Genomic DNA, 219,544 nt, shown 5'->3' with positions numbered 1-219,544 from the left:
CACAAAGTACAGCTGAGGCTGATGGAAATGTGAGTTATGCAGGTATTAAACATAAACCAAAATATTGGACAAATAAAAATGTGGCCTGATGATGGCTCTAGATGAAAACTCAGTGGATCATCAAGGTTATTATAATTTATCATGTGGGTAACATGAATGTCTGTGCAAAATTTCATGGTAATCCATCCAATAGCTGTGGAGACATTACACTGAAAAGAAAACAGTCACCCTGTTGGTGGTAAAAGAGGAAAAGGCAGAAGCTTCATTTTCCGGTGACCATGAATACCAGTATAGTGGACAGGCCAACTAACATTTCCACCGATAGAACTACTATGAACTTTGGGCGACTAAGACTAGTTGGTTAATTAAGAAACAATTGTGGTCATGGCTAAAAGAGACAATGACTATTGGTAGGAAACAGGATGTCAACCTGTAAATAGGTTATGGGTGATAGAGGTTTTTTGCTTGAGGAAGCTGAGGAATATTGTTTGGTTTGTTTGGTGGGATCAACTCAGAGCCTATCATGCCAGTTGGGTCCTCCATAGTAGTTTAACCAAAGCAGATACAATGTGGATGTAAGGCCTAATTAAGCAGCTGTGTAACTGCTCTTTGTGTGGGTGAGGGTAGGATTCAAAAGCGGTTTACAGGTACGTTAGGTCAGGGTTATAAAATGGTGTCACCTCTCAGAGGGCTCAGTAGATTTATGAGAGCACAGCCTGATATCCAGTGCAGGGCCTAGTGATAGATCAAAACATCATTTATGCAACTTCCAGCACATTTTACTTTGTGTATTGATAACTGCATGTAAGCAAGTGATCACACCAAGTGTCCATGAGTTATAAAGCAGCCACCATCTACAACTGAGAGTGTGAATCAATAAAGTGTTTGAGGGTGGAACAGAAAGATGCACACATCACAGAGAGGGATCATTAGATTTTAAAAAGTTAACAACCCCAATATCCTTCTCGTCATTTCTTACCGTCCTTCCTGCTGCTATTAGTGAGTTACGGTGTGCAATGGAAACAGTGAGGTAAAAAGAGAAAGAGGTCAGTACAGATGCACACATTTAGTCATCACATGAATTGTAAGTAGCTCACGCTCACATTTAGTCTTCATCTTAAATGAGGTCGGACCATGCTGCTTTAGCGATATGTACCCCGTTGCCATGGAAGTGGTGGCCATAGCAATGACTCTACTGAGGACAGTGATGCCTGGCTTTATGGAATAAGTCATGGTGTTTGGTCAGAAACTGTTTCAGGAAAATAAAGAGTCGTGAACGTCTTGTGCACATCACAAGGGCAATATGAAAAGTTTAATGTTTTAACAACAGTTGACAGTTTAACTTATCTGACATTGATATTCTAGTCTAGAAGCCCATGAATTCTCTGCAGTAGGATTTAGTGGGATTTAATTCCAATGTACAGAATGTCAAACAGCCTGAAGGCACCCTTTTAGCCCTGCAGACGCATTATGCATGTATTGGAAATATATATATATATATATATACATATATTGGATATATGCAGATATTGGAAGTCTAATATGAAATTCCTTTGGCCAGGACCAAACTCTTGACCTTTTCACCTCTTTGGAGGCATTTTGCTGACAGACAAACAAAGGAAAATATATTGTTGTGCAGAACAGTCAGTGTCTAAGATGGTGGTCTCAAATTTGCACATTCAACCCAATTCATTCTTCGAAGTTTTAAAGTATTGGTGTATCTAACGTGTGTTCAGCTTTAACCAAATCAAAAACTTTCAATTCAAAGTTCATTATAGTTTTTATGAGTTCATTATGAGATAAAGTTTGAAAGCTTGACTGTCTGAATCATTCATAGTTTAAATAAAGACAAAAAAAAAAACTTTTAAGGAAACTGCTTCTCTCTTTTTCCTCAGAAAAGACAACCGCTTATGTATTTTATGAGGATTTATGCATTGATAGATTTTTTTGGCCACCTGGGAGCAACACAAAAAGCTGTAAACAGAACATTGACATACTAACACCTTATGAAGTTGATATGGTGAATGTGTTGGCAAACAGTTGCCTATTTATAGATCCAAGATACTGCACAACATTAGCATTCATTTGGAGTCATGTTTGTTTCCACCTAACAAAATATTCACTCTCCTTTAAGTTTCGTTTTGCTATCCGTCAACTCTGGTTCCCTAAATGCTCCACTATATTCCCCAGCTAGTCATTACTTTGTCTGCTGTTTGTTGCTGGGCAGATAGCCAACTTTTATTGCTAAAAACAGCTCCCTGCTGCCACAGGAAATGACAGAGAACCAAAACTGTAAAGTTGTGGGTCGTAAAACCAAAACAATGAGCTAAAAGAAGCTAAAAAACTCTGCAGAGCTGTGTTGAATTATAGAGCTGAGGGGTATTCTCTGTGGATTTGTGGCTATGAGTCACCCAAAAATAATTTTACATTTCACAGTCCCACAAAATTAGGCAGGTTATTTAATATTAGAGTGAGTATTAATATTATTGTATGTAAAGTGTAAAGCACAGATCAATGGTTTAAAGAAGATCAGTTTGTTCCACATGTTTCAAATGTAAACCCAGTCTGCTGTCTGGTACTGTGAGCCAGCTGCGCTCATATTCACTATATTCAAAAGTGCAGCAGATGCAGTCTGACAGCAGCCACAAATGGATGGAGTAAAAGGATCCATTTCATGCTTGAGTGTTCTGTACTCACTGATCTTTCAGAACTAGTCTCTGCCATGATGCAATGGCTGACAGCTGGAAACTCTACAGCAAGGATGTACTTTATATTCAGTGGAGGCTGGCTACATGAATCACTACAGTGTTGTTTTCTAGGTTAACAGGTTTACTGTGTTCTCACAGGGTAATCCCTCACTGACTCAGGTTACTGGGGAGCACAGTGACATCCAAACCCTCAGTGGGTGCGTATATGTGCATGTGCATTTGTGGCCAGCACAATTTTATAGAAAGTGTCATAATTTCTTGTCTTAAAGTCAAACTGAAATTGAAAGTGATAATTGTTATCACCAAAAATCACTAACGGTTGATAGCTCACACTATGTGGACTTGTTGAAAATGGAGATAAAACATATTAATGTCCATAGGCTATACAGAGCTGTGACATTCTCCATTCAGTAGTGCACCACTGCTGCCATGGGAAACGACCACCCAGAGGCTTAAAGCTGAGATGCTATTTCAACAAGTATAGATAATTGGTTTTTGGTGTAATTTACTTTTTTCCTGCTTACCAAAAATCAAACAAACCCATGGATGCCCCTAACCCTAATCCTAACCCTAACCCTGACCCTAACTCTTATGCAGTTTAAAGTTATTCTACATGGTAAGATTAGACTTTATTAAATTGGCAATACCTTAAAAATGCACATACAGATGTCTGATTAAGTTTAAATCTTGAAAACTGAGCTATTCTTTCAACAGAACCATGGTTAGAATATAGAATTTGACCGACAAATTGAATCTACACACCAGTCTTCAATGGGAGCATCTGAATATAAATCCCTGATTATTGAAGATTCTGTGGGTTCATTGATGGCTGAATGTTTGTTTTGTTGTTTTTATTGGCATCACGTCAGAATAGCATATTTTCAGATTATGCTGTTCTGATGTGTTGTTGTGATTGTGAATGTTCTGATTTCACAACATTCACACGTCCATTGATAGACGTAAGCTGAAACAAGCCAGCAAAGAGGCCCTCAAAATAGACATGTTCTGTCACAGTTTTGAAATTGTCCTGAACTGAATTGAAATACCAGATGATTTATTTTTTCCCATCCTCTCTGCATTCACCCTTTTTCCTGGTAACTGCCATCTATGACCGCCTGCAAATGCACAAAACAACAGAGGAAGAGGAGGGGAGGGGAGAAGAAGAGGAAGAATACAAAGATGAAGGAAAAGATGATAAAGGAGAAAAATACAAATCACACTACAAAAGGTAAGGCACACACATACACACACACACACCCTCAGTCCCTATAATCACACATCTACACCAGTCTGATTACTAGATTGACAGACATGGACATTACATAAGTTGCTATGACAACTGTCTATATTTACCACTTCCAGCTGGATCCAGGTGGTAGGTTTGGAGAAGACAGCTAACACTGTATCAGTATCAGTCATCTGCAGCCATACTGTCTGTCTGAAATGATTCACACCATCTGCCAGACGTTCTCACCTCTCCTCAAATAGTCCCCTGCATGTTCAGACCTGCACCCTCAGGTAGGACTTCACCAGCAGACTCTTCCATTGAGTTTATTCACAAGAGATTAAAGAACTAGCAGCACCATTCACACTTCAAGATTTATACAAGTTGCCTCTGAATAAATATGAACATGGGATTCTTAAAAGCAGAGTTGATTTTGCATTGTTTAATATTTTTTACAGTGTTTATACTGTAAAAATTATACTGTTAGAACTTTAAGGGTAACTCACAGTTATCAAGATTTTGCTCTTCTTTTCATGGTCAGTAATAATAGCATTGCATTCACAGTCACCAAGCTGAGATCTTGGAATACTGTGATATTGTTGAACAAACCTCCAGGTATGAAAACCTTATTTGGAAGACAAAATGAAGGTGGAAGTTAAAAAAAAAAAAAAAAACCTAGACAGCACATCGTAAACATCCATCACAGGTTATTGGATCAACTTTCCCTCGGCTGCAGCATGAAACTCAAACTGTCCCTGTTTCCAAAATGAAGCAAATAGTTAGCAACAATTAACTTAAGTTTGAAAACAAGTAGGAAGAAAATGCTCTACTTCTGACATTGAAAGTTTTTTTTGTTGTTTTTTTTTTAAAGGAAAAAAAAAGGTGACTACTTCCTGCTGGTGATGTCACATGACTTCCAGTATACATCCATGGGTTGACATTGTCTGCCATGTTCCTGCAGCCAGGTTCTCTTGGCTTTTTCGCTGAAAACAGCTGCCTGCTACAGCTGAAAACAACCGTAAAGTTGCAGCTAGACAGATAAACAATGAGCTGAAACTTGCTAAGACGTTCTGTAAATCCGAGGGTAGCAGCAGAATCTCTGAGCTCACACCTTTAAGCGATGCCTCTACTCTATATTACTGTAATAGTTGCTATACTGCTATATTTATGTATACTATGTAAACCAACACAAAAATGATCACAACTCACTTTGATATATTTAGCTAGTGTTTAAGTTTACTTGTGTTATTGAAGCAGTGTTTGAAATTCTCAAGAAAATCACACAGCCAAAGAAAAATCCTTTTCCTTGCCAAAAGACCTTAGGGAGTGAGCTTAGAGAGAAAGAAGGAGGAGATGCAGAGAGAGAGAATGATGATACAGTAGACAGAGAATCAGAAGGTTAAATGTGCATTTAAGAATAGATGGAATTCACTGCTTTAGGCTGCACAATCTCAATCTGTCTCAACAACCCCCAACCTGCCTTGCGTTCGAAATTTGCCCTGTTATTGTTTCTTGTTTCTTTTTTTTTTATTTAGCTTTTTGGCTATTTCATGAACTTCTCTGTATGTTTCAATGCCAACATATAGCTGCAGCTAAAATAATGGCCTTGTACCCACAAAGCAGTAGCAACTGTAATGGCTTTTTCATAGACCTGGTGTGACTTATTTAAGGATAATATAAACGCCAAATAATCATTCCAACTTGTGTTGTGAATGTTAGTACTATGGCTTGAAAACAAAATCGTCTGTGCTTATTTACATGGTTGGACATGGAAAAACAATATTTGGCGTCTGAAAATAACAACCAAGAAAAGTGTGTAAGATATTAAATAGTCTTTGTATGATGACGAGACTTCTGAGAGCATCTTAACATGTCTTCTGTGACTTCTTAAATCTGTTTAATGTGTTTTTAAATTAAACCCAGTCTTATACTACTCTGCCTTGCTCTATGGTTAATCAGCATTAGTTATAGAGACAGTGAGGAAGAAGATCTCCTTATCCTCACTAACCCCACTTGGATATTCTAATATGGAATTCCCACTGGCAACCTTCCACTGACAACACACTCCTCTCACAAGTTGATCATTCTGGGTTGAAATACTTCTGAACTTGTGTTGTTTATGTTTATGTGGGAAAACTTCCCGTATGTTCCTCTGGGAATTCATCCAGAGTTTATTAGTAAACTAAAAGGCCCTAGGGGACCTTCGTCAAACTGAGTCTTAAGAGATTCTTATCTCGAGCAGTGAATGTCTGCAAACAGCAGCATATTCCAGTCTGTGACTCATATTCCAACACAATCCCAAGGCTGCATCTAAGTCTAACTTTAGCAATGTTGTGAGTGACGAATGTACCCAGCTTGCCTGTGCATGACTGCAAGGAATTTGCCTCATATGGGATCCCTTGAGTATATTAATGGTCTAACTTTAGCTGCAGTCGTGAGGCTGCAGGTGGTGCTTTGGCTTTTGGAAAGCAGGTAAAGGAGCCTTTGCAGTCTCACTTCCTGCTTTTATGAAACATTTCAAATCCACCCTCAGACTGTTATATCATCAACCTTGTGATATTGAGCTCAATCCAGGAGATACAGAACCATATGGGTATAAAAGGTCTTCATCACACCTAAAGGCACGCAACTTGTCTTAAGTTTAATACCTATGGTAGTTTAATCAGCACAAATGATACCAAAACATAATAATGGAATGTAAGACAAATAGCTGATGTCAATTCACAAACACTACATTCACTCAAAACTCTTTTCAATACTGTTGTGCCTTCATATCAGATATGGTGTACATCCTATATTTGATATCATTAGCAAATCAAAACTTGGATTGGATTCATTAGACATGAGAAGAACACCTATTTGTTTTGACTCTAGACTTTAATTTTAAAAAGTTTGTACGTTAATAAAACTGTGAGTGTACAGCCATGCTAATAGCTCTCTGAGGCTGTACTTGCTATCATGCTGATGTATGAATAATGCTTACCATGTTCACCATTTTAGTTTAGCATGTTAGCATGCAGACATTTAGTCATTAGCTTTGCAGGTATTTGGTCATAAACCAAAGTATTGGACAAATTAAAATTCTATCTTGATGGTGCTTGATGATAAGTCAGGATCATCAAAGTTATTGCAATTTATCCAGAGGGGGACAATAGCAACCCATTCATTAGTTGGGACATTTCACTTCAAACTAAAAATGTTGACCTCATAGTGGCACTAGAAGAAAAGGCAGTGGATCATCAAAGTTAGCTGCCTTGGTTCCTCTGGGGACCACAAATGTCTGTCCACAATTTTGTGCCAATCCATTGAGTAGATATTAAGATATTTCACCACGTGATCTGTGAAAAATTTGACCTGCTGGTGGTACTAGAGCAAAAGACGGGATCGCCACAGTTAATTGGCCTCATCCCCTGGGGACCATGAATGTCTGCTTTTATGGGAATCCATCTAATCTATAGTTATTGAAATATTTCTGTTACAGTTCTGTCACAGTCTGGCTCTGTCCTTCCACCAGTCCACCAGAAGCCCTTCAACTTTTCTCCCTGTTTGTCAAGACTGAACTGAGTGGGAAGAAGGACATATAAGAGAGGTTGCAGATTATATTTAAGGATCACTTGAGATACTATTGCTTGCTACACTTACTGTCATAGGAACTAAATGCTAAAGTGAACCGAAACACTAGTCGTGTTATTCAGGGCTACATTTGTCTTTTAGTCTGATTTATGTTGTTACATGATGTAGCCTTAATATGCAGCCACTCTGCTCAATTGACTGATTTACTCATGTTTTTGTCAACAGCAATGTATGCTGAAATTTATATTGCTATGTGAGCTTGTTGTGACTTGTGCACTTAAGTTGTGTTCATGTGAGTTCTGGGATGGTTTGTACAGGGTTATATTGTATTTTCCGGGTTTTTCTGGTTTTCTGTTTGCTCTGAGTCTTCTTTCTGTGCTCCTGTGCTCCACACCTGCCCTGCATCAGTCTCGTTAGCCCTGCCCTGCTCCCTGTGTCTTCCCCAGCCTATCAGCTCCTTTCTTGTTCTCCTGCTCCATCTGCACCTCATCCCCTTGTCAGTTTAGTTTGTATGTCAGTCCTGTGTTTCAGTTCAGTCTTGTTGGATCATTTGTTTGGTTTTGTTCTGTTCAGTTTAGTCTCACCTGCCTGCACTTCTGGGTCTTGTTCCAGAGTTGTTTAATACATATATTCTTCAGTTCTTTTTGCCTGTCATGTCCTGTATTTGGTTCCATCTGCTCTACATTTCATAACAACTTCAGTTATGACCAAAGTGGTGGACTGACCAACTAAAAGACCCACATTGCCATCCCTAGAGCCACGGTGTTATCATGGCTAAAAACAAACAAAAACTAGAAGAGGGCACTCAATAGAGTGCAGATCTCTGCCAGGTGTGTAAAGTCAAGATGGCAGTGAAGATAACAAAAAAACGGGGATTTATTCACCTCATATTGTAACTTTAGTGGATCGCAACATATCAGGAATTAATCTGCAGATGCTCCTGTTCAAGATGAGCCCAAACTTTATTGTGAATGTCAGCCTTGTTTTTAGCTTAGCCGACTGCTGGAAATGCCTTTTTGTTGTGTTGTAACGCATATTGAAAATGGCGAGGACTGCTGAAAAGACGAAAGTCAAAGCGTTCAGTAGGCTCATAAGGAATCTTATCAGTATTTATTTGAATTCACAACATGGCCTGCTCTCAAGGTAGCAAAATTTGGCATTGATTGACCTAATGTGGCAACAAGGCATGATTGCTTGTTCTTAACGGAAACAAGATCCTAAACCGAAGCAGTTGTTGATCACTTGCGTCAATGGCAGTATAAAACAGCGCAGTCAATGGCATTATAAAATAGGTTTTTCAAAGATTGGGAATCACCATGACCACGAGAGGTCCTTGCGCATACAGTCATAAATGTATTCACAAAAAATATTAGGCTGATAGGTCCAGTAGTAGATTACGTTTTTGAGACGCCTTTTTACTATTCCAGTAAAGGAAGAAAAACAGCAAATATGGGTCAAAATGGTAAAGGCAGTGAAGGAATGAAATAGGAACTGAAATGGGGAAAGATGAATAAGGCATGAAGAAATATGAAAACATACCCCTCCAGCATCATCAAAGAGCTAAATCTGTTCTGTACCTTTTTTGTCTGAGTTATTTTGAGCCAAATAGCCAATAACCCCTGCAGGAATCACTCTTCCACCTGCTCCCTCATCAGCTATTGAAAAAGATGCATTATGACTCCACTGTAATCAGGGACCAAATCAATCTGTAAATGCATACAGTTTATATGGCCCTTATCGAACACAGTGCTAAAAATATCATCTTTGAAATCATGCCCCAGTGGCACTGCACTGAGAGAATGCGTGTTCCCCTCTGGTAGTACCGTAGGATTGAGGCCCCACAGCGTCACAGTCACTCAAAAACTTGCTTCCACAGTCATGCTACCCTTATTTTAGAGTAGCGGGGCTATTGGAGGAGCAGCTGAGACTGGAAATGGTAAAAAATACACCCAAATGCATTGGCTGGAAACAGCAGGCCTGCTGAATCCTTCTGTCCATGGCAGACAGTTAAAGTGATGAAAGAAGCCACTGGGAGCTCATTTAACTCGTCGATTTGGAATGGTGGGCAGCAGCTTTTCTTTACGTGATTACATAATGTAATGCTTCAACATGGGTTCCCATTTTTCAAGTCTATCTTAATTTTGTGTTTTGTACTTAAACGTATGTATATGTATTGTTGAGTCTTGTGCAGTTTCATATGTATTTTACTGAGGTTTATGTATTTTAAAAGCCCATCTAGGGACAGGCATTGCAAACAAGCTCAGGCTATAAATGCTGTGGTACTTGGCATAAGTTAATGCTGTATATTTGTCCCTGTACAAATGAACATTCAATAAAAGTTTTTTTTAAAAATAGAATATTATCATGTTCATGTACATGGAAAGCATTATTGGTCGCTGTCATCACTCCTCCTGTCCATACTGTTTGTGAAGAAATCCCCTCTCAAAGTAATTTTAATTGAATAGTAGGGGGACAAAATTCTGTGTAAAAACGTCTAATGTTTATCAGAAGCTAATATGAGTTAGATCAAGGGAGTATCTTCCAATGTCTAATGTTGCCTTTTTAGTACAAAATCCGTGCTATGTGTGACTATCTCACTGCTGCAGCTTAGCACTGAAAACCTGCTTGGAAGATGAAATTTCATACTAAATAGACCAAATTAGCTTTATAAGTGCCTTGTCTTTCTTTACCTGCTGCTTCCAGCATTACTGTAGGTCCTGTGACCTTCTGCTGTATGTGACTTACCCTGATAGTCTCAACCAGCCTAACAGATGGCCACCATTACTAATATCTTAGAGGCCCTGTGTTGAGGATACCAAAATATCCCCAACATTACTGAAAGGAGACGCTGAATCTGCACTTGCCTAAGTGTGAACTTTACAACTTTACAGGTGTGTTCCGATAAGGTCCAGAATGCCAAAGGCTCAACAAATCCACAATTAATCAAATCCACAACAGGCCTTAAGCAGAGTCTGAGTGATATCAATTAATCTCACTGAATCGTCATGCCTGCATGCATCAAGTTCAACTTTGGTGACCAATATCAAACTCTTTTGACAGTGCTGACCTTTGAGGGAACGGAGAGAGTCGACATGAAGGAGATATCATAGCCTGTTAACTGTGTTGCACCATCAGTTTTAAAATAACTGCTTCACTGATAGGAACAGTTTGCAGATGATTATAAGACAATAGTTGATGGTACAAATATGTCTCTTGAATAAACTGTGTGAACTTATTGTCTGGTTAGCACCACTACCACTAGAGCATGATGAAAATGTTTCCCTGTAGACTTTTTTTTGTCTTTTTTTTGCACTGAACATTAAGCAGGCCTCCTGGTTTGGTCATAGGATATACCAAATGTTCACGTCTGCAGCCCCTTCTCACAATTTCACTGAAAGTACCATCTGCAGGTGCAATGCCTTTTCTGCCTGTTCAGTATGTCTCAACTAAATCCATTATTTATCATTGTGGATGTATTTGTGTGTGCAGTGCAATAATTGTAAGATGCTTTCTCTTACACCATTTGTGTGTTTTGTGTTATCAGTGATTAAACGTCACATGGATGGAGGCAGAGGTTGGGAGGAGGGAAATTTTGTTTTTCATAACATGTTGTCCTTCTGCTTGCATGCTTACCTGTCACATGTATGCCTTGCCCCCAGTCAGTCCTTTTGAATCTATTAGCAAATAACAAACTATATTCACAATAAATACATTATAAAAGATAACAACACAGCCATGCAAAGTACCTCCTCCACATCATTCCACTTTGAGAACATTCTCTGCCTCTTCCCCCTCCACATTTGTTGTCTCATCTTATCAGGTAAATGTCAGTGCGGGTGGAATCTGTGGATGAAAACATACAGTACAGTAGACACACGTGGCCCATCCTGACTACTCCACAGAAAAGTAAACAAAGCAAGCAGAATGTGTGTGTGTGTGTGTGTGTCGCAGCAGGAGGTTTTCCTCACTGTTTGTTGATGTTCTTCGGCTGAGTGGAGAGGAGGCTTATCTTAATGGGACTGCATTGCTGGAAGGCTGGTGAAATGCCACACACGCACACGGACCCACGCGCACAAACACAAATACGGAAATGAATGTTGCTCCAGTCACATGTACAAATGACTACTAAATCACCCACATTACTGTCAGCCCAGTCACACACCAGTAAAGATTAAGGAAGTATTTATTTCCAGTATTGATAATCAATCTTTTTAAATTAGGCTATTAGACTTCGCACCACTGTAACTCTTTCCCTGCATTACCAACATTGTAAATAAGCAGAGGGGAGGGTCAGAGTCCACACACTGTGAAAACAGAAGGATCAAAATATTATTGTATTCCCAGAAGAAATATTTGCTATAAGAGTGATAGAGGAAACGTTTGTTGTTATGCAACATAAGGTAGTGTAACTGTAATTTAAGTGTTATGTGTAACTGGATCACATTGGACTGATTTGTTTGTCTTTTACATCGCTCTGTGTCTGTTGTCACGTGACCTCATATGACATAACAATCCAATCAAAACAGGGTCCAGTTAACTTAATCCATACAGTTCTAATCCAATCCAGTCCAGTCCAGGCCGCCAATTCCAGTCGAAACCAAACCAAACCACATCAAACCAGTCCAGCCAGTCCAGTCTGATCCAATTCAGTCTAGTCCAGTGCAATCCATTATCATCTATTCCAATCAAGTTCAATCCATTTCAGTCTAATCATGTCCTGTCCGGTCTAATCTAATGTATAGTCAAGCTGAGTCAAGTCCAGTTCATTCTACTCCAATCAAATCCAGTTCAGTCCTGTCCATTCTTAACCAATCTCATCCATTCTATTCCAGTCCAATTTAATCCAAAACATGATGTGTCATGGCACAGTGTGACATGATGTGCAAATAAAAAATGTGCAAAAACGTGTCTTTTGAAAATATATCTATGGAAGCACAATGTAAAAAGATCTTAGTTAAATGCACCCACAGCACTACAGACATGACATGTTGTATAAACTCACTATTATATATAGTATGCAGATTATAAAACGTCAACAGCAAGGAGAACCCGAATGGAAACTAACTTTATTATGTTTTATTTATTATGTTTTTGCAATACCTTTTATTGCCGTTACACAAAACAAGATATCTACAAGATACTGCAAGGTCCAGTGACTCAGAATGAGACAGACAGGGAGACACACAGACAACAACATCAATACAACCCAGACAAACCCTCACTTTGTACTCATGCTCCGATCGCTGCTTCATCCTATAAATAATCCAAAGCTTTATCTGGTGGTGTTAGGGTTAATGCTCCAGGCTATAGCACTCACTGTGAGCAAGGAAAGTTTTTAATAGCACAGGTAGACTGCTGTGTGTGTGTGCATGGTGAGTGTACACACTTAGTGGGAAGACTTTCCAGAAAACACACACAAATGATGATGCCTTGCTGAAGCTAAAGAAACCAGCATTTCTACACACACACACACACACACACACACACACACACACACACACACACACACACAAAGACCACATGGCTTTGTTTGGGGTTCCTGCTCATTTTAGTGCAGTGGAGTGGACTGCTTGGCAACTACTGAAGGATGAGCACACACCAAATCAGACACACATACACACACGCTGACCACTACAGAGGAGCCATCGGGGTTATGGTGCCCTCAGGTAGGGTTAATGACACCGAGGGCAACCAGAGCAACAGATGGCCCTCGCTAAGTCATATGAGGGCCCCTGTTAGCAAGCAGCATGACTATGACTGTCTATTATTTACTTATTCACACCATTGCACACATTTACACACATTCAGCAGCGTGAGCACTCCTGGACGCACCCTTTGTCTCTTTCCTTCTCCTGAATTAAAACTGGTAGAGAAATTTATGTTTCTATAATGAGGATTTGTCTGTGAATAAATCAGTAGCGAGTGAACTTTGAGATATTAACACATTTACGGTAAACTAAGATCATCACCAGGAAAGTGTGAAATCAGCTGGTTTGCTCAATGCAGGGGCAACAGTTTGCTGTTTGGGTTCCCATTGGTCCATCTACACACACTGCTCATGCTCTGAGCATTGTGTATGTACTCTGTCAACTCCAGAGTACATCCAGTACATTGCACACAGCAGACAACACATGACAGTTCCATTATTTTCCCAGAGCTGAGAAACCAATCACTATCCCTATAATAGTATAGATTAATAGTACCTGTGTACTGTTTTTTTTGGAATCAGTTTGAGCACAATAAAACAATTCAAGCAACACATTTTTTGCTTTCTAGCTGAGAATTAGATGAGAATGTCAATACCACTCTCATGTCTGTCAGGTAAATAGAAGCCAACATCCAGCAGCATGTTAGTTTAGTTTAGCATAAACATTGGAAACAGGGGGAAACAGCTATCCTGCCTCTGTCTGATGTTAACAACATCCGCCCGCCAAAGTGTAAAGTAGGCCAGTTCCAGGTTTACAGGGAGTTCTGGGTGCTACTATTTCTTGGCTGGGAGCAGTAACTTTCTGAACAATCTGTTGGTGTACAGATTAAACAGTGAGATATAACATGTTGATTGAAGCCCACTAATAAACGTAATAATTAGTGTACAGTAAATCTATTTAATTAAATGTCAAACTACTCCTTTAAGCTCTAAAACTACAATTTGAAACAGGCCCATCTACCATGGAGCTTTTGGAGCCCCAGTATACCACCTTGCCCAGTTCATAATCCAGCCTTGGTTTTACATCACAAATCACTGTCAAGATGAAAAAAAAACACACAGTGGAGAGAGTAGAACAGAGAAGAGTGGGAAGGGACAGATACTAGCAATGTCCTCTGTGCAGCATGGCCCTAACACTGTGAAAAAAAAACATTTTAAAGACTTTCCACTAGAGATAGTAAATTGGATAGGATGCAAATGTACCATATGATTTGCAGACGCATTTTGCCTTTTTCTCTACAAATACGGTACCTTAAAACTCAGAAAGTTCTGCTTAAAATGGAACTCTGAACACTGTGGCTCTCGTTCCTGTAAATCCTGATGTTTCACTTCAGTGAAATAAAAATGACATCAGTGAGTGAGGGCTGCTTGTGACCACTTAGCAAATCTGTGATGCAAGTTTGATCCCTGCTGGGCATTAAAAGTATTACAGCCTGCCTCCTCTTGATGTCAACAGATAGTCAATGATAAACAGGTGATTCATTAACAAATGCAGCATAATTTCATTTACATAAGGAAGAAAATAGATAGTTATTACGCAGGGGTTACTACAGGTCACCACTTGTGTTACAGTAAATAAACAACTAAAATATAAAATAAGAAACTGCATGAAGAAAGTAAGCAAAAACCAGAGATTAGTAACACACTATCAAACCTTTTTAAATTTTTGCATCCATTCACACACATACACACACCTTCGTACAGATAGACAGAGTCAGGTATACATTTTAAACATTGTACTCATTTCACAAATATCTGAAATCCAACTTCAGCACAAAATCTAAATTATACATTCAATTTGTGGCAGACTAGAGGCGTCTGAAATGTTTAAAACAGTTTGGAAAATTAAATTAAAGTGAATGGTTGCAGGAGGGGAAAAAATGAGTTAAGTCAACTTTCAAAGTGATAAGTAAGAGTAAAATTATATACATCCGGCGCTCAGTGAGCCACAAAAACTAGTTGCAAGGGTGATTGTCATAGAAAATCAGGTAAAGTCATTGTCGTCCATATTTTATGATGACGATATAATGTTACAGCAACATGACACGACAAACTTTTTCAGGTCATATAAACAGGTCAGCGTGTGCCTGAAATTGCCCATCTTCTACTAACTGCTACTCAATAGTAAACAAGACACGCAGAGAGAGAGGGGGTAAATATGTCTGGATGTCGTTGTCACTCTGTACCAGACTGGGATATTTTAAGGAAATTGGAATAACTATTAGTCACTGTCTGAATCATAACCTGTTTGAGCACATGGCGTCCATCACGTATGCATGGAGACATATTTTCCACTCACAACGAAGGACACAATAACAAAGAGAGCGAGAACACTAGATTGAGCAAAAGTGGACAGGACACAATGTTGGTTTACTCTGTTTCCATCCTCGTCATCATCATCACCATCAGCAGCAGCATCAGCAGCAGCAGCAGCAAGAGACAAATTGGTCAAAACTGAAAGCCCAAAGAAATTAAAACATTCAAATTAATAGTCAGTAGGTGGAAGTTAGGTCAAAATTTCTGGTGGCGTCTCAAAGCAACATTTTTTACAACAGTGAAATGACAATAATATCATCTTCATGATTTCCAACACAAAACATAATTAACAGAGTATAAAATGTTACACAGAATACACATCTATACAAACTTGGTGAAAGGGTCACATGGACATCAAAAATGCACACATCGTCACACTGCAACAGATTTTTGAGCAAACGGTCAGAGATTCTCAACCTCAGTATTCCGCTCTGTTCCTCCATGTTGATCTTAGATGTCCGTCTATCTAACTGACACATTCCAAGAGAACCAAAAAAAGGTCGGAGTTGTTAGTAGAAGCAAAAAATGTTCTCATACAGGCTGTGTTATCTGTTTAAAAAGCTGAGATTGATCAGTTAATCACAGGGCACACCAGTCAGAATTGTTCATCTGACACCTTACCTCAAATGTTTTCATTTTGCAGGGACGATGGCAGTGTTTTTGATCAAAAGGAACAACCGGAAAAATGAAAGCAGGTACGTCTTATAGTTAAACTTTAGTTAATCCTAGTTTGACTTTAATGCTTGATGTCCTCACAGACATACTTTTGTGACTGGCTGTGGTCTATTGTGCAAGAGTGCCAGTACCTTTGGACTAAATTAATAAACAAACCCTATAATAAGGAGTGAGAGAACAAACATATCTTTTAATATAAAGTATATTAACTTAACAGAACATTATACTTTTGGAAAAGTGACAGCATCTGTGCAAAATAAAGCAGCCCTAGAGCTCCTTGCACTGCACCTTCCTCATACTGTAATGTAGCCCTATAACGTTAAAAATTAACTATAAATCTTTGTGTGTGTGTTAGTAAAACCTATTTTCAGCTGCTTGTGTGAGGCTGGTGCTGTGAATGAGCAAAAGAATGGACTAAAAAGTCTCACTCTCAAGCGAAAACTTCAAACAAGTCTTATTATTTTAGTATTGAAAAAGAATGACTTCCTGCAGTGGGTCATGATGTTCTCTCACTTACTTCCTGCATGACATTTGGTCGTCCCTGGCTGTATGATGATGACCTGTTCTCGCCGTCGGACCACTTTGTCTCCTCTGTTCCTCCCACTGATTCTTCTATTCCCTTTAATTTGTACCAGCCTGCAGCAGAATGCCATGGCATCAAACATTTTCAGAGCAATCAAAGCAGGGCTTAGTTTAGGCTGATAAAAAGAGGCACTAAGGTTAAAATGTCCCTGCACTTGTACTGACCTCAACAGTACATTCAACAAACAGAGGTTTTTCCAGTGTTCCACACCTACAGAGTTTCACATCATTTGTCCAGGTTAATCCGGCCTGGTAATCACAGTCTCAGCTCTCCCTCCCACCTCCTTTCGGATTCAAGTTTCAGGTATCACAAACAAGTTTTGACAGAAGAACCTCACCACCTTCACTGATTGTGTTACAAGATGCAGTTACACCTAACTACAAGAGCTCAAGGCATGTCAGTTCTAATAGTTCTTCTAACACACGTCTTTGATTGTTTTCTTGGTTTTTGATCTTCATGGGGTGTGTGGTATTTGATGTAAATTTGCACTGACTTATAACATTTGTAGCCACGCTAGCAGCATGGCTCTAGAGATAGCAATGTTGGTTGGTCCACCACTTTGCTCCAGACTGAAATATCTCAACATTTATTGGATAGATTGTACTGGATTTTTTTTTTATAGATCTTAATGATGTTAATGGTGCCCAGAGGATGAATCTCCTGATGATTCCTCTAGCTCCACCAGCAGGTCAAAGTTTTAACTTTGGTTTATGACCAAATACCTGCAAAACTTCTGACATTCCCATCAGCCTCAGCTGTACTTTGTGTTTTAGGATAATTAGCCAATGTTAGCATGCTAAGATTTAAAGGTGCAGTGTGTAGAATTTAGTGGATTCTAAAGGAATGGATTTCCTTTTATCCTTTTAAGATAGACATCCAACATCATAACCGTAAATCCAAACACACTTAAATCTTTGTGAAAATTTGATTGATGTGCAATTAGATCTCAGGTTTAGTTGCGCATGACAGTCTCTTTGAATTATTTGATATTACATTGTGTTGTCTTTTGTGTGGCACCATCAATTGCATCTTAAGACAGGAAGCCATAGATACAACTTAAGTGCTTTTAGACTGATACAACTATCTGTAAAAAGGCAGGCCAAATGTTTGATATTTTATGTGTACACAAACCATCAAATCTTACTGGACAGGTTGTAATGTGTTGTTAATTCTTCCCTAATTTGAAATGAGTTCACTTTTAAAACAAGAAAACTGTGATGGAGAAGCCATTATTAATAATAAGAGAACCCTAGATGCACGAGCGCATTTCGACACTGAAACTGTCCTTGTTTCAAGGTGCTGTAGGTCAAGGAGATGGTTTTGTACATTGTTGATGATGTACTGCATTTTAAACATCTCCAATCTAAAGTGCCTTTAAAAAACCACAGCCTCTGCACAGATTCTCAATATATCATTCTTTAAATGTGGCAGGTTCTGGCATAATCAAGCACAGAGGACTCAATAATGTCAGATACAGATACCTTGATGCATGTTAGTTCTGTAAAACATTTTAGTTTGTGAATAAATATTTAACCTCTAAATCTAAGAGAAAAATCTGAATAAAAGATAAGTCTGAGATCTACACACACACACACACACACACAAACACACACTCTTACACAGGCTAAGCTACTTCTCTTCTCTGCTTTTACTGTAATATCCCCACTGTTGTTTTCTAAAGAACAAGGCCTGATTCAGGACAGCACTTCTGTTAGAACAACTCCTTGTTATTGTGTGTAATACACATTTGCATTTTATAAGTGTCCAAAAAAGCATTTTAGAGTAAACTGTAAGGTTGTTCAGCATCCTGCGTCTTCCTTACTTTAGATATGAGTGGTTGTAACACAGAGAACTGAACTTTTTCAAAGCAGAATTATAGTTTCATATGAAAGTCTAAATGCTGCTCAACAACACTGAATTGGTTACAAACTTTATCAGTACAGGAGTTTCATTTAAGACAAATTTATGTTAATTTTACAAACTCGTTGATGAAACTGGAAACAGTGTTGTTTGTTTAAAGGTCAAAGGAACAGACGGCGCTTAACAAGATATTTCATCATACTGCAGACGTACAGTCAGACTGTAACAGCAATCAGCTGCCAGATGATGGAGCTGTAGATTCACTTCTGAACATCTTCACTGATCCACAGGTAAAAAACAACTCAGCCACTCTTAAGGATTGAATCTTTAATGTGAACACTGTAGATCGATACAATACAAATCATTTAAGTTCACATACAGTATACAGATTACAAGTTAACAATAAATTAAGGATATCTTATTTATTCTGAAAATTTGTGATCTATTGTATTGTAAAATCTGTATATCAATAAGTATAACCATTTAATGTAAGCAAATTAAACTATACAAACTGTATTTATAGTGTTTTATGATAGAGTTTATAGTATTTTAACATTAGCAGGCTGCAGTATGAAAGTATGTCTCTTACTTAAATAAAATAATGTTCTCTTACTTACTGATTCTAACAAACTCTCATGGTGTGAGCTTTTGAAAAAGTCTCCTTTACACATGAATCCTGCAACTTCTGCTGCATTTCTACTGCAGACATCTCCTCCTCTTGGAACCAACACACTATAGCAGCATCTATCATCCCATTACCAACTTCCAGTTACCATTCCCTGTACCCTGCCCATGGGGATGGAGCCACAACGCAGCATTAGTTCAGCAAAGATCCAGAAACAATGGCTGCATCTCTGCGGAACAGCAGGAAAAGATGAAAACAAAAAGGTTCAGCAAAACCTCCCTCTGAGTTTAACTAATTCTCAGCACGTCTTTGTTGTTCAGTTTTCAGAATTTTGTGTTCTTGATTGGAGTAGTACATGAATGGCACTTTGCATAATTGCTGTATTCATGTTTGCTTTTGCATGCTGGTTTATTTTGTGTTGTTTTAACAGTTTTATGCATTGAAATACAGCCCGGTGAGGTGGAGAAAAGTTTCCAACATTTACATAATATATGTATATTCTCTACAAAAAGTAGAGAGAACCTCTCTCAAAACAGCAATATTCAACTTGGAAAAAAAGTCCATTTATTAGCTTTATCTGGAGCTTTCAGCTGCATCTCACAGTTCTTCATGGATGGAATTTGATCCATTTAATATTTAATCAAGAGATTTTCTTAAAGCTGAAGATCCAGATGTGACAGAAAGCTCAAGAAAAAGCTAGTAAGTTGACCTTGAATTGAGATATTTTTGTCAGGGTCAAGAATGAACTTTCACACTCAGTATTCAACTTTTTTATATTCCAGATTTAGACCAGATTTGTTGCTTTGTGTCACAAAAAAGATGTCCTCCTCCCTTGAATGGACAAGGATGACAACTTATATCTCCCCAAATCAGAAAAATGAGTAGAGGTCAACTTAATGAATGTCTAATAATTACCAAAGCAGATTTGTTAATGTTAAAACTCTTCACATAGCAGCTTTAAACTCAAACTGAACAATCTGTGTATAAAAGGCCAAAGAGCTCAAATTAAATTTCACAGACACATCAGTATGATGATCACAAATACATAATATAAGTATTAAAACAGTTATCATATGATATCCTGTACATAAACAGCACACAGTGCCATTTAACAGCTTACATTAGGTGCAGTAGTGTATCAGTACAAATAAGATCTATTCATTTCTATTACTGTAATGTAAGATTGTTTTAATATTCAACGTATCTACTTTTGGATCTATATACTTGTGTTTCAACTAGACAGGCTTTTACAAACTACAAAGCTTTCAGAGCAAAAAATTAAAATCACATTTAAAATACCGTATGTACATCACACTTCTGGAAAACTGCACAGAACGGATTAAACAGGATGCGAAGTAGACTTAAAAAACAAGTGAAAATAGCTCTAGGGTGTGTGTGTGTGTGTGTCTGTGTGTGTGCATGCATGTAAATAAGAGTTATATTACATTCACAGTTGCGGAGGAAAGGTGGGTTGGGAGAGAGAGTATACTGGCCGTATCACCACTGATAGGAATATAACTTAAGAGAATTCCCAGACGCGCAGACTCGGACTTATTATATACTCTAATAGAAGGTACCTGTTCTCTCTCTCTCTCTCTCTCACGCACACACATGCACAGACACACACACACACACACACACACACACACACACATTATAGGATGTGGTCTATGAGCGGCAGCAGCCAGCAGTCCTCATTTCTTTGTCGACATACTGCTGCAGCTGAAACTTTGGCTCGTCTGGCTCCTTCATGGTCCTGTGCTTCAATTCTCTGACAGACATAGAGAGAGAGACACAGACAGTATAAACATGAGTATGTGCTCAGTCTGCTAATAAAGACAGGTGACAGTATTCAAACTGCACTTACTACTTTTGTGTCAGTCAAACAAATGCACCTTTGTTACAGGTTTACAGATTTACCATTGTATTACTTATGTATTTTTGTTTTTTGCCCACTAGGTCTCAGGCAGGTGCATGTTAGACACATAGACTGTATAAAAATAATGGACGTAGCCAGCGCGACCCGTATCTCATTTACTTAACACTGGAATAGCTTGCTGCCCAAAATTATTACCATTGAATGATGATTCTTCTTTGGCATTATCAGCCTTTATTAGCCTTCATTATCTTATGTGCTGGTTTACAACACCCACAATCTCTCAACCGTATTCAATGACTTTATGTTTTCCTTGATATACTGTGTACTGAAATGTCAATAAGGAGAACACATGGGACCATGCAACACACTGTCAATGTATGAACTTCTAGAGTTGAAGTGTTGTTGTGTTGAACTTTTCTTCTCTTAGTTTCATTAGTTTTTTTTATTGTTTCTAATAAAGACTGTATATGTATCTTTATTAGGCAATAAAAAATAAATGTTTATATATGTATTATGTAATTTCTCCCTTCCCTATAATCTCCTACTGAGGTGGTGGGGGTGGTGGTAAGGTGGTTATGAAATATTGCCAGGGTAGGAATAGGGTTCGAGAAATTGAAGGCCTGCTGTACAGTGTGGGGACACACAATATATATAACAATATACATGTTGACATGTGGTGATAAAATGTTGTCTTACTGTTTAAGGAACTGTACAAGGAATACAATATGATCCAAAAAAAAGACAACAAAAGATAATCCATTCAGTGAACATAGTCAATCACCACCAAGGCTTAATTACCATCTAGGCAAAGTGGGCAACTGCCCCAGACCACAAGGGGCTCCGAAACCCCAAATTTACTCCATATCATTTTGGTCTATATAATTTGACTGATCTCAGATTTGTTAGAAACTTGTTCCACTGAAGGACAATATGAACTATGATGTTTTGTGGTCTTGGTCTCAAAGAGGTTTTAATCTAGTTTTAAGACTTTAATTGTTTAGTTTATATGAAGCTCATTTGTTGTTAAGTTGTGTTTTATCAAATCGCACACAGAAATCTGAGGGTGGGATAGTACTATTCCATCACAGAAGTACTGTAAGGCTGCTGCAATTATTAATATTTTTTAATAACTTTTCATTATTATTAGGTCTGACGACTTTCTTTAATGATTGATTGTTCAGTGTATAAAATGTCAGAAAATAGTGAAAAAATGCTGATTCATTATTCCCTGAAGCTCAAGTTAACATGCTGAGAGAACTTGTTTTGTCAAAAACCCAAAGATGTTGAGTTTACTATGATGAAAAGCAGGGAAAAATAGCAAATATTCACATCTGAGAAGCTGCTACCAGAGAATTTTTCTCAATTGACAAAATTTTTGCCAATTAATTTTCTGTCCACTGATTAATTGATTAATCATCTTATCATTTTAGTGTTTAGAGTGTTACCATGCAAAGAGGGGGCCAACTGGGGCACAGAAACAAACTTTTGTCCTGGGGCCCCATCGGAGGTTAATCTGGCCATGGTCACCACTGAATTTTTAAACTTATGTTTATCAATACATGTTGCAGGTGCAAGTAGGGACTATATTTGAATAACGTTTGGTACCTTTGATTTTAGAATTGGCTGCTTCTTGAGAGAAGAAACCGTGAGTTTGTGACTAAAAAGGTGTTAATCGTGTTGCTGTCCTCACCATCAGCTTCAAGTCATTTAATTAATTACTTTTATTTGCTTTACTGATGCTTTTTTTTTTTACATTAGTTATAACTGATTTATTCAAAACACAGCTGCACAGTTGAACAGCTGCAAATTGTTTGGTCAAAAATACTGAATACCGCTGTACCCTGGGTGTCATCATTGATATGTGATTGACAAGTCATTAACCCCTTAAACCTCACCGACCATCCCCAAGATCACAAAGTTTTCAAAGATAGCGAAGAGATCTTTGAAGAGAAGATAAGAAAGTGAGGAGTGACAGATGAGACAAAAGAGGAGGAAGTGATGGAAAGGGCTAAAGAGAACTGAAACAAACAGACAGACAAGAGAAAACAAGAGATGTAAAACTAAAAAGGTGTTAACATGAGTTTGGGGATGACAACAACTAGAGCAGATTTGGTTTTATATTCTGTTTTGTGCAGGATGCTGTGTGCCAGACTGTCATGCTATTCTTGGCAACACCCCAGCATGCCAGCCTGTTACCATAACAAGACTATAAATGTAGAACAGCTCTCACACAAAGTGGCCGACTCAACACATTTGAGTGAAACACACAGTTAAAATAGTATCCTCATTATTAAAAAACAGATGAAAGACCAGCGAGAGTATTAGATGTGTTGTTGTCAACAAAAACTTTTGCTTCAGATACATGTCTTATACAGATACTTATACCTATATACAGATCTTATTAACAGATAAATATGTATGTATGTCCCTGTGTATTTGAATAGATGGCATTTTATATTATTATACCATGGCTGTAGGGAACACATGCAAATGTGGCAAAAAATAACTCTTAATACCAAATAATCCTGCTCTCCCCTATCATTATCAGGCTGCTGTTGTTTTTTTAAAGACAAGAGCATCTTTTCATTCATATGTGATAGCTCTTACAAAATGCCTCATTCTGCACCTGCCCTGCATTTATTTAGCACTGCAGATTTCTTGAAACTCTCTTCGATCTTAGATCCAAAAATGGCGTCAAATAAAAAAATGTAATGCCTCTTAAAAAAGAGAAAATGATTTATCTATTTGACTCAGGATTAGCGCCACATTGCAGCAGCAGTTCAGCTGATCAGATCAGTGCAGCACAATCTATAATCATTGTCCACCGCATGAAGCTGTGTTGTGTGTTCTCTATTCTTGGAGTTTATCTGCTTTAGCATTGACAGCTCAGCTGGATGTTCTCCACAAGATATGTGCTGAAAAACAGAAGACGTTTTCTTTTCTTTTGTGTTGCTACTTTTCTCCCACTGAGCAGACTACTGTGCAGTGACTAAACTGTTCAAAGGTAGTCAGACACAACACTCTCTCATCCTCAGCGTCAGTTTTCCTCAAACTGTGAGTTGTAATAGTCTCATTCAAGAGAGAAAGTAGTTTCAGAATAGTGCAACACATTTACCTCCATCTGCTTAACAACCTAACTTCATACTACTTATGATTTTCATTTTGTATCTTCTACAAGTTCTCATTTTGTCACTTTTAAACAAGCACATAGCTCCTGGTCTGAAAAGTGAAGCCAATGCAGAAGTGTCTTAAACCTGCATTCTTTCTAGTGGCTTTCAAATAGATGCTTTATGCTTTAGAGCATGACCACCTTGTGATTGACAACTTGCTACCATGGTGACAACCTTGATTACATAACGTAACCATGGTGTAACACAGAGTATAGGCGTAGCTGCCTCTATTTCAAAGGGTGTTTTCAGTTCATGAAAGTCGATTGTAACATTTTGGTCACCTAAAAAGTCTTGTTCAGCATTTGGTTGTACTAAAAGACCCTCTAAGGAGTCGGATGTTCCGTTTTTTCTGCACTTTTAAGACAATGCTTCGTGCTTACTGGATATATTATTCATGAAACACAAGAGCCATCAAATCAACAAGAGACAAATGATTGATTCTGATATCCCACTTGATAGGCAAAGCACACAGACACTTTACCTCACAGGCACACAGCGAGATTTTGAGTAACATTTGAGTAAGAGGACAGAGGGATCCTTGCTGTGATCTTCACACTGTGCTATTGTGTGACTCACTTGGCCACAGCAGTGAAGGCCAGCTCCACATTCAGTCCAGATTTAGCACTCGTCTCCATGAAGGGCACTCCAAACTCCTGCAAAGTGAAACACAGGGAAACATCTGTTGGGTGGTAGGTAGGTATAGGTGTGTGTGTGTGTGTGGGTGGGTGGGTGTGTGTATGTGTGTGTGAGCTAAGGCGCTCTTTCATATCTTCTCTAATGAGGACAAAATGCCTCTGATGTTGATGGTTAGCTTAGTGTTAGAACTTTAAAGCTTATAGCTTGGGTTTAAAGTAGGAATACGTCTCGTTTGATTAAAGCTCAGAACACTGATAAGTGAAGTTTTTAGAGACCCAGAATGCAATCATACCTGGAGACGGATGAAAGGGTTGCAGATCAATACCAATAATCTCACAATAATTTTGATGCTTGCTGAAATTTCTAGCTTTCAAAACTAATTTTCTCTCCACTTTGTAGTAACTTATAAAAAAGAAAGAGAACACAGTATGTAGCTGATGAGAGATCCTCCCAGGTATAGTAATCTAATTATGTGTGTGTACATGTCAATATTCCCGTTGCGTGCGTCTCTGCCTTGACAACTGCAGCGCCTCTGCCTCTCTACTCCCTACACTTGTGTTCGCATTTACTGTTACACGCCTCTCAGAGCTTATCTGAGCGAAACGGCCTGGAAAATTAAGTTAGCAAGACCCCATCAGTTATTCCAAACAATAACAACATTACGTGCCTCTATGAATACATAATTACACACACTAATCAAGACACAGCAGCTACCTGAGGGGAGTTTTAGGGTCCATGTGACTGTGTGGGCAGGCTATGAACAGCATGTCTTTTACCCTTGTTATATGTGTCAGATTGCATGTTTGTGTGTGTCTGTGTGTGTGTGTGTGTGTGTTACAGTAAGCTCACCTTTGCCAGTTTCTCCCCCTCCTCTCGCTTCACTGCCCTGTCATGTGTTGAGTCAGCCTAGTACACATTAGACACACGATATCAAGTTACATACTGTCACTTACATCCCAAAGGAGTCCAGACCATTTATTTTGTTCATGTATGACATATTAGTACATGCACATCACTATCAAATGGTCCTCCTCCCCTACAGAATACATTTTAATACACTGCCAGATGTTTTTACCAACTGCTTTCACATTCTTTGCAATTTTTGGTCTCTATTTTCATAACCACCTCTCTTGAAAAAAAAGCTGCTTGGAGACAGAAGAACTCCACAAAAAGCTAAAAATACAACATTTTATCCCCTTACAAAGTTGCTATTGCTAACGTGTTAGCAAACAGTTTCCGAATCACACATTCAACAGACAAGGCAAAACATTAGCTTTAATTTGAAGCTGTGTTTCAGAATGTTAGAGCAACATTCACTCATCTATTAGCTTTGTTTTAGTCTCCACCAACTCCTGAGAATATATGCAGCTTTTTAGCCTGCTAACGTCAGACTTTCTTCACCAGCATATCGCTAACTTTGTCTGCCTGCTGTTGGGCGCTGGGCAAAGAGTGTAGAGTGAGTTTATCAGAGCTTTTTCTTAGAATAAAGCTGCTTCCTCTGGCTGGAAACAGGGTCGAGGAGAGCAGCTTGCAAGTTGTAAAAGAACAAAACTAGCTAAAAGGGCCTAAAATGCTACATAGATTTGAGGGGAACTGCATTGTTGGGTGATAATTCTCTGTTGGTTTGTCACTCCAAACAACTCCTTTCACATTACACATCGTGATTTTAACCATTGTTAATATAAAAAATATATAAATTAGTGGAGCTTCAGAAATACTTGTCTCTAAACCTACATTAACTGAGTTTATGGCCACTTAGAGGCAGCACAAGCTGTAAACACAAAGGTGACATTTCAAAGTTGAATAGTTTTACACATCCTGCGGCCATGGAGCAAAATTATCGTTGATTTGGAGTCATATTTCTGGACACCTGATGAATGTAAGCCTAGTATTCACTTTTACTTCTGTTTTGGTCTCCACCAACTCCTGAGGGAAATATTTGGCACTTTATCTGCTAAATACTCCACTGTTTACCAGCTAGCTGCTATAATTTATATAACGAGACTATCTGCTGTGACTTTGACTTACAAGAGATGAGCTTCATTTGTTGGCATAGTTTCAACTTTTATATTAAATTCTGCTAATTTATTTTCTAAGTTCTAACAACTTGTAATAGTTATTTTTGCCAAAGAATATAAGTTGGTGTCTTTACAGTGCTAAAACATTACACCTAGTCATTTCATCCATTGTTAACATAAAATGTCAAATATTGATTAGTTAAGTAAACAGGACTTTATTTGAGGTTGTAATCACCCCCAAGAGATTTTGTGACATTTGAAAATCCAGTCTGCAAAACATATAAAGTACATCTCTTCCTCTGCAGACACATCCATCTCTACACTCCTGCTCCCACCATACCTCCCCTCCATCCCTCCTTCCCTCCCTCTGAGTCCATCTGTCCATCCATCTCCCAGTGTTGGCAACAAGGTCTCACCTTGTTGCCCAGCAGCATGACGACCACATCCTGCTGGGCGTACTCATGGATCTCTGCCAACCACGCCTGGAGACGGAAAGAGAGCATGGAGCGGTGGAGAAATCCAAAACAAGATAGGAAAGAAGAAGGAGGAGAGAGTACAGAGGGAAGAGGCGTGATAGAGGAGAAGGATTTGAGGTAAAGATGTGTGACAGAGGAGATGGATGGATGCACAGAGGAGGAGAGAGGGAGAAAGACAAAAGATTAATTTATTGTTCACTGGCTGCAGTTCATCTTGCCCTCCCCTACTCCCTCCAGGTCTTCCCCTCTTCACCCTTCTCCTCTTCTCCTGCCTCTCTATTCATCCATCTTCTTCCAATTACAGGCCAGTGGTCTCTTGGATCTCTGTTACCTGGCTTAGTTAAAAAGCACTTAGTGTCTCTGGGGGACTCTGATACTATCTGATACACACACACAAACACATAGATGAACCCACACTTTCTATGGATATAAATCTCATCATTAGTTGACTAGCATACAACTTTGAGACATGAAAAGTGACGAGGGATGTAACTGACCAGCTAAGAAACACAAAACATGATCGATGCGGCTAAAAAAAGGAGAAATGGTTGCTGTCCCCTCCAGATGCGATTAGTACTGGGCAAGTCATCCTTTACTGTCAGCATATATTTTATATTTTCATGCACAAACAAAAGCCAATAAATGTACTTGGCAATATTCCAGTATCTGACTACAGGTAATGCAATCATAATGGGCTCTGAGTGCATGTGGGAACAACAGAGGATGTGACATTTCTGGGAGAATGTGATGGACAGATATTATGCAAACGACATTTGAAACTCTCGTACAATGAGACTGGCCTGTTTGTCAAGGCAATTATTGGTACCATTACTTATTTAGAGCCTGATCAATACATCAGCCAGGCTGTTTTTATCGGCCAATTTTAGCTGATAAGAAATGCCAGTTTCTTGTTAATTTAGAAACAGTTTAATTAATTTGGAAACTGTGTCGAAACTGGTTCTAAGGGCATTAAACGTTATCTATCTGGTGGGGGAGGTGCTGGAGTGGGTGTGGGAGATGGAGTGGTACAAACTAAATATAGTTGGGCTAACCTCTGCACCCGACCCATGACCAAAGTTAGTTGTTGTGTGTTGTACTTGTGACCACACCCAACTGGCATGTGGCATTACACTGCAGTGTAATGCTAAATCACAACTACACAGGGTGTGACAAAAGCACATGCTCACTACTAGTGGGAAGCACAAGCAAGATTATTTGTATGGGTGCAGTTACTTTTTTCAATAATGAAAATGAAAATCACCCTAAACATGATTGGATACATTGTTGAGTTTGGACCGATGTAGCTACAGTAAAGGCTGGAATGTCAGTCAGCCCAAAAACGACATGTAGCTACATTTAAGTGACAGATGTCATGTAGTGGCCGTAGTAATTATGACCTGGAACAATGTTGCAGTTCAGATGATATATAAAAGTTGACAATTTTCCTCATTTAGAGGAGGAGAGGTGGATGGAGGCATTAACCCAACAGTGGACTTTGCCACAGGAGACTGCTGTTCATTTCCCATTTCTAACAGCGAGTTTCACGTTTCCAACTGCGAATCAGGGCAGTTTTTTGAAAACTTTAACTATGATGACAAACGTCGTCTAACTTTAAGGATGTAGTAATTTAACCCACACATGTCTCTCTAACCTTAAAGCAATCATTTTAACCCTGACCTGTGTGCTTAATCCTAACCAGACCTTAACCACAGAATTGTCACATAATAAAACATCATTCATTTTTAACAGTGATTGCTAACAGTTTTGGGAAGCACAGACAAATGATGTTGTCCTGCTAGCAATAGGGATGCCAGATTAGAAACGGCTCTATGGGTCATTGGAGGACTTGTTGATTTTTCTGCCAAAAATTACTAAATGGATTCTCCCAGACTAAAACTTTAGATGTTAAAGCCACTGAGATGTCATTTATAAAAGAACATGGATCGCTATTTTTCCATGGTAACCCAGACTAATAAAAATCATTAAAATTAGCAGCTCCTTAACACAGTAAAAAAGCAAAAACAAACAAACAAACAAACAAAAAAAGAGAGAAAAAATAACCTTGGTTTCTACCGGATAGAATTTACACATTTATTTATTTATTTAGCTCCAATCCTCCACAAAATACCACATATAAAGTAGCTTAACAGTGTCTCTGCTTCTTGTGATATTGACTGTGTGTTAATAATAAAATGGGATTATTAATGCAGGCTACAATGATTTACATTACAGCCAAGTGGCTGCCCTACTTTCATGTTTCTAATTAGCCCAGATGATTATGGAAATAATTTCATTTATGGTAATTACTGTCCCTTAACTTTCCCAGAGGAGAAACTGTACATGTGTGTGCTTTTGTGTGTGATTAAATCTAAATCCAATATTACTTTCAACCATCATACATTAAAAATCCTGAAAAGTTGTAATTTTTTAAAATGAATTTTAAAATAGTGGAGATACTAACTAATGAGCCACAGAGGATCACAGGATTTGTATTAACTTTCCAGCCTGCCTAATTTTTTGTTCACAGGATATTGTGAAGGACAGTTAGCTATTCTGAGATTCTCCCATTAAGCCCGGATAAGAGTGAGGGGAAGATGAGGTAAGGTGTAATGAAATGGAGAGCTTATGCAACAGTGAAGTCAGTGTTTAAAAGCAGTTCAAGGTCGTGTCAAAACACCTCTACTGGCTGAAAAGGGAGGAACAGGAAGGTTATGCTTTTGTAACACAAGAGGTAAATGGACATTTCATCAGTATTACTGAGGTATATAAGAAGCTAGAGAAAAAATGTCCTTCACAAATTATCTACAAATAAATAATATATTCATTTGCACGTATTACATCATGCAGTCTTTACTTGAGACACTAAGATACACCTAACCTTCCTTACACAAGTTACACACTTATGCAACTGGTGTATGTGCTTTTTGGACATGTTGGATTTCACATGGAAACTTGAAGCTCAATTTGATACCATTTATGATATGAATTTACCATTCTTTATGAGGGGTTATGTCAGATTACAAAGGTTTGTCAATTCTGGAAAAGGATGCAAATGGAAACTATAATAATAATAATTTGTCAGAGAGCTCAACATCCAGTTCAGGAGAAGAGGTGGAGGTATCAACAATAACAGAGTTAATTACTCTAAGGAGAGCTTTAGGATTATGGTTGTTTCTGGAGATTATGTCATTGTCAAATGATCCATTGTTGTTTGGATTTTCTGCAGAGTCTTTTTAGCGCTTGAGTGTGGTCATCAAGACAGGGGAGGTTATCCTTGTTTTAAACGGTGCAACTTGATCTAGGATAGATAGGCACTGATCATTAAAAGAATTTAAAAGAGCATTAGGATTAAGAAGAGATGTAAACAAATTAAAAGATGAAGAATTTAAAAAAATCACAGAATTTAGCAGCAGAATCAGCATTAAGAATGCAAGAGCTGATTATAGGGTTGGGACAAGGAGTACAGATCTGGAGTGGAACGACAGCTTTATGATCAGTGACAGGCATATCCATCAAACTAAGACACTCATAAGAGAGACAGAATGTGTAGGCTCTTTAACAGATTGAGTGAGGTTAATGAGATCTAGAAAATGAGAAGTGAGGGACTGGGAAGGACAACATACATGAATGTTAAAATCACCAAGAATAACCACCTTGTCGTATCTAGGTAAGACAATGGATAAAAGTTCAGAAAACTCTTCAGAAACTTTAAACCTCAAAGGAATTAAAATGACCAAAAGTAACAGGATGGTATTTAACACCTGACTTATAAAATACAGCAAGACCACCTCCTCTTCCAGACTTCCTGGGAATATTAAAATAAACAAATCCAGGGGACATGACCTCATTCAGAGGTCTCTGTGATCATAAGAAAAGTCCAGATTATTAGAGACAATAAAATCACTAATGATAAAAGATTTGTTACTAATAGATCTTACATTTAGGAGACAAAAGTTTTTTGGTGAGAGAGCAATTGGGGAGATAATGGGGATACATTGAATAGGAAGTAAATTGCCTATATTTGCTCTCCTAAGGGGCTTTCTAAAAGAGTGAGAGGTGCTCTCTCCCAGAGAGTATGGAGGTGTTATTGATGATTTTTCAAAATTAACAAATGTCAGATTCATTGACAATGTAAATAATTATTAGTTGCAGCCCAATATTAATATATTAGATAGTTGCTCATTTTACATGTTAATTGCTCCTGGAGGTAAAGAAAGGATTTATTATTTATTATTGTATGTATCAAGGGCTATTCCTGCTCAGAGCACACGTGATTAAACATGTGATCATTTGAGAAATGCTCCTACACTTCACTGTAAGTAGCAAATATCTTTTTCTTCCTAAATTGGCTCTTTAGAGCACTCTTAAAAGTACCCTGCACAGTTTTTGACCACTATGGAGAAATCTTGTTATGAGTGGGTGCCTGCTTTGTTGTCTTGTGCACATGCATGAGGACACACATGTATATTCCTGCCAGTGGTTTCACATTATTCAACTGATCTGCAGGTGGCTAGCAAATGAACCGAAGAAGAAGACTGCAAGCAAGTAAAAATAAATGTGAACAGTGAAGGTTTCAAAATGTCTTTGCAAATGTTTTATGAGGAAGTTTTCAGCATGTTTGTTAGACCTCAAAGATTTACACAATGTGTTTTGGTGCATAACACTGAGTCTAACTGACAACTTTTAAACAAGAAAACACCACAGATGTAATTCTTTAGGTGTCATTTGGATAAATACTGCCCCTGATATCCAAAAGACCCCTGATTTCACAAACTCATGTAAGTAGCTGTGATAAAATGTTGGAGATCATTTCCTAGCTGTCTTAAAGAAGTATGTAAAAGTGTTGGGCAACTGGTACCTCCATTTGCTCCTTTTAGTTTTCGATGTAGAATTAAGCAACATTTGTGAAATATTACACTTTTTAGGAAATGCTCCAAACCAGTGTTAGACTAGCTGTCATACTCAGATCTCTGAAGCCTTCCTCAAAACATCAGAGGGGGTTTCTTAAATCATTTTGCTAGCAAACCTGAGGGGATCAGGCTTCAGATCTCCACATTTTCCACAGAGCTATACACTGTACATCTCCACTGAGCTGGTTTCTGCGCTTAGCCATTGTGAGGAAATCTCTCTGTCAACTTTAGAGCAAAAAAAGATCCAATATCCAGCTCTTAAGACATTATTCCCACCTGATTTGTGAACACTTTAGGTATTACTTTGGACCCCATATTCTTTCCATTATGAAGCACTCACCACATTCCCCCTCCTTCCTTAGACATAGGTTTTATTTTAGGCCCATTTCAAATGTTTAACTTCTATACAAGATTGTAGATATAAGTAAATCAATTCATGTTTTACAGAGATCTTCTAATAGAGCAAACTGAATTTATAGTTATCAGCATGGGTTTTAAAAGTAAAAAGAAATATAACCCCAAACATTACATAAGTGGAGATAGCCTGCTGTTAACATTTCAAGCATCAATAAGCACATATTGATCGCTTCTGACTGGTAGGGAGCAGAGGCAAATATATTTCTTTGCTATCGAATGAAACGGCGAGAAAAAGGTCAAGTCTCTCTCTCACACGCACACACATAAACATATAGCACACACACATGTACACACACATTTCCTCTCCCTCGTCTGTTCCCGCCTCCTTCCATCTCACTGTCTGTGTGTATCATCAGCCCAATACCACTCAGATCAGTGGTAATCCCTCCCATCGTCTGCAGGTTTACAGTATTCTGCGCTCCCTCTCTGGGGGTTTACATCACTTCATTACAGAGATTAATGTACCAAGCCCTCACCTAGCAGCCCTGACTCTCAACAACATACCAACCTGCCAATTACTCACATAGCCTTGAAAGATTTCAGCGGCCTGTGGGTGGATTACAAGGAAGTGAGAGAAGGAACGCAGCTTCTGAACTGAAAGTGATCAAACTTCAAAGGGCTCGCTGAGCGTGAGAGTTCATACAGTTGATGTGGGAGTATGGGAGGAGTGCACGTGTATGTGTAGGTCTACATGTGATAGCTTGTGACATGTCAGATTTACAGCTTTGGAACAGCTTTCAGATTGACACTTTGACTTTGCGCTCATCCACTGTGTTTTGTACCAGGGACTGCTCTGGAATCACGTGATCAGTTTTGCTCAACTGTTTATTTTTAGCTGTCAGAGGAGATGCAAACAACTTCAACGCCAGAAAGAAATAACACTTCAATCAAACCAATTATAGACAGTGTTCACAACGGCCACCAAAGTCACCCAATAATGTCACAACCTAATTTGCGTAGTCGCCACAGCTTCCTGAACTTTGTGAGTCTCTTCAAAAGAGATAAGCTATCAGTGTCGTAGTCACAATTTATCTCACTTGAAGTCAAAAAAACTTGACATTACCTCCACTGGTTGGAATAAGCTGCCAGATGTATCCCTACACTGAAGAAATGACGTCACCAGGAGTGCTGAAAACTGTGAGATTCTTTTTTTGCTTTATGAGATAAAGTTTGTGTTTTTATGTGTGGTAAGCAGAAGTGAAAAACTATGCAACTGCCCTTCAAAAAGACAACCAATAGCCATGTTGTCAATGATGTGATGATGTAATCTTTTTGACGACATACATTTTTGTTTATGCAAAAATGTAATCAGATAATTGTTGGTACAATCAGCTGAGGCTGATGGGAATTTTATTATTTCTGCAGGTATTTTGTCATAAAGTGAAGTATTAAACAAATTGCAATTTAGACCCAATGATGACATATGTGAAATGTCAGTGGATCACCAAACATATTAAAATGAATTCTGATGGGGACATGAATATCTGTACCTACTTTCATGACCATTCACTCCATAGTTGTAGAGATATTTCACACAAAACCACAAATGTGCACCTCATGGTGGCTCTACAGGAGAATACATTACAATTACAATACAATATTGAGATATCACTGGATAGGGGAAAACTTTGACCTGTTGGTGGTGCTTAAGGAAAGACAGGGGATCACCAATCTCATTAGGATTCACCCTCTGGGGGGACCATTGCTGGTCCCCTCATGGGGACCATGAATGTCTGTACAAAATTTCATGGAAATCCATTTGATAGTTGTTGAGATATTTCAGTCTGGCCCAAAGAGGTGCACAGACTGACTTTGCCAGTCCTAGAGCCGCCATTAGCATGGCTAAAAATGTTTCCCCCTGCAGCTGCAGCTGAGTTTGTGAAGCAGAAAATGGTTAATTATGACATGCTTGAAAACAAATGCCTTTAATTGGCCACACTGTTAGTCGGTAAATAGGAAGCACTTCATTTAAAGCACCATGCAGAGGAGGCAGTCCAAATACAAAGCATCAGTATTGCTCCCAGTCAAGCATCCGAAGTCGTGAGACTTTGGTTATCCCACAAAAACAATGGAAAATAATGGAATTTCATTTGAGGCTCTCAAAGCATTGAAAAGTTACTCATTCCAGAGACCAGTTTACTCAGAACTCACTGTGAACACTTTTACTGGTTCTTTGGTAGAAAACAGGGGTATTGAGGGGAACAGTGTTTTTGTAATCTGGGTAAATTGCTCTAATACAGATTATAAAATCTGACATTTGTTGAAAAAGTTGTAGATAATTACTAAAAATTAGTAAGAGAAAAGTGAGGTAAAGGGTCTGCTAGCATATTTGTACATTTATGATTTATCAGTTTAAATGTCTTTGACCTTGCTTTGATGTTTTCACTTCATGCTGTTATACAAACAGCTGTAAATCGACTCTGGCTGGTGTGTATGTGCATGTGTGACTGTTTGTGTGAAATGGGGGACTCTGTGGGTTTCAGGGCGTTATTTTGTGCAAGCTGTTATTTTGAGGAAGATGCAACCACAGCTTCCTGAAAAATAACGCCCTGAAACCCTGAAAAGTCCGGGTGGGTCGCAGGGTGGAGGTACACTGAGAGATATTAAGAAAGAGATGAGAGAGATTAGTCCAGACTGAATGAGGACTGAGATCAACACAGAGCTGCAGGTAAACAGCGTTTCACATTTCACATTCACATCTCATACTGAAAACATTACAAAAAGACTGCAGATTACAACCATAAAAAAGTTATTTTCATGTTTCTGTTATAATAATTTGAGGTTTTCAGGTTGTTAGATATTAAGTTAAAAACTGTTTTCAGATCATTTCATGTTATTTATTTGCTTAATGTACATTGTTAGTATTTACATGTGCAATAGTGACGTGATCAGCTCAAACCAGCTTCTTAAATTGTATAATTTAAGTTGTTGTTGGATGATGTTATAGAGAGTATACCATTAAATATTTATTTTAATATAAGTGTCATCATTTTCTTTTTAAATGTCACAACTTTCTTTCTAAACTGGTGCTTCTCAGTTGATCAACAACTTCCTTTTAGAAATACACACGACTGACGGGCGTTGTTATAGAAACAGTTAAATGTGTAGTGTAATCGAGTTGTGAAACTTTATCTGAGAAGTAGAGATGAGTCAAGTCTCTTGTTCCTGTTTTCAAATTGTAAATATCCTGACCCCCTCCTATGTCCTCTAACTTTTTCATGATTCTCTTCACAGGGTTGTTTACCAACACAAAAACGGAAAAATACTGAAGTCTGACCCTCCGATTAAGATGAATAAAGGTTTGACTGCTGCTAATGGCACAGCCTGTGCAGCCCGTGTCAGTGGAAGCTATGATAAGTGTAGCCAGATGAGTAAAAAAGTGTCTAATGCAAACCATGTTAGCCACACAACACAGAACAGAGACCTTAATAAAAGACAAGGTCCAGGACATGTTAGAACACTCAGCCAGGAGCTCAGAGAACACCCTCTCTTAATAACCTCCGCCTCCAGCCTGACCCCACGTTCTCATCAGCGGCGCTGGTCAGCTGATTTTTGCCAGTGTGGGACCTCCCCCGCCATTACTGTGAAGAAGACCATGAAGGAACCACTGCCTCCTCAGCGTGGAGTATCCCTCCTCAGACCCCACACCGCATCCCGTTCTTCATCCAAACGCCACTCCTGCCCCCCCCCTGAGATCTTAAGGTCCCCAATTCACTCGTCCTCCTCTTCATCCTCCATCTCTTCCTGCTCCTCTCCTCCTCCCGTCAAGACATCTGACATAACCGGCCCCGACCCTCTAGGCTGGAAGTTGCGTCCCAAGAACAGCTCCACCTCCCGCCAGGCTCGCGCGAAAAGGCTGTCTCTGCAGATCTCTCTTCCAATCATCCTTCCCGACCACAAATCTAGTCCTGACCCTCAACTTGACCCCACTACTAAACCCAAACCCGCCCTCAAACCAAAACCATGCCGTCGCCGCCACTCCGAGTCATCAGCCTTTCTCAGATCCCTGGCGAACCCTGTGCCAGTGGTGACACTGGAGGAGCTCTGCAACGTCCACCTCCGCTCTGTCACCTATGTGGATGAGTCTGACGACGTCTTCAATGAAGGGAATGATGAGGAGGAGCAAAAAGAGGAGAAGGTGACCACTCAGCCATGCAAAACACCACCACCTGTTGCAGAAAAAACTGCTATGGCAAGACAAATAGCACAACTGATTGCTCATTCACGCCAACGCCAACGCCGATGGCCTGTCACAGCTAAAACTAACCAAGAGGAACACATTTACACCAGTGAGATACAGCCAGAACCTAAACATTCACACCAGACCGAGGACCATCACAGCCTACATGCTACAAAAACTGGTAAGCATTCATGCAAAGAGGTTCAACTACCAATAATCACCTTTACAGGAAGTACTGATCTTTCGTTAAACCCTCCACCATCTAATCATAGCTTAACAAGACATACTAACTGGACATGACAGGCCTGTCCAGCAGGCCTGACACTCAGCATTTAAAGAGTTTGGAAGGTTTCTTTTTTCTCCCAAAACCAAAAACACATGAGTAAAAATGTAAGCAATTGATTCAACTATGTTTGTCTGCTCTAACCTAAGCTGCAACTGTTAGCATGTATGGCTAACTAGCTTATTACCTACAGTAGCAGCTAACCTAGAATCACTTCCACTATCAAATAGCATATCATTGACTAACTACATTAGTTTGTGTGGTTACAGTCAGTCCATTCACGGCTAGCACATTGTATTTGTGGAACCCAGTCCTGGAGGCTAACAGAATTTAGGCTAACATCAGAAGCTCCAGCTTCATCCTGTTTTTTATTGGATTTGGAAGAGTTTACATTTCAGCAACTTCAACCAACCTTACCCCAGATAATCTAGTGTTATGTTATCTATCTCATGAGTTAATCATAAAAGCTTTTTCCCTTGTAACCTAAAAAGTGAAAATATACAGTTTAAAAATATTAACAACATAGCATAGCATATCAACAATAACTAACAGAGGCAGTGCTTAGTGAACTGTCAGTGATGTTATATTATCACCCAAAGCTACAAAACTCAGAAATGATACTGGCCTCCTACACTAAATAACAATTTAAAAAGAGTACTGCAGCAGTGCAGTAAATTCATACAATAAAAATGAATGTTTTGTGTGAAGATTTGTTAGGGTCCAAAATTGCAGATGCTTTAGTGCCTTTCTCCTTGATTAGCTTTTGATTTATTTCCTATGTGATGCACTGAGAGGAGAGGCAGGGCTTTGCACAGTCAATAGTAACAACATTTACTGTGTTTCAACAGGATTGCGTCTGGATACCAGCTATGACAGGGAGAGGACCACTCCACACTTCCTGGCTGAGGACTCAAAGAGACAAGAAATTGAGACTCCTTCCAACTCCAACACCATTAATTATAGGGGGGACTGAGCAATGAACAGATTACAATACATGTACTGTATGTCTCCGAGGATGGGATGCATTTTTCCTTACTCAAGGGGCTGAGATTCTACAGTTTAAAACACGTTTCCAGGTCCACCTAACAAAACATATCCAGTATTTTAACTGTTTTGTTTGACCTCTTTACTAGACAGTTTTGTTGGATCTCTGCTGTAAATGTCTAGCTTGCTTTTCTCAGTTGTGGAAATGTGACTTTGTTGCTTGTGTTGGTTACAAGCAAGTGTGCTTTCATAGGATGTGGCAGGACTGTGTAACAGAAAACAAACCCTGCAGATGTTTCAGTCCTGCAGGTTCCCAATAGAGCTCATAAATCACTAAATTCCCCTTAAAGTTATTGTTGTATATTTGCTTGTAAAGTTTATGAAAATTGCCTATGTTTTTTCGATAGCAGGTTACTTATGATAACAGTTATGAGTTTTTGTGTTAAAATGTTTAAATATGAACACATACATTCTGAAAAAAATACTAAAATTAGTTGATTAATGGATTAGTTGATCAACAGAAAGTATATTGACGGCAACTGATGCAGTTGTTCATTTTCTGGATACCAAGAATCTAAGGTGCACATGCAGCATGTGCATGTGACATTGCTGGTTCATTTGTAATGCATTACTGTGGCTTATGTTAACATGAATGCTATGTCATGTATGTTTATCAGTTAATTAATGAAGTCTTTTTTTTTTTAAAGATAAATAGGTTAAAAAAAATGGAATCACTGCTCTACAATTATTCGAGCCATGTCAGTGTTGGAATAAGATTTACTTTTTAATACATTTCTTTCCGAAATTCACGCTGTTGTGTCTGTTTTTATCAGCATTTCCCATAATCTGATGTCTCTGACACTGTGCCACCAGATGAATTTCGGCTGCTATGCTTCGGTTCAGACTTGGCAGGCTTTACTGTACACAATACTTGAGTAAACTTTAGTGTGTTGGCCTGACAGACGCACAAACACACACTCACAATGAGCAGCAGCAAAAACTAACTCGCCTGTGGCTCCACTGTGACCGTAATAGTATGTAGACACAGGTGCAAAGTGCTGAGAATCTTGCTGCTTATCTGGAGACTGGTTAAATAAACAGAGAAATAGACTCATGACAACAAAAAGCTTAAAGTTTATAGAATGTCTAATCACAAAGGAACAGATGGCTACTGGGAAATCACTGGGAAAACAGCATGCATTCACATTATAAACCAGTTGCCACCACTACCACCAGTACCACTTGGAGTTATACAGTAGGTTCAGACAGAATTGAGCATTGAGAGAAACTGACAAAAAAGGTTTATAGAAAGGACACTACAATTTAGTTCTAATTATGTGACTAAAAATTTATGGAAAATGCAAACACTCTTCATGTGGTAATCCGTCCAATTATTTACTCTCAATTAACTGCTGCATAATTTAGGGGACCCTAAATTGTTAATTGCACAAGTACAAGAAGTGCAAAGTTGTAGGTCTTCAATAAAACCCACATTACTGTATTATAGTCATAACTCTACTGCATGTCATGTCGTAAATGGTCACATAATAGTCTCCATTTTCCTGGTCAAAAAGCTTGAAAGGCTGAAAGCTGAACTGTAAAATAATTGGCTGTTCTTGATATATGATGGCTTTTTTCATTTATTCTAGCATGTCGAAGAATTTGATTCCACCCTTTCAAGCCTTTCCAAACTTTTCTCTGAGTGTTTACCGAAACAAAAGCCCTCATGATAAAGATTGCTAAAGATAGAGGATATGTGTATGTAGTTGTTTGCATGGTTGTGTGTGTTTGTGTGTGCGTGTGTTCTGACTTAAGTCACTTCCAGGGACACACACCAGACTTAAGACCAGTTGATTGGGGACGTCTTGTGCAACAGGGGACAAAAGAATGAATATAAGTCTATGTAAATACCCCAAAAGTAACTTAATTAAACCTGTGTGTGTGTGTTTGTGCACGTGCATGTATGTGTCACAGATATGGATATTTCACAGTGAAATATATGGTAATATTAAGTGAAAGGTAAAAAGACGCACACAGAGAAGTTTAGATGGAGTCAGTTTTGTGAAATTGAAAACTGGGTTTGGTCCGCTGAGATGAGCAGAGAGCTGCTGGGAGTCAAGCACAGCGGAGAGAGATCTGCAGTGTAGTCTGGAAGCAACGCTGCAGGCAGGTGAATGGTGGGACTGCACGTCGTCATGCATACACATTAACACATGCAGAGACCCCACACGCGCTCTATTACATCCTGTGCATGCAAATCGGAAGCAGCTACATTTGACATCTCCTCCTCGATTCATAGTTTTTCATTTTCTGAAATACAAATAATGTGGGAAAAATTGTGTTGGCATGAATTAAGTTGATTTTGATTTTTGAACACTAATTGTAATTCTAAATGGAAACCTTAATAAATGATAAAAACATCTACAGGTTTTTAAACTTGATAAAGGTAACTACATAAACAATGAACATAGATTGTGACTAAGGTGAACATCATCTATTTTGATGATGAGCTCAAGTGCAACACATACTGGCTGCATTGTAAAGTGCATCAGATAAAGTGCTACAATGGAATATGCCAAGGGAGCAAATATTACTATTTCCAAGTATTACTATACTTGGAAATTAACATTAAGCATGATGTTAATTATATGGGGCACCACCTCCCTTAATTAATTGAGCAGATGTCACCCCGCTGTTCATATCCCTCCACTGGCTAACAGTTGCTGCCAGCATCAAATTCAAAACCTTGACATTCGCTTACAAAACAGCAACTAAAACAGCTCCCGCCTACCTGAACTCCCTCATTCAGGTCTACGCTCGCTCCTGCTCACTACTCTCTACCAATGAAAGGCTCCTGGTATCACAACCACCACAACAGGGCCCTGAGTCACTAGCCAGACTTTTTTTTTCTGCAGTTCCCCAGTGGTGGAACGAGTTAACAAACTCCATCTGATCCGTAGAGACCCTCTTAATCTGATCCGACTCTTGTTTGTGTTGTATCAACTCTCAGATGTACGTCGCTTTGGATAAAAGCATCTGCTAAATGAAACTGTGAATTGTAATTGTAAATAGGAGGAAAATAATTTAATCAAATTAATTAGTTTTATATCTGTAAGTCTTAAAATTCTGAATACAGGGACCTCCATCTCTGTTGTAAAGGACTACTCAAATACAATGACTTGGCGATAAATAAAGATATTTTTTGAACTAGCTGAATGGGAGACACTATACATAGCATATATAAAATTAGAATGAATGAATGCATGCATGAATTAATGGGTAAATTACATCTACAAATTACTGTTGACAGAATGAATGAATTTATGAATGAATGTTAGCCAATAAAAATGTAATTTTAGATAGCTCTTGCATCATCTCTCAGACAGAAGCATGGCAGATGGTTTTCCTACTGCCTCATGGTGATGAAGGACTGATGATGAGGCAAACTCCCCGGAGAGTGCATCATGGCAGTTCAGACTGTGTGATCTTCGAGGGGGGGTGACAACCAGATGAGAACTGCAGCAGATTCAGTGAAACAGCTTTGGTTCAGTGCTTCTCAGGAGGGTGAATCCAGTCTCAGCCTGGCTGAGGTAGAAGACACACAGCAGGAAGGTGTGTCCCAGTCTTGATGCGTTCAGTGGCAGGCTGCAGAGTTGGATGCATGGAGCTCGAAACTAATCAAAAGTGTCCTTGGAAAAGTCTTTAAATAGTTTATCTACATGATGAAAATAGGAGATTACAAAAATAATAGATTATTCAAATGGAAACAGGCGTGGCTTGGCTTGTGGTTTAGGCATCTTTGCAATCTTTTGCTTCTTAGTTGAGTCTCTGTCTACGGCTTCCAGCACTCAGAAGAAAAATGAGAAAGAACAACAACTGAAATGCAACACAGGCTATAATGTCTGGCAAGGCCGGGAGAAACACAGAGGACACCACAGCAGCGGTCAGTAAGCAGGCAAAAAAAGAGCCCAAAAAGCAGAAGACAATCCAGACAGGGAGTTGTAAACTTTTAGTCTTGGATGCGTGTTCTGAAAGAAGAAAAGATCCTTGGCACTCTTTTGAAGGACCACATTGACTACTAATTAATTCTTCTGTGTGGAGAGAAAAACTGACCTTCAAATGAAAGGCAGATCATTTTATTCCCATCGAATATCTGAAGATTCTGCAAATTGAATACTCACTCATTTCTATCACCAATACATCATGAGAACCAGTGAGAAAACACTTAGAAATTGTAATATTGATTAACCAAATAAAACACAGAATAAAATCAATAAACCTTCATTTTCTAATCTGTAATTAAACCTGTTAAGGAAGCATTATCCTAGCAATCAAACCATAGCTTAATAATATACTTACATGCAATATGAATTGTATGAAATAATATGAATATGAAATAATATGAATATGAAATAATATGAATTTCCATGATATCAAACTAATTAAATCATTCTGAAACACAATAAAGGCTAATATTAGTTAGACAAGTAGAGATATGTATTTTTTTACACATTCTCACAGACATTTTCTAACTATTTTAGACACTTATTATTTCAAGTTTATTCATCTTATTGTGAGTAGAAGAAGAAGAGAGAGGGACACACTCAAGAATGAATGCGGCTTGTCCTTTAAATTTTATGAACCTAGAGAGGAGAGTGAATGGAGATAGTTCATCATCGGCCCATATATGGAAGATATGGGTTTATCCACGTGAACACTGGGAAATAGGACAGTTGTACAGAATATCTTGACACTGTGATACACGTCAGCCCTCAATAACATGCATCTTAATGTGGGCAGTATGTGGATGTATAAAGAACACAATAGGCACAGATGTTCTTATGCACGTCATATGCCACCAGTGTCTGCTCCCTTCACAGCTAATTATAGCAACGGCTGAAGAGGATCATGGGTACTAATATTTAAGACCAACTGACACACCAAATTGACAAAGATATGTCAGGAGCATGTGCCTATTTTTTATGCTATGGCCCTCACATAACTCAATAGATTATCTGTATCTGTGCCGATATTGACCTCATTAAGTAGATAAGCTCACGGCAGGACGTGACTGATTCACTACAAATTGACTTCTTAGTTACTTTTATTACAAAATTGCAACATTATGAACTGTTTAAAATGATATAAAGACAATTTGCAAAAATGCAAAAACAATGTTGGTGTATCAGTGATAGTATGCATCATTTACAATAAGTTAAAGCCTAATGTTACTTTAAACATGGAAGAATAACCTAAATCACTTCCACACAGGTCAGGTGTTCTGAGTGTTGTTTTGAGTGCATCTCTACAACAAAAACCAAACCACTTTTACATGTCTCGATGGTTTTCTTTGGTGCAGCTCAAAAGACATTATCCTCACCATGCCAAACAAACTGAGTTGAAGGATCAAACACTCAAGGGTTTGGGAGAATACGCTCCAAACACGTTTGGTGTGAATAAACCTCAGATGTAACTTTTCACTCAAACTGAGTGATTAGAAACTGAAAGTTGAAGGGGAAAAATAGGGGGGGAAAAGTCTCAGGAGTCTAAATGAGACGGTTGGATGCACTCAGTCCTCCGCCTCTGAGGAGGTACGAGAAGAGAAAGATGAAAAGGCAGAGAGGAAGAGATCTTTTCATCCCTCAGAGTGAGGAGAGAAGAGCAGAGGGTGAGAGGAGGCAGAACAATCTTGACACTTATTAGCCTGCTGCACTTCCACTGTGTGTGTGTGTGTGTGGGGGGGGGGGGGGGGGGGGTAGTTTTCATGTGTATGTGTGTGTTTGTATCTGTGTAGCTCTGTGTAAAAATGTGCATGTCGGGGTTCATTAGAGAGTGTGCGTGCAAGTGTGTGTTTAATTCAGTGTGAATTTGCGTGTGTCACAGGTCCGACAGCAACAATAATGAAATCCTGAAAAATACAAGAAAAGTTCAGCAGCAATGAAGGCAGAGCACTCCATTTGTCTTCCAGATTTAATGTTAGTATCAGCTTCAAAACAAAGTACTCAACATATAAGATATTTCTCTGTTTTGGTCCATTATGGTGATTTCAGTGCACAAATGTCCAGTTACACCTCTCTACAGAAAATATTTATCTATCACACTTCTCCAGTGTGCTTCAGATTTCTACTTCAAGCAATATTCAAGTACATGTTGTCACCTGTATGAGTGACTCAAGGCACTATTTATAAATAAATATCACTCCAGAGAAGCTCCAAACATCTTCACTATGAAACACCCAGGCTATGACTTGAAACAGTAAAATTTACACATTCAAATTGCATAATAATAATATTAAAGTCTTGCTCCACAAAATGTTTATTGCTTATTGCTACTTCAGTTGGATGTTCACAGCTTCATTGTGCAGAAATGTGTATCTGCAGAGCAAATTGTTTTCAAATTAATCTGCTGAATGAAGGAAGTTTCTCTTTGCTCATCTTAAATCTGAGTTTAAGGCGTGTACCCTCAAGCATGATTTGTGACATCACAACTGGTTTGGAGCCGGTCGTGGTCCAGTGTGCAACTTACACAAACGTGATATGGAAACTTGAAGCCTCCAGCGCACAAACACTGAGAAGTGACTTTTTATGGAGGTTGAAGACATCTTGTGTCCAGCAGTTAAACTTTTTAAACTAAAATATTAACAGATACATATTACATATTAATAGATTCTGGATTGTTCAATGGTGGTATAAGGTAATTCAACTTATTTGTAGAAAAACCATGTCAGAGTATTATTCCAAGCAGAGTATATGAATATGTCTTTAAGCAAGTGCAGCCAAACTCTTTTATAATTCAAAACACTTAAAAATATAGCCGTGTTCTGTTAGGTTATGGTGTAGGAGCCCAAAAAATAATACTGTTCCAAGCAAATCTCAATCTGCCTTAAACTTTTCTAGTTCAACATAAATGCCCAAAGCAACATAAAAATAACAGAATACTCTCATCCAAATGAAGCCAGGTTTAGAGAGGTAGATATTGCTCAATTTCAAGGACTAACCAGAAAAAATCAGGTAAAGTTCAGCAACCTGGATCTCAGTTCATCTTCCAGATTGTATCTGAGGAGTTTAGGTGGACGTTTCCCCCTGAAAAATTGGGCGCGACTGGTCCGATGTTAAATTTTCCACCTGGGTGCTGCTTCAACTTGATATTTCTCTGAACAATAAATATGGAACTCTCCCAGGTCCTACATGAGCCAACTGCAGATGGAGCCTTAAAGTTTCTGTCAAACCCCCAGAAAGGCTGAATAACCAATTAGCATCCAACTACCTCAAGTCTTTCACATCTTAATCTCCTGCTCCTTGTCTTTTACATATTCATGGGACAGACGTTGGGTGTTTTCAAGTAGTTTTTTTCCACTTCTGTTTAATACACTGTGGTGACAGGTGGAATGTTTTTTAATGAGTTGCCAAAAATTGAAAAAGAAATGCCAAATGATAGCATTAGAGAGGAGGGTGAAAATCTATTTTGGTTTTAGAAAGCTGCAGTCTTGACAGAAGGGAGAAAGCCTGAAAAATAAACAGAGGAAGAAGTAAGAGAAAGTGTGAGGGCTAGGAGGGTAAATGGAGAAAATCAACAAATACGCTTGTGACTTTGTGTGTAGAAAAGACAGACAGGCGGAGAGAGGAGGGAGAGAGAAGGACAAACATGATTTGATTGGATGCTATAAACAGAGAGCAGAGTGGAGAGGCAGAGAGCTGTAGAGTGGTTTTACATTATCTGCTTGGCAAAAGAAAGGACCTCAAAAACCCACCCTCTTCTACCTATCAACAATGTTCTTTTTGTTCACTGAAAAAGCTTTTTGGTGTCCCTGCTGCTCAATTAGGCAAACCAGCACTCAGATTCAGCAACATCTATGTTGGTACAGGAGTGGCTGTGCTGGAAAATGATTGCAAAACCAGAATTTTTTTTTTTTTTTTCAAAAGACAGTTCCCCATTTGTTTTAAGTGACTCATATTTACTTCCCTGATGATTCATATTAATGAACATTCATATAATAGATATCTATCTTCATACAATACTCACATGCCCATATGTACACTTCAACTGCTATTGGTCGCTATAATTATTCTTGCCATCTATCCTGGCCCTGGCAACTACACTATAAAAGATGAAGGACAAAGTCCACAGTCGCACAAACCTGTGCAAAAATGAATACAAAGATCATCCAAAGTAAATATGAGCCTCCAGCAGTCTGAGTTAACCAAATCAAGTGGTTCAAGTATCAAATTATCTTCAAACTTACACTTTTATTAATGCAAAATTTCCTCTTTGGTTATTCTTGTTATACTGTGGTGGAGGGATATGTCCTAATAGTCACTTGTAGGTTTGTTGCAGGAACTGGCTCAATACTCAGATGTGCTCAGGCTGACTGCAGAGGGATTCTTCTCTTTATGTTTGTTTGCACACATTTGATTGTTTGAGAGTTTTTGCAGTCTTTGTTTATTTGACACAAATGGCCAGCGCAGTAAACAGTACATGCATTAGCCCTAGCTAGCTAACAACACCAGTATTCATAGTATTCAGTTGTATCACTGACGTGGAGACCTGAAGGGCAAAACACCGTTCCAACATGGCGGCCAACAGTGGACACTCCATAGAACTGCAGCACAGACCTGTCAATTTTCCATCTGTTTCAAGCCATGAATGTTTAGAGCACCTCTCAAAAGAAGAAAAACAAAGATATGTGAACAAACTAAAGGTTTTGGGCACTTGAGATCCATATACAGCACCTGCCGCAGTATTTCAATCACTAAAAACAGCAAAGTCCCTGCCAGAGCTCTACTTTGGCGAGTTCTCCACAGAATTCAATAAAGTCATCTTTTCCTAATATTTTTTCAGATAAAAGTTAATTCATCACTGTTTAGATTTGTCACGTCACAGACTTGTTACTAAACCTTTTTCTCAACTTTAGTGCCTTGTGATAGAAAGGGAGACAAGACTACAATTAAAACGTGCCATGTAGTTTAACCAGAAGGCAGGAAGTGTGACTGTGTCAAACGTCCAAGCAGCCTGCCACACTCATACAAACCGGCTGTCTCTCTGCTGAAGAAATTGCGCTATCCTGTGGCCTATAAGGACCCAAACAACACACCACACTCTCTCAGGTATTCACATCCACTTTAAACTGGATGAAAGCAGGACACAAAAAAGTGGAAATCAGGCTTTCCAAACAGGCTAAAAGCAACCACAAAAGTGTTGGGGAAAGTTTTTAATACAGCCTTAAAATACTCCTTTCACAGCATTGTAGACTTATCCAAAAACACAAAAGTTTTCAATCAAAACTAGTAACTTGAAAACAAGTAACTAGTTTTATTATATATTATCATTCAAGCGGCTGTCATCTCATCTATATAAATCTAAAAACCTTTCATCTTTGTTATGGAACACTGGAATCGATCTCTTCCACCTTTCTGGTTGGCTGCTGTGAGGTCAACTGAATGTTCGGCTGTCCTGCGCTCACTGAGCACAGTCAGTCCGGGAACCTGCCGCCTCAATGAGCAAGGATGAGTTCATATCACTGAGGAATATTGGCAACTATCTTCTATAAGAGCGTCTGCCCAAAAAGTTGCTACAAACTCTTTTTTTTAAGAGAAAAATCCATTTAAAAGGTCACCAAATCTAGAAAAACGATCGCTCTAACTTTTACAGCCTAGTCATGCCATGAAGGGATGACTGCATGGCCAATGTAGATAGAAGGGGTGATAAAACAACATACAAATCTTTAATCGTACATATGGACATGTGAGTATCGTATTAAGATAGACTTGAAAAAAATACAATCATTTTTTATTAAAGAAAGAAGAAGATGTGAAAAGACGCTCCAGCGATCATATTTGCACCAACACACTGTCTGATGAACACAAAGTCTGCTCCATTTCTTTCTCCTCCTCAAACATTTTGCAGGCTCGCTGACAGCGAGTATACGTCAGATTGATTTTTACTTTACTGTTGTGAGAATCTTTTAAACAACAAAGCCTCCGTGCTGTGAGGAGGCTTTCAGTGATTTAATGATTCTTCTGTGGCCTCTGTGCACAAGCACGCTGGTCAATACCAATAAAATCTGTCTGCGTGTGTGCGTGCTTGTTGATATATTCGTGTGTGTGTGTGTGTGTATATGGTGTGCAGGGTGAGCGCGAACATGCAACCGAACAGCGTCTTTGGTCAACATGGGTTATGGTGCTACTATAGCAGCTGTAAGGCCTTGATATGAGGTTGTTAAGGATTCAAGGGTTTAAAGGCGTCAGGCTGCTGAAGCATTACGACTATATTTACAAGCGTGCAATAACAGATATAGTATGAGTAACAGTTTAAAAAGTCCATTAATTTGGTGGTGATTTGGCTAATTTATCTGTTATTATTCAGATTATGTTTAGCATATAAACTGCAACATGTGCAGCATAATCATATCGGGACACACCAGGATTTGGATGCTTCTAGTGCACCTGATTATGCATTATTCTTTATTTTACTTAATTTATTTATTCTTCTTATTCTTCTGAAACCTACCATTATGGATGCTACAATGAGTAATAATCAAGGTCCAATCAAAAACTGGGATAATGACATGCAGAATGATTGCAGCATTGAAACTAACAAACAAAAAAAACAACCCATTGCATGTGCAATTTCACAGTCATGAAACAGTTGGCATGACAACGAGTAAAGCACAAATGACCTTGACCAATGAGAAACATGAACAAAATGACAGATTATATAGTTATACAGAGGATATTGCAACTTGCATCTCAACACTAATAACAGAGGTTTCTGAGTTGTTTGTGTGCATAGCATGTGCACCTGCTTTGTGTTTAATTGTGTATAAGCACTTGTGTGTATTTGCGTCATGCGTGAAAGCGGTGTAGCCTTGACATGTTGACCGTGTGCTGCTCTATAGATACAGCGTTCATATGTGAAGGTTTTCATTCCTCATTGCTGTCGCATGAAAAGGGACAGAGATGTAGAACTTGTCAGATTCAGACCCTTCATATATTGCAGATGGCAGGCTCACTGTCAGTTGTACTGAACATCACGAACATTTGTTCTCTTTGCTGTTAGCCATGTTGTAAATTGAACGGGATGTAACTGGAGCGAATTGAGACGGGGGCTGAAAATGAAGAACCAGCGGATGGACGGTGAGTTGACGTGTGTCGCCCACATCAGGATAAACTTTTGTTAAGAAAGATACCTTTTCTTTGTTATTACTGACGTATCTCGCCAACTGATATTCTTCTAATGTAGTTTTTTCCAGAGTACTTTTCTTTATAATGTTCGAAAAACAATTCTGCCGATGTTTGACAAAAAAAACACAATTTTAGCACACGTACTATCAGTGCAAGACACACAAAAACACAAATATAAATACATATATATTTATGCAGAAGCACAGAAACACACATGCATGCACAAAATAAGAAGATGGTGTTGACTGTTTGTGTGTTGTCCTTCCAAGTTTCATTCTCCGTTCAAACAATCATTGATTATGTTTGTTTCATCCTTACTTTCACAATGACAATGCATATTTATCAAGATAACTGCAAATGTCCTGGAGTTAAGTTAGAATGAAACGTGAAATGAAATGCACAAAAACGCTGGAATACTGAAATAGAAAGGCACAGAAACAGAACAGGAGAAAAAAAGAAAGCAGCAGTGGCTGTGGTCATGGTTACAGATGGTATAGAGAGTGAAAAGACGAGTGAAAGAAGAAAAGAAAACATGAGAGGCAGTGTAAGAGAGTGAGAGATGGACGGTAAGAAAGCACTGGACACAGTGTCTCCATCTCTTTATCATCCAGATGCTCTCAAGCCTTCACCCTGAGGCTCTGCTGCTAATGGATTCACACTGTGGGAGACAACAGTGTGTGCTGATACAGTGTGCTGCAGTACCCTCCAATGCACATGTACAGTAGAAGATCAGAGCTGTGTGTGCCACATGTATGCATTCATCTGGATTAAAGCTCTAACGCGCTGATTATTGCTCTGACATTCACTGATTCATAAAACACAATAACTACCTAACTTGTAACCAGTTATTAAAAGCTTTAACCCTAACTGATAAATGCTCCACTCTGTTCACCAGGCAGCAGCTAACTTAGTCTGTCCCTTGGTGCTGGGCAGGTAGAGTACAGTGGATTTATTAGAGAAAAACGCTCCCTGCTGCAGATGAAAATAATGCTGTGACAGGGGCGAGACTGAACCAAAACAATGAGCTGAAAGACTCTATAATCTTAAAAAGTGAAAAGTCTTCTTATAGTCGAGGACTAGACATGCTGTTCACAAGATCAGACATCCTTTTTGAATGGAGAGTGTACTGGTGTTAATGGTGTTTACAGTCAACAAATATGTGCTACAATTCCCATTCACTTCCATTAAAGCCCGTCCAACAGACAAATTCAAGCATCTGTTTCCTGTTTCGGTGTGATGTCCAGCAGACTGCGGCGGTTACACAGGTCAGAGTTAACCTTTGTTCAACTTTGACTGAGCCAATGTGCTCGTCCAGCCACTAGAAACACTGCTGCACTGTATTTGGAGCTATAAAATTGTATATGACGAGTGAAAATGAGTCAAAAGTGTGTTCTGACGTCAAATGCACCATGGCCTGAATCATCTGTCTAACAGCCAAGAATTAGGCTACAGCTCCAAAAGACAAAAATAATCATTTTGACTGCTTAAACGAGCCTGACAGGAGAGAGTGTGAGTATGTGTCTGATAGACAACATACACGACACGACATTCTGCCGTGGAGGAAATATTTCACGTTTCATGTCTCTTGTCCTTGAATTAGTTGTATCTCAGGGAAACTTTTTCAACAATACTAGTGTGAAAGTGTGTTTTTCCAAAAACAGGTGTTGGAAAAGGGGGGGGGGGGGGGGGAGTCTTTCATATCATCAATCATGACATATGTGTGACTTTACCTGCCTAGGGACTGTTACTTGCCTAGGGACTACAGATGGAAATTAGCATTTTTTGCTAACTCTGGCATGTTTACATCTTGTATTGTATACTGATGTTCATTAATGTTCTCTGTCCCTATCAAATAAACAAATAAAATAAAAATAAAATAAAACACCTGCCTCACACACCAAAGTCACAAAAATGACAGGATCATGGCTGTGCTGTTGACCTACTCTGAACAGGTGGGTGGGCTACAGTGGAAAAAAGGCAGTAACTCATTATAGTGCACTGCTGGATTGCGTACAAAAAAAAAAGTATAAAACAGGTGAATGCAAAAGAAAAATCTGCACCTCAGGGGGAAAAGCCCAAAGGGTGTGGGTGCTAATAATAGGCCTGCACAATCTGCACTTCAATTGTTGTAATTAGAATTGATTAACATTAACAAGCCCAAATTGCCTTTGTGTGTGTGCTTCTCACAGGTTGTAGTTCAGCACTGTGCTAAACAGGTGTGCCCTATTACTCCACTGCAGGGATTACAGCTCATATTATATTCACCACACACACACACACAGACACACACAGCGACTGTCCACTAGCCACCCTCTGTATCTACATCTGCCTCTGAGCCTCAGAGCTGCTTTTTATGCTAATGCTGCCATGTGCGTAACTTAAATTGCTACCTGGCTGACCCCTCATACAAGCATAAATCCCTCTGTGGAATTGGGTGTATGCTAATACATACAGAGAATATAATAAATACTACATATAACGAAACATGTGATCTAAGAGACACTGGAGGAGGAGATGGATTTGTGTTAGTTTGTATAATTTAGAGGAAAATCATGTTGGGATAAAGAAGATTCATCTTCTGAGGCAAAATTCTTCTCTCCATAGCAGAGCTTAATATTGGTGGATTGAATTTGTATGGTGTAAACACACATGACCAATAGAGGTGTCACATTGACCCCTAAACTGACAATCTGGCATGGTAAGAGTGGTTGCCTCACCAAAATGTTATAAAACCACACTGGTGTACAATTATGTTGGTCAAGGGGACAAACCACTGATTTTACACATCAAAGTTACTGTAATTTAGTAATTATGGTTAGTACTAATTAGTCTGTTCAAACAGTTGTATAAGGTCCTCTGGAGCTTTACGAAGTCTGAGAAAGTAAACCTGATGAGCTTGAAGTCAACACATTTCTAACTGAAAACCTGCACTGAAAACTGTCTCATTAAACCACAGAGATATTTATCCTGTTATAATGCTGTTATTTATATATTATTATTATTATCAGTGATACAGGTAGAATTTATTCATCACTAATGTATTAGTTTAAATGGAGGGATGCAGTTAGGGTTAACCATAAATATCAAAAGATGAAAGAGATTTGCCTATATTGTGTGGGCAAAATGACTCATAAAGAGTATAGAATTTGTAGCTTTCTATTGAAACAATAAGAGTCTACCTTTTTACCCATTAGGTTAAGAGATGAAAGATCATATTTGCTAAATACTTTACTAATAATACTTTGAAAAGTTGATTGTAATATTATATATTTTGTATTTATGGTCATTTATATTTCTCTTACAAATTTCTGTTAACCATTTTAAAAAGATGATGGTAATGCTGTTTTGCATAGTTAATATCTCTGGTAATCTATAAGTCACACATCACGACTGATTAATATAAACTGTAGATATAAAGGAGAGGGGGAGGCCGGAAACGTCAGCTACAGCATAGCTACTGTTTGGCTAGGTGTGTAGCTACTCTGTTAACCCTGTAACCCTGCAACTATAAATCATCTTTTTATATCTAATGCAACTAATTAGCATTACCTTGATAAACTAATACAGCAAAAGTTATAGTTTGTCAAAACACATGATGTAGCTAAGACTAGAGCTGCTGCAGTATTGATTTTTTCCTTACTGCATAAATTAGCAAATCCATTCAAATTGTCATGGTAAAAAAAATAAATAAAATAAACCTCAGATGTTATAAAATAAAAACCTGTTTTTGGAAAAATACTTTTTCAATACTCACACACTCTCCTACAAGGCTCTTGGAAGCAGTCAAAAGTTATTTTCTTCTGAAGTTAGCATTTATAAGACTGTCTGTTTGTCTTTTTGAGCTCCTTATCATCTGTCACAGTGGTATTTGGCAGCTTGACACATTCCATTTCTGTAGTAGAGATGTTGGAGGATGCTTTGGACTCATTTTCACTCATCATGAATGTATGACTAACACATTCACAGACTTTAAGACACTCACTAGCCTAGCAACATTAATGCCACAAATTAATGCTACTTTATCCATTCAAAGAGAATATCTGATGTTGTGAACATTGTCTAGACCCTTAACATAAGATGACCCTCTTATATTCAGACCAATACGATAAACTTTTCAAATGCATTTATTCCTGTAGTAGTTTATTCTTTATAGCCTCTATAGTCTTAATGTCTATCTTTATTCAAGTGTTGTCCTTATGAGGCTGACTTTGCAGCAGGAACATTGGTCGGCATTTGGCAGGCATGTCATTCTTTATGTCAAGCCTGAGAAAATAACTAATGTCCCATCACTTGAGCCACTCACTCAGCGGTGAAGTCGTGATCCGCTTGACTCTGCAGTGGGTGTGATGTGATTGCATTACTGCAATAATGCGGTAACTGCACAGCTCTAGTTAAGACCTTCTGTCTTTAAACCAAATGTACTATAGCTTTCATAAACTGTCCAAAGAATACCTTTTATGTCATGTTATGTAAGCTGAGTAGCAGATTAGGTTGTTGGATGTTGGTGTGTGATTTAAAAAATTACTGTTTATCCCTTTACATCATCTTTCCTTCTCCTAATGATGATAACCACCTGTTTGGAGAGACGCTAAACTCTGTGTCTGTTTCTCTCTAGGGACGGCTCTTCATCCTCTGTTAATGAAGGCATTTGTGCACCTGGACACACACCTGCATGAGCACAGATGCCCATCCAGGTCATACAGACCCCCCTTACAGGCATACACACACACACACACACACACACACATACACACAGGCTCCAGATGTAAGTGCATCAGGCCTGCCAGATGGCTGTGGAGCCATTTCTTTCCTTGATGTGTAAGACATACACTTTCATAATGGCCATATTCTGCTCTTAACTCTGCTCTGCATTAATCAAAGGAGAGTAATGCATCTATAAGGGACGAGGGGAGTGGCGCCGAATGGGGCAGGAGATGGCTGGAAAATCACAGTAGGAAATGAGCTCACAGGAGACATGCTGCAACTACAGAGAGATGTGTCCATTTGGCGGAAAAGTGAGCTCTAATCTGCACCCCTGCACTCTTCAGTTTTGTCACCTTGCTTCATTTGTTGCCAGTGAGGTCCTCCTCTCTCACTGCCCTTATCATTCATCCCCCTCACCATCCAATCCCTGCTGCTAGTAAGAGCCAATATGGGCTCCTTTGAGAACTTTGGCTGAGAAAGTCAGTGCAGTTGAAAGCCAAAGTTCTCAAAGAAGCCCATTTTGGCTCATACTAGCAAATTATATGTTTATATGAAAAGAAAGCATTCGGCAGATTTGACGTTATACTCATCTGTCCAGAGGATCATTGTGACAATCAGACTACTGTGACATACAGTACAGTAAATCTAGAGAACCGTCAACACTCAACAGCCACTTAAGTAATTTAAACTTTACAGTCTGAATAGTACAAGCAGGCTTTGTCAGCAAGTAGCCTTCAGATTGTCCCAAGGTTTCTCCAGAGCATCCTGAGCGTCTTATAGCCTCTAACCCTCCTAAGTTAAGACTCAGACTGGTTGTAGCGCATAGAAAGAAATGAGGGTCTCACAACTCCTGAATCTTGTTAACATAAGCTAGCCACATAAATATATAAATTAATCAAGACTTAAGAACTGCATGGCCCATTTCTATCCTCTTTTAAAGGTTTGGTCACATTAGCATTAAAATCGACAGAAACATAATCAGTTCCTTTTGATGCAATCAGTACAGGGGTGAAAAATTGTGCAAATTTTTTGCATGGAGTTTAACATTGATGAAATTTGACACATGAATTTGCATCATTGACCAATAGCATAATTTGTCTTGAAGGTGCTTTGAAGGGAACAGAGAATAAAACTGTATATTTCAGAACAGCAGTCAGTCATATCAAAGAAGTGAATAATGAGAGACAGAGACACAGAGAAGTGACAGACAGACAAGCTTTCCTTACTCTGATGTTGTCGAAGGATGTCTTGTTAGTGACGTCATACAGAAGGAGTAGAGCTGAGGAGACAAAAGAAGAGAGACACGTGAAGTTAATCTGAGGAATTTTAATGTACTTGACTGTCAGTGTTCAGAAAAAGGCAGAGAACTGTGAGAATTTATAATAAGGCTGGAAAATAGGTGAGAAAAACATGAGACAAAGAAGAGCAAAATGGAAAACTTGTGCAACATGCCAGCTACCAAATTGAACATGGTTCAAGGTTGGGATGAATACAATAAAACATCACACAACAGATAAAAAAACAGTGGCATAGTGCAGTAGCTCCTTGTATGATTTTGATTTGATTCATCTTTTACTGCCTTATATGTTTTTATACCACCCACATGACTTCTTCATAAAATCCCATATAATACTGTGATGCTGAATCCATCCTTCACTCTCTTCATTATTTCATTAACGGTAATTAATTGAGTTATTTGTTGGCAATGATGAGCAGGTGTAGCTGTTTTCATTTCCTGCTCAAAACATCACAGTAACCCGCTAATTAAAGATAGCTGTATGACAATAATGAATAAAATTAATTCAAATGCTTTTATCCAGGAAACATTTCTATCATTTTATTATTACCATCTTACAGATGGTAAATACTGTAGGTCTGTTTATTATGTCATTGCTTTCTCCCTTATGCCATGATGCTAAGCAAAGCTAAAGGTCAGTAGCTGCATAAAAGCTAAAGATACTATAAAAATGTGTTGATTATTTATTACTATTATTACCGCCACCACTATTTTCTCCTTGTCTGTTAGCAGGAAATCCTCAAAATCTGTTTCTCGTGCATGCAAAGGGCAATTGTCCTCATCAGATTTACAACAACATTTGTCATTTATTCAAACACTTAAAATGACTTATGGTTACGTTTTCCTGATAAGCAACTTCTTGTAGCTGTGTAAATAATGACTAATGTTTGGCTGAAGCAAAGGAAGAAGTAGCATGGCACTCTTAAGACCTCCAAGAGGTCATGGCAAAGCCTGAGATGCTTCTGTTCACATCTTCCAACATTCAGCATTTCTTCCTTTACCTTGACATCCTCATACTAGTAGCAGTCAAACAGCAGGAATGTCATGCTAACGTTACCGTCTTATTTTCTATGCTAACGTTACTTGTGTTAGGGGGAGCATCTGTGTTTTTAATCTGTGCTGCCCGTTGATGGTTTGGGACACTCACAGTTCACTGAAATATGTTTCATGTTATCTAGCCAGATAGCCTTTTTATTGCTTTATAGTTAACCTTGGAGAAATTTGTTTTGTAATTTTGTTCCACTGTATTATGTTTAACACAAGCTTTGGAGCTTACATAAAAGGAATTCATGAAGCAAAACTTAAACGGCTCCCACTGTAGTTGGGCAAAGTGCTGAGCTCTAACATTACTACAGCTTTAGTATTACACCTGACAACATAACCACACATGTGCATTGCAATTACCTCCAACTGCACCGTGCTGCCACACAGGGTAATATCACCTCAGGTATTTTTTTAGCACAAAATGTAAAGCTCTGTCAGACAGAAAAACTCATTACACCTACGTTGGCAATTGTAACTCATTTTCTCAGCTGGATCAACATTCACTTGGAAGAATTAGCCTAAGCCTAATTACCTCCATAGCACTTCTACTCCTACTGCATCTGCATCCCTCCAACCATGTTCTCCTTTACTTACATTTAACTTCATCATCATCTCCCTGTCCCTCCTCTTCACTTTCCCTCTCTGTCCCCGACCCCTCAAATATGGCAGCATTTAGTCAATCTGTTTTGGATTAAGTCCTCTATTGTTTATTCCAGCCAGACAAGTCCGTGAAGTGTGTTTAATGAGTTGTAATCACCATGAGCGAGTCTGGCTCTGTCAAACTACGAAAACACACAGGAAAAAGTGAGGAAAGAGGGAGGTGTGAAGAAAAAGAGATGGATGGAGAGAGGGATGATCTGCCCTACAAGTTAATTTCCTCTCCCTTGGCACCTGTGTTTATCAGCTACGAGAAGACCAGAGTAAACCACAAGGCTTTCCTTCACCCTCCCCTAATCCAATTACATCTTGCCAAGAGCACAAGACAGACAAAGGTAGAGAACTTTGTCACAGTAGGGACGCAGAGAGTTTTGTTACCAGAGGCAATTACATCGTGGTTGCAAAAAAGTCTGCACAAGACAAGAAATAACAACTTTAAAAGATAGAAAAATCCAGACTAAAGGGCAGAAGTAGAGACAGAAAAATGTTCATATTTTCACCCAGACCCTTCTCCTTTTTTTCCTTTTTTACTGACCCTCAATTTTAATGAATTGGAGTCCTGCATTGACTTTACCTAAATTTGAGCCACCATGGTCAAATTAGTGCATATACTACGTCCATCTTTGTATTTGCATTGACTTTATATGTGATTGCATCACATCTAAAATTTGCAGTCACTCAGAACACACCTTTAGCGAGGAGGTCATTATTGTGAATACAAAGCGTCCGACTTTGAATTTGGAGACCACAATTGCATCTCATCTCCCACAAACATTCATTGTTGATTTCGTCTAACTATGGAAATGATCTCTCCCTAACCTTCACCGAGCAGTTTTAGTTGCAAAAATTTACCAAACCAAGGTGACACATCAGAAAACTTTCACTTAATTTGTACCTCATATGGGTTGCTTAGGAAAACAAAAAAAAACACACAAAAAAACTTATTTTGTCTTTGTGGTATGAGTACTTTCTGGAATTTCATCAAGATCATTAGAGGTTGTTGAGGTTTAGGCGACTTCTGGGAATTATATCATGACTTGTTTCTCATATATACATAGTATATAGTATGTTCAAATAAAAATAAATGAAATAGGTTTGTGATATATGATGTTTAATCCATGTGGTCTGCACTCATTCTTGGAAATAGAACAATACAATAGAACAATGCAACTTTCACCTCCATGAATGACCCAAACGCAACCCATCAGACCAACGATATTACACACAATATTAACTATATGACTTTATGAGCCACTAAAACCTTGACTAGCAAAATTCCTGCTGGAACCCCTTGAGAAGGAAGGCAAAGAGTGTGATGGAGTGAACTGATCCATAAAGAGCGTTGCCATCCATCATCTCTCAGATGATAATCTCTGTCAATAATCATTGGCTGACCTTGGCTGCTCTCCTTCCCTTGAAAATAAACAAGCAATCTGTGCAGACATACTCACACAAATGCAAATACACACAGGCCTGAAGTGCACTGTAGGGTTTCTTGACTGTTGACTTTTAAGTTTGAAAAAATAATGATCCTAAATTCATATTGTCCTCAAGTAGTTGACTACAACCCACAGCATGGACCAGTGGTTGCAGGAGTCAGGACACCCCACAATACACATGTACAGTGCATACGATAATGTATATCATTAGCTTAAACAACTTTATATAGTAACTTGTGACATTGTGATATTGTAATAAGAAATGACACAAAATTTGGCTAGTTATATGTTATTGGTTAGTAATATAGTCATTTCCATTTCATCTGCTATCTTTATCCTAACTTCAGTACAATTAAGAGGGTAAGATTGTAATTTTTAATCCACTACATTTACATAACTATCTATAATTACTACTAGGAATGTGCAGAGAGCCCAGTATTTGTATTTGTATCTATATTTGTTGAGGCAGAAAAATTATTTATATTTGTATTTGAATAAAAGTGGAAATAGGCGTAAAAATCAATTTTTTGTATTTATTACACTTTTAATTTTAGGATATTAAAGTGTTAAAATACGTGTTTATGAATAAACTATCTTATAAAGGAGGTCTCTGCACTGGGTCTCAAACTCAAGTCTCCCAGATCATAGACGACTACACTGACTACTGAGCTAAAACCAAGTGCATCACCAATGTGCTGACAGACCTCTACTTATTTATACGCCCATAACATAGAGACAGCACAGTGTGTAACATGTAGGGAAGAACTTCAAAGGTGATTCTTGCTTTGCACTTTTCATTTACTATGTATTTTTTACAACCTAACTTTGTGGAAAGGAGAAGGGGAACAACAGGTTATGGAGAGTCCCTTGGGAGCACTTCGCATGTGTCAGTAGCTCAGCTTTATCTCTGGGGAACACCCCCAACTCCGGGAGTGATGTCCAAATTAGGAAATGTGCGTCATGTAGCAGGTGGATGTGACTCCCCTTGTTGAGACCTGCTGATAGATGTAACAGCAGAGGAGAGTAGAGAGACTGAGATAGTGATGTAACAGACCTGTGTACTGGTATTTGACATGTTTCTTTTTCTTCCCAAAAACAAATAATTTTAAAAATATTTATACAAAATAAATGGTCGGAAAAAAACACTATTTGCTTTGCCGAATAACATACTTTTACTACAAGAATAAATTTTACATATACAACATGATCAGCCAATAAAAAAGATGATGCATTGCTATACATTAAACTACCTAACAGTATATTAAAATTATTTCCACCTCAACCAGAAAACATGCTTATTTACTTTCCTGCAGCAACTCAGATGAGATGATCAATATCCTCTCATATCTAATGGTAAATTTGCAGCTATAGCCAGGAGACTGTTGGCTAAGTTTAGCATAAAGACTGGAAAGAAGGGCAAATAACTAGCCTGGCACTATTCAAAGATTAAACTCTAACCCTAACCTTTAGTCATTTGTTTAATCTGTACAAAAACTAAGATGTAAAAATGACACACTGAGGTTTTACTGGGAGTGGTTTTACTATTTTTGGCCAGGCTTCTGTTTGTGTACGGATTAAACAAACAAGATAGTAAAATTTAGAGGCATGGTACACATATTTTTATGCTAGCTGTTTCCCCTGTTTCAATTATTATGCTAAAATATGCTAATCCCCTGCTAATTCTTGCTTGATATTTAGTGTACAGTGGAATAAACATCATCTAACTTTCTGCAAAACAGCAAATAAGTAAATAAATAACAAATACTTTTTCTTCAGTAAAATATTATGTGTTGAACTCTGTCATGGTGATATTTCTACTCTAGTAAATGACCTGAGTGCCTCTTCTGCCACGGCTTATAAATGATAATTTTGGAACTGGGACAGAAATTAAGTTTAAAATGGGGTTTTAGAAGTGACTTTTATAGGCTGAACTGATTAATGCATAATAAAAAATACTGCCAGAATATTTCCACCAACTTGCGAATGGCAGCTAAGCACCAATAGTCATTCTTCTGATCCTAAACTGCCTGAAATTTAACAGCACACCTATGATTACTCCACACTGATGGCACCTGCTAATAACAAGCCAGTGTGTGAGAGTGTGTTTGTGTGTGTGATATATATGACTGATGAGCTTCACTTTATTCCTTTGGGCAAGTTGCTACCCCAGCATTGATGTTACTGTAGGACAACATGGGAGCGAACGTCTGAAATTTCTACCCCTCCATCACCTTCATTATTCCTGTGACAGTTCCAGCAGCAGTTGTCATTTCTTCGTCTTCTCCTAGCTAAGCACGGCCCACAGGGCTCTATGGCATCCATTTTAGAAAGGGGTGGATCAATCAAAACGACAAGCGATTTCTATATTCCCAAGGCGTAGTGACACCTGATTCCATAAGTATTTGGAGCCTGTATTTTCAGATAAATGTTAAAGAGACATGAACAGATAAAGCATGTGGGATATGATATCTTAAGATGATCAAAATCGCCAAGATAGACAATAAGTTTAATGGAAAGTAGGGATATAAGGTGGCAGATGCATGCAAATGTGAACACACACGCGCACACACACACACACACACACACACACACACACACACACACACACACACACACACACACACACACACACACACACACACACACACCTTTTGAGCTTCCTCCCAGCTCAATTCACACAGATGCCCAAGAATAAAGCCTCAAAAATGCCTTTGACATTGACCTTGCACATCCATTTTAATATGCAGGAAGCTAGTAAAGTGTATGAGCCTGTGTGTTTGTTTGTGTGTGTGTGAGTGAGAGAGAGAGAGAGAGAAAGAGAAAGAGAGAGCTTGATGATGGATTGCACACCTGAAACCTTTCCCTATAGTGGAGCATTATAATTGTTTTGTTTCTTAATGCTGTTTTCTCTGCATTATCCCTCCTTCCTTCCATCCTCTCCATGTACCTTCCCTTTCTTTTCCCCTCTATCTTTCCCATCGCTTCTCTCATCCTTTCACACTTCCTCTGCTCATCTCTTGATCATCGTTTCCTCTGCCGCTGTCCATCTTCCTGTCTTAGATGGGATACGTTTCGCCCCCACAAGCTGCTGCTGATTGCGGCCCACAGTCACTCATTAGTGATGAAAGTAGTAACAGAATAGAGAGAATAAAAAATGATGCAGGCAGGATGGAATGAGGCAGCGCAGAGCAGCGACATAATGAGCTAATGACACTGATTTAATAAGAAATCGCGTCTGTGGGTCCTACAGCTGTCATTTGTCACTATATCTATGTTCCTGCATCCCCTCTGTTGTAGCTCATTGCAGCCATGTCGGTGGCATTTTGGCATTGACAGTCAAGGAAAGTTAGAAGTAAAAGACAAAAAAATAAAAAGCTAGGGGCCCTATTTTCATGCCGGCGCAGGGTATGAAGCACAGTGACGCACTGGCAAGTTGTTTTTTTTCCTGGGGCACATTGAGGGTATTTCCTCAACTGCACCGGTTTGGTATCTTTGTGACTCACCATGTACCACAGTGGCACCATATAGTCCCTCTTCATAATAGGCAGCAGTTGCAAGCATGATTTCATTTAATGACTCAATAACTACCTTTGCAAGACATGAAGTATACTGTGAACTTTCTATGCCGTCACTCAGAGACCAACGTTAGCAGAGTGGAGCAGCGATCAGCAGTAACAAACGAGACCAGCTGACCAACACACACTGCGGTATAAAACAATGTAAGCCAACTCAGAGGTGAAGAAAATAACTGTGCTCAGTCTTTCACCTCAAAAACCCTGCGCCTGCTCACTGTCTTGGACAGCTATGGCTTTCCCCCCCGAGTTAACGGTACAGCAGAGAGGCTGTTCTCCACTGCTGGAGACATGACATTAATAACAACACAGAGCAGCACTCTGCCTCCCCCTCATTTTGTTGTTCTCATACAGGCAGGAGATTGTAAGATGCTTTCAAATTAATTAATTCATCAATTAATGCAGTAAACTTTTTAAAACAAAAAGGCTGCAGCCCATTTATCTTGTCAGCCAGTTCTGTTTCATATTGTATTTCAGTGGAATAAGGACACCAGTGAATCGTTTGGCACACAGTATACTGGAGCAAGAGACTGAAAATAGTTCCCCCTTTTCTATTCATTCAATCGAGAATCAGTTTTGAATTGAGAATTGATTCTGAATCGAATCGGTACCCAATTACCATGATAGTATTGAATCAGGAGATAAGCATATCATCCCAGGCCTACAAAATCAACACCATCATTCCTCACAACTTTTATTTTTCATCTTTTTGTTCCACCTTGGGATAAAATTTAAGCACGCAACACTCTAAAGGTATGCGTACAAACTTTGTGTGCACTCACCCTCACTTGTACACAAAACCCCAAGAAATTTGAACTCCATCACTACTCTGCATTTGAGGATAATCTGCTATTGCTTTATAGAGCAAAAGACGACAAGGGGGCTGTTCTTACAGATAATGTAGATTTTTAAATTGTTTTTGCAACTGGAGTAGCACATTGGCTGAGCTTCAGAAATGTGTTTCCACATGTAAATACATATTTAAATGTTATGGGATTTGGGTTACCAATGTTTCAGATTTATTTCTGGGAAATCACTTTCCCCCCTCAGTTTGGAATATTGAATGGTACTAAATACTACAGTGCCCATCAGTCTTATACATTGGCGTACTGGGAACAAAATACTTGTTTTTCATCGTGGTTAATATGATGAGGTGTTATTATGCTATCCAGCACTGAGATGGAGCAGGACATTTTATAGTCTGAAAATAATGGCTCTCTGGTGGACAAACTACATAATGGCAAAATTGTTTTAAATGACCTCAGACGCATATTTGCCTCGTCTGTACTGCAATTCCAACCATAAATGCTGATACTAATATACCTGTGATAAGCTACTGTATAATCAGTGGATTTATCCATCAGCTATAGCTAGTTTCAAATATGGTCAGAAACCCCTGGTAATACCTCTTAGATTTACACAAAGTCAGAGTGAGTTACCCCTCCATATTCTTGTTGCACCTGGGTTGGTGGAAAGGTTTAAGAAAATCATCCACCAAAGGGCATAATTGTCTTTACTGTCTAATTTGATTACAGTGATTATCCAGATGAAATTGACAAAGACATTCACTATCAACACCGTTAAATTGAACTGGTGTGCAGTCCAACGATACTCAGCCTCATAGTCATAACACTCTCCTCACCTCCTGGTAACAAAGAGGAAGGATGACGACCATTAAAGGGAAATGAAGCAGCCAAAGCACCTTGTTTTGAACAATGCAACCCTTTCAATCATATAGCACCATTTGGAGCCGTCATCTGTGATGTAGCCATTACCCATTCCATGAAATCTTTTAACTGTCACTGTTTTTTTTCTTCAAATTCATCAATTTGAAGAAATAAGGTAATAGGGAAGTTATTTGGAGGATTTTACGCTGAGATGCCTGTCATTTGAAAATGTGGCATTTATGTTACAAAGTGACTTATAAGACAGAGTTAAAGGTAGTTATGGTTTTTCAGGGATAGTGATTCCTTAGAATTATAATAGTTTCACCACTACATTAGTAACAACATGACCGCACAGCATTTGTCATGACAGATAAGTGCATGAAGGGGTTGGTATAAAACCACTCACTCTGTTCCATTACCTGAGCACACTTAACAACCTTGAGCTCCATTCTTCTTTAATTCCTCCAATATTCATTTTAGTGTGCTGCCTTCTTCTCTTGAGGCATAATGCCACTTCATTACAGGGTGAGTTTCTATTGAAAGCTCCACAATGATTTCTCTCTACAACAGTTCACAAAATTTACAGCATAGTACCCCGGCATTGGGGTCATGGTTTGGTACAGCAGGGAAAAAAAGAAAGGACAAAACTATATTTTGGTCCTTTATTTTCAAAAATGTAAACATCCAACAATGGGTCATTGGCCGTAACTGTTATTGGAACAGTTTAGTTGTGCTTCATTGGAAACTATTACTGAAACAGTTTAGTTTTGCTTCATTGGAAACTTTTCTGTTTTGTTGCAAGGAGTCAGGACACCTGCTGACAGCTGTTTTATGATGATTTATGGTCGCTCAGACATGCTCTTCTTTCTTATGACGTGCTGTCCAAACACGTCAAATCAAATGTGTTTATAGTTGTTCCAAACGGCATTCACTCAAAGGCGGAATGACAAGCCATCACAGAGAGGGGAAGGGGGCAGGGGAGACGCAATATTGTTTAAATACGGGGATAACCGTGCATATTTGATGATAGCAGCAACACTAAATGAGCATGGGTAATCAGGGTAACTTGGCTACGCAGGCAATCATACATCCATGAGCATGCTACCCATATGCTACAGCTAAGTGGAGCACTGCTAAAACATTCCAGGTGGAGCTTAAGTGCTAGAATTACTGTTCCGCACATCAGAGTAAGTGGATTTTTAAACTTTGTGACAGTAATTGTTTGGATCAGTGAGCATACCGAACTGAGGAAAGTCGCGTACCGAACCAAACATCCTGTACTAAACGGTTGAGACAAATACCCAATCCCTTGCACCCCTAGTTTTTATTCATCCTGCCCTCTTTCTCTACATTAGTTGATTCATGACATTTGCCTTTTGTCTTCACAATGCTTCCAGGCCCAGCCAAGCTGGACAGTGGTGAAGGCTAGTTGTTTGCATATTTGAACTGCTCTCTCACTGCTTTGTTCCTCAGGACCTAACGTTTTCCTTTCTTGATTTAATAAATTACATTTATCTTACCCAATATGTCCCCATACTCTTTCTCTCACACTCATGCTTGCATCAGGTTTATGTCTCTATCCCCCTTTCTTGTCTACCCCTTCGTGTTACTTGTCTTTCCCACTGAGTCTGCTTTTCTTCTTTTTTAACACCCCATGGTTTTGCTCCATGCTGTGGAAATGACAAACTGTCAGCTCCACCGGGGGAAAGGGAAAAAAAAAAAAAAGTCTGCAGCTGGTTCCTGGACCCAGCTGGACCTCCACAATTCACAGCGCCCTCTGTACCAGATGGGCCTGGCAGATTGCACTGGGCTCACTGCACCCACCAGCTCATTTACACTGATTGTCTGGATCTTCTTGCGCTCTCATTAAGGACTTAATGGCAGCTGAGATTGGGGCCAAAGCTGAATAAAACAAACATCAATTGCTGTCCAGAGGCAAAGTAACACTGTGGAGACATGCTTTTTTTCTTCCACAAGAACTACTGATCTTGACCAAAGCATTTGCTGCATTTAACCCTTAAATACTGCAGTGTTTTTGAAATGAAGGTGCCCAGCAGCAAAAGGAAAAAGCAAGATCTTATTAAAAGAAAATGTTGGTTTGTTAAATGTTTAGTATTATTTTCATAGTCCATCATTTCTATCAGTTATTATAACATTGAGTTACAGTCACTGCTAGGATCAGTGATCACCATTTCAGTATTCCCAGAAACTGCATGCATATTGGACAAATCTGCACCTCTGGATTTACTGCATGAGCAATAGCATCATTTAGGTCCACTGCAGTAAGTAGTGTGCTCATCATGTAGCGAGTCTGAAGTTAAGGTGTGGAGGTCGGGGTAGTCGATGGGTGTATAGTGCCTGACTTTCATCCAGGACGGTAGAATTTGCATCTCGTCATGGACCTAAAATGAATGTTTTCTTTCTTATTCACCATTAGACATAAAATGGTTGTGTTTGAACAAAGAATTTTGCTGAATCATCCAATATCAACATTCCTGTCTAGAGATAAGGTTGAGGAACAGCACAACAGAACCCAATAAGGTAAGAAACAAGCATTGAGACAATCAGTAAGGCTTTACACAAACCAAGAGTTCAGCCAGATTATCTAAACCATTTTATATTTGAAATTAAAATTGAAAGTGAGTGCACCAAAATGTTGGTAATGCTCCCTCAACGCACTGGAAAACTGTGTACGTGCACAACTACGTTAAATGCTGTAAGTCAAGGTGGAACCAGAAAGTCTGTCTGCAAACTGTGATGGACATTTACAACAGTTTGGGAAGTAATTGTACCCTTCGCCTTCATATTTAACATTGTATAAAACTGCTTGTGTTTGCCTTATTGGATTTCCTATAATAATAATTCTTAAATAATATCACTACACCCCGAGATTTGAGCAATTAACTTGTTGAGTACAAAGGCAATATTACCAATGGGAGTGAGAGCCAAAACAAGATCTAAAAAGTATGAACACAAAGTATGAACCTGGAATTTCCCCTTAATGCCCTAAATCACAACATTCAGTTTTGATTTCGTCTCCATCTTGGCTGCTAAGCGTTCACTACTGTGAATCTTACACAGAGATGATCTATCAAACAGTGTGGACAGTACATTACTTAACAAAGGGTGACACATGGTATACATCAGTCTCCAGCAGAGAGAAACAGCCCTCAACATGGGATTGTGACCTGAAATGAATTATGACTCATTTGTTGTACAATCATCTATCTTAGCTTTAGTAGTGACATAACCGGCTGTCTGAAAATGTTTCTGTTACTCTGAAAAATCCTGGCAGACCATTCAATTGACATTTTCATCAAGACTTTTGGGCGTTTTTCGGCATAGCACCTTACGTGTTCAAATCTTTTTCTTAACTCATAGCAGATGGAAGTGGAGCTGCTCAGCAACAGAAAACTCTGGCTACAGTGAGGAGCTCCCAAGTCATATCTGTGACTGAATGACTAAATTAGAGCATATGTGCCCAGCTAATGTATTCAAGAAATACTAGAAAGCAAAATCTAAAGCTAACAAAGCACTTGATCCTTACTTGACAGAATAATAATGGACTTCATCCTCTGTACATAATTTAGTTAGAATTTCGTTAAAGCCAAAATGATTAAATCATAACTATAGATCTGAGCACTAGAAAACACCAGAATTGTAGTCTTTTTTTAGACTCAGGAGTTACTCACTTCTACCTGTTGAAGCTCACAAATGAGGCACAGCTCTCTAATCGTCTGAGCTTTACATTTCAAAGTCTGAGTCACGGAAAACTGTCCATTAGTTCACAGGAATCCACAGCTTTCGTGACAGCTGCATTCGAGCTACATCCTCTCCCCTGGTCCTGCCTGTCAGACTGAATGAGCTTTATTTAAAAGTCAGTAACAGACGGACAACTCGGAGGAGTGGTTTGAGGCTCCCTGGGTGCCTTGTTAAAGATCAGTGAGGGTAAACTGTTGGGCTGACAGATCAGAATTACGGCGGGCAACTGGCCAGCCACAAACACACGCATGCACACACATACACACACACACTCACAAATTCAGAAAAAAGAAAAAGCGCATACGTGTAATTAGAGATAACATAGACACACATACTCATTTAAAACACATTTACACATTTATATAAACGTGTACACACACAAACACGCACACACACACACTGCTGTACAGGCACTATCTCGAACACGAATCTGTTCAGCAGCATACAAAATAGCACCATAATGGGTGGTTATTGTGAATGTGTGTGTTATTCTTGTTGTATATTTATGTATGAGTGTGTGCTTGTGTGTGTGTGTGTTTCATAACACCTGCTCATTCAGTTTGGCCTCAGGCACATTGTGTGTGTCTGTACTCAGTGGGGTTGTTCGAGATATAACTGCTACACACACACACACACACACACACATGCAAATACACACAGGAATAGCTCATTGATATCCCACCCCCCACTATGTGAGAGGCAGGCTCATTTTTCCACCCAGTGGTTAGCCTCTAGCTTAAAGGAAGCTGCACATCACAGAGCCTCTGGTGAATGCCTGCGCGCACACACACACACACACACACACACACACACACACACACACACACACACACACACACACACACACACACACACACACACACACACAGACACACATACCAGTTTATCAAATCAGCTGCAACTTGAGTGTTTTTTGCTATCCCAAATGGAACAAGGGAGCAACAGGAAGACTGCTGATGTCAATCACACATTTGAAGGAACGTCAGAACAACAACAACAAATGAACAGTTTGGGTGTGTCAGGAGAAAATAAAAGATAGAGGGGGAAAGTTGTCAGTCACAATCAAGCAGACGCAAACACACACACGGAAACACAGAGAAATCCTACCATGAGCATCGCGGTAGTAAGCATGTGTGACACTCCGGAAACGCTCCTGACCAGCAGTGTCCCAAATCTAAAAAGGAAGAAGAAGAGGAAATCTTTATCATCTTCATCATCACCATCATTAAGCATGTCTGTGTGAACCAGCTTCACACAAACATGCCCAATAATTGTCCACAAACCATTCATAGCTTAGCAACCCTAACCAGGTATGTAAAGCCTGTCAAGCTTTGGATTTCTACACATGCTGAAGCGGCATGCACAAGGCTGTAGTAAGAGTGACTTGACATTAAAGTCTGGAAGGTTTTTTTTTTTACCTTTCCAAACCAAAAAGTGCAAGAGGAAAGGTGTAAGGGAATGGATTAATGGTGTGGTTATCTGCTCTAACATAAACTAATGTAAGGTAACATTAGCATGTCCGGTTGACTAGCTTACTACCCACAGTAGTAACTGGGTGTTATGTGTTTCAAAGAATAAGTCTATCATTAATTACAGTGGTATGAAAAAGTTTAGGCACCCCTCTGAGGCTGCATAATAATTTACTCTGTCTTCACAGAAAACGATCACATTGGCATGCCATTCATTTTCTAATAATAAAAGCTGAGTACTGGGGCATTTTCCAGACAAAGATTTTTAGTGTAGCAATATTAAGTTGTATGAAATTAAATCAGACGTGAAAAATAGGCTGTACAAAATTTTGGGCACCCTTGTCATTGTGTTGATTTGAACACCTGTAACTACTTAGAACTGATTAATTGGAACACAAAATTGGTTTGGTGAGATCATTAAGCCTTGAACTTCATAGCCAGGTGCATCAAATCATGAGAAAATGTATTTAGGGTGGCCAATTGCAAGTTGTTCTTCTCTTTGACTCTCCTCTGAAGAGTGGCAACACTGGGGCCTCAAAACAACTCTCAAATGACCTGAAAACAAAGATTGTTCAACATTATGGTTTAGGGGAAGGCTACAAAAAGCTATCTCAGAGATTTCAGTTGTCAGTTTCCACTGTGAAGAACATAGTGAGGAAATAGAGGACCACAGGCACGGTTCTTCTTAACACCAGAAGTGGCAGGCCAAGAAAAATATTGGAGAGACAAAGGCGAAGGATGGTGAGAATGGTCAAAGACAACCCACAGACCACCTCCAAAGACCTCCATACAGCCTTTTCTGCACACATGCTGCAAACAGAGTCGCTTGAGGTATGCAAAAGCACATTTGGACAAGCCAGCTTCATTTTGGAATAAGGTCCTGTGGACTGATGAAACAAAGATTGAGTTATTTGGTCATAATAAGGGGCATTATGCATGGCAGCGAAAGAACACAGCATTCCAAGAAAAACACTTGCTACCCACAGTAAAATTTGGTGGAGGTTCCATCATGCTGTGGGGCTGTGTGGCCAGTGCTGGTACTGGGAATCTTGTTATAGTTGTGGGTTGCATGGATTCCACTCAATATCAGCAGATTCTTGAGAATAATGTTCAAGAGTCAGCCACAAAGTTGAAGTTACGCCGGGGCTGGATATTTCAACAAGACAACGACCCAAAACACTGCGCAAAATCTACTCAGGCATTCATGCAGAGGAGCAAGTACAATGTTTTGGAATGGCCATCCCAGTCCCCAGACCTGAATATCATTGAAAATCTGTGGGATGATTTGAAGCGCACTGTCCATGCTCGGCAACCATCAAACCTAAGTGAACTGGAGATGTTTTGTAAGGAGGAATGGTCCAAAATACCTTCATCCAGAATCCAGACACTCATTAGAGGCTATAGGAAGCGCCTAGAGGCTGTTATTTTTGCAAAAGGAGGCTCGACTAAATATTGATGTGATTTTTCTGTTGGAGTGCCCCAATTTATGCACCTGTCTAATTTTGTTTTGATGCATATTGCACATTTTCTGTTAATCCACTAAACCTCATTTCACTACTGAAATAATGCTGTGTCCATCAGTTATTTGATTGATCAAAATGAAATTGCTGATCCAAACACCCAATGATTTATAAATGAAAATAATGGAAATTGTCAGGGGTGCCTACATTTTTTCATACCACTGTAACTACACTAGTTTAGTTATTAAAAAAAAAAAGAAAAGAAAAAGTTCACAACCAGAAGATCCACTGTGTAGTTTTTGCTTTCAGTGTTTAGGGTTAGCAGCTAATATTAGCAGCTCTGTCCTGCTCTTTAAAGTCTAGCAGCTACAGGCAACCTGAGGCAGCATTATGTTTGCTACACATTGGTTAATTCTCATCCCAATAGCCTTTTTCGAACGTTAAAATACAAACAAGTAAGCTCAGCATTCAGAGTTAGAACAAAGTGACACTCTGGGACAATTTTTCTAATCATACTTATACTAGGACTAATTAGCTTGACACTGCAATACAAGAACAATGTCATTTCTTTATTTCCATGTCTTCTACATGGATCATCAACTGGTGATCTGCCAGCGACAGTTGTCATTTCAACTGACTAGAAATGAGAAGCCTGCTTTTGTCTACTCATGTCACATATCAAGGACTGCTTGTTTCAAAAGCTACTAAGAATTTTGACTGTTCAATCTGTTATCAGTGTAAATTGCGTATGTGGCGTGCAAGAATGAAAAGCTTGAACAATCAATTGAACCATTTTCTGTCTACACATTCAGAACTGCCACATTCAGGTTTCTGCTGCACACAACACTAGGACACAATAGGCCACTGATAAATGGCATTTTGCCTGTAGGATGGAGTCACTTCTGCTTTGTATTACAGGATATCACAGTGGTGATATTAGAAAGATAATGACACCAACACTGCATTATAAAGGTCATTTACAGTACATCTTTATCTGACAGTGTATGTGTTATTCCTTTATCACGCTGTCACAGCCTCTTAGTTTGTTTTATCTGAATAATTGTTTTTATTTGAATGACTTAAGAGGCCTTGAGAAGTAAAACTATTCAGTATTGCAAAAGAAAAAAACTAAGAATGTCAGAAAACAAAATAACCTGAATTTCAATAGGGCCTGGTAGAAAATTTTTATTCTCCTTACCTGCACCATTAATAATGTCACAACCTCTCAGATTTATCTTGTTGCCTGTTGGGGTCCCAGTCTTGGGAACAACCACTGTTATACGTTATATTTTTTAGCTGTATTTTTATGTCTTCAGTCAAGTGAAACATAATGATTAAAAACATATTAATCCAGATATTTTCTTTCCCTGACCTTAACCAAGTAGTTTTTATGTCTAAACTTAACCAAACCTTAACCATCCATGGCAGATCACTAAACATACAAATCATTTTGTAATATGTCATTTATAAAGGTTTCAGATGGACGGGCCAATCACAACCATTTATCTAGGTTTACATGCGTGGGGAAATACGGGGGTTGCCCACATGGGGATACCATGCTGTGATTGGTCAACATCGCTAAAACTCCATCAGAGCACCTGATTGGTTAGCACAGGACCCGTGACTGACACTCAGCAGAGGTCCATCCAGTGCAACACACCAGGCTCATGAACCTGAGATCAAATTGTCAATCTGAGGAGTGTTGATCAAATATGAATCAAGATTCTGTTACTGCATTGCCTATTTCCTGCCTTGTATGTTTTCAGAAACATATGAGAAAGTTTGTGACCGAGTGGCCATTTTTTCCTTCTTGAAAATGGACAAAACACCGCCCAACTTGTATGTGTCGCTAAGCGCTACGTCACTTTTCCTTGCTCTGATTGGTTGTAGGTCTATGATATTGATAACGCCCCTTGGAAACTGAAAATGAACTGAGAGGTTCCAGACTAATACGCATTTGCAAATTAGTCTGGCAATGCCAGGCTACCATTTCTCTATCCCTCCATTAGTCACCAACCCAACAAGCTTTTTTTGTTAAATATGTGTAATAGATCTAATTACTCGTTACAGTGCTTCCATTGGGCCAATTAGTTTTTCTTTTTTAATAACACAGCCCAAAGCCGCATCATCCTTTTTTGTCAAAATGGGAGCCGCAGCATTTTTGCTTAATGTTCCAATTACACTATTCTATGTTGCAATTTTGAACACGTCAAAACGTACACAGACGTCTGCAAGTTTCATTAAACCTGTTCCTGAGATACTGTATCACCTGAAATATCATATTTGATGGATGAACTGATTGATGAACACAGATCCATTAAAAAAGAGAAACATGAAGGGAGCGAGAACGTGAGTGTTTTGTAATGGAGGCAGAAAAGTCATCAGACAGTATCTAATGCTGTTTCTTAACGATGAGGATTTATCGGCATCTCCGTCTGCCCGTGTCTCTCGTTGATAACTTCCAGGCTTGATAATCTGATGGAAAGTCTGCTATTCCCTCTAGTGTCTTCAGTCAGGCAGAGCAGCAGGCTAATTGACTGATAGAGATTAACTGAGGCCTCATTAAGTCATCATTTGGGCTTCTTTGCCTTCCCACAGCAGGCAATGAAGATGTATGGGAGGTATTTACGCCATGGGAAATGCTTGCTAGTGATTTGTTTTTAAAAAGAAAACACACACACCCTCACCTTGACAGAAATCAAAGTAGACTCTATTTAAATTGAGACTAAAAATTAAACAATTTGGTTACTTACCTGCAGTTTGACCTTCACGGCGTCAATGCTCATAACTTTATTCTGAAAGACAAGGAAAGAAAATAAATTCCCAACATGAATTACAAATCTGTAGACATAGAAAGCAAGGCAACAAGGAACAGAGAAGGAAAAAGCTCCAAAAGTGATAAAGACATTTGACACAAGTGAGTAAAAACAGCTATGTAAAACAATACAAAGGCATCAGAACCAGACTAAATGATGCTTTTAGACACAGCTGAAGGGAAATGCTCTTGTCTAAAAGGAAATGCAGCTTGGAAAGTGAGTCCTGAGGCGTTTTACAAATCTGATGTATTATGGTTGGATTTTTATGACCACAGTTGGTGTAATAAGGGGCTTGGCCTCTGCCGTGAGGCTCTCTTTCATCACTGTGATCTTGTCAGCACACTTGATTATCTATGGTTATTCTACAAACACATGCAGGCACACACACATACACACCTTTTGTTATGATGAAGAACTTTGTTTCAGGGAGTTGCATCATTTACCAACACTCTGGCTGCCAAGCATTTTAGCATAGTGCACACTCATACACATTCACAATAGCTTTCCAATATCTCTGCAAGATACCGGCCAAGATAATTGGATCTTTTCAAAATAACACCAAGGTCACCAACTGTAGCAGCACCTGCATGATTTTCTATTATTCTTCTAAATAGAGAGCAGATCTAACTTTGCCATCTATCATTATAGGGGATGTGATAATACTGGCAAACAAGATGGATGAGCACACAGCTTTGGTCAGGACACAGCGGGAATATCAGAAACACTGTCTAATGTGTTTCACAGAGATAACAGTGAATATGCACCATGGTAGCAGGTATTGAAATGGTGCAAGTGCAAAACCTGTTTTTGTCTTCTTTTCAAACACATCTTTTTACTATGGTATGAAATGTTTGTGCTTGAGTTTATGTTGAATTTCGGAATTCCCTTCATCCTGATGGTCATCCAATATCTGTGTGTTATGTAGGTCAAAAGAGAACAAGATGCAAGAGTTGCTGTGAGCAAATGCTAAGAGTGCAGAGTTTGGTATCCAATCCTGTGCTTTGAGGTCTTTCTGGGGCAAAAGATGAAGACATTTGAGAATTCTTCAACTGCATAAGCACATTCACTCATTTTTGTTGCAAAAGGAAAAATTCAATAAAAACTATTTATTCAATGAATCAAGAGTTCTACATTTTGGGAAATACTTTTAGCCACATTCTCTGACAAATTAAAAAGATATATGTTAATAAGAGATGCTGGTAGGCAGATTTTGTTACCTTTGCACACAGTCAGGCTAACTGTTTCCCTCTGCTTCCAGTCTTCATGTTAAGCTAAGCTGCTATTTAACTGAGATATTATATTTTCCAAATTGTAAAACTATTCCTTTAAGAGCCTTAACTCCCTATTAAACGGGAAAATAATGGCTTTCATAAGGGGGAGTAGAGATGAAACAATCAAAGCTGAAATTAAACCTCAAATTAAGACTCTGTAATAGGAATACCCTTCCAGGCACATTGTTTTCTGTAGTTATCTGTATCTTTAACATGTACAGCAAGTATGGCACATTCTAAAAATGTTATTCATCACAAGTCAGCAACTTAAAACTACTGTGTGTATATTTTTAAAGTGAATTCTTTGAATACTTCTGGACATACAATATGTCCCTCTTTGGACCCATTAATGTGAATACAAGGCCTTTTTTGGCAGATCTTGTGCTTAGGTTGCAATACTCACATAATTTGAGACCAGAGCTGAGGATATGTACTGCTTGGGGACAGAAACTGAAGTTAAATGGTATTGCATTTTTTCTTAGGGTCCTGTAGAGGCAAAGGGTAGAGTGTAAATGTGCTGACCAATGGTCCAGTTACTGTTTGCTGGATGTTTGTGTACATTTGAGGCCCAAGAGAGTAAAGAAAATGTGACAGAGGAGACAAGCAGGCAACAGTCCAATGGCAATGAAGTAGTGACTTCACTTTCTAGCTTATGGTTTTATTGCCAATGAAAGAGACAACCGTTATGATGAGAATAACAAGAGTTTGTGGAGCCAAAATGTTGAAGGGTAACACCTAATGATTGCAGGGAATCTACAGACTGAAGGTTAAAGACAAAATAATTAAAAACCAAATATGATGTAATGATGGAAGAAAAAAAATCAAATTGAACAAAAACTTTAGGTTCTTCCCCAAAAAACAGCACAACAAGAACAATGAATATTACAAGAACAAAAGAGCAGTTTAGTCTGACTAAAAGTGATGCCTGGTCATGAGACTGCATCAAAATCCCAAATAAAGAACTTAAAGGACAATTTATTTGAGTCTCAAGAGAAACAGGAAAGGAGCTGGCAGCAGACTGTTTCTCCAGTTTTAACAGCAGAGAAATTGAAGTTATGATTGCTTTTCACTGACATATAGAAAAGCAATTCAATGAGGCGTCGTCTCCAGACCCTCAAACACAACTAACCACAGTGAGCAAGTCAGACAACAACAAGACATCTCCAATTATGAAAAAAAGGGGGGACAGCAGTTTCATATGATAGAAAGCATGTCAACATACACGCACTTATATGAAATTATTTTCCCTTCAACAGGAAGTTGATTGGAGTTCAAAACTGAGTGACAAACCACTGGCTACAGAAACCCTGCGGAAGTCCAGATCTACAAGGGGTTCAGAGAGTGTAAAAAAGGTAAGTTAATCACAATTACAAATAATGCCTGATTTATTTGGTTACTGCTTGATGCTGAATCACATGCACCAAGAGTTCCTTTTGGCTTTGATATACTTCTCTGTTTAAGATCGCTGTGACTGAAAAGTTAAACTGCAGATCCATAAGCTGTTTGAGACCTTGAGCAACTTGCCCCAACATAATTCCCCTCATTCCTAATGCATTTCATCCATATTGCATGGGATAATGTGAGTTATACTTAGTTTACCTAACAAATGGGAAACACTTAGCTTCTCTTAAGCCTCATTTGCTGTGTTTTTACTGCAGTAAGCTGTATTTATACTGTATGCCTGGAAAGAGTAACTGCTCAGGGGCAGCCTCTGGAAGGAAAAAATAAAGTTTTGAAGTGGAAAACAATTTATGTCCATGAAGCTTAGGAGAAGCAGAGCAGCTCACTGAAATTTAAATGTATAAAAGGTAAGAAACCATCAGTCCCTCCTGATGCTATATAAATACAGCTGTTACACCATAACCACAATCTCAGCCATTTAAGGAGTTGTGAGTTAAAAAACTTGTGTTTGATTTCTCTTGAAGCCTAATGGGAAGAGAGGGGAAACGCCAGATTCTAGAACTCCCTTCCAATAACACTAAGGTTATACACTATGTTTTATACCGGAGGCGTGGAGGAACTCAATCTCATCTGAAATAAAAAAGGCTTCTGCTAAAGTCAGAAGAAATGATACAATTTTTATGAAATATGATACTATACTTATTAAGCTTCAGCAGAAATTGAGCACTGGTGCACCCCATATAGCCACAATGTCTACGGTTAGAATCCGGCTGCAGACATCTGTTGCACGTCGTCCCCCATCACTCTCTCCTTTCAATTCCTGTCATCTTTCCACTGTCCCTATAATAAAGGCATAAAATGCCTCAAAACTATATTTTTTAAAAAAAAAAGAAATTGAGCACTACATCACACAAAAGTATTAAATAGTAAGGTCATTTTTGTAAAACTGCTGTATAGTAGGTACATTGATATTGAGATGAGATGTGTCAGGATATGTCTGGTTCAGCTCAGCAGGTGACTGATTGATCAACCACATTACATGTCCTCTGCGCAGTTTTATCTGCATGGGGCAAGAGAAGAAATATTACCTTCTGAGTTTTTACAAGTTGGGGAAAAAAAACTCCCACCCCCTCTACCAATTTCCTGAACCTCTGAATGATGAATGACCTCAAACTGCACCACCAACACGCCCACACAACACATCACCGTTCCCAAAAGGGGCAAAGGCAGGAAAGAGGGCACATTGTCAGTCCCTGAAGAGCTGCACAGATCACAGGTCCCCACTTGGTCACTAGGCATGCACACTGTAATGATAAGACTGCACTGCTCAGGGAAATTGGGCACTCTCAACCAATAAACAGTTGGCCTCTTAGAAAAACATGGCCCAAGGGAGACGCAAAGTGTTGCAAACTGTACAGACCACTCTTACTACCTCTTGTAGGAGAGTGTGTAGTGTTACTGACAACTCAAACAGCCCAACCTTAGATGTTCATGGCGCACTGGAAGCTGAACCCAGGGTGAGAAAAGAAAAGAATGAATGCCAAAATATTCACAAGGAATGAGCTGTGTTAAAGTCTTTTTTGGGGAACTTGTGAGGAGCTTATTGTAAAATTAACATATTTCAATTTACTAAAACTGAAAAAGTATCTTCTTAAATTGCACCAAATTGGCAAACAACAATATATTTGTCATATGTGTAATGGAAGAGCTGAAGTTAAATGAAAATCCCACATGGAACAGGGGTTGGAGGGTTACAGGTGCAGCCATTCCAAAACAATTTGCTGCATTTTGGCTCCACCACCAAGGGGAACCGTTTGCCTTTTATTTCAGCGTTTCAGAAGCAGACGTTTGAGTTTTTCAACCATTATAAGTAATCAGTAATGTTTTTTGGAATAAATAGTGGTTTGTTTGGTTCTATTATGCAACAACCAAAGCTGAATAACTCGTAGCTCAGGATGGATGCAGGACAAACAAGGATTGGAGCTGGAGTGTTGCGGTGACAAGCGGTGTTACTAATGTTTTACTTCACACTGGAGTAAAGATGTTAGCAGCACTGTGTGTAGGCTGGGTGTTTACATAACTGTGAGTCCACAACACCATCCTGCAGAATGAAATCTATCAGCTATCAGTGATGAGTACATACAAATATGTGAAGCATTTTCTTTCTAAAAATTAAAGTATTTAAGGAAATGCAGGATTTTTTTCAATATGATTTTGTTATAGCCATCAATATTTTTTTGCACTGGTTACACTGGAAATAATTTTGGACAGTTATGGTGTCTTTTAATCAATTTTTAAATCCTGTTTATTATAGGCAACCTGTACATAAACTTGATTTGATCTTCACCATTAGGACTAGTTGTTACCACCTTTTGCATCTTTTCCCAGTTCCATTATACTATCTTTGAAGTGTCTTTGTCACCATTATTCAACAGGTTTACTGATAAGAATAAAGAATACTAAATCAAAGGCTGTATTTTGCACAATTGAATCTGAAGTCTCATGTCTACTGTTTTCTTGATGTGGAAACCAAACTCACAAGTTGTAGGTGAACCATACACCTGTACCTATGTCCACAAACCATCCAACACAAAACAATGGCTTGGGCTCCTATCTATCAAGTGTCACAGAGTGGAAAAACAGTCCTATTGGTCCAAAAATGGTCAGTATACTGAGGAATAAAAGCATTTCGTCAGCTTCCTTATCTCAGGAAGACTCCTATCTCTGCTAACCTGTTAAGAGTTGGTGTTCAAGCAGAGACATTCATTTTGGTAAACATTTCATAATTTTTACACTGACTTGTGCATAATGTAAAAGAGTGCATGCTCTCTCTGCAAAAAAACAATGTCCTTGCAGCCTCATAACAGGAAAAAAGCTGCTTTGCAACTAATGATTGTCTGTAACAACCTACAATTTCACCAGTAATAGGTCAATCTTTGATAGCTCTTAGAGCACCTTAGATAATGTGCAAATTCATTCATTTCCACAAGCTGCTTTCATGTAAACTGTGGGTTCATTATTTATTTAAAATTGCCTATGGTGGAGAGATAATAGTGTACTTCTTACCTTATTTGCTAAGACTGGGTGATGTTACAGAAATAACTTATTTTTCTACCAAAGGCCATATAATTTAACAAGAAGTGTTGCTCAAAGTGGGATTGTACAGTGGAAATGGTCCCACTGCCTTTGTTACATACTTTTGAAAATGGTTCACCAATCTTGCCAAGAACCTCAGGACAGTTTCATCCAATGTCGCAATCAGCTCCAAGTCCAATTATTACCCCCCTGATCACATATATGCATGAATGTGTGTGACGTGTATTCTGCGTGTTGCAGGTGTCTCTCACAAGTAGAATTCTATCTTCACATGTAAAAAAAATTCACATTTGTACGTTTGATCCCATTGATTATACTAATTTATAATTCCTAATTATACTAAAGACCCTAAAGCTCATTCTATGAAATTAGAATTAGGCTGCCCTAATTCTAATGCTAATCAAGATTCAAGATTCATTGATCATAAATTAAAGTCCAAATCCTACACTTGTCCTGGCAAGTCATAAAGATAGTCCAACACAACCTCCCTTTGGGAAAATATCTTTACTGTGAAGATGCAAAACTCCAACTGAAGTACGACACACACACTCTCTCCTGCCCTCTCTCTTTCTCTCAACCTTTCCTCTCTCTCGTCTTACATATAAGCAATAATCTGCATGGCCGCTCCAGTAATGATTTTTCATTAACTCGAGGCTCCAATTCCATCTAATCTTCTTTCATCTTCTCTCCTGACCCCACTCTTCTTCTCATTGTCCCCTCGACCTCTTCACTTACTCTCCGTTTCTCACTCTCCCTCCTTTCACTCTCTCTTGTTTCGATCTTCTCATATCGTGATGAGCTCTGCCAGAGCTGCTCAATAACCTAAGAGATGAAAGCGGGGACCAGGGGCCTCATTTATAAAAACTGTACGCAGGATTCACATCAAAACATGTAGCTTACATATAAAAATATTCTGATTTATAACACATTGCGCAAGCATGTCCTATGCCAGTTTTCCTTTATAAAACACAATCAACTCAAAATTTGGCTTATGTGAGAGAGCGTCTTGTCCCACCCTTGTAACGCCCATAGTTGCCTATGAATAGTCAGTGAAACGCCTCTAATTAACATTTATTCATACCGACTGCATGAGGACAAACCTGGCAAATGCCCACAGAATGGCTAAAAAAAGAAATTTCACACAATGTGAGATTAAAGTTCTTGTTAGGAAGGTTGAGGCAACAAAAATCTATTGTTTGGTGGACTCAGTAGGGGCATTACAAGTGTCAAAAAGGCTTTAGAGAAGCAGCATGTGTGAATGTTGCTGGTGCAGAAGGTCGAACCCTCTCTGGAATAATACAAAAGAAGTGGTCCAACTTAAAAGTAGAGTATTTGTGCCATGGACGGGGGAAAGGGGACACTGGAGCTCAATTGACGAGCAACTTGCAGGAATTATAAGGGAATCCCTCCTGAATAATGACGTAGGTGGAGGGGGGACAAGGATATGCAGGACGCACCGGATGACCCAGGTACGCAATTTGTATTCCCACGTTTGAAAAGAGAGTAAACCAAATGCCTTCAAGTTATGTTTAAACATTTATTATTACAAATAAATGAGACATTTTCCATGGTTTTTAGTCGCTGCGTGTTCCAGCGGGCTTGGTGGTGCTGTAGCTGAGTGTGTCCAGCCCTGCCGTCTCCACTGCACCTGGTGCATCTCAGTCCTCCAGCAGCAGTGTCCTCACAGATGCAGGTTGCCAAGGAGTTGAAAGAAATAGCCTAAGACTTCTTTTATTTGACAACTCTGTGATCTGATATCTTGCACATCCATCCCATTCCCTTTTATTTAATATTTAAAATTTAAACCTGTTAGCTGCTCCTCTCACACAGAATATATTTTACATTTTTCTTCTTTTGTAAATTCATTCTTTTTTTTATTACTTTAGGATTACTTAAGTTTTGTGTGTTTTTAATGTATACCTCAGACTCCTGCGTACCACAACAACACCAAAAGGTGCAAATAAGAGTTGCCAGTGTGGAATTATGGGAGCTTGTCTTCCTTTTTCTCCCCATGTACAATATCTCTATTCACAGAATCTGTTGCTTTTAGACTTCTGTTCCTTTCCTTCTCAACAGTGTTGAGCAAGCAAATGGCCATCTGTTACACCAGAAAACTGCAGTCTCTGACAGTCATGTTCTGGAAGAACACACACTTAACTCTTAGCCCTCCGGTCAGACAAAAAAAAAAACCAAAGTGTTAAGTGTGAGCTCATGGATGACTACGGTCCAGCCTGCAGGCACCTTTAACACAATCCAAATTAGATTATACAGATTCAGGTCAAAGCAAGCCACCTCATTAGAATAAAATGAGCCGCGTTATTAGTATTCATTGAAGGCTGTAACTTGTTGTGTTGTGGTCGCAATCTGTTGTGTTTAACTGTACTGACAATAATTTTATGTTAATGTTCCTACATATAGAACATAACAAATTTTCCACCAAAACAACACAGAGCTATCCCTATACTACTCTAATGCTCATATCAGACTATACAATATTTTTGCCTTTTGAGATCGTTACTGTGTCAGATTAGTTAGTCATAGACTCACATGCTTTTGCCGTTACTTGGCCGACATATGTAACAGGCTACCAGATGGACCCATCTTTCACAACTTGCTCCTATAGGTCAATGTCAAGAACACTGGTTCTCATTCACTATGACACACTGCACAGGATAAAATGTTGGTCTGATATCACATAGTGTGATCCCGCAATAGAAGGAAACCAATATTTTCATGTAGGACATGCAGAGTTGTGAATTTATAGACAAATCAAGGTTGAAGGCAGAGGCAAAAAAGCTGCCATCCCTACAATGGCATCTTACTTATAAAGCCGTGCAGCAACACTGTAATGTATGAACTTTTTAACCACTTAGATCTTGTAGAACATGTTAAATTATTTTCATTGATTATTATTGAAATAAAAGGTTAGAATCTGAAAAACCTTCACCATTACCACACTTACTGTTCTGTGCTGTCTTCAGCTGATTCAACATCACACTTCAACTTTGGAAAAAGCCATCCACAAGCCTCTGCTTCATTCATTTACTTTCACTTTTATTCATGTCTATAAAATCTATTGAACCTATGCATTTGTATTCTGAGCGGGACGCCAAAACAGACCAACCGGAGGCCACAAGGTCTGCCTGCTTTGTGCTGCTGATCTCTTGATAGCAGGGCTGGGTATGCCCTGCATGTGTTTTAAATTTTTAATCAAATGATGCATTTTATCTGATCACTATGGGAGTAATTGTGGATTGCAAATTTGTTGATTTCTAATCAATAACTGGCAAGCAATCCAGTTAAGGTTATACATTACATTCACATCCTCACTGTGGAAGTCAGAGAAAAACTTGAAGAAAATGTCTTTTTCCAAAGTCTGTGTCAAAACCAATTTCCCACTAGTGTTTGAGACTGAATAACTTCTACATTAACAGATGATGCCTACCCACTCGAGGGGGCGATTTCACTATCAGTTAAATGCATTCATTTCAACTCTGCCACCTTAGTAATGGAGGTGTTGCTAGAAAGCACAACACATAAACCAGTCGGTGAATTTGTCTATAGTACCCAAATATTAGCTCCAAGCAGGCAGGCAACATAAAACCTAAATGTGCTCCAGGAGAATGTTACTTCTGCGGGGCAGAGTTCGGCTGCACAGCTAAAATAGACCCCGTTTTCCCTTTGATGACTTATCTCAAAAATAAACTAAAAAGGTTCGACAGGGAGCTGTGAAAATCAATGTCAAAAGTTGACACAAAAAAAGTCATTTTCTGAGGTGTATGTTAGCTGATAAGCATGACAGCAGTGAAGTGGCAGATTTTGAAATGGACTTTGATAGAATGTCAAAGTGTCACACACACACACTCACATGCAAACAACAGTAAGTAAGAAAGACCAACTCACACATAGTGTGTCAAGACATACACACACCAAACAATTAGATACAAGGACAATGCACTCTTACACACACATAAAGGCTAAGAATAAACACACGAACACCTACATACACGGCTGGGCTATTGACAAATTACCATTAATATTCAACAGCAGCCATAAGAATCACACAGCTCTATGCTATCTGTCAATCAACCTGCCAGCCTAACCGGCCCTGCTTTGAATACATATGAGTAATCAGAACTCACAAGAAGTCAGCAAAGTGAAAAATGGGAAAAACTTCTGCTCAGTCTCTGCCACTGACAGACTGATTAATAACAGCATCTTACATATAAACATTATACCACACTCTTACTCTTTGGATAATGGTCCAGAGCACAAGTATCGACACGGTGCATAATGAGTTTTTGACAAGGAGTCATTATTGGCCTCCGTATAAAACTATAACAACACAACACCACCAGCAAAAATACTGTTCCTATTGTCTGTAGCAGGGTTTTCTCAGCCAACTGGGTAGCTAAGCGTGTAAAATTTACCTGGCATTAAAAAAAAAAAAAAAACAGCTGAGGGATTTCATTCATTTCAGTCATTCACTGGTTTCCAAAACAGAGTGCCAGCAGTGAGGCTTGAATAGAGAAATCTCAGCAACCTGCCAAGGTTGATCAGTGGTATCAGTCAATTTCAAACAGGGCACTAGTACTATGGCTCTTTTGCAAAATGCATTATCTTATGTTTTTTGTGTTCTTCAGACGTAGAGGTCATGTGTGCGCACATAAGGCGCAAGTGAAGCAAGAGCTTTTTTTTTATTGAAATGGAGCATATTTTTTCCATCAGACACCCAGAGATGTTTGTGAGATGCGTAAACAGTCTGGTAACCACTTTATTTGGAGGTAAAACCAAAAGTGGGTGAACATAAAATGTCAGTAATAATACCCCATTGTACAGGAGAACTGCTATACGTGTGCACAACTACAGCAAGCAAGTTGTTCTGTAAACTGTGATGTATGTAAATGATACCATTCAGAAATAGTTTTACAATTTTCATTCATTTCCTCCCTCACATCAGTCTGGTTAACTTGGGGTTTTCTTTTTTCTGCCTTTTCGTGTTACTTGCCCTGTCTGTCTTCATTTTAGCAATGTCATTGTTTATTTTCAAGATTTTACTCTTATCGGAAAGGCCAAGACAAGTAGGGCAGCATTTATGGGCTGAGTTCTCTTGTTCCTGCCAGGGAAAGAAAGTGGAAAGTTTTGCTTGTGTCAGGACTTTAGCATTCACCAGCCAAATACATATTTAGAGCAGATTAAAAGCCAGTTGGTTCACTGGCAAAGTAGCAGATCAGACAAACTTTACAGACACAAACAAAACTGTCAGCACTTGGCTTTCAGCTGGTGTTAATTTTCTCCCTGGTTCTTACTTTACTAATGGGGGGTAAACAGTAAAACAGCCGGTGAACTCTATCAAAAGCTTTTACAACAAACACATACACACACACACCTACACATTACCAATGCATGTCTCAACAACCCTCTGTGTAATTAGTGCTGACTTAATGAGAGTTAATTATTTTAGTTTGCTGGCTCTTCAAGTTTTCAGGAGGAAATGAAGGTTCAGGTTAAGACAAATTAAGAGAAAACCCAGAGTGGTTCTACGAGAGATGAATACAGAAACCACTGCAGGCACTCATTTGACAATGACGGATGTGCTCTGTTGCATTTACTGAAATCAAAAGTTCAGAAATAAAAGGAAATAAAAGAAAGTAATTTCCCTTCACTGGCCTTGGGTTCAAATAAAGCACTGTAGCATGAACACCCACTTTGCCCTACTGTCAAAGAACGTAGTCCTGACAAAGACTGCACACAAATACGGTTTAATGAAGGACCTATTTCACTGAGGAGAAGGAAATGAAATCAATGAATTCTTGGTCTCACACACTCATTCACACTGTAATCAGCATAATATGCCCCACTGATTTGGATTGGAAACAGACTGCCATGAAGGGACTTTGTTCTCTTAACTGCCTCATTGTCACACCAAATTTCATAAAAATATATTTTATGTTCCACCAGTCTTTAACCAGTTCAAATCCAAATGGTAAACTATTTCACTGTTGCTAATTGAAGTGAAACACCATAACTGTATAAGATAAGACAACAAAGATGCAGTTGTGTTGGAAAGTTAAGTATTGCTACTTAGCAACAAAAGGCTAAAACTCATCTACATGTAGTCTTAAAGATGCATTAACAGATTATTTTGGCCACTGGGGGGCAGCGAAACAACAACAAACACAACACCGACATATTACAACATTATAAACACGGAGCAACATTAGCATTCATTTGAAGTTGTCTTTCTGGCTACGTGACGATGTAAATTCAATATCCACTCTCCTTTTAGCTTTGTTTTGGCTTCCATCCATATCTGGCTCTTTAACTGCAAAATGCTCCATTAGTTCACCAGCTAGTCGCTAACTTTGTCTGGCTGTGCTGAACAAGCACCATAGGTAGGTTTATCAGAGCTTCTTTGCCAAAACAGCTGCCTGCTGCTGCTCGAAGCAAAGTTGATGAACCAAACAGCAAAATGATGGGCCACTAAACCAAAACAGTGTGCTGAAAGATGCTAAAAAGCTGAGGGGAACTGCAGAGTTGGATGATAATTCTCTGTGGTGTTCATCACTATTAGTGCAGCTTTAACCTAGCTTTGACACATTAATGAGCAATGTATTGATTGATATAGAATGCTGTAATACAAAACAATATGCAAGAAATCACAAAGTAGGCAATTTAAAGTAGTTTAGAGTTTGAAAGCTAGATGGTAGAGAACTGGTAAGACAAGCTTGTTGAAAGTCAGGGAAAGGAAACCACTACTGACACTACTCAGATGTTGTTCAAGAGGAGGACAGAATAGGCCTATTTTATGGAGGACATTTTGACATGTCACAGTAGGAAAAGCAAAGGTGTAAAGCATAAAATTAATGGTGGCTGAATTCCATCAGACTGCTTCACTTTTAGGGTCCTGGAATTGTGCATGCTGGCTCTCTGTCACACTGTCATGGCTTATTGCCTATTGAATAAAGTGGAGCCATTGATAATTTCATTAGTAACATCTGTGCGTTTCCTTCTCTGACAGGTCAAAATGGCTCTGAAATGTTAATTGAGGAAATTATGATTTTCAGTGAGTCATTAACTTCTCATATCCTTTTCAATTACATCCTTCCAGTCCACCTCAAAAATCCCAAACTTATCCTGCTGCTCTTGTGTGTATCTAACCATATACTTCCTCACCTTGTCTGACTCTGGCCACACACACACACACACACCCATACACATGAGTCTTAAGTGACCTCCTCAAATAGAAGGAGCAGCCTGACATGTTAGCTTTGCAGTCTTGAGGAAATGGTCATTTGTTCTTGATAAAATCCCAACAGAGCCACTTATTTTGAGTCAATAAGAAAGCAAATTCAGACCAACTTTACCACATGAAAGACAAGGTGCTAGAGGCACTTAAACACAGACGCGTGTATATTTGTTTTCTGGTTTATCATTAACCGGAAGATTGTGTATAGTCGTGCAACAACTGACAAGGGTTAAAGCAGTTTCTCCTTCTGTTGACACTTCTGACGCTTTGCTGCTGTGTGATCATCTGTCAGTCAAATAGTTGAAGTGATTTTGAAATGTTTTCCCTCGACTTCCAGCAGATTCAGCTGTGGTCTGTATTCTTAATCTAGTTAGCATGGTGGCTATCACTGCTCATGCAAACTATCCACTTCTTTCTACACAGCATGTGTCATACCAAGTGAAAGGCTTTTTAGCCTTTAGCAGCTTAACAAATATCAGATGGATTGCCATGAAATATTGTACAGACATTGGTGGTTCCCAGAGGAGGAACCTTAATGATTTTTGTGATCCACTGACTTTTCCTCCAGCACCATCATGATGTCATGACATTTCTGGTTTTATGTGAAATTTCTTGACAACTATTGGATGGACTGCCATGAAATTTGGTACAAACATTCAAGGTTAGCAGAGGATGAATCCCACTTATTTTGCACCACAAGCTTGACATTTTTGGTTGAGTTAAAACTATTGAAAGGATTGCCATTAAATTTGATACAGATATTAAGCAGTGTGGAGGAGGAATTGTAATAACTTTGATTCTTTAACCTTTCATCTAGGAACATCTTGAGGCCTAATTTTTAATGTGTCCGATACTTATGTTTGTTCCATCAGCCTCAAGTATACTTTGTGTATGGTGCTAATGAGCAAATGTTAGCATGCCGATATGCCAAACTAAGATGGTGAGCATAGTAAACATTCTACTGTACCAGCTAAAATCAGCATGTTAACTATATCATTGTGAGTATGTTACTACGCCGATGGTATCACTTGCTCCAAGCACCACCAGTTATCCTCCAATTTTTGATGACTTCAAGCACTTGTTTGAAAGCATTTATCAGTTGCCTTGGATAAAAGTGTCTGGCACATGAATGTAATGAAAGTACAGCCTCACACAGCCGCTAGTGTGGCTGTAGACTCTTAAGTTTGTACCAAGGCTGACCTACTGAACAGACTGAATGGTGCATAGAAAAGAAAATGTGATTTAAAAAAAAAAAAAGAGGACCAAGGCAGTCTAGCAAGTGGCAAGTTTGAATGGGATTTAGTACTGTTCATGATTTTGGCACAGTTGAGAAGCATTTTTTAAATCATCTGATGTTCAGACTGTTGTACAGGCTATGTGATCTGACACCCATCAACAACACACCTAACCCAGGTAAATGCACATTGAGCCTTGCTAAATCACAACAACTGGAGCTGAATTTGTTAACTAGCTTTGCAAGACTTCATCTCCTCCTCCCCTTCTCCTCTCCTCTCCTTTCGTGTTGCAGTGGTTTGGTTCGGCTCACATCCTGCATCTGGCAATAAGACCAGCTTATCCTGGATTTGTCACCCTCTGTGACTCTCTTTCTTTCCCACCTCTTCTTCTTTTTCTCAACCTATTTCTTTCCTCTATGTGCCCTTTTTGATGAAAGCCCCCGACCCCAGCTTCCCTTTAAAAACTTCATCTTCCCCGCTCAACCTCTTCTCTTCTTCCCGCTACAGCCTTCCTTAGATTCTTGTTCCCACATGCTGTGCTCTCGCCTGACCTCTGTGATATCTGTGCGGCTCCATCTGTCGATCAAGTTTAACCTTGTGTTCCTTTTCACACATCAAACTCCTGAGGCAAGACCCTCCCCTTACCCTTTCCTTCATTCTTCTCTTCCCATATAACAATCGATGTCTTACCCCTTCTTACGCTGACTATTCCCTTTGAAGTTTGGTATTGCTGTTCCTAATACGAGATACGTCTCTCCCTCAGTCTCGGAGATGTCTGGCTTAAGGTTTGGATCGCCAAGCACCCGTGGGGGACTCTCTCTCCTTCTCTCTTACTGTCACAAATCTTAGTGAAGATTTAGATTTGGGGGCAGCCAACCACAGTGAGTCTGACTTGTCCACTGTCAAGATTGGTCTGTGCCGCTTGTCTTCTCTTTCCTTCTCAGGAGAAAACTTAAACATTCCCCTCCTCTCCTTTTACACAGGTTCGGAGAAGAACTCACTCACTGTGAGTGGAAACCAGTATTATGTTGTTTCATCCATGCTAATTAAATGAAGCACAGTTGTGGTTTATGTAGGTAAATGTTCACATACTACCATGCCAGATTTATTGAAACAGATTTATGCAGATGATATCAAATCTCCAAGACTCTTTCACCAGGTGACTTCGGTCCCACGGAATCACAAAAATATCAAAAATATCTGGCTCTTTAGCTGCTAAAAACTCCACTACTGTCTGTTTAACAGCTATTTGCTAGCTTTGTCAGTCTACTGTTTCGTGATTGGCAGGTAGTGTAAAGTCCGTCTGAGCATCCTCTCTGATAACAGCTGCCTGCTGCTGGAGCTAAAGCTGTAAAACCAAAACAATGAGCTGCAAGATGCTAAAACGCTCTGTAGAGCTGAGGGGAACTGCTAAATCATGTGATAATAATCTAAGATTTACACTCTGTAGGTTTGAGTGACACTTTCCATATTACACATAGTTGTTGTTTCCATTGTTAAAGATCCCCTCCAGACATGTTTAAAGATTCATATAAAATACTCTTTGAATAATAACTTTAATATTTTAAATAATAATGTGTGTCTAATATGGTTTTTCCATCTTATTAAACTCCTCAAATTTACATCTACTCCTTCCTTAATTAAAAATTTCAGAATCTATAAAAATGTAAATATATTTAATTTCAGAAGTCTAACTACTGAATACGAGAAGTCTCCTACTTCACTGTAAAGTCCATTCTCAGTGTTTGTGCACTGGAGGCTTCAAGTTTCCACTACACAGTTGTGTATGTTTAATATTGGACCAGAATTGTCTTCTGAACTATCCTGTTTGTAAGCCCACCCCTTAAAATATTGATTAGTGTAGCTTTAAAGGTTATATTGTACTTGAACAATCATGGTGAATGAGACAATTATTCAACTGTGTGCCAAGCTCATCCCCAAGGAATTTATCTGGGACGGTTTTCGACAGGGAACTGTAGGTGCTTACTGGCTGTGTCTGGGAATTAGAATAGATTCAACAGAACCCCTTACTTTTACTGTGCAGCATGTAATTCCCCTATAAACCATTAAATACTTGCCCAGACATGATAGTGTTATCCAAACAACAGGCTGGAAATCCTATTAAGACAAGTCCCATTCTTCCAATAAGTCTTACTGGGCTTTAAAACTTCTGCTTAAGCCCCAGCAGTTATCTCTCCATATTTAAAGGACACAGTACACAAGCCCTTTTTAGTTGAAGTATTCTGGAAGCTCTGTGTGATATTACAGTATTTTGTTGAGGCTTTGGTATTGTAGAGTAAAGAAAGTAGAGGCTGACAACTTGATGAATAGTCACTGTGTGTCTCTGCGGGTTTGACGAAGAAGAGGCTGTTTTTCTAAAGGTTGCTGTTTGGTAGATGCGGTCCTCCTTGGCTTGTATGTGTAGGTGGATGGTGTTTGTATGCGATAATCAAAAGCCAGAGAGTAAATTAGTTTCGCCTCTTGGTAGTTTTTGCTGTACTCCATCCTCCCCGCCTTTATTTTCTTGGGAAGCAAAGTTTTATTATTGTGTGATTATTACTGAGCGGTGCTGAGATTTGTCATCGCATTTTCGGAAGATGGAACGAGAGATGGAGAGGAGGAGAGTGAGAGCTAAAAAAAATGAGTCGAAATAAGTGAAGATATGAAAGGACAGAAGATGGGAATGGAGTCTTGGGCATCAGAGAAATCTTTACTCTGTACGTGCGGTCATGCAGTTCACTGCTTACTGTGTGTGTGTGTGTGTGTGTGTGTGTGTGTGTGTGTTCAGTGTGTTTGAGGCTCTGCTGTTCATCCCTCTCTCTCCAGGGCCATTAGTGAGAGGCAGTGTTACGCTGTGATAAAGGAGTGGCCAGAATAGCATTACACAGTCAACACACAAATGAACATGCATACCACTGCTTCTGCATGTTTCCCAAATCCTGTGCACTATTATGCATTTTAAAAAGATACAAAGTCCACCAGGAGTTCATTTGAAATGGGTTTCTAAACAGCACTCTAAATGTTTATTGAAAACTCCTCTGGGTTTTCGAAGTGTTTATTACGAAGTTCATCAAGGATCCACCTGAGGTCTTCTTACAGTAGTTTGAGCTCAAACAAGCACTTAGAGTTTTAATGTCGGAGGGTCTGTTTTGCCCTTGGTCAGTAATCCAGGCTGACTTTACTGTCTGTGCATACAAATGTGCTTCTTATGTTCTCATTAAGAGATTAGATAGAGGGTGACTGAAAGGTTTAAACAAGGCTACAGTTCACAATTGATCCAGATGAGGTTGTTGTTTTTTTCCCCCACAAACTCATAATCATTTCAGACCACATACTGTAGAATTATGGTTGTGAACAATTCACAATGTAAACAGTATTTTTCCAATATTGATACAGTGTATTACTATATGATTCATCACTTTGGACTACATGATTTAGTAAAATCATAATGTATGATACAATACATATAATACAATTCCACTGAAGTTAAATTAGGGCAGATTTCCTATATATGTCCATGGAGTTATAATGATGCTAGTGCTATGAATTTTTGGCAAAGGTACAAAGCTTACTGTAACTTGGCTGAGCACATGGTTACTTCTGTACCACTATAGGGCAGCTGTGGCTCAGGAGGTAGAGCTGGTCATCCATTAATCAGAGGGTTGGTGGTTCGATCCTCCTTCGATCAGCTCCTACAGTCCGCATGTTGAGTTTGCATGTCTTGGGCAAGATACTGAACCCCAAATTGCTCCCAATGGTTGTGCCATCGGTGTGTGATTGTGTGTGTGAATAGAGAATAGAGACATTGTGGGGCCCTTTGGATAGGAAGCACTGTATCGTTCCTGATGAGCAGGTTGGCACTTTGCATGGCAGTCTCTGCCATCAGTGTATGAATGTGTGTGTGAATGGGTGAATGCTGGCATGTATTGTAAAGCGCTTTGAGTGGTCGATAAGAATAGAAAGGCGCTGTATAAATGCAGCCCATTTCAGGCCCAGAAACATAATTTCCTACATATGAAATATAAATTGAAGGGTACACAGGATGTTACTATGGCCACAGAGCACAGAAACTGATTTGCAGAGCACTGCCAGAGTGTTATGTTGAAATATCCTTGAAATAGCTACAACACAGAGAAAACTATTTTCAGCAGTATGGTGATGTGCTTGTCAGGGCTTTCAACTCAGTCCTCATTGTTAAGATCAAATACCTTTATTTATTTTTTCCACATGCCCTTGAGTTCCACTCATCCATAGAGGCTTTGACTATTTTCTTGCTGCTGTTGCTATGTCAGGTCTGTCAGAGAATTTTTAGAGGTTTGTAAACATTGTTCACAAGTGCCACACTGCTATGCAACCATAAAATTTAATATTACAGTGGTTTTCCCTCCTGACATAACAAAAACAAGAAAAAAAAATGATTTCTGTGCTGCGGGAGACTGGTTTGATTATAGTATAACAATAGAATACTGAGCACATTGTAGAGAACTAAAAATATTTCTTATTATGTGAGAGAGGAAGAGGCAATAATGTTTCATTTTCTTGTCACCCCTCAAAACATGATGTTGTTCTCCTTGTAAGCAATGTCAACTTTATACCAGACCATTATCACTGCTGTGCCTCCTATTTATACTATGTATAATTACCACTGAGGTCACTAGTTGGGCATGATTTATATTATTGATATTCTAATAGTTTTTATAATTCAGTTGTACGGCATTATTTCCATATTTATATGTTCATAATATCCACTGCTAAAAACTCCCCCACTGTGAGATAATCTCACTGCTTCTCTTCTGCTCACTGTTTTGTTCTATCCTGCTACACTGTTCACTACCTTTACATACAGGTGTGCACACCACCAGCAGCTGTACCATGCCTCAGACCCGCCTTCGTAGTTGTGTTTTTCATTTGTAATTTTGTAATTGTACTTTTTCCTGTGTGTATGCTGGCTGAGCACGTGTTGTGTTTTTGTGTATTTTTGTGTTAGCCCCTTGTGTCATGGGAAATGACATTTCGTTCCTGTACATGTTGTATGTGGAAATGACAGTAAACAAACTTGAACTTGAACTGCTCTTCAAACATTTTGTAAGAGGCTATTTCCTGCTATGTGATCCTTTGATTTTAGGATCATAACCTCGAAGGATGTATATCCTGACATGAAGGTCTTAAAAAGTAATAATAACTGAATTATCTTGCTGAGCAGCGGCTTAAAACTCAATGAAAGAATGAAATGACAGTAAAGTCATGTATAACAAGTCATTTTTCCACAGAATCCTGTAACAACAGTGATTCAACCTGCTGTTTACCTCTCATAAATCTTAATAATTAGTTTAGCAAAAGGTACAAAGAATCAAGATACAAACAACCTCATACAGTAGATCTCAATAAGGGCACATAGAACACACATATATACATGCTGTGTTAATTTTGTCAACAAAAACTATAATGAAAAATAATTTGTTGATGCCTTTTTTTCCATGACATAGATATGTCTAAAACCAAATAAAAATAAAAAAGATATGACAATTTCTATCAAATAATAAAAAAGAACTGATAATGTCAAATGACAAATGATTGGACATATTAAATCATAACTGTTTAAATTATGTTAAATGACTAGCATGCATCTTCTGAATTACATAGCTCCAGAAACAGTATCTCTTCTTCATAAAACTAATAAGCAAAGCTCCATCTTGCATTTCAATCACATTATGTTTCTGCCTGTGATGGTCGCTCATGACGATCCCATAGGGGGAAAAAAACACCTTAAGTGGCAATGAAAAAGCTAGAAGAATCCAAAAAAACAAGAAGGCCAGCATGCAAACATTTATAAACGGTAAGCTAGCCTTAAGGTAGATGTGGAGCTAATGCTAACTATACTTTTAGTTGATTGTCTTTATATATTTATAGGTTTACAGTAGGAATGAGATGCTTTAGCTATTCAAAACACAAAAACACACAGGCTAAAGGATTTTCGCTAAACGAAAACCATTGTGTTATCCGACATTTAAGTTCCTCACAAACACACCACAGAAACATGCAGGACAGCAGGCCAACATTTATAAAAAGTAAGCTAAGTAAGCATTAACATAGCTGTGGATGTAGAGTTAACATTCAATTACAGTACTTTTAGTTGACTATCAGTGAATGAGTGGCTCTGGTTAAACAGCAATAGGAGGGAATGACAATTATATTTACTGAGGACAGTGAACCTGTTGCATTACTGCAGAGCAGAGTGAATGTGTGAACCGTTACAGTCTGGTATAAACAGGTGAACGGTGCCTTCTACACTAAGCTAGCGATGCACAAGAACAAAACCTGTAACCATGGAAACTTAACACATAAAGGCGATACATGTAGCCTCAAAATGCTTAGGAGACATGAAAATGTTTTTAAAAATCACTAAACTAAACTAAAAAGTCAAATTTTTCTTGACTAAATAATTAAATGACTAAAACTAAAACATTTCTGTCAACTGTTAAATGAAAACTACATACATGCACATAAAGACTAATTGCACACCATTTACACACATCAGTATTACCTTTTCCATCATTAAACACAAGTAAAAATGTCATTTTTCTCAACTTGCCTGGGGTGTATGGATTAGGAATATGTGTGTTTGTGAGGGTCTGCGCTGTGCTCACCAAAAGCAGTAGCTGAAATGAAAAATTCAATCCATGGCAACTTCTGAATCAGCCTCACACACACAAAAGAAGAAATGCAGCCTCGCTTCCATCTTCAGCGGAGCTTTTCCACAGACATGATTTGTGAATATCATTGTGATGGGATTAGGCTTTGATTCATTACGCTTGGGATGAGCAGACAGAGAGGTGACTGCATTATCTCCACAGAAGACGCATCACAGGCGCGTTAATTGATCACGAAGGTACCGCCTTGCCCTGCCACCACTTTGATAGGAGGGATTAAATACGAGGGGAGTTTGATCTATGACATGAAAAGGGACGAGAGTGAGCAAGACAACACACACTTTCGCTTCTTCTCCATCTGTATATAAAAAGGCATTTACACATACCGGTTTTATTTACTCTCTCTTCCTCCCTTCTCCTTCGCCAACGGTGATGGTAAACCGAGTCCACGCACATTATATCTTTTATCTAATTACTCAGTAGATACTCTTAAAGCTGTACGATCCAGGTATGCAGAGAGAAAACCTTCCATGCTGGAGTTAGCTAATTGGTGACACTGCATACCTGCTTCACTCCATTTTAAAGCCTTAAACATCTGTTTCTGCAGGTCTATTTATATGCAAGATTGTCACGTGCAGATGCCCATCTGCCAGTGTTTTCTGATTTTAACATATTGAATACACTTTTGGGGTTATGGATCCTCACTGGAAAAATACAACCTGAAACTTAATTTTGAATGTTTAGGAAATACTTAATGTGAAGGGCTCTCCAAAGAGGTGCCTGGTGGTTCTTCTGAATTTGCAACCATTAAAAAGGTTCCTTCGAGGCCCTATAACTTTAATTCTACACTAGGGTGCCAAAGCAAATGGCTAAGCAAATGAGAAGTGTTGTTTGTGGACAGTGATGTCAGTTAGGTGTGAACTCAGCAGTCAAGCCTTCTCTATGGGCGGTGCGGGTGGTGATTATATTTTCTCTCAGCTTTTTAATACTTAACTTTGTATGTGCTGACAAGACTTCCCACTATATCTGAAACTAGAATTTCAGTTAGGCAAATAGGGTGAATCCATGTCTAATCAACTATCGTGTTTCTCTCGGGGGGATTGGGATATTTTGCATTGCCCAATTTGTGACTGAGGCTGATAACGTGGTTATATTTTTACATAGCTGCCTAGAGCAGCAACAACAGTGCAGAGTGACTAAGAAACTTGCCTCACAACTGCTGAAAAGTGCTGATCTGACTTGTGCCCCTAAATGCTGCCCTGGCAGCATCACCTTCATTGATTGTCTGTTAACAAGCTGAAAATTCCTGTGCAGTTTAGGGGCAGCTGTGGCTCAGGAGGTGCAGCGAGTCGTCCACTAATCAGAAGATCGGTGGTTCGATCGCTAGCTCCTCCAGTCCGCATGTTAAAGTAAGATACCTTGCCTTGGGCAAGATTCTGAACCCCAGATTGCTCCTGCTCCTGTGAGTGTGTGTGTGTGAATGAACAACAGAAACTGCTCCTGATGAGCAGGTTGGCACCTTGCATGGCAGCCTCTGTGATCAGTGTATGAATGTATGTGTGAATGGGTGAATGTTGGCATGTATTGTAAACCGCCTTGAGTGTTCCAAAGACTATAAAAGGTGCTATATAAATGCAGTCCATTCCCATTTACATTTATGAAAGAAACAGTTGGAGATGGTCAAGGGACATGCCACAATGTTGGAGGATTGTTAGAGAAAGAGGAAATATCTGAATTAATGACTATAGAATATTATAGTATTAATCCTTTACAGTTTGATAGTAAATTATGTGAAATTGTGTCTAATGAATAGCTCTGTGAATCTGAATACTGATCCTTAATAAACCATTCCTGATCCATCCTGAGTCTTCTTTGGCGCATACCATTAATTAAACTATTATAATGTTATACAGTGTATTAGTTTCTATTTTTTTGTTCCCTGAAGTAAGGTGTATATACAGTACAGAGAAGTTAAATAACAAGAAACGTGTCATTACCTTGTGATTACATTACCATTACTCACTTCATTAACTGTCTTCAAAGAAATATATAAAGCCTCAATTAGCTAACGAAAATATATTAGCACATTTTATTTATAGAGTGTTTTAAATCAATCAAAATTAAAAGCACTTTTATGAAAGGTCACTTTTAATAGACATTTTTAACATAGCAAGATTAGAGCAGTCTCGATGTGTTTGGCCATGTGTTTCCTGGATGGTAGAAAAGAGTTTGATGTCAAGTGTTTGATAACCACATCTGTAGGATCAATGCAAAAAATGTGTGTTTATGTATATATTCTGTATATATAAGATTATCAGCCGATATATCGTTATCGGAATTTTTACTCCCTAATATCAGTATCAGAGTTAAAGAAACAGAGAAAGAGAGGAAAGGGCAGAGACAAACTGTTTTTCAAGCATAAAAAGACAGCTTTAGTGGCAGGATTTGTAAGGTGTCTGAATGGGTTACAGTCAAAATTAAATTGGTAATTATATGTTATCTACAAAAATTATCTTCCTTTCATTTAAAGATAAGTGGACTCCTTCCCTACGGACAGAGATTAGGGATCTCTTTGTTTGGAATGGGAGAGAATGATAATACAATTTGCCACCCATGTCCCTAAAAGCCTTGGTAACCAAATTCCCAAATATTCTGGGACAGCTTGAAGTCTGTCTATATGATTTATTGAAACCAAATGAAAGCACTGTAGTGTGAAGTTGCGCACTGGTGAGACAAAGCGACAAATTCAGACGGGATCAACCCAGATGGAGAAAACAGAAGTGAATACAGCTGTGTTGTGATTTCTCGTAACTGTGACAAACGACAGAGACAAACTCTGTCTTCATTCTGTTAAAAATGACGCAGTTTGTGACAACCTTTTTCTGTCCATCCATCTTGCACTAATTCTCTCTCATGCACACACACATACACACACACACAACTAATTCCTCACATAGAAACATCATCTGTCACCTCTGAGCAGAGCAAGTACCAGATCACACTGCACACTTACACTGTTCAATTGGAAAGCAATTCCTCTGATTTACTTTCCAGCACCATCTCCTTACCTAAATTCTAATTATAAATCTCATCTCACTAGTGATGACAGTAACCTGAGGGTAGGCGGGAGACTTCTCAACATCCAATTCATATTTATTTATAAAAAAACATTTGAACAACTTGATCAAAGACCGTTCAGAGCCAATGCAAATATAAACTCACAGGTGCACAAAAGCCAGTTGCCAGTTTGGATACTTGGACTGGCAGAGAAAAGGTAGATGTGTTTGTGGTACGCTCGAGAGAGACACCATATCACCCTAGTTGAGCTCCCCAGTGAGAGGACTGTGAATGTGTGTAATTAAATTGGGCTGCTACCAAATGGATTTGTCTAACTTTATGAAGAGGAAGCAAGAGGATTCTCATAAAGATGAATGTGTTTAGTTGTCATCTGTTATTGTCAGTGTCAACTTCAGCGCCAGTGCAGGGATCTGTTGTTTTTATAAAGCAGTGAAAGGTAAGAGTGTGAAGCTTGGGCTGGTAGTAATATGTGCTTTCAACACTGGTAGTGTAAGATCACATCCCATGTCATATCATTGACCTTTCAATGATTTAACCATGAACATAAGCTAATCAACCAGATTTAGTTAGCTCATCTTCCATTAACCATATCCACCATACTAAGATTCTGCTTCAGCTTTATGTTTGTTTTAGTTTGGTTTAATTTACACCCGGGATGCACAGCCTACCTCTACCTGAGCAGCGATTGTGCATTGCTGAACTGCTGCGTCTCTCTCACCTGCGGTGTCCACACAGATACTTTTGTTGCTGTGCTGCTGCTACTGCCAGCTCTATATCTCTACATAGAGTTTGATTTTGATAATGGCCATCGATAATAGAATGTTTCATGTCATTTCATTATAAATTTCGGTCATATGTAGTTCAGACAGAAAAAGGTTAAGAAGCGTGTGCTCTATTGTGAAAAATAATTAATAAGGTGAGGTGAAAGCAGCTTTCTTTCTGACGGGTACGGTGGGATCTGGTTGGGGCACCTTCTGTGTCAGCCACATAAACTATTCACACAGGATGGGTTTTTTTTATTGATTATATTGATTTTTCCACCAGTTAAACCCCTGTTGTCACCGCTCCAAGCGAAGAAAATCCTTCCGATGTTCCCCAAACACACTCCAACAAACAAACCTCCAAACTAACTGTCAGGAGGGAAACTGACAACAAATAAAGAACAAACACCAAATTTCCAATTGGAAGCAGGAGAAACAACAGGTAGGAGTCCTGGTTTGAGCTAATATCACAGAGAGCGAGCAGGAGTCGAGAAAAGAAGTTCCGTGTGTTACCGACTCTCCACGCTGGAGTTCTCTGCGAGAGAGGCTCCCTGCCCTGGTGTGCACCATACAGGCTGACTCGCAGTGGTGACAGTATATTTTTGGACTCAAGCATATATATGTTTGTGACATGTTCTATAGATATGGACATTCAAACTATAGTGAAAGGTGTAATGTTTCTGTAATGTTTCGATTCATGCAGGCTGTGTGGCTGCTCTGATCTGTTAACATGGGCACCGAAACTGAAAAGCAAGAGGTTCCGTGATGCACAGGCATTGCTCATGCAGGCAATGTGTCTCGGCCATTAAAGCTGCATTAATTAAAATTTTTATATTAACAAAGGATGAAATAACCATGTGTAATGTGAAAAGTGTCACTAGTGGTGACGAACCCCCAGAGAATTACCACTCGACTCTACAGTTCTCTTCAGCTCTATGCGGCATTTTAGCGTCTTTCAGCTCATTGTTTTGGTTTTTCAGACCCCAACTTTACTGTTTTGGTTCAGTCACACTGCTCTCAATAACTTTGTTTTCTTCAACACATCCAACATATTTGTTTACTCCAACTAGGGCTGAACAATTAATCGAAATTTTATCAAAATCATAATATGGCCGACTGCAATTTTCAAATTGGAGCAATATTTGTTAAATGCATAATGTATTTCAGAATACCATTTTAAATTTAATACTGTCGTGCTGCAGAGATGTCCTGGCCTTCACATCATATTCTAGAGACTTAAGATAACAACTTTGTTTGGTACAGAGCCCAGCAAAAATCACACTAATATCACAAATCATATCGTAATTACAATATCAGTCAAAATAATCATAATTACATAATTTTTCAAACTTATTCAGTCCTAATGCTAAGACACATAAGCATGGCAGCGAGAGACATTTCAAGCTACCTCTGTGACCATTACACACTAATAAAAACAATACTCTAAATTGTTTAATCACAATGTGATTGTTTCTAATGTTCAAACCACTGTGGTTATTTGGAAAAAAATATTGTTCATATCATGTAGAGCTATAGCCAGGATTTAAGACACTACTTGGAATATCATTCTGCTGAGGAAATACTGAAATCACTTTATTTTATTCAAATCTCGGCATTAAATAATTACATTTAAGAATCCAGGCTCATTGTGTGTAATGTGAATGTAAACTCTTCCTCAAGTCATTAAAACCAACAAATTCCAAGCAACAAGCAACAGTGAGGACATCTCCATGTGGCCTCATTTGCTTCTCATAATGTAGAAAGATAGAAAATCCATTCTCCATGTGAAAGCTTGTCCAGTTTAGATCACCACTTTAACTCTGACTTGCTCCAGTGGAGCTGTTCAGCAGAAGACTGTGATTGTGCTCAGAATTGGAATACTTCCAGTTCTGAGCGCACTGAACTGTGTCAAAGTGTTACTTAGCCCAACCTGCCCAGAATGACTGCCAGCTAAAAACCACATCATATCACCACATGCATCTTTAGGTCATCTGCCAGCCAAACCAGCAGAATCTGATGGAAGCAGTTTCCACACATTCATTGCTTTGCTTTCGTTGTCATGGTTACTGGTCCATAACAACAGTCTCCTGGGGGAGTCATGTGACGCAAAGGGAAAAAAGATAAAACCAAGCAGACCGACTCTGTAGGTACCTCAGTCTACTGTATATCTGCCACCAGGTCTCCTGATCTAACAAACTTGGGCTACATGATATAACAGGAATCATTTACCAGACCCAAGAAGAAAAAAAGTAAATGTAAATGAAAGCCTACAGCAGAGAGGATTAGTGATGAAGGAAAGAGGAGTAGGAATGAGTGATGTTATGTAAGACGATTGAAAATGTGGCTTTGACTTTGTACTGTTCCTGGTGTTGTTGTCCCATGGCGGCTTATTAGCATGAGCGTGTTTCATCATCTTGCTTATTCATGAATACTGAAGTGCATCTGCATATGGCTTATTTTAAGCCCACATCACAGGAGAAGAACAGACGATGAGGTGCAGACGGACGCAATGCTTTTAATGATGCTGATCATCCATTCTCTACTTTTATTTGTTTGGTGGATTTTAAGTCTTCATCACTTGTGTTGGAGAGCGAAATTCAACTAAACGATGATAGATAAAAGCCTTGAGGACAGAACAAACCTCTACCTATTCTGTTTCACAACTTTCTGTTACACCCATCACTCATATTCTTCAAACCTGCGTGCGGTACATCCCATTCAGATTTGGAATTGTTTCTTTATCTCTGCTAATTTTACAGTGAAGTCCCAAATTAGGCAAGCTCTCGGAAACAGCTTTTTGATGCAAAGTTTATCTCTACGCAAAGAGTAATACAGTAGTAGTATGTTTCATGGCTTTTAAACTATGCAGCAGAATAACAGATGAAATCATCATATTTATAAAACTAAATTTGTTATGATGATGTCTTTATATTGATATCATAATTTGAAAGAGTGCAATTTTCAAAATGCAAGGGGTGTGATGCAACTTACATAATTATAACAGTGCCTTAACAAGCTGGAGCAACTGATTGTTTAAAACTGTTGTTTTCACTGGTTGTAATGACAACTGTCACCGGCAGCAGCTAATTGCCATTAATTCTGTGAGTTGGTGAAACAGAAATAGAAACAGGCTGAAACAGAAATCTTGGTTGGTGTCTTGTTAATATGTTCTCTGCACGCTGGTGTCTGTAAATTATGCTTAGCTGATGGTTTTGTGGAAGAAGAAACACCACTCTGTATTGTTTTTTACATTTAAAAAAATACAAAGTGGCCCTCATCTTTCTGCTGTTCATAAAAGACCAACAGAGTGTCGAGACCTGACTTACCACCAGTTTGTCATTATAACCATAACTGGCCCATTATGCAGTCATTTTCAACAAATCCCACTTTTGAATCTTAACACATGTGCATTAAATTGGTAATTTTCTTTTTAGACAACAATGCAAGTTTACTTAGAAGATAACTTGTCTGACTGACTTTTTCAAAAAACAAAAAGAACCCTGGGAGATTAGTTTATGATAATGTTTAGTACAGTCATATATTGTTTAGTTCTATATAGATCACAAATACAAGCCTGTACTTTAATTCATAAGAAATAATCACTATTTCAATCACAATCAGAAGGTTGGTTAAATTTTAAAAAAAGAAGATATTTTCCTAAAATTGTTCAGTATCAACATTTGTCCGTTTCATTCAATAATCGCAGGGTTGGTGGTTCTATTCCTGGCTGCCTCTGTCCACATGTCCTCGACTGAGATGTAGAACCACAGATAAATCTGTATACTAATGCTTAAATGTTTATTTAAATAACGCTATGGACGACACAGTTTCCATGAGCCTGTGCTGTCTAACCCACAGCTCCCTCACAGCACTGATAAGAGAGACTACACAGTGTTATGTAAACTGACAAAGTAATATGTCAGAAGTACTGTGTGAGTGGATAATGGTTAAAATCAGGTCACAGACAGCTGTACAGGGTGCCACAGATACACTTACATAATACAGAGATGTACAGTAAAGGCCTAAAAACACTGATGATTCACTTTACACTTACATATAAACAATATGGACCTGATGACAGAAGTGCACTTCCACTGTGTCTTAATGTGTGCATTTAATTATGACTAAGTGTGAGTATGGGAATATGAGAGTGAATCTATTTGTGTGTTTCTGTGGCAATCCATGCATAATGTAAGCTACCTTTCACTCTTTTCATACTGTGGACAGAAAATTGCCTTTGGTGTACCTGTGCATCGTTACTATGACAACTAACGTTGGCCAGTTTGGTCAGTGGTAAATTACAAAGCGGACAGTCAAGCACATAATCGTTTTTTTTTTTTTTCTTTCTTCTTAATCATGAGATTTGCCTGCAGTCTGAACATAGCTACAGTCGTTGCCGGGGGAATTAAGATTCACAGCAACAAAAAAGGATCGATGGACGACGTCTGGGAGCCTGAAGAGCCACAGAGGGACTGCAATCACCATCAGTCCACTTCAGACTGATTACAGTCTGTCGATGAGAATACAAACGCAGCCCATACATGTGCCTGTAAACGTGTGTAATCCTACATACAAGGCATCAAAATGCAGATGCACGCTCATGCTGGGACATACAAGCACACTAACACATGAGCTATATATTGTAGTAAGTCTTGATGTGTTTGGGGCAAAAGGACAAGTAGTTTTTACTGCCAATTCTAAAACTTCTGTGTTTTGCTTTCTAGCTTACAAAGCCAGTGTAAGTCTCACAAGCCTGATGTTCAATGCATTTTAGTCTTCAGTACATCCACTGACAACCTACTGAGCCCTGCAGTCAGACTCACCAAGGTACTATTAGGAATAGCTTGGAAGACGGCAGCAACGGCCAATCAAATGTTCGCCTCTTGAATCTCCTAATAAATTACAAAGTTAAACTCAGTGGGTCAGAATTGTTCCTCTTTATTGAAGAGGACACACATGTAGGAAAGCAGTTTCTCTAATCACCCTCTCATTCCCTCCACCCTCGCCAACTCCTCAAAATGTACGCTCTGTTTGCTCCAGAGGAACAGCACTATCCTCCAGTTTTGTGTCATAAAGTCTTTATGGCACAAATCTTACCCCGGTGGTTCACAGAGTAAAATGCAGAGTAGAGACTCACATGCTTGTCACAGACTTTTCCAGAAACCATTTCAGTGAGTAGTGTAAGACAAATGTGACATTTCTAGGGCAGTTGCCATGTTTGCAGTTTGATGAGCCCAATGCAAAATCCATGACCAACCAGTCACTTGCAGGAAGGGTTCATACTGCATCCTGATGCAAAGATGAGTTTTCTCTTTGAGTTCAGAGAGCTTTAGGCCCATTTGCTCTGAAGAAAAGCAACTTTGTGTGTTTTGTAAAGCAATCCAGCTATTTCCCTCCACATAATAATGATGATAACTTCATTTGTATAGCACCTTTCATACAAAAAATGCAGCTCAAAGTGCTTTACAACAAAAGAAATTTACCAAGTGCTTCACATGAAAAAAAATGATAATAATAATAAATATAAGATAAAATAAAGTAAAAACAGAATACATAGAGTGCGTACTTCAGTAGTAGTAATTTGAGACTTAAGAAGTGAAAACTCAGAAAATATTTCACCATGCATACACAATCTATAAATCGGTGCCTAGGTCTCTGAAGCCATAAGCGTAACAGAACCTCCCTATTCCCAACGGCCACAGATACACCACCAGTCTTGATTAACTGAGCTTAATTTAACTTTCAGCTTACCCCAGAACGTCTTCCCATGGGTTTAACCTCACTGTGGGTCTTATCTGTGTCAGGCGCAACCCAAAGCTGCCACGGAAAAAAAAACACCCTTGGTGGCGCTCTGGGGGTTAAAAAACACACACGACAGTCTTTTTTTCTCAATCCTACCAACCACTGACTTCAGCACCTATGTAACATAAGATGTAAAATAAAACCCACTTGATAGTAATCATCAATCAATCAAATTTCACCCAATTGCTTACAAAGTAAAATGTAGAGTTCAAGTCAAATCAAAGTCAATTTTATCACAAATTTGCCTCAAGGGGTTTCACATACAATACCTTATCATTAGACTCTCCATTCAGATAAGGAAAAACTTCCCAAAAATAAGTTTAATGGAGAAAAAAAGGAAGAAACCTCAGCAAGACAAACAGATATGCAATAGATGTCAAAGTGTACAGAATAAACCAAAATAATTGTAATTGTAAAATATGGAATATCAGAATGACAATATTAGCTACTGCAGACAGATTAAATACTGTATTCAGCTATGGGTTCAATTATTCATGATTTTCATACAGTCATATTTTATACAGTGTAAAAATGTATAGCGTGTGTAAATGTACTGCTGTTTATATAAACATACTGCACATTTAACTTGGGCTTCTGCCGCTCATGCTAATGAGTACGAGTTATGCATGCACACTATAGTATAGTGCCTTCTTAGCCATTTTATTGCAGGAATTTCAAAAATAAATGATAAAAACTTCAGTAAATAAAGAATATATTCCATAAGCAGCTAACAAGATCCTTAAAATGTTTTTAAATTCTCTGTGAAGATGTTGTTATATGTGACTCAAGCCAGCTGTTTCCCACAGCTGTTCCTCCTGAGAGAGTTAGGTGCTACTGGTCACACATACACAAACAAACACATACACAAAACCATGTCACATGGCAATTAGCTCTAAAGGGCAGTGAGGGTGGTCAGCATTATCCTCCTGTCATGCTCTGGCAGATTAGTGCTCCTGTCATGCCACACACACACACTAAACCATCTGCGTCAGTGCGAGCTGTGTAGCAGTTTGTCTAATGATTAACTGGTCTGGTGCTGTGCTGCATCGTTTCAAGCAGAGTGAATAGGTGGAGAAAGGAAGAGCAAAGCCATGCTATGGAAATGAGAGGTAGCGCACGCAACTGAATGCGCTCACACACACACACATACACACACACACACACACACACACACACACATCATGGACAATATGAGGAATAGAAAGAGAAATACACCCTGCTATTCCTCCGCCATGGAAACAGATAAATCTCAACAGCATTTCTAACAAACTTCTCCCAGGGAAAGCAGAAAAGAGCAGAGACCAAGAGCAGAGATTGACGCTCGATTTCTGACTCATCATTTCATTCTGTCAGGCGAAATATAAATAGATGGAGAAAAGCAGGGAGAAGTTAGGTTTTTCCACGGGGGGTGCTGACTCCTTTTCCTCATTATCTAAAATGCAAAAAAGGTCACATTGCTGCACATTCCTGACGGTGCTGAAAACTGCTGCTTTTTAACGCTCCGTGCTGCACTCAAAGCCAGAATATATCAACTTTTAGCTAAAAAGCAGCACATTATAGCACATCTCTTTCAACGCTCCTGTCCTCGTATCTGTTGTTATCTGTTGCAGAGCTGACAACTGGCTAAATTGGCTGATGTGTGAAAAGCTAACAAGCTTGTTGTTTCCCTACTGATATGACTTCATAATGTCAGAACTTTATAGCTTTAGACCTCTTCATGGATTTAATAAGAGTTTCTCACAGTGCCTACAAACAAATAACAGTTTTTACATACTGATTAAAAAGTGTTCTGCCTAATAGCATTAAGCAACAACTTTACTAAAAAAAACTTTTTTGTAGACGTTAACTTTATATATCTACACTTTAACTAAAGATACCTTTCTCATCTCAATTAAGTCAAGATAACCTCCACTTCACTGTGTCGCCAAAGCTGCAAATCTGCTGCCAAATTAATTACATCTCTTTAAATATGTCAGTGAACAGTGTGAATCAAAGAAATTTACTGAGCTTTTGGGATATTTGCCCTCTAGTCATACACCTGCAAAGTTTGGAGAACCAAGACTCCAAAATCATCCATTTGTCTCTGCTAGATAACTAGCTTTGAGGCTCAGCGCTAACGTTTTAGCACAAACTGCTAGAAGCTACATCCTCTGTTTGGTGAGTTGTAGTTGTGTGCATGTTTCTCAACTTCTCCACTAATCTAGCCTCTGTTCAAAAAGAGTATCCAGTTTTAAGAAACACTTCTGGTCACGTACACTAAACAAAACATCAGCGGTGGTTGTTACGAGCTTAATTTTCTCATTTTTAAGATGAATGCAATTCTTCAAAATGATTATCACTACAAACAACAAAGTGTCTGCTGAAGCACACGCAAGTTATTTTCATGCAATGTTCTTATCATTTCACGAGTAAGCAGATGAAGCGGACCAATTTTGAAAGACTATAAAGAATGTGTTTTTTTCTGTCTCCATAGCTATTCATGTTGCTAATAATAAAACCCTTTAAACTGATCTGTTACAAAGTGTTTCTAGACATCAAAAAAGCTTGAGACTAAAGAGAAGTGAGATTTGAGCGAGCGCATTAAAGACCAGTAGAAGTTGAGCACATGTGTGTATGCGTGTGTGCTCATATACGTCTGATAATAGCCTACGTCTTATGTGCTCATAAGTCCTCACTTTTTCAAAAGGGCAGTTTGAAGTGTCAACGTTCAGTCTTCGGATTAAAAGAATAATTAGACTCTTCGGGAAATACTTATTCGCTTTCTTGTCGAGAGTTAAATGAGAAGATCGATACTGTCTCATGTCTCTATAATAAATATGAAGCTAGAGCCCGGAGATCATTAGCTTAGGTTAGCATAGCATAAAGACTAGAAGCTAAAGTTACCAAATCTGCCTTCCAGTTCCTCTAAAGCTCACTAATTACCATGTTATATCTTCGTACAAGAGTAGAAGTACGAATGTGTGAATGTGTGTGCTGATGAGAGTGTTCTGGGTTAGTCTGCAAAAGTAAATAATAATAACCTCAAGAGAAAAAGACAAAGACAATCTAAATTTATGTGTTTTGAATGGTGTGCCCTTGAAATAAATGATTCAACATAATAATCATCAGAACCAGGGAAGGCAGTTTCAAGGTATAAAAATGACAATGAGGGCAGACACACAGCTCCAAATAAATTTAATAAGGCAACCTTTTGATTTCACAGAGAACTTTGTCATGTTTTATGAGGCAAGCAATGAAGTTTTTTGATCCGGCAGCTATGGATATTTTTTGGGATGGGAATGCTTTCTATTCTCTTTGTTTATCAAAGTGGTAATGACCAATTGTTCCTGCTGCATAGACTTTCTTCCATGAATGCAGACCCTTTTTTCTATTTTTACCTCTCTACTGCCTGTGGTACTTCTTGTGAAAAGACTGTTATGTTTCCTTTAGTCCAAAACACACTTGCTATATTCTCCACCACTGTCCTATTTTCCAGTCATTGCCGCAGGAAAGCAGTGTTTGTTTCAAAGTTGCTCCCTTGTTTGGCACATACTGCTGATTGTACTTTTACTTTCTCTGTTGGCTGATGTGTTACTTAAAAAACTGGCCTCTCATATGTAGGATCAGGTAAAATACCAACCAAAACACTTCTGATTACATGGCAGAACATCAAATATGTTACATGCTTAATATGCAGTGTGGTCCTGTTAACATGCCACACCATTTCTGCTAGAGCTGTCAACTGACACACATCCAAAGACATCCTGCTGGGTTGTATCAACAGTGTGTTTTTCTTGCACTCCTTCCTATTACTGGTTTTAATATCCTAGGGCTTACTGTTACACTTGTTCTACTGTAAGTCGCCCAGGATGACAGCATCAGTGAAACAGGCTTGAGAATGCCTCCTAAGGGAAGGTTTTCCAAACAGCTGTGTCAGATTCTGTAGTTATAGGGATCTTGCTTGAGGGAGCAACAAGACAGTAAAAGACTGAAACAGGTCACTGCTTCTAGTCCTTGGCTGAGGCACTTTAAGTGTGGCATTTTTTTTTTTTTTTTATTGGCACTGTAACCCTCGTCTGCAATTTCCCCAAGGGCACAATAGGCAGAAAATGGGTTAGCCATTAGCAGTAAAAAAAGAATTAGCCTGTCAATAAATACCCTCACTTTAAATTACCTTTTATAATTTAGCTTAATTCACTTCACGTGTTATGTCCCATTGGGCAAAGCAGACAGGGTTTAAACACCCTGCAAGTCACCGACTCATATAGCAAAGAGACGAGGGAAGAGAGCCAGCACATCAAGTTTTAAAGCTTGGTTGTTACAGCTACACATGTTTTCTTTGAAGAACGTCAAGCACTATGTTCACACAAAGCTAGACTTACAAATGTGTATTTTTCCTCCCTTGCTTCTTTAGTGCTTTGATATGATACATAGGACTGGCCTTGGCACTATTAACTGAAGTCACATGGCAGAAATTGATGGCAATGTTTGCTGTAACTAAGATAACTAAAATTTGTCCACATGCAAAAATGGTGTACATGGTGTTGTAGTAGAGCTGTAGTTACTTAGTGACTTAGGAGGCTTGTGTCTTTTTATTTAGCCTGTCCAAAACCAAAAGCATAAGAGCAAAAGTGTAAGGAGTGCATCAAACCGTTTCAATTCATCTTTAATGTTAGCTGCAAATGTTAGCATGCCTGGTTAGCTAGCTTATACCTTCAATTGATTATACATCCAAAGCCAAGGCACAATTCATTAGCTTAGCCTACTACATTTTGTTGGGTTACAGGCTCTGTTAGACAAAAAGGCCCTGTTCATAATAGTACATCCACTGCTGGTACTTCCCCACCATGCAGTCCTGGATGCTACACTATAGCAGAGTTTATGCTAACATTAGCGGCTATCCTGCTCTTTATTGATTTTGGGGAAGTCTACACTCCAGCAACTCCTGCCAAACTCATTATCCAATATAGCATTACATTCACAAAACACACTTCCCATCCTATAAGTGCAACCATACTGTTATACAAAATTAAATACATAGAACATGTATAAGCTCTGTCTTACTTGTTGAAGTATGTACGCTATAAGCAACCAAACAGGGTTATGTTAAAGTGAAAGGAAAAATATAAGATCATACTTAGAATACTAGGACTAACTAGCTCTTCATGGCAATACAAGAACGACACTGCTCCTTTATTTCCATGTCTATAGAATTTGTGAGAAAGCTTTATCATTTGAACATGCACCTCAGTCTTTTTGCATGGCTGAAGCCATCAAGTAGTACTATATTTAAGACCCCTTTACAGGATTTTGAAACTAAAAAGTCAGTGAGAGAGGGCGTTAACTAGTGTCATTTCAGGCAACAAAATCGATGGTTGTCAGCTACAAATGAGACACTGCTTTTGCCCATCTCTGTCTAAAATCAAAAACATGTTTTAAAAAAGACTATTATGAATTTTGGATGGTAACTCTGCCACCATTATAACTGTAAACTGCATTTGCTGTGTGAAAAGAGAACGATTGACTGGTGTAGCAACAGAACTGCAGGGCTTAGGCTAAAGGGTCATTTGGGGGTGTTGAACTTTAAAAGACTAAGTGTAAAGTTGACTCAAGCGGCAATGATGAGAACATCCAAGCACCTTCATTTCATACTGAAATTCAGTACACTTTTCTCCCAAGTGTGTGTGTGTGTGTGTGTGTGTGTGTGTGTGCACTCACCCTGAAGTCGATTCCCACAGTGGAGATGAAGCTCCCGGCTAGAAAAGCTCCATCTTTGAAGCGAACCAGCAGACAAGTCTTCCCCACACCTGAATCCCCCACCAGCATCACCTGAGACAGAGACGCACAGAGAGTGTTGGAGGTAGGGAGGGGAACAGCTCAGGTGAAAACTTATCTACAAATACACAGGAGTTTAGTCTATGCAACACTGTCACAAACTCACACATATATAAACACACACTCCAAAATCCCCAAACACAGCAGTTCTCTACTCATTCCAGTGGGAGGGAGCACATTGTGCAGACCAGTGCGACAAAGAGAAATGAGAGTTTCTTTCTTTCTTTCTCACCAGGAAACACAAAACTCTGTTCACTTTTCTATCATTTGATCTATTTTGCATGCATGCGTTCATGTTTTTCTAATTTAATATTTTATGTTCTATGAGCTGCAATATATTCTGTTCCCATTGTGTTTGATTTGTTGTGAGCAGAAGTGACATTTGAGATGAAATGCAACAACTGTGCGCATTATAGAAAATGAAAGTTGAGCAGGGAGCATGGATTTTGGCAGCGCTGTCATAGAAACAGTTGTTAATCAGGCTGCAAAATTAATACCAGCTGCCACACATATGAAGAGAATTTAGATTTGCATATGCTCAGTGCTGATCATCATTAGTCTTTATTATCTACATATCATAATTTTCTATTTGGTTCTATGTGTCAATGCTATATAGACTGTAGCGCTGCAACCAATTATTTTCATTATGGATCGATCTGTTGATTATTTGGTTAATTTCATGTGTAGGTAGAGATGCATTCATCCATGGCATTCAGCAATCGTAGGATTATTTTTACTCATGTATTTTTTTCATAAACATCACTCAAAGATTCTGAAAAAATAATATTCAAGTAAAAAGGAATTTGGCTGGTGTACACTATTGTACAAAAAGCCTCCTCCTGTGCTGCTGTGATTTGATGCCCCATCATCTCTCCTATGCTATTGCGCTGCACTATTGCTGTGCTGCACACCACTTTATATTCCTGTTGGCCAACATAGTTTCAGCGTTTTTAGTGTTTCATAGAGAGAGATACCAAGTGAGGGAAGATTTATGGTTAAACTGAATCAAATTACATGCACTGGGAACAAACTAACCTATACGGACAATCTTCCTCATGCATCATGCGAATGTGCCTTCTTGGGGGAAATAAAGGTGAAATGAACTTTTCCTGCAAGCCTGCCCCACAGAGCACCACTTATTCACATAGTATATTCTACAGCTATATCGCATAGACACATGTATGGAAGCCCATTACTGCCAGCAAAAAACAAACCAAAAAAAAGATGAAAAGTTATGCATTATAACGATTTAAAAAAAAATAATACTCACAGTAAGTCATAATTATTAGACTCTAACTCAAAATTTGACTTATGATGCTGGATATTTTATTCAATAATTCAAGAGATACTGAGTCAAAATTTTACTTTTAGTCAAAATGATAAGATATTAAGTCAAATTTTAATTTACTACATCAAAATTATGAAATTGCAACACAAAATCTGATTTTCAAAGCCAAAATTTTGAATTACTATACAAAATGATAAGATATCAAATCAAACATTTTACGTACTAATTCAAAATTATAAGATAGTAAGTCATATTTTAACTTACTAAGTCAACATTGTGGGATAGTGTTACATGAAAATGATGTCAAAATTTCTATTTTTATCCAGCCTAACATTTTCCATTTGCTTGCAGAAATGGGTTTCCATATACATCCCTATCACATGTCCCCGAATACGTTCACTAGTGTCTTCAAAAGTGGACAGAAAATATCAAACCTATCACATCTTAATTTTAAGAAAAAACAAGGACATGCGACCTGCTGCTTCCAATGCAAAATCATCTTGCTTCAGTCATTTTCTTGAATTCAGCTGCCATACCACACACAATATCTCTCTTTTGTTAGAAATAAATACGGAAAGGACACTGCAAGCAAGTGGAATTTCAACTTTGAAAAACTAATATTTCGTGTTTTAGGTTTTTCACTTGGCTGCAGTAAACTTCACCTGCGATAATTTTCCGATTGATTGCTTAATTGAACGCATGCTCGTAGAATCTCTCACTTGTTTTTAGTAGTAGTAGAAAGCTGTAAAGTCTGAGCTGCCAGCTCACCTTGAAGGCGATGTCATAAAACTCTCCGCTGTTGCTGATGGACGGTCTGCTGGGATAAACCAGTCCGGAGGACGGGGCGGCAGCGGCGGCTAGACCTTTCCCCGTCCTCCCGCTGTCTCTGCCGCCGCTCGGCGACGCCTTGGGGCTCTTGGAGGTGCCTTTGCCTTTCACTGCCTTCTTCCTGGACATGGCTCTGATAACCAGTTCGGCTCCGAGCATAAAAGACAGAAGAATGAGGACGTAAATGTGAAATAGAGATAGGTTTTCTTGCACTCTCCTAACACTTTTCCTTGTTGAGCACTTGTCGAGGCGCGCTAAGGAGAACGAAGTTCACCTGTGCGTCAGAATCATGACTGTCGCTGTGCGTAAAGCGTAAATTGGTAACGAATTCCCGGACAAAAACAGGCTAGGAAGCGAGACAGCTGTTGTGCCGGTGGTGGAACAGGATATGGCTCTAAATCTGAGATGTGGTTCACAATGTAAACAGCTCTCTCTCTCCCTGCTCCCTCTCTCTCGTACAGTGATGTTTGGAGCGCACAGGAGGAAGGCATGGTTGTTTCCGTGCGTTTAAAGGGAAAATCCACCCTAAAACGGAATTAAAATTACACGTAACCAGTGCGTTTGTATGATTGACACTATCAACAAAATGTCTCCCTAAGATTGAATGAGAGAATTACTCAAATAATGATTGACACTGGTGGCATTTTTGATGATGCATTTTGTCAGAAACATACTGAGAATGACTCACTCTGGACCCCATCCAAATCAATTTTATTCCAATGTAGGGAAATAATGTGCGCATCACCATAGCTGTGTCTCTGCTACTTCAGTTTGTCACTTTACTGTTCATCTTAATGAGAGACTGGGTCCAATTTAACAATTGGACTGGGTACAGTGTAGTAGTGTAATAATGTAAATTGTATTTTAGGGTGTATTTTTTGCTTTTTAAATGTTCTGCTGGGTATTGGCACTGGTGTAGATTTTGAATCTGTATGACAAAGCAGCACATTTTCTCCAGACACTTTCAAATTCAAGGCTGGACCACTCCAGTGCCCAATACTAATCCAACTGTTGCCTTTGGGAATGGCACAGAAGTTCAATGGGCATGTTAGAAAATATGTGATTTCTGGCAGTCTAGGGTATGTTAGCATGTGTTATCACAGCGTTGCCAGAAGGTGCATGTTTTAAATTGAGCTTTTTGGATTAGGTTCTGCTTTAGAGGCAGAAATAGCTACAGGTAATATGTCAGGTAGTGTGAAATTGGGGTACACCTAAATTTAATTGAATACTGAAGTTAAGCATGGCATGCAATTTTTGAAGACAGTGGGAAAGTGTCAAATACTTGGACAGAGTTTGATGAGGAAATGAGGTGTGACAAATGAACAAAAACAAACATGATGGTCTTATACACCTGTCAATCATGTAATAACTCCCACAAATCCTGACTGACATTTTTCATTAATTTTAAAAAGTTCCACATCAGCATACTGAGGAGATTGCAGCTTGGTCCAAGCAGTGAGAGCATAATTTTTGCCGTTTGATTATGTGATGACTTGGTAATGTACTTAGACAAAAGACTAGTGTATAACCAAATGTGCTAATATTGTTTTTTACACTTACAAAATGTACAAATCTTTGAAGAGCAGCTGTCAGTTCAGCTAAAACTAATCATTTGGGTCTGACCAGTCAGCAGTGTGAATGTCATGTTATTACAGCCATTTATGCTGTTTCAATTATGTTTTCACCTGAATTCCCCACTGGCCAGCACTGTCTCTCATTTATGAACAATATTACCAAAATAAACTACAGACAAAGACATTATTTTTGAATGAGGAGCAAAAATGTACACTCACCAGCCACTTCAATAGGTACACCCTGCTGGTTCCGGGTTAGAGCTTTCAGAACTGCCTTAATTCTTCATAGCATAGATTCAACAAGGTGCTGGAAACATTCCTCAGAGATTTTGGTCCATATTAACATGATAGCATCACGCAGTCGCTGCAGATTTGTCGGCTGCACATCCGTGAAGCGAATCTCCCGCTCCACCACATCCCAAAGGTGCTCTATTGGGTTCAGGTCTGGTGACTGTTGAGGCCATTTGAGTAGTGAGTGTACTCATTGTCATGTTTAAGAAACCAGTTTTTGATTATTTGACACTTGTAGCCATTAAAAGATGGGGTCATAAAGGGATGGACATGGTCAGCAATAATACTCAGGTAGGCTGTGACATTTAAATGACGCTCAGTTGGCACTATGGGGCCCAAAGTGTGCCAAGAAAATATCTCCCACACCATTACACCACCACCACCACCAGCCTGAACCATTGATACAAGGCAGGATGGATCCACGATTTCATGTTGTTTACGCTAAATTCTGACCCTACCATCTGAATGTCGCAGCAGAAATCAAGACTCGTCAGACCAGACAATGTTTTTCCAAACTTCTATTGTCCAATTTTGGTGAGCCCGTGTCAAATATAGCCTCAGTTTCCTGTTCTTAGCCGACAGGAGTGGCGCCCGGTCTTTTGCTGCTGTAGCCCATCTGCTTCAAGGTTTGATATGTTGTGTATTCACAGATGCTCTTCTGTTACTGTTGCCTTTCTATCAGCTCAAACCAGTCTGGCCATGCCCCTCTGACATTTGCCATCAACAAGGCATTTTTACCCAGAGAATTTCCGCTCACCGGATATTTTCTCTTTTTCAGACCATTCTCTGTAAACCCTAGAGATGGTTGTGTGTGAAAATCCCAGCACATCAGCAGTTTCTGAAATACTCAAACCAGCCTGTCTGGCACCAACAACCATGCCACATTCAAAGTCATTTAAATCACCTTTCTTCCCCACTCTGATGCTTGGTTTGAACTTCAGCAGATTGTCTTGACCATGTCTACATGCCTAAATACATTGAGTTGCTGCCCCATGATCGGCTGATTAGATATTTGCATTAACAAGCAGTTGGATAGGTGTACCTAATAAAGTGGCCAGTGAGTGTTTAAGAGAAAGTCTACTCTGAGCCAGAGCTGAGCACCATAATGTAGCGACCAGATTATGTGAAAACACTACATGACTCACTCCTTATGCCCAATAAAGCTCTATATATTTAAGTAAGAAAACATTTTTCTTTTTTTTATGTCTATGCTCCGATGATACATTATCCATAAAGCATTTTACATAACCATGAGCGAAGGATGATCTGTCCACTGCACGTGACTCACTTGCTGGGATGTACAGTATATTGTACTGTACTGTACATGCACTATTGTTTGCTGGTTTCTTCTTGGGAAGATTTGCTGAGCATCTTTTTCTCCAACTATCTACTGATTTAGTTAGAAACTTCCAGAGCTGACCAGTGCAACCAGTAACAACTAGGCAGCTCTGTATGAAGTAAACCTTCTGAAGATGCTTCTTCATGGATGTGATGTGATGTGATTCACTCACCTCTACCTGCCTACTTTTCTCAACAGGGAATCGAACAGACAACCTACACCCCTTTTTGGTCATAACCAGTGTTTGAGCGTCATCACCGCCTCCACTTAAACATTACATCAGAAGACAACTGGGAAAATGCCATGAGCCATAGATGAGACGGACCCATGTCCCTTCTGTCTGTTACACAATCAGTGCACAAAATAGATTGTAATGTGATCCAGTGTGTAGTCTGTAAGTTAACCATCAAAGTCACAAAAAACTGCAAGAAAGCTGCGAAAGCAGTTCTGCAGGGAAATTTATTTGCGGTCCGGAGGCGGAGAACACAACAAACAGGATGCAAATACGTTTGATGAAGAGACTATTAAAAACATCCATGCTGTGAGAGTGATGCATTGTCAAAACCAATGAGACACGAACAACAGGAGTACACACAGCCATCCTGCACTGATGTTCTGATAGAGCTCCTCTGGATCTGGTTCCCCATCCTGCAGGAGTTCAGCCTCACCTCATGTCTCTCACTCTGAATGATGTCTTTATCCTACTCTCTCTCTCCTCTGTGAATATTGTCTTTTCATGTCTCTTCTCCCGTGTATGTGAATGAGTCTCCCCTGTGTGTATGTGTAGTCTGTCCTCCTGCCAGGTCTCCATGGTGATGGAGGTCGTGTCACTCAGATCCTGTTCTGTTCTGGTGGCACATGGAAGCTGCTTGGCGTCCTATTTATCACATTCTTCATATATATCTTAAATCAATTATAATTTTGTTATCCTGTTCAATGCTGCATTCTGTACTTTGTGTTCTATTCTGTACACACAACATCCATTGCACATCTGTCCGTCCTGGGACAGGAGTCCCTCCTCTGTTGTGCTTCCTGAGGTTTCTTCCATCCCCCCCCCCCCCCCCCCCCATTTAAGGGTTTTTTTTAGGGAGTTTTTCCTTATTCGAATCGAGGTTCTAAGGACAGAGGATATTATATTGCTGTACAGACAGTAAAGTCCCCTGAGGCAAATTTGATTTGTGATATTGGACTATACAAATAAAATTGACTTGACTTCCTTCCTACTACCACACTGATTGGATGAGCCTGTTTATTTATGCCTTGTATAACCTAATTTGTCACTTTATATCACATCACCTATAGTACATATTTATGAAGCCCCAAAGTGTTCAATATTAAATACATTAAAAAAGACTGCCAAGGTGTGTCTGAATTAACCAGCTAGCTAATGAGGTTAACACTTGGGCTGTGTCTCAAATTACTCCTTATTCACTATATAGTGCACTATATTTACCCTCTGCCATTTTATTTGAGTGTCCAAATTGTGAGTGAGAAACTCTCACTTTAGTATCCTGAAATATTCCCACAATGGACCAAAAAAAAAAGTGTCCAGAAAACTCAATTTAATGCCACGATAGACGAAGTGAGTGAGTGTGTATTATATTGGGAGTGAATGCCGGAGTGATTTCAAACAAAGCTTGGCTCTTCACTTTAATATTGAGGAATAATTCAAGTTTACATACCGACCTAGCTAGTTAGCCGGTTAGGTAGGTTAGCTTGTGCACACTAAGCTAAATAAAAGGTGACGTTACTGTCCAAAATAACAAACTGGTACTTTTATACATTTTGCAAAACTTATTCATGTGATTATTGTTTTAGAATTACTTTTAAAATGTATTCCTGAACATTTTGGGTTTCCATACATGTCAGTGGTCGTTCATTCTCTGGTCTAAAGACTACACTTCATCATCTCCATCACTATGGTGACAGCATATTAATCTAAGCAAGGTGGATATAACTTGGTCAGATAAAGACTGACTGCTCATTCTTCAGCACACATCCATTGTGTTACACAAGCAGACACAAATGGCCATTTGTAAGAGGTTCATATTTATTTTACCAGAGGAGACAGATGGTTTGTTTTGCTGACACTTACATGGTTGGTTCTGGACCTGAGTCCCATACTGATGACTTTGCTGCATGTTTCTGCATCCACTGCTTAAACCAAATCACAAACTCGAATGGGCGAGTTAATAAATATCTTATCTTTTTGCACCAATACATAATTAAGATGCACTGCACGTACATAACAGGTTGCTTCAGGCAGCTGTTTGAAAAATATCTTCACCTGATATTTAGAATCTTGAGCCAAAAAACAAAAAACAAAAAACAAAAAAACAGGAGGCACAGATGATTTTGATAAATTACATAGAGAAAGAAGATGTACAACAATTTATTTTGGAGTCACATTATTAGAAAAAAAAAATAAAAAATACATTTTTTACTGTTGTTACTGACAGAGATAAATTAATTTAGTGGCCAGCAAACATAAAACCACACTGATAAGTCTGTTGCTGTGTTTTTGCATTCCTCTGGCACAATAGGAGGGGAAAAAACCTAAATAATGATATTTTGGCAGTCCTGCAGGGGCAGTTGCTCTGACATCAGCTTAGCTGCAAAAAGACAAGACTGAACAGGATGTCTGTCACTCAAAAAGTCACTCAGTGGAAGTTAGTTAACTTGGAGGAAAATGCTGCCATAGTGGTGAATCTGAGAGAGTAAATACAAAGCGTAGATGGCATCAGTTACCTGGAGAACAGCTCCATCTGTTGGCCTCTTTGTGTTACTGTAACTCCTACTACAAACCTACTACACCAAAAACAATGGAAAAACCCTACACAGAAGCTTGTTGCACTACTGTAATACACACTCTAAAGATGGTGGGGCCAACTGACTCTATGTTTTAATTCATACTACATTTCACCTTGTTTTTTTTAAAATATAGAACTTTCTCTTTATCTCTCTTTCAAGCGTGTGGTTCAACAATAGACACCTGATTTCACATAGTCCTGTCTATACTTCAATGTATAACAGACTGATGTTTTAACTTCCATTTGAAAGCTGAGTGTATATTTGATCATATTTTATCCAAATATAATTTGATATTTACTGATATAATGATTGTAGACCTACTGGTCTGTGCAAATCATGTGGTGTGTATTACTGGTTAGTGTCAGAAAAATCCCAGTTCAGCAAGGAATTAAACTGCCAAAACTAATTTTCCTGTTATATCAGAGATTATATGAATGACAGATACTGTGTACAGATTTAGATTAAATGAAATAGACAGTGTGTGGTTTTTAACTTCTTGAAATGAACTATATAGATATAGATAGAAAGACTGAAAGCAAACTTTATTGGATGAAATGTTTAATTTTCAGTGTGAGATGTGGCTGATAAATGACCAGTGCTGGTGGTGCATCCTTTACACGACCATCAGCAAAGAAGAGACGCCGTGATTTTCAAACTTTTCACTTGATGATTTCTGAAAAAAGGCAACCATGTTTTTCACCCTGACATCGACAGACGACCAACTAAAACAGACCAAACCTGTTTCGGTATGGAAGATGGAAGTTTTTAATGTATTGTATTTGTTGAGTGACACTTACAAACTGACATTTATAACACTGAACTCTGTAAGGAGCCCAAATAACAAATGCACAATGTTCACAGCAGGAATGAGGACAAATGATCTCATCTTTGAACAATTAAGGATTAATAAACTAATTAAAAACTGGAAAATTAGCATGAAACCCAAACGAACAGGCATGTTACCAACTCAAAACAGAAAAAAGATCATTACTTTTGACAATATATTAGGCTATATTTGTATATTTTAATTGTTTTCTCTTTCATAAAAAAGACCAGCAGCCAACAAGTCATTTTGTATTTACAGTTTTTTTAGACAAAATATAGCATTGAAATACATGCTGCAGTAAAATCTTAGGTTTATTTTCCTACTGCGATAACTAAAGCCTGAGTTGTATAAAATCTAGTCCTGTTGCTACAAAAATGGCACTGAAATACTGCAAAATACATACATGACACATCATTTGGTAATGAAGTGACAACATATAAAAATAGAAATAATTTCAGTTATGTGTTTCACGATTAAAAGTTCAGATGATTTGGTGATTTAATACGCACAAGCTTGTTCCTCTCTGTCTACATCTTTAGGATTATACAGATGATGGTGTTTCAGTCATAAACTTCATACATGCACCTCATCTGTTTATTTATTAGGTCTGTTAATAAAAGCTAATATGCTCAATCTTAGTTGTGGTGTATTTTATAAAAGATAAGTCACACAACTTTTTAAAACTAAGTTCTAAGTCTATTTTTCATCAGTTTTACAAGTGGATCTGGGGCAGATGCCAAAAAAGGGAGAGCAGAGTGAAAAGCAGAATAGCAAGAAACCTCTTTTGTTAGGACTGTGATGGATAGTGTCATTAGGTTCAATGTGCAGCAGAAGTTTAAAGGTTGGCTTTGTTTCTGTTTCTCAGACTGTCCAGCGCTACACTTGGATTGCCGTCCTCAAACCAAACCACAACCAACCCAGCAGCCTGAGACTGACCCTCCAGAAGGTACCAGCACCATCCCTCTCCAGCAGTTCCTCCCCTGCCTCCTACACCTCCTGACTCCCTCCCTAGCTCTCCCTCAAACTCTCCCTTTCATTTCTCCTCTTCTGTGTTTTTCTCCAGCTCCTCTCCACCTGGTTTCTCCCCGCTCATCCTGTAGCTGGTTCCCGAGCTCCTCTCTCAGCCCCTCTTCTTCTTCATCAACTACTTTCTTCGTCTAGCTCCTCCTCTAGCTTGTCCTCTGCTAGCTTCCCTCCAAGCTCTCCCCCCCAGGCAGCCCCCTCCACTGCCAGAGGATGAACACTGGACCTGTGTGCTGCTTGACAGTCACAACACCATCCTCAGAAAGCTGCTGACAGCGAGCTCGCCTGAGAGAACTGAAAAAGCAGCACCCTCCCTACGAGCCCTCAGGAATCCCCCAAAACCCCACTGACAACCACTGGCCCCGAGCCCAGGTGGGTGAGGAACCTGCAGGCTCTAATGATGGAGAGAAACAGGCAGCGTGGCAGCAGGGGAGGTAAGAGAGCTGCTGGACCTCAGGGAGGTGACCCTCCAGGGGAATGTTCTTTGAAATATGTATTGAAATTTTGATTTTATGTGATCTTATCTGATCACATTTTATTTGAATAACTTACTAGATTGATCTTGCACTGATGAGAACAATGCTCTTGTGGCCAGAACCCAGTGCAGGGGTCCACACTGGGGACCAAAAAGAAGGGATGGGACTCATTATGTTTAAAGGAGTAAAACTGTATGTTTACATAGGTATTTAATGAATAGCTGTCCAAGAAAATGCACTTATTATATAATCAATGAAAGGTTTCTCTGTGTTTTTTTGTTTTTGTTCAGGCCATTCTTTGTATGACTCTAAAACTTTAGATTTTAAGAAAAATATACCACAGATGTGAACAGAGATGAGTGACAGGACGAGAAAAGAAATGAGAAACACATCCAGTATAGAGACAAATGACACCCAGACAAACAAAAAGGTAACCCCTTTGGCTCTATAGATGTTTTAGTATCTACAGTAATCCTGTTGTCTGAGAAAATGCAATGATTCTTTCTTTTTGTTCAGAGTTATATTGATTTGCTATTGGTGACTCCAAGAACCCAAAAGATGAAAAATGACTCCAGACCTAAAATAAAAAAAAAAAACACCTACAGGAATCTCAGGGTGACAAAAGAGATGAGAAACAGCCCCAAGGATGAGAAACTAGACCAGTCCAGGAAAAGACATGCTCAGGATAACAAAGAGTAAACCATGGGATAAAGTGGCTTTATAGATACTTTGTGTTCACATCAGGGTACAGGGTTCTAAGAAAATGCAATGATTTATCTCAGAATCAATGAAAGTTTAACGTTTAATTAAATGTTCATTCAGGGCTGTCTTTGGGTGACCACAAATGATAAAAAGACAGCTCAGCTGCAGCATAACAAGGGAGAAGAAGAACAGTCCTAAGAAGAGAAAAGAGAAAGCAACAAAAAAGGAAGCAATAGTGGACATAGAACAGCAGGGGGAGGCCTAATAGTATGCTAATTACATTATGTTTTATTATTTTGTGGGTTAATAATCAGAATTGTAAGGTTAGACTTCAGACACCATCTGTGTGTGTGTTTGGCCAGTTAACCTTGTAATGTTAGTTATTTCAGCAGAGTGCCAGCAGCTGGCAGAGGAGCTCTGCTACCTGACTGAACACACTCCATTTGAAGATGCAACATGGGGAAGTTGGCAGAGAACACTCAGGGCAGTGCAGCTGACACAGTGCAAGATTTCTATATTTAGCATCAAAGAGTGCCTCAAATAAAAAAGTCAAAACAAAAAAAATCATTTTTGGACTTTTACTTTTAATGTCTTAAGTTGGAAAAAGCTGCCCTGTGGTCCACAATAATTTGACCAGAAATCATGTTTCATTTATGTTGGTGAAATAAACACCTGTTTACTCTACACTTTACCACTGCCTCACGCCTCCTGCAGTGTATATCCAGATGTTGTGACGGTTCTAATAAAACACTAACAAGCCACCAAGAAGGCAGGATTAAAATGAGGCAGATGTCGGCAACTGGCAAGCGGTCAGCAGAGGCAAACGACTCTGAACAGGGAGCAGGCAGAAAAGAACAACGGCTGGACACTTTGGCTACAGTGGCACAATAGATGATCTGACAGTAGGTAATGGCAGAGAAGCTTGATAGTATGGCTTGATATGAGAATTAGGTTTAGCTGAACCCATTCTAAACCACAGCTAAGCTAGTAAGATACAGACACAGCAGCCCCAGAATGTTCAACCTCTCCAAAATCATCTTTCTGTCAATATGTACAGAAATCAGTTAGAGACAAATTATCAGCACGGTACAAAAACTCCCTTTTTCCATGAGGGGGCTGAGTGGATGGGGGTGGGCTGTAGAAGGACAAACATAATTCATCAGTGCAATTACACCCTGATGGGTAGACCTGTTTTAATTTTGAAATTGCAGTCATATTCAAATGTCAGGATGTTTGGTTTAAACCTTGCAATCTGAAAAAGCTTGATGGCATCCTTGGTCCCTGTAAGCTGTCTTCAATTCCAGCTATGTAACATTAAAACTGAACTTAAAGTCACCCCTTTCAAAGCACAACCTCTGTAGTCCTCTGATTACCTCTTGGTACTGCAGTCTGAGGTCATGCCAGGGGGTCATGCTTTTAGTTCCGGTTACGTGGTATATGTGGGTGGGGCCAGTTTCTGGACTGGAAGTAGCCCCTGAGTCCTTCCAGGTCCACAGGAGGGAAGTAAGCTCCGATGCGTTTTCTCAGCCACCACTTACCCTGCGCTGCACTGGCAGTTCCCGGCTGGCTGAACTTATACCTGAAATGTTCACCTCGGACCCACCTGAGAGGGAGAAGAACATGGAAAAGAGTATCATGAGTCAAAGAAGTCCAACTGACATTAATTAGCATTTTCTGGAAAAAAAATCAAAAAACAAAATGGAGAAACGTATATTTTATATTTCCGCCTACGCATGGAGACCTTATTGATGGACCAAATCAAATCGCGTTCTATCATAGGCAGAGCAGATGGTCACACTGAGCCTGACAGCATCCTGCTACACAACATGAGAGCCACAGACTCTGAACAACAACCTGCATTAGCTATCCTGCTGAAGTCTCCTTCTTATCTAACTTACAAACATGTAAGATTGTAACCAAACAAACATTCACGGGGGAAAAGTGCACCGCTAATGTCAGCCAATGACATGTAGCTACAACACAAGTTTGTTTACTTTGTCTCTTGTTCTGTATGGTGTTACACTGGCACTCTGGCAGCCTCCCAGCTGCTGTCAATCAAACACAGATACCAACACGCCCCTCCAGCTAGCTGAGAGGAAAAGAAGCATTTCTGATATTTCCCAAAAAAACTTTTTTTCTTCCTTTTAATAATGCAAAACTAAAGACACATTTTAAAAACCATGTTGAAATACAGTATTGTTAATTGATTCCATGAACAAGTCTCTGGTGTGATAGCCTTGATAATAATTATGAAACTTGATGGTTCAGTCACTAGATGGCATTCCCATTATTTGTTAGTCTTCTTTGTTAGTCTTTAATTGTCACAAATGCATTCTGGAAAACAACACAGCCTAATATTATATGAATACAATATTTGTGTTTATTTTTCAAAATTTAAAAAAAGATGATCTGCTCTTTGTATCAACAGAGGGGGCTATAGGACAGAAAATATTTTCTCCTTGGCGTATGGATTGCCATTTGATTGATGGTGGCCTGCACACATTAAATGACAGATATTTCTGTAAACAGAGCTTGATCTTTATAGGACAAATAAACTATCCCAGAAATTAAAAGTGGAAATGTTTACCTGGGAGGATCTCCCCCTTGGAAGGGGTTGTGGTCGAGCAGGGAGAGGACTGTGCTGTCGTTGGCCAGTAGGCGTCCTGCTATGTGGATCACCCACTCACTCTGCTCATAGGTCTGAATGAGAAATGGAGACAGTGTTAGAAACTATAAGAAAAATCACAGAAAGAAAATGAGTAAATAATAACACAGGGTGTGAAAGAGGCATAAATGTGAGGATGGAGGACATTTAGATGAGAGACAGACACAGAGAAAAACAGGAGTTTGACACAAGAAACAGAGAAACACAGATGTAGAGTGGCTAAAAGATTAAAAGGCAGAGGTCAAAGAGACAGAGATTATACCAAATGTGAGCTTGTAAAACTGAGTCGAAGTAAACACATGAAACCACTGCCCCCTAGTGTCTAGACACAATAGGTGGATTCTTGATGCAGCATGCAGAACTGAGCAGCTGGCACTGTCAACATTATTTTGGCACAAGTCCTACAAAAGTCATGAGAGCTGGTAAAAGAAAGAAAGGTGCACTGGTGAACTCTTACACCATCTAGAAATGTTTGTTTTTGTGTTTTAACCTAGTTCAATTAATACTGTATGGAAGTAACAGGGTGCTTTCATAAATAATACATTTTGGTATGGAAATCTAACACAGTGTGTTTCACTCCATACATCATCTCCTTATCTCTGGACTGAGAACTGCAGTTGTTCAGAATCTCACCTGGAAGGCAGCAAACCACATCAGCCAGTCCAGGCGGTAGTGGTAAGGTGATATGAGGCACGGCCGCCGGTAAAGGTCTCCTGGCTTACACAAGAACTGGTACTCCTCCCAAACCGCCTCAGGGTCCTTGGGATCCTGACTCAGAGTGCCCTGGAAAATCACCTCAGTTCGCTCCTTGGTGATGCTGCAAAGAGAGGGTTGGAATTAAAAGGTATAGTGGGTACAAAGGTTTGGATTGGAAGCAAGAAAGAAGATTGAAGGGTGGACGGTGGATGAAAATGTCGAAATTAAAGATCCCTTCCACACATGTATTAAGACATATAAAAATACTCTGCTTGGAATAATAATGTCTGATTCATTTTTCCACAAAAAAGTATAATTACCACGTTAGAATCCTTAAAATGGCATCTATTCCTTCTACCTCATTAAAAATTCCAGAATCAGTGAATATGTAAATATATTTGATCTCAAAAGTTTCTCTGCTTTTGAAGATGTCTCCTACTTCACTGTAAAGTCCATTGTCAGTGCACCAGAGGCTTCAAGTTTCCACATCACATTTGTAAAAATTGCATACCGGTCAAATGAAGAAACACCTCAACCCCATCAAATTTATGTTGGTGCTGGCAGCCTTGGAACTCTTAACTAGTTGAAGGAGGACGACCGCACACAGACTTTAGTTTAATCATCTTCTTTACTTTAACAGCATTGTGTTGAATCAAAGCCCATATACTATGTTGAACATCACAAGGCATCCTACCGGATAATCACATCATTTGGTAATCAAGTCATCATCTGCGCCACCTGCGTTGCCAGCTGTGTTTGCTTGACATATTATGGCACCATCTTGTGGATGAATTAAAACACATCAATCCAGCCAAAAGAACAAATCAAAAATCAAGAGGAACCTTCCTTTTGGTGTGTTTTTTGCCGTCTTTTGCCGTTTTTGCCGAGAGCTGTATACTTGTGTCTTGTATAGACATCTGGGTTGTTGGGATTTCTGTCTAGGTGATGTGTGGATGAGATCACGTCCCGTGCAGCCATGGATACACTCCGTCATCTCGATAGTCAACAGTGTCTCTCCGGAATGTCCTGAGCTTCATTGCTTGTACATCTTTACAGTAGATTTCTGTTGTTTCCTTAATCTTCTTCTCTGTCACAACAAATTCTTTGTGATAGGAAGATTTCTCTCAGTTGAGCAGATTGTTTTTGTATTTCAGTTTCTGTGGCAGCAAGTTAAGATTTAGTTTCTTCAATGACGAGCAGCATAAGGTCTAAGGAACATTTGTTCAGTGTCTCATACCATTTTCGGCAAAATTGTTCATTATCTCTCCCAATGGTGAGTTCTTTCTGAATTCTTAAACCTCTGGGGGTGCATTTGGCTTTCCAGTACTCTGTTAGTATTAAACAATACAGAGATAGCCTTGTTTTTTTTCTTCTGTAGCCTTTCCAGGTTGACAATCAAAGAATCTGTTGTTTCCATGAATGATAGAGATCCCATGGAGCCATCAAAGTGAATGCTTCTGAATCTTCTGAGAAACTCATTGTAGATGCTCTGTTGTCCGTCAGGTCATTGATATCACTGTAAGATGCCATTTTTGGGGGGAGGGTTAGGAGCAAAGTTTAACTGTTATTATTTAGTTTTGACACAATTTGTTGGAAATTGTATTGGAATTTAACTTTTGGTGCCATAATGTGTAAAACACAGGTGGCAATGCAGGTGAAACAGATGATGGCTTGATTACCAAATAATGTGATTATCCTATAGGATGCCTTGTGATGTTTGAAAATGTATAAAAAGTGGTTTTCAACCCAGTATTCCTGTTTGGCATTATGACCCCAGTGACCCCTGACTGTACCTGCCGAAGGCCCCGTAGGTATTGACGATGCGCATCGGGTCAAAGGAGGTGTTCATCACCTGTCTGGAACTCAGCAGGTTCATCACAACGGGGATGCTCAGGTAGCCAATCAGAACACCCAAAGACACATTCACCACCCGACGTATCAGCATACCTGACACATATTCACACACACAAAGAGAGAGGGTGGAATGGAAAAGTGAAAACATCTGTCTTCATTACATCTCAAATTTCTGAGTAAAGGGGATATAGGATACAGTTTTTTAACAACAAAATGAACAGAACTATGGCTCAGCTCCAGTTTGTCTGTCCATCCGTTACACACTAAACACTACTCTGAGCCAAATTTGATGAAATTGTAGAGAGTGATGCATGTCATTGCTTCTGTTTGGCCTAAAAGAGCTGCCACAATGTTTGTTTACTTGTTCAATTCCGTTGACTTTTAGAGAAGTAATGCATCTCATGGCTACATTCCAGGATTTCTTAATAAAACTGAGAGGTCTGGGGGAAAACTGTAATTACAACTTAAATCAAGGTGACATATTTGTTAGCGCCTGCCTAGGAGAGAATTCATCACTTGTTTACTGGTGCCTTGTTTGTTCCTGTGCGGGCGCAGAGTCGGTGCTACTAAGAGTAGAAGTCTCTGTGTGAATGCTGAATGTGTGTGTGATCGCTTTTATACTTCCTCGGTGGAAAAGCTGACCAGTTAGATCATGGGACGGCTGGTATTGACAAATGTTGGCCACGTCAGTACCTTCTTACCTGTGTCTGCATGCTAATCCCAGGCATGTTAAAGGCATTAACATAATCCAACTAAAATGTCTTGACTTTAAAGCTAGAGGGTAGGACTTTTACATATAAATAAACATCTGTTACATTCTAGCCCTTATCAAACGAGTTCACACAAGGCTGATTAAGTCTATCACCACCAGATAAATCTCTCTGTATTTCACAGTATACAAAGTTTTTAAATCTGGTGTACGTGACAACTTTCCAACTCTGGCACACTCGTAGTGATGTGTTTTACGTCAACCAATAATGATTGGTTTGCCAGAGCTGAAGGGCACCCATAGAGCCGAGCTGACTAAGTTAGGCTTTAGCCCTTCACTAACTTGACTATTTAACTTATAAGTTTAGTTATTTACTCTCACTTCCAGAGGGGGGAGACAAAAGTTCCGCACTCCAGGCTTAAGACAGACTTTCTGGGTCTGTTCAAATGATTAAAACATGCTCACACTCCAGGTATAAGCCTATTTTATATTCAACATCCTACACTAATGGGTCCAATGTGACCAATTAGAGAGGGGCCACTATAACACATGTAGCACATTTAAACCAGTCTGTATTGTAAAAATGTAAGCAGAATCACATTAAATTCCAATAAACCATATGTCATAGTTTTCCCAGCTACTCAGCTGTCCAAATGCTAATCCCTTTTCTTCCCATAATTCCCTCTCCAACATCACCAAACCCACTTTAAGCAAGTTATACCCATTAGCCTCTCTCTTGACCCATTTCGTAATAAAAGTTCAGTTCCAAAATGAGATACCAACTATATGACAGAAAAACAGACTGAAAAAAAGTTGAAAACGGAAAGTAAAAATATATATTATCTAAAATATACATGAATCTTAATACCTTTGTTGGGTTTGGGGGTGCGTCCAGCTGCATCCTCACTTTGCATCTCCAGCACGGCCTTCTTGGCTCCACGTCCAGAGTGAAACAAGAAGCCCAGCGATGCATCATCAAAACAGGCCAGACTGGGAACAATGGTCAGCCAGTTGAGGAAACTGAGGTTCCCGCTCACTATCAGAACCACCTGCAGCAGAGGAGACAAGGCAGAGAGAAAAGACATAGAACTCATCCTTAAACAACTATTTGACTGAATTTCTGAATGAGAGTATTGACTGAGTTTGAACCAAACAAACTTGACATACAGCAACTCTGAAACCCACTGCACATGATTCACAAATTTAATCTAAACGTACAGCGACAGTTAATTCAATAAAACAAAGATAAATGTAATAAAACCCCCTTAAATCAGCCATTAAACCTGTCTAATGTAATAGTGTTCTGACTGACTTCAAATGAAATCAAGGATTAAATGTTCCTTTACAAATTGGGATTTTTCTTTAATATATTCTAAGTAAAAAAGAAAGTTTAAAAACCTAATGTATTATCTGAAATGCACTGTCACAGAGCTGAAAAACAAGGCAGCTTTTCGTTGTTAATGAAAAGTTTTTATTTTGGAGGTAAGTGGTTTTCACAGGACAGCAGGATGTCTCAAAAACACTTTCCACTTACCTCTTGTGTTTTCGGTTTAATTGTGTCCAGGTTTTTAGGTATCTGTATCTGATATCTGATTTCTACCTCCACCCCAATACAATGGAAGGAAATTTTGTTTTTGATGCTTTAAAAAATGACCCTTAACAATTCAACAGCAGTACGTCCTTTCAGAAAAATATCCAAAGAAATGGTCCTTATGAAAATTATTCACAACATGTTCTGTTGATTATTATTATTATTTTGAAATGATATCTCAAACCCTGTGAAAACAAACCTATAGCATCTGCATGACATCACACCACATTTTTGTAATTTGGGTGAACAAATCCTTTATAAAAGCTACTGTGAAGGCTATGAAACCATACAACTCTATATTCAAATCTGTATCTGTAGAAATACAGGGTTTCCTCACAAACTGTTCTCCTAAATGGCACCTGTTTTCGCTATCAGCAGGTCCTGTGTGTCGGTGAATGGTTTGAGATACCTGGAAAAGGATCTGGATTGCTCCATTGACCATGCACATCCTCCTGCCCAAGAAGGTGAAGAATGGGGCAATGAGCTCGATGAAGTGGTTTGATAACACCTCGAAGCAGTGGAACCACCATGGGGAGCGATGCAAGTAGTAAGATATGGGGTTGGGAACAGGCTGGGTCTGAGAAAAGATGGCGGGGCAAAGAATGGAGAGAAGTTTAAAAAATTAAACCCAGATTATGTAAAAGTCTTTGTCGATCCAAGAGACAAGGTGCAGGGTTCTATCCATTGATTAAAAATCATGAATGGATTTTTGTTCCATTAGGTTTCATGCTTTACCAAACATTTTCTAAACATAACCTGCTTGGACTCCTTGAGATGCAAGTTTTTGCTGTTTATTTGGCACTAAACTCTTGTCTCAGGCTGGGATGGAGAGTAATTTATGGTGCCACACCTCAGGGGAAATATTTCCATGTCTAAATTAAGATGGAACTTTATTTAAATTAAGGCAACTCCACCTACACAGCAAAATAGACTCAGAGTGTTCATACAGGGCTGTGCAGTGTGAATGTATGATTAAATGTGTGTGCGTGTGAGGTAGTCGCATGCAAACCATGTAATAGCTGAACATGCAAACAGTGTCAAGTGAGTTGGTGAAAAATAAATATAGCACAGAAATAGGAAATAAGAAGACAAGACTGCCAGCACACTGGTCTATACTCTTATTGTTTTTATGAATGGAAGAAAAAATTGGGGATTACTTAACCTGTACTTTACCAAAACACCCATGGAAATCCAAGGGGAAGGAGCCTGTAACCTCAGACAACCAAACAACTCCACTTGGCCTGCAAACTAGTTACATTATAACAAACAAACTGAGGCAAACAAAATGCCAGCTATGCCTAAACACCTACGCAGCCCCCTGAGAGTCAGGACAGGAGGAAATCTGCGAGTTTGAAAGCGAGCAGTGTGTCAGAGAGGGTTAATGAGGCCTCACCTGGCGCCAGTGGCTTCCGGTGCTCTGTATGTGTGTGTGTGTGTGTATGGAAATCTGCATTACCCCCAAGTCCGTTGACAGAGTTGAGGTTGGAGCAGGTCAGGGAAACTGACCAAGCATGGAATATTGTAAAATGTCAGTTTGTTGTCAGGTGACAACAATTTTCTAATAAACCTCATTAAGTTATGTTTGAAAAAGCATGAATTACAGTAGGAGAATTCCCGTTGCAAGCATGTATTTCTCCAATTTCAGAGTTTATAAGGAGTTCAGTTAAAGTGACACCTTGAAACTAGTGCTTAACAGTGGCCACTGTGACAACACAAGGCATGTCAAATACCAGGTAATGTTAAATGTTGAAATGTGGTTGATCAGTAGCACAAGAAGAAAAGAGTCATAAAGTCAGTGAACTGACTTGTTAACATGAGCTAACATTAGTCACCATAAGTCATTGGTCATACCAGACCAAATGAGGCTGTAGCAGCAAATCCCAAGTGTATTAAATTGAGCAAGGGTGCATTTTATTGCTTATAGATTTAACATTTCATTTGTAAGAGGAAAATATGATTTTTGATGGAGGAAACTGCCACACAGTATAATGGTCTCATACATTTTGAACTGCTGCACAGTGATTAGATATTAGCTCTGAAGAAAAGAACTCCCTTGGTACTCCTAATCCCACTGAGAATCAACACCCAACTTGACAGCTCAATGCAGCTTTCAGCTGCTTTGCTGGTGTATGTGATTCAGTCCCAATGGCTCTCACTGTTACCTCAGATACAACTGGTCTTGGACTTATATTCATCACAATAACACCCTGCGTTATCATGGAATTGTTTTGAGTCATCGACTAGTGCATCAAATCCCAGAATCCTCACTCTCCTCATTCTTCAAAGGACACCTACGTGAATGGTACTGTTATAAGAATAGCATAGCTCCTTTAAGGAATAGGGCAATGCCTCATGTGTGTGAATAGCGAGTGTGTGGTTGAGTGAGCAGCAGAAAAGTGACGGTGAATGTGAGCAGAGTAGAGGAAAAGGTTAGCAATAAGTTGTCAGTCTGGCAGTAAATGTAGAGCACAGGCTACAGTGTGTCAGTTAATCAATGCTGCAGCTTCTCTAGACAAAGAAAATTCTCATCTGTTGTTTCCCCAACTGCTGGAAAAGTGAGGGGGGTTAGCCCCAAAGTTGGCAACAATGGGTTGGCCTAATCTGACCGGGCTCACGTAGGGTGGACCAGCTATTCTCATTTTAGTGTCAATCTCAGCTGCTCCTAAACAGAACAGAGAAATGTCTGGCTGCTGAGTCTCGTCTCTGAGTCTCTGAGTTTAGCTCAGCACCCCCCTCCCCAAAGCAGTCAGCCTAGGGGAGACACTGAACATAGTAGCCTATCTTTTGTAGAGAAACATGTCGAGAATGTGGAGTAACCAGGTATAAATGAAGCTTTACTATTCTAAAACACAATAAGCATTTTAGGATTACTTAAAGTGAAATATTTCCAGTATTCCTTAAATAAACTAAAACATATTGGTATCTGTATTTATAAGTAGGTACAAGCAGTCACTTGTACACACAAAAGCCTACTAGACACTCATTGATACGTTAGAATAGAATAGAATTCAAAACAGAACAGAAACACACAAGGACACAATAAAGACAGTTGGTTTAAACTGTAAAAGGCACACACACAAGCAAAGGTAAGGCCTTCAAGAGAAACAAACTGTACATATATATAACAGTATATATAACAGTACAGTAAATTGGAGGCCGCACCATACTGATTTACGCATGAAAATATCCAGCTGACATTTTGATGTTACAGATGATTCTCCTTGTTAAAGTTCATCAAGTACACATGCTGCCACTGCTGAAGGTCCACATTTCCTTGCATTTCTGGTAAACTGCTGCTGCATCTTTTACCATTAAAATATGAATGGTATAAGCAACATGATTAAGCCTTGGGGTCCTTTCAGCCATTGGAATTTGAAACCAGTGGATTATTGAATTGCTCAATTAGATTTTGTTTTTGTGTAAATTGTCACTGAAAGGCTCAATGTTTCCCAGAGTTTCCTTTACCGCTGCATAATTATGGTGGGTCACCCTGTTGAAAAGAAGTACGATCATTTAGCCTGGTTTCAATGAGGAGTTTTAATGTTCTGTGATAGTGCATGTTCTCTGCCAATTTATGTTTTCCTACTTTGAGAAGAAGAAAAATTCTGGAAATGTGAATTTCCATGTAATGGTGAAATCTACATTATGCAGAGTGGTTCAAAATACTGGTTTAGATGCAACAGAAAGGCTGAAACTGTTCCATATTTTACACAAGAGTTGGCATAGTAAATTTGTACAGTGGATAATTTGTTGATTTGTTCAATCTCTTATTTCATCTTTGAGGACCACTGGCCTAGTGTTCTCTGTGGCATTAGCAATGCTAAAACTGTGGGAACTAAAAACCAGGAAATAAACTAGATTTGCAATGCAGAATACCAGGAAATCCAATGAAATATTTTCCCAAATTATATGAAAAAGGGAAGGAACCTAACTGCTTCAATCCATATATGAAGTATACAATTCCTAATTTACTTCTTCTAGTCACATATGGGTACAAAATTGTCAACCACCAGTTATCCAATCCCACAGGAGCCAACAGTCTATCACTCTTTCACATTGTATTTCACACTGTGTGAGAATCTTTATTGTATTCACCGTGTTTGTATGTCATCTCCAGTCATCCAGTCCCATAGGAGCCAGTGTATTCCTGTCTATGTTAATTACAGAAGACGGCCCTCCTCCCTCTGCGGCTTGGTAACACAGAGCAGTGTGGGTCAGAGTGGTTGAGTGTCCCACAGGGGAAAACCAAACACGGGATTTGCACAACCTCACGGTCTGTGTAAGAGGCTGATTTATTGAAACCCATGACAGCGGTTACTGTAATGTGCTGCCCTGGTGTGGTTAGCCTGATGTGAGTTCACTGCTGTCTTGTCATTATTTAGGAGACAAAGCTGAGGCACAATGTTTACGTATAAATGGATCAGTCTTAGAAAGTCAGATTGTCAAAAAAACAGGCCTTTTGGGAAATTTAGAAACTAGCATTTCAGAAAATGATTTGGGTTTTTTTCTTTAGTTATCTGCGCCCAAGAATAATTCAAAATAATACCGTGCTGCAACAAGTGTCATCCTAACTGGTAATTTGCTAGCTTTCGTGAAATCTTTGACGCTCAGAGCTCATTGCTGTGTCGTTTTTGTGCTGAACTTCCCACAGGTCAGCAAACAGCCTTGGGATTTTATGTTGAGAACATCTCCTTCCTCAGTCATCATAACTGTCACTGCCTGTGATAACCATCTAGATCTACTTCACTTTTGGAAACATTAAATACATCACTTTCTGTGCACTAGAAGATTTTTTTCCAAGACATAACTACCAGGAACTAAGTGATTACAACAGAAAATGTAAAAGCTTTCATGAGCTAAGTGTATCTTAGTTATGGCAAGCAGCAACACAGTGGATCTTTATTTATTTGTGACAGATGGTGGAGAAGATGATGATTACCCTATTATGACTCAATCCACAAAGAAGTCCTGTTTTGACTCTAAAATGTTGTAAGCATGTCATCTATTTGTTAGAATTTGTCTACATACTGACATGTCCACCACTTTGGCTGAGACTAAAATATCTCAACAGTTATTTGATGAATTGTCATTAAATGTGGTACAGACATTAATCAGCCAAGACATGTGAACCAGCCTCAGCTGTACTTTCAGTTTAGTGCTAATAAGCAAATGTTAGCATGCTATTTAAGAAGTCCTTATCCCAAGTGTCATCAGTATTCTTAACTATGCAAAGTGATTTAAGCCGCAGACATTTGTTTTTAATGTGCCAATTTTCCATCCATCTGCTCTATTCTATTCTATCCTACCAAGCTAAACTAAGAGGGTGAACAAAACATTATAAACATTATACCTGCTAAATATCAGCATGTTAGCATTATCGTGTCAACATGTTAGCATGCTGACACCAGCATTTAGCTCAAAGCACCCCTGTTTTGAAGAACAGCCTAACAGAGATGCTAGCATGGCTAGGTGGTTTCTATGTGTATATTAAGTTATTAGCTGGCCAATAATAGTAATTTTGTCACTGTTTTTCTAACAAATCTATCTCGGAGCAGTGTAACTTTTTTGTGTGTATCAATGATACATACAAAAGGAGGCAGCATTATTTGTAGGATAGTAAGTGCAGTTAAGTAAGTAACTTAAGTCATATATAAAAGTATAAATAGTGCAAATCATGATTTTCTAATTGCTAATTAAAACTAAGTAAAACTCAGCTTAATAGCTTTCCATGTTTGTTGTTTTATCTCAGTTGTATCAGATTTTTTGATATGGGCCTTGAATTGGAAGTGAAGCCACTACAGTGGCTGATGAAAATGTAACACAGTTTAATCAATTTATCAATATAGAGCAGGATGTCTTTATGTACAGGGTTAGGCTAACACAAAAGCATCACTAAAACACAGGGAAACACACTTCCTCTGAAAATAACAAACACACATACGCTTCAAGATTACATGCACGCACCTCGTAGTGATAGTCCATGCAGGTGAGGTCTCTCCAGCATTTGTCACCTCTGATTTTAATAAGACCCTGAAAAAAAAACAGAGAACATACACACATCTGTCACACTTGATTAATGCTTACACTGCCTTAAAACATTACAGCAACAACCACTGGTGTTGTAACTCATGTAAAGTAAGCAACTGTCAACAGTCCATTAGAAAATCAGATTACAGACTGCTGTCATTTAAATCACATATTCAGCTGAAGTTCCTGAAGAAACCATGAGCTACAAAAGCGCTGACCTCCACCAATAAATAACTCAATTCACAAAAAAGCCACTGAGCTGTTAGCCAACATGGAGAAGAAGGAGGAGGCATGATCAGTGGAAGATAAGGATCTATAATCCTTACAGATAAACACGTCAAAGATGAACAGATAAAATGAATTTAGAGGACATCAAGAAAGAGGAACAAGCAAGAGAGCCGCAGTATGGTGGACTGTGCTCTTAGTTCTGGATTGAATTAAGCAATACACTTATACACGTAGGAATATAATAATAAAATACAAGAGTGTATGGTTCTCAGTTGTTCTGGGGTAAATTTACACTATATATCTGCAGTTAGATTAATGTGTAGGATAATCAATGTAATAGCTTTGAAGAGTCATTTTGTCTGTCTTGAAGCTTTTGCAGAAATGTTCACTTGAAACAGACACACTTGACCACACTACTGGACAGTGAGTAAGTATGTTTGAACAATGTGAGAAATGTGTTGTGGTAAAAAATTAGCATATCTCTTAATAACTGCCAGATGTCTCTTCATAACTGACAGTTTTTTCAATCTGCTTTGACCACTTCAATCTGCTTTCTAATATTACTCCTAGGAGTTCGATTTCCTCTGCCTGTTCCACAGGCAATCCCTGTACAGACGAGTTTAAGTGTGGCTTATGTTTAAGTCTAAAATTTGATCCAAATACAATACTTTTTGTCTTTGATAGATTAGGAACTAACTTGTTACCCCATGCCCACATTACAACTGATTGTAATTCCCTATCCAAAGCACTAGACAATTCCCCAATTCATACTGCTGGTAAATATAATGTTGTATCATCTGCATACATAACTGCTTTTGATTGATTCAGAACAAGAGGAAGATCATTGGTGAAGATAGAGAATAATAATGCTCCCAAACAGCTTCCTTGTGGTACACCACATTGTAACTCTTTCATATTTGAAAAAATACCATTATAAAATACAATAAATAACTGTTAAAATAACTGTTAAACCAGCATATGATGTGTAGTGCAAATTTGTAACATTTCAGTTTATATAACAATAATTTATGGTCCAATACATCAAAAGCTGAATGAAAATCCAGTAACACTGCTCCTACTAAGTTATTATTGTCAATATATTTTCAGAGGCTTTCATTCTCAATCTGTATTATTATATACTTTCATTTTTGAATACATGAGTTTCACAATCTGAGAAACTCATGCATGCATTTGTCATGAGCAGGCTGGATTATTGCAACTCTCTGTTTTTGGGTCTTCCCAACAAAACAATCTGTAGTAATTTCCCAGATTACAATTCATCCAGAACTCAGCTGCAGTTCTAACCAGGACAAAAAGATCAGACCATTTAATTCCAGTCCTCCGGAACCTTCACTGACTACCGCTGTTTTCAGAATACTATTCAAAATCCTCCTTTTGGTTTACAAAGCTTGCTGGTTTGGCTCCACAGTACATCTCAGACATGCTGTCAGTTTATAACCCCAGCAGGTCTCTGGTCACAAGGTGGAAATCTCCTCCATGTGCCTAGAGCACTTTCAAAGTCTGGTGAGATAGCATTCAGTATTTATGCACCTAAAGAATGGAACAGTTTGCCTGCTGAACTTAGACTTGGTCCAAAACTGTGTTCTTTTAAAAACAAACTAAAGACTTTCCTTTTCAGTCAAGCATTTTCTTAAATGAACACACCGTATTTATACAGTATGTTCGTTTGTATGCGTGTATGTATGTGATTTTATGCATATGTATGCAAGTTTTTGTACATTTGCACATCTTTGTTGTTTCTTTTTGTTAATGTAAAGCATTTTGAACTGCTTTTGTATGAGATGATGCTATACAAATGAATTTAAACTGAATTGAATATTTAAGGCAGTCATCTGTGTTAATGTTCTTCCAGTTGAATGCCCTTTGTGATAGGCATTCTGAAAGTCAGTAGTTAAATTATTTTCTTTAAAAAAGCACTGTATTTGCAGTGAATTCACAAACTATCCTTCCTAGCAGTTTGTGAAGAATTGGTCACAGACTGATTGACCGACTGTTTGTACCACTAAACCCCTCTGCTGTATTTTTTGTAGAGTAACCTTTGCCTCTTTCCATGCTGAAGAGAAGACACTGTTTTCTATGCTAGTGTTAAAAGTGTGGCAAACATTTCCAGCTAAACAACTTGCCACCAATTCCAAGAACTTTCCATCTAGATTATCCGTCCCTCCTGGTTTATCAGTGTTTATAGTTGATAATTGTTGTTCCACTTGTTTTATATTTAATTTATTTGATTCAAATTTCAAAGAGGAATTGTCTTTTATAAGTTGTTTAATTCTGCACTCATGTGATCCACTACAGAGTAAAATATGTTTTCAAAAGTCTTAATGGCATCATCTGGATGATCTTCCTTGCATACATCAGACCAGCATTATTTATTGATCTTTTAGAAATTATTTTTGTTTTCCCTTTAGGTACCTTTGCTTTCCTAGTTATAGCTATTATGTTGTGATCATTACATCCAATGGGAACAGATAGACCCTTGGAGCACATATCCACAGTATTTGTTAAGATGCAGTCTATGCAAGTAGATGTTCTCTACCCAAAACTGTTTATATGGATTCTTGTTGGTTGATTAATGACTTGTGTTAAATAACATGCATTAGTTACATTGAGAACTTTACTCTTTAGTGGACAGTCCTGCAACATCAAATTAATGTTCAGGTCACCCATTTGATAAATTTCATTTCCAGTGTCACAAATACTATCAATCATGTCACACAATTCACTCAGATACAAGCTGTTTGCACATGGTGGCTTGTAACAGCATCCAACCAATAGTGCTTTAACACACAGTAACTGAACCTGTAACCACAGGTCCTCCACACCAACAGGCATAAGGTCTTGTCTCATCTTTGCCGGAATATGACTCTGAATGTAAATGGCAACCCCTCCTCCATGCACATGCTTGTCTTTCCTATAAACATTACAACCCTGTATATTCACTGCATCATCTGAGAATGTGTAATCAAGATGGGTTTCTGAGACTGCTAAAATATGGATATTATTCGTAATCAATACATCTGTTATTTCAGTAAGTTTGTCCCTGAGACTGCAAATATTAATATGAGCTAGTTTCAGTCCTTTCCTAGGTAATTTGGCTAATACTGTCATGATTTATCAAAATTTTGATTTTTCCCCCAGATTTTTCAAAGGCACCGAAGGAAACACTACGCCTTACATTCCATTTTTACTTACTTTGGTTTTATGTTAGTGCCATTTTTGACTTGTGATGGTAGATATGTGATATGTTTCTCTGGCAGCTCTCATTGCAGGCAGGAGTTCTTTCCTTTTTTGACACATAGCCTCTGGAAAGTCCTCCTTTAGATAGATGTTTGTACCTTTGAGGTATTTTGTCTTCTCCTGACCACACTGGGTCTTGGCCAAGTGGAATTCCCATTTTAGCCGTGCCGCTAGCATGGCTAAAAGTCTTGCTGTTTTTGCTTAGAGCTTTATTACAGGATCAAAACATTTGTAGTTTTAAGAAAAACTTTATTAATTATAATCCTACGCTACCCACATGCTTGTAGTCACCATAGAAACAATGTCCAAATGGTTGGACATGGTTTGTAGCCACACCAGAGTGAAGTGACATTAAATCTATCTAACAGTGATTGTGACTGCTCAACCATGGCTCTGCTGTCAGATCTGAGGTTTTTTTTTCTTTTTAAGCTTTAGATCATGTTGCTGCACTGACACAAAAGACACAAATCCATTCCACTTGTACATTACAAAATACAGAGTCACCCTTTAAGATCAAATCTGAAAGAACAAACCTAATTTGCTTGCTGTCTGAACACATCATTAGCCGTGCTGACCTTCAGCGCTCTCAGTAACAGTTCACAGATGTGTAGCTCCCTCAGATTGGCAGCAATGCACCAATAAACTCAACAACGTGGGGACTCAACAGGAGCTCTCATTCTAAAAATACGAAGTGTTGTGCCACATGGAAATAGAGAAATGCTTCTGTAGCTCAAGGGCTGTTATTGACCTAAAGAAGTGTGGAAGTACTCTGCTACTGAAGACATGCGGCTGTCTACATTGATATAACAGATGATACAATTGATGGTAATTGTTCAGCTTTCATTATATTTCAGTGTAAATGAGGCATGTTATTGAAAGTTAATACACAAATAAGTAAAAACGTAAATTAATCACTTATTACAAAAAAATCTCATAGAATTCATTGAGTATCACAGATTAACGATATAAAAAGGATGTCTGAGAGGATTTTTACCTTTAGAAATAAAACTCAAAGTGGAGCGTAAATACAGAGAAATATGTCCTAGGCTCTGGGCCTGTTTTTCACCAAATGAAGTAAGTAAATACTGAGCAATCCAGGACACGAGACTGTCAATATTGACACATCATCCCGTCATGTGGTTGGCATGGAATGTGGAATAAATCAGCCGCTAACCTCACTAACCAGATTTAGAAAAACCAGGACATTTCATTCTGATTATGACCCTGGCTTCTTGCTGCAGCTGCTGGCTGTTGAAACGATGCGGCCGAAGATGTTGATGATAATCCAATTCAGTCATGAGATTCTGAAATGTCATTAATTACAACCTGATATTCAGACCTCTGACATAAACAGAAAAGTCTACAAAGTGGCCAGGGAAAGCATAATGATGTAGAACTCAGCAGGCTTCCTTGTGGAACACCGTAAATTGACTTTTAACAGATACGTTTCACACAAATGAAGCAATCACACAATAATGTATATAAATTTGAAAATATGTATCCTTAAACAATGTTCTGCTAGAAAGATGTAATTTTGTGGACAACTTCCTACTCTTTCTAAAGAAAAAAAACTGGAAATGGTGAAATCAGCTAGAATTTCATCACCAAAAAAGGCTATTAAAAATTCTATCAGCATGTGATACCAATAAGGCACAGTAAGAAGTGTGCTGAACTGCTAAAAAAGGAAGTTCTCCCCTTTCAAAACAACTGAGGTACAGACCACAAGTCCTGTCTTCCAGGTACACTAAGACTTTGACGAAAATGCTTATGACATGAGGTAAGCCGCACCATTTCAAGTGTAACAGACTGGCAAGCAAAGGTTTACCCTGGACTGCAACAATGAAAAGAGGATTTAAAAAAAGAAAGCAAGTGGAACCATGGCGACTGCTGTGGCAACACCACAGCAGGGTTTCATTTATACAAGTGCCCTTGGATTCAGTGCTTTGACGGGTACAGTTATGGAATTTCACCAGCATTTCCTTCTCGCAAAAAGAGATTAGAAGCCACTCACTATCACAATTAAAAACAGTCTTATTCTTTTTAAATGTACTGTTGACAATATCTTCCGACATCCTCTTTTTAACTATAAACTCATTGTAAGTGACTACTAGTTCCTCGCACGTTTGAATATATGTGTCAGGGAATTTGTCATAATTTTCCTCCTTTAAGAACAACCTGTGTTCCCCACATACACCGTTGAAGATGTAACATCTATAGTAAAGCAACATAACCGGCAGAAAACTGACTCGTCTAGAGTAAAATCTTCATACAGTGTAATTATTTTTAAAAGTCCCCGGGTACGAAAGCCATATCAGGTTTTACATCTCAAAACAGACAAAAACACAGATATAAGTGGGCCAAATTAAAGAGATTAAATGATTTTAAGCCATTTCAGAATTTTACATCATTGGTTCAGATGAACAGGGATATAAAACAAATTTCAGTTATCCTGATTTGAAAGAAAAAGACACTGTTTCTAGCTACATAGCCTATCCATCTATGGAGAGAGGCAAGACTCAAGTTTTAAAATGTTGGAAACTAACATAGTACAGTCATATCCACTCATTTCCTTGAGCATTTATCTTGTTAAATCCTGAACAATTATGATACATACAATTCTTCCTTGAACTTGAAGTTGATCCATATACTATTCTGAAAGCCTTACTGTAGCAACTTGCAAAACAATCATTTCTGAACTCACGAGGCACAGTCTCACGCTAACTGCTGTAACCCAGTCAACACCCAAAACTCCACACCTAGCATACCGTTTCCAACAGCAGGACTCTTTAATAGAGATGTTCCTGCCAGCAGTGAAATGTGTAATCCAATTCACAATTCCTGTGCCAGCACTTTAAACAGGAAGCTCATAAACATTACCAGAGATCCAGACATGAACCATTTTAAAGTTTCTTCACAAGAAAGGCACAAAGGCAGCTCATTCTATGACTAAAGATTATAAATCTTAGTCAAATTAGGAATTTATTAAGCAACATGCTTCAGCTAACATGTTCTCATTAAGATATTAATGGCAACACACTAACATACAAAGTGGGAAAAAGCTCTGCCCTAAAAGCATGGTTTCATGGTTTGTCAACTGTCAAAACTCTGCTAGCTTGCTAGCTAACAAGATGTAAGGTATCAATAACATAGCTACAGCATTCTAGCTATGTAGATGCTTTTCACTTTTGACAGAGCAAAGCTAGCAAGCTGGTTAAGTTTCCACTTGCATCCAGTCTTAGTGCTAAGATAGGCTAAGGTCATCTCCTGACAACTCTCTGTACTGGATAGATAAAATTGATATTTTCTCATGTGACAGGTAGCAATGAATTCTATGTGATCAGTCTGGATTGGTGCTCAGTTATCAATTAATTTATGGTAGCTGGAATGTAATATGTCAGTTAGAAGTAAAGCCCTGGTGCGAAGGCTAGCACAGGTCAGAAATATCTCCACACTGATATTTTGTTGGACTCTACCAATAACTGTTTGCTACAGCTGTGAGCCATACTGACTAGACTGAGCCATCACAGGTTGCAGGGCCAATTTGAAGAGAGGCCAACAGCCTTTAATATCAAGAACCAAACCGCAGTGACGTGGACAAATAGTGAGAGGCTGAGGCACTTGAGAACAAGCACTCTAAAAATTATCACCACAACACAATAATCAAACAACATAACCACATCTTACAGGACTATGATGAAGTTTACATCCTCTGAAACTTTAGGCTAATTTATTTGAAGGGGAAAGGAGATAAAAACCTGTACAGCTGCATATCAATCAGAACTAAAATCTGCCCTCATGTGAACATGACTAATTGCATTTAGAGTGTGGTGTATTTTATAGTTTACGAGCAAATATGTTCCTGCTATGGGATTCTATTAGCAACAGTTTTTCTGGTTTATCACCTAATTATACTCACATGCCATTGCTGATGTAAACAAGCTGCTGCAGCACAACTGCTTAATGTCCCACCACAATTTGCATGATAAATTACATATACAGTACCAAGCTATGCTAATGATGACACTAATAAAGGTAATTAATCTATTAATTATCAAATATTTCTGTGCCAGTACTCTCTGCAGACATACTGTTTGTGTTTGGGCAACCTGCTGTGCCTTTCCTGTGTGTATGTGACTGTTTGTGTTTTCCTAAGCCAATTACTTCCCATATACTGTGCTGAAATTATGTAACCAAGGCAACAAATTATATTTTATTTCCCCTTTAATCTACACATCAATTCCAAAATTCTTTTTGATTGTTAATATTTTTAATGAAGATATTTCTTTAAATTTTTAAGTATTTGTATTAAATTGTTGCAACAGCTGGTAAATGACAATAAGGGAAAATGTAAAATGAGTGAAGGTTTTATCAAAGTGTATCAGTCTATCTCAAGTGCTAATAGAAGCTCTGCAATCTTAATGCATTCAGATGCCACCGTGACAACATGTAACAACATGTCAGGACAGAAAAAGGGGCATCACTTCGTATCAGGGATTAGAGCGTGTCAACAGTAACCGGAGTGACAACTTGGAACATTTCTTAGTTGTGCTGCAAAAATACACTCAATAAACACGATGGGTGGGCTCATACACCCCCCTCCTACTCATTTCCTGCAACCAAGAAGGCCTTTGAAGTCAGGCTTAGCCGCGTTGTCCTCACGAGCAGAAACTCTATAGCAGTCAAAGGGCAGCGGTGAACCACAGGCTGTCAGACAGATAAACGGCTGTGACCGGGGTGGATCAAACACTTAGGGACTGTGGCAGGGCATGTACTGTACTTGACACTGCTGAGCTGCCACACAAGCTTTCACTGGGATGGAGTCTTCGCTATGAGGAGTCATGCTCTGACCCTGCACTTCAAACAACGGGAGCCCTGCTTTAAAATCTCTTGTAAATGCCAATGATGCTCAATGCTCCTTTTAATCAAGAGTTTTGGGAGGGGGGAAACTCACAGTCATTAAAGATGATGGTATAAAGATATTTAGTTGAAATTATGCATGAATAATCAAAATATGAAGCACTTGGCAGAGCCTTTAACTTGGCAAAATCTAAAACATTTCTCTATAACTTTGTTTACTGTTTGACATCTGGATTTGACAAAACAGCATGTGAACGCAAATGCGATTTGGTAGCACACTTTTAAGTTCTGGATGTCTGATACTGTCACCAACATTATTATAAATTACCAAAAAAAAAAGAAAGAAAAGAAAAGCATGTCATGGAGGAATCCCAAATCAGGATTATCACCAAAATCTAGTCAGCTGCTCATGAGATTTCAGTCAGGTCTGATGGTAACTTCTTGGAATATTTTGCACAGTCACACAGGGAAACACTAACACCTTTTTCTAATGTCACTGGAGGACCACATGCAAAAATCGAAAAAGTCAGAATTTACATAGTAATGCAATGCCAAATGGAATGGCTAATTATCATGAATACTGGATAGAAAGAATTCTTTGTATTTAATGACAAACATTATCTGAATGTTATCCTGAAAAAACAGATGTATGTACTGTTCGTGTATGGACAAATATAACCTAACTATTTCTAGTAACTGGCTTTTGAAAGCCACTATGGTAATGGATAACAGGATTTTCTAAACTTCTTATTGTAAATGAATAATAGATGAATGCCGTGATACCTGTGCTTGTACGAAAAGAGTTTCATTCCAAAATTTGATTCATAATTTTGAGGAAAAAACATTCAGAAATCAATAAATTCATAGCTTTTGTCAACCAGCTGCTTCTGTTTTCTTCTGTCCTTCTGAATGTACAATAATTCCTGTGACATTTCAGACGGAGTCTTTTAAAATGAGGGGGGGGGGGACATCATTCTCCAACAAAGCTCTCCCCTTGTGTTTCAGCTCTCTTCAGGGTCTTAATAGGAAAAACCCCGCAGGATTTGTGGTCGCTGCAGTGACTGGCAGATAAAACCGAGTCGGTGGTCTAAAATTCACCGTGGAAACTGTCAAACAACCAGACATGTTGTTTAGCTGACCATATATTTGGGTTGGAATTCCAAATACTGGCAGGGTTTTATAGCAAAGTGCTGCTCCAAAAGTAACGGTCTAAAATCAGGAGGACAAACACTGGAATATCCTGAGGAATTACGCTGTTGCATTTTCCTCCATGTTAGCTTGCTGATGAATTCAGGTGTGTGTATGTACAGTACATGCCTCTCTGCTTGAATTTACAGTATCTGCTTTCTCCTAGACAGAAATATCAGGGTCTCCCCGCAGGAAATGTGTTAGTCAAGGTGTTAGTAGCAATGAATGGGTTTTAGGCATAAGAGCGGTTCCAACCCCATTCAATTAGTTTTTATTGTGTTTGACAAGCTTAAATAAGTTAAATGCAGAGGGAAGGGCAGGAAACAGTGATTTTTCTGCAAATGCATGAAGGAAATAATAATAATGATGATTTTCTTTTGTTTTTGTGTCATGCACATAAAGTGCCCAACCCTCAGGGGTTTACAAGACAACAAAGGTACAGTTGCAGTGACATTTCATTACAAAATTACAGATTATTATACAGCTTGTTCTTAAACAAAATATTCTGCCTTCTCTCCCAAGCTTGGCAAATAAAATCTGCCACAAAACAAGCTTCTCTTCCCGAAACACAACTCAAGTTTTTCATAATCATTCAGCCCAAAGAATTCTACATAAATGGAGGACATTTTACTAAAAAGTACATCCTTTACGTCCTTGTAGACAGGACAGTAAAACAAAAAATGAACCTCATTCTCAATTTCACCTAGTTCTGTCTGTCCTAACAAAGTCTGTCCTCCTCTGGGGTGGCATTAAATTTGTTGGTCTCTAGGGCTACTGATAATGTTCCTGAACGTAACTTTGCACAAAGGAATCTTTGTCTTTTGTTTAAATTATACTTTACTCAAGGTTCTACACTGTAGCTATTCTTTATGAGACAATAAGTGTGTCATTTTTATTTATCCCATATATCAACAGACCATTTTTCTTTATACATGGGAAACATTTTACCAAGAATATCACAAAGTAACTTGTTTTGCAGAATGCATGACAAATCATTCAAATAAAATAAGGATTTCAACTCATTTGCCCAGGGATGACCATACAAAATGTCCAAATTAAACATATTTTTAGTGAGATCAGATATCTTCTGAAGTCTGTTTCAAAGCTGAAGCATTTGACATTTATGTCTGATGTTTGGAGGCTTCCATCCCATATCTCCACTAATGGCCAAAAAACTGAAGTAAATTTATGGACTCCCAAAAAAGATCAAATAGCTCTGTGATGCACTTGTATGTTCACGGAAAACCCCAAACACTAGACGCATAGTTAGACACAGGAAACGCACATGAATTATAGAGTTGTGTATAAGTATGGAATCCTAAATGACCACATTGTTTAACTTTGTTCTGTACATAATAATCTAAATGTTGAAAATATTTAAGTTATTTGGATAATAGAAGCTAAGAAACATTCAAGGCTATTTTTCTGTCAAAAACTGGTTTGACATAATTTTGGCATCACTATAAGTCTTGTTACGACTCCTTTCTGTCACAAGTTGTTTTCTGACTCCGTAGAGAGATGGGAAAGATTTACTTACAGCTCCAAGCATGATGCGAACAATGAGCCATCTGAAGGTCCAGATGCAGATGAGGGAGGGGGGACAGTGGCGGGGGACCTGAGACAGAGTCCACACCGGACACAGAAAAATGGCCAGAAAACCCGTCTCCAACAGCTGGCTCTCCCAACCTGGACAAATAACCAGAATTTCATTGAATTTTAAGTGCTTCTGTTAACCAAAGCTCACTGTGCTGCAGAGGAACAAACAATGCTGAATGTTATAAACTGCACACAGAACACTCAGGTTAAACCACAGGGACAGTCTGCGGTGCTTTAGAGGAAACTAAACAGATCTAACCTGGCTAAGAGCAGCTTTCTCTGGACTCACTGCTCTTTACAAGACAGTGCTTTGGTCGAAGATTTGCCAGCTATGAGTGTTTGTAGAATATGAAACTTGTTAAAAAGCTGGGGCTGCTTTAAGAGCAGTTCCTTATTTCAAGCAGTGTTACTAGGGTTTACTTTAAATTATTTACTTAGTCAATATGAAATATTTAACAAAACCATTCAAAAATCAATATGATAAAATAATAAGAATTATAAGACGTAACTTTCTCTGCAGACCAAGGCTGTTCAGTGTGGGAACTGAGATCATGTTAACAGTCTACAATGCTGTGCTGGAAAGCATCATTAGATATGGTATGACATCATGGTATGGCACCCTTACAGTCCAGTTAAAAATCAAGAATTGACAATATGGTGAAAACAGCAATGAAAGTAACAGGGAAGAAAGAACATTCATCCTTTCACACTATTTATGAGAGAACCGCTGTCAGACATGCACACAGAATTCTGAATATGAACCATTACCTTCAGGTCGAGGTTACAGAGCCAGTAAATGTAAAAACAACCACTTTAAACTTTCTTTCCTCCCTACATCTCTAGCACTTCTCAACAGACAACCAGATCAATCCTTACTTGTGTAGTGCTTCATAAGTAAGGAGGAACTGTTGCTTTTAGCGTTATGCAGTGTTTCCCCCTATAATAGTACAGGCCTGGAGGGCCGCCAGGCCAACAAGAACCCCAGGCCAAGAAATATTTTTAGATGCCAAAAGTCACGCCAAATATCCATTCATTCGGAAATCAATAGCGCTTAGGAGCGTCTGAGCAGCGCTGTTTCGAAACGCGAGTTAATGTCTGTGTTGTTGCCTGGGAAACTGCAGGTAGTGTAACTCCTTTTAAGCGAGTGAGTGGTTAAACGAGAGAGCGAGCGTCAGAAAAGTGACAGTGAATGTGAGCAGAGCAGAGACCGAATCAGGTGGAGTGGCGTTCAGCTGCAGGGTTGAGCGGAGGTGTGTGGGGGTGTGGTCCTCCGGAACGTAACCGCTTTGAAACAATCAAAAAATAACATTTCATTGATGACTGATTCACTGGTATTCTTGCTACCAGCGCTCCCTCTCTTCATTCACTCTCTAGCTCGCTCAACCACTGCTGCTCTCTCTCTCGTCTTTTTTTTAAATGAGTCGAGAAGCAGACAGCAAAGCCTAACTTTACTTTTAACGTTAGTTGTCCTTAGGAGGTAAGTTATCAATCATATCACAATCAATCTAAAAAAACTAAATATGACTAAGAGTCTACAGCCATGAAGCAGCTCTGTGACCTGGAATGCTTTGTTCTAAATGCTCATGCTGCTAACATGCTCACAATGAATGCTAACACGCTGGTGTTTAACAGGTATATTTTGACCATCTCAGTTTCTCAAACTTTCTCATTCAAGGGAATGAGAAAGTTGGATGGATATCTGTTCCAAATGTCATAGCAATCCATCCAAGAGTTGTTTAGACATATACCTGAAAACCAAAAATGTCAACGCCAGCATTGATAAAAAACAAATAGAATATGTTGAAGGTGACAGCTCATTCTTGACATTTGAAACAGCAGTTGAAAAAACAATCTCCACTCAAGGTCCACTTATTTTGTTTGTTTGTTTGTTCTGGAGCTTTCGGCTGTATCACAAAAATCGAACTAAAAGCCCTCTGAATAAGTTTGAAATCTAAAGTTTCATGATAACTGAGCACAGTTCATCTGCTTATGAAGACCGTGTGATACGACTGAAAGAGAGCTGAGTTTCCGAGGTCAATAATGAGCCTACCTTGAAAGCCAACAAGGATGAAAAGTTCTTGTAATGTTGAGAAAAATGGAAAGCTTGAACATCAACAGTTGCATGACAACTGAGCAAACTCACAATAGTTACAACAGTATATGATTTAACTGTCAATAACATAAGATTTATCTTAATAAATGCAATTTTCTGATTTTCAATTTTTTAAAAAAAAGGGACTTGAGTGAGCGAACAATGTCTGCTGGGCATGCTGTTCTATAAAACTAATGTCCTTAACAGCAAAAGCCCATGGCCTCTGGTTTTTAGTCTGGACTTGGGAACAATCAGAGGAGCCGTAGGGTGATAATAGGTCCAAAAAAAAGAATGACTGAGGGAGAAAGACAGTGAGAGTGAGACAAAAAGAAAAAAAAGAGAAATGGAAGCCACAGCTCCCAACCACAGACATCAGCCTGGCGTCTCTGACTACAAAGTGTCATTAACCAATCACAGAGCTGCCACTGACCTCGCCACTTATCTGAGCCAGAGCCCTACATGAAACCTCCTATTTAGACTTTCTTATTTCATTCCCATCTATCCTCTTGTTTCACCATTACATTCATGACAGTTTACTGGGTTCACCAAGTCAGAAGGAAATCTGCTTCATGTCAATATATCCTAATTCTGTAAGTGACTGTGTTTTAATCCAATAACTGGCTATAAACAATTTGGAAAAGAATCATGAGAAAGTTGCACATGAGACTCAAAAACATAAGTTTAAAAGTACAATCATGTTTCTCCTCTATAAAAAAAAAACATTCCGAAGTTTCTAAACGCTTAAATCAGATGTGTCAAAGAGGTCAGTGCATACGCAAGCTTTTTTGAGGGATTTTTACCAGACTGGTTTCACTATTAAGAAGAGATTGAAAGTGATATTCAAACCTGTGTGTCTCACATAATGCTTTGACTCATATCCACTTCTTGTAATTATGGCAGAAGCACAAAGGGAGCAGAGGTGAAGAATGTTTGAAGGTTGAAACGTGCATGAAGTGCTCAGCCAGGACCAGGAAGTTCACTTACCGAAGGAGTACCTACAGAGATATATAAAAAAAAAGATACCGCAATTTAATAATGTTAATGCACACCCTACATTTTAAATAAGAGACAAGAATGAAACAGCAAAAATAATTAAATCTGACAAATAATGTTTTTTAAAGCTGCAATAACTGTTGAATCCTATCATGTCTTTAATGCATAAAATAATGATTAGTGCAGCTTTTAAAAAAAAAACTAAATCTAAATAATGATTAGTACAGTTTTAGGGTCATTCCGTGTCAAATCAGATAAGGTTGTTGCAGCACCATTTTGTTCAGACCTTGTCTATATCATGAATGGGTCCAAAACCAAGGCCTATAAAAATATTTTTGTTCAAATCCTTTGTTTTCATATTTTTTCAGCCCTTGATATTATTTCATTTTTATAGCCTCAAAAACACCTTATCTGGGAAGCCATGTTTGGGCATTAATATCTAGATAAGTATTGTTCCTAGCCTCACCAAACTTTGCAGGATGGAAGACAATCATGTGTTCTGTTTGCCAAAACCATTAAAAGCCTGTAGTGCATGCTGTTTTATTTCTATAAGGCCCACATTTTTGCACCTATATGATATCAATCATTATTTTTGTGCCAATATTTGAGGTCTCTACCACCAATGGACATTAAGGTTTTATGAAGCGTGGTAGCATATTTTGGTCATTTTCATAGGACCAAAATGGTATGTGAGGTAACTTGTGGGAACATAAAAAAAGTGCATGGAAATTGCTTGATGTATGGTTATCAAGGGTGCAAAGTGCCAATGTCCTTCCATTACACTTATCTGTTATTAAAAAGACAATTACATCTGATTGACAAGAGCACAGATTTGAGAGATATTTTACCTATGGCAGAAAAACATCCATTTCAGGATTACATTTTTTGCTTCAGTATCTCCATGATTATTGAATTCTTGTGTCATAGGAAGGATATGCATGTTTTCAGTACGTTCATTGGAATAGAGGACATTTGAGATGGGACTGTGTCTCCAGTAAGGTCCTGGATATTAAAATAAGTGAAATATTTTGATAAAACCTCTGGTATAAGGAGGAATAAGTGGTATCCTAAATGGCCCTCTCAGGCTCCAGTGGGAGTATCTAAATGTCTTTCCACAAAAAAAGTTGGATGTGTTTATACATGTAGTTTTACAGTGTGCATGTTAGAAAGCTATATGCCCTGATAGTAAAGAATATAACTTGCATTAATGACCTATAGCAAAATAAATCTACAGAAAACATGTATTTCTTTACTCCAATCAATATTTCAGAGACACTGCTTCTTCATTATGGACATTTTTTTTCCTAGAGTTAAAACAATACCTTTAACTATGTGTATGAAGGGAACGTGGAAGGACACTGGCACTTTGTACACTAAATGTCCATACATTAAGCTATTTCCACATACATTTTCATCTTCCTACTAGCTACCCCACATACCATTTTGGTCTTATGAAAATGACCCAAAAATGCTGCCATGCCTTATTTTATTCATAATATCTTCAAGTCCATTGGTGGTAGAGACCTCAGATATTGGCACAAAATTAATAAAAGATTGTATTTGAAGAAAAAAATAATGATTGATACGATATGGGTGCAAAAAAATGGGTTTATAATACCCTAAATATCACTCTCATTTAAGAATTTTACACTTCTTTCCAAATCTAGGGCTTTGTAGAAAATCAATAGGCATGCAGAACAAACTTTTAATGGTTCAGTCACACTGAGAACATGTTTGTCTTCCATCCTACAAACTTTGGTGAAGTTACTAATAATACTTTTCAAGATATTAATGCCCAAACATGGCTTCCCAGATAAAGCGTTTGAGAGTGTAAAAATTTAAAAATATCAAGGGCCAAAAAAATATAGAAACATTGGAATTGAACAAAACTATTTTACAGTCCTTAGTTTGGGGAACATTCTATAGAAAAAATCTGAGCAAAACCTGAGACGCTGCTGCAACCACTTTTCGTGACTCTGTCTGATTTGACACGGAATACCCCTTTAAAAAAAACACCACCAACCATGATGCGATGAATAAAAGCACAAAATTGAAAGGACAGTCTGGAATTGAACATTTTAAAAACTGAATCTGATCATTTTAGTTTGCAAAACTGTATGAATATGATTATTTTATTGAAGTTTGTTATTTACATGTGAGTACTGTTGTATGTGCGCATCCCAGACTCACCACAGCTGTCCCACGTTGACCAGGGAGTGGTAAAGCAACCACAGTGCTACCATGATCACCATGTTGGCCATTCCTGTCACCAGGACAAACCCAGACACTGCCATCCCCAACAGAGCAATGCCATCCAGGTTGGCATCCATGTCACTCCAGTCCAAGAACCAGAGGATGGAGGGTGTGTATGCCAGGGCGGCCATGCCTATCTTTCCACCCACGTAGCGCTTGACGCTGTTGAGGTAGTTCTTGCAGGGCATCAGGCCGTGCTCACCTATCAGTTGCTTATTCTGGTTGTAAGCAACGCTGAATGCCACAACTATAGAAAAAAAACAAATATTACTCATTCATTCATTGCTCTATCATTAAATATGATGACTGTCATATGCGATGGCTGTTGGACCATAGATGTAAATGCGTATTGGCCACAAAAAATGACATCATGGGAACAGACAGCTGAGATAAGAGTACTGAACAAGTTGGATGGTCTCCAGAGGTGGAAAGTAACTAAGTACATTTACTCAAGTACTGTACTTAAGTACGACTTTGAGGTACTTTCATTCCATTTTATGCTACTTTATACTTCCATTCATCTACATTTTAGAGGGAAATATTGTATTTTCTACTCCACTACATTTATTTCACAGCTTTAGTTACTTTTCAGATGAAGATTTGACACAACGGATAATATAACAAGCTTTTAAAATACAACACATTGTTAAAGATGAAACCAGTGGTTTCCAACCTTTTTGGCTTTTGACGTCTTACAAAAAGCAGTGTGTAGTCGGGGTCACATTTCAGATGTCTATGAGTTGTTAACAGCTCCACCAAATAGTGATTTTTCCCCTCTAAACTCATCACATGGTTTCATTTCAATAAATGTTCAAATGAAAACAGATTTGTGTCTCAGAACTTTTTTTTTTCTTCTTTCCTCTCCCATTAATCATCTCACAACCCCTCAGATTTATCTGGTGACTCTTTGAAGGGGCCTCGACCCCTAGGTTGGGAACCACTGGACTAAACTAGCTGTTTATAAAGTAGTTGAAACTAGCTTCACCTCCAGCAGCTACAACAGTAACATGCTGCAGTTTTAATAATCTAATGATGACATATATATAATTATATTAGTCAGAGGGACAAAATTAGTACTTTTACCTTAATACTTTTAGTACTTTTATTTCAGCGGGATTTTTCATGCAGGACTTTTACTTGTAATGGAGTATTTCTACATTGCTGTATTGGTACTTTTACTTAAGTAAAGGATGTGAATACTTCTTCCACCACTGATGGTCTCAGTCTCTGTTCTACAAATGTTTCCGTTTTCAACAAAAAAAACTTTGAGGGTGAGGAGTAACTGGTTGGTTTGGCAAATTTACATCTGGTAAGTCTGGACTGTCTGCCGTAGAGTGGATGAGACAGGCTCAAATGGGGCTAAGCAGATATTTTTCATACATTGTGGAAGGATTACATCCCCCAGCCGCCCTGTTGCCAACACTGTAACTCTAACCAGGACAAGTGGCTTTAAAAAACAAATCATTTTTCATCAGAGAACAGAAGCCTCGGACTTCTAACTGTAAGAATAATAGTGGAAAACATTAACAACTGCCCAACAGAGTACACCAGTTACCACTTATTATTTAAATGCTATATCTAATTCAAAATCACCACTTCCACCAGTCAGACAGTCACCACTGACAGGAGCTGGAGCAGCTGTGACCTGTGACCTACTGCTCAGAAGCACGTCACAGTAACTTTTTATATTTTTGTAATAACATGGGTCATGGGTCATAACACTAAACGCACACTTCAGCAGTGCCAGCTACCAGCTTAAGACATCAACTTAAGCACATATTGTTATCATATATGCTATTTCTAATTCGCTGTGTCAAAAAACAAACATGAAGCTGCAGAGCAAATGTCTAACATGACAACTGCACTGAAAGCAGAATTTAAACAGCAAGGATATACGTTAAACAAACACGCAACAAGCGATTAACAAAATCTGTTTGTGACTTTATAACCAACTTAGTAAAGTAAAGCTGTACATGTCACTCACAGTAAATAAAGGCGACGGCGCGCAGCAGCACGATACGAGTGAGCCAGTAAGTCCCGGTCTGTAAGGACGGAAGCTTCTTTTCTTTCTCCGAGTCTTTGCCTGAGTTTGCTCCATTGTCTTTACAGCTGTTTGTCTCCGCTTTGCTGCTATCGACACGTCTTTTCCTTAAAGAGGTGTCTGTGCTGCCACCGGCGGCCGCCATGTTCGCGCGGGCAGTCAGTGGAGGAACTCACAGTCACGTGACTAAACACGCGGAACTCCGATGTGTATTAATTATTATTATTATTATTATTATTATTATTATTATTATTATTATTGCTGTTGTTGTTATCATTATTAACAATATATATAATACTAGTACTTCTACTAATAATAATATTATTATTCGTGTAAAAAAAAATCAGCAAGCTACATCAAACCATTGGCTTTGTGAGTGTTCTATCATTATTTATATGACATTATTGGTTAATTATTATATATTGAGTATAAGCAGCATTTTAATGTTGTACTTTGGTCAAGTGGTGTTAATTTGAATACTGCTGTTCATTTTAATCTATATCAGTGCTTCACTTTTTTATCTTATGTTGTAAAATATTAAAATTAGTGAAAAGCTGTTAGATATATGGCTCTGAAATGCAGAGTGGAGCAGAAGTAGGCTATAAAATAGTACTTCATGAGCCTCTACTTATTTCCAGCATTTGGACACACCAAACTCATCCATAATAGAGATGTCTAGATTAAACTACCATCGAACTAAAATGTTTTAAATTCTTAGTGTAATAGCCTATTAGGCTGCCACACTCACTATCAACTATTAACTGCCTTCTCCTGCTTCATTATGCCAAAACAGGAGGCACTCTGCTGGTAAAACTTTGGGAAAGCCAATAGGACCGGAGGGGTGGAGAGAAGCAGGAGTTGAAGTGCTAAAAAGAAAACAGTTGCTCTTCAAACTTTGCCCGTCTGTAGAAGAGGATGTGAAAAGGAATGGCAGGTTCAAGACAAGAAATTTGGGATTTTACTTGATTTCGTAGACACAATCTTCCTACACAGTCGCGCGCATTTACGCACTTGGAGAGGAATCTGGGCGACAGTAGATCATTCTGGCAACTTTTTACCGGCTCTAACATGACAGAGGAGAACAAGTCCTTGACAGACCATCTGTGCAGCCCCACAGGCAGCGACAGCTCCTTCTCGCTGCATGGATCGGATTCAGAGTCCCCGACCTCTTCAGCAGGGTCCGACGCACAAGGAGCAGCGTGCCCGGCGAGGATTACGCACAAAACGGAGAGAAACGCGGAGGATGAGCGGTTTCCAGTCTGCATCCGCGACGCGGTGTCGCAGGTGCTGAAAGGTTACGACTGGTCGCTGGTGCCGATGCCCAGTCAAGGGGAGAGAGGGCTGAAGAACAAACCTCATGTGAAACGGCCGATGAACGCGTTCATGGTGTGGGCGCAGGCAGCGCGGAGGAAGCTGGCGGACCAGTATCCTCATCTGCACAACGCTGAGCTCAGCAAGACGCTGGGCAAACTGTGGCGGTGAGTACTGCATCACAACCAGAAACTCTCAACTTCAACTAATGAGCTGTTAGTACATGCAACTGTGCTTGCAGACTGTTAGCGTATTGTTAATTGTTAATCCTGTTTTTTCTGGTGTGGTTTTCATTACAAAATGAGGAATTCACTTGTATGAAATGTCACAACTCTTCTGATGAATTAACAGCTGACAGTCAGTAACTAACACTTATTAAATTAAGCACAACTTTTTTGTGATTTTGCATAAATACAAATGTATTTAATCCTGTATGAGGTAGTCTCATTGAGATCGGGAACTCTTTTTCAAGAGAAATAAAACATTGATGGGAAAATACTTGGCAAAAAGTTTTTTATAAACTGAGGCAATGATATAATTACAGAAGGATACAGAGGAAATTGTAAAATGTGATCTCCCTCGTGCAATAAGGCAATATGTTTAATAAAAAAATAATTCTTCTAACTGGCAGCCCCCTGCTAATGCATTGGCCAATTTCTGACAGCTTGAAAAACATGACAACTGTGCAGCTGTACAGCTGATTCATGTAGTAAAGCTTTATTCTCACAGTGAAATTTTAAATGGAATCACTGAGTTAGTTTCAAAGAGTAAAAGTGCATAAAAAGTTGCTCAGTTAAGTAATACCAATAATACTTATTTGTCTAATTTGTCTGGTATTTTAGAGAACACCTGTGTTGTGTTCCTTTTGTTGTGGTGATATGTCTTTCCAGTTTGGATTGAATATATTAGCTAATGTATTTTCATCAATATGTTTCTATTTCTGGATGCTGATGTTTTAAAGTCCATCCAATGAGCCTAACCTCCCACCCTACCCCCCCACTCTCCTCCTCAGACTTCTCTCTGAGACTGAGAAGCGTCCCTTCGTTGAAGAGGCTGACAGGCTGAGGCTGCAGCACAAGAAAGACTACCCAGACTACAAGTACCAGCCTCGGAGACGCAAGAGCACCAAACCAGGTCAAGGGGACTGCAGACCTGGCCTTGTCCAGCAGCACCAGCAGGGCTTATATAAGCCAGAACCGGGGGTGGCCAGGCTGGCCGACAGGACAGGTGAGATGACTAGTTACATCCAGATCTCCAATTTTAATACACTTTTAACTTCATATTTGTTGCAGTGTAAACTACAATGCTGGAATGGATTACACTCCTTTTCTCTTTGCTTTTGTCCAGGTCAGTCTCATGGACCTCCAACACCTCCTACTACACCTAAAACCGACCTTCACATGGGAACCAAACATGAGGGCCACCGGCCTTTGGACGGCTCTGTTCCTCCCACTGGCCGTCAGAACATTGACTTCAGTAATGTGGACATCTCAGAGCTCAGCAGTGACGTCATCAGCACCATCGATGGATTTGACGTCCATGAGTTCGACCAGTACCTGCCTCCCAACAGCCGCACCGCCACAGTTCTAACCCCGCCAGATACCAACCATGGACATAACAACCCCTCTGGATCATTCACTTTACCCAGCATCCACTCTCACTCTCATGGCATTCCCACGTGGACACCCAAGACTGGAACTTCCATTGCAATGGCACCGTCATCTTCCGATCGTCACACCTATGGGCTCCACGAGGACAGTAGCCAGAAACCTCAGATTAAAACTGAGCAGATGAGTCCAGGACACTACAGCAGCCACTCCTCCCAATGCTCTTCCTCTGCCACCCCTCCTCCACCACAACAACCTGAGTACACCTCTCTGGGCTTTGGTGCCTGCTCCTCCTCGACCTCCTCCACCTCTTCTGCCAACCAGTCTGACTACACTGACCTTCAGAGCTCCGGTTTCTACAGTGCCTTTTCTGGGTACCCCGCTGGTCTGTATCAGTACCCATACTTCCACTCCTCCCACAGGCCTTATGCTCCGCTTATCAACAGCCTGGCCTTGGCACCACCTCCACACAGTCCTCCCTCTGGCTGGGAACAGCCTATCTATACAACACTCAGCAGGCCTTGAAGGCCACATAGGCAAAGACTACTGACTATTCAAACTGAAACAGTAAACTGGCCTGCTTTAATGACTTATAAGACATGTGCCTCATGCATGAATGTTTTCTTATTTTTCTCTTATATTTGTTCTTGCACAAAGCAATAAGAGGAAAATAAGAAAATCCTACATGGGATTCATGAGATGTGTGCTGACAGCCAAGTCTGTTCTTACCCATCTGAGTGTGTTGATGAATTGCGTTTGATCTTAAATTGGATGCGCGTGCCAGGCAATTTGCAATTAGCATAAGTAAACGCCCCAATAAACCATTATAAGGGCAGCAGACTTAAGTGCCATGTGCAAACCACAAACCAACAAACCACAGCAGTTTGACAGGTAACATTAAGCTCAGGCAAAAGAAAGAAAAAAAGGAAAGGAAAGTGCCACCTAGTGGCAGCAAAAAGGAAAAAAGTTTCTTCTGCAGAGAAATTTACTTAATGAAGTTTCGTTAAGAAAAATTAAGTTATTTTCAAGTGTGAGCAGTCGGGTCACCAGTCCAGAAAAGTGCAAAGCATGGCAAGAGATCACCAGTGCAATGAATGCTGTGTGTTCAGAAGAAAGAACTCTTAGTGAAAATTTTTTTAAACGGTTTGATCTGAAAATGGACGCCAAAAAACGACTGTCTGCTGCCAAGCATACTATTACAGCCACGGGAGGGGGCCAGGAAACTGTCAAAACAACAGTCATGGATGAGCGCATTGGAGCCATTATTGGAGAGGTTTCTCTGGGGTGCAGTCTGATATTCCACTGGACAGCGACCTATGTACCACAGCCAGGAAACATCCTGTCAGCACCAGACAGCATAGGCTACCCCAGGATCAACTAGCAAGATCTGAAGACAATGGTAAGCATCAATCTAAATTTAAGGGAATTTAATCAAGTCGATTGCTTCATTTGATTCCACATTAAACATATTTTTTAAAAAACACTCTAATTTTACCTAATTTATAGCCTACCATGCCCATTTTTGTTTTAAGCTACATGCCCATCTTAAATCATTGGTATATGAATAAATTAAACAAAACATATGTATTAACAATCTTTATCTTATTTTTCAGATGCATCTGGCTCCAGTGCGCCATCCACCTCTCAGAGCACACCTGGACCATGAAGACGATCCACCTGACCAGAGTCGGTCCTACAAAATCAAGAGATGTTAGAGACTCTTCATTATATGTCATCCACTTTTTCACAAAATAATGACACTCTCAAAGATTTTTAACTTCAAAAACCAAGAAATAAAAACCATTTATCAAATAAGTGCCATTTCAGTTTTTCTACAATGAGTATAGGCCCAGGTCATTTCACAATGTAACAAAAGTGATCTGCTTACATGTTAAAAAAGTGAAATGAGTTGCTGTCAGGTTTCAACGTCATGTCTGTTGTCAGGTCTCACGAAACCATAAACCTCCATGTCTTCAGGTAGTGGCAGGTGGGGTGGGGGCACACCATGTTGCATTACTGTGCAGAACACAGCAGGCCATGGTTATTTTGCACACTTTTTCAGATGTGTATAAAAGCTTTCCACCTGCTGTGTCTAGGTTACCTTACGAGGCAGCTGGATTCACAACATCACGTGAGAATCCATCTTGTCAGGCTTCAAGTTATGCGCTTGTGTCCGAACCAACGGTGGTTTGGACCATTCAGTGTTGTGCATCCTGCTGCCTTGCAAGGTAAGACGGTGATAGATAGATGGTTCATCCAATCACCTGCCAAGTTTTTATGAAAGTGCCTGCCCTTTCCCAAACAGTTTCCATTGACGACTTCTCAGATGGTTCTGTTTAACAAACCATCTGGCACATCAGGTTAGTGTCTGGGCATAGCCATCGACTTTTCAGTATACCGATAGTGCGCTACACCACTGAGCAAGTATGCGTCAGTTTCTGGTTATAGGCCACCTCCTGTTAGGTCTGAGTGTTGGGAAATGGTGTCATAAGCCATGATAGTAGCGTATAGCCCCATCACCTAAATTAAAAATTGGATTTATGTTGAAAGGTAATAATGCAGACTTATGAAAAATCTATCATATTATAACACTTACCAATAAGCCACCCATCTTCAGCAGCACTTTGATCCAACCACAGACCCACCAAACTGTTGTGGAGCACAAGTCGTGTGATCCCCCCGGCCATCGAGTCACCGTGTTCAAGATGTTATTCTGTGCATCACATATTATTTGGACGTTGATTGAATGGAACTGTTTTTTATTGAGGAAGGGTAACAGATTTGGAGATGGTGCCTTGATGCGTACATGAGTACGGTCGATTGCTCCAATAGTGTTGGGCAGTACAGCAATGGCATAAAATTCCCTTTTTATCTGGGTCTGCTGAGCAGCGGTATATGGAAACTGAATGCACTGTGGTGTTAACTGAATGATAGCCTGGAGAACTTTGGGGAGCGCACCACTAACAGTGGACTGGGATATGCCAGACCTACCACCAATCCTTATGGCAGGTCCCAGTAGCCAGGAAACCGATAGCGGTGAGTACTTTCAAATGAGGTGGAGTCAGACTAGATCTGTTTTGTCTCTGATCTAAGTTGAGGCTCCAGAACAGCACACAGGTTTTGAAGAATCTGCCTCGGTAATTGAAAGCGGCTTATGAGCCACTCATGACTCTCAGCAAACAACTCTCTTCTCAAGGCTTGGTTGGCCAACGCATCAAGCAGTAGCAAATAAGCCATTGCAGATTTGGTTTGGCACCGCTTCATACTACTTCATGCACTATGACAAATCATAATTAATGACGTGTGCTGTCATTTTGATGACTGGATAGGGGTGTGTGTGTGTGTGTGTGTGTGTGTGTGTGTGTGCGTGCTTATGTGTGTGGGCATGCGTGCAGGCATATTGGCCTAATTTTGTTGTCAGTTAGGCTAGACCTAATCTTTAATAAGTGTAAACATTTAAAATTATTAAATTAATAAATAATTATAGAACATTTTTCTTCTGTGTTTTCATAAAGCAAATTGCTTTTTCATCATCATTAATATTTCAAAGCACAAAACACAAGTTGGCTTTTGTGCGTATTGGCTTACAGTTGTCTAGGGCACTGTTAAAGGTGCAGTGTGTGAATTTAGTGGCATTTAGCTGAACGGACTCAGCAAAAATGGAATATAATATTCATAAGTATGTTTCAATTAGTGTATAATCACCTGAAAATAAGAATCATGTTTTCGTTACATTAGAATGAGCCCTTTATACCTACATAAAGAGCAGGTCCTCTTCCATGGAGGCTGCCATGTTGCACTGCCATGTTTCTACAGTAGCTCAGAATGGACAAACCAGACCCTGGCTCAAGAGAGGGCCTTAAGTATTTTTCACGAGCTTCACAGCCACCATCGATTCTCCTACACACTTGGAAGGGGAGGGGGAGGGGAGGTGTATTCAGTTTGTTGCAATTTGCAAACTCACCGCTAGATGCCACTAAATCCTACACACTGGTCCTTGAAATTTTGATCTAACTTAAGAACAGACGGGAAATAACCGAGCACTGATGAATGCCACAAAAGTTGTTAAGTTAAATTGTTTGCAGGCACAATTTAAGATCAACTCATTCATGCATGAGGCCCAGTGTTTGGAGATTTGATGACTTAGTAAGAGTTCAATCCTAAGGTTTTGACCAGTATGAATATCTGAAGGACAGTGCTGATATTTGAAGACTTCAAATGGCTCATATTGTGCATCAATGTATTGTTACATTTGTTCCTTTTCATGCAAAGAATTACTAAATATTAACAAAGTTCAGTGTCCTGTCTTGAATTTGACACTTCTGAGTGACATGGCCTGAGAAATGACACTTAAGCCTACACTGGACACTAAAACGTTCCACTGAAACACCACACTAATGAATAATTTTGGTATGTGAGTAGCACCTACTTAAGACAGGGCGTTGCAGGTTTAATAGCAGTTTTTCCGCACTAAAGCTGGCTGAGTAAAGTAAAACAGTTTCCAAATATTCATACATTTTGATTAGCATTGAGGCTGTTGCATTTTTTCTTCTTTTATAGGGAATATTATATGAAGATTCTGCATGTTTATGTAAGATTTCTTTGGCCAGCAAGAAGGTTCTGTGATTTACATCAGTAAGAGATTGTGTCTGTGTCCTCATTGTGATAAATGTCAGTGTCAGTATCAGTGTAGACTCTGCATATCAAGCAACAAAAATGAAAAAATATGCATATTTTTGCCTAGAGTTAGATGAGAGGATTGATATCACCAAGAGTGGTATCAATCTTCTCGTCTTACTCTTGGCAAGAAAGAGAATATGAATGTTTCCCAAAACTATTTCTCTAGACAGCAAAAGGCATCATAATGAAATACATATTTACATAAATCTGACTCCTCTGTGAGGAGAAAATAGAACAGGTAGGCTAACCCCTTAATCCACTTTACTAGTTAGTTTGTGATTTAATGTTTAAAACTACCTAGGAAAAATATCAAGACACATAATTATTTGTGTATTTTAGCCATCCAAGTGATTTCACAACACATTTCAACACATTTAGGTGACACTGGGTTTAGAGTCCAAGTAGACACATCTTAAAACCTGATATCACTGAGGACTTTCTCACCCTTGACTGGACTTCCTTTTTTTTCTTTTTTTCTTTTTTTTACTGTGGACCTGTTCCTCTCTGGTGCTTCATCCAGTTTGCATACAGTCCAACAGCTGGTCCTGCTGGGTTTCCTGTGAGGAGATTAGCTAATTTCACAGTCTCACAGTCCGGGTGGAGTATCGACTGCAGGGCCTGATGGACAGGACAGCTGGGGTAAGTTTCCAGAGACTTCGTAAAGAACTAAAAAGGAAATACTCCATTGATTTATAACAAAAAGGTAATGAGACATTAAAAAGGTATTAGACCTGTTGACAGAGTCGAGCCTTGCCGTGATGTGTTTTTAAATGCATTAAACCTGTTAAAAAAGCATCCTACACTGAGGGAATGTTCTAAAATCATACAAGAACATGTAATCCTCAAATGATTAGAACATGAGTTAGGATTACTCATAATATTCAGACTAAGCCATGTACTGGAGCAGCAGCTGTACCACTAATACTTTTATATTTGCAGGCTACATGTGCCAGCGCCTCACTGACCATATTATCTTCAGGACAAACACGGCGCCTGCTGAGCCGAGGTCCCACCCGCTTTTAAACGCTTCCTGTGTGGGTCCGACCTGGCTGCTGCAGCTCAGTGGCTCACTGTCTCAGCAGTTTACCATGACAACCTGGTTGCCAACGACAACAAGGCCGCCAGACAGAAGCAACATTGATTTACCCATAATTCTGTGAGACTCTGGAGCCAGTGTCTGTGTGTATATGGAAGTTTTTCGTAAGAGTGGCGAGATCATCAGGTGACATTTTCACCAGCAGACCTTCAGCTCACACTTCTCCATCCAAATAAAAGCGTACGTGTTGGTCTCCCTTTACAAGTGACTGATGAGCTCCACCCACTGTGACAAAAAACAAGTTAGGTAACACAGGCCTTACTTATTTTGACTGCTTTTTCAAATTGGAAAATACTAGTAGTTAAGTACTGCTTCTTCAGCAATGTACTTTGTGCATACTCTTCCAATTCTCTCATTTGGTGTTTTGATGATGACAAGTTGTGGTTTTATGGAGGGTTGAAGAGTCACGCTAGGTTTTTCCCCACATGCTTCAAGTCAAAGCTAAGCTAATTGCCACCTGAATCCAGCTCTATAATGCACACACATGGGAGTGGTATTGACCTTCTCATCTAACCTTGAGCAAGAATGAGTGTATTTTTCAAGATGTACAACTATTCCTTTAATTTGTCATTAACTGTCCTGTGAAAATCTCAAACTTCTCACTCTGGTGATTAGCATCTTCTCATGGGAAAATTCCATTAAATTCTTCTTCAGGATTTCACCTGACTGACGCCACGTGAGCTCCCTTTTAAAGTAACAGAAGAGCTCCATCTGCTGAACAAATGCCATCACTGCACTTTCACTAGCATTGCCTTTACATTATACAGTATATGCGCAAAATTAGTAGGACGTTTTCAATACGGGTGTGTGTTCTTTGGGGGGAAAAACACATTTCTTTAAATGTTACAACATTATGTTGTTGGCGACACATCTTTGTGTTTAGGATAATTCTGATGTATTACAATTTGGGTGTTATTTTCATAGTTTTTGCCATCATTTCTATCAGTTATGACAACATTGTACTCAGCAAAGTGAACATTGAGATCAGGGAACAAAAAAGCCCTGTGTAATCGACTAATTTTTTTTTTTTAGCAATCTTCCTGCATTTCCACATCTCAGCAATCAACTCAACCAGTATGTCACAATTAAAGATAGAAGTGATGGCAAATACTATGACACTAAGACCCAAGTTGTAATAAACCAAAATGATCCTTTAAGAAGACAAAGACACTGGAGTGAACACTGACAACAAATCAAACAAAACCACTTGATTTCAGCTTCATCTGTATTGATGTTAAGATTTTCATAATGAAACAAACTATCACTGTGATTTAAGGATCAACACAACCATGTGTCTTGAACACAAGATGCAAAAAATTAAATAAAACTATTGTAGAAGTGTTATATAAATTACAATCCTGTCACATTACAATCCTTTAAAGCAGCAATAACTGTCTACGATGACTCAGTATGTTCAACAGTACAAATAAATAAGAGAACAGCTGTCGGATTGAGGTTTGAAAAGAACCCTATCTGGATACAAATCAGCCACCTCTGGCTACGTTAACAGCGACGGTGATCACTGAGAGTTTGTGTGTGTGTTTATGCATATTTGTTGTTAACAGCACTTTGTAGATTCAGGTTTAACAGGGTTTCAATGCCAGAAGTTCAACCTCACAGCGCGTCCTCAACGAAAACTTCACAATTCCACACACACTCACAAGGTAAGCCACTGTCATCAAAACTGTACATTCAATAAATTAACAATGCATTGTCTTTGTTAAGCAACCAGTGAAATGACTCTAGATTACATAATTACATTAGATTACAGGTAGAATGAACCATTCACAAGACAAAATTCCAGGGAGAAGGGAGAGGTTGTTGCAGGGGAAGGGTCCACATGGCTGAGGAGAGGGAGGGCGGTTGGCATGATAATGTATAGCACAAAGTTGGTAGGCGCAATAGTGATGACATCATCTACCCTTTGGCCTCGGATCTCCAACATTTCACCCCAGGAGGGGCCTTGAGCCCCATTAGAGTTTGTTTTCTGCACAATACATAGACTGGAGTCCCTCTGTTTCTTCTTTTTCTTCATCATCTTCTCTCATCTCATTCTCATCCACCCCAAAACCCACTCCTGCCCCTCAACCCCCACCCCATTGCCTCCCGCCGTGGTCTGTGGTCACACATTGGGGTTGTCTCTGATCTGAATGAGACCGGGCCAGTCCAGCTGGGTTGTGGCTTCATGCCAGCTTCAAGGCTTGTGTTTAAAATGGGCCTCCACTGCAAAGAAAAGTTAGCCAGTAAAGTTAGAGTAGATTACACAGAACAATTGACAAACAGGTCTGTTTTAATACAGTATGTTTTCACCCAGTGTGTGTTGTTTGAGAAGCAACATTAACACTTGTGTATTAAAGCTGCTGAGAGCCAATATTTTGTGTTAAAGTTCTTCTCAAAGCTTAACTTGTATTCACTGTTTCCCCCATTTATTTCCAAAAATGTGTTTTGCTTATAGTTACTTCACTTGGATGTTGGGAGCTTCACTGTGCAGAATGATGTATGTGCAGTTTGTTTTCACATTCATGTGCTGAAGGAGGAAAGTTTCACTGTTCTCACCTTAAATCTGAGTGTACCGAGCAGAATTTGTGACATCACAACTGACCTTTTTTTTGTGGAAACAATATATTAGACCCAAATTTCTATTCACAGCATTTTTATATATCTTAAATCATGTCCAGAAGGAGTCTTTAAAGACAAAACAGGAAAAAGGTTCCCTTAATGCAAATAAACTCTTTCATTATGTTTGGATAAACCAATTTCCAATTTTCTGTACCTGCATATTCCTGTGGCCTCATTGGTCGATTGATGACCCTCTGGAAGGCCGCTATCCAATCTCGTTGCTCGGCCTCCGTCTCGCAAGCAAACAGGAACTTCCTGTCCGGCGTGACAATGGTGATGCCGTGGTTCCAGTGGTAGCCCTGAGTGGACGGAGGCAAGCCGGACAGAACAGTGTAGCTGTTCTCCTTACTGCCGATGAACACCTCACCCCGAGCGTAGGCATCCTGGGAGAGGGAAAAAGAGAGGGAAAGTTCTGTGAACAAAGTGAACAGTAAGAACTAATCAAAAAAGGTGAAGAGGACGCAGGTCTCTTCTTACCAATGGGTCTTTGAAATACATGAGTCTCCTGTCATCCATGGTGAACCATCTCTTCTTAAAGCCCTCTGTGTGCTGCGGCAGAGCAAAAGAGAGTGAAGATGATGAGAAAAAAACAGCAAAGAGAGTCAGTTAATTCGAGTAATGCTCAGTATACTTTTATAACATTTTGATACAGTAGTATATTTAAATGACTAGTTTGGCCACTTAAATTAATTTAAAAAAAATACAATAATGACTTTTGCTATTGAACAGTTTTACATAACTGGGCTGACTTCTAATGAGAAAATCCACCCGCTGTGCAACCTCCAGACTTAATGTCTGTCAGCTTGTTTGAGCTAATTTAATTGATATTTTCAATTAAATTAGCTCAAACCACTTGACAGACCAGTTGTTTGGGAAAACACATCTCTAAAGCGCTAACCCAACTGACATTATGAGGGAATTAAAGTAGGCACTGCTTTATTATCTGCTCTTGAGGCCCTGTTTTGTAGAGGGGCCAAAATCTAGTTTTAAGACCTTTATTAATTCAGTCCTGTGCTTACAGGGTGTATATTTCTAAATAAATTTGTGATTAATGAAACTGCAACACAGAAAACAAGGAACCAGGGAGTATTTCAGTATAGAAAGACTGCAAACATTGCAGAGAGAGTGAAAGAAATGCTTTTTGGTCAGAACTCAATTACTGAAAAGAATCAATCTGAGAAGGAAAAATCACTCTCTGATGAAATTGTACACAAGACACTGATATACAGTATACAGTGTGTGTCAAGGGGCTGCTACACTTCACTACTCTAGACCTCTGGTCAGATTTGGGCAGATGTAACTGTGAAATTGAGGGGTAAATTCATATTATTCCCCCTGATTTCACTTTAAAGTGTTGGTATGATCCAGTGAGTGTAACCACAGCACAAACCTTTGGACCCGTTTTCTCCATAAAGCCTTCCTTCATGAAGTTTCGGGTCAGTTTGGGCACCAGCTGCAGTAAAAAAGACAAAAAGAACAAAATAAGAATGCACTTAATATTAAACAGACTTCTAGATTATTCTGCCTTTTTCAGTTGATACTGTAGCAGTGTGGCGTATGATTCGATCAGTCATCCTCACCTCCTCATCACTTGCTCCAGGGAAAGCCACCTGTAGGTAGTGGAACCTGGCCGCTCTAATAGCATTGAACCAGTCGACCATCTCCTGTTAAAAACAAATAAACAGTGGCATCATGTCCAGCTGAATTTAGAAAGAAGACCTTGAGTTTTTACAGTGAAGGTGTCTTGCCTACACCGGAAGGTATAGTCAGGTGTGTGGATGCTGCAATGCTGTCAATAACTCCACCACAGAACAAGAGTGACTGTGACAGTGTGAACTCAATGACCTCTTTCTGTCACAGCCTTCAGGGACACTTCTTTACCAGCAGAGGGAGCAGTGCTTTCTAGATTTCAGGCTATCTCCTTACATTGTCCTGAACTGCTATTAATATCTGTCTCTTTCTTCTCTCTAATATTCTCATTTTTGATTAACTCTCTGTCTGCTTCTATTTTAGTCATAAATCCCAGAGATGTAACAGCAATGTAAAGCAATGATTTGTGTGCTCAGTACTATAAAATCCCTCAGCGAAAGACAAAGGGCACACACACACACACAAAGGTTAAAAAACAGAATAATGCATGAAGGGTGAGACTTCATTGTATGAGTCACATGGTTTCCTATAATTTCCTTGAAAGGAAATGGTTTGGAGATTTTCTAGGAAGGTTCCTGGGAAGAATTATGTAATTTGGCACTGCTAATTATAGGGACAATCATTAATTACAAATCATTTCCAGTGTAACCTAGAGAGTTTATAAAATCGGTGCACAGCAGTTGAGCTGAACATGCAGAAATATAAAGTATGTCTACAGGCAAGTATACATTTATTTTTCATTTTCCAAAAGAGTTCAAAGTGTAATATGCATTATGCTCAACATAAACTGTTCTTCATGTGTAGATCAAGATGGTCTGTTGATGTTTAGTGCAAAGCTAATTACAAACATATTGTCTGATGAAAAACAATCACATGAATCAGAATTTAACTATAAAAGTCTCTATGTGCACAGTTACATTCAGGAACATTAGCATTAGCTATAGAAACAGGCAGGTTTAACAGTCTCCTTGAAGAGAAAAGATGTTGTTCTTTATGTGATTTAGGTGAGACTGAGGATCTTGTGTTTTATCGCTCATTATATGATAATTAAAGGACTGCACTTTGATGAGCTCATCTGCATGGATTGGTATGAAAAAACAAAAACAAACTTGAGTTGTGTTTTAGGTAGGGAACCTTTTTTGTGACAGATTTACAGAAGAAAAAGTTCTTTGTTTGCAATGTAATGTTATGTGTAAGAAGTTGTTGATGTTCGTGTCTGACAAATGTTTCACCTCTGCAATGGCGTTTTTGGATTTAAGTCACAATAAATACCATAACTAATTTATCATCTTATAAACTATACAATTCAACATGCAGTATTTTTCCACTCAGTAGGAGTTTAGCTGTTTAGTGTCTTCTTTAAACCTAAAATAAAAGGTTACTTTACTGTCTCAGAACACTGTCCCCATTTTCCCAGTCATTAATACCAAATTACATAGTTCTTTCCCATTCCCCAGGAGATTATTTGGAAAATTCTGGGACCCATAAAATGAAGTGTTGCTGTGGCCTTATTAAATATTTTCCTAAAGGTTTGCTGTTGACCTCGCAAACCCATAAACAACTTTAAATGCTTGAACCACTGCTAAATGTAAGGCTAAAACAAAGAATAAGCTATGCGTTTTCGCATTTTTTTGCAGTTCAGTCGACAAGCTCACGTGGATCAGATTCATCTAGCGCATCTGACCTCATCACTCCCAACAAGAAAGCAGTGTGGAGTGCGGGGGTGACGATAATAACTCCCCCCCCCCAAGTAGAGCATGGCAGCAGCGTCAGCGGCAGAAGCAGCAGCATAGACAGAACTGACTGACTGAACAAGCTAACAGGCTAAAACACGTCCTCTGGGACTGAATGGGATGAAAACAAAACCAACGTAATGAAACTTGTAGAAACAACCTATTTCACATCAGACACACAGTGCAGTTTGTACAGTTTGTAGTAGAAGAGTGACACATACTCTACTGAGACAATGACTATGAGGTTTAAGTGCTGACTTTTTACATACTCGCCCATTTTTTTTGAACAGTAAGACAGTTGCTACACTGAATCTGAGTGTAGACGGTTAAATTAAAGCTAAAAGTCAGCACATTACACTCATACAGTAGTCATTGGGCCTCATGCAAGAACATTTTCGTATGCTTATCCTATAACTCTGTGAGGTTTTTTCTGTAAGGTTTGTTCAAAGTCAGATTCAACAAACTCTCTTAAATGCACAAATTGTCATAAATCGCTTGTTTCAGCCTGATTAATGTCACCTGTTCATGAGGTGGTGTGAGATCTGATCATTAGCATAATCAACGCCCCTAAAATTGCCATATAGAGTGACCTGTTCCATTTGTGGATGAGTTTTATACACATAAATCTACATATAAATATACACAAACAAGAGTAAAAACAAAAATATCATACTGGGGAGCTTCAGGTCCTGCTTTCATAAATCAGGAGAGTCAGTAGAAGGGGAGCAGCAACATTTAGAAAATATTAATAGAGCTGCTAATGATGTGTCAGCAGAGCAGCACTGTGCTGTGACAGAAATAAAGAGAGAATGCTTTGACATGAAGTTAGATGCTTTGTAAAGCAAAGTGCTCTGTGACAGGAGGCGGTCAAGGGATGTGACAGTCACAGAGACATTAGACAAGAGAACAGGCTATTATAGTCTTCAGTAGGTGAAGTGAAGAACAACAGAAGATGAAACTGGACAGAGACCTGTAGGAAGATGCCGAGGCAGCTGTCAGAGTCAGAGAATTTCCCTAGAAACTACTATATGTGTAAGTTGCTGTGCAAAAATGTTCCAATAAAAATCATAAAATCGGCAGCCATGATAATGATAATATGCTTAAAAGAATATCAATTTTGCACTGTTTATTTTAGTTATATATTTTATTTTAGTAGCTTTCAGTAAACTTCGAATTCATTCAGATTAAGACTTTCTTATTATGAAGTTATACTATAAAGTCTAACAAACGTTTCTCCCCTTGCGAAGAAAGTACGAGAAAAACTGATGAATGACACAAATTTTCACCCGTAGTGCTTCTTAAGAATGAATCAGTTTGTACAAGTGGTTCTTGCACGAGGTCCACTGTCTCAGATTCAAGAGAACACTAAATGTATCACTGTCCACATACTCTCTGACTACACTATAGCCTCTGAATGAGCAGTTACAGAAAAAGTCGAAAGGAAATGAATTATTAAGGAACATTTTCAAGTCCAAGTGTGTTTAGTGAAGCAGACAGCATGCATATTATACTAGTAACCCTGTATTAGTGCCCTGTATGAATCTAAAACTTGACAAGAAGCCTGTAGGTTATGTGCACAGAAACCGAATTAACAAGTATGTATGTGTGCGAATAAGTGTGTGACAGTGTACCTTAGCATCACTGTGGTAGACAAAGATGTTTCTTGTGCTGTTGTCTTTCAGGTAGGTGATCTGCAGGCCGCAGGGGTTGCCGATCTTAGCCGGTTGGAAGGTGGCATTGAGGGTTTCAATTTTCATCACAGCCTTGGGATCCCTTGCCTTGGTGGATGCACGCATGAACAACAGTTAGGACATTGTCAAAGTCACATATTCCTGCCTTTTGCTATGCCAAAATTATCTCATGGCGCTCATGTAAACACCATCTATATGACCTTGCTTACATCCTGCTTGTTGAAGTACTTGAGGGCTCCCTCTCTCTCCGACAGAATGAACTTTCGGCTGAGAAACTGACCGTTGTCTCTTCCTCGTTTCCATAGAAACCCCTCTCGGTATCCTGGGAAGAAAAAGAGAGAAAAAAAAAAGTGTGTGTGGTTGGAAGGCTGGTAACAAAAACCCATCTCAGAGGAGACGGGAGATAAAACAGAGGAGAAATTTATAACAGTAATGGTGAGATGTTGTAACACGGTTGGTGTAAGATGATACTTCAGTTAAGCTGAAATCAAAGATCGTTCGAAATCTCATTTATATGAGGAGGAAGGAAAAGGAGAGGAAACACAGCCCAATGTCCAAGACACAAACACACAAGAGAGGGAGGAATTTAGAAAGAAACACAGCACACAGAGAGACTGTAGATTGTAACATCCTTTTCCATGTTAATGATGCTGTTCTATTATAGCCTGTAATGTCTTTTTCTTCTTCTGTCTATTTTGGCAAAAGGCTCAGCCTACACTGCCTCCCTTTCTCTCTTTTCTCCTCTATTTCTGTCATGCTGTGAAGTGTTTTCTCTCTAATCTGAATCTATTTCTGTGGTTTGAATGGGAGGAAGTTGTCTAAGCATTATCAGGTGGTGTTAAAGATGTAGCTAATTTACATCTTAGTCATTTGTTTGGTGATGTTATTCAGAGTGTTTTATAATGAGCATCGATACACTGAAAATGACCAGTAAAAGTGTAAAAGGGTCTAATGTACTGTGAAGAAAGGAAAAAAAGGAGGTAATTAAGTTATAAAGGAAGATTTCTCTCATTCTCATGTAGGTAGAGGAAGAAGATACAATGTGGAGGGGAGGGGCGAAATTTAGTAAAAAGATCTTAGAGGGTTGGTTCACCCAAATAATTATGATAAAAAAAGATATTTTCTCCCTTACTTGCAGTGGTGTCTACCATGCAGATAGTTTTGGATTGATTTTCACAGGTTTTGAAATATCTATCTCTGAAATTTCTGCATCCACACCAATATGCTGGAAGTAGCCTAAATTGAATTTAGTTTCTTGTGCTCACAGCATTGAAAATTTTTAGTTAAAAACATCAACAGCAACATCTCTTTCCAGGAGCAGTGTCACGGACACTCAGGATAACCCACAGACCTCACTGTCAACAGTCTTCTTATAGGACTATTCTTCTGTATAAAGTATTTCCAATGAAAACTGCGAAGTCTGTGAATGATCAAGAGTAAATGGGACACTGTTTCTGGAAAAAGATGCTATTGTTGAATTTTACAGATATAATTTTAAATGCTAGAGGAAGCACCACAAATGAAATTGTATTCACCTCCATTGTATTGGGTTGGAGGCAGAAATCTCAAAACCTGGACAAATAAAAACCAAAACTACTGTATCTGCAAGGCTAATTACCACTAAACATAAGTTGGGAAATATCATGTTTTGTAATTTGGGTGAACCGACCCTTTAACTATAACTTAATTAGAACAATCAATTTTTTTTCTTGCCCACTTGGGAGAAGAGACACATTGACATTCATTTAGACGAATGTCACTCCAATATTCACTCTGCTTTTACATCTGTTTTGGTCTCCACCAACTCCAGCTGAGGGAAATATCTGGCTCTTTAGCTGCTAAATGCTCCACCAGCTACTCACTAACCTCATCTGTCTGTTGGTGCTGGGCAGATTGTGTACAGTGGGTTTATGAAAGCTTTATCACTAAAAACAACTGCCTGATGCAGCTGGAAATGAGACTGATGAAAGCGGTGAGAGTGAACTGGAACAGTAAATTTGTGAGACATAAAAAAAATTAAAATCGATTGGCATAAAGATGCTACAAGATGTTAAAAGGCTCTGTATAGCTGAGGGGAACTGCAGTTAGTTATTCTCTGTGGATTTAATCACTACAAGCAACACCTTTCACATTAGACATAGTCATTTGACTCATTGTTATTATAAAATATTGATTAGTGCAGCTTCAAAGCCTCTGGAAATTTGGCTTGCAATAGTAAAAATGTATATATGCTATCAAATTTGAATGTCTCATTAAGCATCCACAAAAATCCGAATGAAAATAAACGTTGATTACTATTAGAAAACCTAGTTTAAACAGCTCAATTTGCTGTTTACACCATTTCTCAAGACTGTGTAGGCACCCACACCAGCTAATGGGGGCTGGCTAACTACAGTAGCTAACGACTGGGTTTCCATGGTACAGAGCTGCTCTTCTAACTCACTGAGCCTCACTTCCGACAAATATACTACATTTATTACATGTACCATTATCACTAAAGAAGGCAGATTAATAGCTAAAGATAAGACACACCAAGCAAGAGAGAGCAGAAGTGAGAGGGTGAGAAGCCATTGCTAGCAGCTAAGCTAAAGTGACTAGCAGATCTGAAAAACGTGTAAACAACTGTGTGACATGCAAGAAAGTCACTAAAAGAAGAAGAGAGCTAAGAGTGCTTGAGCAGAACTGGTGTGTGTTGAAATGTACAGTAGGTTATTAGCTGCAGTAATGAAGAATATAGCAAAATTAACTGGGTTAAGTTGCAGAAATGCTACCAAGAAACAGAAACTCCTGCAACCAGAAATGAGAAAAAACGCTTACTGCAGCACGTCATGTCGTTTGATTGGTTCATGGAATTTATTGCAGAATTTTTGTACTAAATATCTGAGCATAACCACACCCAATTCAAACCCAATATCAGGACAGTTTACAAAAATTTTTCAATGACAATATTTCAAATTTGGATTGAACCTAATTTCTAATACTTTTTAGATGCTTACTATTATGTACATAGACCCTAAACTACATACTTGGTAGACTACTGTAGATTTGGGTTTCCAGTGGCTTTAAGTAAAATTCAGTTTGAACAGTCGTCACAATATGAGCTTGTACTAAAAAATCTGCTGAACAATCTGTGAGCCTTGTATCTTCTATTCCTTGTTCTTCACGTGCCGCATTTTCAAGTTCACTCAATTTTTCTACTCTACTGCTCTCTTTTCCGTTCTCCTCACTAGCTGCCATTGATTACCTCTCCTCTATCTCCTCTTGTCCTCTGCACTCATTTCCCTCCATCTTTTTCTCTGTGTTTGTGTGTGTGTGTGTGTGTTCTCTGTCTTTGTTGCTGTGACTTTCTGACATGAAACATTCACCTACACTGGCATTACCTCATCGATCAATAGCCCTCCTTGTCCCCACCCTCGCCTCCTTCCCTGACACTCTTCTTCTTCCTCCTATCCTTTGCATAACGGATCAATGTTAACATTGGCCGCAGTGGAGACCAAGTTACTGCCAATAGTCGATCTCAGCCACCCACCAGCACGCACACACACACACACACACACACACACACACACACACACACACACACACACACACACACACACACACACACACATACACACACTCAGATGTCATGCACCTTGAAATGAGTGATGGAGAAAGCATGAATGCACAAATAGAGATGACAGAATGACTCATATTAATCCACTCTGTTTTAGTGCGTGTGTGTGTGTGTGTGTGTGAACGTTTCTCCACTGTAACAATAAACGAATGAGGTCACTCCAAGCCTATGAGAGAGCTCCATCATCAACAAGACGTGAAATGTATACTAGTAGACACACACACAAATACCGTACAGTCAGACTCCAAACACATACACACGCTGTTTCAGTGGCGGCTCTGTTTTCTGGCAGTGACAATTACAGCGTCACCACTTGAATATGACAACAGCGCTTTAAACCTCAATATACGCAACGGCTTAGGAGAAGAAGGATGAAAATGAGTGTTTGAAAGTTGTCGATGGATGTCTCAGGGTAACTGGATTCCCGCTACTGGCATCCGCCGGGAAACGTGTGTCCAAAGAGTTTTCAAGGTTCTGCTTATCGAAGGGTAAACAATGCAGGCGTGACACGACAACAGAGCAGCCGCCACTGCCTTTTTCACAAATGGAAAAACTGTCTTTGAGTTGGTGCACGCATGTATCTCTTTGTATGTATTTCTATTCATTATCTTTTTGCTATGTGTACAAGGTCATAAAACCAACGACAGAGAGCTTGTCCTTGAGTCTAGTGAGTAATGGATATGTAGTTCTGCTTTATTTTTGTCCTGAAAAATGAATATACGCATGAGATATTGCACTGTCTTTACAGGCTTATCTCACAGTTCAAATGGAATGAAAGTTCTTTTTAGCTTAAAAAGCTGAGAAATATCCTGTGAAATAGTTGCGCCTCTAACGTTTCACTAGACTCTGATTCCCAACATTACCAGTGTTTTTTTGTGTGTTCAATCATTCATTTCAGTTCAGTTAATCTGTTCATTTATCAGTGGTCTTACACAAATAACAGCTGGGTAATATGTCTCTCACAAGGTTGTGTTATTTAATTACATTTTTGCCTCTGTTTCATCAATATTTCTGTTAATAAACGCCACCATCTTTGCACATACAGCAATTCTCTTGCTTACAAACCTTCAACATCCTGTTTAAAGTTCTCCAGTGCCAAACATCTTCTTCTCTTTATATGAGGTGGCGGCACCACTGTCCAGATACCCAAACAATAGTGACGGTTGCAGTTTTACAATAATAAAGTTAGATGAGGAAAACAAATGAAAAGTACAAAAATATTTTGTAGACATTTAGCTGGGCTTCGGGGGCAGGTCCATGTTAAGTCACAAAAAGAGTCTTTATAAGCAGACTGCATAAAAATGTGCAAGTCTTTTACATTTCTAAATGCTATGCATTCAAATTTGATATAAACATTCTTTTTAAGCTGTTTTAATAGGTTTTTTTCTGTTTGTTGCAGCTGAGACGAAGTCCTTTAAAATGCACAGACTCCCGTTAAATATTCAAGCTGTGTGGTCATACAAGGCATGCTTGATCTAACAGCAGTCATGTTCAATTCAAGTCTAAAGTCTACATCTGCTTGATGTTGGGACATCAGCTAATTTCACAGACTCCGATCAGAGGAAGGACTAATGAGGCAAATCAGCTTTGTCAGTGTCAGTGTGGAGGAATAAATGTAATGAAGGTTTTTAATATAATAACACAAACATATCTTTGTCAGTATGCACGTACCTGCAGAGTAAGGTTCCTGTTTCTCTATAAATTCAAATTCATTCCTCTCGTACTTGGCTCTGATCCACTGCTCTCTCAGCAGCCTGGAAACACGATGGAAAACACACACTGTTAGCTTTCATGTCAATGATACATTCAACAACCGACCCGGTCTGCACACACAGTCTGATACTTCCGTGTTATTTTTTTACAGGAGAAAAAATGATAACATGGAAACATCTGTAGTTAAGCCTTCAGTTGTCTGTGTCATGTTGTAGCCTCATACAGCGATGAATAGGAGTGCTAGTAATATTAGAGATGGTAACATTAATATCTCTTCTTTGACCATACATGATGGAAAATACAACATTTTTGTGAATTACTGAAGAAAAAATATTAGGGGGGAAGAATTGATGTTAGCTTCCTTATTTTTGTTGTCATCAGTCCAACATGGTGATGTGTATCTTGCTGTGGGTGCTTCATCTCCATTTATAGCATTTGTAGAGATAAAAACATACCCGTGTATGGATATATAGCTTCTGAAAGTTGACTGATGATGACTATCAGCAAGTGTGAGCTGCTGTTAGCCTACATTTACATAACACAATTTATTGTAAAAAATTAAGCAATTATAAATACTAGGTATACATTTTATAATTTATTGGTCTGTTTATTTGCTTACTTGTCTTTTCAAGTGAATAGGTTTCATATTTGGGGAATATATTTTACTTTCTTGCCGAGAGTTTGATGAGAAGATATGACTGTCGTGTGAGAGTGATATCAATCTTATTTAACTCTAACTATTTCCCTAAATGTAGAACTATTGCTTTAAATCTTCACTTACCTAACCCCAGTTAAACTGTACTGGAGCTTGTTTTCTACAACACTCATAGATGTGTATAACATCAACAGCGTAAAGCGTTCAAACCTCAGCCTTCGCTTTCAATAGTTCAGACCAAAGCTGCATATAAAGGACGCAATCTTGATTTTAGACCTTCTTCTTCTTCAGCGTGAGAAGCAAATGGCAACAGTCAGCACATCACCATGCCAACAATCTCTCTCATCCGGTGTCTTTCTGTATCTCTCTCAACCTTTCATTCTCCCCTTCAGGCTCCTGCTTTCATCCTCTCTTTCTCTCCACATTTCTCCTCTTCTTTCTTGTGTAGAAATAAAATAACTGTTCTATCTGCATCAGGTGAAAAACGTCTTACTCTTAGTAGGGATTGCTTTGAATGACACCCTCCAGTGACATTTGATCTTAAACACTAAACCCACCCAGGGGAGTGGAGTGAGCGAACACAGACACATACCGTGGCACAGACACTGAGAAAAACACTTCTCTTTTCATCTGAGATCATTGCCTTTCTCTCACTCTACCTTTCTCACATGTTACTTCTCTTTCGGTCTATTTTAATCAAATTCTGTTGGAGGGAGACGGACACAGAGGAAGAGGCGGATGGACAAATCTAGAATACCCAAGAGAAGCAAAAGTGTCACTACCTTACTTGAACTAGGAAAAGAAAGACAAATTTAAGACTCTTTGGGGGGCAGATGTATATTTAAAATATATGTTCTTATATGTACATGGAAAACTTGATTAGTGTCAAAAATCTTCAGCCTAATTAATTCTACAGTGATACAAAGTTCTGAAATAATAAAGCAAGGGGACATGTGATAGAGTTTTTATAAACAAAAAGAGGAAGAGGAAGTGATATTTAGATGATATACATTACACAGTTAGAGGTGTGAAATGGTATATATCATGTTTAAAGTACTATTGTTGCCGTGCACAGCATCCTGTTTTTATCATTTTAACACTCATCAGCATGCAGTGTAACTGCCTCTGCATTCAGCATTTTCTTATCACATTCATTTGTAGGCAGTGTGGGCAGCAGACTGTGGAGCTCAGCAACAGCAAACATCACATTAAGAAATAAGACTTTAAAGCTGCACCAATCAATATTTTTATATTAACAATGGATCAAATTACTATGTGTAATGTGAAAGGGGTCACTTGTAAGACAAAACAAGAACACTAAACTTCTTCACAATGTAAAATGTAGTAGAAAGTCAAGAGGTTGTGATATGTAGCACAGCACGCTAGTGAAGCTCTGTAATTAGAACTGCATGCACAGAACTACTCTCCAGAGACTGAAAGCGTGATCACTGTTATTAGGGTCTGAACACCAAGCGGTGCGAAGGCCCTATAGGATCTGAGGGAATTATTTTTCTTCTCTAATATTATTCTTCCAAAACAAACGCATTTTTGAGGGCCTAAACATGCACAAAAAGTTGTTAAACTTTGCACATACATCAGAAGTGGTGAAAAATGTAATATTTTATGGATCTTGCAAAAAGGCGGGGCAAAATGGATCGACAGCGCCCCCTAGAAAATTAAGAAAATTGAGCCCCTTGACACGGATTGTCGTAGAAGAACGAAATTCGGTATGCATATGTATCATGACCAGACGCACCAAAAAGTCTCTTGGAGACATAACCTAAGTCCAACAGGAGGTCGGCCATTTTGGATCAAATCTGCGATTTTGACACCGATTTTGCCATTTCCAGGCCGCATACTTTAACGAACTCCTCCTAGAGATTTGATCTCAGCAACATCAAATTCAGTCAGTATCATCTACAGACCTTGGAGATTAAACGTTATCAAAACGATGAGTTTTCGACATTGCCAAGGGGGTGTGGCCGGGCAGTGAATTTTGATCCTTCACCATGAAAATTGAAACGGCCATAATTCCAGCATACATGATCCTAAGACATCCAAATATTTTGTGCTTGAAAAGAGTCCTGAACACATCCATGTGTCAATACTGGATCTGAGTCATAGCGCCACACACCTGGCAACAGGAAGTAACATGTTTTACGCTTTGATGCCCTGTGGGTAGCACGGTGATTGGATCCACCTTTTATTTACTCAGAATAGCCTCAAGACCTTGGAGATTATATGTTGTGAGGTTGGTGGCTTTTTGTCGAAAGTTGTTACCATGGCGACGCGGCGAATTTCAATGTTTTGCCATGACATTTCAAAGCCTTATAACTTGACTCCACATGATCTGATCTTTTCCAAATTTCATATGCTTGTTAAGAGTCCCGGTCTGAACACATGTAAAGGCCCATATTTAGTGACAGTCATAGCACCACCTACTGGCAACAGGAAGTTTGAAGCGCCACTCTTTTGCTAACTACTCCTAGCAGGTTAGTCAAAAATACATCAAATTTGGTCAGCCAAGGTGTAAAACCTTGATGATGACAACTCATGAAGCTTTTCAGTTTTCACCAAAAGCCGTTGTCATGGCAACACATTGTTCGCCACAAAATACGAAGCTGTTTTTAAGGGCCAAGACATGCTTGAAAACTCACAAAACTATGCACACACATGGCAGTTCTAAAAGTCTGTAATTTCGTATCAGTGGCTGGCATAAGTGTGGCAGAATGGCTCTACAGCGCCCCCTACAATATTTCAACGAAGCAGCCCCCGCCCCATGTTAAACCTACATGTATGAAAATCGGTACACACATGTATCATGCCAGGGCGCACAAAAAAGTCTCTTGGACCCATAGCTGAAACCCATCAGGAAGTCAGCTATTTTGAATTTAGTGGTCAATTTTGGCAATTTTGCATGTCTTATATTTTAACGAACTCCTCCTACAGAATTCATCATAATGACTTAAATATCAGTGTGTGTCATCTAGACCTATATGTGATCAAAAGTTATCAAAGGATTTAGTTATGGTTGAAGCGTGTGGCCGTGGTGTGGTGTCGAGTTTTGATGTTTCGCCAAGACAGAGGTCCCGGCCTGAACACGTTTACATGACAATATTCAGTCATTTATGCAAACTGGCTCCATAGCGCCCCCTACGACATTTCAACCCAGCAGCCCCAGCAGCAGGTAAAATAGTGGACAAAGTGATGTTTATCTCCTTCTTTCACTGTCTGAACACAGCCCGGGTCTGAACACATCTACATGCCCGTGATAGAAGCCGTTCGACTGCGCCATGCCCCGACGTGTGCAAGGGTGCAAGGGCCCGATCATTGCTGCTTGCAGCTTCAATTGGACTTTGGAGCCGTTTCTAAAGAAAGTAACCTGACTGTAATCTTCGTGGTGAAGGAGCATGTCACCCAGTGCAACGGTGTGGCTCAATGATGTGTTTTTAATAGTTTTCTTTCAACCTTTGCATCGTACACACAGGTAAAAAAAAATCTTTTCAGACAACAGACGCACTTTTCCTGTATGAAAATCATGCAGGATACGTGTACTACGTCATACATATCCTGCACTTCCAGTATAAATCTACTGAAAGTCACAACTAAAAGAAAGGCCCAAGTACTTACTTGCAGTCAGTGTGTGTTGGTCTGTAGTAGAAAGCAGGAACCTTCTGTTCATATTTGGCCTTGGCAGCATTGTTTCCCATAGCAGCCATCAACTGAGAGGAAGACATGACAACACAACGCGGCTGTTTAAATATCACTTCTGCTGGATACAGTTTCCACATTGCTTAATCTCAGATAAATCTTATCTACACTAACAGCATACAGTGCCAGTCAAAAGTTTGGACACACCTTTCCATTCCCTTAAGTGAAAAAGCGAGTCCAAACTTTCGACCGGTGTTGTATTTAAGCAATTGTTAACCAGCCACTGCTTGGTAAGATTTGGGGACATACCAGTGATTATAAATGATAAGGATAATGATAACATGATAACACTTCATGTTTCTGCTTGGATTGTTTTTAACTTAGATTTGAAATAAAATCAGATAAAATGAGAACAGTGAAATCTTTGCTCCTTGAGGATAAAGTTATGAAACAGAAAGCGAAGAGCAAAACCTTTTTACAGCAGATCAACAAAACAGCAACCATGACATTTCAAGAAAGTAAGACCTAGAGGGAGGCGACAAAACAACAGGAAGAAGAAAATACTAAAGCACAAAAACACTGAGGTAAGATAAGCTGTTCAGTTGAGACTAAGGTCCCTGCTTTGCTATGGCATTAATTGTGGAAACGGCCACACTGCACTGGGACGTGTCTGTTTCCTGCCCTCTTTCCCTCCATCGTGCATTTCATCCAAGGATAATCCCTGAGCCCAATCCAACTGGCTGAATCCCTCAACACGCCTCTCTGTTCCTCTGAGGGGCTCTGGCAAGGATGCTGCACCCTGCCGTTCTATTGTGAAGGTCAAATAGCAAGCAAAACATTCAACAAAAACATGCATCTCTAAAGAAAGTCACAGAAATGAGCATGTGACACATCTGCTGCAAAAAGGTGATGTATTTGACACCTCAGATATAACATTTACAACAAGATATTAATATTATCAAAGCCATAGATTGATAGACTGTTTTGGCACCTTTCAGCATAACCACCAGGATGCACTTTATTAGACCCCTTTATGCAAATTAACTCACTACTTCACACCGTGAGTCGCAAGCATCTGCAAGACCAAATATGCATGATAATGTGAGTTAAACAACCAGTGTGTAAGATTTAGGGGGATCTACTGGCAGAAATGGAATATAACATTCATAAATATGTTTTAATTAGTGTATCATCACCTGAAAATAAGAATCATTATGTTTCCGTTACCTGAGAATGAGCCCTTTATATCTACATAGGGAGCGGGTCCTCTTCCATTGAGCCCACCATGTTGCACCGCCATGTTTCTACAGTAGCCCAGAACAGACAAACTATACACTGGTTCTAGCCTTTCGCATTTTTCGCAAGTTTCTCGACCACCGTAGGTTCTCCTACACACTTGAAAGGGGAGGAGTATTCAGTTGGTTGCAATCTGCAACCTCACCACTAGATGCCACTAAGTCCTACACACTGGTCCTTTAAATGGCAAAAACAGTTAAGACCACATTAGTCAGATTTGTCCTTGAGTTGGGGTCTCATTAATCAAAATATGCATAGAAGTACTATATGTGTGCATATAAAATGCCCGTGCAAACAAGAAAATACACGTGTACTCTGCTTGTGCATGTACAGGCTCATTTACATACAGAATGCCACACATGGTCAACCACACCTCTGTGAAAGAGACTAAACGTAAAGTTACCTGTTGCGGACAAAAGTAACGACAGAGAAAGATAAACATGAAAAATATTACAAACAATGAGGTTTAAGATACTGTAGCTTCCTGAGAGCTTCCCTGCATGCAACAGGGCAACTGACAGATGGACATTCTCTCATTTTATGTACATCCCACAGATTGCTACTGGCACACGTCATTTGTTGAAATAGAATTAGTCATTATGAGAAAATGTGGTCAAAATCTCTCCACAACATGGTTACAGTTGAAATAGTGTCATGCACTTTGTTACACTGTAAACATAATTTATAAAGTGAAATGTTCTCTTGATTAACATCTAAGTAAATCAATTAAATTGAATGGTACAGAGACGTAACAGTAGTTTATTAGCCTAACGCAGAATGATTACAACTCAATGTCATTGCTCTAAATGTACACACACTCAGAAGCACAACAGGAAATTCATGAATCAGATTCTGATTCAAAGGTTTTATAGGTCATACTTGGTCCAGCAACCCACATCCATACAGTACGCTCTCAAATCTGCAGATATGGCTTTTATCAGTTTCCAATTCCAGGCTCAAAACTCTGTAATGACTTTCCTCTAGATGCAAAAGTTTTCTAAGTATGTGACATCTTACTGCTATCCTTGATTGATTTTGTTGTTGCACTTCAGCAGCTCTCTGATATTGGTTTCTCAAGAATTTTCATATAGCATTTCATATTGTTTTCCCTCCCCATACTGCTCTTTTCCATTCTTCTCCTTCACCTCATATTAAAGGTATTATTATCCTTTATTGTCTTTTGTTTTAAGAAAAGTTAATTTTACGATGGTTCAAAGGACTTGACAGTAACTTGTTGGCAAAATATATGGTATTAGCTTGGATCAGTTCATAAAGTGAATACTGTTGTGGCTGTTTGATCACTGACGTTTTATTGGAATGGGACTACAACAGCTCCAGACGTCTCAACAATAAACCCTCAAAATCATCCCCAAACTCTCCCTTTACAGCAATTACAGAAGGGCAGATTGAACACAAACAGACAACATAAAACCCTGGCATCTCTTTTTCCTGCACTGCAATCATATCCAGTCATCCAGTCATCTAATACTCTTGCTTCTGTTCGGGTTTTATCTCCAAATACCCCAAACTCCACTGTATTATTTTTGCCTCATACCGCCTCCACTTTCTCCTCTTAACTCAAATCCCCATTAAATCCTAATTATTGTCCTCCCACATCTCCACCTCCTGTTTTTCCTCATGACTCACATCAGCATTACCTCCCCCAAAGTCTTTTTTTATCACAGAGTGGTGGTTTAACTAGTATTCCAGAGACAACTTCACTCTTTCTCAGCAGAGCCAAAGATTTTAACCAGTCTTAAAAATATCAAAATATGCATTTCTTTTTACAGTTTTTTTATATTTCTTGCTTTCTTAAAGGGTTTGCATGGCACAGAACAGCTAAAGTTTCTTTTTACACACAGGAGAAAAATCACACTAATGGAATAACACTTTATTGATCCCAATATGGAAATTCTCTCCCTCCACAGGGAGGTCAGAGGTCAGAAGTCAATATTCTTTGGGCTGGATGTCTTAAGACGATGTGCAAGTCTGGTATCAGGCCAATCACAGCATTTTTAAGTGAACAACATTGGCTTGATTGATACTGACTATATTATATGATCCTTTGTTTATTGCAGCCTATTATTCAGTGCTGCTTTATTTTCTGTCATATTGTTTAGAAAAATCACTGGGTTGTTTCCATGAGAACAACAAAGATAATGCTACAGATATTAGACTATGTGGTTACCATGGGCTCCATACTTAATATTTTTTGTCTGTATTGTATTCATATTCATGTCATTTAGATACTTAGCATGCATGCTTATGTTGCACATACTGGGATTTGCACACAATTCATGCTTCACATAAAGAATTTGGCAACCAGTTTATGTCATCGTATTGGGCTTCATGCAAGAACAAGTCATACAAATGGTTTTGGAGTTCAAATGTCACTGAAAACAGCTTCAAATAACCAAAATAAATAACAAAAACTAACATAATGTAAAATTAATTATTGTTTACCATGTTTTATCTTCCTTTTATCAAATAGTAGTAGTTGTTAACACTCACAAGCTTTATGCAGGTGTCCAGTTCCATCTGACAGTGTAACATCACTGACTGTATATTATCTTGTCCATCTCGATGACTCAGCCTCCTCTTGAGCACCTCGCATCACAAACTGCTTTGCTTTAGCAAGACATTATTTGGTATCCATGTCCACTTCATGTCAAACCATTGTTTGTCACACAGACTCACTCACCTCAAGGGAAGTTTTACAAATATAAAACCTCCATGGATCAAAAATTCATAATAGAAAGAGTCATAATTGACCTTGTTTGCAGTTCGAGGTGTCCTGTCAACAGTTTTACAGACGTCTCTTTTACAATGGTGGTTTATGGGGAAAATGCTTTTTTGGCTGCAGGGGGATTTTTTGCTGCAATACCACGAGTGACCACTGGGAAACATTGGCTGTGAGGCTGAGCAGTTGAGTCCTATCCAGCTCTTACAATACATCCATGCTCCAGCCACTGTTACTTCCTGTTTAACAGTTCTTTCTCAAACAGAGAATGGGAGTGTGGTTAATAGTCAGACATAATCCATTACCATGGCAACCAGAACTCCATTCTACCACACCAGCGATGTGTCGCAATGGTAGTGATATTGTAGCCCAACCTGTCCACTTACTACAGCGTTAGCTATATAGACTAGGTTACATGTCATTAACAGGGATATGTGAAATCCACAGATGAAATCAGATGATGGCTTCTTTATTGATGGATCATCTATCCTAAGCAATGACATCTTGCTTTATTTTATATTAAATGTCCTTAAATTTTCCTCCTCAGTAGCCAGTCCCGGTTCTACGAGGATTCAAAAGCATGCATCGCATTCTCAGTTTAATATTTTGCACTCAGTTGAAATTTAAATAATAAATGCAAAGCGCAGAGGCACACCGACTGGACATCTCCATGTGCGCCTGCTATTTTGGTTCATGTATGTGCAGCAGCAGGTTGAGTTGAAGGTGAAAACAGATCAGCGGGTGTGGTTATTACTAAATTCCCTCTCAGCCAGTCATATCTCTAGTCTCGTAGCTCTGAAACACAGTTAAACGTGATAACGACAGCTCAGCAAACAGAAAGCTTTTCTTCAGGAAATGTCTGGATGGTTCAAAGCATCACAACATGAACACACATCACCACAAATCTGCAGCCAAAGACAGATGGAGTAGTAGTTTTCATCAGTTACTTACTATAAAAATGATAGAAATAAAACATAATGAAATTGATTTGGTAAAGCTGTTTATATCATATCGGACCAACGCTATTTCAGCGATAATTCTAATGTATCTGACCTCGTACACGGTCACATAGTTTAGTGATTGATGTTACACAACAGTCTTTGCATCGCATTGTGTCTCAAGAATAAAACATGAGACGCTACTTTTGCTAAAAAGAAAGTTGGAAAAGAGGCTGTGATGATCCCTGCTAACCCGACGTCACCTTCATAAAAAAGCAGACTATCGAGTCATAACTGACCCATCTGATGTGTGTAGAGGTGTGTGTGGTTATACTGTAGCAGCGGTGACATCAGGTGATTTAATGAAGGTAAACACAGTGAACGGTCGTGCGTAACGGCACTGCACTCTAGCGCAGCACTTCTCAGAGGCTGCAGATTTATCAACGTATCAGTCCTGCTGCCTTCATATGCTGCAGTCATTTAATGAACTGACAGGAGAAGCTTTTCATACAGTGTAAAGCAGCTGTGAACAGCAGATACTGTAAGAATCACCCACATTCATTTATAGATCACTGCAGACTGATTTACTGACTTTCCTGCTTTAACAATATTAAACATAATTTTCTGTGCCGAGTTTGATTGGAGAGTGTTTAATTGATATAAATTACTTATATTTCAAGCATTAATCCTGTTGCGGCACGTCTGCAGCAAGTATTTAGTTTGAAACGCAGGTGCTTGATACCGTATCAGTAGCCTATGCGACACTCACAAAAATACAGATTTTATGAGGATGACGTATGACTGCAGTGTCTACTATAGTCATACATCATTGCTCCACTTCAGCAACAGCCATTTTTGAACTGTGAGTGCAAAACTAAGTTGTTTGTCAAAAAATGTTTGGCTAACAGTGTGGCTATTCAACATTGTGAGCAAATGACTCAGAAAAATGTGAAATATCTTAAAAATGCCAAAAACACACTGGCGGGGGGCTTGAAACAGTATGGTGTTGAATATGCTAATGATCAAATCTCAGGAGCATGCACCTGCTTGTGAACAGGTGGCATTCATCAGGTTGAAATGAGTGATTTGTGTAGTTAAGGGAGTTTACTGAGATAAGGGAGTGTACATATTTTCTGTAGATACTGTATATATATGGAAGTGGAGCACCGTACCTCCACTTCACTGGCATCCCACGTGTCCTGGACCGACTTGACCCGGCTGATGTGGGGGATGCTCCGGTGTAGGAGCGAGCAGGCCTGGCAAACAAACACGCCCAAAGTCAGCGATGCCCAGTCCGGCTCTGCAAGAGAGAGGAAGGAGGGGAATGAGAGAGAGAGAGATGATGTAGAGGAAAAAAGCATAGAGATGGAAGGAGGGGAAGTAAGTTTGGGGATAAAGAGAGAAAACAGTGAAGGGAGAATATGAAATGGGTAGGATCATAGAGAGAGCGGTGGTAGAGATGAAGGAGGAGAGGTGAAAAAATCTTGTCATAATCTTGCGCTGTAACAAAGAGAACACCAGCTCAAGGTTCAGGCTATAAATACTGAAAGTGCTGATGCTGGCGCTGTTAGGGGGTAATAGGAGCAAAGTAAATGAAGCAAATATTACAAGGGACTCTGGTCGAGTGTGTGCCTGCTCATAAAGGACAGCAGGGCAGCAAAATATGATTTGGGGGAAATCCTGTTTCGTTTATTGACAGGAAACAGACCGCATGAGATCTGATCAGAATTCAGCCGAGGTAGTTATCAGGTTAGTTACATCACTGGACTCCTAAATAGATAGCATCATCACACACGCAAAAAGATAGAGTTAAATCTGCATGCTGAAGCTCATACTTGTATGCACATGCAATATTTTATACTTTTATACATCCTGGCATGCACGCATAAGCATACCTGTGCATCGCCTCGATACAGACCATATGCTGGTTATTGCCAACATGAGCATGTGATTGAACACACGCAGCTCTACAAAACTAACAGCCTCATCAGCATTCAGAGAAAATATGCACCGGAAAAAAAAAAAAGGTTTCTTAATGCAACGTGACACAGCAGCAGCATCCATGGGTGTTCAGCAGAGGTACACTGGAGTCACTGTGTCACACATAGACTGTCCATGCAAATTAAGTTGTCAAAGTCAGACACACAGTGTGTGTGTGACAGAGAGAGAAAGACAGAGTGTAGTGTGAAGGTGAGTGCTAGGAAAAATGAGAGAGAGTCACGTGCGAATGCAGATCGGAGTTTTGCAGTGAAGCCAGAAAAATCTGATCTGAGCTGGTCAAAATTAAAGGAATAGTTTGTCATTGTGAGAAATATACTTTTTATTATTTTGTTGTTGTTTTGAGTTAGATAAGAAGATTGATAGCACTCTCATATCTGTCTTTTAAATATGTAGCTGGAGCCAGTAAGCGATTTAGTTTAGCTTTGCATAAAGACTGTAAACAGGGAAACAGCAAGTCTGGCTCTGCCCAAATGTGACATCCACCTACCAGCACCTTTAAAGCTCACTAACTGACACGTCATATAAAACCAACACTTTTGTTTAATCTGAATAAAAACTGAAGTAAAATTACATGTTATGGTTTTACTGACGGTTATGCACGGACTATTTCAGTGACCTCCTAGTGTCTCCGCTGGTTACGTGGCAACCTCACATTGATGACAAGAAGTTACTACTCACAGTAACAGTAAAAAATGGCCATCACAATTTCCGAGAGTCCAAGGCGATGTCTGGGAACAGCTTATTTTGTCCGACCGACAGTCCAAAACCAACACATTACAATGATATAAACCAGAGACAGGCAGCAAATCCTCACATTTGAGAAGTTGGAACTAGGGGAAGTTTGGCGTTTGGTGTTCCTAATATTTTGTCCACTCCATTAACATACATGAGGATTAGGAACATTACAACATACATTAGGAACACATTAGGAACACTTTTCAACATAAATCACTCCAGTACACCACCACCACCCACTACAACCTCAATAATAAACATTAAGTCGAATTATCACCTTTCCGACAATGTCAACAAAAACTGAAAATGTATAAGCTTTATATATTTATGTAGAATTCATGGCAGAGCTGTTGTATTGGATTGCATTAGATTGCACAGGTGTACCTAATGAAGTGGCCGGTGAGTGTTTAATGGTGACAATTTCTAAACTACCTCTAAGATATCTTTGGCATTTCTGTACTGCAATTTCATCCAATGTATACGCCGATATGGAAATCTGAAAATGAAGCTGAAAATATCAGTCATGCTGATGTATCACACTCTATTCATGATGTCGAAGTGTGTTTTTAATGTATTTGCACATTCCTGATGTGTGCATGGCCACAAGCATCTGAGAGTACCGTGTCTCATTCTCTCTCCATCTCGCTCTCTCTGCAGCTGCCATTTCTCACACGAGGAGGCCCTCAGCATGGTGCACCGAATACACACACATGTATGCACACGTACAGAGTGAGAGTGTGTAAAACTCAAGGGAGTCATATGAGAGCTAAAGGACAGAGAGGAGTGGGGGGAGAGGGCAAAAAAAACGATTCTTGAATTTCTCTGTGCTCTTGAGGCTGGAGAAAGCATAGATGGAGATGCCACAGAGCCTGAAAGGAGATGTTTCGAGGTGGAAAATATGAGGCAGGAGGGATAAAGTAGGGAAGATGGAGTGAGGAGGGAAGGAAAAAAGGAAAAGTGTGGGTTCTTTATCATGCAGAGAGTTGATCTGTGCTCACAAGATCCCCTGCGGGTGTTACTGGCATCTACGATAAGCTTTCTTCGATTTATCTCAGTTAACCCATGACAAGTGTGCAATATTTTTATAAATGTCAACTTATCCTTTAATCATTTCGCATTGTGATGGAGCACAAAGCACAAGAGATGTGAAGACATGTTCCTTTTTATGTCTGCCACAATTACACATCACGCAAAATGCCCAACAAACACACACCCACGCGCACACAACCCCACTGACACGAAAACACACAACCAGCCATTCGGTGGTGAGGTCATCGCTGTCTGAGTCAGGCCTCACGGAGAGGCAGACAGCACTCATGGAGATTACTGTGGCTGCATGACTGACTAACCACATACACACACGCACACACGCACACACAGGGCTTCCTCCTCTGCATGTACATAGAAAAGATGTTTCTCAACAGGATTACTGTGAAGAACAGATGCAGTTGTAGCTAACAGGAGGTGGAAAATTCCTGATGTAGTGTGACTCTGCTGTTTTTGTCACAGTGCATATGCTGTTCCAAGCCTGTTTGTTAAAGCGCCGCCGCACCTTGGCTCTGTCTCCAACGAATTGTTCAGAAGACAAATCAAGTTTTTCAGGAGTTTTACAAGGCTTGTGGCTCGATTGGCGGAGAGACAACAGAGCTTTTGATTCGACCGCACAAGGTTGAAGAAAGAGGTGCCTGTGGTGCTGCTGCGGGGCAGATGCAGGATAAATGAATGAGGGGGCATTTATACAATGGCGGCCCCTGTGCCTGTGACCATTTGCGGGGAGCTTTTCTGCATCTGCAAGAAGTCATTTGTATGTCTGGATGTTTTCGCGTCAGTCTGTCAGTAGCTGTGTCATGTTGGGGGTTAATGACTTGACAGTGGGGCCAGTTCAGGTTGTGACCCCCCCCTCTGTCTTGACTAAAACCCTCAGGCAACAGCACACACTTTTATTTCTACAGCAGACAATGTAGTATTAGATTTTACTTAATGTATGTTTTACTGCTTGACCCAGGTGCTGTAAAATGCTTGAGGCATTTAAAAGATCTTTTCGGATGGAACCTTATTGCAACAGTGAAGATTAAATACAGTGTACATATGTGTTGTGTTACTTACTAGCACAGTGTTTTCTAATTGATCCCCTGTGTGGGGGTGGAGCAGTGATTTTAAAAGTATGGGGGTTCTAGGGGTGGGACATGCCTTCGGCCCCTGTTCCAGTCTCCACAACATGCCAAATCCAAATGAATGCTGTGGATTTCTACATTTTCTTCGCCACCATATGCAAATAATATTGAGTTCAAAATGTACATTGTAGCACCAAACCCTTCACCCCAAAATATTTTTTACCAGCATTCACATACCATAGTATTATCAAATGACTTTAGATTTTTTAGCGTCTGTTAAAAAACACGCTTTTAACAAAAATATAAAGAATAAGACTTTAATTCCTTTTTTTCTTATTTCATCCATGATACACGACAAGATGAAAACTGAGCTACATTGTCCAACTCGACCAAACTCATTACTCAAAACCAGTGTCAGTGGGTGAAATGGGTAAGAACACAGCAGCACACATTACAAAAACAGTACTCTACTCAAAACCAGTGTCAGAAATAACAAAGGGCAACATTATCCTTATCGCCTAGTATTAAACAGCTGTTTCATAGCTCTGATCTGTTATTCTCTAATCTCTTATCACAGCCAGCGGCAAGAAACAGAAGCACTGAATCTAAATGCAGACATGTAACTTTACCGTACTTCAACCTTTTACTCTTCCCTGGCCTGGTGGGTTGGTGATATGGCTGTCATTGGCTGAGTGGCCATTCAATCAATCTAACTTGACCAATAGGTTTTCATGTATGGGGAACTCAGTTTCGTTTCATCAGTGACTACCTCAGGAAAAAGTGTGTGTGTGGGGGGTTGAATCATTTTTCTCTGAAAGTGCGGGTGTGGCAACACCCATAACATCCGCAGCTGCGAAGCACCTGCCTGTGTGCTAGTGACGTCTGTATTCATGCATTCCTCCCGATTCCCATTCACACACCTGAGACCCATTTGTGTTATGCACTACACTGTACATGGGTGTTTTCTGTATTTTATGTTAGACTGACAAATGTGATGGTGTTAGTCCCTCTTGAGTGAAGGATTTTTTTTTTCATTACTGTCGTACACATAACTCTAAATGCCTCTGTCAGTCAACCACACTGGTCCACGCTGAAGTATCTCAACAACTACTAGTTAAGTTGACATGAAATTCTGTACAGACATTCATTGTTCCCAGAGAGTGTATCCCTCTGATTTTGGTGGTGCCCTGATTTTTCCCTTAATAACACCAGCAGGTTTGGCTTTTAGTGAAAAAAGTAACTTGGCAAGAGCAGCTAGTGGCGTGGCTACTGGAATGGCAATTTCCATATGGGTCAATTGGTCGGGACTGAAATATCTCAATGATTGGAGGGATTGCTGTGAAATTTGTTACAGATATTCATGGTGCCCAGAGGATGATGCCCTGACTTTTCCTCTAGTACCACCAGCAAGTCAAATTTTTCATGTATCCTGTGAAATATCCCAACATCTACTTGGTCAACTGGTAGAAAATACTGTACAGACATTCATGGTTCCTTCATGATGAATTCGTATGATTTTGGTGACCATCTGACTTGTCCATCAGTGCCAACATGAAGTTGGCAACAACTATTTTGATAGATTGCCATGAAATTTGGAACACACATTCATGTCCTTCTAAGGATTCATTTTTATCACTTTGGTGATCCCCTGAGTTTTCATCTAGTACCATCATCTGGTCAAATTTAAATTTGTCTAACACAAATTAACGCCATTCCATTCCACAGCTGTACTTTGTGTTGTTGTTGTGCCAATTACCAGATGTTAACATGCTAACATGCTAAACGAAGATGATGATTATGGTAAAGATTATATCACCTAAACATTAGCATGTTAGTGTTGCAGTTGTGTGCATGTTGGTATCTTAGCTAAAAGCACAGATGTGCAGCCTTACACAGCCGCTAGCATGGCTGTAGACTCTTGGTTTTGTTTGTTCACATGCCTTAAACCCCAAACTCAAAGACCACTTCTCCAGCAATTTGGCATTGTACTTTCATAAGTCTGGAACTCCTTGGCACTCATTTATTGTCCCCATTCAACCTATATGTAACCGTTGTGCTATGTATTTGTGATTTCTGATTGTGGCTATGTGACTCTTGTCTGTGGAATGATGGTGATGGAACTGTATGCCGGAATCAAATTCCACCAGCTTAGCTGTGCGGTCATATTAGTGAAATGAACTAAACTGAATTTGGGGAACTCACAAGCGACAGATAAAAAAACAAATGGTGAAAACTGAAGCAGTTAGCTCTAAGTATGGGAGAAGCTCCAAAAGAGATAGAGATACCCTTGAGACCCTTGAGATATTATTTTCTCAGACTTGACTTAGCTCCTCCAGAGCTGCAGATATTATACATCTGTTTACACAGTCAGAGTGTTACTCCCTGTGATGAGTAAACTGATCTTCATGTGTCAAATCTGTGGAGTTCCCCTATTTCCCTCCATTACATATGCCATTAGTGATGATTCATTCCTCAAGGGCTTGTAATGGACCTCAAACTGTCTTGTGTCTACACTAAGCTGCATTTTGGTAACCTAATTCATAGCTCAAACATCATTTTCAAATGTCCTCCTAAATGGTGTTCCCTTTGCTTCACTGTAATGAAGCGAAGGGAAGCCCCCTAATAGTCGACCAACCGTTAGTTGATGAGAAGAGTCTTAGTAGTTGACCAAGTTTTCATTGGTCAGTTAGTCGCAGAAAAGAAAAACCCCAAACTCCATTTGGGAGCTGCGCCTTATCAAAACCTCATATTTGGCTGGAATGTGAATGAAACACGAGGGGGATTTTAATTTGAAACCATGAATACTGGAAATGGTGAGACAAGGTTCCACCCGACCGAATTGACCGATGTGTAACTTCATCATTCAGTCAGTGACACGGTCCACTGTGATAACAACCAGGAAAACACCTAAAATGAGAGATATGACAGAACTAACTGAGAGATTTAACAGAATTAACTGACCCACGGGAGTGAAAGAAAAAAAATCATTAGCGCTTTTGCCGTTAGCATTGTTGTTAACAGGCAGCTCGCTTTATGTGTGTGCTTGTAAAACGTATATTTTAAAGGCCTATTATTAAAGTTTTGTATTTCTCTGTAATGTAGCACAGTGTTAACAATGTTACTTATCACATTCTTTCTCATCCCTGGAACTCAAACCATTTTCTGATGCCCCAAAAAATAAATACTTAAATAATTAAATTAATATCATAAACATGCGCTGACTAGATGATTAATAGCTTGAGCTAACAACTACTAGTTGACTAGGAAGCCCTAGTAAACATCATTTATACTGTTAAATTTTCTCTCCATTAACGCCTCAATAAGTCAGTTAAAATGAATGCTGCAGAAACATAACTACTATATTAACGCAGGATGACAACAACTGAATCTCATGGTTCTAAATGGACGCACATTCTGAAACACAAGAGCGGACTCGGATGCTAAATTGTAAAAATTGCTTCAAATCTTTAGTAAAGTTCTCTCTGGTGCCCTTGTTTTTAGTCAGGGTATAAAATACTTGCTTCTATCATAGTATTAAGATGACATAATGTTCTTTTATCAAGCTCATGCAACTTAAACAAGACAAAAAATATGTGAAGCAATCTACATCTCACTTAGTCACACCATATGTCATCAGGACACTGAGTTGCAGAGAGAAATGCAGAAAAGTTTTTGTTTTCTCCAACTTTCCCTCAAAAAGCTGTAAAAAAAAGAGTCAGGAAAGCCATTGGAGCCTAAACTTCCGTCTATCTCATCAGAGTTCCTGCTGTTTCTGCTGCACAACAAACACCTTCCTCGCACCACAGACGACTGCTGAGGCGTCTCTCTGGAGGGAATAACTCGTTTGTGTGTCCTTAGCGAAGGGCAGAACCACAACGCTGCTGAGCTACAGAGAAACCCTGCCGTATAAGCTCCCAGCTCAGCCTCTCAGCGGTCTCGTCTGAGCACACCAGCAGAGAGAAGATAGGGAGAAAAAAAAAACCCCACAAAGGTAAGGAAGGGCAGAGTAAGAATGACTAAGCATAAAAAATGCACAAGCACTGTTGCCGCTTTATGTGTTTTCAGAACAATTCCAGCAGGCTTTCCGTTTGGTTAATGGATGTTGTATCTGTGATGGGAAGATAAGACAGGGGTGAGGGAGGACAGCCAGGTCACTGCTGATGATGAGGTAGTCTGTTTTTACTCTGTTAGCCTGCAGATTCACACACAATAGAGGGCTCTGATGTGATGTCACACAGAGGCCTTATTGTAGGTTTTCAGCTCGCCGTTCATTTCTAGCAGAATTAATGGCTAATGTCTGTCTGGCAACTATTAATTTCATTATTAATGTGTCTGATTTAATTTCTGAATAAATAATGTCACCTTGTTAGCTATGGCAGAGCATGTCAGCTAGCCATTATGGTACTGTCTTGTTCTTGTTAACACATCTGATTGTTAAGATTAACTTCAGTGACTCTTCTTGAGCTAGGGCTGCAACTAATGATTATTTTCACTATTGATTAATCACTTATAATTTTCTTGATTAATCGGCTGTCGTTTAGTGAATAAAACAGAAGAAAACACAGAAAAATGCCTGTTACCTCAAGGTGAAGTGATCAAAGTCTTGTTTTTTTCCAAACACAATGTAAGACAATGAAAACCAGCAAATTCTTCATCAAATCCGGCATTTTTGCTTGAAAAGTGACTTATGATAATTAATTGAGAATTATCAATTATCAGAATAGTTGCTGATTCATTTTCTGTCAATTAACAAATCTTTTAATCAACTCATCGTTGCGGCTCTATCTAGAACTACAATATATCTCTGTGTGTACTACAGCGTTATTTCTTGTGACCCCTTTACACAAGGCATGTCTGCTTGCAACCACTCGACAGCTCTCAGTCAAAAAATAATTTTATACTTTTTACTTTTAAATGCCTTTTAGAGGCTGATAAATGTATACAGTATTAAACTACACAAAAATGGCAATGACTAGAGAAAGGTCTGGAAAAAACAGTTTTGTGTGGTGGAATTCAGTTTCTTCTTTTTTGCTGCACTGGTAAAAGTTTCGCACAAAGTGTCTTTCAAAATATTTATACCTGTATAAATATAAATAAGCATAAAACCTGCCATTATAGAGAAGGTCAAGACACAATGACTCATACAATTATAGATCATGGTGCACAGTTTTGGACAGTCTTTCCTCAAATGCGTTCATGGTGTTTCACTCAGTCGTACGTACGAAAAGTAACGGAAGGATAAAAACAGAGAGCTTGAAAGAGAAGGTCAATCTTGTCTACTTTCTCAGTGCTTGTTGGATTGTCAGTTTTCGGAAAGTTACGATAAATGTTGGATGGATCTGGTTTGTTGCACATCATCTCTCACCATATTTCCTGTCTGCCTCTCAACTATTTACTGTCAATTAAAGGCAAAAATGCCACGCCCTGCTCAAAAATAATAATTTCATTAGGTAATTGTTGGGGGTTAAGATTCTGTTTGTAAATCCCACAAACATACTGATATCTTTAATCATCCAGTGGCTCTTAAGATTCATCCCAGGTTGGGAACCTCTGATTTACTGTGTCACAGTAACCTACTTATGGAAAAGACTTGTTAAAGTTGTGAACATACAGTGACATAATTACTGAATTCCCACATCACAGTTTTCAGGTCCTCTCTTTACATCTCATTACATTTTCATCTCTTCCACTTTTACATATGAAACTTAAAGAACGACTTTGATTGATTGACAGAGTAGGGTGGTAACTAATTACATCTAATCTGAATTATGTAATCAGATTACACACAAAAATACAGGTAATCAGTCCTGATTATGTTAGAAAGGATGTGTAAACTGAAATACCAACAAATTAAGTCATCCAAAAGGTATTCCAAAATATTCTGATGACTCATTTTTGTTATATCAGAGTATTATGTAACCAGTTGCAGATATTTACTATATATAATGCGAACGTAATCTTACCCAACCCTGTTAATAGAAGATTTGCGGCACAGCTGCAGCCAGAAAACGCCAAAACCATCAATACCAATGCAGAGAGACACTCATTGTTTTTCAATCATATATCAATGTACTAACATATCTATCTATCTGTCTATTGGTCTATACTACCTGTCCTGTTTCATCCTACCAAGCAACACCCACCCACTCCAGTACAATATGCTTGTTTACTTTGCTGTGCTGAGACAATTTGTGGTGTTTTTGTCTGAAAAAGCCACTGAGATTAAAAAAAAAAATCCTGTCCCCTGCTGGCATAGAGCCACCGAACCTGCATCAATAATTCATATCTTGACAATTATGAGATATGGATTCTGAGCCTGGGAATTCTTGATCTGGTAGTGGAGGCATAACGGTATGGTTGATGGGTGTGTATCCTAAAACTTTTCATCCGTGCAGCCTGGTCTGTTCAGCTTCTTCTTTTTTTTGAAGAGCTTCGCTCGAGGGAATCTCAGCACTTGTTTGAGGGAGAAGAGAGCATCTGAGTCACCTCACCACCAGCTGTGGTTTTCCTAGCTGTGATCTGAATCAGTCACCCTTCAATTACCAGCTTCTCTGACTATTCGGCTACCTCTGTCCTCCAAGCAGAACTGTCATATTATACCCCAAATGCACCTTTCACAGCTGTACAACACAGAACAGCTGTTCTACACTCGCTTCACAGTGGCTACATTTTTAGTGGAATGATTACAGAGGTGACGAAGCATGGCGACAGTCAGGCCCAACGTTTACCTCTAGGTACATCTTAAACCATAAGGCCACATAAAAAAAAACATATTCTTTAAAGCTGGTCAAAATGAAATCCCTCCTCAAGTGTCCGTCTCTCAGACAAAGCTATAATTCTGCAAGAGCCATGCTGGCCCCAAAAGCTGCTCCGCTACCAGCCAGTCCTCAGAGGAACCGTAACCAGGGCCAAGGAACAGGCATCCTGGGTGGGCTTGGCTCCAAGTACTGGGCGTACAGCCCATGCTGGAGCCTCGGCGGCCACTCACTGGTTTATTGCCATTTGAGGGAGAAAAAAGGAGAAGGGAGGGGATGGAGAGGAAGAGAGGGGATAAAGGGGGGGAAACAGAGAGAGATGAAGAAAAGGATGAAGATGCACTGAAATGCAAAAGAGGAATGTTTAACTGCCTGTTGGAGATTAGTGCCATGTCCCATATATATATATTTATGTACACATCTCCTCTGTAAATGGAAAACAAATGTGTAAAGCAAAAATACACACACCCATAATTACTGAGTGAGCCTTATGGAGGTTGCTTACAGTGTAGAACATGATGACACCAGACCACATTACCAGCACACTGTGGACACACACACACACACACATTGTCAGTAACAATAATAGCTGTCAGCCACACACATTGGGAGTGTTTTATGTGTTTATGGCTCAGACTAAGTCCAGAGTGCAGTCTGCTTTCAGTAGGCCTGGTCTTTACCTGCCAACAGGGGTTTTCAGGTGGCTTTTTCCAGCCGGGCTTCATCATATGTGGACCAAAAAAGGAAATTCATGACACCCTTGACTTGTTTTGGTTCTGAAGCAGCATCTTCCCACCTTGAGCGCATGCAATAGGCTGTAGATGCATTGGTGCAAGTGCAGCTGCATGCATCTGGCTCCATCAGACACCGGCTTCGGGCTCGCTTACCTGGATTGCCGCAGTCAGCGCACGTTTCGTTGCCCGGTCTCGCCAGCACGTCTTGCAGGAGCCGGTTGTTCCCCTCCGGTTCCTGCGCCATGGTGAGTTTATCCGTCCAGCCTCACCGCGGTGGGGAAGAAGCCAAGCACAAGAACATCCGCTGCGGAAGCCCGATCACCTGTCAGCTCCAATCTGAACTGGAGAGGAGAGAAAGACCGAAGGAGACTGAACGATCCAAACCGAGAGGATGGAGGTAGACTCTCTCTCTCTCTCTCTCTCTCTCTCTCTCTCTCTCTCTCTCTCTCTCTCTCTCTCTCTCTCTCTCTCTCTCTCTCTCTCTCTCTCTCTCTGTCGCTCTCTCTCTCTCTCTCTCACTCACACACACACACGCACACTGATAGCTCTATTACCAAGTCTCGCTGACTGCATAATGATCAAGCCTACATTACCGTCACCTCCCTCCCTCCCTGCCCGTCTGTCTTCTCGCCACCGTCCAGTCTCATATGTAATGATAGTGAGACATCCAGTGGCGGCTACCTGAACACACTTGTCTTAAAAATATAAAAGTCATCTAGGAATGTCCATTTTGCTTTCATTTTGAAATCATGCTCAGCTGTTTATGTGTTATCATCAATTGATTTGTTTTGATATTAATGATTAATTATTATTTACACTCTCCCCCACTTTAATATTCCAATAAAATGCCCATGTCTGTATCATATTTCAAATCAATATTTATTAGCACATTTCAAACATGTTAGTGCTGTTAAGTGCTTTGCGGGTGACTGACAAGCTATAAACAAGTGGAGACTGCATGCAAGAAAGAATATGAGCAGTATTAGATTACCAAGTGAATAAAAATGCAGCTGCAACTGAAGATGATTTTTTAATTACTGACTAATCCGTTGGAAATTAATTTTTAATTATCCGACTAGTCGTTTAACCTATAAAAGGTCAGAAAACACCCCTAAAAAGTCCATCTCAATTTCTATGAGATCTTCAAATAACTTCCGACCAACAATCCAAAACCCAAAGATAAACAGTAATTTCTTTGTCAATTCACTAATCTGTTAATCCACTAATTATTACATCTTAGTAAAAATGATACATCTGAAATAATTAATGAATCAAATACATAAGACTATTTAAACGTTTAAAAAGAAAAAAATATTTTTGTATAGTAATTTTATGTTTTATGTTATTTACAAACACAACATAGCTGTACTTTGTCTAAACAATGAGGTCGCACCTCACGGTAAACACTGGTTTATGATATTCCCACAATATTATATCATGTTGTGTATATTTTTAGCAGGATTTTAATAAGATTCTTAAGGTATTTCTTTGTCGATTTGTGCAGATTGTGTACAGATTATATGATTTTGAAAAATAAATTGAACTGTTTATATAAAATGAATTAGATTCATGTATGACACTGTTTTATCTTACATGTCAAATTGTTACTCAAATGATCGATGATCAATGCCACCAAATCGACTACTACTGCCTGTCCATAGAGACGTCATATTTCTGCGACGGGCTGACGCACAGGGCGACTGTTGCCTCGCAGACTCGCATCTTCCTAAATTAATCATCATAAACAAACATAAACATGTCCACTGCTATGAATTTCGGGTCGAAGAGCTTTAAACCTCGGGCTCCTGATAAAGGCTCTTTCCCACTGGATCATTTTGGTAAGTTAAATCACAGACTGTCGGCTTTGTATCTGTTGAATAACGCAGTAAGTTTTGCATAACTGATGTCGGAGTTCTGTCTTGCTGTTGACATGAAAGCAAAGACTGCTGTCTGTAACGTCAGCTGTGACACAAACTGGCCCTGTCGTCTTTCTTCAGCTCGCTACGTTAGTCGTTTATGTTACTTTGTAATTTACAGCTATAATGTATTAATGAACGGAGTGCGAGCTACTTCAGCACCAGTTTGTTTTGTTTCCAAATCTTCAAGTCTTTTAACCACCCGGAGGAAATAATATATAATATAATCAGTCTGCTGCATGATAGTATAGTTTAACCCTTTTCCTAAGCTGTGACTGTGTTAGCTGGGATGAAACAGTTGCAAATTTGGAAAAGAGTTTTAATAGAAGTTGCAGTTCTGTGAATAAATTACAGCACAGTATCGTGTTTCTGTCACGTCTATTAAAATGCTGAATGTGACACACATGCTGCTGTGTCCTAACTCTCCAGTCAGTGTCAAAACAAAGTGCTGAGTCCAACAAACTAACTGTAGATTGTATTTGTGAATTCTAAAGGACTCACAACACCTCATGTTTAATATTCTCCTTTATCACATTAAAACAAAGCACAATGTTTTTGAGACCACGTTGTCTGGCTGTCAGGTATAATTGAATCCAACAGATGGTATTGTCCTGTGTGTTTACAGCAGAGTGCACCATCCAAGCTTGAACTAAGAAATTCCAAAAGTACATCACAAATACTGATTGTAGCCTATATATAGGAAATTTAAAAAAAAATTAAAAGCAACATTTCAATAGCAACCATATGTGCAGAAATATTGTCTAATATTAACTTAAACACTATCTGCAGCCTGACAAACTGCAAAACTCTACTTGGCTGAACCTTCAGGCTGATTGTGACTGACTGTTATTTCAGGAGAGTGTAAAGACTTCAAGGAGACGTTCATGAAGTGTCTGAGAGACAACAACTTCAACAACTCCCAGTGCCGACTACAGTCCAAAGACTACCTGGAATGCCGGATGAACCAGTAAGAAATATGAAATGTTCCTGGCATGACACTTACAGTCCAGCTTCACTTGTTTCTGACATTTGTTCCGTCATCTTATTATCTTGTTTTCCAGTCAGCTGATGGCCCAGGAGCCCCTGGAAAAACTGGGATTCAGGGACCTTATGGATCCTCCTCCCAACCAAGCAGACAAAGACGCTAAACCCTGACCTGCTACAACACCACAGCTACTGCTTCCAACATGGAGGGATGGTGTTGCTCTGAACTTATCATTATCTTGCAATTTGTTGGAAAAAAAACATCACAACACAAGTCCCACAAAAGCATATTATAAGAAGACTTTGAGGATCCTGCTGACTTTGAGTGGAGAACATACATTTTCCTCAAGAGCAGGTCTGACTGAAGACATGAGGTTACAACATCCAACCTTTGACCTCATTTTATCCATCACGTGTGTACATAAAATACAAATGTCTAATATATGAAGATGCTGTTTTGGCATGTTAATAAATCTTTTATATTTAAACTAAACTGATGTGTAGATTGAGCCTAGATTGATTTGTTTTTCTTGTTTTGAGGGATAAAGAGTGTTGATCCAGTAAAGCTTTAGCTCCTGAGAAACAATGACTTATATTTGGTTGTTTTTTGTTCATAAATAAAGGCTACACAAGCATGAAACTGACCACAGGAGGTTTAATCCAAAATTTAAGGACTTTACAATCACTTTTAAGGTCCTGTCCTGTCTGATGTAATTTGAAAATCAGGTAGTTTCAAGGCATTAAAAATCATGTAGTGTATGCAGCTGCAGCTATATCTATTTCTCCAAATATGAAGGCTTTATTTGTCAAGACTGCATGTACTGTACATGTGTGAGACTTGGTCAAAAATTATTAGTTTCAATTAAAATTTCTTACAAAGACACGGTCAATATCTGTGTCTTACAAAAACAAAGGGAAAGAAATGTCATCTATGTTATGAGTACAGAATATGTAAATATAGTGTTAGTGTGAGGATTGCTGCTCTGATGATTGTGGTGTTGTTTCTTCATTTTTTGTTAAAAGTCTTTCAGGGGGTGTAGCAACTTATTCCTCTCTCTGAAGAAAACAAGTTCAGTTAATCTGAGGAAAATTAAAGGTCCCACATTATTTCCCACATTTATGTTGCGTTTGATTTGAGGTCAGAAGAATTCCCAAATCCTCACTGGAGGGAAAGTATGATAGAAGTTCAGAGCTGGAAGGTAAATTCTCTAAAACCCTGTCTCACACTGTGTCATATCAAATACATCACTGGGAGTGTTGTTGTCATGGAAAAGACTATTACGCATGGAAATGAAAAATAAAGGGTGAAAATAAAGTTATATAAAAAAAAAGAAAATGTGAGTATGAAAACAAACAAAAAACAAATCAAGATAACAAGCTGTTATTGGTTTGTAAGACTCTCAGCTGTGACATCTCAACCTAACAGTGTGTCTTCAGACTCACCGCCTTTAACTTTTGGAGTTGTCCTCTGGCTCTTAGGTTCACACACAGGTGTGTGTTTTTCACTGTGGTAAAGCTGTAGAGTTGAAGACATAAGAGAAATAATTCCATTGTGAGGCAATGAGTACAATGTTTATGTGAAGAGTAGCATTGTGAAAGAGTAATTTGTGCAATTTTGAGCAAAATGTAATGAATGTAGTCTAAGAGATGAACAGCTACACTAGTATACAGTATATACCTATATCATAGGTGACTGGCTGAAGGTCTGCTCAGACTGGATTTTGCTCCCCATTCATTTCACAGGATCATGTGACGAACACTGGTCCAAGAAGGCTTCTTTTCCATACGCAATAATTACAAAACAAACAGCTGTAATAAATTAATACATGTATCTGGGTGACACAAAACCCCCGAAATGACTCTGCATTATCAGATTTTGATCCATCAGTTCCAATAAAATTTAAAAAAATATTAAAAAGCCTTATCAATGTGTGCAGGGAGTCAGCAAGACATCAGCCGGTGCAGCTGGAGCAAGTCTGAGAAATGCAGAACTGGAGAGCAGGGTTATAATTCTCTGCGGGTTCAACATTATTAGCAACTCCTTTCACATTACACATCATTCAACATATTGTTTATCTAAAATTATGGAGTGGTGCAACTTTAAGTTTAGGCAACTAAACCTAAAAAGTCTGGGCAGCTATAAACTGCTTGGTTGAGGTTTGGGAAAGATTATGGTCATGGTTAAAAAAAAACCCTCTGTTGACTGTTTGTAGGTGACCAGATACTAACAGCAACCTCCAGGGTCACAGTCATTACTCACACGACCACAAGAGGTCGCCTTTAAGAGAATATAAACATATGTCATTTTAAGCAGTTACACCAATAACGTGCTGTTGTTCTTCTGATGAGGACAGTCACTCAGTGCCTCTCCTTCACATTATTCCTGGTTTGTCTGCTCATGATCAGCTGTATAGGGGACACAGTCTGTCCCACCACACTACGACACCTGGGCTAAGGCTTGTAACACTGCGGACACCCTACAGTGCAGCACACACACGAACACACAAACACAATAACATTAGTAACCTTAGTTAAACTATGTGTGGAAACATGTGTCTCAAGGCCTGGCAGAAACTTTTTGATGAAGTGAATCACTGTTTTTTCAGAGCACAAATCTGGACAGTGATGCCTTGCTAGAATGACAGCTTGGATTCATAATTTATTGACTTTTGACTCTGAGTCAACCCTTAGTTTCAATGTATGCCAAACACAAACAAGAGAGCCAGCAGTGTTTGCAACAGTATTCTCTAAAAAAATTCTGTGATTCCCTTGTTTGCCTCCAACTACATAAGCATTTCTCTGTGGCAAGACAAAATGACCTTTTCCTGTTATTCTTCTCATGTTATCCAATATGTTTGGATGTGTGGAAATATTCACACCCTTCCAAAAATCCTCTGCAGGCATCTGTTTTGATTTGTCTTTGGACAGCATACTGAGCACTTCATTTTCCAAAGACATCAGAAGATTTCCTTCATTAACATTCAATACAAATACTGAGAATGTTGAGATACATATTGCCACTGTATGAAAACATCCTGTAACCAGTGGTGGAATTTAACTGAGTGCATTTACTCAAGTACTGTACTTAAGTACAATTTTGAGGTACTTTTATACTTTCATTCCATTTCATACTACTTTATACTTCCACTCCACTATATTTCAGAGGGAAATCTTGTACTTTCTAGCGGCTTTGGCTCAGGAGGTAGAGCAGGTCGTCCACTAATCGGAAGATCTGTGGTTCAATTTCTGGCTCCTTCAGTCCACATGTCTAACTGTCCTTGGGCAAGATAATGAAACCCAAATTGCTCCTGATGACTGTGCCATCAGTGTATGAATGTGTGTGAATGGTTAGTTCGCTCTGACGGGCAGGTTGGGACCTTGCATGGTAGCCCCTGTACCCATTCAGCGTATGAATGTGTACAAGTACAGTCCATTTACTCCACTATATGTATTTAACAGCTTTAGTTACTTTTCAGATGAAGATTTGACACAATGGATAATATAACAAGCTTTTAAAATACAACACATTGTTAAAGATGAATCAGTGGTTTCCAACCTTTTTGGCTTTTGACGTCTTTCAAAAAGCAGTGTGTAGTCGGGGTCACATTTCAGATGTCTATGAGTTGTTAACAGCTCCACCAAATAGTGATTTTTCCCTATAAACTTCTCACATGCTTTCATTTCAGTAAATGTTCAAATGATCCAATATTTCACCAAAAATCAAAGATTAGAGAAAAAGTCCAAAAAGTGGAACAGTTTTGTGTATCAGACCTTTGTTTTTTCTACTTTTCTCTCCCATTAATCATCTCACGACCCCTCAGATTTATCTGGTGACCCTTTGGAGGGGCCCGACCCCTAGGTTGGGATCCACTGGACTAAACTAGCTAACTGTATATAAAGTAATTCAAACTAGCTTCACCTCCAGCAGCTACAACAGTAACATGCTACTCTAACACTGATGCTTCAGTATTAATAATCTAATGATGTCATATATAATAATATATCAGTCAGAGGAACCAAACCATTACTTTTACTGCAATACTTTAAGTACATCAAGATGATAATACTTATGTACTTTTACTTCAGTAGGATTTTTCATGCAGGACTTTTACTTGTAATGGAGTATTTATACATTACTGTATTGGCACTTTTACTAAAGTAAAGGATCTGAGTAATTCAGAAACCGAAATTCAAGATGAAAACTAGGACACGCTCAGAAGACTCACCATGAAAATGAAGTGATCATGACTCATAGTGTTTGTGTATTGAACTCTTAAAGATGACCTCCAGATATGTTTTAAGACATATGGATATACTTACTTTGAAGTGCCAAACTCTATATATACATCATTCTGCAGGTAAAACACATAACCCCAACCCAGTGGACAAGAAGAAAAACCTATTTTTAACTGGACTTTAAAGTATAGTGAGATGGACTTGAGGATGAACAAACTTTTACTGTATAGTACTAGTTACTACTATTTACTGTATATAAGGACAGAGTGCAGAGGGATGTGTGCTGAGAGTGATGAGCTGCACAGAATGAAGAAAACATCTGGATTAACCGCTGTAGGTGCAACAGATGTGAGCATACCCAATATGCGCTCCAATCAAAAGTTTAGAATAAATAAAAACAAGCTGGACCAGAGAGTGTTGAGTAATCTGATATACTTTTTGTTCAGAAACAACTTGAATTGTATAATATGTTCATAAGGGTCATACGTTTGTTTTCGCTCATATTTGTTCAGCTTCATTGTTCTTGGTCATGATATAAGCTGATATAAACTGTAAACAAAGGACCAAAAAATGAAATGAAATCTTTATTAATTTAGAAAGCAAAAGATTCCTACAAAGACATTGTTAAAATCTTTAAATATATTTTAAATCAAGGAAAATTAATAATTTGATCCAAATTAGTAGAAAAATGAAACAGAAAATGGTATCAGTGTAAAGACTTCTGTGTAGGGAGTCACAATGCATCATCTTGGTTGTGACTGTCGAAAGAGTGCTTGGGAAACCCTGGTAGCCTAATGGTTAAGGTGCACACCACATGATGCAACATGTCCTGTCTCTCTCTAAACTTTAACTGTCAAATAAAGGCAAAGTGACCCCACCCAAAAAATACATGAGAGGAGAGGAAGGCATCCTGTGTCCCAGTATGTGTCTCTGTACAGTAGAAATCTGGTGAAAGTGAACGATGAAGAGCTGGTTCTACAGTAAAGCAGTGACTTGTGAGGAGAAAAATCGTTGCTACATAGAACACACAACCCCTCTTTCTAGAGAAAGGGGAACACTGCTGTCTTTCTGAGTGGTTACTCAATGATTCTGACATGTTTCTTTCCTAAAGGGATTAAAAAATATGTAAACAGATATATTGTCTTCGGTACTGGTGTGATGTGTTGATGCTGCTATGAAACAGAAAATATTTCAATCTTTCACAGATTTTCAGGGATGTTTTTGTCCCAAGCTGTCAATACAGCATATCAGTACAGCAACGACACCAATACAATGTTTTTCAATGCTTGCTTTATTAGTTTATAAGATGTCATGATTTCTGCAAAGCCATTAGTAAAATATGTATTTAGAAATAGAGGAAAAAAATATTTTATTTTAGTTAGTAGAAAAATTTAAGAGAAATTAGCACCAGCATTCTGCTCAGAAGGTCATGATGCATCATCTTCATTTTGGTTGATGAAGGCTTTTCACAAGGGGTCCACAAGTTATTCCTCTCTGTGGAGAGAAACAGTTCACTTCAGCTTGGAAAGTTAAAAGTCCAACATTATAGAAATTAAGATTTTCACATATATGCTGCATTTGATTTGAAGTCACAGACCAAATTTCCTAAATGCCAAATAAGACAACACACATTAAAACTTGTTAATAGTGTAGAGGTTGGGTATGTTCCCTCAAACTGCACCTGACAATGTGTTATCAAATGAACAACATCCTTAAGATTATTGTTGACTTTGGACAGTCTAAGAAAAGAAAACATCAATATAGAAATACAAAACCATCAAGATCAACAAGATTTCCTTGTTTATGTTTCTTTCAGCTGTAAATTTCAACTTAAACACGTGTTCTCCAGACTTACTTTTTTTAACCTCTCAAGTCTTCTTTTGAGCCAGCTGGCTTTAGGGTCCACACACCATGTATTGTTACTCCTGGTGACAAAGCTGTAGAGTTAAAAATACAGATAAGAGAAAAAAATGTATATTTCATACAACCAATTTGCCCCAAGCCATGAAAACAGTATTAGCTTTAAAAGCATAGTATGACATTTTAATGTTTCTTACTTTGTTGCTGAGAGTTAGAAGAAAATAATCGATACCACTTTCCTGTCTGTGCATTAAGTATAGTTCAAAAGCTGAGAGATGATTAGCTTAGCTTAGCATAAACAGTGGAGGTGTGGAGAAACAGCTAGTCTGACTAGCTGAATGTTGTGTTGAATGTGTTTTCCAAAGCTGATTTTTCCAAAAAAAAAGAAAAAAAAGAAATTGTAACCTGCATTGTTTACATCTGTTTACTTGCAAGCAGTCTAATTCCTCACTGCCTTTGCTGGTACATTGCTGCATATTTCAGTGCATTGCCTCCACATGTAGATCAGTGAAATACTATAAATCCAATGAGAGGATTGTGCATTGTGTCAAATGAGGACCTGCTCTTGAAAACATTGCTCCACAGTGCAGGACTAAAACTTATATGAACACAGTCCTGGTCCTCCTGGCTGGATAGGCTACTGAATCTCAACTACAGATAGATTATGTTCACATGGTGCATTTTCCAAGACTGTGTGATGTTGCAGAAGTAACTCTGATATCGGGAACATAAGGTAACTGAAGGTGTAATTAAAGGGGAACTGGACAGCAGAAGAGAAGATGCAATACAGTGTTGCACCACCGTGCTCAGTTTGCAACATGTACCTCAAGAATATATGCAAGATGCCGTAATATTATAGGAAATGTAAAAGCAATGTAGTTGAATGGGGCTGATTTCACACAGTCCAACCTAAGATTTGATTTATTTTATTTTGATTTTTTTTTAACCTGTATGAGTAGCTTTGTTTACAGTCTATGAAGGCTGAATAGCATGTATATACAGTATTGTATAGGTGTCGTCCTTAACTAAGTTAACTTTCACCGTGATTCCTAGGAGTGATTCCGAAAGTTCTTCACATTAAATCTGGTTCACAACACACCACAAATACAGATAGAAAATGAAGCTTGTGTGTCACTGAATACTTTCCCTTACATGTAAGCATGTACTTTACAAGGCAAGAGGTCTTTCCTCTGTTCATAGCAGGCATCGACAGGCTCCCTGATGGCGGCCTTTGAGGTTCTCGTACAGCAGTCAAACTGGATGAATCTCACTTTTGGGGGCTTACTCGTGGTACACTGGCGTCGCCCTACAACGCAGCACATACAGACACAGAAAAACATTAGTATAGTAATAAAATACTGTAATTAAATTAGTGCTGCATAGACTTACAAATGCCATTTAGCTGCATTTGTCATTTATAAGAACTCACCAATAGGCACTATGGTATGTGGGTTAAATCATCCAAAATTTACAAATTGCTAATGCATTAACCAATATCTCTAAAGGATGTTTTGTTTTCCTCAATTTAAGTGTTGAGTTCACACAGTAACCAAGAGATAAATATTTGGTTTTAGCTGTTCATGTCATTTTATCCAATTTATTTTCATCTGATACAATTTGATGTGATTTACAGTGATAACTAATAATAAAGCCTCTCATCAGCTATTCATGTTTGACTTCAATCTGTGCCTTAAAACATGCTATTTCATGGTCAGACAGTTTATAAGCATATCTTCAGTTGTCCTTCAAAAGCTACTTTACTCACTAGCAGTCAAAGCCACACTCACCTTGTCCAGGGAGAAAAAGCAGCATGATGAAACACATGCAAGTCAGTCCAAAGCCAGTAGAGAAAGCCATCCTGGGTCCAATATGGTCAACGTGTGTGTACAGTAAAGATCTGGTAATAATGAACCATGAAACTCTTATACTGTCCAGTCACAGAGCGGTTAATCTCTGACTCTCTAGACCAACATTTTTTTGGTATACACCCAGCAAAAAGGAGGAAACACACACCCCCTCATTGCTCATGTAGAGATAAAAGCAACACCAGGTGTCTTTGTGACTGGCTGCTCAATGTTCCTCCCTAAAACAACTTGAGTAACGGTGTGACATATTGAAATGACAGACAAAAAATATTATTTAAAGTTCATGAGATTTGCCTCCAACTACGTACGCATTTCTTTGTAGCAAGAGAGAATGACCTTTTCCTGTTTTCCTTCTTGTGCTATCCAGTAAGTTTGTGCGAAAATATTCGCACCCTTCCAAAAGTCCTCTGCAGGCGTCTGTTTTGATTTGTCTTTGGATTGATTGAAATGTATTTGTTAGGACCACGTACCGTGTTAAACATAAACGTTAACATTTGATGTGCTGCACCAGAGTTAGCTTATGGCGAATTTTCATCTGCAGTCCCTTACAATTAAAACACATAACAGCACAATAACAAACAGTACAAAGCAAAAAAACACAGGACACATTTTACAAAATACAAATCTGGTAGGACGGCCGGCTCGTCCCCACTCATGTTGTTTGTGTGTGTTGGACCAGTCTAAATGGTAGTGAAGGCTCCCCCCTTTGCTCCCCGCCCATTGAATGCCGCTGGGCTGGGAGCAATTATTCTATTCCACCTTGATTACTGGGCGGTACCATGCCAAGCTATATCTGGGGAAGGGCTATGCACTTCAGATGTGCGTCCTCCTACCTCTTCCTGGAGCGTGACCTTCGCTTCGCCAGTGTGGTTTGGCGTGGCTGTGTCGGATCCACATGGCTGTCTTGAGACACTGGTTGTTGACATTTCCTCCGTTCACTTTTGTCAGGTGTGTTCCGACGCTATTGTTGCATATCTGGGCTATATAAGTGGCGTGTCTGATGCACTTTCTGCTCTCCAGCAGAGTCAGCCTGTATTCTGGCCGGAGGTTGGGAGTTTGGAGTGTGTGGCCTTGGAGCCGTGCGCAATAATCCATGCGCTGCGTTGGATTCCTGAGGTAGGCTTGCTCATTTCTGTCTGGTGTTTTTATGCTCTTTTGTTTGGCTGCACATGAAATGCGACTCTGGTTTCTGATTGCTGTTGGCAGTTATTAAGCTGCATCCCTTTGCAGCTACCTTCCCTGTTGCCTAGGAAACTGCGCTTTCAGTTACTGGTATGTGTAAATTTACTTGTTTTAATCCATCTAATTGTAATTCGGTGTAGTAATTTTAGTCTGTATGTCACAGCAGGTGGCTACACCTCTGAAGCAGGCCTCTGCGCTCCAGCTACTGCTGTTCTGTCTGTGGGTTCGCCTCGGCAAGCTCACTGCTCGACTGTAATTGTTTCACTGCTTTTGTTTTTTGTTTTTGACTTTTAAATTAATCCTCTGTGTGTGTGTGTGTGTGTGTGCGTGCTTGCTGCCTTGCACGCCTGGAGTGTTGGTGGCACTGCATGTGTTGTCTAAGTAGGGGAAATTAACATAGTGTAGGATTTAAAGCTGCACCACGAAGACTGATCCTCATCAGCTAACCTATCAATCTTTGGTTAATAATTATGGGGTTTTTTTGTATTGTAACTAGATATTCATTGTTTACAGATTTTCTGATCATTGTGCTCTGTAGATTTTGTTCTATTTTTGGTTTATTGGGTTAACTGTGTGTGCACAAGCAGTACTTAAAACACAATCAACCTTGGTGGTGACCTTCTGGGCCCAGCATAGTGTGGTGTCAGGGCAGTTTTTTTAAAAATATATTTTGTGCCCCTTTGCCTTGACTAACAGTTTGCCTCTTTTCTTTGGACAGGAGCTGTCGGGCTAGTGTGGCGAGTGGCTGACTGATCCCTGCGGTGGCAGTCCCTTCACTTCCTGTATAGTAGTGCACTTTGGGTGTCAGTCAACGGTGTGTGGTGTGTAGCATCAGGATCCTTCTTCCCTTCAAAACCTGGCCTGTGGCATCTACAGGAACAATATCCAGTTTCCTTTTTGTGAATTTATTAAATTATTAAAGACAGAAGCAACAGTAAGATGATCTTCAATTAACTTTCCCTATACTTTCAGTTTAAAGTCTCCTAAAAATTTTGGTTCCCTCCTTGTGAGATTATCGGTGTTTTTCCTGATTGATTCCCTGTTTCCTTTTGCCTCATTCAATATATGGAGATAAAAACAAGATTTAGCTTCTTAGCTCTTGGATAACTTTGTTCTTTAAAACTTTATGAATCAGCATGTCAGTATCTCTTCTAGTTTTAATTGCCTTCCTTAGTGTAGCATCTCTAGATTTCATTAGTTTCCACAAATTGTCATTAAACCACCGTAAATTGTTTTTATTTTTAGATTTTATCTGTATCCTCACATTAAATCTTCACAGAGTTGATTCTGTGAGTAAAAGAAAAAAATCAAGTTGCTCAAATTATATCCGTCAAATTCAGAAACCAAAATTCAAAGCGAAAACTAGGACACACTCTGAAGACTCACCATGAAAATGAAGTGATCATGATTCATACTGCTTGTATATTGAACTCTTAAAGATGACCTCCAGATATGTTTTGAGACATATGGATATACTTACTTTGAATAATAACCCAAGATGGCCCAAGATGGTTTTCCCACAAAAAAAGTTCAATTACCTTGTTTAAAATTCCAAAAAAAAGTTCAGTTACATCTAAATAAGCTGCATACTGGACCAAAGTTGACTAGTCGTGATGTCACGAATCATGCTCATAGTGTTGAGGCCGACTTTCAGCTATCCTCTCCGAGTTGGTTGATGCGAGAAGAACAAGACCACAGTTGAGTAATGTCTTTGTAGCAGCTGGATTTATTTATCGAAGACCTTCGGAGAACACTCTACAGAGAAAATCTGCATTTGGCCAAGCGCCCTGTGTTCTGAGATTTATCGTTGTGTCAGAGCATTTTATACCTTGTCTTTACCCCTTTCTGGGTGTATCTCTCTTTTGGACCCCAATTGGCTCGTTGTCTATCCTCTCCAAAAAAAGGAGTTGTTCTCATCCTTCACTTTTCACCCCAATTCACCACCCATGCTTGAGGTTATGTTTGTCTCCCTCATTCTGGTCTGAACTGGTTTTCTATACGTCTTTTTAATTCTAACCCATAACCACATCCTTCTATAGACATTCTTATGCACGCAGATACTCAGAACACAGTGTACCTTTGACTTCTATTTATTGTTGCATAACTCATCCTGTTTACAGCGACAGTGGCAAGCAAAGGACATGACCTTTCGATATCACACATAGCAATTGAATAAGGCATATAATGCATAATTGATTATCATATGGTTAATCTAGTATTGTAATTAATATGGCACTATGTGCTTCCATCACCTCTCACAATAGGTACACACCCTAAACTGAGATTTAAAGTGAATACAGAGAAACTTTGGCAGATGAATGTGAAAACAGCCGTCTAGTGCCAAACTCTATATATACATCATTCTGCAGGTCGAACGCATAACTCCAATCCAGTGGACAAGAATAAAAACATATTTTTAACTGGACTTTAAAGTATACTGAGATGGACTTGAGGATAAACAAACTTTTAGTGAACTACTTACTGTATATAAGGACAGAGTGCAGAAGAGTGCACAGAATGAACAAAACATCTCGATTGGCCTTCGTAGGTACAACAGATGTGAGCATACCCAATATGTGCTCCAATCTGAAATTCCAAATATATAAAAGTAAGCTAGACCAGAGAGTGTTGAGTAATCTGATTTACTTTTTGTTTACAATTAACAGAAACAACTTAAATTGTATAATATGTTCATAATAGTTATGTTTGTTTTTGCTCATATTTGTTCAGCTTTATTGTTCTTGGTCATGATATAAGCTGATATAAACTGTAAACAAAGGACCAAAAAATGAAATGAAATCTTTTAGTTCAGAAAGCAATAAAGATTCCTACAAAGACATTGTTAAAATCTTTAAATGTATTTTAAAATTGAGGAAAATCAATAATTTGATCTAAATTAGTAGAAAAATGAAACAGAAAATGGTATCAGTGTAAAGACTTCTGTGTAGGGAGTCATGATGCATCATCTTGATTGTGACTGTCGAAAGTCCCTCAGAGGATCTGGCAGCATATTTCTCTCTGTAGGAGACATACAAGTTAGAAGGATTTCAATTTACCAAACTTATGCCACATTTTTTAAAATCAAAACCTGGACTTCTTAAATGCCTACTGGAAAAAAAACTGCACAATGTTATCAAGAGTATTTCCATCCAGAGACATATACAATGAATACAAGTGAGGAAAAAAAGAAAACTTGAAAATAAAAACACAAAAATCATCATGAACAAGCTGTGAAATTTGAAAAGTCTCCAGACTTGCTTCCTGAAACCTCTGAAGTCTTTGTTGGAGCCATGGGGATCTTGGATCCACACACAAGGCCTTATTTTTATTGGTAAGGCTGTAGGGTTACAAAGACAGGTTAAGGTATATAAAAAGAGAGAAAAGAAAAAATCTTGGTAATACAGACAATACAGATGTTGTTTTGTTAAAGGAATAGTTTGACATTTTGGGAAATAGACTTATTCACTTTCTTGCAGAGTTGAATGAGAAGATTGATACCTGTACAGTATATATGAAGCTAGAGACAAAGGACTAATCTGGCTCTTTCCAGTGGTAAAAAAAAAAAGTACCTCAAAAGCTCTCAAATTAACATGTTGTAGCTTGTTTATAATCTGACAAAAAACAAAATGTAAAAGTTACACTTTGGGTCTTACATAGGATAGCTGTTTCCAGTCTTTTGGCTAAGCTAAGCTAACCACCTCCCAGCTGTAGCCCATATTTGACATGTAGACATTAGCTAGCCTAGCTAACCCTCTCCTGGCTCTAGCTTCATATTTAGTGCACAAGAGTGCTTGGGAAACCCTGGTAGCCTGATGGTTAAGGTGCATACCACATGATGCAACATGTCCTGTCTCTCTCTACACTTTAACTGTCAAATAAAGGCAAAGTGACCCCCCCCCCCCCCCCCCAAAAAAAAAAATACGAGAGTGCGAACCTTCTTATTTAACTCTGCAAGAAAACAAAAACATGTATTTCCCAATATCATTCTTGGTCTGCCCACTCATTATTGGCTTGGTAGGGGACACTGACACACCACAAACACAGACCATTGTATGAGTGTACTTTTACTTACATATAAGCACGTATTTTACAGTTATCAAATGTGTTTTCCCTCTGTTCAAAGCAGGCACTGACAGGTTGTTTAATGGTGGCATTTTAGGCCTTTGTACAGCAGGAGGAAATGATGTGTCCTGAACTTCATTGCCGAGGGCTGTAACATTGTGGACACACTTTAATGCAGCATATACAAAATAACAGTAAGTCAAATTTATTTGATCTATACGATACAATTTGAGATGATTTTCTTATCCTACCTAGACAAAGCTACACTCACCATGGACAGAAAGGAAATGTTTCAATGTTTAACCATATAAACATGAAAGTCTTCCAAAGCTAAGAGAGGAAGGCATCCTGTGTCCCAGTATGTGTCTCTGTACAGTAGAAATCTGGTGAAAGTGAACGATGAAGAGCTGGTTCTACAGTAAAGCAGTGACTTGTGAGAAGAAAAATCATTGCTACATAGAACACACAACCCTTCTTTCTAGAGAAAGGGGAACACTGCTGTCTGTCCGAGTGGTTAATCAATGATTTTGACAACATGTTTCTTGCCTAAAGGGATTAAAAAATATGTAAACAGATATATTGTCTTCAGTACTGGTGTGATGAGTTGACATTGCTATGAAACAGAAAATATTTCAATGTTAAAACCACAAATGTGGAAAAAATGCATAATAATGAAATGTACCGGTTGCACTGAAATATTGAAACACCACTGTATTTATTGCAATAAAATTTAATAATTAATAATTTTGACACCATCGGTTTGAATTTATGTGGTTTGAATTCCCCACTTTGAAATTTCCAGTGGGATATTTCAAATTGAGGAATTTCAAAAAAACCTTAATTTGCCCCAATTAAAGTTTAGATCTACAAAAAAATCAAGTTGCTCATGCTGAATGTTGGATAGGTCAAATTCAAGATGAAAAATTCAAAGAGTCAGAATACCAGTAAAACTCACCATGAATGTAACATTATCAGTCATATACTGCTTTTGTACTTAAGTATTTCTACTTTCATCTGTTGATAATACATTGCAATTCTGATAAAAGCCAGCTGCTTTTGGAATACAGTAGACTACAAACTGTAAATAAACTTTTTAGGTGATTTTCTATCTGTGCTAAAACCTTAAAACAGCAAGATCAGCGGGGTCTTGAAACACACAGAAGTTGGTGAGTTAGATGCAGCCACCAGCTTCTATTCATTGTCTATTAAGCAGCAAATCCCTTGCAAGGAGCATGATGGGATACCCAGTGATGAGTGTCGGACAGGATGTGTGGGGAGTAAAGTTCAAATAAACAAACTGTGACCTGGAAGAATGAGAAATTTGTGGTGGCACAAGACACCTGTCATATATTTATTGTAAATAAATGACTGAATCCTAAAATAACACACCAATCAAACGTAGCACCCTTTGAATGTCAACCTTTGACCTCATGTCATCAATCATACATAACGTTAAAATGTATCATATATGAAAATGCAGTTTTGGCATGTCAATAAATATTTTATACAACAATGTAAATACGTGTATTTCCCAAAATTTGGGAAGTTTTATGATATTTTCCTTAATTCCACAATCTTTCACAGATTTTCAGAGATGTTTTTGTCCCAAGCTGTCAATACAGCATATCAGTACAGCAACGACACCAATGCAATGTTTTTCAATGCTTGCTTTATTAGTTTATAAGATGTCATGATTTCTGCAAAGCCATTAGTAAAATATGTATTTAGAAATAGAAGAAATAAAACATTTTATCTTAGTTAGTAGAAAACTTTAACAGAAATTAGCACCAGCATTCTGCTCAGAAGGTCATGATGCATCATCTTCATTTTGGTTGATGAAGGCTTTTCACAAGGGGTTTACAAGTTATTCCTTTCTGTGGAGAGAAACAGTTCACTTCAGCTTGGAAAGTTAAAAGTCCAACATTATAGAAATTAAGATTTTCACATATATGCTGCATTTGATTTGAAGTCACAGACCAAATTTCCTAAATGCCAAATAAGACAACACACATTAAAACTTGTTAATAGTGTAGAGGTTGGGTATGTTCCCTCAAACTGCACCTGACAATGTGTTATCAAATGAACAACATCCTTAAGATTATTGTTGACTTTGGACAGTCTAAGAAAAGAAAACATCAATATAGAAATACAAAACCATCAAGATCAACAAGATTTCCTTGTTTATGTTTCTTTCAGCTGTAAATTTCAACTTAAACACGTGTTCTCCAGACTTACTTTTTTTAACTTCTCAAGTCTTGTTGTGAGCCAGCTGGCTCTTGGGTCCACACAGTATTTCTTGTTACTCTTGGTGACAAAGCTGTAGAGTTAAAAATACAGATAAGAGAAAAAAATGTATATTTCATACAACCAATTTGCCCCAAGCCATGAAAACAGCATTAACTTTAAAAGCATAGTATGACATTTTAATGTTTCTTACTTTGTTGCTGAGAGTTAGAAGAAATGAATCAATACCACTTTCATGTCTGTGCATTAAGTATAGTTCAAAAGCTGAGATATGATTAGCTTAGCTTAGCATAAACACTGGAGGTGTGGAGAAACAGCTAGCCCAACTAGCTGAATGTTGTGTTGAATGTGTTTTCTCTCTCATAAAGCATTTCCAAAGCTGAGTTTTCTAAAAAAAAAATTAAAAAAAGTAACCTGCATTGTTTACATCTGTTTTCTTGCGAGCAGTCTTATTCCTCCGCATGTAGATCAGTGAAATAGCATGCAACCAATGAGAGGATTGTGCATTGTGTCAAATGAGGACCTGCTCTTGCAAAACTTATATGAACACAGTCCTGGTCCTCCTGGCTGGATAGGCTACTGAATCTCAACTACAGATTGATTATGTTCACATGGTGCATTTTCCAAGACTGTGTGATGTTGCAGAAGTAACTTTAATATTGGGAACATAAGGTAACTGGAGGTGTAATTAAAGGGGAACTGGACCGTAGAAGAGAAGATGCAATACAGTATTGCACCACAGCACTTGGTTTGCAACATGTACCTCAAAAATATGTGCAAGATGCTGCAATATTACAGGAAATGTAAAAGCAGTGTAGTTGAATGGGGCTGATTTTACACAGCTTGGTCAAATTAGGTCAACCTAAGGTTTCATTTTTTTAAAACTCATGTGAGTAGCTTTGTTTACAGTCTATGAAGGCTGAATAGCGTGTATATACAGTATTGTATAGATGTCGTCCTCTTAAATTAACTAAATTAACGCTCACAGTGATTCCTAGGAGTGATTCCAAGAAATTCTTCACATTAAATCTGGTTCGTCTGCTCATGATAAGCTTTGTAGGGAAAACTGATCAAACACAACGCACCACAAATACAGATAGAAAATGAAGCTTGTGTGTCATTGAATACTTTCCCTTACATGTAAGCATGTACTTTACAAGGCAAGAGGTCTTTCTTCTGTTCATAGCAGGCATCGACAGGCTCCCTGATGGTGGCATTTGAGGTTTTTGTACAGCAGTCAAACTGGATGTATCTCACATTTGGGGGCTTACTTGTGGTACACTGGCGTCGCCCTACAATGCAGCACATACAGACACAGAAAAACATTAGTATAGTAATAAAATACTGTAAATAAATTAGTGCTGCATAGACTTACAAATGCCATTTAGCTGCATTTATCATTTATAAGAACTCACCAATAAGCACTATGGCACGTGGGTTAAATCATCCAAAATTTACAAATTGCTAATGCATTAACCAATATGTCCAAAGGATGTTTTGTTTTCCTCAGTTTAAGTGTTGAGTTCACACAGTAACCAAGAGATAAATATTTGGTTTTAGCTGTTCATGTCATTGTATCCAATTTATTTTCATCTAATACAATTTGATGTGATTTACAGTGATAACTGATAATAAAGCCTCTCATCAGCTATTCATGTTTGACCTCAATCTGTGCCTTAAAACATGCTATTTCATGGTCAGACAGTTTATAAGCATATATTCAGTTGTCCTTCAAAAGCTACTTTACTCACTAGCAGTCAAAGCCACACTCACCTTGTCCAGGGAGAAAAAGCAGCATGATGAAACACATGCAAGTCAGTCCAAAGCCAGTAGAGAAAGCCATCCTGGGTCCAATATGGTCAACGTGTGTGTACAGTAAAGATCTGGTAATAATGAACCATGAAACTCTTATACTGTCCAGTCACAGAGCAGTTAATCTCTGACTCTCTAGACCAACATTTTTTGGTATAAAGGCAGCAAAAAGGAAGAAACACACCCCCTCTCATTGCTCATGTAGAGATAAAAGCAACACCGGGTGTCTTTGTGACTGGCTGCTCAATGTTCCTCCCTAAAACAACTTGAGTAACGGTGTGACATATTGAAATGACAGACAAAAAATGTTTATTTAAGTTCAAACTAAGACCTTTATTGTCAAGCCACAAGTTGAACCACACACTTAGCTAGCTATACAAAATGAGATTTGCCTCCAACTACGTACGCATTTCTTTGTAGCAAGAGAGAATGACCTGTTCCTGTTATCCTTCTCATGTCATCCAGTATGCTTGGATGTGTGGAAATATTCGCACCCTTCCAAAGTCCTCTGCAGGCATTTGTTTGATTTGTCTTTGGATTGAATGAAATGTATTTATTGGGATCATGTATAGTGTTAAACATAAACATTAACATTTGATGTACTGCACCAGAGTTATCGTATGGCTAATTTTCATCTGCAGTCCCTTACAATTAAAACACATAACAGCACAACAACAAACAGTACAAAGCAAAAAATACACAGGACACATTATACAAAATACAAAACTACACACAACAGCTACACACAATAGCACATCACATACACCCACAATGTCAACTAGAAATTAATAATTTGAGCTTGTCAAATTAAAAGCAAGATTATTTGCTTTCATGAGAAGACCATGAGATGAAATTTAGATTCAGTGGTTACAGAGCTGAGTAGTTTTTAGTAGATTTTTTAATTTGGTTTTGAACGTACCGATGGAACTGCAGCTCTTCATATTATCAGGTAGGACATTCCACTGAGTTGTGGCTTTCACAGAGAAAGCTGACTGCCCAAATGCAATATGACGAAAAAGTATGGTACAATCTTGTATAGAGGATATTTTGGAGGATCTAACAGAACTGACTGAGTGAGTATACACAAAGTCATGTAGTGGAGGATGGGCCAAACCATTTAAAATTTTATAAACTATGCACGAATTTGAGAATCTAAAATTCTCAAGCTCAGTAAATTGTATTTCTCCAGTACCCTACAGTGATGGAAATGCATTGGCTTTTTGTCAAGAGTGTTTAGAGTTTGTTTGTCTAAGGACTCAAGAGGTTTTATGGCCGTTTCTCCAGCCTGTCCCCAACATGTGATGCAATAAGACATATGGAAAAGAATCATAGCATACATAAATATCTTGGCTGCGTCCAAAGAGAGACAGTTTCTAATATGTCTAAAATTTGCTAAGTTGTACTTTATGGCTTTAACCATTTTTTTAACATGTTTCTTAAAATTCAAATGACCTTTGAACTTAAATTGACACGCGTCATTTATCGCTGTCAACTGATGCTCCTATGGTGCACTCTAAGCATTAGATTTGAAATGCCAACACCACAGAATCAACACTTGTCATTACTGCTTTGTCATTTTGTTCTTTGTATTAACTGCTGCATAGTTGGATGTAATGAATGAATGAAAAGGAGAGATGCAGAGGAGGAAAATGAAACTAAAACTAAGAGCATCTGTGTCCACAATAAATCATCTGTTGACTGTTTGATGGTTATTTATTTGTGCTTTAAAACGTGACTGCCATGAAATAATCAGAATATAATGTTTTATTTCTCTCATTCAGATGTTTTTTTCTCACAACTGCTTGCTCTCCCTACTCGACCACCCCCCCTCTCTCTCTCTCTCTCTCTCTCTCTCTCTCTCTCTCTCTCTCTCTCTCTCTCTCTCTCCATGGTTTTAGAGAAAAACATACCCTTTGTATTGTTTACATTTAGACTCAGACATGATTGATCAAGCCAATGTGTGATCCTTTCCAATGCAATTGTTAACTTAGCAGAAGCTAACTCAGCTGTTTTTGCATGTGTGTACACAGCAGTGTCATCTGCATACATTTGCAGTTCTACATCATGACACTGTTGAGGGAGATCATTAATGTATAGGCTAAATAATAGGGGACCTAATACTGACCCTTGTGGAACACCCATTGTGCACTTCATGTTACGGGACAGTGTGTCACAAACTTTAACACATTATATCCTATTAGATAAATATGAAGACATTCATGCCAGTGCTCTAGATGAGAAGTTAAATTTAGAGAGTTTCGATATAAAACATCAGTGGCCCTATTTTAATGATCTAAAGCACACGGTCTGAAGCGCATGGCGCAAGTGCATTTAGGGTGTGTCCAAATCCGCTTTTGCTAGTTTAACGGCGGAAAAAATGATCAGAGTGCCAGGGGCATGGTTCAAAAGGGATGTCCTTAGTCTCTTAATTAATCATGGAAGTGTTTTGGGCGTAACATGCAATAAGCCGATCAGAGTGTCATCTCCCATTCCCTTTAAAAGCCAGGTGTGCTTGCACCTTGGCGGATTGCTTTTATAATGGCACATTTGCCAAGTAGTCTGTAGAGGAAATGGATCTGCTCATGTGCAAAGTAAAAGTGCACGATCCAACAAGCAGAGTGTGCGCACGTTGTGCTGATGCCTATGTAGGCGCATATTACTGTCTTGATAATGTGCCCTTAAAATAACAGTGAAACACTGCGCCATTGACTTCAGACGAGGTTTTTGTTGGTCAATAATGCAATCGTTTTCTGCTGCCTCAAGATAGCAATGCGCCAACAATGTGTCTGACCACACCTCATTTTAAGACCAACACGCCCATAGGCGCTCAGATGGGTGCAAGTGCATTTGCTATTTAAACAACGTGGGCACTGGAAAGGAAAATGACAACTGCGTCGACCTTAAACTAGCAAAGACACTCGCGTTGCACTTGGCGCTGCTTTGCACCGGACGTAAGATAGGGCCCCAGGATTGACTGTGTCGAATGCTTTAGGCAGATTTAAAAATACAGCACTAAATACTCCTCTTTTATCAAGTCTTGATTTAATTTGCTCTATTAAGTGTAAGGCAGCAGTTTCAGTGGAATGATTTGCTCTAAAGCCAAATTGCATACAGTGTAGACCAAAGTTTCTTGTATTAAGAAATGTTGTCAGTTGTTCAATGACAACTTTTTCAGCAACCTTTCAGTAAATGT

General features: G+C 39.0%; 6 protein-coding genes and 2 long non-coding RNA genes across 16 annotated transcripts; 5 read left to right on the top strand and 3 right to left on the bottom strand.

Annotated features, from left to right (window-relative positions):
- Positions 1 to 19,003: 19,003 nt before the first annotated feature.
- LOC121887208 (ras-related protein Rab-26) lies at positions 19,004 to 113,198 on the bottom strand. 5 transcript variants are annotated; one of them, XM_042397848.1, is made up of 11 exons: positions 111,706 to 113,198; positions 109,533 to 109,643; positions 73,230 to 73,271; positions 68,655 to 68,721; positions 55,336 to 55,388; positions 51,295 to 51,366; positions 27,392 to 27,457; positions 25,807 to 25,863; positions 24,898 to 24,974; positions 20,987 to 21,043; positions 19,005 to 19,501 (listed from the first exon to the last, which is right to left on the bottom strand). In XM_042397848.1, the coding sequence occupies exons 1-11, from the start codon at positions 111,922 to 111,924 to the stop codon at positions 19,465 to 19,467; spliced, it is 858 nt and encodes a 285-aa protein (XP_042253782.1). In that variant the 5' UTR covers positions 111,925 to 113,198; the 3' UTR covers positions 19,005 to 19,464. The 5 variants fall into 5 exon arrangements, with proteins under 5 accessions (XP_042253784.1, XP_042253785.1, XP_042253782.1 ...); XM_042397847.1 differs by having other exon boundaries at positions 20,926 to 21,043; positions 111,706 to 113,197; XM_042397850.1 differs by lacking the exon at positions 111,706 to 113,198 and adding an exon at positions 111,600 to 111,676 and having other exon boundaries at positions 19,004 to 21,043.
- LOC121887207 lies at positions 27,464 to 39,034 on the top strand. 2 transcript variants are annotated; one of them, XM_042397845.1, is made up of 3 exons: positions 27,464 to 27,568; positions 36,013 to 37,139; positions 38,090 to 39,034. In XM_042397845.1, the coding sequence occupies exons 1-3, from the start codon at positions 27,477 to 27,479 to the stop codon at positions 38,212 to 38,214; spliced, it is 1,344 nt and encodes a 447-aa protein (XP_042253779.1). In that variant the 5' UTR covers positions 27,464 to 27,476; the 3' UTR covers positions 38,215 to 39,034. The 2 variants fall into 2 exon arrangements, with proteins under 2 accessions (XP_042253779.1, XP_042253780.1); XM_042397846.1 differs by lacking the exon at positions 27,464 to 27,568 and adding an exon at positions 33,181 to 33,915.
- A 5,323-nt stretch (positions 113,199 to 118,521) lies between the features above and the next one.
- Positions 118,522 to 153,050, bottom strand: lmf1 (lipase maturation factor 1). Its single transcript, XM_042396555.1, has 11 exons — positions 152,799 to 153,050; positions 150,752 to 151,061; positions 148,553 to 148,563; positions 145,418 to 145,566; positions 134,287 to 134,352; positions 128,732 to 128,899; positions 127,600 to 127,780; positions 125,962 to 126,115; positions 124,106 to 124,289; positions 123,395 to 123,507; positions 118,522 to 122,410 (listed from the first exon to the last, which is right to left on the bottom strand). Exons 1-11 carry the CDS (start codon positions 152,998 to 153,000, stop codon positions 122,224 to 122,226), a joined length of 1,725 nt encoding a protein of 574 aa, XP_042252489.1. The 5' UTR covers positions 153,001 to 153,050; the 3' UTR covers positions 118,522 to 122,223.
- LOC121886516 lies at positions 124,686 to 128,782 on the top strand. Of its 2 annotated transcripts, none has more exons than XR_006092763.1 (3): positions 124,686 to 125,020; positions 125,946 to 126,062; positions 128,698 to 128,782. It is a non-coding gene; the product is annotated as an uncharacterized LOC121886516 (long non-coding RNA). The 2 variants fall into 2 exon arrangements; XR_006092762.1 differs by having other exon boundaries at positions 124,686 to 125,441.
- Positions 128,787 to 136,914, top strand: LOC121886517. The gene is made up of 2 exons (XR_006092764.1): positions 128,787 to 128,869; positions 136,629 to 136,914. It is a non-coding gene; the product is annotated as an uncharacterized LOC121886517 (long non-coding RNA).
- Positions 153,051 to 153,232: 182 nt separating the features above from the next.
- On the top strand, positions 153,233 to 159,234 carry LOC121886515 (transcription factor Sox-8-like). Its single transcript, XM_042396556.1, has 4 exons — positions 153,233 to 154,333; positions 155,179 to 155,393; positions 155,514 to 157,172; positions 157,387 to 159,234. The coding sequence occupies exons 1-3, from the start codon at positions 153,924 to 153,926 to the stop codon at positions 156,296 to 156,298; spliced, it is 1,410 nt and encodes a 469-aa protein (XP_042252490.1). The 5' UTR covers positions 153,233 to 153,923; the 3' UTR covers positions 156,299 to 157,172; positions 157,387 to 159,234.
- A 3,522-nt stretch (positions 159,235 to 162,756) lies between these two features.
- Positions 162,757 to 196,798, bottom strand: LOC121887456 (arf-GAP with dual PH domain-containing protein 1-like). 3 transcript variants are annotated; one of them, XM_042398235.1, is made up of 12 exons: positions 196,745 to 196,798; positions 196,344 to 196,531; positions 185,024 to 185,151; positions 178,857 to 178,948; positions 174,530 to 174,612; positions 169,452 to 169,564; positions 169,183 to 169,329; positions 165,749 to 165,832; positions 165,559 to 165,621; positions 164,646 to 164,717; positions 164,323 to 164,551; positions 162,757 to 163,772 (listed from the first exon to the last, which is right to left on the bottom strand). In XM_042398235.1, exons 2-12 carry the CDS (start codon positions 196,432 to 196,434, stop codon positions 163,744 to 163,746), a joined length of 1,131 nt encoding a protein of 376 aa, XP_042254169.1. In that variant the 5' UTR covers positions 196,435 to 196,531; positions 196,745 to 196,798; the 3' UTR covers positions 162,757 to 163,743. The 3 variants fall into 3 exon arrangements, with proteins under 3 accessions (XP_042254169.1, XP_042254168.1, XP_042254170.1); XM_042398234.1 differs by lacking the exon at positions 196,745 to 196,798 and having other exon boundaries at positions 196,344 to 196,615; XM_042398236.1 differs by lacking the exons at positions 196,344 to 196,531; positions 196,745 to 196,798 and adding an exon at positions 195,925 to 195,943.
- Positions 196,799 to 197,861: 1,063 nt separating this feature from the next.
- On the top strand, positions 197,862 to 199,583 carry LOC121887458 (cytochrome c oxidase assembly protein COX19). The gene is made up of 3 exons (XM_042398237.1): positions 197,862 to 198,028; positions 198,962 to 199,073; positions 199,168 to 199,583. Exons 1-3 carry the CDS (start codon positions 197,947 to 197,949, stop codon positions 199,259 to 199,261), a joined length of 288 nt encoding a protein of 95 aa, XP_042254171.1. The 5' UTR covers positions 197,862 to 197,946; the 3' UTR covers positions 199,262 to 199,583.
- Positions 199,584 to 219,544: the final 19,961 nt, after the last annotated feature.

The sequence above is a fragment of the Thunnus maccoyii genome, chromosome 20 (genome assembly GCF_910596095.1).
Source record: "Thunnus maccoyii chromosome 20, fThuMac1.1, whole genome shotgun sequence".
In the NCBI taxonomy this organism is placed as follows: domain Eukaryota; kingdom Metazoa; phylum Chordata; class Actinopteri; order Scombriformes; family Scombridae; genus Thunnus; species Thunnus maccoyii.
This window is presented reverse-complemented; position numbering and strand designations above follow the sequence as displayed.

Coding starts and splice junctions, on each gene's coding strand:
- LOC121887456 (XM_042398235.1), bottom strand. CDS start 196,434: ATGGCGCAGGAACCGGAGGGGAACAACCGGCTCCTGCAAGACGTGCTG. Junction 169,565..174,529: donor ACAGGAACCTTACTCTGCAG/GTACGTGCATAC, acceptor TTTTCTTCCCAG/GATACCGAGAGGGGTTTCTA. Junction 169,330..169,451: donor AGTACTTCAACAAGCAGGAT/GTAAGCAAGGTC, acceptor GCATCCACCAAG/GCAAGGGATCCCAAGGCTGT.
- lmf1 (XM_042396555.1), bottom strand. CDS start 153,000: ATGGCGGCCGCCGGTGGCAGCACAGACACCTCTTTAAGGAAAAGACGT. Junction 128,900..134,286: donor GCATGGACTATCACTACGAG/GTGCGTGCATGT, acceptor ATCTTTTCTCAG/ACCCAGCCTGTTCCCAACCC. Junction 122,411..123,394: donor CAAGGGGGAGATCCTCCCAG/GTAAACATTTCC, acceptor TCTCCCTCTCAG/GTGGGTCCGAGGTGAACATT.
- LOC121887208 (XM_042397847.1), bottom strand. CDS start 111,924: ATGCTCGGAGCCGAACTGGTTATCAGAGCCATGTCCAGGAAGAAGGCA. Junction 51,367..55,335: donor CATCCTTCGACAACATCAGA/GTAAGGAAAGCT, acceptor TTTCCACTGTAG/CCCACCCACCTGTTCAGAGT. Junction 21,044..24,897: donor GCCTTCACTGCTGTGGCCAA/GTGAGTCACACA, acceptor TATGTCTGTCAG/AGAATTGAAGCACAGGACCA.
- LOC121887458 (XM_042398237.1), top strand. CDS start 197,947: ATGTCCACTGCTATGAATTTCGGGTCGAAGAGCTTTAAACCTCGGGCT. Junction 198,029..198,961: donor TTTCCCACTGGATCATTTTG/GTAAGTTAAATC, acceptor CTGTTATTTCAG/GAGAGTGTAAAGACTTCAAG. Junction 199,074..199,167: donor CTGGAATGCCGGATGAACCA/GTAAGAAATATG, acceptor CTTGTTTTCCAG/TCAGCTGATGGCCCAGGAGC.
- LOC121887207 (XM_042397845.1), top strand. CDS start 27,477: ATGGAGCGGTGGAGAAATCCAAAACAAGATAGGAAAGAAGAAGGAGGA. Junction 27,569..36,012: donor ATAGAGGAGAAGGATTTGAG/GTAAAGATGTGT, acceptor TTCTCTTCACAG/GGTTGTTTACCAACACAAAA. Junction 37,140..38,089: donor CCTACATGCTACAAAAACTG/GTAAGCATTCAT, acceptor GTGTTTCAACAG/GATTGCGTCTGGATACCAGC.
- LOC121886515 (XM_042396556.1), top strand. CDS start 153,924: ATGACAGAGGAGAACAAGTCCTTGACAGACCATCTGTGCAGCCCCACA. Junction 154,334..155,178: donor ACGCTGGGCAAACTGTGGCG/GTGAGTACTGCA, acceptor TCTCCTCCTCAG/ACTTCTCTCTGAGACTGAGA. Junction 155,394..155,513: donor CAGGCTGGCCGACAGGACAG/GTGAGATGACTA, acceptor GCTTTTGTCCAG/GTCAGTCTCATGGACCTCCA.